The sequence below is a fragment of the Nomascus leucogenys genome, chromosome 22a, assembly GCF_006542625.1.
Source record: "Nomascus leucogenys isolate Asia chromosome 22a, Asia_NLE_v1, whole genome shotgun sequence".
NCBI lineage: Eukaryota > Metazoa > Chordata > Mammalia > Primates > Hylobatidae > Nomascus > Nomascus leucogenys.
Genome location: NC_044402.1, coordinates 12,632,203 through 12,919,338, shown reverse-complemented (window position 1 = coordinate 12,919,338; position 287,136 = coordinate 12,632,203). Strand labels below are relative to the sequence as shown.

Sequence of the window (287,136 nt, the reverse complement as noted above, 5' to 3'; positions counted from 1 at the left end):
TGTTAAGTCAGGGCTGCTCTCAAACAGAATAAAGTAACAGTTTAGTCTTGTGAATATATTTTATTTTTGAGACAGAGTCCCACACTATCCAGGCTGGAGTGCAGTGGTGCGATCTTGGCTCACTGCACCTTCCACCTCCTGGGTTCAAGCAATTCTGCCTCAGCCTCCCGAGTAGCTGGGATTACAGGCATGTGCTACCACGCTCAGCTAATTTTTGTATTTTTAGTAGAGATGGGGTTTCACCATGTTGGCCAGGCTGGTCTCCAACTCCTAGCCTCAGGTCATCTGTCCACCTCGGCCTCCAAAAGTGCTGGGATTACAGGAGTCAGCCACCACGCCTGGCCTTGTTACTATATTTTAAAGGTTTGGGTTTTTTTTTTTCCCCTCTTCTAATTTGGAAATATTTCTGGAAAGTGATTAAAACCAGGTTACAAACTTCAAACAGAAAACAGCACATGCTTCATCATCAGATATTGCCAGACTTTCCATCTCCATGGATGTCCTCCTGGCTTTTGTTGAGATGTCTCTAAATCCTTTGTTCGGTCTTTACACATTCTTGGCTTTGAAAATAGTTTGACAGTGTGCTTCCGGGATTGTTTTTCTGCAGTTACTTAAATATTTAATTGGGTTTCAGTTTCAGGAACCTTGACTACTAACAAACTAGGCAGTTTTTTAAAGTGCTACCATTCACTTATCCTCAGATGACACAAAACTTCCTTGACCTAATCAAAGGGGTTACATGAGAGCAGAGTTTTTTTCCTTCTCAAATCAATGTATTTATTTAAAGACATTGTAAATGGTATGCATATATTTACACATACATATTATCAGAGCTCTTGTACTGCTTTTTATTTATAGGTGTCAATTGGAAAATAAGATTATTCTAAAATTTCCCTTTCTCTAGACTTTGTGCTTACTGAAAAATGCCATTTTGGGCCAGGTGTGCTGGCTCACACTTGTAATCCTAGCACTTTGGGAGGCCAAGGTGGGAGGATTGCTTGAGCTCAGGAATTTGAAACCAGCCTGGGTAACGTATTTTTAAAAAATAAAAAGAAAATGCCATATTTTTTGTTACGGAACAAAAACTTCAAAGAAAAAGCATGGATTTTATTAAAATATGGTGGAAATAGGCTTTCCCTGTTAGCTGTGTAAATGAGGGAATAGAATGTCTGGTCAAGGCCGGTCTGCTTTACCTTAAAACTAAGACCCATCTCACCCTGTGGGGCAGGGAGGTGGAAGCTACTTAAATATGTCTTGCTGGACTCCAGCTCCCTGGTGCAAGAGGCCAGCTGAGTGTTGGAAAAGGCTGGTATGGGTGTCTTGGTCTGGTAGGAAGTAGAAGGAAAGGACTGGTAAAGCCTAAGGGGTAGTTAAGGACTAAAGACCTAAGGGACTTCAGGCTCTAATTGGCCAGAAAAAAGAAATACATGAGAAGGGTGTCTTAGTGGCTGTTCTGTACACATTGAGACTGATACTGTATTCCTATTCTTTCCTGAATGAGAAGAACATGAATTAAATGATTCTGAACTTACATACTTCTTTTTTGGGTGGGCGGGGGACGGAGTCTTGTTCTGTTGCCCAGTCTGGAGTGCAGGGGCACAATCTCAGCTCACCACAACCACTGCCTCCCAGGTTCAAGCAATTCTCCCTGCCTCAGCCTCCTAAGTAGCTGGGATTACAGGTGTCTGCCACCATGCCCGGCTAATTTTTTTATATTTTTAGTAGAGATGGGGTTTTGCCATGTTGTCCAGGCTAGTCTCAAACTCCTGACCTCAGGTAATGTGCTGTCCTCTGCTTCCTAAAGTTCTGGGATTACAGGCATGAGCCACCGCGCCTGGCCCCAAACTTCATACTTCTAATCGGCGATCTGCTTTCCAGACACAATAAAGACACAAACACCTCAAAATAAGTGAAACTCTTTCATAAGCACACTTGAGCGACAAACATGCTACATATGGAAGGCTTATTTATAGAAGATGTCTCAAGGAAAAAAGTGGGTAGTGAAATAATTTTGTTTTAAACCACTATTAAGACTGCAAAGTAATTTGAATTATGAGGACCCTTTGTACTGGAACTGGGGATAGAGTGGTCAACGACAAAGTCCCTACCCTTGCGGAGCTTTCACTGAAGTGGGAAAGACAAGACTACAAACACACGTCACGTCACTCAGCGTTAAGTGTATGAAGAAAAATAGAATGGGGTGAAGGTGTAGAGTAGGTTGGAGGGTGACCAGCAAAGTTCTCTCTGCAGAAGTGGCAGGGCCTGAATGAAGTGGCCATGTGAAACACAGGGCGGGATTTCTACGCAGTAGGTTCAGCAAGAAGCACAAAGCCTCTGAGTGGGCACGTGCTTAGTGTGTTCAAGAACTAGACTGGCAGGGAGGCCAGAGTGGCTGGAAGGGGACAAGTGGAGGAGAGGAGGAGGGTGGAGCCAACCCTGTAGGGACCAGTAGGCCAGCGTTAGGACTTTGTATTAAAAATCGCTTTTTGTTTCTGCTTGGTAATCCCCCTCTGCCCCTGAACCACTACCTTCTTTAACAGAGAAAACCCTTAAAAATCTACATTTGGGCATTTACAGACTACAGTTGTTCCACATGCAAATGCTGAATAGTAAGAATTCATTTTGTGGAGAACAGGCTATACCTGAAGAGGTACTTTGCTGTGTACTAAGAACACCAAATCAGTGAATTTGTAGATTCCCCAAAAACTTTTGGTCTCCACGTTCACAGTCAGCTCATCTTTATTCAAGTCAGGGACAAACCAAAAAATGAAATCAAGAGTAGAGCCCTTCGTGTCTGAAGGCAAACATCTTCCATCCTTTGACCAACCTTGGCGTGACTCACTGCCTGGCATCACCGCTCTTGTGCTGCCAGAACTCATAAGCTGAAATGGCTTCAGACCTTTCTGATCCCCTGAGGGGAATGACATTACTTTTTTAGCCACTATTGTATCCCCAGTACCTAGAACAATGTCTGGCACGTAATTGGCCTGCACTTGATGTTCATTGAACTTCATTGAATCGAGCAAAGCACTAAGCTAATGCACAAGTCTTTAGAGCTTCCTAGACCTTCACTCAGCATCTATCCTGTTTATACAGCTCATCTGGTTTCTAAAACCATAGCAAAGAAGAGAAATTGTAACTGGCTAGGTACGTTGACAATAGTGTGGATTTAGATCGGGCCGCTTGGCAGGGCTTTCCCCCAAATGGGAAAAGCCATAAGAATTTAAAAAGCAAAAGATGGCCTGAAGATACTGCTGGCCATAGATGTTCATAGTTGTGTTAGTCTGTTTTGACTGCTATAACAAAAGACCATAGACTGGCTTATCAACAACACAGGTTTACTTCTCACAGTTTTGGAGACTGGGAAGTCCAAGATGAAGGCATCAGCAGGGTTGGTGTCTAGTGAGGGTCCTCTTCCTCTTAGTCTTACTGTAATCTTACATGGCAGAAGGGGCGAGGGATCTCTCTGGGGCCTTTTTTGTTGTTTTTGTTTTTGTTTTTGTTTTGAGACAGTCTCGCTCTGTCACCCAGGCTGGATGCAGTGGCGCGATCTCGGCTCACTGCAACCTCCGCCTCCCGGGTTCACACCATTCTCCTGTCTGGGGCCTCTTTTATGGGCACTTACCCCATTCATAATACATCCTCAGGACCTAATCACTTCCAAAGACACCACCTTCAAATAAACTTAACTACTAGCAATTTGCTTTAATTCATAAACATGGCACAAGTCATATTAAAACTTACTTAATTAGGACTAGAACACATATTCTCAACATAGATGATGTCACTCCCAAGGGGGTTAAATTTCCTAGGAGGGTAAAGATATCTTACTGTTTTTATCTATAAAGAGCCCAGATATGCATGTGGTATGTAACAGTATATCTGTGGTATTAGGATTGTATGTGTGGGCCGGGCACAGTGGCTAATGCCTATAATCCCAGTATTTTGGGAAGCCAGGATAAGCAGATTGCTTGAGTTCAGGAGTTCACAACCAGCCTGGGAAGCATGGTGAAACCCCATCTCTACAAAAAAAAAAAAAAAAAAAAAAAAGAATGAAAGCCGGTTGTGGTGGCATGCATCTATAGTCCCAGCTACTCAGTAGGCTGAGGTGGGAGGTTTACTTGAGCCTGGGAAGTTGAGGCTGTAGTGAGCTGTGGTCATGCCACTGCACTCCAGCCTGGACAGCACAGCAAAACCCTGCCTCAAAAAAATAAAAAAGACTGTATTGGTGTAGTAATAATGAAAAAAAGTATTGAGAAACACTGGGCTAGAATGATAAGGCAGAGACCTATTTCCTGCCCTCATGGAGCCTACATTCTATTTTTATTAAAATTTTAAATCAATAAATAACATACATATTTTGGGGGTACATGTGATAATTTAATACATTCATATAATTTGTAAAGATTAAATTAGTGTCATTGGGACATTCATCACCTTATTTGTCTTTATGCTAGAAATATTCTAAATATTCTAGCCATTTAAAAATGTAAAATAGATTATTGTGAACTATAGTCACCCTATGGATTTATCAAACAGTGGGTCTTATTCCATCAACTGTGTATTTGTATCCATTAATTCGCCTCTCTTCATTCCCTCCTGCCCCTACTTTTCCTGGTCTCTGGTAACTGCCAGTCCACTCTCTATCTTCATGAGATCCAATTTTTTACCTCCCACATATGAGTCAGTACATGCAATATTTGTCTTTCTGTGCCTGGCTTATTTTACTGAACACAGTGACCTCCAGTTCCATCCATGTTGCTACAGATGACAGGATTTCATTCTTTTTATGGCTGAGGAATATTCCATTGTGTGTATATGCCACATTTTCTTTATCCATTCATCCATAAATAGGCACTTAGGTTGATTCTATATTTTGGCTATTGTGAAGAGGAAACTGGTTTTTAAAGTCATGCATGACCTGGCCCTCACTACCCCATGATTTTCAAGCCACTCCCCACATCTCATTCTACCCTTGTCTCTTGACCACTATGCTAGTCTATTACTGTTCTGATGATTCACTGCCTCTTACTGTGGGAGGATTTTACTTCCCGTCCCACTGATATCAGCCATGGCCACATGACGTGACTTGCTTTGACTCACACTATGCTAGTCTATTACTATTCTAATTATTCACTGCCTCTTACTGTGGGAGGATTTTACTGCCTGTCCCACTGATATCAGCCTTGGCCACATGACCTGACTTGCTTTGACTCACCAGCCAAATATTAGTGGTGAAATATTAGTGGAACAGTTCCCTTCCTCAGCAGAAGCTTTAAGAGTCATCTGTGGCTTTGATACCTAACTTGTTCCTCCTGCATGAGTTTAGCATGTCCCAGACAGGGGCTGTCCTTCAGCCTAGGCCCTGGAATGAAGCATGTCCACAGTGGACATGTGGCTGGAATGAAAAGTAAATCTTTGCTTTTGTGGATTCCTGAAATTAGGAATAGCTAACAATAGCTGACTAGTGTGTCCACCAGTGCACTAACCAAGCTTTCTCCCTGCCTCCAGACCTTCCCTTCTTGGCTTTTGTCCCCTCCTAATGTCAGCATAGATGCCACTTTGTGAAATCAGAACTCCATCTTTCCCTGCAAAAAGAAAAAAATAGTAGCCTAGGTGTTCGTAGGCAGAATGATGCTTCCCCACAAAGATGCGAGCGCCCTTCTTTGCCCTCGTCACTGAAACCTGTAAATATGTCATCTTATAAGGCAAAGGGGGTGTTGCCGATACGGTTAAGGATCACAAAATACGGAGATTATCCTGAATTACCCCACGGGGATCCTTTAAAAGATGGAAAAGGAAGCAGAAGAAGCAGAGACGATGTGACAAGGGAAGCAGAGGTTGCAGTAATGCCGTTCTTGGCATGAAGGTGGAGGAAGGAAGGGGCTCTGAGCCACGACTGCAGGAGGCCTCTAGAAGCTGAAAAAGATGAGGAAACAGATTCTCCCCTAAAGCCTTCATAAGAAATGCAGCCCTGCTGACGCCTTGATTTTAGCCCAGTGAGACCCACTCCAGACTTTTGCTCTCTAGAACTGCAAGATAATACATTCATGTTGTTTTAAGCCACTAAGTTTGTGGTAATTTGTTACAGCAGCCGTAGAATATGGGCGTGGCATCCCTCCCTGGTGAGGAGCTCCCGCAGCACCCTCATCACAGTCCTTGTGCTTCACAGGGCTGCCTCTTCCCTTTCCACCCTGCCAGCGGGACTCCAAGCTTGACATTTGAACTCTATCACAGTTGTCTCTTCAGAGCCCAGAATAGTGCAAGGAGCTTAGTAAGTACTCAGTACAGATTTGTCAAATGAACAATTTTCAAAACCAGGACTAAATTAGAGCTGAATGCTACTACTTTCTGACTTGATGGCTTAAGTAGCTGTGCTCCTTAGAAGCCACTTACCATCTCTGACCCTCAATTTCCTTGTTGTTAAAAATGGAGAAAATGCCACCATCACAAAGAAGTCCCCCATAGGGAAAAAGAGCATTTTCTAAGCTGTAAAGTACATTCTAATTTGAGTTTTATTGGATGGCATGTTTATAAAGTCGAATGAAGCTGAGATAGTGAAAAACGGCCCTGCTAGACAATCAACCATGTGTCCAGCAGAATATAAACAATACTCAGAACAAGACATTGACAAGGCCAGTCTTGGGAACACAAAAATTACTAAACACTCCCTTCTTCTAGTAAGCATTGCCCCTTTCTGAACAACTGCTGCTCCTTGGCCAATAATAACTCAAGCCCCCATTTTAACCCTCCTAGATAACAATGATTGAGCTACTCAGTCACCAAATTGCTCCTGCTTCTCAACAACATCCATCTCAGAACTGGCCCCCATTACTTATTCTCCCTCACAATGTTCCAACACAAGCAAAAACCCTTTAAGAAGCCCCTGTCAGCTGGGCTCAGCAGCTCACGCCTATAATCCCAGCTCTTTGGGAGGCAGAGATGGGAGGATCACTTGAGTCCAGGAGTCCCAGACCAGCCTAGGCAATACAGTGAGACCATGTCTCCACAAAAAATTTAAAAATGAGCCTAGTGTGATGGCACACACCTGTAGTCTTAGCTACTTGGGAGGCTGAGGTGGGAGGATTGCTTGAGCCCAGGAGTTTGAGATTACAGTGACCTATGGTCACACCACTGCACTCCAACCTGGGCAACAGAGGGAGACCCTATCTCTTGGAAAAAAAAAAAGAAAGGCCCCTATCATCTTCCGTTACTGAGATGTTCTTGAGTACAGTCTCCCTTGCTGCAGCAAGTCTAATAAACCTAATTCCTAATTTTCATAGTTTTGTTTTGTTTGTTTGACTACAAGTGTGGTCTTCAGTCAGCTCTGATAGAAGCTCCTCATATTCAGTTCTATAATTTTACAGACAAGCAGACAGATCCAAAGACCCATCAAGGTCCTCCAATTAGCAGTAGAAATGAGATCAAGCATATGTTTTGTTTTCACACAGCCACGGGTTTGGCCTATTTGGTTACTAAACATGTCAGTGTATCAAATCTGTCTGGCACAGAATCTTCTATTTCTCATCTTGACTAGGACCTTCCAGTAGCTTTTAGGCAGGGAGAAAACCTGCCAATTTTTTCAAATAATGCTTAGTTCTGGGACAAAGCCAGATACGTTCTAATGAGAGTTAATTGTTCTTTATCAGCGTGAGAGGAAGCAGGTGTGGGTTCCCTGCTGACATCTGATTTATTTCTTTGAGATCTTGGAACAGACACTTCATCAGCCACCTAAGCAGGAAATTGCCTTTCTGCAGAAGGTAAACAAGAGGGTTTTATTTTTGGCCATAAAATTGGACCCAAAAAGTATTTCAAATCACTTGGAGTTTTTTCTTCTGATTATTTGAATTATATTCCTTAACTGTGGGAAACACAAAAAAGAAAATATTCACCCATAGACCCAACACTCCAGACTAATAAATTGTCCCATTTGGCCTGTTTCCTTCCAGTCTTTTTTTTTCCAATTGTGAATGTGTATGTATGTAGGAAGGTCTGGAAGTGGAGGGAGAGCAGCTTTTAGTTGAAGCCATACTGAATATACGATTTTCATTTTCAATTGCATTTTTAAATTACATAACACATGAATACATGCTCACTGTAAAGATCCCAAACAATACCATACGCAGAGCAGAAAGTTCTAGTGCTCTTCAGCACTGCACCTTCTTCCCATTTTCCAGTGATAACTACTGTTAAATTAGGAAGAACGGGGATAAATACCAGGGTACGTTACTTAGTACTCACAAGTAGTCAGTGAGTAAGTGCTTAGCAGTGGGTAAGGGCAGGTGTAGCAGTTGCTAAGTGGATTCTTCCCATCCCATCAGTGGTGAACAGACCCTTACTTGAACTCCAGTAGTCTCCTGCCTCCTGGTCATGCCTTCATGTAATTCCCTCCTTATGAGTGCACATGGGACCTGTGACTTGCTTCTAACCAATAGAATATGGCAAATGTGAGGGGATGTCACTCCTAAGACTGGGTTACATTCTATGGCAAAGGTGATAGGCTGTCAGGCTCATGGTTATATTATGTTGTAGAGGATTACATCTTCGCTGGCTGGACCCTTCCTGTTGGCTTGATGAAGTGAGCAGCCGTGCTGGGGAGCCCGTGTGGCAAAAGACTATGGGCAGCATCTAGGGCCTTAGGCAGCCTCCAGCTGACAGCCAGCAGAAAGCCGGGCCCTCAGTAATACAAGTGCAAGGAAAGGAATTCTGCCAGCAACCTGAATGAACTTGGAAGCAGATTCTTTCCCAGTTGAGCCTCCAGATGAGACTACAGGCCTGGCTGACATCTTAGTTGTGGCCTTGTGAAACCAAAAACAGGGACCTAGTTAAACTATGCCCAGATTCTTCACCCACAGCAATTGTGAGATAATAAGTGTGTGTTGTTTTAAGCAAAGCTGCTGAACTTGAGGTGATATGTTATGCAGTGGGAGGAAACTATGTTTTCTATACATTTCCATCCTGCAGTGGTCAGGACTCCTCAGGTTTTAAGTAGGAAATACACAACTGACACTGGCAGGGAAACCCAGTTTAACCTAACTTCAGGTATGTTTACATTCAGTGGCTCAAACACTGCAAACTTTCTCCTTTCAGCTCTTTGTTGTGTCAGCTTAATTCACAGGCAGCTACTTCCCAAAGATGACCACATCATTTAGTTCACATCCAGTCAGCTCGGTGGCCTCAGGGGAAAAGTATGCTGCCTTTTCCCAGTATTTCCAGCAAAAAGCCCTGGGCTTGGTATCTGTTGGGTCTGGTTGGACTAACTTAAGACATGTGCCTACCAGTCCCTGGGGACAGGTGGATGTGGTTCATATGCCCTATCTAGACCTCATGAGCCAAAAGGGGGAGAGCTGAGCCCTAAAAGAAAATAAGGGGGCTGGGAGCAGTGGCTCACACCTGTTATCCCAGCACTTTGGGAGGCAGAGGCAGGCAGATATCTGAGGTTGGGAGTTGGAGACCAGCCTGACCAACACGGAGAAACCCTGTCTCTACTAAAAGTACAAAAAAAAAAAAAATTAGCCAGGCATAGTGGGGCATGCCTGTAATCCGAGTTACTCAGGAGGCTGAGGCAGGAGAATCACTTGAACCCAGGAGGCGGAGGTTGCAGTGAGCTGCGAACATGCCACTGCACTCCAGCCTGGGCAACAAGAGCGAAACTCCATCTCAAAAAAAAAAAAGAAGAAAGAAAATAAGTATGCTGCTGGGTGGAGAAGGTAGAACAGAAGCTGAATTAAAACAGCAGCCATCCAGATCATGGATATGTATCTTCAAATTGCATACAATGGAATATGGAATTGCATATTCATTTGGATACATATCCATGTATCCATTGTTGATGTAACAATATAACAGTATTACAGTAAATACCTCCCATAAACTTTCTAACATGTTTATGAAAATAAACATGAAGGCCAGGTGGAATGGCTCAGGCCTGCAATCCCAGCATGCTGGGAGACCAAGGCAGGTGGATTGCTTGAGCCTGGGAGTTCAAGACCAACCTGGGCAACATGATGAAACCCTGTCTCTACAAAAAAAAAAAAAGTTAAAAAATTAACTGAACGTGGTGGCACGCATCCGTAGTACCAGCTACTCAGGAGGCTGAGGTAGGAGTATTCTTTGAGCCTGGGAGGCAGACATTGCAATGAGCTGAGATTGTGCCACTGTACTCCAGCTTGGGTGACAGCAAAACTCTGTCTCAAAAGAAAAAAAAATTACAGACAAGTTGAAAAAATAACACAATGAATATCCATATGCCCCTTACTTAGACTTCATTGTTAACATTTTACCCCAGCTATTCCTTTTTTTTTTCTGAATAACTTAAGGTGAATTATAGACCTCATGACACTTCATCCCAGGATATTCCAGCTTGGACCTAAGAATAAAAGTAGCCTCCTATATAACAACAAAATCATTAACACATCCAACAAATCTGACATTGTGCAATGATATTATATATGGTCCATATTTAAATTTTTCTAACAATCCAAAAAATGTTTTTCTGAGCTATGTTTAATTTTTTTTCTGATCCAAGATCCAACCCAAGATTGCACTGGATTATCATTCTCTTCTGTCTCCTTTATCTAGAACAGCTCTCTTTCTTCCCTTTTTTGTCCTTTATATGTTGATATTTTGAAGAGCATGAGCCAGTTATAACGTAAGAATTTGTTTATTTCTTTGTTATTAGATTCAAGTTCAACACTTTGGAAAGAATACTACATAGGTGATGTTGAATCACTACGTCACTTCAAGAGGCAGGCAATGTCAGTGATGCTAACTTTGATCACTTGGTTAAAATGGTTTCTTCTAGTTATCTCTGTTATAAAGATGTATTTTCCCCTCTTTTGTCAATAAATGTGTGACACCTTGAGACCTTGCAAATTTCCTATTCCCTAACAAACTTTCGGCAATCTTAGAATGCACTGGTGATCCCTGTCTGAATTATTTTAGATGCAAAATGGTGATTTTCTAGTTCTATCATCATTCCTTCTATTGTTAGTTGGCTATTTTCTCTCTCTACTCCCCCTTTTTAAAAATTCTATCATGGCCAGGTGCGGTGGCTCATGCCTGTAATCCCAGCACTTTGGGTGGCCGAGGTGGGTGGATCACCTGAGGTCGGGAGTTTGCAACCAGCCTGATCAACATGGAGAAACCCCATCTCTACTAAAACTACAAAATTAGCCGGCGTGGTGGTGCATGCCTGTAATCCCAGCTACTCAGGAGGCTGAAGCAGGAGAATCGCTTGAACCCGGGAGATGGAGGTTGCAGTGAGCCGAGATCGCGCCATTGCACTCCAGCCTGGGCAACAAGAGTGAAACTCCGTCTCAAAAATAAAAATAAAAATAAAAATAAAAATACTATCACTATGTACTTACAGATTTTTTTTAAATTAAATATGTTAAAATCATTATCCTCATTATTCTTATATAGATATTTATTTTGAGACAGGGTCTTGCTCTGTTGCCCAGGCTGGAGTGCAGTGGCGTGATAATGACTCACTGCAGCCTCAACCCCCCGCCCATGCAATCCTCCCCCGCCAACTGAGCTCGGGCCCACGCAATCCTCCCCCCCAACTGAGCTGGGATCACAGGCATGCACCCCCACACCCAGCTATTTTTTTTTTTTTTGTAGAGATGGGGTCTCACTATGTTTCCTAGGCTGGTCTTGAACTCCTGGGCTCAAGTAATCCTCCTACCTCTGCCTCCCAAAGTATTGGGGTTACAGATGTGAGCCACTGCACCAGCCATTATTGATATTTAAATTGTCCCAGATTTGGCCAGTGGGAGCCTCTTCAACCTGTGGCCTGATCTCTCCCCATTAGTTTTCAAGCACTTCTTTGCTTTCTTTACTTTGCTTCTTTGCATGCCAAGATGTTCCAATCGAATCTAGTTCTTCCCTTATCTGGACCTGGAATCAGCCATTTCTGCAGAAAGCCCTGTGATTCCTTTTAGCAGAGAATGATATTTAGAATCCAAGGGCCTCACTTTAGGATCTCCCATACAATTTTATAAGTTGCTAACCACCATTTTACTTATTATTTTTTGAGACAGAATCTCCTTCTATCACCTAGGCTGGAGTGCATGGTGTGATCTCGGCTCACTGCAACCTCCACCTCCTGGGTTCAAATGATTCTTGTGCCTCAGCCTCCCAAGTAGCTGGAACTACAGGCATGTACCACTACACCCAGCTAGTTTTTGTATTTTTAGTAGAGACGGGGTTTCACCATGTCACCCAGGCTGGTCTTGAAATCCTGACCTCAAATGATCCACCCACTTCAGCCTCCCAAAGTGCTGGGATTACAGGCGTGAGCCACCGCACCCAGCCAAGAATGGTATTTAGAATCCAAGGACCTCACTTTAGAATCTTCCATACAATTTTTAAGGCTGCTAACTACCAGTTTAAATTGCTTCATAATATTTCCATGAAGTGGTTGGACTACAACTTCACTATTTTAGTGATAATGAGTATTCTGAAGAGTAAGAATCTTTCACTATTCAAAATAATACTGTGATAAAAGGCTGTGTGCATAAAATTTTGTTTTGAATCGAGAATGAGTGCCTTAGGATACATTCTAGAATAACTGGGTTAAAGGGTGGAGATACTTTTGAGACTCTCTTTGCAAATCACCTAGTTGCCCTCCAGAAAGACTGGTAATTTGCCCACCTACCAGAAGTGAATCAGATTCTTAGTGCTCTTTTACCAGCAGTAGCATTGTAATTAAAAAATAGGAAAAAAAAACAAAAAAAAAACAAGGAGAGGCGAAGAGGCAGCTCTGCAAATCCATATCCATAGACAGCTTGGTTCTCCTTAGGGAATATTCATGTCTTTGATTAACGGGTCAGGCTGAATATCATGTCTCCTGTTGATAATTTGAGCATGTTTTATATAATCAGGTTATTTTATAATGGGAAGACTCAGCAAAAGAGGAACTAAGCAAATACTATTGATGTTCTCCTAATGTATGGATAATATGCACAGCGTGATCCAGGAGTGGGAGGACTAAATTGAGACAAAATGGTCACTCCTAGGCATGGGTCGTCCTGTGGCAGACACATTGCTGGAGTCATCACCAGCAAATGAGGCTCGAAGGTCCAAAGCCCCACCACCAGTCAGCACCTGCTGCACCCTCTTCTCTCAGGACCCAAGGGCTCCCAGGGGAACATGTATTCCCCCTACCCATGGCAAAACAGCTACAGGGGAGAACAGGACCAAGGCAAGACTTAAGCCTCCGGTTCCCATTCCATAGTTGCATAAGCCACAGGTAGTGGGACCCACCCCACCCCCCCAACTCAGCCCAAGTACTTCATTCTGAGGGTTAACATGGCTGTCGGGAGGAACAGCATTCAACCTGGGTTTTTGAAAGGGAGAAAGACTTCAAACAGATGGGTTGAAATGCAAATGAGAGCATTCTACGAAGAGAAAGCAACACCCCAGGGTTCTCATGACAGCCTCACCCAAGCACCCCAGCTTCTCATGCCATAACCACCCATCCACATGTCACATGCACCTGAAAAGCATCCTCCTCACTGGCTCAGTCTTATCCTAGCTCAATCACCACATCGCCACCCCCAAACCCTTGCTGGCTACACACTCGTTCCATGCTCACCCCCCCCCCCAACTTTATTCATTCATTCATTATCCAAAAGTGTCCTGGAAGCCAACCATGTACTAGCCATGTGCCAAGCGTGTGCTAGACACAAGGACTACAGTCACGCACAAAACAGAATCTGTCGCTCCCTCCAGGGAGCTCATAGCTAAGGGGAGGAGGCAAATTAAATAACAGATAAATGTGCAATTTCCAATGCCATGGGTTGCGATGCCTGCTGGAAAGGAAAAGTAAAGACTGCAACAAGAAACCACGGTGGGCTCCACTAACCCAGGCAGATAACCCTCCACCCCACTCCCATCACCCACATTGGAGGCATCTCCTTGGCTGTAGCCCTCACCACTTGGGTGCTCTTTGAGGGCAGGAACTGCATTGTGATCATCGTTGTGTCCCCAGCACCTTGCAGGGTGCCTGGCTTCTGGTCCTTCCATCACATGAATGGTGACAAAGGCCGGCAGGGACACACATCTAGGGCATAGTGATGGATGGAGCTCAATGAACTCAGTTTTCAGAGGCGGCAACACTGTCCCCCACCCCCACGAGCACCACCAGCTGGGTACCAGGGGACGAACCCTCTCAATACCCAAGAGCTTCAACCTCTGCACTGGTGAGAAGTGGAAGCTTAGGGAAGCACCTTTCAGAATTCTGGGACATGAACATTTCTGTGAACGTTCACCCTTTGTCCCTGTATACGACAGAGGTTCTGTGGCCTGACAAAGGATGATCTTTAAGTGTGCAGAATCCTGCTCTGATGCGGTTTGATCTCATGCTCCACAGGAAGTTTGAAATTGCAGCCATATTAGGTAAAGATCGCCTTTTCCGTGGCTTCCAAGCCCAATTGAGATTCATTCCTGGGGAAACTGGAAACAACATATGGGAAGCATTTTGTAGTTGCTTAAAACAAAACAAAAAACACCAAGACTGGAGTTGCTGGAGGTCATGGAAACTCAGCTGGGGCCCAACAGACCCTGAAGGAAACAGGAGACGCCTGTTCCAGCCCAGAGGGACTCTGAGCTCTGCAGCCTGGGAGCTGGGTGCAAGGTTCAGATCCCTCCCCCCGACTTCCTCTACACAGCCTGCACCTCCAGGGCAGAGTCTCTGTATTAGTCCTTTTTCATGCTGCTGATAAAGATATACCCAAGACTGGGAAGAAAAATAGGTTTTATAGACATACAGTTCCACATAGCTGAGAAGGCCTCACAATCATGGTGGAAAGCAAGGAGGAGCAAGTCATGTCTTGCATGGATGGCAGCAGCCAAAGAGGAAGAACTTGTGCCGGGGAACTCCTCTTTATAAAACCATCAGATCTCATGAGGCTTATTCACTATCGTGAGAACAGCACAGGAAAGACTTTCCCCCATGATTCAATTACCTCCCACCAGGTCCCTCCCACAATGCGTGGAAACTGTGGGAGTAACAATTCAAGATGAGATTTGCATGGGGGCACAGCCAAACCATATCAGTCTCCTTCCCCAAGAGCACCTGGCCAGGGCCCCTCCTACCCAGAACTGTCCCCAGCCCTCCTGCTGCTTGCTTTGCCAAGGTTGCCCATGCCTTCATCTCTCTCACCCCCACCCCACTCCACACCCTGCCTTGGCTCACTCCAGGCCACGTTTGGTTTCTGAAAGGCCACTGGTGTCTCCACTGCTGAGTATGCCAAGGCACCTGGGCAGGGAGGGAGCCTCATCTTGTCATGCAGACCTGGGTTCTGACTGTGCTGGGGGCCTGGACATGTCACTCAACAGTGCTGACCCCATCTGTGCAGGACAAAGCTGCCCAGGCCACAGGGTAATGGAGGCTTAGAGGGGAGGATAATGAAGCAACTCTGTGAGGGACAGCATCACATGTGGTCTCCTATGGAAAGCCACCCTTTTCTCCTCACCCCTCACAGAACTTGCTCTCACTCTTACAGTACTTAAGAACATAATAATCACTATAGCTACTGTTTTTTGAACAAATGCAAGTTACCTAGCCTCTCACAGCCTCCATTTCCTCATGTTAAATGTGGCTAATGATGTCCATTGCTTTGGGTGGTTGTAAGGGTTTCAGTAAGATGATGTGTGTGTAGTGCAGGGCCTGGTGTATAACAACAATTACTGTAACAAAAATGAAATAGTTACTGGTATTATAGTAATATATAGTATACACTTAGTAAGTTCTGCCAGGCAATGTTATAAATGTTTGCTGTGATTCATAATCAATTTCCCCACTACTGTCTGGAAGGAAACATAATTATTATCCCTTGTTTATACATGAGGAAACCACAGATGGTAAGCAGTGAGTGTGGCTGCACCTGCCTCAGCCCTGTGGAGTCCTCAATGGGAGGGCCTGCACTTTCCCCTCCATTGGCCCCCCGCCTTCATGCACACATGATACCATGTAACAGGTGTTCTTTCATCCAGCGCCTGTTTATTGAGCACCTGTTATTTGCCAGGCATTATTCTTGGTGTTAGGGATATGTCTTAGCTCAGGCTGCTGTAACAAAATATCATACATTGGGTGGCTTAACCATTTATTTCTTACATTTTGGGGGGCTGGGAAGTCCAAGATCAAGATGCTGGCAGATTCGGTGTCTGGTGGGGGTCTTCTTCCTGACTTGTAGATAGCTAACTGCCTTCTTGTGGTGTCCTCACATGGCAAAGACCGAGCAAGAGCTCTGTTGTCTCTTCCTCTTCTTATAAGGGCACTAATAGCATCATGGGGGTCCACCCTCATGATTTCATCTAAACCTAATTACCTCCCAAAGTCCCCACCTCCAAATGCCATTACTTCAGGGATTAGGACTTCGACATATGAATTTGAGGAGGACACAAACATTTAGTTTATAGCAGGATATGAGCTTGAAACGATGTTTAGGAAAGTTTAAAATCTATTAAAGAAATGGTCAGAAAAAAGGGAAAGAATCAAATGGAACCTCTGGAGATAAAAAGTATAATAACTGCAATGAGATACTCAGTGGAAAAAGAAGCAGACATCCAAGAGGAAAAAAGGACCAAAAAAAAAAAAAAACCATATACACATCTCTATTAACACATTAAAAAACAAGACCATTCATTTAAAATGTAGTAAAGTTAAAGTTAAATAGTATTTTTCAAAGACATATCAGGGTGAAGGCTGCTCTTAATTTTCTTTTATAACATTAAACAGTGGTCTTTACTCTCTTCCTTTCCATGTGCTGACCAATCAGCAATCACTGATAGAAGATACTGGACACAGCAGAGGACTAGCTCACCAATGTGAAAGACACAATGCCACCATTTTTGAATGAATGATTATTGAGTATTGAGTTGCCCAGTAATGGGCTAGCTACTTTGAACCAGGCGTCCATGGACAGAAAGACTTTGATTACATGCAATTCCCTGGTAGGTTTAATACTACCATAGTTTCAAAGTTGTAAATAAATGTAAACAATAATTTAAGATATTTGCAATTTCCACTGCTAACAAATTCACAGGCATAAAATTGTGGTTTGCTGTCTACATTCATAATTATATAAAATGCTAAATTTAATTTAATTTAATTTAATTTTTTAAGATGGAGTCTCACTCTGTTGCCCAGGCTGGAGTGAAGTGGCACAATCTCGGCTCACTGCAACCTCTGCCCCCCAGCGAGTCTCCTGCCTCAGCCACCCAAATAGCTGGGATTACAGGCGCCTGCACCACACCCGGCTAATTTTTGTATTTCTTGTAGAGACGGGTTTCACCATGTTGGCCAGGCTGGTCTTGAACTCCTGACCTCAGGTGATCCACCTGCACTGGCCCCCCAAAATGCTGGGATTACAGGTGTGAGCCACTGCACCCGGCCAAATGCTAAATTTTAGAGAGTAAAGAAAGTAACAATGTAATTTTTCCCCCATTTAAGTTAATTGACTCCCTAAATTCTATTTATGGGCTTCTCACGGATCCAACAGCAGACTCCAGGTTGAAAACCCCTGCATTAGATGGAAGGCACCTAGGTCCCTAGGCCGCCTGTTCAGAAGACAGTTGCATAGTTGGCCACCTAATGATCACCCAATGAGCTCTTATTCTACTACGTCATTGAGATTTGGAAGTTGTTTGTTACAGCAGCTAGTATTACTTATTTTAACTAACACAGAAATCAAACTTTAGATTTAAGAAGTCCAATAAATAAAAAGAAATCCACGCATAGACAAATCATAATGAAATTGCACAAAAACAGAGAACGAGTTTTTTCCCCTTTCTTTCTTTCCCTCTCTTTTTCTTTCTTTTTTCTTTTTCTTTTTCTCTTTTTCTTTCTTCCTTCCTTCCTTTCTTCCCTCCTTCCTTTCTTCTTTCCTTTCTTCCTTCCTTTCCTTTTTCTTTTCTTTCCTTCTTCCTCTCTATCTCTCTTTCTCCTTCCTTCCTTTTTTTTTTTTTTTTGTGAGAGGGTCTTTCTCTGTCACCCAGGCTGGAGTGTGATGGTACAATCACAGCTCACTGCAGCCTCATACTCCTGGGCTCAAGCAATCCTCCCACCCCAGCCTCCCAAGCAGCTGGGACCACAGGCCTGTGCCACCATGTTGGCCAATTTTTTAAATGTTATTTTTGTGGATATGGAGTCTTGCTTTGCTGCACAGGCTGCTATTAAACTCCTGGTCTCCCAAAGCTCTGAGATTACAGGTGTGAGCCACCACACCTGGAAGAGAAGATCTTTAAAGCAGCCGAGGAGGAAAGAGAGACTGCTTTCAGTGAGACTAACAGCTGACTTCTCATGAGCAATAATGGAAGTCAGAGGACAGGGCATGATTACCTTCCATGTCTGAGAAAGCATAAACTGTTGGCCTAGAATTCTATTTTCAGCAAAAGTATCTTTTAAGAATAAGGATGAAACAAAGACATTTTTCAGACCAAGAAAAGAAATGGCTGTTTGAAGTGAGTTATACCAGATTCTGGGAGAATAAGGATGATTCCCATGATCTACCTTCAGGTTGCTCTGGGCTATCTACTTTTGCCCCAGCCTGAGCAGTAGGGAATGTGAAATGTGAACCATACTGTGCCCCATCACCATTCTTGCCTGAGAATAAGTTACATAAATGGCAATATCAGTTAGCTACTGCTGTGTAACAAAATCCCTCCAAACTCAGTGATGTAAAACAATGGTATTGCTCATGAGTCAGTAGGACAATCTGTTCATCTGGACCAGGCTCAGCTGATCTTAGCTGGGCTTATTCATGGTCTACAGTTAGCTGGCAGGTCTGCTGGATACTGACTGATCTAAGTGGCCTTACCCATACATCTGAGTTGGCTGGCCATTGGCTGAAGTTGATGGGGGTAACAGGCTATGTGTCTCCCACCATCCAGCAGGCTAGCTTGAGCTTGTTCACATGGGGTGGCAGGGCTCCAAGAGAGTGAGGAAAACTGCAAGACCAGGCTTGGAACTGGCATATTGTCACTTCTGTCTCATTCTGTTGGTCAAAGTGTAAGGCCAGCCCAGCTTCAAGAGGTCGGGAAACAGATTCTACCTCTTCATGGAAGAAGCCAAAAAACCATCTTACAAAAAGGCAGGGAGGGGAATCATGAATCACTGGGGCCATTTACCCCCACATTTCTCAAAGTGACTTTGAAATAAAGGCCACAAGCTAGTGTGGTATGGCTCCAGAGGAAGAAATCTTGGGGAAATTATGAAAAGTCCCAGGTGCCATGCCCTATAAATATATAATTTGATCTTTGTAACTACCAAAACAGTTAAGTGCCATTGGTGAGGAGAGCCAGTAACCTGACTGAGGTTGCCTTGATAAAGCCAGGTCAATGATAAAGACAGGACTTGAACCAGGTAGCCTAACATCAGGGCCAGTCTCTTACCCACCTACTCCATTGCCTTCCTGACAATGACACTGAGAGTGTGAACCTGGGTGTGTGGCTGTGTGTACGTTACAAGCTTTCTAGGCTTCAGATACTTCAGTGTTTTGTTTTCTTAATAAACACACGTGTGACCAAGATGTAATAATTCTTGTTAGTGCTGTGGAGAAAGAAAAGCACTACATAAGCTCAAGATTACAGAAAAAACATCATGAAGACTGTCCCTCCAGCAACAAGCAGTGGAAATGGACGGGCCTGCAACTCAGGCCCGACTCTGCAAATTGCTTAGCAAGTCACTGGGTCTCTGAGTTTTCCTCACTGGTAAAGTGGGGACCCTTCTCCCGCAGTGGTTGCAAGGATTTGATGAAATGATATATTTGACAATGCCTCGTTTTTCTCAGCGTACAGCAGGCACTGGCATCTGTTTCCTTCCCTGGTATCTCCTTGTATGCACTGGGAAAATCCCGGGGGCTTGGAGCAGCTTTGCCAGGCCACCTGATGAGAAGAGAGCATCTTTGCAAGCTCTATTTCCTCAGTCATCCTACATGGATTGCTATTTCTGCCAAAGCGTAATTAAACTCTGGAGCAGAGATCACAGATAATTAATGGTGAGCCTGGTTAGGTGTGACTTTGGTTAATGTCTGCAACTGTGGAAGAGCCTAGTTATGGGCAATTAGTATTTATTGTGTAATTAGGATGCTCAGTTGGCAGGAAGAGGGCAAGCAGCTTGCCTATTTGGGGCAGCAGATGGAGGGCTGGGTCTCCTCTGGGCACAGCAGGCTGGATGCGGGCAGGACAGGGGCACGAGTCCCGGGGCGGGGGGTGTAGCCCAACTGCTCTCTGTGCATGGAGGCCACACCCACAGCCCCATCCCTTCTGCCAGCAGGTTTTCAGCTCAGGAGGCCAACATCAGAAACCTGAGTGGGAGGCCAGGTGCAGTGGCTCACGCCGGTAATCCCAGCACTTTGGGAGGCTGAGGCGGGCGGATCATGAGGTCAGGAGTTTGAGACCAGCCTGACCAACATGGTGAAACCCCATCTCTACTAAAAATACAAAAATTAGCCAGGTATGGTGGCAGACACCTGTAATTCCAGCTACAAGGAGGCTGAGGCTGAGAATCGCTTGAACCCAGGAGGCAGAAGTTGCAGTGAGCTGAGATTGCACCGCTGCACTCCAGCCTAGGCAACAGAGCAAATGTCTGTCTCAAAAAATAAAAAAAGAAAGAGAAGAATGAATCTTCTTGGTAAAATTTGTTTGACAGGCAAAAATCTCTTGAAACATGGGTCCAAAGTCAAAAAGTCATAAAGGTTGGGAATCACTGACCAGATGATCCCTTCTAGCTCTGAAAAGGAAATCCACCCCCGTCACAAAAAAAAAAAACTCTGAAAATAACAAGCGTTAGGGAAAATGTGGAGACATTGGAACACTTGTGCACTGTTGGTAGGATTGCAAAATGGTGCAATGCCATGGAAAACAGTGTGAAGTTTCTTTTAAAAAGAATTAAAAATAGAACTACCATGTGATCCAGCTGCTATGGTGTGAATGTTTGTGTCTCTCCAAAATTCATGTTGAAACTTAGTCCCCACTGTGGTGGTATTAAGCGATGAGGCCTTCTGGGGAGTTATAAAGTCATGGGGGCAGGGCACTCATGAATGGGGTTAATGGCCTTATAAAAGAGGCTCCAGAGAACTGCTGGGCCCTTCCATCTCTTCTGCCATGTGAGAATGCAGCATTTGTGCCTTTTTGCTGTCTTCCACATGTGAGAATCCAGCAAGAAGGCACCATCTTGGAAGCAGACAGCAGCCTTCACTGGACACCAAACCTGCCAGCACCTTGACTTTGGACTTGAGAAAATAAATGCCTATTGTTTATAAATTACCTAGTCTTCAGTATTTTGTTACAGCAGCACAAATGGACTAACACATCAGCAAACTGAATTCTGGATATATATTTTTAAAAATTGAAAGCAAGGACTCTAGCAGATTTTGTACACCCATGTGCATAGCAGCTTCATTTACACTAGTCAAGAGGTAGATGACCAGGCACGGTGGCTCACACCTGTAACCCCAGCACTTTGGGAGGCCAAGGTGGGTGGATCACTTGAGGCCAGGAGTTCAAGACCAATGTGGCCAATCTGGTGAAACTCCATCTCTACTAAAAATATAAAAATTAGCCGCATGTGGTGGCATGCCTATAATCCCAGCTACTCAGGAGGCTGAGGCAGAAGAATCACTTGAACCCGGGAGGCAGAGGCTGCAGTGAGCTGAGATTGTGCTGCTGCACTCCAGCCTGGCAACAGTGTGAGACTCTGTCTAAAAAAAAAAAAGAAGAAGAAACACACATGTCCACTGATGGATGAGTGGGTAGACAAAACGTGATATATACATACAATGGAATTGTCTTAGGCCATTCAGGTTGCTAGAACAAAATACCTTAGACTAGGTGCCTTTTAAACAACAGAAGTTTATTTATCACAGTTCTGGGGGCTGGGAAGTCTAAGATCAAGGTGCCAGCATGGTGGCAGGCAAAAGAGCTGTCTGATGATGGTCCACTTCCTGGTTCATAGATGGCATCTTCCTGCTGTATCCTCACATGTTGGAAGGTGTGAGGAGTCTCTCTGGGGTTCTTTAATAAAGGACACTATCTCATTCATGAGGGCTCTGCCCCATGTCCTCATCACCTCCCCAGGGCTCCATTTCCTGACACCATCACATTCATGATCAGGTGTCAACATACGAATTTTTGTTTGGCAGAGGTGGGATGTACCAAAATATTCAGACCACAGCAGAAATATTATTCAGCCTTTAAAAGCAAAGAAATCCTGTCACATACTTCAACATGGATGAACTTTGAGGATACTATGCTAAATGAAATAAGCCGGTCACAAAATAACAAACACTAAGTGGAAGGCAATCTGATTCCACTTATATGAGGTACCTAGAATAGTCAAATGCATAGAAACAGAAAGTAGAATGGTGATTTCCAGGGGCTGGGCGAGTGGGGGAAAAGAGGAGTTGCTGGTTTGGTTCCTTTGTTTGTTTGTTTGTTTGTTTGCTTGCTTGCTTGTTTTGAGATGGAGTCTTGCTCTCTTGCCAGGCTGGAGTGCAGTGGCAAGATCTTGGCTCACTGCAACCTCCGTCTTCCGGATTTATGCCATTCTCCCGCCTCAGCCTCCCAAGCAGCTGGGACTACAGGCACACACCACCATGCCCAGATAATTTTTGTATTTTTAGTAGAGACGAGGTTTCACCATGTTGGCCAGGATGGTCTCAATCTCTTGACCTCGTGATCTACTCTCAATCTCTTGACCTCGTGATCCACCCACCTCGGCCTCCCAAAGTGCTGTGATTACAGGCATGGGCCACTGCACCCAGCCAAGGACTTGCTGTTTTAATGGATATGGAATTTCAGTTTTGCGAGATGAAAAAGTTCTGGAGGCAAGGCGCGGGGGCTCACGCCTGTAATCTCAGCACTTTGGGAGGCCGAGGTGGGCAGATCTCGAGGTCAGGAGATCGAGACCATCCTGGCTAATACAGGGAAACCCCGTTTCTACTAAAAACACAAAAAATTAGCCGGGCATGGTGGCCGGCGCCTGTAGTCCCAGCTACTCGGGAGGCTGAGGCAGGACAAAGGCATGAACCTGGGAGGCAGAGGTTGCAGTGAGCCGAGATTGCGCCATTGCACTCCAGCCTGGACGACAGAGTGAGATTCCATCTCAAAAAAAAAAAGAAAAGAAAAAAAAAAAGAAAAAGTTCTGGCCCCTGCAAAAACACGCCAAATTGTAAAGACCATCGAGGCTAGGAAGAAACTGCATCAACTAACAAGCAAAATAACCAACTAACATCATAATGACAGGATCAGATTCACACATAACAATATTAACTTTAAATGTAAATGGGCTAAATGCTCCAATTAAAAGACACAGACTGGCAAACTGGATAAGGAGTCAGGACCCATCAGTGTGCTGTATTCAGGAAACCCATCTCACGTGCAGAGACACATATAGACTCAAAATAAAGGGATGGAGGAAGATCTATCAAGCAAATGGAAAACAAAAAAAGGCAGGGGTTGCAATCCTAGTCTCTGATAAAATAGACTTTAAACCAACAAAGATCAAAAGAGACAAAGAAGGACATTACATAATGGTAAAGGGATCAATTCAACAAGAAGAGCTAACTATCCTAAATATATATGCACCCAACGCAGGAGCACCCAGATTCATAAAGCAAGTCCTGAGTGACCTACAAAGGGACTTAAACTCCCACACAATAATGGGAGATTTTAACACCCCACTGTCAACATTAGACAGATCAACGAGACAGAAAGTTAACAAGGATATCCAGGAATTGAACTCAGCTCTACACAAAGTGGACCTAATAGACATCTACAGAACTCTCCACCCCAAATCAACAGAATATATATTTTTTTCAGCACCACACCACACCTATTCCAAAATTGACCACATAGTTGGAAGTAAAGCTCTCCTCAGCAAATGTAAAAGAACAGAAATTATAACAAACTGTCTCTCAGACCACAGTGCAATCAAACTAGAACTCAGGATTAAGAAACTCACTCAAAACCGCTCAACTACATGGAAACTGAACAACCTGCTCCTGAATGACTATTGGGTACATAATGAAATGAAGGCAGAAATAAAGATGTTCTTTGAAACCAATGAGAACAAAGACACAACATACCAGAATCTCTGGGACACGTTCAAAGCAGTGTGTAGAGGGAAATTTATAGCACTAAATGCCCACAAGAGAAAGCAGGAAAGATCCAAAAATGACACCCTAACATCACAATTAAAAGAACTAGAAAAGCAAGAGCAAACACATTCAAAAGCTAGCAGAAGGCTAGAAATAATTAAAATCAGAGCAGAACTGAAGGAAATAGAGACACAAAAAACCCTTCAAAAAATTAATGAATCCAGGAGCTGGTTTTTTGAAAAGATCAACAAAATTGATAGACCGCTAGCAAGACTAATAAAGAAGAAAAGAGAGAAGAATCAAATAGATGCAATAAAAAATGAAAAAGGGGATATCACCACCGATCCCACAGAAATATAATCTACCATCAGAGAATACTACAAACATCTCTATGCAGATAAACTAGAAAATCTAGAAGAAATGGATAAATTCCTCGACAAATACACCCTCCCAAGACTAAATCAGGAAGAAGTTGAATCTCTGAATAGACCAATAACAGGTTCTGAAATTGTGGCAATAATCAATAGCTTACCAACCAAAAAGAGTCCAGGACCTGATGGATTCACAGCCGAATTCTACCAGAGGTACAAGGAGGAACTGGTACCATTCCTTCTGAAACTATTCCAATCAATAGAAAAAGAGGGAATCCTCCCTAACACATTTTATGAAGCCAGCATCGTCCTGATACCAAAGCCTGGCAGAGACATAACCAAAAAAGAGAATTTCAGACCAATATCCTTGATGAACATTGATGCAAAAATCCTCAATAAAATACTGGCAAACCGAATCCAGCAGCACATCAAAAAGCTTATCCACCATAATCAAGTGGGCTTCATCCCTGGGATGCAAGGCTGGTTCAATATACGCAAATCAATAAATGTAATCCAGCATATAAACAGAACCAAAGACAAAAACCACATGATTATCTCAATAGATGCAGAAAAGGCCTTTGACAAAATTCAACAACCCTTCAAGCTAAAAACTCTCAATAAATTAGGTATTGATGGGACGTATCTCAAAATAATAAGAGCTATCTATGACAAACCCACAGCCAATATCATACTGAATGGGCAAAAACTGGAAGCATTCCCTCTGAAAACTGGCACAAGACAGGGATGCCCTCTCTCACTGCTCCTATTCAACATAGTGCTGGAAGTTCTGGCCACAGCAATCAGGCAGGAGAAGGAAATAAAGGGTATTCAATTAGGAAAAGAGGAAGTCAAATTGTCCCTGTTTGCAGATGACATGATTGTATATCTAGAAAACCCCATTGTCTCAGCCCAAAATCTCCTTAAGCTGATTAGCAACTTCAGCAAAGTCTCAGGATACAAAATCAATGTACAAAAATCACAAGCATTCTTGTACACCAATAACAGACTAACAGAGAGCCAAATCATGAGTGAACTCCCATTCACAATTGCTTCAAAGAGAATAAAATACCTAGGAATCCAACTCACAAGGGATGTGAAGGACCTATTCAAGGAGAACTACAAACCACTGCTCAATGAAATAAAAGAGGATACAAACAAATGGAAGAACATTCCATGCTCATGGGTTGGAAGAATCAATATCGTGAAAATGGCCATACTGCCCAAGGTAATTTATAGATTCAATGCCATCCCCATCAAGCTACCATGACTTTCTTCACAGAATTGGAAAAAACTACTTTAAAGTTCATATGGAGCCAAAAAAGAGCCCGCATCGCCAAGTCAATCCTAAGCCAAAAGAACAAAGCTGGAGGCATCACGCTACCTGACTTCAAACTATACTACAAGGCTACAGTAACCAAAACAGCATGGTACTGGTACCACAACAGAGACATAGATCAATGGAACAGAACAGAGCCCTCAGAAATGATGCCGCATATCTACAACTATCTGATCTTTGACAAACCTGACAAAAACAAGAAATGGGGAAAGGATTCCCTATTTAATAAATGGTGCTGGGAAAACTGGCTAGCCATATGTAGAAAGCTGAAACTGGATCCCTTCCTTACACCTTATACAAAAATTAATTCAAGATGGATTAAAGACTTAAATGTTAGACCTAAAACCATTAAAATCCTACAAGAAAACCTAGGCAATACCATTCAGGACATAGGCATGGGCAAGGACTTCATGTCTAAAACACCAAAAGCAACGGCAACAAAAGCCAAAATTGACAAATGGGATCTAATTAAACTAAAGAGCTTCTGCACAGCAAAAGAAACTACCATCAGAGTGAACAGGCAACCTACAGAATGGGAGAAAATTTTTGCAACCTACTCATCTGACAAAGGGCTAATATCCAGAATCTACAATGAACTCCAACAAATTTACAAGAAAAAAACAAACAACCCCATCAAAAAGTGGGCAAAGGACATGAACAGACACTTCTCAAAAGAAGACATTTATGCAGCCAAAAAACACATGAAAAAATGCTCATCATCACTGGCCATCAGAGAAATGCAAATCAAAACCACAGTGAGATACCATCTCACACCAGTTAGAATGGCCATCATTAAAAAATCAGGAAACAACAGGTGCTGGAAAGGATGTGGAGAAATAGGAACACTTTTACACTGTTGGTGGGACTGTAAACTAGTTCAACCATTGTGGAAGTCAGTGTGGCGATTCCTCAGGGATCTAGAACTAGAAATGCCATTTGACCCAGCCATCCTATTACTGGGTATATACCCAAAGGACTACAAATCATGCTGCTATAAAGACATATGCACACGTATGTTTATTGCGGCACTATTCACAATAGCAAAGAGTTGGAACCAACCCAAATGTCCAACAACGATAGACTGGATTAAGAAAATGTGGCACATATACACCATGGAATACTGTGCAGCCATAAAAAATGATGAGTTCATGTCCTTTGTAGGGACATGGATGAAGCTGGAAAACATCATTCTCAGTAAACTATCGCAAGGACAAAAAACCAAACACCGCATGTTCTCACTCATAGGTGGGAATTGAACAATGAGAACTCACGGACACAGGAAGGGGAACATCACACTCCAGGGACTGTTGTGGGGTTGAGGGAGGGGGGAGGGACAGCATTAGGAGATATACCTAATGCTAAATGACGAGTTAATGGGTGCAGGAAATCAACATGGCACATGGATACATATGTAACAAACCTGCAGATTGTGCACATGTACCCTAAAACCTAAAGTATAATAAAAAATAAATAAATAAATAAATAAATAAATAAAAAGTTCTGGAGATCTGTTTCATGACAATGTAAATATACTTAATACTGCTGAACTGCACCTTTAAAAATGGTTTACGATGGTAACTTTTGTGTTATGTGTTTTCCACCACAATAAAAAAAAGTATTATAAAAGAAATAAATCTTGGGGATGTCTTAAAAACATTCATGCTCTGTCTCAGCTACTCCACTTCCTAGCAAGTGGAAGGGTGGAGGGAGGGGATCTATACAACTAGTTAAGGACCAAGAGCTCAGGATAAACTTACTTATATTAGCACAAAATTGAAAACAGCCCCAAAGTCCAGAAACAAAGGCATGGTTAAGAAATTGTGATATCCGCCAGGCGCAGTGGCTCACGCCTGTAATCCCAGCACTTTGGGAGGCCGAGGGGGGCAGAAAACGAGGTCAGGAGATCGAGACCATCCAGGCTAACATGGTGAAACCCCGTCTCTACTGAAAATACAAAAAATTAGCCAGGCGTGGTGGTGGGCGCCTGTAGTCCCAGGTACTCGGGAGGCTGAGGCAGGAGAATGGCGTGAACCCGGGAGGTAGAGCTTGCAGTGAGCCAAGATCATGCCACCGCACTCCAGCCTGGGCGATGGAGCGAGACACCGTCTCAAAAAATAAATAAATAAATAAAAGAAATTGTGATATCCCCACTCAAGGGAAATCACTGCAGACATTTAAAACAATGCACAAGGCTGGGCACAGTGGCTCACCCCTGTAATCCCAGCACTTTGGGAGGCCGAGGTGGGCGGATCACCTGAGGTCGGGAGTTCGAGACCAGCCTGACCAACATGGAGAAACCCCATTTCTACTAAAAATACAAAAAAATTAGTTGGGCATGGTAGCACATGCCTGTAATCCCAGCTACTTGGGAGGCTGAGGCAGGAGAATTGCTTGAACCCAGGTTGTGGTGAGCCGAGATCGTGCCATTGTACTCCAGCCTGGGCAACAAAAGCATGTCTCAAAAAAAAAAAAAAAAAAAGCACAAGAAAAAATGCTTATGAAGAATTTACAATATGAAGGGAGTTCAAGTGATAATTAATGAAAAAAGAGGAATCAAAAATTTTCTGTCCATGTGACTGTAGCTACAAGTCAAGCCAAAATGATGTCCACACATTCATGCATATACATGTGTGCATGCACATACACACACTAGAAGGAAATATAGCAGAGTATTAACAGTATGGTCTTTAGGAGGTAGAATGACAGAGGATTGGTTTTTTCCCTTCTTTCTTAGGTTTCCTCATTTTCTAAAGATTAACATAATTCTTTATCATGAAAAATTTCTCATTTTTGAATAAACAAACTGTGGTGTTTCCAGATAATGAAATATTATTGAACGCTAAAAAGAAATTGTATTAGTCGGAGACATAACTGAGACTGGGTAATTTATACAGGAAAGAGTTTTAATGAACTCACAGTTCCACATGGCTGAGGAGGCCTCACAATCACGGCAGAAGATGAAGAGAGAGCAAAAGGATGTCTTACATGGTGGTGGGAGAAAGAGCTTGTGCAGGGGAAGTCCCGTTTATAAAGCCTTCGGATCTCGTGAGACTTACTCACTACCCCGAGAACAGCATGGGAAAAACCCAGCCCCATGATTCAATTATCTCCACCTGGCCCCGCCCTTGGCAGGTGGGCACTATTACAATTCAAGGTGAGATTTGTGCGGAGACACAGCCAAACCTTATCAGAAATGTACCCATCAAGCCATGAAACAACATGAAGGAGCCTTAAGTGCATATTGCTAAGTGAAAGAAGCCAGCCTGAGCAGGCTGCATATTGTATGATTCCAACTATATGACATTCTGGAAAGGGCAAAGCTATAGAGACAGTGAAAAGATCAGGTTGCTTGGGAGGCCAAGGCGGGTGGATCACCTGAGGTCAGGAGTTTGTGACCAGCCTGGCCAACATGGCCAAACCCCGTCTCTACTAAAAATACAAAAAATTAGCCAGGCGTAAGTGGCGGGCACCTGTAATCCCAGCTACTCGGGAGGCTGAGACAAGAGAATTGCTTGAACCCAGGAGGCGGAAGTTGCAGTGAGCCGAGAGATCCCCTCACTACACTCCAGCCTGGGTGACAGAGCAAGACTCTGTCACAAAAAAAAAAAAAAAAAAAAAAAAAAAAAAAAAAGATCAGGTTGCCAGAGGTTTGGGCAGGAGGAAGGAGGAATGACTAGGAGGATTTTTAAGGCAGTGAAACTACTCTGTATGATACCGTAATGGTGGCTACAAATCATTATGCGTGTGTCCAAACCCGCAGAATGTACACCTAGAGTGAAGCCTGTGGGAACTTTTGTTTAATGGATACAGAGTTTCAATCTGCGAGATGGGTCCTGGTGATGGTTGCACAACAGCGCGAATGTTTTTTCCCTTCTTTCTTAGATTTTCTCATTTTCTAAAATTTAACTTAATTCTTTATCATGAAAAATTTCTCATTTTTGAATAAACAAACTGATGTATCCAGACGATGAAATATTATTGAACGCTAAAAAGAAATTGTATTAGTCCCAGACGGAACTGAGACTGGGTAATTTACAAAGGAAAGAGGTTTAATGAACTCACAGTTCCACATGGCTGGGGAAGCCTCACAATCACGGCAGAAGATGAAGGAAGAGCAAAAAGATGTCTTACATGGTGGTGTGAAAAAGAGCTTGTGCAGGGGAAGTCCCGTTTATAAAGCCTTCGGATCTCGTGAGATTTATTCACTACCCCCAGAACAGCATGGGAAAAACCCAGCCCCATGATTCAATTATCTCCACCTGGCCCCGCCCTTGGCAGGTGGGGATTATTACAATTCAAGGTGAGATTTGTGCGGAGACACAGCCAAACCTTATCAGAAATGTGCCCATCAAGCCATGAAACAACATGAAGGAGCCTTAAGTTCATATTGCTAAGTGAAAGAAGCCAGCCTGAGCAGGCTGCATATTGTATGATTCCAACTATATGACATTCTGGAAAGGACGAAGCTATAGAGACAGTGAAAAGATCAGGTTGCTTGGGAGGCCGAGGCGGGTGGATCACCTGAGGTCAGGAGTTTGTGACCAGCCTGGCCAACATGGCCAAACCCCGTCTCTACTAAAAATACAAAAATTAGCCAGGCGCAAGTGGCGGGCACCTGTAATCCCAGCTACTTGGGAGGTTGAGACAAGAGAATTGCTTGAACCCAGGAGCGGGAAGTTGCAGTGAGCCGAGATCCCCTCACTACACTCCAGCCTGGGTGACAGAGCAAGACTCTGTCTCAAAAAAAAAAAAAAGGTCAGGTTGCCAGAGGTTTGGGCAGGAGGAAGGAGGAATGACTAGGAGGATTTTTAAGGCAGTGAAACTACTCTGTATGATACCGTAATGGTGGCTACAAATCATTATGCGTGTGTCCAAACCCGCAGAATGTACACCTAGAGTGAAGCCTGTGGGAACTTTTGTTTAATGGATACAGAGTTTCAATCTGCGAGATGGATCCTGGTGATGGTTGCACAACAGTGCGAATGTTTTTTCCCTTCTTTCTTAGATTTTCTCATTTTCTAAAATTTAACATAATTCTTTATCCTGAAAAATTTCTCATTTTTGAATAAACAAACTGTGATGTATCCAGACGATGAAATATTATTGAACGCTAAAAAGAAATTGTATTAGTCCGTTCTCATGCTGCTAATAAAGACATAACTGAGTTATGTCTTTTCTACCTCTTAAAAAACAAAAGAAATTGTGATATCCCCTACTCAAGGGAATATTGCAATACCCCCACTCAAGAGAATATCGCAATTTCTTTTATTTTTTAAGAGGTAGAATGACAGAGGATTGGTTTTTTCCCTCACTCCATTCAGTGAGTTAATGTCACTGAATGGTACAATTAAAAATGGTTAAAATGGCAAAAATTTATGTTATGTATATTTTACCATGATTAAAAGAAGAGCAAGAAATCGGTAATCTATGGGCTTTAAATAATAATTATGTAACAATATTGACTCATCAACTGTAGCAAATGTGTAACACCAATGGGAGCTGTTAACAAGCGAGGTGGGGGGTGGTTAGTGGGTATCTGGGAACTCAGTATTTTCTGCTCGATTTTTATGTAAACCTAAAATTGCCCCAAATATAAAGTCTGTTATTTTTGTTTTAATCCTCATTTTGATTTTCATTAAAAACAAGCCCTGGGTAGTGTCAACAGCTGTCCTGTGACGAGCGTTCCGCAGGCCGTGTGTCTTCCCGACGGATCTGGCCCCGCTGTTGCACTGGGAGAGTGGGGTCAGCTATGGATCATTCCCTGGGTCAGAGAACTGACAGGTCTGGGCCAGGACTGGAGAGCAGCCGTTTATCATCCTGGCAGGAAACTGCACTCTCCAGGAGCGCTCACAGGACAGCGAACACTTGTGAGTCTCATCTCCTGGGCAGGTCAGTTCTCAGGCGGTTGGGATCAGGCAGTGTGACAGCAGGGATGGGGAGGCGTTCTTGGATATCAGGCATGGGAATGGGGGCATAGATATAAGGAAAACTGCCACAGCACCCTGCAACCCCACAGCTCCACTGGGCTTTCAGCCTAAAGACATCAGCCACCGCGTCTGTCCAGTGGAGACAATACTCTTTCTCCCCACCCCTGCCGCATCTCCCTGGACCCATGGCTACTTGGAGGGGAGGGGCTGATGGCACAGGTCCTGTCCTGGGTGCTCCAGGGGAGAAAGCAGAGGCCGAGGAGAGAGCCAATGACTTGCTTAAGGTCACTGTCCCCTTCTACCCGGGGTGACTGGGCTTTGGGAATACTGATGCCCTTGGAGAATTGGCTGGAGTAATTTCCAGTGGTCTATCTATGGTGACCTTGAACCCTATGCCACAGAGATCCTGTACCCAAGGGCGCTGAGATTAAGGCTACTTTCCTGCTTTGTATTTATTGTTTTAAATAATTTACTATTGTTTTAAGTAATTGCATTTATTGCTTTAAATAATTCCCGACTGCCTTAAATAATTTCATTTATTGTTTTAAATAATTCACTGTGAAACGGATCAGTGTTCTATGTAGGACAGTCAGAGCTTACATATAAACACAAAGGAGAAAATTAAGATAGCTTGCATTTATACCATTCAGAAATACAGCTGTGGATTTTTTGAAGTATGTTCTCTGGTCCTATTTTCTATGGCTCTTTGCTCATTGATTAAGCAACACTTACTAGCACTCCCCAGGTGTTAGGCGCTGTCCTAGGCACTGAGAATATGATGATGAATAAGATTTGGTTCCTGACCTCAAGAAGCTTAAAATGGACCCTCCACAACAACCCACACACATGCACACACAAACACACACACACACTCACTTACAGAGTTGGCTTTGAGTTTTGACTGGTACTGAGCATAATGTGTTGGAAACTTTTTCCCCCCACTGAATGTATTATGAACACTTTCCCATGTGATTAAATATTGTGTCACAATATCATTTCAATGGTTACACAGTGTTTCATTCTGTGAACCTACCATCATTTATTTCACCAGTCTATTGTGAAACAGTTAGTTCTTTGGTGAAAATCTTTGTGGCTTGATCTTTGTGCACATCTATGGTCGTTCTCTCTCTTTTTTTTTTTTCCCCAATTTTGTTATTGTGGTAAAATACACATAACATAAAATGTACTATGTTAACCATTTTAACTGGACATTTCACTGGGTATTAAATATATTTATAATGTTGTACAACCATCACCAGAACTCTGTCTTGTAAAACTGAAACTGTACACCCATCAAACAGCAACTCCCATTCTCCTCTCCCTCAGGCCCTGGCAGCCACCATTCTACTTTCCGTCGCTGTGAATTTGGCCACTGTGGATGTCTCATGTAAGTGGAATGAATCGCACTGCATTTGTCCTTTTGCGGTGGGCTTATTTCACTCTTCATCATGTCCTCAAGCTTCATCCATGTTGTACCCTATGTCAGAACTTCCTTCCTCTAAGACTGAACAATATTCCACTGTATGTATAGACCATATTTTCTTTACCCACTGTATACTTATTTCTCCAGACTAAATATCTAGAAGTGGAATGACTGGGTCAAAAGCTTTGCTATTCATTGCCTAATTCTCTTCTAGCACACAGGTGCCAGTTTCCTCTTCTTCCCCTCCAAGGACAAGAGTTTTCATTTCCCTGCACTTCTGCCAGCACTGAGCACTATAAGCTTTTTAAAAACCTTTTTGATATGATTTCAAATTTATAGAAAGATTGCAAAAGGAGAACAGAGACCTCCCCTGTTACCTAGATTCACCAAGTGCCAACATTTGCCCCATTTGCTCTCCTCCTCCTCCTCCCTCCCTCCCAACCCCATCCATCCTCTTTCTTTTCCTTTCTGGACCACTTAAGAGTGAACTGCAAACATCACAGTGCTTTATCCCTAGTTATTTCAGTGTGCATTTCCTAACAATCTCTTACATAAACATTGTACAATTATAAAAATCAGTAAATTCAACCTTGATGTGATTACGTTTTTTTTTTGTTTTGTTTTTTTTTTTGAGACAAAGTCTCGTTCTGTCTCCCAGGCTGGAGTGTAGTGGTGCAATCTTGGCTCGCAACCTTTGCTTCCCAGGTTCAAGCAATTCTCCTGCCTCAGCCTCCTGAGTAAATGGGATTACAGGTGCCCACCACCATGCCCAGCTAATTTTGTATTTTTAGTAGAGACGGGGTTTCACCATGTTATTCCCAGCAGTTTGGGAGGCCGAGATGGGCAGATCACTTAAGGTCAGGAGTTAGTACTATTTTCTAATCCACAGTCCATATTCAAATTTTACCAAATTTTCAAATTGTGCCCTCTCTACTTCCCCCATCCCAATCCGAATGCAGGATCCCACATTGCATTTAGGTGTTATATCTTTCTAGTCCCTTTTCATCTGGAACATTATAAATTTTTAATACATTTGCCAATTTAAAAGGCCCAAATGTGTCCTGTTGTTGTTTTCATTTATTTTATTTCTGTCAAAGCTGAATATTTCTTCTGGTGTGAATTGCTCTTTTGTATATTTCCTTTTGTGCATTGCCTGGTGGTGTCCTTTGTCCCTGCTTTTCTCCTGGATTTATACCAGCACCAGCACTTTAGTCACCAGACATGACCTTCCACAAGCAGCCCTTGACCTGGAGAAAGCGATGACCTGCTGTCCCCCTGGATCCTCCCAGTCCTGTCCCCTTGGATCAGCCACTTGGCCAGGATTTTGAAATAGTACAGTTGTCTGGTCTGAGCAAGGACGCCCCATCTGTCCTTCCAAACTCCAGGGAGTACAGAGAGTTATTCCTGTTTGGGTTCGACATTTCCTGCGGGATCTGACCTGCTGCCAACCCCGGTTTTGTTTCCAACAGGCCACCTGCTGAGTGTCAGCAGCGGTCAGCGGCCTCCAAGGTTGCTATTGATCAACGTCCGTTCCAGCGGGTTCCTGGCATCCGAGGCCTGCTCTGTGTCCCGGGAGAAGGGATTGTGGTGCAATGGAAAGCTCCCAGGGCACACTGCAGGGGCCCCACAGAGCTCAGGATGCAGACGGGCTTCACCTGCTGAACCTGGATAAGCCCCTGCGTGTAGCAGAGCTCGTTTCCTCTCTGGAAAGGTGGAAAATGCCAAGGCTCACAGACACTAAGACAACAGAGGAAGAATCCTGCCGAGGCCACCAGGACACCATGCTGACTTGTTGCCGACCATTGTTATTTTGTGTGTAAATTTTTATTAAATGAGTTATCACTCTTTTGTGCAGTCATAGAAAGGAAAATATAAGCAAAATAAATGTCAATATTCCGGGCTTGGCTCTTCCTCATCACAGTTTTTCCATGTCTTAATTTTTTTCTAATGAAGGAAAATGTAAATACATAAAATGAGAGAAAAATAGGCTGATGAGCCCCCAGGTGATACTCATCACCCCGGCCTCATCCAATCCCCCATTACTACACTCCCTCCAGATTATTATGGGACAAACTCCAGACATCATAGACTTCCCTCTGTAGACGTGCAGACACTTCAGTTTGTGTCTGCAGAAGATAACGAACCCTTTGTTTTGAACATCATCCTAATAATGGATTGCACCTAAAAAATAACAATGACTTAATAGTAGCATGGATGTATCTACTCAATGTTTAAATGTCCTTATTTTTCTATAGTTGCTTTGTTCAAATCATCCCAACAAGGCTTGTCTTTGCGTTTGGTTGGCATATACTGCCGTTGGAATATGTCCTCCAAATTCATATGTTGAATTCAAAATCTCCAGTGTGATAGTATTTATTTACATTTATGTATTTATTTACTTATTGAGACAGAGTATTGCTCTGTCACCCAGGCTAAAGCATGGTGGTGCAATCGTGGCTTACTGCAACCTCAACCTTCTGAGCTCAAGCGATCCTCCCACCTCAGCCTCCCAAGTAGCTGGGATCACAGGCAGGCACCACCATACCTAGCTAACTTTTTAAATTTTATTTTTATTTTTGTACAGACAGAGGTCTCATTGTGTTGCCCAGGACAGTCTTGAGCTCCCGATCTTAAGCCATCCACCTGCCTCAGCCTCCCAAACTGCTGGGATTATGGTGGTGAGCCACTGTGGCCGGCTCCAGTGTGACAGTATTTAACAGTGGAGCCCTTAGGAGGTGATTAAGTCAGGAGGGCTCTGCCTTCATGAATGGGATTAACGACCTCATTAAAAGGCTGGAGGGAACTAAGGTTCATTCTTTTTACTCTTCCAACGTCTTCCTGTGAGAACACAGCCTTCCTGCTCTCTGGAGGATATAGCAAGAAGGTGCCATTTGGAAGCAGACAGCAGCCTTCACCAGACACCAAACCTGCCAGTGCCTGGATCTTGGACTTCCCAGTGTCCAGAACTGTGAGAAAATAAATTTTGGTTGTTTACAATGTACCTAGTCTCAGGAATTTTGTTATTGCAGCTCACGTAATCTGAGATAGCATGTCTCTTAATCTCTGTTAATCCATTTGTTATCCTTCCCTCACTTCTTCTCTTGCAATACATTTCTGGATGAAACTGGGTCATTTGTCCTGTAGAGTTCTTTGCATTTTGCTGTTTGCATTTTTATAGTGTCATTTAGCCTTCCTTGTCCCTTGTATTTCCTGCAAACTGGTAGTCAGACTGAGAGCTGTTTTGACAACCTAAAGAGGAAGCGTACTGAGAAGACTGTCAGTCAGTGTGAATTTCCCTTAAAGAGGGTTTGGAAAAGAGTTAGGGACACTAGGGATGGGAGTCAACAGACCAGCTCTGTTACTGACCCACTATATATGCCATTTGGGGTGGAACAGTGGGGTTTTTTTGTTTGTTTTGTTTTGTTTTTTGAGATGGAGTTTCACTCTCGTCACCCAGGCTGGAGTGCAATGGTGCAATCTCAGCTCAGTGCAACCTCAGCCTCCCAGGTTCAAGCGATTCTCCTGCCCGAGTAGCTGGGATTACAGATGCCCACCACCACATCCATTTTAAAAAATATTTTTAGTAGAGGCGAGGTTTCACCATGTTGGCCAGGCTGGTCTCGAACTCCTGACCTCAGGTGATCCACCCACCTTGGCCTCCCAAAGTGCTGGGATTAAGGTGTGAGCCACTGCACCTGGCCTGAACACAGTGTTTTTGTCTGTTACATGGGGAAGGGAGTAAGGGAGATGAACCATGAGGTCTCAAAGCTCTTCTGTGGGGCTGCTTTCTGGAATCAGTGACTAATACGGCCTCCAGGGACATCTCTGCTTAGCAGCAATAAACTCAGCCCAGCCTCTCCAACTCAATAACCGAAGACAATGGGTCTACCCAGTACAAGGAGGCCCCAGCTCCCTGCACAACCACTGTTGGACCCTTAACCGGGCACTCAGGAATGGGGCTTGGGAAGCCCACCCGGGTTGCAGATTTCCCCATAAGGTTTAGATCCACCTGCCTCCTGGTCACGTTGACTGGAACATTTGTTCCCAAGGCCCCAGTGAATGCTGGTTCTCTTCTTCAGTAACTCCAGAGAGGGCAGCAGCAGAGCTCCCTGTGAACAATTCGCAGCTTTTTTTCCCTTCTCTTTCCTTTCCTTTTCTTCATTCCTTCTCTCCCCTCACATCTCCCCTTCTCTCTCCGCTCTTTTCCCCTCTTGGATAATCAATTCTGTCATTTTTCAGTGCACTAGGGGGAGCTGCTATTTAAGAAAACCTGCAGGACGCTTCAGCAGCTTAAAGAGCCACCTTCTGGTTTTGCCCCACGAGGAAGGATTGGGTCACAGCAGGGTTGCATAAAGCGGGGTCCGCCTCCATTGAATTGGCTCGATTACCCGCAACACACAAGTACTGGGGTTGGGAGACCTGGATTCGAGTTCTTTCTCTGCCCTCACCAGCTGCGGGAGGCTCCTTTCCGCCTCTGGCCTGGTGTCCTCAGGGACCATTTGTCCAGTGGTTGGGTGTGTGGTTCTGAATCCCAACCCTGCCACTTGTCTGCTGTGTAAACATGGGCAAATAGCCCAACCTCTCTGAGTCTTCCTATAAGTAAAATAAGGCAGACAGCCCCCACCTCACTCTTTGCACAGAGCCCAGAGCACAGTAAAACACTCCATCATACCATGATGACTGAGATAAGGTCAGCCTTATTTTAAGATAAAGGGTGGGGCAAGCACACGGAGGTAGAGAAGAACAGCGGAGAGGCAAACACGCCTGGCGCCTGGCCCTGACTTTGGAGCCAGCAGAGGGGAACCAGGATGTGTGGTCATGGTCTGTGCTTCACTCTGGGCCATGGCAAAGGGGCTCTGGAGCTTTCCCTGGTGCAGGAGGGAAGGGGACCCAGGTGGCCTCTGTCAAGACTCCAGGGAAGCATCTCCTCCCTTCAGGTCTCCGATGTGGCTGGGACCTGCTGGGCCCTCTGCTCACGCCTGTAGGCCCAGGGTTGAGGCAGCCTGGAAAAAGGAGCACTCACCTCCTGCTTCCGAGTCTTCCACCACCCCGAGCAGCTCAACACCAGCATCCGGGGCCTCAGGAGCCACTGGTCCCTTCTGGGGCTGGGCTTGGGAGATCCTCGCCCTGCGTCAGGGGTGACTCAGAAAAGCAGTTGGTGGGCAGGGAGGGTGCTCATCTCTGTACAATAGGAACAGAAACTTGACATAAAGAGAAGCTAAAACATGAACAAGTTAAAGGCATGGAGAATATGAAGGAAAAATTCAGAGGCCTGGGGGATAAAAAGAGAAGGATAAAATACAGGAACAGGGGTAGGGTAATATTGGAAGAAGTCGTGGCTGGGAATTTTCCTTGTACTGGGGAAAATTCCCAGCCATTATTTATAGAGGAAGGATATAAAACCTGGAGTTGAAGAAGCACAATGAGTCTTGAACAGGATAAAAATAAATGATTCCACAATTAGATATAGTTTAGAGAAACTTTACATCCCTAAAGTAGAAGAGATCTTAAAGACTCAGAAAAGACAAATTGTCTACAAAGGAACAACAAACTCTCAATCACAGCAATGGAATCCAGAGGATAATGGAGTAATATGCTAATCAGATTTTGAAGTGCTGGAGGACATAACTACCAGCCAGCATATGCATCAATTCAAAAATGAGGGTAACTTTGGGAGGCCGAGGTGGGTGGATCACCTGAGGTCAGGAGTTTGAGACCAGCCTGGCCAACATGGTAAAACCCCGTCTCCACTAAAAATATAAAAATTAGCCAGGCATGGTGGCAGGCACCTGTAATCCTAGCTACTTGGGAGGCTGAGGCAGGAGAATCACTTGAGCCTGGAAGATGGAGGTTGCAGTGAGTCGAGATCACATCACTGTATTCCAGCTTGGGCAACAGAGCCAAGACTCCATCTCAAAAAAAAAAAGAGGGTGATATAAAGGCCGAAAGAGTCACCATCACTAATCCATGTTAAGCACTGCTAAAGAACGAGCTAGAGAAAAAAAGAAAACCCAATCTTAAGGAAGGAATTAGTTATTCAAAGAAATCTTGATCAAATAAATTGGTAAACATGGATAAATTTAAATAAATATTCACTATGGGGAAACACAATCATAAATATGATTAATTTGAAGAAGTTTAAGCATAAAAACTCTGGTTGACAATAACATGTAAGACAAGAGGGTAGATACTGAAGGCAAACACTTTAAGGCCTTTTTATTATTTGGGATGAAAGAGAAATCTTGGTTAACCTTAGGGTTTATTAAATCAAGTGTGTTAAAATTTTAAGAGTAACCACTAACAAAGAAAATCAGAATGCATAACTTTATACTGGTAGAGGAAAAAAACCTGGCCGGGCGCGGTGGCTCACGCTTGTAATCCCAGCACTTTGGGAGGCCGAGGTGGGCGGATCATGAGGTCAGGAGATCGAGACCACGGTGATACCCCGTCTCTACTAAAAATACAAAAAATTAGCTGGGCGCAGTGGCGGGCGCCTGTAGTCCCAGCTACTCGGAGAGGCTGAGGCAGGAGAATGGCGTGAACCTGGGAGGCGGAGCTTGCAGTGAGCCGAGATCACGCCACTGCACTCCAGCCTGGGTGACAGAGCGAGACTCCATCTCAAAAAAAAAAAAAAAAAGAAAACCTGATCAATCCAATATACAACATTAAAGAAGGAAAAAGACGAAATAGCCAGGTAAATGGAAAACCTAAAATAAAGAGTTAAATACAAATCCAAACTATGACTAATTACAATAAAGGTAAATGAACTATATACGAAATTTAAAAGATACGGATATTCAGATTGAGTTTCAGAAAAGTCTACTGTCAGCCAGGCATGGTGGCTTACATATATAATCCCAGCACTTTGGGAAGCTGAGGCTGGAGGACTGCTTGAAGCCAGGAATTCAAGACCAGACTGGGCAGCATAGCGAGACCTTGTCTCTACAAAACATTTAAAAATTAGCCTAGCGTGGCGGTTCCCACCTGTAGTCCCAGCTACTTGGGATGCTGAGCAGGGAGGATCGCTTCGGCTCAGGAGGTCAAAGCTGTAGTGAGACATGGTTGTGTCACAGCCTCCAGTCTGGGTGACAGAGCAAGACCCTGTGCCCCACCAAAAAAAAGAATGAATGAATGAAAAGTCTACTGTCTGCTGGTAATAGGAAGTTTGGCTTTTCTTAACCTCGCAAATTCAGACCCTTACTCCAAAATACTTGTCATTTGTCACGAGTATAATTTTTTCTTTTTTACCATCAAAAGTTCTTTCATCATCTTCCAACAGTCAGATATGAGTGTCCCTATTATATGGAGGGGAAAATCAAGGCTTAGATACATCATGTCATGCCCATGATGTAATGTACATGTCATGTACATGACATCTCAGGGTCCACAGCTGGTCCCCAGGATTTCAGCCCAGGTCTCCTGACTCCAAGTAGTGTTCTTGAAAGTCCTACAGCTGTGCTTTTTTTTTTTTTTTTTTTTTTTTGCTTTGCCTCTCTTCAAGTGTCTCCGTAGGGTCCCTTACAGCTGCAAACCATCCATTAGAGTCTGCCTCAGTGATGCCACTGTGGCCATTTATCTGTTTAATCCCACACACCACTACTACATCATCTTAATTATTGTCTTTTTATATTTTCATATTAGGTTATGCTCATTTCTTTTTTTCAACATTTTTTTTAAGAGACAGGGTCTCACTCTGTCCCCCAGGCTGGAGTGCAGTGGGGCAATCACGGCTCCCTGCAGCCTCAAACTCCTGAGCTGAAACGATCCTCCTGCATCAGCCTCCCGAGTAGCTGGAACTACAGGAATGCGCCACCATGCCCGGTTTTTCCAACTTTTAAAAACTGTATTTTTATCTTTATTTAAAAGATAAAATTTAAATAAAGGTAAACATTTTAAATTTTAAAACACAGAACTTTACTGCTATTTCATTTCATTTGTTCAGTATTCACATTTTCTCTTATCTCCTTCGGTCAGCATTTTCCAGTCATCCGTTCCCCAGAGATTCTATGATATCTTTCTAAAGAGGCCCCTCCCCTCAGAGATGCACTGGACACGTAAGTTACACTACCTTCAGGTAAGGTTACTGTGTCTATTCCTTTCTGAGAGCTGTAAATTTTATGATTGTTTTATGTCTGCTTAGTGACCAGAACCTCCAAAACACTATCTAATGATCGTGACTGTGGCAGACCCTATGAACTGCGTAACCTAACCTCCATCTCCCTTTCTTATTTAATTACAGAGCCCCAGTTTTCAGCTGAGTACACTGCAACTCAGCACTCTTTGCAGATCTTCTCCAGGGAGGCTGCTGACTGACTGCTACAGGAATATGAATGCCCAATAGGTCCCTTGCCTGGAGTCCAGAAAAAATACGAACCAGGTGCAGTGGCTCACGCCTGTAATCCCAGCACTTTAGGAGGCCGAGGCGGGCAGATTGCTTGAGCCCAGGAGTTTGAGACCAGCCTGGGCAACATGATCAAAACCCATCACTACAAAAAATTAAAAAAATTAGCTGAGTGTAGTGGCATGTGCCTGTAGTCCCAGCCACTCAGAAGGCTGAGGTGGGAGGATAGAATGAGCCCAGAGGTGGAGGCTGCAGTGAGCCGTGATCACACCACTGTACTCCAGCCCCAGTGACAGAGTGAGACTCTGTCTCCAGGAAAACAAAACAAAACCTGAGATCTAATTTCCTCCCCAGAGCTTTCCATGGGGTCAGGCTGAGTCTGGGACTTGGGCTGAGATCCCACGCTTGCTCGGCTTCTCCCCTTTGCCTGTCCTGTTTTCCCCAGCCCCTTCCCAACATCTCCACCACACAGCACTTCTTAATAAATCACTCACCTGAGAATCACCAGGTCAGGGTTTGGTGTAAGTGAACCTGACCTAAGACAAACTTTGTGAGGAGATGAGTTTGAAACTGAGACCTAAAGTGTGAGAAGTGGCCAGTCACGGGGAGAGCCACTGACGGGCAGGCTGGGGAGCTGAATTCCAGGGAAGAGTGTAAGGAATGGGGATCTGGACAGAAGAAAGGGCACGTGCAAAGGCCCTGTGGTAGGAAGGAGATTGCTAAGTTTGAGGCTGAAAGTGCATGTTTTGTTTTGGAAATGCTGGGGGCCTTTTGAGTGGGAGGGAAGGCAGGTGAGGGTTGAAGTGTGAAGGGCTTTGAATGCAACCCCAACGTGCTTAGACTTTATCCTGTAGGTAGTGGGAAGCTGTGGGCAGATTCTGAGCCAAGGAGAAACAGAACACAGCAGTGGCAATGATGGTGTCCTGTACTGTGCACCCAGGGAGCTAAGTTCAGAGTAAATCTCACAGAAAGGCAGCCCTGGAGCCTCCCTGGTCACTTCACCATCCCTTGGGGGCTCTGGTGCCCTTGTGGGTGATGGGAGCCACTGGGGTTTTCAGCAGGGGAAAGCCTTGGCCAGATCAGCTTTTTAGAAAGACCTGCAGGCAGTAACACAGCAAACAGGTAGAGGACATCAAGATAGGGACAGCGAGACGGTAGGGGCAGGATAGGGGTGGCAGTCGTCTGGCACAAAGTCATATGGGCCTGACCTTGGTGGCCATGGGTGGAGAGGGCAGCAAATTGCTGAGTAATTAGGAGATAAAATGGAAAACTCAGGGGGCTGGGGAGTATAATGGAAAGAATTTTAATTACAAAAGTAATATGCAAAAATGAGGTAATTAAAAATGATACAGTTGACTCGAAGGTGAAGGCTTAGGAATAAGACATTCTTGGAATGGCAAGGAAGTCCATCTCTCTGAGAGGCAGTTCCAGCACCTGTGAGCTGAAGGTGTGCCTACACCCATACAATTGTTGGGAGGAAAAAAATGGGGAACATAGAATTCATCACGTTCCCTCTCTCTCAGACCTTTAAGCTGAAAGGGCTGAGCCAGGAAGGCGTGCTGTCATTTTTATCATTCTGCAAACCGAGTTGCTGGGGGCCCGAAAGCCTTGTGTTTAGAAGAAGCGTGCTTTCCAGGTAAGCAGAGAACGGCGGAGCCAATCGCAGTCAGAAGCGTTAAGTGGTTTCTGAACGGCTGCAGCGTGATTAAATTAACCACTTAACCAAATTGCTTTCTATTGCCTTGATCAGATGCAATTGCAAGGAGATAAAGGGGCTTAATGTGAAAAGCATGGCTGGCCTCAGGACTAATGAATTAACTGTTCCCTTCCCCACGCAGCCTCCTGCCTGCTGGCACCCAGCTGGCTCGCTGGTCCCCTCTCCTGCCTGCCTATTCCCTGGGCCGAGAGCACTCGTGTCATGGAGATCATGGCACCAGGAGGATGGCCAGCGTGGGTCCCTCGTTGCATGCAGCCCTGGCATTTCCCCCTCGTTAGCATTTTCTCCCCACAGCTGACAGTGGTCAGCCGATTCTCTCAGGAAAAAGATAGCATGGTGGGGCGAGAAGAATTATCACTCAAAGCTTGGGCTCTGGGGCCAGCTCCCACTCCAGTTAGTCCTAGTCCTTACTAGCATGGGGCCTCAGGCAAGCAACTTAGTCACAAACAGAGCTCCAGGACCTAAGCACTTGTGCACACCAAGAGCCTCGCTAGGTACTTTCCCACGTTACCTCTGCACTTGTTCAAGCTCCCCTCAGCTCTGGGAGAGTGGATGTCTTATTGTGTCACCAGCTCTGAGTTTAGGGCCTGGCACACAGCAGGCTCTTAGGAAATGAGCTGTGCAAAATGATGGGTACATGGGAAAATGAACAGTTGGGAAAATGATTAGGTGGAAAAAAATGGATAAATGAAGAAAGGGAGGATTAATAGATGAGTGGAAGGATGAGTGAAGTGATGGACGCATAGATGAACTGACAGAAGAAAGGATGGATGGCTCATGGACAGAAGGATGAATGATGGAAAGATGGAGGGCAGGAAGAATAAAAGGATGGATGAATGGATAAGTAGATGGATGGAAGGAAGGGTAGATAGATGCATAGAAGGATGAATGATGTTTGGATGGATGGATGGAAGGAAGGATGAAAGGATGGATGGATGAGTGGGAAGATGAATACCTACAGATTCTGCTCCTCACACAGGGGTAGTGGTCTGAGAGGTCGGCCCAGCCTTTTTTGTCTAAAGCCATCCAGCACATGCCTGGAAGTGACCCAGTTGTCCTGAACTTAAGTCTCTCTCATGCCCATCTTACAATCATGGGTTAGACTAGGTGATCTATAAGGTCTTCATATCAGTTCTTCCCCAGTAAGACATTAATTCTCACTGGAGGGAGAATGATAATAGTTATCATTGTATCCAGTTTTATGGTTTGAAAGAATATACATGAGCATCATTTCATGTGAGCCCCAAACAACCTCATGAGAACTGCAGGGCAGCGATATTATTATCGTCCCCATTCCACAGATAGTATTGCATGGTATTTAGAACATGTACGCTGGAGCCAAGTGCCACTGAGGAGCTCCCTAAACCTCTCTGTGCTTCTGCTTCCTCATCCAAAACATGAGTAGAGCAATACTTGCATGAGGGCTATGTGAGGATTCATAAGATCATTCATTCACTCATCCACATAGGAGCCTACCACATGATGTGCACTGTTCTAGGCACCAGAGGTGCAGCAGGAAGAAAAACTCATAACCCCTACCCTCATGGAGCTAATAGTCTAATGGAGGAAGACAATGATGTATAAATAGGTGGGAAGCTCTAAAGAGTGACAGCTGGTGATGTGTTCTAGAGAACGATGAGGCAGAGAGGGCCTTACCTGGAAGGTGACATTCGAGTTCAGACCTGAAGGAGATGAAGGAGTGAGCCAGGTGTGTATCTAGGATGTTGCATTCCAGGCAGAAGGCATGATAAATGCCAATTCTGTGATACAGAAGCAGAGCTGTTGTGATTGAGGAGTGGTGTGGATGCAGTAGGGGAAGAAGATTGGAGATGATGTCAGACAGGTAACAGCAGCAGGGGGTGGAGATCATGTATGGCCTTCAGTGTCACTGTGAGGCCCTCAGGTTCCACAGTGAGTGAGATAAGAAGCCATGGGAAGGTTTTGCACAGAGAAGTGACACGATCTGAATAAAGTTTTAAAAGGACCACTGGTGGTTGGGTTGAGAAGAGACAGTAGGGGTGAAGGACAACAGTGGAGTGAACTGTTAGCAGGGTAGAGCCAGGTGGCTTGAATCAGAGTGGTAGCCATGGAGGTGGAGAAAAGTGGGTGGATTCTGAATACGTTTTGAAGGTAGAGCCATGGGGATACTGAGGAGTTGGATGTGGGTAAGAGAGAGAAAGAAGTCAAGGATGGCTCCATGATCTTTGGCCTGAGTGCCTGGAAGGATGGAGTTGCTGATTCTTCAGATGGGGAGAGCTGCAAGGATCACATTTTGAGGAGAGGTAAGGCATTTGCCATGAAATGAATGGGATCATTAAGGGAGTTATAACAGAGGAGGAGTCCTAGGTCTGAGGTTGGGGAGATATGGAGTAGCCAGCTATGTAGAGTGAGAAGGAGCCATCACTGGGGTAGAAGGAAAGCCAAGGGAGTAAGGTTCCTGGAAGCCAGGAGAAGAATGTGTTTCCAAAAAAAGTGCATGTGTCAAATGTTGTCAAGGTCAAGTAAGCTGATGACTGACACTGGCCACTAGATTTAGCAATGTAGAGGTCACTGGCAACTTCCTTCAGCACAGTGTTGGTGGAGTAGTGAAAGCCTGATTGGAGGTGGTGCAAGAGAGCATGGGAGAAGAGGAAACAGACTGGTATAGTGGATCACTCTTGTGGGAGTCTGTTATAAAGAAAGGGAGGTGAAGTAGAATCAAGGGAGTTTCTTGCTTTGTTTTTTCAGATGGGAGAAATTACATGTTCATATATTGAAGGGAACAATGGAATCCATCCATGCATTCATCCATCCATCCATCCATCCATCCATCCATCCATCCATCCATCCAAGCATCCATCCATCCTTTCATCTGTCCATCCATCCAACCATTCATCCATTCATCCACCCATCCACCCATCCATTCATTCAACCATTCATCTATCCATCCTACCAGCACTTTCTGGGCACCCCTATGTGCAGGCCCTGAGCTTGGAGCTGGGGTGAATAAGCCATCTGCCTCACAGAACTCACAAACTGAGAGTGAGACAAAGACAAATCAATACTATTAATGGCAAAGTGTGATTAGTGCTGTAGTCAAGGGGTGTGCAAAGGATTATGGGAGCACAGAGTATAGGGTGCCTGGAGAAACTAAGAAGGCTTCACCATGGAGGTTGAGCTTAGGGTCTTAAAAAAAGAAGAGTTTGTTTTGTAGACAAGAGAGGGGTGGCATTATGGAGAGATAAATGCTTAAGCAAAAGAAAAGATGCATGGAACTGGGGAAGGCTTAGCTTGGAGCCAGGTTCAGAAGGCCTTCTATTCCTTTCTGCAGACAGAAGGAAGCCCATGGAAGATCTCAGGCAAGAAAGTGATATAACCAAGCATGACTTTTAGGAACAGGGGCCATCCTGGAGGATGGGCTCAGGTGTGGAAAGGAGGGCATGGTCAGGATCTAGATGGTAGCTGAAGTCATGGGCATGAATGAGAACACCCAGAAGGAAGGTGTAGAATGTGAGGCCAAGAGGGAGCCTGAGGGGACACCAGCCTGGAAAGAGAGGGTGAAGAGAGGAGCAGTCAAAAGAGGTGGGCCCCTCCACTGCCTCTAACTCTGGTCCGTGCCCTGCCCTCCCTATATCTCAGTGAACTGGCTCAACCTTCCCACTTCCTGGGGTTCTAGGAGGCATCTGGCCCAGCCTCCATCACTGTAGGACACCCCTCCTCAGCACCCAGCTTCAGCCTGGACACTCCCAGGGACTGGAGAGAAGAACTCCCTAGTTGGAAGTGTTCTGGTTGCCCTTCAGGGGAAGTCTTGGCCTCCCTTCATCCTCCTACTCCTCTGCTCAACCCCAGCCTGGCCCTGGCTGCCTGTGATGGTTTCAACACATGACCCGAAAAGTAATATGTTGAAACCTAATCGTCGGTGTGGTGGTATTAGGAGGTAGGGCCATTGGGGGGTAATTAGGTCATAGGGGCACAGGATTAGTGCCCTTATAAGAGAGGCCCCAGAGAGCTGCCTTGCCCCTTCCACCACGTGAGGACACTGTGAGAATATGGCCATCTATGAACCAAAAGCAGGCCCTCACCAGACATTGGATCCACTGGCACCTTGATCTTGGACTTCCCAGCCCCCAGAACCATGAGAAGTAAATGTGAGTTGTTTATGCCACCCAGTCTAAGGCATTCTGTTATATCAGCCCAAATGGACTAAGGCACTATCTATGCAGTCTCAACCCCCAGTGGGCCCTGGAGAGGCAGTTCCCCTGGTCCTCAGAGTTGGAATTCTCCATTTGAAAAAGAAATGACATTATTGTTTTTGCAGATTGAAAAATTAACACATGCTTGCTTTATTTTAAAAATTAAATAGTAGAGAAAGATAGAAAGATAACTGAAATTTGCAATCCCCTTCCAGAGTGAAAATCACTGTTTCTATTTGCTGTGTGTACCCTTGCAGAATGTTTTTAAGTAACAGGCACATTCATGTACATGCACGTTTTGTTAAATGAAAACAGCAACACACTCTGCATGCTGTTCTGTAACCTGCTTGTGTCTTTCACTTACATTATGAGAATGTTCCCCTGTCAGTACACTCAGATCTCTACCATTATTTTATCAGCTGCAGAATATTCTGTTGTAAGAAAGGGCCTTCCTTTAATCACACCCCTCTGATAGATATTGTGGTTCAGCACCCCTCCCAAAAACCTTTCCTATTATAAATAGTGCTCTGTATACACCCTTGCTCATAAATCTTTGAGCATAAAATTGGACTGCTTAAACTTGGGGGTTAATGTGGCCCTCTGGCTCACGTCATAAAGGAAATTGATTTTTATTTTCAAAGTCAATGGTGAGTAAATGAACAATGGTTGCCAGGCAACCTGTGAGCAGGGATTGAGTAGAGACTAAAGCAAACAGCAGCCTCCACCCGCCACCCCAGGAACCTTGTGCTTCTAGGTAATGAACCACCCACCACAGCTCCACTGGACAGAACCGCCCCAGCTTCCTCCAGCCCAAACTCCTGCACCCACCACTCAGAGAAATGGAAGTCAAGGACTCAGCAGTCCAAGGCAGCCCTTCTGAAGCAAGCTCAGTGGCTCAGCAAATGTTTGTTGAGAACCTCCTATGTGCCTGGCTGGAGCAGGGTGAGGCTGTGGAGCTGCAAATCATAGTCCGCATCTGGGTCAGCCCTGAATCTCAGGCACTGGAAGGTTAGGAACTGGGGATGATATCCTGTAGCATCTGTAGTGTAAATCAGCAGTTTTCAATGTATTTACTGTTTCTCTTTCTGCCTCAGGTTACCCTGATGGGCAGGACCCACTCCCATCACTAACAGAACATCAAAAGGGCAGGTGTGGGGGTGGATAGGAAGATCAGGATCTCTGGAAGGGCAGGTGTTTGATAAAAGCCCCTTCTCTGTCCCCACAGTCTGGGACTCCTGGCACCCTGGGGGAGGGCTGTGCCTTCAGGGCTCGCCTTAGACCAGAAGGAGCCATGGAAGGATTTTCAGGCGAGGAGGAGTGGAGGTAAATCTACAGTTCAGCACTTCTCCCTCCACACAGTGGAAGGATTGATAGGTGATTGATTGGCAGGGGAGGTGCCCTAGTTTCCGTCAGGAAAAGAAACCCTATGACCTGCATGAGCTCTAGGCATTGTGTGGGAAAGAGCAGAGAGAGCCAAGAGGCTCCCAGGGGGAGTGGACAGCATCCAATGAAAGGGGAGACACTGAGGGAGGGGACAAGGATGCTCCTGCAGCCCCAAGGGAAGGAAGCCAGTTATCAGAGCCAGGTTCCAATCCTGCCTCAGCTACTACATCCCTCCCTGCCCTAAAGCTTAACAATCATAATCACACAAAGTCATCCTCATTCTCAGGTGTGGGCTGGGACTTTACACATTTTCTCATTTAACACTGAAACCACCTTTGCAAAGCTGATGACAGTGAGAGAGTCCAGCATGGCTGACTCCATCTTGTTTCCAGCCCCACAGGCTGGCTCTCCTCACTCTTTCCTGAACGCAGGCCAAGCAAACCTGGGGAGGAACTTAGTTGATAGTTCAACTTTGAAGCAAGGATGATAATAGTCCCTCCCTAAAAGTAACCCCTGAAACCACCTTTGTAAAACTAATGAAAGCCTACTGGATTAGAAATGTGGGAAGGGCCTGAATTCTGCTAAAATGTAGGCATAGTTAGATGATAACCAGTCATTGCTCAACATCACTATTGTAGAACCTAGGATTGGTCTTTTGAGATGTTTTTCAGAAATTTGTATTGTGGTAACCTACAGACTCCACCTGGACCCATGATTCATGACTCAACCTGTCCACCCAGAAGCTGACTCAGAGCATAAGGACCATTTTCCTCACCCCTAGGATTTCATCTCCAGCCAATCAGCATTCCCCATTCTCTAGCCCCTGTCCACCAAACTATTCTTTAAAAATCTTAGCTCTAAGCTTTATTTATTTATTTAATACACTCCTGTCTTCCACTTAGCTGGTTCTGTATTTATTAAACTCTTTCTCTACTGCCATACCGCTGTCTCAGTAAATTAGCTCTATCTGTGCAGTAGGCAAGAAGAACCGGTCGGGTGGTTAAAACACTAGAGATAGGCATTGTTAAACAAAACAGTGGACTAAGCTCCTGCACTAGGCCCCAACAGAACAGACAAAATCAAAATGGAGTCACTCATGCTAAATGTCATATAATCAAACTGAAACTCTAAGGAAGCTGATAAATCCTAAAACAGACCTTTTTTTCCTGAAAACAGGAAATTTCAGTCTACCAGAGTCAACCTAGTAAGAAAGTTGCCTCTTCTTTGACCTTTATGAGAAAGTAACCTGAAGTAACCTGATATTAATGAATCAGCTTCTCTTCTACTATTCTGTTTCCTTACTCCCACCTTACAAAGCTCACTGCTCTGCTTGGCCTAGTGAGAGAACTCATTCTATTGTGTAGAGTAGAGGCAGCCATGATTCATGAATTATGAATAAAAGACAATTAGATATATAACTAAGTTTGCTGTAATTTTATCTTTTGACAGCACTATTGATATGGTTTGGATGTTTGTCCCCTCCAAATCTCATATTGAAATGTAATCCCCAGTGTTGAAGTTGGGGTGAAGTAGGAGTAGTATGGGTCAAGGAGCAGATCCCTCATGAATGGCTTGGTGCCTTCCCTCACAGGAATGAGTGGTTCCCACTCTATTATTCATGCAAGAGTTGGTTGTTTAGAAGAGGCCCGGCATCTCTCTTGCTCTCTCTCTCACTATGTGACACGCTGGCTCCCTTCCCCTTCTGCCATGATTAGATGCTTCCTGAAGCCCTCACCAGAGGCAGATGCTGGCATCATGCTTCTAGTGCCATGCTCGTACACTCTGCAGAATGATGAGCCAAATAAATCTCTTTTCTTTAGAAATTACCCAGCCTCAGGCATTCCTTTATAGCAACACAAAATGGACTAACACAACTATTATTGCCCCTATTTTACAGATGTGGAAACTGAGAATCAGGATATTTTGTTGTCTTAGCCAAGGAAAAATAGCAAGTATTGGCCTGGAGATTTGAGGCCATCTGGTCCAGTGTCTGTGCTCTTTCCTATAACACTTTTTAAAGATGAGATTTTAAAAAATGGTCCTAGTTCCTGTATACTTGCTGTTGGGAGTAGTTGTGTTAGGAAGAGGAGCTTTGGCCCATGTCCTGCCACATATGACTTCAGCCCTGCCTCTCCGGCCCACAGCCTGTCACCCTGTCAGCGAAGGAAATCAAAGAGTCCACCAAAGTTACAGTAATAACCCCTAGATGGCCAACGAGAGAAGTGGACAACAGTCCATTGCCATGGTGTCCAGCTTAGACTGGTGGGCTGGAGGCTGTTCTCAGGGTCCTACCAGCCCCACAGCTCTGGGGGAAGAGTTGGTGCAGCTACTCACAGGGGTGGGAGAGACAGCCAGATGGGGCTGGCTCATGCAGGCAGGGGTGGGTAGGCCTTTTTCTCCAGGATGTCAGGGTTATTAGGAGGGTGCCCAAGTCACTACCACCAGGTAGCCTAGAGTCTGCATCCCCCAAGATGTCCCCATTCATCCTCACCTCCTGGTATTCATGCCATGGTTCAGTCCTCACCCACACTGAATAGAGCTGACCTGTGTGACCAATAGGACATTATGGAAATAATGGTAAATGACTTCTGAGGCCAGGTCGTAAAAGACATTACCGTTTCCGGCTGGCACTCTTTTGGATCATTCTCTCTGGGGAAAGCCAACCACCATGTCAGCAGGATGCTCAAGCAGCCCATGGAGACACCCATAAAGTAGGGGACTGAAGCCTCCTACCAACAGCCAGCATAAATTATTTTTTGGAGACAGGATCTCAATTTGTCTCCCAGACAGAGTGCAGTGGTGCAGTCATGGCTCACTGCATCCTCAACCTCCCAGGCTCGAGAGATCCTTCCTCTTCAGCCTCCTAAGTAGGAGCCACCATGCCCAGCTGATTTTTTAAAACTTTTTATTTATAGAGACAGGGTCTCCCTATGTTGCCTAGGCTGGAGCATCAATTTTTCATTTGCGTACGTGAGCCACCTTGCAAGTGGGTCCTCCAGCCCCAGTTGAACCTTCAGATGACTGCAACCCTGGCCCACAACTTGACTGTGTTAACCTAAATAACAAATATAGAGAGGCTCTGTAAAAGAAAAGATGTTTATCTGGGACTAGAGCATTGCAATGGGAATATGTGTGCCATAGTAAATTATGTGCATATTCAGGGAGGTAAAGGTAGACAAAAGTTTTTAAAGGAAAAATGAGGATGACATAATTGTCTTGAAATAATCATCCCTGGCTACAAAAATCAGTAACAAGGGTGATGGCAGTTCAAGGTTGGAGACGCACTTGCTGGGCAGGTGTCCTTGCAGATGTATTTTTTGTGTAAGGTTGTAATGGCCTCTGTGCAAGGTTGTGGTTTTTTTAGTCTTTTTCATTACCAGGCATACAAACGTGAGAAGCCTCTATTCATGGCCTTCCCTGGCTCTATTTGTCAGGGTTTTCTTAGCATTAGTGACTCCATTTTGATTCTTACACTTTCACAACTACAACCACTTGACCACAGCCTCATGATTCTGAGCCAGAACCGCCCGGCAAAGCCACTTCTGGACTCCTAACCCTCAGAAACTGTGTGATAATAAACATTGAGAGTTGTTTTAAGCCACTTTGTTTTGAGGTACAGTTCTCCCCCATTATCAGAGGTTTCACTTACTGTGGTTTTAGTTACTTTTGGTCAACTGCAGTCTGAAAATATTAAGTTGAAAATGTTATACATTAATGTGTGTTTTAAATTATTCGCCATTCTGAGTAGCATGATAAAACCTTGTCATTCCATCCTACCTGGGATGCGAATCATCCCTTTGTCCAGCATATCCACCCATCAGTCGCTTGATAGCCATCTTGGTTATCAGGTTGAAAAACATGGTATATATAGGGTTTGGTACTATCTGCGGTTTTAGGCATTCACAGGGCAGGGGAGGGTCTTGACACATATCTCTCATAGATAAGGGGGCACTGCTGTAATTAGTTACACAATAATAGATGACTAATACTAACAGGATATACGCAGAGAAACTGGCAGAGCTTGAGCACTGTAAGCGTCTGGGTGATACTGGAAATAGAATAGATACATAGACAGATAGAAGATAGATGATAGATAGATAGACAGACAGACAGACAAATAGATAGATGGATAGTCTCTCTCTGTCATTCGGGCTGAAGTGCAGTGGTGCAATCATAGGTCACTGCAGCCTCAAACTCCTGGGCTCAACTGATCTTCCCACCTCAGTGTTCTGAGTAGCTGGGTGTGCACCATTATGCCCAGCTAATTTTTTTATTTTGTACAGACGGGGTCTTGTTGTGTTGTCCAGGCTGGCCTTGAACTCCTGAGCTCAAGCAATAACACCACCTAGGCTTTCCAAAGTACTGGGATTACAGGCGAGAACCACCATGCCTGTCTGGAAAAATCTTTAAAACAAAGTTTTCACATTAGGACTCAAGAGTGACATCCAAGAGACATTAGCCTTGGGACACGTGTTAGTGAGAGTTCTTTCATTTACAAAGGATGGAAACTTAAATGAGCTTAAACACATTTTTTTAAATGTAAGGGAGGTCTTATCCTATAACTAGATGACGTGACTTGGAAGGAGGGGTGGAGTTGCTATTAGGCAAGGTGGGTTTTGGGTTTACCCAATTTCAGGCTCCCTGGAGTGCAAGGACATGAGCGAGGGACACGGACCTGGGAAAGGGGCTGGGTCAGCAGAGCACGAGCCTCCAGCAGACTCAGGACTGGGAATAGGAACATGGGCATCAGAAACACATCTCGGGGCCAGGAGGCAGAAGGTGCCAACATACTTGTGGGCTGGTCCTCCGTGGGTCCCTTAAATCCCAGTGCCCTTGAGCTTCTGTTCTGTTCCCTCCACTCTCCCCAGCCCACCCTCCCCATTTCACATCAATGCCTGTGCTCCTGCACTCTGGTCACCTCTCCTTTGCCCCTGGTCCTGGGCCCTGACCCTCACCACGGCCAATACTGCTTCCATCTGCTCCAGGCCTGGCACTGCCCTTCAGGACTGCAGCCACAGGCAGTGCCATCCACTTTACCACCTGAGCCTGAATCCAGTCTTCACCCCTTCCCCCCTCGCCAAGCCACCCACTAACAAACCCCCAAATCTGCATTCCCACAACCTCCACCCTGCTCCCAACCGTTACCCCCTCCCCTGGATGACAGAAATCATCCTCAATTGGTCTCCCTGCTGCCTGTTTTACCTTCCCCTTTTCTATCCGCACCTGCAACATTTGCTCAAGTCATCTGCCTAAAACAGACGTCTCTGGGATACTAACCCTGCTCACCACCCTGAGCTCCCAAGACTGCCGGCAGCTCCTTCATGAGCTGCATGCTCTAACCCTCAACACGACCCTGCCTTAGGCTGCAGGCTCTGGCTTTGTGCAAGGAACCAGGATGCCAGGGGGCAGGATGGAGCCAAATCATCGACAGTTTATTTCTTCGTAAACAAAAAAGGTCTGAAGCAAATAGCAAATGTGAAAATGTGAAACCTGGATTGTTTTCTGTATTTAGGAACTATTTCATGATTTTAAAATACATTCTCTGTAATCCCAGCACTTTGGGAGGCCAAGGCGGGCGGATCACCTGAGGTGGGGAGTTCGACATCAGCCTGACCAAAATGGAGAAACCCCATCTCTACTAAAAATACAAAATTAGCTGGGCATGGTGGTGCATGCCTGTCATCCCAGCTACTCGGGAAGCTGAGGCAGGAAGATCGCTTGAACCTGGGTGGCAGAGGTTGTGGTGAGCCGAGATTGCGCCACTGCACTCCAGCCTGAGCAACAAGTGTGAAATCCGTCTCAAAAAAAAAAAAAAAAAAAAAAAAAAAATTCTCCAAATGTAGGGGAGTGGGGCACAATCCTATGTAGTAGGTGCTGTTGTTGTCCTCACTTTACAACAAGGAAGCTGAGGCACAGAGAGGTAAAGTGACTTGACCAGGGTCACACAGCCAATCTAAGGTGGAGATAGGATTCAGACTCTAGCAGCCTGGGTCCTCTTGGACCCTGCAGGCACGCCCTGCAGTCAGGTGGGTGAGGCAGACACAGCCTCAGTCAACCAGGAAGGGTGCAGGCAGGCTGTGGGTGGGGAGTAGGGCTGCCACGGAGGAGAGGAAGTTAGGAGAGGAAACTCACATTTGTGGAGCCCTGACATGTTCCAGGCACTGGGCTCTTTATCTGTATTACCTCATTTAATCTTTGTAACAACTCCAGAAAGTATTATTGGACACATTTTTACACATGTAGAAAGTGAAAGCTCTTCCTCACCCAGTGTCACACAGCTGTATAGGATGGAGGCAGAATCTGAGCCCCATTTCTGCCAGACTCCGCAGCCTCTCAGCTCTGGCACACTGAGTCCCTGCAGGCTCAGCTGGAGGGTCTTGGGCTCAGGACCAGGTCTTCAGTCCACTGGAGGGGAGCAAAATGAGGACTTAATTAGCCTGGTCCATGGTAGACTTTCCCCTCCCTTGTGTTGGGGGATAGACTTCTAGTAATGCAACCTGAGATGACCCTGGCTTTGGGGTTTCATCTTCCTAATCCAATCCTGGCTCACCTGTAGGCCAGAGCAGGACAGCCCAGTGCCAGCCCACCTTCTGTATCATACTTAAAATTAACTTTCAATTGCAGTGAGTCTCAATTCACGCCCCGCCCCTGCTGGGTCAACATAAGGATTTCCACAGCTCAATAGCTCACAGCTCCTGGTGCTAGATGATGGGTGTATGGTGGGGTGGGGACCCTTTTCCCTTTGTGGGGATAACTTCCATCTGTTGCTGAGCTTGGCTCAGCAACCACCCACATCCAGCCTCCCCAGCTAATTCATCACTCACTTTCTGTCGGCCCTGATGCGATTCACCTGAGCCACCACCCTGAGCAGCAGGAAGTCTGACTCGGACTCCAATTAGCAGAGGAAGTGGCTGACTCCGGGAGGCGGAGGGGCGCACGGGGCAGAGCGGGGAGGGATGAACAGAGTTGCTGGGGGGCGCAGAGAAAATTCAACGACCTCCCTGGAACTTTCATCCTTTGGAAGCCACAGAGGATGAGTTCAGACATTCAATAAGTATTAAGTGAGTACCTACTGTACACATACCCCGATTTTTGGCATGCCAGTAATAGACAAGACAGACAAGGTCCTCATCCTGTCTTCATGGGTCTGATGTTCTAGACAAATAGAAAACACTCTGCTAGTTAGTGATGAAAGATGGTATCTAAACCACCCTCCCTGTCAGAGCCTCCTGGAGGTTTAAAGCCACCTCTCACGCCCCCATCTGATTTTTCTCCTGCAGGCAAAAGCCCCCCGCCTCCCCTCCCCACTCCTCATATGGCACGTCCTTTATTATGGCGTGTCGCCTGCTGAGCACAGCACTGGTCTGCCCGCAGATGTTTGGTGTTGTTATTCTGCAGAAAAGGAAACCAAAGCACACGGGAAGAGAAAGATGGAGCAGGGGTTAGAGAGCAGGCCCTGGTGCCACATTCCTCATTCTCCTGGGGGCTGCTTTCCTGTTCTGGGAGGGCATGAGATCAGGAGGCCAAAGGGAAGCTGTGCCTCTGGTTGGCCCATGAAGAGCCATGCAGGGAGCTGGTGGCTCACACACTCTGGACACACAGGCCACGTCCACAGAATATGTGTCCTCTTCCTGCTCCTACCACTTGGGATGTGAGCATTTGTGGGGTGGCTGGAGTCAGGGATGAGGGCCCCTGCAATTTCACATTTGGACAGAGTTGGCTGGGAATAGAGGAATTCAACTGCACAGGAGTCTGGAGGTAAAATGTTCTCATCTTGGAGTCACCGATCATCCAGTCCAACCCTTATCCAACTCCTCCCAGTACATCCTCTTCCGGGCGGAAGTCCCCAGCACAAAGCGGACAAGAGAGGAGCTGTCGGCTAAGCAGGACACAGTGGGAATGGCCACCCTGTTGGCCACACTGCTTCACTTCTTTTTTTTTTGAGACAGAGTCTCGCTCTGTCGCCCAGGCTGGAGTGCAGTGGTGCAATCTCAGCTCACTGCAAGCTCTGCCTCCCGGGTTCACACCATTCTCCTGCCTCAGCCTCTCCGAGTAGCTGGGACTACAGGCACCCGCCACCACGCCCAGCTAATTTTTTTTTTTGTATTTTTAGTAGAGACGGGGTTTCACCGTGGTCTCGATCTCCTGACCTCGTGATCCGCCCGCCTCGGCCTCCCAAAGTGCTGGGATTACAAGCATGAGCCACCGCGCCCGGCCTTCACTTCTAAACATAGGTGTATTCATCTGTTTTCATGCTGCTGATAAAGACATACCTGAGACTGGGTAATTTATAAAGAAAAAGAGGTTTCATGGACTCACAGTTCCACATGGCTGGGCAGGCCTCATCATCATGGCAGAAGGCGAAAGACACATCTTACGTGGTAGCAGGCAAGTGAGAAGGAGAGCCAAGAGAAAGGGGTTTCTCCTTATAAAACCACCAGATCTCATGAGACTTATTCACTACAACCTCTGCCTCCCAGGTGCGAGCAATTCTCCTGCCTCAGTCTTCTGAGTAGCTGGGACTACAGGCATGTGCCACCATGCCCTGATAATTTTTGTATTTTTTTAATTTAATTTTTTTTTTTGAGACAGAGTCTTGCTCTGTTGCCCAGGCTGGAGTGCAGTGGCATAATCTCGGCTCACTGCAAGCTCCGCCTCCCGGGTTCACACCATTCTCCTGCCTCAGCTTCCGGAGGAACTGGGACTACAGGCGCCCGCCAACATGCCTGGCTAATTTTTTGTATTTTTAGTAGATGGGGGGTTTCACCGTGTTAGCCAGGATGGTCTTGATCTCCTGACCTCGTGATCCACCTGCCTCAGCCTCCCAAAGTGCTGGGATTACAGGCGTGAGCCACCACGCCCAGACTAATTTTTGTATTTTTAACAGAGACCGGGTTTCACCATGTTGGCCAGGCTGGTCTCAAACTCCTGACTTCAGGTGATCCATCTGCCTCAGCCACCCAAAGTGCTGGGATTACACATGTGAGCCATCATGCCTGGCTTAATTTCTTTACTCATTCATTTATGCATTCAACCCATGAATTTTGAGGGTGTAAGGTGCTGTAGGTTTGGAACTCAGGTCTCCTGACTCCTTAGCCAGGGCATCACTATCCTCCTCCTCCCCCTCCTCCCCCTCCCCCCTCCTCCCCCTCCCCCCTCCTCCTCTCCTCCCCCCTCCCCCCTCCTCCTCCCCTCCTCCTCACCTCCCCCTCCCCCTCCCCCCCCCCCTCCTCCTGCCTTCCGCAAGCCTGGCTCACATTTTGGTCTTAGCTTGAGCTCTTCCTAAAGCGGAGCCTGAGACAAGGACTCAGGTGCAGGGAGTTGACATGGAATCCATGCCAGGAAACCAAAGTGAGGGCGTAGGAGAGTGAGATCCGGCAGGAGAGAAAACCACTCAGTGTGCATTGCTGAGCTGGCTACTGATGTGGGTAACTGGGGCTTGATTCCACTGGGGACCCTGTGAGGAATGGTGTAAAATGCACCTCAGGATTGTCTTGAATGATGATAAGGCTGGGGTGTGTACCCACGGACCACTGTCCCCCAATCCCCATGCTTTGCTGGGAAAAAATCTGAAGTACAGAAGCTGAGAGACACAGTAAAGCTCTGAGCTGGGAAGCCACCATCAAGCATGAGGACAAACCACCAGGGACACAGCTGATGTCAGCGTGGGGCTGAGGGGACTAGGCTCGGAGCAACAACATTTACTACAGATGCCAAGGGAGAAGCGATGCCTGTCAGGAAGTCACGTGGAAACCCGGCCCAAACCTGGCACTGGCCAATCAAGGGCGGCATGCGACTCAGGACAGCCGTCACGCTATTTTCTTCCAACCTCCTTTCCCAATTTGGAAGGAGATAACTCCTCCGCATGAAAACAATAAGAGAAAACAACAGAACTTGGAGACCAATTGATTCAGGCGTGGGAACGGGATGGCAGGCAGCCACAGGTGCCCGAGAGGGAGGCTTCTTGCCAGCTCAGGCATAGGCTGTTCAGAAGTCGGGAAAATGTAAATGGGACATTCAAGGACACAGAAATATGTCTATTAGGACACCTTCTGTGATCCGCATGCTAGGAATCCCAGGAGATAGAGGACACCGCCCCTGCCTCTCTGAGAACCTTTTCCACAGCAAGAGTCAGAGTGCTGCAGGCAGAAGAGTCCCAGCCTTGGAAGCAGAGATCTCAGGTTCAAGTCTTGATGCCACTAATCACACAGAATATTGTGTGTGAAGCTCACAGCTGGAAGGCGCAGTGATGATGCTCGTCATCTGACCTTCACAAGCCATCGCCAGCCTCCATGTCCCACGATGCAGATGAGGCACCTGAGATCAGAAGGTGACTCACCTGCCCCAGGTCTTGCCTCCCAAACCATCAGACCTCAGATTTGAACCAGGCCTCTTTGAGTCTCAGCTCAAAGGTCCTCTGATCTCGCGTTTCTGGAATAAACCCAAAGGCAGCTTTCTGGGTGGAGACACCCACAGGAAGACCTGTGCACTCCCGCTCTGACTTCCTGAGCAGGTGAGGGGGCAGGACACACAGGAAGGGGGGCGACCATGTGACTGGGCTGCATTTCTGGCAGGTGCGAAGATACCCTTCTAGGGTATCGGAAGGAGGCAGGGAGTGAGGACCAGGGCACAGGAGTCGTGGGCTCTGGACTCTAGTCCAAATTCCACTCGCCTTCAGGCTGGTCTTGGTTTTCTCATCAAGGTGATTGGTAGAGTGCCTTCAGGGTCAATGACCTGACGACCACAAGCTCTGAGAGGTCTGCAAGGGCTGGAGGGGCAGCAAGGCCTCCCTGGGAGCTGGCCTCTGGGGGCAGTGGGGAGGGGGAAGGGAAGGCAACCCTGTCCCCAGGGCTCTAGTGACACTGTAACAAATGAATACAGACCCCCTGGATTTCAGCACTGAGGACCCTCTGGCTTGTTCCCTAACTCCTAGGACCTCTGGATGAGAAGTGGGCTTTCATTGCACTCTGTCTGGCTCAAATCCCCACGACATTCTCACTGGACTCAGGGCCTGACTTTCACTTCATCATGTATGAGGGCTCGGGTGTGTTGAGGTGTGGGAAGAGGCCAGAGGGGAAGGGGAGTCATATGTTCCCCCACAACATTTCTCTGAGACCTCCTCCTGTCCTGAGGCCACTGGGCATGTCAGGGTTGCTGGAAATGCTCCCCAACTCCCAATTCTGAGCATTTAGTCTAGGTAGGCCTTGTCTTGGAGCCAGCTTGTCGGCCTGGGCCAGTGGGCGTGTGCTTATTTTCATGGCAGCCTTATATAAAAAGCACAAGGATGTAAAAGATTAATGCTAGAATCAGAGACCAGCGAGAAGAAGACGGGGCTTGGGACCTGGGGAGGGAAGTCTTAACTCTCAGATCCAGCTATATTTGGATCACCAGAAATCAGATGGTGACAGATATCTCTCCAATAGTATTTTTGAGTGGGCAAAATCTTTAACCTTTCTCCACCTCAGTTTCCTCGTCCTGTACAGGGGATAATAATAGTGCCTCCCTCAAAGGGCTGTTGCGCAGTAAATGAATTAATACCTGTGCAGCACTCAGAATACTGCCTGGCACATAAGAAATTCTCAATCATCAGGCTGGGTGCAGTGGCTCATGCCTATAATTGCAGCAGTTTGGGAGGCCGAGGTGGGCAGATCACTTGAGGTCAGGAGTTTGAGACCAGCCTGCCCAACATAGCGAAACCCCATCTCTACTAAAAATACAAAAATTAGCCGGGTGTGGTGGTGGGCACCTGTAGTCCCAGCTGCTTGGGAGGCTAAGGCAGGAGAATCACTTGAACCCGGGAGGCGGGGGTTGTAGTGAGCAGAGATTGTGCCACTGCACTCCAGCCTGGGTGACAGAGCGAGACTCCGTCACAAAAAAAGAAAAAAAGAAATCAATTGATGTAATTTTTTGGTTATTGTTATGATTATTACTATTAATTTTTTCATTCAAGTACAAGGCCTTGTAGGTGCTCAGTGCTGAATGAATGATTGAAATAAATGTAACTGGATAAAATGTTTGAAGTAGATGACATCAAAGATTGAAATATACACTTGCTTTGGTCTAATTAGTTATGATCTGGTATCTATGGAAACTGCTAAATATTGAGACTGAAAATAGACAGCTTTTCTCTGCACAGAATGAGCCAAGGTACATGTGTGGTCTCTGCACTTTGTATCCCGGGATGAACCACCTCGTTCATCTCTGTCCACCAGTGAATTCTTCGAGAGCAGGGCCTGTGGCTAATGAGCATTCAGAAACCAAGTGTCTGAGTGTTGGTACACAGCGAGTGCTCATTCCTATTTGTTGAACAAGTGAACAAATGCATGAATGTTGTCTGATTGCCTCAGGAAATGGCAGGACTGAGCCTTCAGATAAAGGACCTCAGAGCCTTCTTTAGGGAGAGGCTGGGGAAGGCAGACAGTGATTACTTCTTGCAGTGGATTAAGTGGTGAAGAGCCTGGGCTTTGGGGCCAATCAAATCTGGGAGGAAATACTGGCTCAGCCACTCCCTAGCTTCGTGAACTTAGACAAGCTGTTTAATTCTTCCAGGCCTCAGTTTTAACATCTATAAACTGGGCCTAATAATGTTTACTTGTGCAGATAAAATGGTCCAGTGTGCATCAATGTCCATTTCTCCCTAGGAAGGGATCCATACCATCTTCATGGTAGACACCGGGATAACAACAGTCCTCTCTTGTTTCAAGGGATTCGGAACCACTCATGGCATAAGTAGTAATGAAAGAGTTCTTTGTAAACTGTAGAGCGCTCTGTGCACGTGGGGGATCATAGGGCGGCTTGAGTAACAAGGAGTTGCAGAGAGAATCTGAATTTGAATCCCTGCTGGGGAAAGCATCCCAACTAGTGGGGATGGGACTCAGAAATGCAAAGACCCCAGAAAACTGGTGGGGAATTTCAGCCACAAGACAGGGACTTGGGAGTCAGGCTGCCTGGGTTCAAGGCCTATCTTTGCCCCTGTCTACTTTCTGTGACCTTGGATGAGTGACTTGCTCTTGGGAGGCCTCAATGTTCCTCTTGGGGAAGCTGGGAGGACAGTGAATACTTCACAGGCTGTTGTGGGAATTAAAGGGGATAGAGTGTGTAAAGTGCTCTGACCAGCACTGGGCTACAGGAAGTGCTCAGCAAACACAGCTGCCCCATTTCTCCACATTCTCCTTCTCCCATCCACTCTCAAGGCGCAAGGCCTCCTGCCTCAGCTCGTCCCTTCTCTGGTTTGCAGAGTCTAAGGAGAACATAAACTAGAAGGACAAGCAAGGGGAGGGCAAGTGGGGTTGACTGAAGCTTACATGGCAGGGTCGCATGGGGCAGGGACCGTTGTTACCCCATTTCACAGTGGTGGTCACTGAGACCCCACTGGTGCCAGGATGCACACCCAGGTCTGTCCACACACAAAGCCTGCATTCATTCAGCTTTTCCAGGATCCCACGCCAGCTCTGACTCCAAATGCTGTGGAGGGCCCCGGAGCTGGAGAGGAACACATGGACAGAAACCAAGTGTTTCTGGGGCCCAGCCTGGCACCCCCACCCCTACCCACCCCCACCTCCTACCACCTCCTTCCCCTCTACCCCCTACTATGACCTCTTGCCCAGGAGAACCCTTCTGGGCAGATTGGCCCTGCCAGCCTCTCAAGGACACTGGGACGGGGCAGGAATCCCCAGCTTGGCCTGAGTCCTTCTCTGCCACCGACAGCAGGTTGTTAGATAATTGCCTTTGTCCCTTATCTCACTCCCACTCTTTATTACTTCCCTGGGGAGATGCTGCAAGCACAGCCTCTCTGCAAATGAAGCCAGCCTCCTGGCTGCAGACACAGGCTGAGGGATCACAACTGGGGGAGGAGTGTGAACTGAAGCGGAGATTATACCTTCAGGTGGCAGGGACACCCTGTCCCTCAGCTCAGGGCATGCTGATAGGTTCTGGGAGGCTCCTGGAAGCACACTCAGGGCTTTGCAAAGAAAGCGCTGGATCCAGAGAAGAAAGAATCAGGCCATGGGATCTGCCCGGACTAGCACTTAACCCCTCTGGGTTCCGGGTTCTGTGTGGGTGAGATGAGGACAGCAATGCTCTCCCATGATGACCAAACCAGCTTGAAACTGGGAGGCATCGACTGTTTTGCCTCTATGTTCGTGACAGCCTCTGTTTTAAAAACAGCTTTATTGACATACATTTGTTCATGTACATATGGCCTTGAGCCTTGTGCAATTTGGTAAGTTTTGACATATGTATACACCTGTGAAGTCATCACCACAATCAAAACAGTGAACACACACCCCTCACCTCCCAAAACTTCCTCTTGCACCTTTGCAATTGCTCCCTCTCTCCACGTTCCTCCCTCTCCATCCCCAGGCAACCATGAACCTACTTTCAGTCACTGCAGATTCATTTGCATGTCCTAGAATTTTATATAAATGGAATTATCCAGAATGTATTCTTTTTGTCTGGCTTCTATTTTGACATGCATCCACGTCGTTGCATATATTAATAGTTCATTTATTTTTATTGCTAAGTAGTATCCCGTTATGTGGATATACCACAACTTGTTTATTCATTTATCTATTGATAGATATTTGGGTTGTTTCCATTTTGGTGGTATTACAAATAAAGTTTCCATGAATATTCATGTACAAGTATCCAAATGCTTTTATTTCTCTTGGGTAAGTACCTAGGAGTGGAATGGCTGAGTCATTTAGGAGGTATATGTTTCATTTTTAAAGAAACTGACAAATTGCTTTCCAAAGTGATTGCAGCATTTCACATTCCCACCAGCAGTGTATGAGAGTTCTGCCTGGCATGGGGGCACATGCTTGTAGTCCGAGCACTTTGGGAGGCCAAGGTGGGTGGATCACCTGAGGTCAGGAGTTCGAGACCAGCCTAACATGGTGAAACCCCATTTATACTAAAAATACAAAAAATTAACTGGGAGTGGTGGCACGCACCTGTAATTCCAGCTACTCAGGAGGCTGAGGCAGGAGAATCACTTGAATCTGGGAGGTGGAGGTTCCAGTGAGCTGAGATTGCACCATTGCATTCCAGCTTGGGCAACAAGAGCAAAACTCTGTCTCAAAAAAAAAAAAAAAAAAAAAAAAAAGAAAGCAAGAAAAGAAAAGAAAAAGAAAATACCACTGGGGCTGGGCATGGTGGCTCATGCCTGTAACCCCAGTGCTTTGGGAGGCTGAGGCAGGAGGATTTCTTGAGCCCAGGAGTTGGAGACCAACATGGGCAACATAGAGAGACCTCATCTCTAAAAAAAATAAAAACATAAATTAAAATAGAAAAGAAAATACCAGTAGGCATAAATAAAAAAATGTTTAACACCCATAAACCCACCAGCTTAAACAATTATTAACATGATGTATGTCTTCAGACATTTTTCATGTATAATGTACATAGGAAGTTATACCATACATGTCTTCTCCATTTATGTATCATGAATATTTTACCATATTGTTACATTTCTTTTTGCTTTTTGAGGTGGAGTCTCGCTGTCACCCAAGCTGGAGTGTAGTGGTGTGATCTCGGCTCACTGCAACCTCTGTCTCCCGGGTTCAAGTGATTCTCCTGTCTCAGCCTCCCAAGTAGCTGGGATTACAGGTGCCCGCCGCCACACCTGGCTAATTTTTTGTATTTTTAGTAGAGACAGGATTTCACCATGTTAGCCAGGCTGGTCTTGAATTCCTGACTTCAGGATATCCACCCGCCTTGGCCTCCCAAAGTGCTGGGATTACAGACATGAGCCATTGCGTCCAGCCGTGTTGCTACATTTCTAAAGCATCAGTCCAAATGGCTGTATAATACTCCATTGTGTATGTGAATTAGTTGATCCCCAGTAGATGGATATCTGGATGTTTTCCATTTGGGGGCTTTCATAAACATTGCCACAAGAAATTTTTATTTTATTTTTCATTTTATTGTATTATTTTGGAGACAGAGTCTCTGTCACCCCAGGCTGGAGTGCAGTGGCATGATCTCGGCTCACTGCAACCTCTGCCTCCTGGATTCAAGTGATTCTCATGCCTCAGCCTCCCAAGTAGCTGAGACCACAGGTGTGTGCCACCACACCCGGCTAATTTTTTTGTATTTTTAGTAGAGACAGGGTTTTGCCATGTTGTCCAGGCTGGTCTCCAACTCCTGAGCTCAGACAATCCACCCACCTAGCCTCCCTAGTACCTCCTGAAGTGCTAGGATTACAGGCATGAGCCAGCACGCCCAGTCTGAACATCTTTATATACCCGTATTTTCATCCTTGACGAATGTTGGGTTAGAGAGCATGCACATTTTAAGACTTCTAAATTTATATTGCCAACATATTTTGGTCACTTTTAAAATCTGAGTGTTTTGGCCTGGATTAGTGATATCAACACATTAACCACCCCCCTCTCTTTCTTACATCACATGAAGAAGCCAAAACTTTTCATTCATTCAGTCAGTCAATCAACCTTCCATATCATCATTACCATCCTTTTCATCTTCCTCCTTTCCTCTTCCTCCAAGGCCCTAGCCAAGACAGACCCTGCCTTCCTCTGAAGCAAACTCACCAGCTGGCTCAGAGCCCTCTGAAGTCTCCCCAGGCACTAGAGAGCAAGCCCTGTGAGAAGAGGGGCCCTGCCTGTGTTGTTTGTCGCTGTATCTCCAACACCAAGCACTGGGCCTGGCACATAGTGAGTGCTCAAATAGTTGTTGAATTAATACATGAATGAGTGCAATATTAAATGGTCATTGAACTGAACTGAGTATTGTCCCAAGTTAGTAATGAGGGGGCTTCTCCCTGTGAGGCCCACTCTTATTGCAGAAGGACATCCCAAACACTTGCTCCTCTGCACCCGGTTCCAACTGGCAGATGAGAAAACTGAGGCCCAAAAGGTTTAAGAACTGTGCTCAAGGTTGCACAGTGAGCTCTCCTCAGAGAAGCACCTGTGTCCCCAGGCCCCTTTCCCAGGACCAGGTTTTCTTAGTTAGAAGGTGAGGTTGGGCTTGGAGGTCCTTGGAGTGTTTGTTTGTTTGTTTGAGACAAAGTCTTGCTCTGTTGCCCAGGGTGGAGTGCAGTGATGCAACCTCGGCTCACTGCAACCTCCACCTCCCAGGTTCAAAAGATTCTCCTGCCTCAGCCTCCTGAGTAGCTGGGGAACTACAGTCGTGCACGACGACACCCAACCAATTTTTGTATTTTTTAGTAGAGAGGGAGCTTCACCATGTTGGCCAGGCTGGTCTCGAACTCCTGACCTCAAATGATCTGCCCACCTCGGCCTCCCAAAATGCTGGGATTATAGGTGTAAGCCACCACACCCACCCACCCCCACCCCCACCAGGAGTTTTCTGTATTCATCTTTTGTTCTTCCTTTCTGCTATCAGCAAGGCTATGAGGGACACAAGGTGACCTCCTGAGGACCTTTCTGGCCCTGTGATTCTGGGACAAATGCACTTGAGGGCCAGCTCCCTGCTTTTGTAAAAATTCTGTGGCCTCTCAGTATCATTTTTCTGTGCCTACACTGGCATTTATTATTTATTAGCACTCAATGCCTCAGGAATCAGATCTCTCACTGGGATCTCAGGATGAAGTGGTTGCAACACCTAGGGAGGCCCAGGCTTAAGCTAGGGCTTTATCTACCCACTGGCCCTGAACCACTTGTCCTGGAGCTGGGAGCCAAGGGAGCTGATGGGAGAGGGAAGCTGTGGATTCTTCTGAGCCCCTTCATCAGGGATATGACAGCAGCTGGAGGCCTCTGAGATCCTCCACGCTGGGAAGGCTCCCTGCTTCTGAGGCCAATTCAATAGCCTTTGCTGTCCTCAAAACCTCCTGTTCAGGCACAGACCTACTCTGGAATGTGTAGACACCACCCCACTGCTTACATTTGGAACCAAGTGCTTTTTACCATGTGACTTCCACCAGGAAAGCTGGGATATGGGTAAGGTCACTGCTACATGAGAGAAGAGGAACGGGTGTTTGTGGATGTCCTTCTGTGATGGGAGTGGGTCTCACACGCAGAAGCCCTCCCCTTATTACTAGCAATTGAAGTAAGGCCATTCGTGAGAAACTGCCTTTGAGCTTGATGCAGGGAATGACCTAGATTTTCTTGTTTATTTTATTTTATTTATTTATTTATTTTTGAGACGGAGTCTCACTCTGTCACCCAGGCTGGAGTGCAGTGGCGCGATCTCGGCTCACTGCAAGCTCCGCCTCCCGGGTTCACGCCATTCTCCTGCCTCAGCCTCTCCGAGTAGCTGGGACTACAGGTGCCCGCCACCACACCCGGCTAATTTTTTGTATTTTTAGTAGAGACGGGGTTTCACCGTGGTCTCGATCTCCTGACCTCGTGATCCGCCCACCTCAGCCTCCCAAAGTGCTGGGATTACAAGCGTGAGCCACTGCGCCCGGCCAATTTTCTTGTTTATTTTAAAGAGCTTGGGAGGAAAGGCTCACAGAGATGTGGGAGACGGGGCATTGAATCAGCAGCCACCATTTCAGCAAAGAAAGGGATCTCTGAGATAATGAAGTCCAAATCTTCTGCACCATCACTCCCACCATTTTACTTTATTATTATTATTATTATTGAGATAGAGTCTTGTTCTGTCACCCAGGCTAGAGTACAATGGTGAGATCACAGCTCATTGCAGCCTCCACTTCCTGGGATTAATTGATCCTCCTCCTTCAGCCTCCTGAGTAGCTGGGGCTACAGGCCTGTGCCATCATGCCTAGCTAATTTTTTCTATTTTTTGTAGAGATGGGAATCTCACTATGTTGCCCAGGCTGGTCTTGAGCTCCTGGGCTCAAGGGATCCTCTGTGTTGGCCTCCCAAAGTGCTAGAATTACAGGCATGAGTCACTGTGCCTAGTCACTGCCATAATTTTGAAAAGAGAAAATTGAGGCCAATATAGGTGAATTGGCCTGTCCAAGTTCACCCAGTCAGTAAGAGGTAAAGCTAATACGATGTCTATAAAGTGATGTAAAAGGTGAGAATGCACTCCTTCATGGAGCAAATTGGGTCTTAAAATCATAAAAATATTGTGAGGGACATGATGGAGGAGACACATGACTTCACCTCCAGTTTCTCAGAGGTGAAAAATGTCTGACTATTGGAAATATGATAAAGCTCCATGAATTTTTGAGAAACAAAGCCATGACTCTGATTAATCTGTCATTATCTGAAATTTTCAAAAGTTTAAACAGCTAGAAAGAAAAAGACGTTAAAACTATAACCCCTGGGAGCTGTTAGATAAGAGTCACCAAAACCAGTACCCAGGTTTCCCCCGCAGAAGGTGGTAGTTCAGGACCACGGACAGCAGCCTGTGAAACTTGAGCACCGCATTTTGCCCACACTGGAGCAAACCCACAGAGCATCGCTTGACCTACTCATCTTTACATGAAGAGCCAGTGTGAGTACTATTCACAGGGTGACACACAGGCAGGGGATCCAGAAAGGACCCCCCATCATCCCCATCAAACACCTCCCAACCAGTCTCCTACCTTGTGAAAAATCCCATTGTCCTCACATTTGGGTTAAGCTATTTTTCACCTCCATGGAAAAAAAATAGGTCATATTCCCATGGATGTAGGGTCTGGGACGGTTTGAAGCAATGTCCTTCCCCTGAAAAGGCTTGAAATCTAGTTGGGCAGATAAAAGATCTGTATAAGAGCCAGGCGCGGTGGCTCATGCCTGTAATCCCAACAATTTGGGAGGCCAAGACAGGCAAATTACTTGAGCCTAGGAATTTGTGACCAGGCTGGGCAACATGAAGAAACCCTGCCTCTACGAAAAAATACAAAAAATAAGCGGGTGTGGTGGTGCACACCTGTAGTCCCAGCTACTCCGGAGGCTGATATGGGAGGATTGCTTGAGCCCAGAAGGCGGAGGTTGCAGTGGGCCGAGATCATGCCACTGCACTCCAGCCTGGGTGACAGAGCCAGACTCTGTCTCAAAAAAAAAAAAAAAAAAAAAAGAAAGATTTGCATACAAAGTAATCTACACAAAGAGCAAAACAGTATTTGACAAGAGCCAAGTAGTGGTGTTGAGGATGGTAAGTGCTAAAAGATCTCAGCAGACAGTGATCTCCTGAGGTGGAAGGCATGGAGTGGAATTGAGCTGAGCCTTAATGTTTGGGGAAGACGAATAAACAAGAGGAGAAGGTATTCCTGGCCAGGGCACATGTGGAAAGGGATGGAAGCACAAACATGCACGGGACATGCATATGCCACAGGGGAGGTGGGACTCCCCTAGACTGGTGCAGCTGAGGCCTCATGGCTGATGAGGGGATGAGAGTGGGATAACAAGAGAGAAAGCCAAAGAAATATGACAGGATCATTCTGAGGGTGTAAATTTCTAGTTTTTCTGGAAAATAAAAGTGGTTTGGTGCCATTGCCCCACCTGCATGGATCCCCCCATACAGCAGAGAAAATGACGGAGAATGCTTGACATGTGGCATCTCCTGTTGGGAGTGAGTTGGGATGGGGCTGCTGAGCTTTGACCACAGGGATGAAGTCCTCATCATGGAATTCAGACACAGAAGAAAGAGAAGTCTTCTTGGGCAGGTGGATGAAGAGGAAGACACCAGGTCAGTGCCTGGACTGAACTGGGTCCAGGTAAGGAGAAAGGTCCATGATTAAGGCCCATCTGGTCCTGGCTTCTCTGCTGGCCCTTTGCAAGTTGGGGAGGCATGAGGAGAAACGGGTAACCAGACTGCTCATTCTCTAAGCTATGGGGATGGGGGCAGGGCGGAAGAAGAGCCTGTCCTTTAGTGGGGAAGCTGCTCAGCTAACTGATTCTGAAACATCATTTGGCAGAAGACAAGGGGCCTCAGCTCTGCCTTGTAGGCCCCACCATTAGGGAGTGCACTGTGCATCCTCTCTCCAGGCCACAGCTCCCCAAAGACCTTTCTGTCTGTGCCTCTGACCCCCAACGGGGCTGGCTCTGGAGAGGCAGGGTCTGAGGGCTGGGGCCATGAGTTCACCCTCTGTTCCTCAGTGGAGAGAAGGAGCAGCACCCCTCAGTTCACCAGGGGCCCCCATCTCCTTTCCGGGCTCTCCTTCAGGGGGCACTAGACACAGCCATGGGTAGCTCAACAATCCTGAACATCAGAGATCCTCGGCCACCTGAAAAACCACATCCCAAAGCTACGAGAAAAAGAGGCAGGCACTGCCACTGAGTCCACACTCATCCGAGCCAAGCCCTGTGTGATGCACCTGATGCACATTAACTCCACGAGGCCTCACAAGAGCTCTAGGAGGTGGGTACTGATATCAACAGCCCTATTTTCCTGATGAGAAAACAGAAGCTCTCTCAGAAGCTGAGCTGCCAAGTGCTGCTGATGCTGAGGCTTGCAGGGCATGGCTGACTTAGTCAGCTGCAAATGGAGCCAGGTGAACCCAGGGCTGCAGCCGAGGACAGAGCCTGGGGGAGAGAGGGAAGGGAAGAGCTATGACATCCACCTGGGGAGAGTCACAGGTGCTGAGCACCCTCAAGGGCCAGGAACTGTGCTGGGACTTCCCCTCCCATTGCCAACACCGCTGAGCCGGCCCCGACATAGTAGCCACTGATAAATGTTGGTGAGACTGAACCCTGTTAGTGAAATTCATAGAAATCACACAAGAGATTATTTGGGTCATTTTGTAGAAGAGGAATCAGAGGCTCAGAAAAGTGACTTAATGTTTGCAAGGCCACACAACGAGTATAGGAAGAGCCAGGGTTTAACCCAGGTCTCTCTGGCTCCAAAGTGCAGCTGTTCCCACCATTCTTAGATGCTTCTGCCACCCAGCAAAGACCTCTTGGGACAAAAACCACCCTTAAGTCACTGGAAGTTTCCTCCCTAGGAGGCCCTATTGGTCAACCATTTCGGAACCCACAAAGTTGAGGGGTCGGAGCCTGGGCAGGGGGTCCTCTCTGGTTCAGAGACTTAGACGCTGGGCCCATCTTAGAAACACTTCTGCTTTGACCTCCCTCTCCACCACAATGACTTCTCTAAGCGGCCATGCCAGTGCCTCCCACTATCTTCCACCGTGGACCTAACCTGCAGCTTCCTATGTTCTGGTTTGCCGGGTGTGAGTTTGAAGTTTGCACATCGCTAAGCAATTCCCCAGTAGCGCCTTCTTTATGGAGCCTCTGCAGTCCCATCTCTCAGGTGATCTCCCCTTGGAAGCAGAAGCTCTGACCCAGCGGTGTCACCCTAGAAGACGTCATGTTCAAGAGGGATCAGCATGCCGCTGGACCCCCGGGGTATATGGCCCCGGGAAGGAGAGGAGGTGGGGCACAGGGCAGACGTCTCTCACCTCTCAGTGTGGGCCAGGCCCGCTCCTTCTTCCCAGCCTGCTGTGCCTCGTGCCTCAGCCAGCCTCGGTGTCCAGGGCTTGGTGTGCCTGGCACCCTCCCCCCACCTCTCCCAACACCCTCCTTGGCGGAAGCCTACCGAAGTCCTCCTACACCCACTGAGGAGGCCTGCAAACTGTTTTATTAGATTAAAGCAAACATCTGCTGAAGAAGGAAAGCAAAACCTTAATTGGAAGCCCCCAGGGATGTTTGCAGAGACAGATGGGAGAGGATATAATGAAATCACCTCGCTCTGGCCTCCACGCAGACCTCACAGATAAGGCAACATTGCCAGGCAACAGGGCTTTTCCACCTGGAGGCCTGATAAGGGGCTTGGGGGAGCTGTGTGTTTGGAAAATATGATTTTGTAAGTGGGACGAGGGTGTATTGACTCTGCTGTTTCATGGCCTGGGCCCCAACAGCAGATAAGCAGCTGCCACTTTCCCTGGGGCACAGGCAGGACCCCCTGGCAGGAACCACTCACATGGAGAAGTCCTGAGCCTCAGCCAGGGGAGCAGCCACTCACCCCCTGGGATCTGGTGCTCACCAAAGGGGACACTTCTGGCTACCAGGGGCTGGTGGTGGCAATGGCTTTCTCTTTTCCTCTCCTGGACTCTGGTTCAGGCCTCCTGGGATGGAGTTGGGTGCTGGGGCTGCTGGGAGCTTGCTAGATCGGAGGGCCCATCCATAGGATGTATTGCAGACCCCAATGCCTCACACCCTCCCCACCCATCTTCTCCCAGTGACTCCTGCCCTTCTCAGAGTAAAAATCAAAGACACTGCCAAAGCCCATGAAGCCCTGCCTAATGCGAGCCCACACCACAGCCTCTCCTACCACCCTGGCCTCACTCTCTCCCAGCCACCTCGGCCTTTTTGCTCTTTCCCAAGCCTGCCAGGCATGACCCTGCCCCAGGGCCTTTGCACTGGCTGTTCACTCTGCCTGGAAAGTTCTTCCTCCATACACCTACGTGGTTTGCTCCCTGGACCCCTTCAAGTCCTCACTCAAGTTACTATCTTAATGAGGCCTACCTTGGCCACTTATTTAGTGAGGCCCATACCCTCCCATCCTGGTATTTTACAGCCATCACCACCTTCTACCCCACTCTAGACTGCATGTATTTATTATGGTTTGCTGTTGATGTCTGTCTCAGCCTAGGACACAGGCTCCAACAAGGCAGGGGCCTTGCCTCTTCTCTGTAGCAGCATATTTCAAGAATCCAGAACAGAGACAGGAACACAGCAGGTGCTCAAGACATGTTGGTTGAATGTCTCCCCTTCCCAGACCCCAAACGGCTTTGGTAGAACTGGTGAAAAAGAGGGTGGGTCCAGAGAGGCTGGAGTGTGGCAGGGCCTGGACTGCTCATCTCCAAGGCAGCTGAGCAACCCTGGGCAATACCTGGGGGAAGCCCATTCCCCCACAGCACCATCACATGGGACATTCAAGGGAAAGCAACCTTTTCCAGGAAGGTAAACCCAAGGCTGGGACCCAGGGGAGCTTAGCTCTTAACCCAGCCCTGCTACTGATTTGGATTTGCTGTGTGACCTGGGACAAGACACTATCTGTCTCTGAGACTCAATTCCCCCTTTTGTCAGACAAAATTAGCATCTACCTAAAAGCAATAAACTTCCACATTTATCTAAAACCAATAAACATCCACGTGACTGTGTTGGGGACCCACAGCCTGAGGTTAAATCCTTCCTCTGCTACTTGCCAGCTGTGTGCTATTAGGCAATTTAGGCAACCTCTCTGACCCGCTACCTCCTAATCTACAGGTGAGGATAATGATAGTGACTGCATCACAAGTATGTGAGCCTTTCACCTGCATGGACTGCTTCACTCTTCACACACTTGTGAGCAATTCGATCAGCCTCCTCCTCACGGGAAATCATGGGAAAGTGGCTGGCATGGGCCGCTCAGGGAGTTGACGGCAGCCCCAGGGTAGGCTGTGTGTCGGGCTGACCCTAGAGCCCAGGGCTCTGCCCACCCCTTCATTCTGTCACTGCACCTTGGCTCATGGAAGGCCTTGTTCACTTTCCCAACCAAGTGCATTCTGGCCTCGGCCCACCCTCACCATTTGGGCCACAACCTTCATCGGAGGCGTTGCAATGACCTGGAGTTGACAAGACACCTCCTAGGTAGGACAGGTGTTTAAAGAGCCACCCTCCACACTAACACCAACCAAGCCCCGGAGCCAGGGACAGAGGAGAAAGCTGCCAGGGCCCGAGAAGGGATGAGGCTTGAAGGGCACTGAGTTCCATGTGGCCACAGTACCAAGGACCGTTGGAGGAATGGGAAAACAGACCACCCACACCTCAGACACAGAGCCGGTGCTGGTCAGCATCTTAGCTTGGGCTTGGGTTCCCTGACACAAGGATTTGAGTGCACGTGGCTGACAAGGAATCCCTGGTAGAAGATCAAGAAGGGAAAATGGGGCTGGAGAGTGAATGGGTCGGGAAGGGAAAGGAAGCCAAAGAAGTGTGCGCTGTCAATAAGTGTGCGTTATCAATAAAGTGCTCACTGTCAATAAAGTGTGCACTATTAATAAAGCGTGCGCTGTCAATAAAGTGCGCACTGTCAATAAAGTGTGTGCTGTCAATAAAATGCAAGCTGTCAATAAAGTGTGCTCTGTCAGTGAAGTGTGTGCTGTCAATAAAATGTGCACTGTTAATAAAGTGCGTGCTGTCGATAAAGTGTGCGCTGTCAATAAAGTGTGTGATGTCAATAAAGCGTGGGCTTTCTAAATGAAGTGTGCGCTGTCATAAAGTGTGCGCTGTCAATAAAGTGTGCGCTGTCATAAAGTGTGCGCTGTCATAAAGTGTGTGCTGTCAATAAAGTGTGTGCTGTCAATAAAGTGTGGGCTGTCTATATAAAGTGTGCGCTGTCAATAAAGTGTGCACTATCAAGCCAGACATCACTGCTGGGAAATGGTACCAAAAAATCCTCCTGCGAATTATCCCACCCAGGGGTATTTACAAGTAAAAGCCTGATATCACTGGCTGAGGGCTGCTCCTGGGGGCAACTCCCTGAACTTGCAACTTTCTGCAGCCTTCTGGGTTTCTAGGTTGCAGTGAGCTGAGATTGTGCCACTGGACTCCAGCCTGGATGACAGAGCAAGACTCTGTCTCAAAAAAAAAAAAAAAAAAAAAAAATAGAGCCTGTGGGCACAGAAGGGTAGATCCCAGCAGTGGGAGGTTCGTCAGGGCCCTCAAAGCACCAAGAGACATGGGCAGGGCTCTGACTGCACTGTTAGAGTTAGACTCACGCCTGGCTTGTGGGGAGCAGCAAGAGGTCCTAGTCAGCTCGGAGCCTACATCTCCCCATGGGGGAGAGAGAGGGCTATTTTTGGGGCCTCTCTCGAAATCAGCATTCTGGAGAGGAGAACATCTGTGAGAATCCTCCCTGGTGCCCCTCCCCTTCTGTTCACTAGGTCCAGTGCCTGTGGTGCTCCCAGAGATGCTGGCTGGACAGCTTCTGTCCTCCAGGGAGGCCAGGACACCAGCTCTGCCCCTGCTCTCCATCCTCCAGGCTAGAACCAGCCACCTTCTTGCAGTCAACGTCCCCACAAGATATTGAGAGTGATTTTTTTTATTGTGATAAAATATCCCTAACATAACATTTACCATCTTAACCATTTTTCGGGGCACAATTCAGTGGCATTAAGTCCAGTTATGTTGCTGTGCAGCCATCACCACTATCCATCTCCAGAACTTTTTCATCTTCCCAAACTCCGTACCCATGAAACACTAACTCTCTGTTTCCTCCTCCCCCTCAGCCCCTGGCAACCAGCATTCTATTTCCCGTTTTTGTTGTTGTTGTTTGTTTGTTTGAGACAGAGTTTCACTCTTGTTGCCCACGCTGGAGTGCAGTGGTGTGATCTCGGCTCGCTACACCCGGCCTCCACCTCTTGGGTTCAAGCGATTCTCCTGCCTCAGCCTTCCAAGTAGCTGGGATTATAGGCATGCGCCACCATGCCCGGCTAATTGTGTATTTTTGGTAGAGATGGGGTTTCACCATGTTGGTCAGGCTGGTCTCGAACTCCTGACCTCAGGTGATCTGCCCGCCTCAGCCTCCCAAACTGTTGATATTACAGGCGTGAACCACCGCACCCGGCTGATCCATCCTATTTAAGTATAACCCCACCCTCGCTCAGCACACCCATCCCCTTCCCTGCTGACAAATTGTGGATGTTACTTCTTATTCATTGTCTGTCTTCACCATCTAGAATGTAGGGCTTCTGTCTGTTCTGTTTAATGCTGTACCCTCAATTGTGTACTGTTCTAGGATGTTCTAAGCACATAGTAGGTGCTTAACAAAGCAAATATGTAAATGCATGAATGTGGCCATTTCAGTCTCCTTTGAGCTCCCACCATGTTCTCATTTAGGGACAGGTGTGAGCACAGGTGTGGGACAGGAAGTATCAGTAGAAAACAGCAGCAGCAGATGGAGAGGGGTGGGCAGGAAGGAGGGGCTCTGGACGATGTCAGCCAATGACAAACCGTCACCCAGATCCCAGGTTCCCTGTGACAGTGGGGTCAGGTGGCAAAGAACTTCCAACATAGCCCTCAGGGTGAGAGTAGCAACGTGGCTGGAGCATCAAGGGCCCCAGGAATAAGGGAAGCCAACCAGGAAACTGACCTTTTACACAAAATATCCAGGTTTTAAGAATGCTCAGGAAGAGGTGAGAGCTGTTCTCAAATTCAGATGGGCTGCCAGTGGCAAGAAGGTGATGCTAAGGGGTTGCACTAGCGCTAATGGGTAGGTGTTGCAAGGACTCCTATTTTGGCGGATGTAATAAGAACTGGCCCCCACTCCTCCCTCACTAGCTAACAAGAGGTGTCCAACAGCGGCTTAAGCTTCCTGGTGAAAGTGAGCCCCTGGTTCCCGTGTGCATGCAGAGCCCAGGATTCACTCACCCATGGCTTGAACCTTCAATCGATACATTCAACAGTTACCTGTCAAGTGTTTCCTCTGTGCCGGATTGTGTGGCGCTCAGCACTGTGAAAGTAATGATGACTAAACATTATTCAAATAAATACACATTCAACAACAAAGTGTGAAGGCACACAACTAGCTTGCCAGAGTGAGAGAAGCCTCACTCAGACAGGGCATCGGAAGCCCCTCTAGAGCCTCCTAGATATTGGAGAGAGCCATGAGTGATGGGCATGCCTCCAGCCTGTGAGACCGGGGGAGCACACCCCAGGCAGGGGGCACTTCGGGAAAATAGCACGGGGTGCTGGGGCTGCCAGGGACCTCAGTACACATGGAAGAAGGCAAGGTCCAGAGATCGGAGTGACTTGCCCAGGGACACACGGCAAATCGGTGGAATCGTCGAGGGGTGGAGGATCAGCCACAGCCCCCCTGCCTCCCATTCCACCTCTTGGAAACCAGATACCCACTTCGTGGCCAAGATCCACCAGCTCCGAGAGGCAGAGGCCAGAGGTAGCGAGGGGTGAGGTTAGAGGTGGGGCGAGCGGGGACTGGACCCCTGGGGAGTGGGGAAAGGGGGAGGGGGCGGCACCGCTGACGTCATTTCCGGGGTCGGGGTATATAAACGGGGCGCCAGGGCGCTGCTGCTGCCGCCTCTCCTGCCACTGCAGTGCTCGAGCCCTGTGCAGGGGAGCTTGCGGGAGGATCGACCGACAGACGGACGCACGCCGAGGCACTGCGCCCCCAGCCCCGCGCCGGTGCCACCGCAGCCCGACCCCGGCCGCCGGTCCAGCCGCCCCTCGCCCGGTGCCTAGGTGCCCGGCCCCACACCGCCAGCTGCTCAGCGCCCGGGTCCGCCATGCGCTCCGCCGCTGTCCTGGCGCTTCTGCTCTGCGCCGGGCAAGGTGAGCGAGCGCGGGGAGCTCGCGGGAGAGGGTTCCGGGCGCCCCTTCCCACCTTGAGGTCCGGGCACCGCGCGGCGCCCCGCACCCCTCCACACCTCCCTTCGGGCGCGGCGAGTTTTCAGCACCGCGGTCAGCGCCTCCGCCTCCCGCCTGACCCTGCAGTGTGGCCTCCGCCTGGGACCCACAAGACACTTGGGCCTGACTCCCAACCCCGCGGGGCAAGTCTCCCTTGTGCCCACCCCTTGTCTGGGCTTGGCGCCTCGGTTGCATCAGGGCCAGTGCCAGTTGCGCGGTGGCCGGCCAAGGTCACTGCGGGGAGGTGGGAGCATGGCTGCTCGCACCCCTCCACCCCCTTCCCCTTTCATCTCACTCTCCCCGCCTTTCTGCCCTTGACTTCTACTTCTCCATATCATCCCTCACAATCCCCCTCCTCCATCTCTTCCCCCGCGCCTCTGGGGTCTCTCTCTCCCCCTCATCTGTGTCGCACCTCTGTCCCACTGTGCAGCCCTTGGCCTTGTTTTGATGGCGCTCCCCGCTCCAAAGCACACCCGCTACAGAGCAAGAGTTTCCCAAGGGGGAGGGGGAGGACCTCTCAGTGCAGCCTCTGGGGACCACCCCACTGTGGGCAGCAACCGGGGAAGGGAAACAAAATCAGCCCTAGCTGATTTTGGTGGGGGCAGTTTTGAGGGGTCGCATTGGGTGAACGGGCCCCAGTGAGCCCGGTCAGGAAGGACTGGCATCCACTTGGAGCAGAGGAGTGACCCCAGCACTCTCTTCTTCTTCCCAGTCACTGCGCTCCCTGTGAACAGCCCTATGAATAAAGGGGACACCGAGGTAAGAAGGGGTGCTGGGGATGAGGGGTAGGAGGTTCCAGTGGACACTTCACAGCCAGTTCTTGGGCAGCTGCAGGAGTAAGTTCGGCATAAAGCCAAGAGCCAGCACTGCGGCTGCTGAGCCTGGGGACAGCTTGCAAAAGAAGATATCAAAGATTGCTTGCTTTCCCTGCTGTCCTGCTGTGGGGACTTCCCCAGCTTCCTCTGAGCTGCATGTGCAGTGGAAGAGGCCTGCATCTTACCTGCTGGGCCGAGGTGCCTGGCTTCAGGCTGTCTTGAACACTCTGAATCCAGTAGGCCCCCCAGGGGCTGGTGGGGGGTGGCTTCTCTGTAGTTGTGGTTGTCCACAGACCTGTAAAAATGGCCTTTGCCTGCCTGGCTCTGGCCTCCCCCCTTTGCTCTTTCTTTCCCCCTGAAAGGCTCTGCCAGCAACAACCCACACCCAGCAGACTCTCCAGCCCTGGCTGTCCCAAAGGAACACAAGGAAAACATCTTGATCATGGCTCCTGCACCCACAGTCCCACCAATAGGGGCTAGTTGTGGAGGTCACCCAGGAAAGGGCCTTAGGAGACACTGGTAGGGGTTTCTCTGGCAGCAAGAGACACGCCACGCTGGGTGTGTACTTGGAATTCATTCATGGCTGAGCTGGGGCTGTTTTTTCCAGGCTCTAGTGCTCATCCAAATCTCTGACTTGAGGGTCAGAGAAATTTCTACTCCCCACCTTCCCAGAAACTATTTTCTTCCACTAGACACCACAGTTAAAATCCAAGCCATCCAAGAGATTCCAACCTCAGTTTGCTCAATTATATTTCCTATGTTTTAGTTGCAGATGGGACAGAATTTAAACCTCTACCACTCATTCTAGCTGTGTGACCTTGGGAAAATTCCTTAACTTCTCTGAGCTCTGCCTTTTTCTCCTTTTCCTTGAGGGGAGGTGTAAAGAGTAGGAATCATGGATGTGAATTGCCTAGCACATAATAGGTCCTCAGTAAATGGGCACTGTTATTTCTAGAGCTGCCTGCTTGATCTCCCCATCCCTCTCCAGACCCTCTACCCAATTCCTGCCTCCCAGAAAATGCCCTCGCGAACAGGTAGTTATCTGAGATTCCCAATGCAAGGTCCGGGGTTGCAGGGAGATACAGGGTACAGGCTGCTGGGCTCTCCTTGCTAGATCCCTTATGGGAGACACCCTGGTCACCATATTATATCCAGCAGCTTGTGGTCAGGGGCACCAAAGCAGTTGGTTAAGACCTGAAGATTCTATATGAGATTGTTGTGACTACACGCATTATAGAGAGCACTTGCCAGTTTGCCATCTTGGATCCTTGGACCGGTTGCCTTGGCATCCCGTAGACACAGCCTCCCACCCCCTCACTCCCTGCTGGTGTTGCCTGATGCCTGTCTGACACCTCCTGCTCTCTACTCAGCTCTAGGCTGTGGAAGCAGGGCTGGAGTTGTGAACCCCTCCCTGGGCATGCTGACACTCCATGCTTGAGAGAGTGTTTTTCCATCTGTACCTCATTACCCTGGGAGAGCAGTTGGGAAGGTATTCTCACTCCCATTTTACAAATGAGGACACTGAGGCTCAGAGAGGTTAAGTCACTTCTCCAAGATCACACAGCCAGGATACCACATTACAGTGGGCACCATCATCAAAGATCACTCATTTATCATATGCCTAATTATCCACAACACCTTTGCGGGCACAGGATAAGACTTTCAGAGGCGTGGCTGTGGGTGACCTGGGATATGCTCCCAGGTGTAGTCAATGTGTGCTCACATGCTGCCCAGGGATTCATCCATCCCATGGTGAACATGGAGTGAGAATCTGAAGCTGTGACTCCTTGCATGCAACAACACCATGGGTGTGGGAAGACAGTAACCTACATCCTATTTCCAAAGAGGGTAGAGCCAGGGAAGGTCTTTGTCTCCTCTGGGCAGTCCAGAAGGACTTCCTGGAGGAGCTGACCTTTGGGCATCTTCACAATCAGAGCACTTTTGTAAGACATCATTTTAGTGCCCAGAAGCAGTTTTCTCATGTTTAGAGAAATAGCACTTGGGGATGAGAAGGTACCAGGTACCATTCCCTACACCCCATTCTCACCATGATCCACCTTGGAGGGGAACCTGCTGGCCATGTGGTTGGAGTGGCTGACACATGGTAAGCACTGTGTAAGGGTTTTCTATTGTCATTGCTATTACTGTCTGGCTAAGAAAGCAGAGCTGTGTCTCTGAGCCAGGGATCCTGGACTCCCAAAGACAAAGGCAAATACCCTCTGTCCTCACTAGAAATTCACCCTAGAGCCTCCAGGGACTGAGCCCCATGCTCAAACCAGCCCCAACCTGCCCCTGCACTGTGTTCCCAGGTGATGAAATGCATCGTTGAGGTCATCTCCGACACACTTTCCAAGCCCAGCCCCATGCCTGTCAGCCAGGAATGTTTTGAGACACTCCGAGGAGGTATGAGCTGGAGGCTAGGGGTGAGGGCTGCTGCCTGCTGGGCTGGGAGGCTAGGACATGGGTGTGTGGCTTTTGGTGGAATTAATGATTTAACTCAACAGTCACTGACTGAGTGCCCGTCACGTCCAGGCACCGCACTGGGGTCCAAGGTGTATAGACAGTTGAAGGGGTTGTAGCCCAGGTCATTATAGACTGTCAGAGGAGATGCATATGAACACAGTTAACTAGAACTCTGGGCAAAATAAAACCAGGGCTGGAACAGCAAAACCCCAGACTGTGAGCTCCCTATGGACAAAGATTTTGTGTGTTGTATCCCAGTGCCTAGAACAGCCTCTGGCCTCTGCAGACACCCTCTAGATGTGTGATGAATAAAGGAATGTAATGGGTGGACAGGAGAAGGATGAAATCTTTCCAGGCAATCAGTCAAGTTTTTTTTTTGTTTTGCTTTTTGTTTTTGTTGTTTGTTTGTTTGTTTGAGACAGAGTCTCACTCTGTTGCCCAGGCTGGAGTGCAGTGGCTCGATCCTGGCTCGCTGCAAGCTCCGCCTCCCGGGTTCACGCCACCCTCTTGCCTCAGCCTCCCGAGTAGCTGGGACTACAGGCACCCGCACCATGCCCAGCTAATTTTTTGTATTTTTAGTAGAGACGGGGTTTCACCATGTTCGCCAGGATGGTCTCGATCTCCTGACCTTGTGATCTGCCTGCCTTGGCCTCCCAAAGTGCTGGGATTACAGGTGTGAGCCACCGTGCCCGGCCTCAGTCAAGTTTTTACTAACTGCTGGATAGAGCCAGCAGCATTTCAGTTGGGCTTTAAAAGAAACAGTGGAAACCGATGGGTGGAAAAATGAAGACAGGGTTGTCCAGGTGTGGTAGACAGTGTGAGCACAGGCATGGAGATGGAAAGCTGTTGTATTTAAAGAGACCCCACTCATCCTCAGGGGTTGCCACCCTTTGGCTGAGGTCTGGGTGCTGGGGCAGTGGCTGACTTCTTTAATGTAGTAGGAAACTGACACACACCTTGGAAAGGAGGTAATTTCAAAAGTGTTATCTGAAGACCCAATCTTGCTGCCACCACCCTGGTTTTGAGTTTCCAGAGTAAATTCCTTGTGCTCAGCTGAAAATATTGATGGTAATCTCTTTCTCGGCTGTTCTCTGGAAACCACCCATGATGACTCCTCTTCATTGCAGATGAACGGATCCTTTCCATTCTGAGACATCAGAATTTACTGAAGGAGCTCCAAGACCTCGCTCTCCAAGGTATTTTCCAGCCACTGCACATGACTCTGGGTAAATTCCAGTAAAAGAGAGTCAGAAAATCTGGTGGAAGGTTCAGCAAGTTCCTCTCTGGGACTGTCATTTCCTTTTAATTATAAAGCGGAAAAGCAGGATCTGCCGTGCCACCTGGCTCAATCTGTTATTGATATTGTTAAAGAAATCAAGGCCCAGAGAGGTTGAGCGACTTATCCAAGGTCACACAGTGAATAGAGACATGCCAGGTGCAGCTTCCCCAAAACCCACCGCCTCTGCAGTTCAGTCATTTTAGGAAATAACTTTGTGAAGTAGTGAGCCACTCGTCACTGATGATATTCAAGCCAGGCCTGGACAGGATACTGGGGTGGAAGGTTAAGCTGCTATCATCCCACAGTTAGCCTCTATGCCCAGCCCCCCAGCTCCTTCCAGGCTTGATGCAAAGCACGGCCCTAGCCTTGCAAATCAGGAAACCTGAGTTTGGCCCTGCACCTGCCCTGGCTGACTCCCTGTGGGAAGTGGCTGTTTCCACCAGGGCAGGACCACTGGTGGTGTTGTGTCTCTCCATGAGAACAGGGCATTATAGCATGAATCCAGCATCTGCTTCCCAACGAAGCGAGAGTGTTTTTAAGGGCTGGGCTTGTGTCTGGGGTAGGGTGGGGGTATGAAGGCTGCTCTGGCTCCAGGATGGGCCCCACTCTGAGGCCTTTGGGGCAGACCAGGCCATGTGTGAGAACAGAGAGGGCTTTGGGGAGGAGGCGTGTAAACACAGCCACATCAATAGGATTCCTATGGCCCTTTCCAAGCTAACACACTGTTCTTCCTCCCACTCACGAGCCAGCCTGGGCGGCAAGCACCCAGCACCCACCTCCTACTGTTGCTGGAGGGGCAGGGAGTGCCGGGCACGGCTGGGACTATTATTACCTGGATAGTTATGTCATCAGCAGTGACCTTGGACTAGTGTCTTTTTTTTTTTAACTAAGCATTAAATATTTTATTACAATATAACTTTAAAATTAAACATTGAATGACTAACTGATTACATTTAAATAATTAAATAGACTGTCAACAGAGACTATTATAGGGGAATGTGTCCTGAAACATCTGTATTCATACACGTGTGTATCCCGTATAAGCAGTCAATATACGTATATATGACTGTTTTCCATTAACAGAGTCCTGGATGTATTTCTGTCCATCCATCTATCCGTCCACTCCCTCCTGGGCTCCCATAACATCTTCTGTGTGCCTCTGTCTTAGCATTTACCACACAGCAACCCTGTTTTCTAGACAAGCACCCAACTCTGGGAGAGCCCAAGTTGCCCAAGGAGCTAGGAAATAGCCAGAAGGGGACTGGAACCCACGTTGCCTGAGGCCAGGGCTGGGCATGCTCCCTGGCCCACAGCTGCCCCGGAAAGCCCACTGCGGGAAGAAATGGGCTGGGCTAGCTGAGGGGCCAACATCAGGAATAAGGCACAGGTGTGGGGACAGTCAGAGGAGGCAGCAGCGGCGGGGGGAGAGGGGTCTCTGGGTCACGGCAGCGGGCGCCAACCCTGGGCTCCGATGCAGGCACAGGGCTTGGCCTTGTCCCCAGGCCTGGACTCACAGCGTCCAAGGGTAGCAGAGCTTGCCTGAATCAAGAGCTGTCACCATTACCACCTGCCACAGGGTTCCTGGAGCTACCAGCCAGGTCCTGAGGGGTTCCCCACCCCCAACTCCCACCCAGCCAGGTCCTGAGGGGTTCCCCACCCCCAACAACTCCTGCCCCTGGGATCCTTGCTACATTTGAGACTTTCTTGCTGTGTGAGGCCACAGCACGCTCGTTCTGGCCTCCCAGGGAGCAGCTGAATCTGGCGAGGCAGTGTGGCCGCCTGAGGGCCCAGCTGAGAGAGGTGAGGGACGCCAATGCTTCACCGCTCCCCAAGCTCACGCCCCATCAGTGTCTCATTGGGCAGGCCCTGAACACGAGGTGCCCAGCTTACAGATGGGGAAATGGAGGTCTTCACTCTCATAGACAAATATGCCAGGGCTGGACCCAATGGGACTCTTCCCTCCTTTTCTCATACCAGGTGCCAAGGAGAGGGCACATCAGCAGAAGAAACACAGCGGTTTTGAAGATGAACTCTCGGAGGTTCTTGAGAACCAGAGCAGCCAGGCCGAGCTGAAAGGTCTGTCCCAGCCAGTCTGGCCAGAGGTGGGGAAGGGAGGGTGGCAATGGGAACAGTAGCTATGATGGACCCAGGGTTCCAATGAGTCAGGAGCCCCACCCATAATCCCTTATTTCCCTCTCTCTACAAATGGGGAAACTGCTGCCCAGAGAGACTAGGCCCCTTGCCCAAGGTGAGTGGCATGACCAGGGGTTTCAATCTGGTCCTGCCTCACACCAAAGCCCTCGCTCGGTCCCGTCTGCCCAGAAGAGGGGCTGACAGTCTAGGGCAGGAGGTCTCTGGCATGGCAGGTGGACAGCTTCAACTCTGGGTCTACCCAGTGGCCACTGTAGCAGAGCCCCCGCCCCCAGTGCCTGTCCTCCTGGGATGCGGTGGGGCCTCAGAATAGCCAGGATGCAGGAGGACCACAGACAGAGTAGGTGTGAAACGTGAAATGAACCCAGATCATCTTTCTTGAAACCAAAGAGCTTCTAGGAGTCGAAGAGGTCATGCCTTAGGTCAGTGTGACACCCTGAGCCATCCTCCCTTCCCGGGGAGAGCCACAAACTGGCCTCGTGGCGCTTCTGCTCTCCATGTAGAAGATTGGCTGGTAAGGCCGGTGTCCAGGAGCTGGATCCCGGTGTCTCCCATCTGGGGCTGAGAGGGCAAGCCCTCAAGTGAAGCCCAGGTGCCCTCACTTTGGTTGAAGCTTTAATGAGGCAGGTAGCCATGTGTCAGTGCAGAGATTCCAAACTTGGCATTTGGAGGCTTGGGTTCCAGGCTCAGCTCTGCTGCCCGCAAACTGCGTGAGATGGACAGGTCATCTTACCTTTCTGCAGATCATTTTGGGTTTCTGTGAAATAGGCATGGGAGCACCTTTCACCAGAATCCTGGTGAAGATCAGATGGTGGAATGTACTTGGGAGCACTTTGTTCAGTGGTCATCATTCTAATAACAGGAGGAATTTTTACTTGTTCAAAGGCTGTCTTTAAGGCAGCCACAATAAAATACCTTTTAATGAAACGCTAAAATATTGCAGAATTGAGCCCTTTCACAGGACACTGAAGACAGAGAAGCCCCACATGGAGGGGAGAATGAAGTTGCAGTCATGGTGCCTCTTACACAGAGAGGTTAAGCAACTTGCCCAAGATCACACAGCTGACATATTAATTTTCCGTTCAGGCTTTATCTCCTGGATTAATTCTTAAGGTCTGGTTTTTGGTTTTTTGTTCTTTGAATAATAACCTGTTTTAAAAGTCAGGATTAAAAGGAAAGAAACAAATCCAGCTGTGCTCAGATCAAACGTGGACATGGACAGAGGGGTAACCCTAATCGTTGTCTTGGGCTGGGCTCGCTGGAAGCCAAGAAACATAATGAGTAAGATCTGAAATTAGCCTGTGGGGAGGCCCCACATGTGGCCCAGTCCTCAGGGCCTGACTTGGCTGTGCTGTGTCTGCAGAGGCGATGGAAGAACCATCCTTCAAGGATGCTATGGAGAAAAGAGAGGATTCCAAGGAGGCAGAGAAAAGTGGTGAAGCCACAGACGGAGCCAGGCCCCAGGCCCTCCCGGAGCCCAGGCAGGAGTCCAAGACTGAGGGGAACAATCAGGCCCCCGGGGAGGAAGAGGAGGAGGAGGAGGAGGAGGATGAGGCCACCAACACCCACCCTCCAGCCAGCCTCCCCAGCCAGAAATACCCAGGCCCACAGGCCAAGGGGGACAGTGAGGGCCTCTCTCAGGGTCTGGTGGACAGAGAGAAGGGCCTGAGTGCAGAGCCAGGGTGGCAGGCAAAGAGAGAAGAGGAAGAGGAGGAGGAGGAGGAGGCGGAGGCTGGAGAGGAGGCTGTCCCCGAGGAAGAAGGCCCCACTGTAGCGCCGAACCCCCACCCGAGCCTTGGCTACAAGGAGATCCGGAAAGGCAAGAGTACGTATGATGGCGGAGACCTCAACCAACGCGTCTGGGAGAGGGGGACGGGTGGGAGGAGAGCCTTCTCCATAACCTCATTTCCCATAACAACCCTGAAAGGTAGGTATTAGCTCCATTTCCCAGATGGACAAATGAGGCTCAGAGAGGTTAAGTAATTTGCCCAAGGTCACACAGCTAATTTGTAGTAAAAGCTGAGGTTCTACCCCAGATTTATCTGACTCCAAAACCATGCATTTCCCACTATTCCACATAGCCTGCCCCCACCAGCCCCAGAAGCTAGGGGTGGGAGGTGGGTGGGCTGGCTTTGGGAACAGAGACCATGGCAGGAGGGCGCAGGCTGATCTGGAAACAGTGTCAACTTCAACTAGGGTTTAGGAGAGGCCCTGGCTCCTGCTGCAGGCCTGTCAGGGTCCTTCCTCACTCTCCAGCTGCTGGGCTTCTGGGGTGAGGATGAGGGGAAAAGGCAGGCTCCAGCTAACCCACCCCTCTGGGCTGAGAGGGTCTTGCAAAGCCTGGCATGAAGAAGATTTTTCCCGCTAAGTGTCATCGCTGTGGAGAGGCTGGGCTGGGCCCTGAGAGCCGAGGTCTGTGGCCGCAGCAGAGGCCCCCGGGGAGTGGCAGAGACTGGGAAAACGGTGGTCCCCCACCCATTCTCCTGCTCTTGCCCACCACCTGCTCCAGGTCGGTCGGAGGCTCTGGCTGTGGATGGAGCTGGGAAGCCTGGGGCTGAGGAGGCTCAGGCCCCCGAAGGGAAGGGAGAGCGGCAGCACTCCCGGCAGAAAGAGGAGGAGGAGGAGGTGGCGGTGGCCCCACAAGGCCTCTTCCAGGGTGGGAAGAGCAGGGAGCTGGAGCAGGAGGAGGAGCGGCTCTCCAAGGAGTGGGAGGACTCCAAACGCTGGAGCAAGATGGACCAGCTGGCCAAGGAGCTGACGGCTGAGAAGCGGCTGGAGGGGCAGGAGGAGGAGGAGGAGAACCCGGACAGTTCCATGAAGCTCTCCTTCCGGGCCCGGGCCTACGGCTTCAGGGGCCCTGGGCCACAGCTGCGACGAGGCTGGAGGCCATCCTCCCGGGAGGACAGCCTTGAGGCGGGCCTGCCCCTCCAGGTCCGAGGCTACCCCGAGGAGAAGAAAGAGGAGGAGGGCAGCGCAAACCGCAGACCAGAGGTTGGTATGGGGCGGCAGCCAGCTCTGTGCTGGGCCGTGGAGAGTGGGCCCAGCAGGGGCAGCCGCACTGAGACACACTGCCCCTGCCCCACTGAGGGGACATGCCCCCGACCCCCGGCCGCCGCCGGAGTCTGAGGATGGACAGATGCTCAGACCGGGGGCTCTCAGGGCGGGAGAACACCCCAGCTCACAGGGGGCACCCAGCAAAGCTGGCTGGGAGACAGGAGCAGCTCAGGTCAGCCTGTGGCAGCGGGGGAGGCGCTGAGTGGGGACATTGTCCCGAAGGCAGTAGTGAGCCTTGCAGGTCGTGCCCTGGAAAAACCATGCGGTGGGTCTGACCATGTCCCCTCCTGGCCCCCAGGCAGCCCAGGCACAGCCTCCTCCCAGGCTCAGGCCCTGCATCTGGCCCATGAGAGTAACAGGGCAGGGCAGGGGCAGGGCCAGAGGACCTCTTGCCTGTGGGGAGCGGGTGGGAGCCACACAGATGTGAGCCAGAAGACCTGGGCTCTGCCTCCTCCTAGCTGCATGGACTCGGGCGGGTCACTCCCCTCCTCTGAGCCTCATCGGTTCCCCCATTTATGAAGCAGGGGTAAGGAGTCTCCTCTGCCCACGTAATTACCATGATTGGAACACACAAGGGCTTTGAAAACCAGGGCCCCTGGGGAAGATGAATGGGGCGTGGGGACAGAGACCACAAGAGCAGGGTGGGAGTTGGGCTTCCTGGCAGGTAGGTGGCTGGGATACCTGGTTCAAGCCTAGTGTCCAGGTGGGAACCCAGGCTCTGTGGGAAGGCTGACACCTGTCCGCAGCCCTGACCCCAAGGCTCTTCTCTGCCCACCTAGAAGAGGGTGTGGCCCCTTCTTTGGGCCCCCGACCCCCTCTCTGGGCCTGGCAGTCTGAGAGGAAGAAGGCTCCATGTTGGCAGCTGTAGCGGGAGAGGGTATCTGCCCACGTGCCTGGGAGCCCAGGGCGAGGGGCTGAGGACAAAGCTGGAGAGAATGGGGGCCCAGAGGTGCCACCAGCTTCCTTTCTCCACAAGCAGAGGGAGCTCTGGACCACAGGGCAGAGAAATTGGACCCCTGAAGCATATGGGTCTTAGAAACCCCAGCCTCGCAGAACACCTGCCCCAGGGCCCGCTCCAAGACTAAGGGGCTGTAGAGTCTATTTCCACAGCCTGCAATGTCGGGGTCCCTGGGCCAGGATGCCCTCGGCAGCCTCAAATCTGGCAGTGACCCCTGGAAAGTGACCCCTCCCAGGTCAAAGGAGGCAGCCTTCCCTGCACTCCTGCTCCGAGTCTTGAGGGTATGCTCTTGTGAGTGTCCAAGTTCTGAGGCCTGGAAGCTTCTGGAGACTGGGGCACAGAACAGGGCTCAGAGGAGGGGTCCCTGCTTCCCCAAACTTGGGCAGCCAGAGCTCGGGATCCTCTCACAATCAGGACCAGGGATCAAAGCCCAGCCCTAGGCAGGCCGACGTGGGGCAGCTCCCCCAGCATGTGGCCCTGCCTCAGGCCCCACATTCCCCTCAGGTGGGAAGGCTGCAGAAGACAGACCCGGAAGCCCCAGGCTGGCCTCAACCTGGGTCCTGGCACCCATGGGCTAGGCCGAGGGAAGGGGGCTCTTCAGGGCACTGTAAGCTTTGTTTTCCATGTGCCCTGAACAGACGCCCACCTGTCTGGAACCATTTGAGAGGAAGTGGGGCCTGGATAAGAGGCCACCAAGAGCAGTGTGGGGACAGGGCCCCCGGCATCAGCCACCTTCTTGCGCATAATGATCCCGAGAGCAGTACAGTAGGCTCATTATCACTGTCTCCATGATGGATGAGTCCCCTGAGTCTGAGAGAGACAAAGCCACCTGTCCGAGGCCACACAGCTAACCCAGCGCCTTTCTGGCTTACCGTGCCTTCCGTGCCACCGGCCAGGCTGGCCCGAGTGACCCCCAATGTCTCTCCTAGGACCAGGAGCTGGAGAGCCTGTCGGCCATCGAGGCGGAGCTGGAGAAAGTGGCCCACCAGCTGCAGGCGCTGCGGCGGGGCTGAGACACCGTCTGGCAGGGCTGGCCCCAGGGCACCCTGTGGTCCTGGCTCTGCTGTCCCCTGGGTAGGTCCTGGCCAGACAGCCCGGATGCTGCTTCCAGTAGAGAGGCAGTCTCCAGCCTGCCCAAGCCCAGGCCACCCTGTCGCCCCCCGTGCACCTTGTCTCTTACTCCTGACTCCTACCTGCCCTGGAACGCCCTCTGCAGGGCAGCCCCACAACTTTAAACATTGACGATTCCTTCTCTGAACACAGGCAGCTTTCTAGAAGTTTCCCTTCCTCCATCCTATCCACTGGGCACAACTGCAATAACTTCTGACCTTTTGGTGAAAGCTGAGAACTCCTGACTGTAACATATTCTGTATGAGATTTATCTAAAGAAAAATAAATCTGTTCTGGGCTCTCTGAATTTTTTCCCCTCTCAACTTAGAGTGGAGTGGGATGCACTGGATTTGGGTGAAGGGACAAAGGGAGATTCAGTCCTCCTGGGGACCTCCTTTCTGGGCCACTTCCTGGCTGCAGGATCTTGAGCAAGTGATTTTGTTATCTCTGAGCCTCAGTTTCCTCATCTGTAAAATGGGAATGCTGAACTGCCTCACAGAGTGTGTGTAGGGATTAAAGCACACTTGCTGAGGGCCTCCAGGTCCTTCCCCTCCCCGTCCCCAGCCACACCTGAGCTGGGCCATGCAGAGGCAGCGCCAGGTGGGGACACGGGCTCTGCTTCCTGAGCCCAGGTCGCCCCTCCCTGATGGTCCCTGCCGTCCAGTCACCTGTGGTGCTGGGTGGAGGCCCTGACAGCCCCAGTCTAGTGCCTGTCGCAGGACACAGGCATCAGACTTGAGCCTCTGAGCTGCAGGGCCCCCTTGGCATAACCACTTATTAGGCCCTGCTATGACTTCTGGCCTAGGAAGAAGGCATAGGAATGTGGGGCGTCTGAAGGTCTCATGTATGTAACGCTTCACTAGAGCACGGGCTGCTCTTAGTCCCAGTTTTGTGAATGAGGAAACTGAGGCAGAGAAGGTGAAATGACTCACCCAGGTCACAGGCGGGGATGATGCTCAGAACACTGAAGCATGGGGACTGTGAGGATTACACAGTCAGGACCCGTGTGTACTGGCTGAATATCAGGGCCCATCATTCAGCCACTCGTCAAACATTTGTGGATGGCTGCTACGGACCTGGTAGGTCTGAGCATGGCTGAGACAAGCCCTGGCTTTAAGAAGCTCACTGCCCAGCGGGGACAGCTGCACCCGTCAACAGCCAAAGCAACTCATGGGGACAAAAGTGCGCTCAGCAGGAGGAGCACACGACCACGCTGGAGGGCGCCCCTTGCAGGCCAGGGGAAGGAGGAAGAGGAGGTTGGGTTTGAGCCAGGTTCTGCTGGACTGGCTGGTTAGCCTTGGCCAGTCACTTCACCTGTTCAGGTGGCAGTTCTGGGGCTAACGTCCTTGGCCTTTGCAGTTCAAACACGAGCAAGCCGGGGAGGGTGACGATCCCAGGCAGCGGTGGAGAGGGTGCAGGGAGGGGCCTCGGCCTTCACAGGCTGCCCACATGGTGTCTTCCAGGTAGGAACGGGAAAGACATGGGCATTGTGGGTGGGTGAGACTCAGAGGCATTGCTGCCACCCTCCAGGGGCCCAGGCAGAGCCAAGTCCAGGGGCCAGTTGGGATTTGGGAACCAAGTCCCTGAGGCTCTGCCTGGTGAGTCTGAGCAGGCAAGGTTCCATGGTGGGAACTCAGACTTGGACCTAAGACTGGAGTTGAACTCCCCAGCCCAGCCATTAACGAGCAGGAGTCTTTGGGCAGGCACTCCTGGCCCTCTCAGGGCCTCAGCTTCCTCATCTATAAAATGGAGACAATACTTAGTATCTCCTTACCAGATTACAGTGAGGATCGGGAGCCCACACAGCATGGCCCAGAAAACCACTGCGATGGTGTTGAGTCGTTTGAGGGGTCTCGGCAAGTCTGGGTTTCTCTGATGAGGACGGGCTGCTCATGGCGGCTGATGCACGGCCCCTGATCCCTGCAAAGCACAGAAGGACACCCTCCGAATGGCTGGAGCTATTATTTCCTCACGTTTCCAAAAGTTAGGTTTACACTCCACCCCTACAGTTACAGAAATAAACACAACATTAACTGTACTCCACTAGACCGTTAGAAATCAAAACAAGACTAGTTAGCAAATACAGAGATCACAGGGACACCTTGTCCCTGAAACCACCCATCCCAAAGCCACCCACAGTGTCATAACCTCATGGAGTGAACATGCCACCAGGCGAATGAGCCAATGGACAGAAGCCATGGTGTCTGTATCTCATACATGGTCATGTATATTATGCATATGTATGTACACAAATTAAGTACGAACCAGCTTGGGATTCTGGTGAAGTTGCTTGTGAACAGCTTGAAGCAAACAGCATTTGTCACAAAGCCCAGGTGTCGGCACGAACAGCAACATCCTGGTGAAATCCCTGTGAGTGGCTTTTCAGAGTGAGCTTCCAAGAGGTGATTCCACACAGCCCTGGAGGAAGGGGGTCGGCGAGGCTGTGGGAGGGGACAGTCCCTCCACACCGCCAGGTCACAGATGACTCTTGAAGGGAAAATGCAATCATTTCTGAAAAGGGCGGGGGGGTCTGGGTGCTCCTGCCGGTGAGAATCAGAAGGAAGAAGACCCCAACCAGCAGGAGGCCATGGGGTCATGCTCACCAGCTCTCCCCTCAGCAGTGTGGGAGGCTCACTCACTCCAAACCACGCTGACAATGGCTGTGCAGAGAGAAGGGACACAGCACAGACCCTTTCTCACAAAGGGAGGACCCATGGGAGAAGCCTCGCCTGTATCACCTGAGTCAGGCTTATGCCTGGGCGGGACAGATGATTGTGGCATTGGGGTGTGGCCAGGCTGGCCTGAGGCAGCAGAGGCTGGGCCTTTGTCAAGGACGGCTGCACCTCTCTGCCTCCCGGTCACCAGGCTGGAGGGGTCCTGCTCCTTTAGGGCAGCCAGCACCCAGCTCAAGGTCTCTGAATCCAATGGCCCATGAGCCACAGCTTGGGAAGGAGAAGGAGCTGCCGGGGATCCCACCGGGTGAATGATCAGAGTTGTTTTTTTTTGTTTTTTTTGGAGGAGTGTTGCTCTGTTGCCAGGCTGGAGTGCAGTGGCACGATCTCGGCTCACTGCAACCTATGCCTCCCGAGTTCAAGCAATTCTCCTGCCTCAGCCTCCCAAGTAGCTGGGACTACAGGCGCCCACCACCATGTCCAGCTAATTTTTGTATTTTTAGTAGAGATGGGGTTTCACCATGTTGGCCAGGATGGTGTCGATCTCTTGACCTTGTGATCCACCTGCCTCGCCCTCCCTAAGTGCTGGGATGACAGGCGTGAGCCGCCATGCCCGGCCAGAGTTTCTAGGGAATAGAAGAGGGCAGATACAGACCCCAGGGACATCAGTGAAGCCATTCAGTGGTAGCGGCTAGCGGCCAATGTGAGTGCCCAAGAGCCAAGAACTGGTCTTCCAGGCTAGAAGGACAAACGACAGTCTGGCTCCCTTGGTCTTGGGGTGGCTGTCTGGCAGGCAACAGCTGCTTTGCTCAGTTGGCTCAAACATGTGACAGTTTCCTACTTGGGTCGGTCTTCCAGCCTTCTATAAAGCACACTTGGCAGTCCGCTGGGTACAGAGAGGAATGTTTTTCCCAGGTTGCTTTCTCCTTTATTGACAAGCATGAGACATAGGCAGGCCCAGGCACAGGAAGCCCCATGGAACCTGCCAGGTTGCAGCTGGGTCCAATCCCGCCGGCCATGCTGGGTGACTGCAGGCCCAGCCCACCCACCACGTGTGGACCCAGACACCTCCATGACACCAAGAGCAAAGCACCAGTTCCAGGGTGGCCTCCCCTTGGCTCTTGGGGTGGGGACACCCAGCAGCTGGCACTCCGTTGGGGGATTATGTTTGCAGAATCACATCACCATATAATCAAAGCACTGTCAGGCAGAACTTGACCCAAGGCCTCAGCCCCAGGGTGCTCAATGCAGACTGTGCAGGTGACCCTCTGAAACTACTCAAGGACTCAGCCAAAGTGTGGTCCGGCCCCTTGCTCCTGGAGCCCTTCAGCACATCCGTGGACCACCATCAAGACAGGCGCTGCAGGGCTGCAGAGCCAACGTGCTGATCAACTCAGAAGCAGAAGCTTAGGAACCAGAGCCCTAAGCCACCCCGATGCTGGCGGGGCCAACTGCAGGCGCCGTGCCTGCACAGCACCACACAACCACCTTTGCTAAGCGGGTCCCTTCCTTGGACCCAGACGCTCTCAGGTACTCTGCTCAGGAGGCAGCGCCGCCATGCTCTGGAGAAGAGGAGGCCGCCAGGGCCCAGGTGGTTTTAGTGGGTCTTTCCCTGAGGCAGAAACTCCAAGGCCAGGGACAATGCCACCGAAGGGGAGACCACTCTATGGACACTGTCCTGGGACCAAAGACGGTCAGCGTGCACCTAGTGAACGTTTAGCGAACTGGGCTCCATCTCCGCCGCTCCCAGGTGCGGGTCCCGCGTGGCTGTCCAGGCCTCTCCTTGCCGACACTCCCTTGGCTTCACTGGGCGGAGTCCACCGGCCCCCCAGCCCCGGGTGCGGCTGGCCCCTCCCTACCTCCCATGTAGCTCCCAGGCATTTAGGAAGCAAGTCTCCATCCTCCATTTCCACTCTTGGAAAATGCAGCTGCCCTGCACACCCACAGCCCCGCCCCCGCCCCGCCAGGGAGGCCTACGGACGCCGCCATGACAGCACACAGCAGTTGCTCGGTATCTGGGCCCTGGATGCGCATGACCCCGGAGGCCACAAACGGTACAGGAACACAGCCGGGAGTCACGCTGCTCACCCCCACCCGTACCTGAGGCAGACTGGGATTGAAATTTTATTTTTAAAAGGTAAAGCTGTTTTATTAAACGTCTTTTAAGGACTGGGAGTATGACATAACAAACTTGAGCAACATGTGTAAACACGTGTGAAATGCGGTTTGATTTCAGTAGTTTATTTTGGAGACAAAGCAGTGCAAGAGGCCGGCCACGCTTTCCTGCTTCCCCGGGGCTCAGGGTCAGAACTAGGAAAGGTGACGTACAGACATTAATTGGGGTTCAACACTCAAGTCGTGTAAACGTGGTTAGTTGTTGGGTCCTCGGTTTCCAAAAAAGCTGGGCAGTTCTGATGGCTTCTGCCCCTCGCCCAAGCCCTGTGCCTCCCTCCTCAAAGGGGGCACCCCGCAGCCCAGCTGAGCCAGGCCGAAGGACCTCCATGCACCGGCTCGGGGGCCTCTCTCGGGACACTCAGCACTTTCTCTAGTGTCCTCCGTCTCACTGGGCAGAGGACAGCCCGGAAGCCTTTTTCACTTTTTCAAAGTAAACTGGTATCTTAAGACACAAAAACATACTTGGGGGGCTGATGCCTCTCACCCAGCGCTCCACATCTTCCAGGGACTGCGGAGGCTTCTCCCTAACTCTTTTCTCTGTAGAGGGGGCTGCCTGGTCAGGGGTCAGACCGGCGAGCCAGTGCTTCGCTGCCAAGGTGATGGGGTGAGTCTGAGGTGTGCAGAAGCAATGGGGGGGCGGGTGGCTCCCTGGCACCTGCTGGCTCAGTGCTTGGGGCTTGCGATGAGAGGTGGACCGGGCCTGCTGGGTGAGGAGGGACCCAGCAGGTGTGAAAAGGAGTGAACCCACTGGGAAGAGGGCCCCAATCTCCATGGTGTCATGCCGAGGCTCCTCCGTGTGTCCTCACCTAGGTGACTTTATGGAAAGGCAGGCTGCATCCCGGGGGTTAGGGCACAAAGCCAGCCCTGTGGTGCTCTCTGGTCTCAAATGTCCACTAGAGACGAGGGGGTGGAGGCCCAAAGACCTGGAATTATTTGCCCAAATCACAGCACAAATCTTCAGCACAGGCACCATCAGCTCGGGGCTCTAGCCAGGCAGCCTCCTTCCCGGGCTCCAGGGAGAGGCAGTGCTGGCTTGGGGGTAGGAGACCGCTGTGCAGGGCTAAGTGGGACGTGTGTTGGGGGACCCGGAGGACACCCAGCTTCCTTTCCTTCCCTTTAGTGAGGGAGCACAGCCCAGACCCCAGCGCGGAACTCCCCTGAGGGGTCTGTGGCCTCCTCTGGCTGTGGGGAGGGAGGGGTTAGCTGCACATCAGGCAGGGTTGGGGCTTACAAAGCCTTGGTGGAGACCAGTAGGAGGAAAAACAAGGAAGGGGTAGGTCAGGGAGTGGGGAGTCAGGGAGAAGGGAAGCCACTCTCACGCGCACTGATCAGCCTCCCACAGCCCTGATCAGCCTCCCACAGCCCTGATCAGCCACCCACAGCCCGACATGGGCAGGCTTCCCCCCAGGGTCCCCAGGGGCCTGGTCCACAGCGGCCATGGAGACCAACAGACGGGGATGTGCACAGACACTGGCATGGCAGCCACACGCACACCCCCCACCTCCCATCCAGACCTAGTGTTGCAAACACAAGCGTGTGTAAACTCAGTGAGGAGGTCTGCACAGTAGAGAGCAGGCGGACGGCTCCACTCCCCAACGCTGGACCACCTGGTACTCTCTTCCATCCCCCCCACCCCTCATTTAGATCATGACATCAGAAAATCAGGTTAAAAATTAAAAAACAGAAGAATCAGATCACTGGGGATTCTTAGTAGTAGCATCGCCATTGGGAGCTGCTGGCCCAGCGGGTGTGCTCTGCGCCCTGCGCCGCCCCTCTGGGTCCTGGCTCCGTGGCTACTGGGAGGAGGCCTTGGTGGCCAGGGAGGCCACGCAGTGCTGCTGGAAGCTGGGTGACACGCCGGCGTTGCAGCCAAGTCTCTGGTGCGGCAGCTTGGCGGTGCCGCCAGTGTCGGCCTCGGCCTTCCAGGGCGCGTCCTGGCCCATCATGCTGCCGCAGCAGCCAGGGCTGGCGCTGCATGTCCGCTCACCCACCAGGCCGCCCGCCGGCTCGGCCAGAAGCTTGCTGTGCCTCAGCGGGGCCACGTCCCCTGTGGCTGCTGTGGCTGTGCTCTGGCCCTGCAGGACAGTGGCGATGTGGTTCAGGAGGTCTGTGAAGAACTCGCTCACGCCCTCGTAGCCTGGGGGTAGGAGAGAGGGAGCACAAGGGGCGTGAGCCAGGGGCACGCATCATGCAGAGAGGAGGAGGAGGAGGAGGAGGCGGCAGAACCCATGGGCTCCCGGGATGAGGCAGGGCGTGCTATCAGCGTCCCATCTACAGAGAAAACATGCGGCTCAGCAGATAAGGGGGGCTGAGGGGAGTCACCGAGCTTGGACGCCCAACCAGGTGCAAGCTCCTCAACCTTCAGCTGGTGCCAGGGTGTGAGAAGCTGAAGAACCTGAGCTGAGGAGGAAACCTGCTTGTCCCTGTTCATCTCGGGCACAGCTCCACTGTCTCACCCACCCACCCCCTTGCATGGTAAAAGCCAGTACGTGTGCAGGGGATGTTGGCGTGGCTAGAGGTAGCAGCACCAAAGCCAGCTCCACACACTTGGAGTAATAAACACCCCTCCTCTCTGTGAGGCCCAGCTGAGTCTGGCCTCAGGCTGAGTCCCGGAGACCGTGTCCACCCTGAGCCTCAGCTTCCCTGTCTGCAAACTGAGAAGAGAACGCCTGCCGCCCAGGTGGAGGCTGCTGTGGCACCACTGAGAGAGGCTGGGATGTGAGTGGTGTCTGCTTCACAAAGCAGCTGTCGCCCCAACTGAGTCTGCTTCCTTCTCACCACAAAATACCTGCAGGGAGGCCCCGTGTCCCATTCTCTGAGGATCGCAGCCAAGGGACAGAAACGCTGGGCATCACTAGCAAGACCCAGGCCTGAGACAAGCTCCACGGTGCAGCATCACATGCTCCCCTTAACAGAGGGGAATAGAACAGAAACCGTGGTACCTGCCCGGGGCAAGTGCTTCCTAACACAGTTGCGAACATTGGCAGAGCCCTTGGGAGCCACCAAGCAGGTTTCGGATCTCAGGGGAGGATTCTGCTGGCTCCCAGCAAACTGCTCCAAAAGACACTCACACAGGGCGAGCGCCCCACCTGCCTGAGCCAACTTGGAGGGGCGGGAGTTTTCAAAAACCCTGGGCTGTCCTCTGGGACAACATTTACAACCATCAGCCCCACCAGGGTGGGAATGAAGGTTCAGATGGGGGCACCCTGTGCCACCTCTTACAGTGCCCAAGGGCCTGGAAGATGAGACTGCTAAATCTGCCCATGCCCTTATTTATTCAGCAAACAACTGCTGTGGTTTGAGGAAGCCCAAGTCTGAGAGGGGATGCAGGGGTGCCCACGGTGGACATAAAGATGGCTATTCTGGCTGGCAAGCAGTGCCTCCCGAGCTGGCACTGTGCGAGCGTCCCGCAACGTCCTCTTGCCTAATCTTCATAATGCTGTCCCCATTTTACAGATGAGGAGGCGTGACCGTTCACCACCACGGGGAGGGCAGTGATGACATCCATGGCATTCACAGCACTCGGGAAGTAGCAGCCACTGGGCTGTGGGTGCCACAGTCCTCAGCTCACTGCATCCCTGCAGCCCGTTTTACAGAGGAGGACACTGAGGTTCAGGGCGGCTCCTAAGAGGGAGAATGGGATCTGAAGGACGCCCTTGGCCCTGTGTGTGCCTTGAATACCACATGGTGCCAGGTCCCCCACCATAGGACCCGGGGTGTCCGTCGGCCCTGGGCTAGGGCTGGAGGGCAGGGTAGGTGTCCCGGGCACGGGCATGGCTGTTGGGTGCCTAGGGAGAGATGCAGTGGAGGAGCTCCACCATCAGGTCAGTGCCAGGGAACAGGGAGCCGTTCCCCAGCAACCTCCTCCATCATCCCCAGACAAGGCCCAGGGGCCCAGGCAGGGAAGCCGCTTTCTGTGGTGGTACAGAGACAGCTGCCTCCACGGAGGCCTGAGGATAAACAGGAGCTCGGGGAGCGGACTGAGGCATGAACCCGCAGGGCAGGGTACCAGCTCCATACCAGCACTGTGCAAAAGCCATCTCCTCGTCTTCAAGACGGGAAACTGGTTCCCACTGCGGTGAACACTGAGACTGAAACGTTAGGTGGCTTGTGCCATCACAGACTGTAAAGGCAGAGGCAAGGTTCGAACTCATGGCTGGAGCTGAGAGGTGGAAAGGCTGGGGCTGATGGTCTGGGCCCCATCCGGCTTCACCACGTGACTTTGGACAAGCCACTCAACCCCCAGTCTCACATTCTTATCAGCAACACAGAGATCCCAGCGGCCCTTTGCACATCGCCTCGTGAGGACGAAGTGAGGCGTCGGGGCAGGCCTGGCTCACAGTGTCATCAGCACACACGGCTGTTGCGGTTATTTCTCCAGAGCCAGTGTGCTGGCCCCTCTCCCAGGCCTCTCCCACCCACATGCTGCTGGACACCCATGGCCCAAGGTGCCTCCTGTGGGTACGGGAGAACAGGCCTGCCGCTCTGCTTGGCCCCAAAAGGGTGCTCTATGGTAAGGTGGGCACACTGAGCTATCTCCCGGCGAACCAGCTCTGCCCTGCCAGAGCCCTGGGCCTCTCCTCAGTACCAGGCTCCCTTCACCAGTCTCTGCCAGGCTCAGCCATAGTCCCACCCCATCTGGGTGGCCCTTCTCTTGGCTTCTCTGGAAGAACCCTCCCTATCCACACTGGCTCACAGTGCCCCATACTGGCTCACAAGGCCATCCCTTGTCTGCACCCACAGATCGCAACCATCCACACATTTTGTGTTGGGAGGCACTGGCCTTGCTCAGGTGCAAAGCTTCCCACCCTCTCCTGTCTCCTCCCTGCTTCTAGAACTTGTCTTCTAACAGGCCTCCCTGTGCCCCCCTGGCCCTCCAGCCACTGATGTTGTCCCCTTTTCATTCTGCCACTGAAAACATGCTCCATGGTTTAGATCCCACGCTTCCTTATCCTGAACGTCCCTTGCATTATCCTGAATGTCCCTTGCGCCCTGGTTCCCTCACACCTGCACAGCAAAACCCCATGAAACCCCAGCTCCAGCTAAACCCATGGTTTCCTCCCCACTGCACCCAGAGGCAATGGAGAAAAACATGATCATCCCACGGGTCTACCCTTCAGTTCACAAGCACAGATCTCATGGTGGCTGCTCCCCAACTCCCAGGGTGAGCTCCAACGTCCTCAGCTCACCACACGCGGCTCCCCGGACTCTGTCCTTCACCCTTCCTGCCCCGCAGCTGCACCTGCTGTAGCCACAGGGCTCCACGGTGCCTCTCCTGGGACCTGCCCCTCTGCTCCAGTGTCACCACCTCACAGAGGAGCCCCCCAACCTCCTGCTCTGTCCTCTGCCTCCTCCAGACAGGGGTGAGCTCTCCCTAGGCAGGGCGTGGCAGTGGAGCTCACGCTGCATCAGCATCTGGACCAGCTGGGACACACAGCAGCCCTGGGTGACAGCAGCCCTGGGCGACAGCAGCCCTGGGTAAACACCAACTGAATGACAGGAGCCAGCACACTCCTCTGAGCCTTGGCTTCCTTGCTGGGGCCTGTGCTGCTGACTGCGTCTGCGCATGCTCTCAGACGAGCAGAGGTGACACACACAGAAAGTGCCCAGCCAGTGCGTGAGGCCAAGGTCCTGCCTCACCCCCATGATAAACACCCCCGAGTCCCCACCTGCCAGGCACAGTCTCTGAAGGCGGGAAGCATTTCCTGAACGTTTTTGCACCTCAGCAGCTAGCAAGGCTGGCTTCACCTCCACAGCAGGTGCTTTACAAGGGTCAGGATGGAGAAAGGAACGGGGGACCCCCATCTGGGGAATGGCGGGCACAGAAGCGCGGCTCTGTCTCTGAGCTGCTGCGGGAGGTGAACAAGCCACTGAGCCTTGGTGTCCCCGGGGCGAGGCATGCAGCCTGGTGACTGTGTGCTGTGATGTCACGCCATCGTTCCTCATGCCCTGTGCTGGGGCTCTGCTCCTGCGGTCCCCATAGGGCCCCTCACTGAGAGCTGAGGGGCACATGGCAGAGCCTGGTTCAATGCCAGTGGGTTCCTAGGGCCCAGCTGGCAGCAGGGAACAGACCCCATAGCCCAGGGCTCCTCCCCAGGCCTGTGCCCGGCGCTGCAGTTCAGGGTGGTGGAGGCAACGTGAGCCGGGGAGTCTCTGGCCTGCCACCAATGTGCTGTGGGGCCTGAACAGTTTCCTCCTCTCTAGGGCCTCAGTTTCCCAACATGTAAACTGCAGGGGGCTGTAATCCCTTCAAGGTCCTTCCTGCTCCTTAAATCGAGGAGGGCCTGGGGGAGGGGCTGATCCACCAATGACGCACGTGGAGAGAGGAGGTGAGGGACATGCGTGCTGCAGCCACTGTGCCTGATGTTCGCCAGGTGGACGTGCGGCTCTCCCTCCCTCCTCGCACACCCCGTAAGCCCATCGCTTGGGTGAGGCTGAGGCTTCTCGGGGCTGCACCTCCCCAGACCCCGTGGTGAGGGAGAAAGCTGGCTTTCCGGCCTTGGTCACCCTGCCTTGTCTGCCTGTCACCTGAGGACAGTCTCTGGAGGCCGGTCAGTGGAGGTGGCCTGGCCGCCACTCACCTGGGAAGGCATTGATGTCAATGACAGCGTGCTGCCCTGTCTGGTTGTTGATGATGATGTCGATGCCGAAGAGTGACACGCCCAGTGCCTGCCGCAGGGCCCGGGAGAGCTCCCGGATGACCTCGTCGCTCGGCCGCTCGAACACGCCCTCGATCTTGTCCAGCTGCCGACATACACAAGGAAGTCAGGCCATGGGCCAAGGAGCTGCGATGCCGCACCACACAGACAGACCCCCACACCAGCTGCCACGAGGCCCTGGCATGCTTCGGGCCAGGAAACCAGACAGACCTACTGTGGTGAGCACGGGGTGGCCACTGGCCAGGTCCTGCCCTCAGAGGACCGCCAGGCACCAGGTGTGTGAGGCTCATTACCTCCTGTGGGCTCATCACAGCCTGGAAGGCCAATGCCAGCACTGCACGTTACACACAGGGAAACTGGAGCTCAGAGAGGGTTGGGGCTGGTCCAAAGTCACACAGCTCAAAAGCACAGAGCAGAATTTCGATCCATATTTTTTAGCCTCTAAAACCAAAGCCTTTTAACGGGGAGGAAGGAGATGGAGAGTGTGTCAGGGACCCAGGAAGACATTATGGTGCAGAGCACCAAAGCCGGAACTTGAAGGCAAGAGGATGTGGGCCCCTGGGAGGGGTGGGAGAAGGAGAGAGGCCCCAGAGAGGACACAGGGGAGGCAAAGGTGCAGAGGCCAGCAGCTGCAGGACATGGCTAGGAGCAGCTGGGGCGCAGAGCCGGGCAGAAGTGAGGAGTTCTGACCAGACCCCCACTTGCCCACCATCACAGAGACCCCCAAGGAGGTGAGGGTGAGGGCGAGGGCCCTGGGGCCCAGCAGGCCAGTCTTCCTTCCCAAAAAATGCTGTTTCCAAATGAACTCACACCCCAAACAATGCAGGCTCCCCAGAGAGGCTGCTCTGCTGCTCCTGCCTGCCTCCTGGGGTCCAAGCTCAGCTTTTCTCAAAGCTTCCATGTGCTGGTCAGACCACCCTGCTCTGTTCTCCCTCCCAGCCCGGTACTCCCCTCTGCCACTCATGTCCTGTGCATGTCACAGCTGGCCTGGGACAGGCGCACACTGCCATGGGCTCAGCCTGCCCCCAGCCAGGGCCTCCAAGGAAGTGGGGCACTGCATTGGGAAGGATTCTGGAGTCAGAGAGACGTGGGTTCCAAATCTAACTGAACTCCTAGCTCTGTGGACTTAGGAAACGGTACTTGGCCTCTCTGTCTCAGGTTTGCTCTTCTGTAAAAGGAAGCAACAAGGCCTCCATCTCAGACTTATTTTGATAAGGTGGGGACAGTATGTGCCCGGCTGGGAGGAGATTCATCTGAATTCCAGGGCAGGAACTGCATCCCGTCTCCTCTAAATCAGCCAAGGGAGGGCTCACACTAGGTGCTCAATAAATACTGAAGTTTTGGGGGTTGTGGGCTTAGGGGCCAAAGGGGAAGGGAGTGGCTGATCCATGAAAGACAAAAGTGAAGCTGGGTTCAAAAGCTGGACATGGAATAACCATCTGACCTGGCAGTTCTGCTCTGGGGTACACACCCCAGAGCTGAGAACGTGTACTCAAACGGATGCTGTCCACCCACGCTCATCGTGGTGTTATTCATACCCCAGCGTGCATCCACAGATGAACGGCTACAAAAACTGGTCTATCCATACGACGGAATACTGTACAGCCATAAAAAGGAATGAACTTCTGACATATGCCACAACGTGGAGGAACCCTGAACACATCATGCTGACTGCAGGAACCTGATACAAAAGCTCATATACTGTGATTCCATTTCTATGGAACATCTAGAACAGGCAACGCCACAGAGACTGCAACGAGCTCAGTGGCTGCCAGTAACAAGAGGTGGGGGAAATGGGGAGTGAGTGCCAGTGGGCCCAGGGTTTTCTTCTCAGTGATGAAAATGTTTTGGAACCAGACAGAGGTGGTGATTGGACAACACTGTGAATGTACTAATTGCCACTGAATTATTCGCTTTAAAATGGTTAATCTTATGTATGTGAATTTACCTCAATTTTATTTTATTTAGAGACAATGTTTCACTCTGTCACCCAGGCTGGAGTGTAGTGGTGCAATCACGGCTCACTGCAGCCTTGAACTCCTGGGCCTCAGCCTCTGGAGGAGCTGGGACTACAGGTGTGTGCCACCATGCCTGGCTAATTTTGTTTTTTGTAAGGACAGGGTCTCACTATCTTGCCCAGGCTGGCCTCAAACTCCTGGCCTCAAGTAATCCTCCCTCCTTGGCCCCCCAAAATGCTGGGATTACAGGTGTGAGCCACTGTGCCAGGTGCACCTGAATTAAAAAAAAAAGTGAAAGCAAATCGACAGGGCTGGGGACAGAGCCCTGGTCACCAAGAAAAATGGCCCTTACCCAAGCACAAGAGGCTGAAGTAACCACTGGGAACTTCCAGGGAGGGAAGCGCTGAGCAGGAACCCACACCCGGCTGCCACCCAAGCTCCGACGGACCCACGCCCAGGTATCACCCACGCTCCGAGGGACCCACGCCCGGGCATCACCCACGCTCCAAGGGACGCACGCCCGGGCGCCACCCAAGCTCCGAGGGACCCACGCCCGGGCGCCGCCCACGCTCCGACGGACCCACGCCTGGGCGCTGCCCATGCTCCAAGGGACCCATGCCCAGGGGCTGCCCATGCCATGCCCGGGTATCACCTATGCTCCAAGGGACCCACGCCCGGGCGCCACCCATGCTCCGATGGACCCACGCCCAGGTATCACCTACGCTCTGAGGCCTACACCAGCACATCTCCCACCCCGACTTTGCAGGACACGAAGGGCCCCCCTGCTCACAACCTCAAGGCCTTGGTGTCTTATCTGGAAGAAATACTTTCTAGGGGGCAGGAGTGGCCTGGCTGTAAGAGACACTCATCCCTTAGCACTTTTCTTTTTTTTTTGTCTTTTGAGACAGGGCCTTGCTCTGTTGCCCAGGCTACAGTGCAATGGCGAGATCACAACTCACCGCAGCCTCGACCTTCCGGGCTCAAATGATCCTCCCACCTCAGCCTCCCAAGTAGCTGAAACTACAGGCAAGCAACACTACGCCCTGCTAATTTTTGTATTTTGTTTTGGTAGGGATTAAAGGTCTCACCACGTTTCCCAGACTGGTCTCAAACTCCTGGGCTCAAGCGATCTGCCCACCTTGGCCTCGCAAAGTGTTGGGATTAAAGGCATGAGCCACCACACCCAGCCACTTAGCTTTTCTGAGCCTCCTGGGTCACTCTTGCCAGTGGGGGCCAGAGGCTAAGCCTAGTGGGGCAGCTCAGCCACTCGCCCGGCAGCCCAAGGCCCTCACTGAGTCAGAGAGACCCTGGTGGACACCTTGGAGCTGCCCACTCTCCACTGTGTACCCTAAGCCATAACAGAACCCTCTGGGCCTTGTTTTCTTGCCCCAGTAAATGGCGTAATAAAAACATCTTGCTGTGAGATTGTGGTGCCCACAGGAGGAGCTGCTGCCTCAGGCTCACAGCACAGGCCAGGCAGCAAGGGAGCTTGGCTGCTGCACTGCCACACGCCCCATGGCACGCCATTTACAAAAGTGCTCTTGGCTTGGTTGTGGAATCTCAGAAATCCTTCCGAAGTTGTCTGGTTATCCAAAACCAAATAGCCATCCTAGGACAAGATGCCTGGGGCCCTCAACGCAAGTGATCCGATGACGTTCTGGAAAGCAAGGAGGTGACAGAGGAACTAGGAAGGCGTTCATGGGTCTCCAGTGGGCCTCGGCACCCAGCCGCCGAGACCGTGCCCGTACTGCACACCTGGCAACTGTGGTGGGTGCTTCTCACCCAGGAACTCCCTGGACTCCGGAACCCTTCCGAGGCAGGAAGAAGAAACCAAGGCTCAGAGAGGTGACGCGACTCGCCTTAGCTTGGGCTGGACCCCAGGCAGTCCCGTCAGAGTCTGTGCCCTTAACTAATACCCTAGACTGAATTTCGAAAAGCAAAAGGTGTGTGGGGCCCTGCAAGTTAGGTGGGGCTGGGCCCATCCTCAGGGGCATCCCACAGGGAAGAGAGGGGGTGCTTTAAGGCCGGAGGAGGGCTTCCTGCGCCAGACTCCCAGGGAGGCCAAGGCAGGACTGGAGGAGCCCCAGGTGGGCAGGGGCAGGTGGATGAGCAGCGAGCGTGTTCTGCACCTGGGAACAGAGCTGGCTGTGTGAGGCCAGCCCGCGGGCGTCTAGGAGGGGCTGATGTCCCAGTGGAAAAGGTGGTGCTGACCGCATTTCCCTTTTCTATTTTTGGAAGTCATCAGTCCTGGCAGATTCCTGACTAGCAGCCATGCGCTGAGGGAAGGAGGAGGTGACTGCAGACCTCAGAGGTGAAGGGAAAGGCCCTGCAGTGTCTCTAGGCCGACCCCTTCCCGTTTTACAGATGAGGAGATTGAGGCTGAGGTCAACAAGTGATAATCCAAGACAGTGACTTCTGGTGGGTCCCTCTGCCATCATGGCTGCTGGCCCTGCCCATGAGAGGACATTCAGTCTGCAAACGTCAACTCCCCTCCATCACATGGGCTGCCGAGGCCCCCAGAGCAAAGCCATGCAGGGAAGAAGCCCTGGGATTCTGAAGCTTAGAAGAAAGCCGTCTCTTGCACAGAACATCTTATAATATTCTCAGCCAGGCACTGAGGCTCTGTTTAAATCTGTCCCCAAAGCCTGACATGTTCCCAGGGGACATGTGTCAACACCCTGAAGGATGGCGATGTTCCCTCCAGGTCCTGCCCACGCCTGTGCTCTGTCTAATCCTCGGCACACTGCTGGCTCCTCAGAGGACCCTGACACAAAAGACAGACAGGCCATCTGGGTTCTGGGGCAGCCCCCCCCAGGGACGCGAGCACTGCCACTGGAGTGGAGGCTGGTTCGTTGGAGAGGCCAGCCCAGGACAGGAAGGAGGACACCAGCAAAGCCCCCCAGGAAGAGCAGGACACATGCATCCTCAGAACAGCGGGCTCCCTGGCAGAGGGCTCTGAGTTTAGGGAAGTGGCCACTGGCTCTCTGGACTTCGGGCAAACAGCAGAGGGTAGCCTTTCCTAAATTCTTTGGGGTCAGGTGCTCAGGAATCACTGGTGAGGTCAGAAGTCCTAAATTCCTGGAAGATCCAACTTTGGAGTCAGACAGATCTGGGGTCAAACCCCAGCCTTGCACCGTGTGAACAGCTTTGTGAACGTGAAAAGGTCACTGAGCCTCTCTGATGCCATGAGACCTGACTGCGACCTGGACTGCAGGGCACCTGGGCTGACACTGGCCACAGCGACACTCACTGAACAGCCAGGACGCCCATTACCCACAGTGCTGGGGGCAGGGGTGACACTCCTGCCAGCCTCAGGACCACTGCAGGACAAAGGACTGAGATGGTGCTGCCTCCACAGCCTTTTTAAAAATCAGGAGCAAGGCAGATTAGAGAGCAGTTCTTCCAATTCCTCATGCTGGGAGAAGGGTCAGCACACCTTCTGTGTGGGCAACTTGCAGTGAGTGGTCTGTCCCCGCACCCCAGTGTGCCCCTCACCTCTCCCTGTGCTGGGCCGGGCTGCAATGGCTGCTAGCACGAAGGCTCGAAGCAAGCAGAGGAACAGGGGTCTCTGGAACCTCCTGGGGCCCCTGGCACAGAGGCAAAGGTCCTTCCCACCCTACCCTGCTGGAGAGCTCGGCCAAGGACCCCATGGCCACAGCAGCCCACACCTAGGCCCAGGGGAGGGCAGTTTCAGGCCAGGCCAACCCAGCGGAGGGACCCACCTCCGTGAGGACCGATGACGACTCCGGCTTTGACACGTTGTGGCTGTTGAAGAAGATGGACTCACGGTCTGAAAAAGCGACAGGAAGGAGCCGGCGTTAGACCCTCAATGCAGGGACCGCACTGCCGCCACCCGACACCAGGGGGCAGCACCACCCCGGGCACACAACACACGAGCTGGGCACCAGCCCTGGGCACGGACGTGTGCCCCATCAGGGCCTCCGGTTCACCTTCTCCTCCCACATGAAAGTGACCGATGTAATGAGCCGACCTCTGCTACCGTCTCACAGCATCACATCTGGTTTTCCCTGAGGCCCTGTTCCCAAAGTGCCCTGTCACTATACAGGGAACTGGGGGGAAAGGGCTGGGTGGGACAGCTAAACACCTGAATATCACAGCCAGAGAGGGCCCACGGTAAAGCAGTCTCTTGGTATTATTTAGGCCAGTGCTCCCAGCCCACTCCCCAGCCCACGGGACTCTCTTTTGGGGAACATGCTAGAGACATAGGGACAGGCTGGCACTGGCACGTGAGCACTTAAAATACAAAGGGTTCTGGTGGTTCTTAGTGACTTAGGGAAAAAAATAGGAAATCAGAGAATGTAGGCTTCCACAGGATCCATCCAAGAAAGCACACAGCACAATTTCTCTTTGGCACTGGAAGCTGGCACAGAGAGTCTGAAATACCCTCACCCCACACGTCTGGCTCCCGCCTGCCTCCCACAACACCCGGCCCGCACAGGCCCACTGGGGACCCGCAGAGGCAGACCAATCCAAAGAATACTGAAAGTGCAAGTAGATCCCACAGTAGAAATGTCTTTGGGGAGTAAGCCAAAGTCACTTGGGGGAAATGTCAGGTCGGTTGGTCAGAAACACGCACATACGCACTGGGAAGCATTGGCACGTGAATGCAAGAATTGCAGAACCATGAGCCTCAGGCCGAGTTCTGGAAAAGGCTGTCTGTCACCATCCCACGACTTCCCCCAAGGCTGGCACGGGACCGTCCTGGGCCGCCAGCCCCAGCAGCCCCTCCTTGAGTCCTTGCAGGGTGAGGCATTGTGGCTCCCACCCCCAGGATGCAATGCACACCCCTGGCATCCAGGCACCTATGTGCGAGGACAGGAGGGCACTGGCTGAGGGCCACTGCATGCCAGGGGCCATGCCAATGGGGCACCTGCTCTGGCTGCCAATGACCCCATCAGCTCCAGGACTCTACAGCGCCGCAACAATCATGCATGAGGGAGTGATTCGGGTGGAAGCCAAGCAGGCAGGCGCTGAGATGTACCTGGCGTCCTTCCCGCTAGTGGGGCACAGAGGCCCCTGGCCGCCCTGATGTGCCCGACAGTCCTCCTGCCGCTCTGACCAGAGCCAGTCCAGATGGGGGGCATGAAAGATGGTCCTGGGGAGGAGCCTGGGGAAAATAAACACCCCGCAGGACATGTGTCATGTGGCCCCCAGGATCTCTACTCCCAAGGCACTGACAGCCAAGAAGAGGGAGTCTGTGGGGATGGCATAAGCCCCATGGGCTTGAGGCTGGAGCAGGCTGGAGCAGCTGGGAGGGGAACACTGCCCACCTTCTCATCCTGTAGCCCAGCCTGGCTCCGCCCCCTGAGCTCAGGGCACCTTCCCACCTATTTCCCTGTAGATCCTGAATAGCAGTTGCTGAGTGGCGGAGAAGGCCCAGGGGGAGGAAGGGCCACCAAGCACAGGTAGACACAGCAAAGATCAGGGAGGCTGGGAAGTCTGCAGGAGCCGCAAGGAGAATACGTGGGTGCTGAGTGGGTGCCAGGAAGGGCCAGAGCTGGGCACTCAGAGGGGCCGGCCAGTGTCTGCTCACCTGGACAGATCATGCAACTCAACAGCTTCTCTGGCAGGAAGAGCTGGAGTACAGGACATTTCAAAAGGGGCTGTTTTCTCCTCCTGGCTAATTCTGTTTTTCTTTTTATTTTTTTGAGACGGAGTCTCACTCTGTCGCCCAGGCTGGAGTGCTGTGGCCCGATCTCGGCTCACTGCAACCTCCGCCTCCTATGTTCAAGCGATTATCCTGCCTCAGCCTCCTGAGTAGCTGGGATTACAGGCACCCGCCACCATGCCTGGCTAATTTTTTGTATTTTCAGTAGAGACAGGGTTTTGCCATGTTGGTCAGGCTGGTCTTGAACTCCTGACCTCAGGTGATCTACCTGCCTCAGCCTCCCAAAGTGCTGGGGATATAGGCATGAGCCACCGCACCTGGCCCTTCTGGCTAATTCTGACCTGGGAGCTCTGGCCATAAGACCATTTGGCAGGGCAGTGAGAGACGGTTTGGGCTCAGTTCCTCTCTACGTGCGGTCTGAGTAGGGGTCGGAGGGAATGGGAGCAGCCTCCCATGGCTGCCAGTCACCCAAGAGACGATGGAAAGCTGAGGCAAGTGAGAAGGCATCAGGGAAGGAGACCTGGTGGCCAGCTCCAAGACTGTCGGTTCCTCTAACACACCAGACCAGGGCGGTGCTCCCAGCTTGTAGTGGCAAGCCCTCACTCACAAGAGCACCCTGGATTTTGGGTGCCCCGTGCAGTCTATTCCTGGACTAGCCCAACAGCACCAGTGGACAACTACCACCAATGTTCTACAGGGAGGGAGGGCAATGAAAGGAAGAATGTGTGTGTTTTCTTCTCAACTTATGGATTTAAAAAATAGGTTTAAAAGAATAATAAATGATAAGATTAGCCCCCAAACATCCCAGCAACTCAGCAGTATAGCCATGAGCTGGACCACACTGCTTTTAGCCTTATTTGCTTCATCTCCTCTCTCTCGGGAGGCGAAGGAGATGGGGAGAATGTGTCCCAGTGCTACAGATGGTGACCCAAGTCATCTTCCAGTTACCATGAGTATCATCTCTGCAGAGGGACCACCTGAGCTGCCCTTCCAAGTGGCTCCCCTCACCCAGTGGTATCCCAGGACACATTCTCTTCCCCTAAGAACCCCTCATCTCAGGCCACAGTTGACCCTTTTATTATTTCTCTCCTTGTGTGCAGTTTCTCCCACCAGAATACAAGCTCATGAGGGCAGGAAGCTGGATGCCTGTCTAGTCCCTGACTGGATCCCCAGCAGCTCACGCAGGGCTGGGCACATGGTAGGTTTGATAAATGCTGTATCACTGACTATTAAGAGGCTCTGGAGAGGAGCTCAGCAGACTACAGACTGTAAGCCCGGCCACCTGCACTTGTAAATAAAGTTTCACTGGAACACAGCCGTGCCACTCATTTGCATATCTACAGCTGCTTTTGCACTACAACGGCAGCATTAAATAATTGGGATGGAATCTCATATAGCTGGAAATGTTTATAATTTGGCCTTTTGCAAAAAAAAAGTTTGCTGCCTCCCACTCTACGTGGTGAGAGGTACCACTCATACATGGCTCAGAAACAAGGCTCAAGCTGGAGAGAATAATGGAGGGAACCTGCATAAAGCTGGGAGCCTGCGCCGCGTCCTCAGGGTAAATAAAGATGAGCAAGAAATAAACCCACTCTATAGCAAGGGAGAGCAAAGGAAGCTGCTCATCTCTACCCTGGCACAGGGTGGAGGGAGGGAAACAATCTCTCCATGAATGGGAACCACGGGCAGAGAACACAAAATGTTCCTGGTGGATGGCACAAGCCACAACCTGACTTCAGCTTCAGCGAAAGCCTCTGCACGGATGCCACTGGCTATAAGGCACACTTGATTTGAGATGTCAACACGTAAAAAAACAAAAGTGCAGCTGACAGGCAAAGGAGACTGGCAGTTGTCAAGTGAAGACTTGTGTCCTTGTCTCTATCCCAGGTCCAGAAAAATCCCACTCAAGGAGGCCCCATCCCTGCGTGGCCATGGGAAGCTGGGGGACCTGTCACTGGGCAAAGGAAACTGGAAAGCTGGGGTGGGGGGCGGAAAGAGGCCAGAGTCCCAAACCCCTTTTCCAACTGGTCCAGCTTAAAAGGCTGCTGTTGCATTACACTTCTTATCCAGAAAGAGAACATACACGTAGAAACCATAGAACCCACGTTAGCTCCCTGGCACAGTGCCCTAGAGATGGGGACACAGAATCAGCTTGGGGGATGGAGAGACACACTAACAGTTACTTAGTTCACGTGCACAGAATAAACATTTCTCCTTTTTAGCTCTGTGTGTTTCTCTACTATTTGGGCTTCGTCTGCTTTTTTTTTTTTTTTTTTAAGAGACAAGGTCTTAACTGTCACCCAGGCTGGAGTGCAGTGGCATGACCACAGCTCACTGCAACCTTAAACTCCTGGGACCAAGCGATCCTCCTGCCTCAGCCTCCTTAGTAGCTGGGACTGTAGGTGCACACCACCAGGCCCAGGTAAGTTTTTAATTTTTTTTTTTTGTAGAGATGGAGTTTCACTATGTTGCCCAGGCTGGTCTCAAATTCCCGGCCTCAAGCAATCTTCCCACCTTGGTCTCTTCAAAGAACTGGGACTACAGGCATGAGCCACCACGTCTGGTCTCCTGGTCTGCATTTTATGGCAAACTGGCAACCTAGAAATGGCCACACAAGAAGACGCACAGGCAAGGAGTCCTTGTCCTCACAGATACAGGACAGGAGCCCGCACTCTGCTGTTAATGGTTCCTAGCATCGAGACGGAAACTGGCCCAGCATTTTGCAAACAGGAGGAAAAAGGAGAAAACAACAACAACAAAAAAAACCCAGAAAAACACAACCACACTTCTGTGTGGATAAGAAAGGAGATCTGACAGTAAATTTCTTTTAGAGATGGAGTGACTTGGGTAAAAACAGAAAGGAGTTGATATAAAATATAACTCCTGTTAATATATTTTCCATAGTCTTAAACATTATTATTTTCTTAAATTAGGGAATAAACAGCATTTTAAAAAATGTCAGCCTCTTCCAGCCCATAACTTTGAGGAATATCACTTGGTGGTATATAGCCACATATAAAAGTACGCTTCCAGCATTTGGCTCCCACCCAGTGGACAGGGGCTGGGACCAGGATGTCGCAAACCCTGAAAATACAGCCTTGAGTCCGGGAGCCACATGCCCAGCTAGGAAGGCCGCCTGCCCTCAGGAGGAAAATGAACACCTGCACGTTTCCAAAGTATCCATGCTCTGTATGTGTCCATGGAAAGAGAAGAGGCATCTAGGGGAAGAAGGGCTGAGAGGGCGACCGCAGCACTGCAGCCCCTCCATGCCGGGCGGCACACCAGCCAGGAGGTGTGGATGGCCACAGGCAGTCCCTGGAGGAGGGATGCCAAGAGGACACATCTGTTTGCTCAGGTGGAGGTAAAACGGCCAGCGTCTGAATGCTTCTGATGATGTGGGTTCCCCTTGCTGAAAGAAATGTGCGGCTGATTTGAACAAGCCACAGCGGGGCAGTGAGTGTTCTCCAAAGCGTCCTCCTGGAAAGCTACTTATCCCAAGACACTGCCACTGTTCTAAAGGTTTCCAGAACGTGCCTTAGAGATGCCTTCAGAAGCCACTAGAACATTCTTTCGAGCAGCTCCACTGCCAGCAAATCTTTAACTCAGTGTCCGTTTTTAAAATGGCTGAGGCTGGAGAGGGTGGTGAGCAGCTGGCGGAAGGAAGGCCCCTCAGCAGAGCGGGGTCCACAGGCTGCTCCCTGGGAGGCTGCTTCTCAGGCCCAGCGACAACAGCACCATGCAGAGAACACCCTACGTGACACCCGCGGGACCCCTAGACCACCGTCCACTGACTCAAAACCCGCTCACTGGCAGGGTAGGAGTCCTGCACCTAAGAAGACCTGTAACCCGGCAGCTGCTGCTTCTCACAGAGCCTGATTCACTCTGGCAGCTACGCTGCAACTCTGTCTCAGGCTCCCCCGGGGAAAATGAGACCCAAGGTAAAGACGGCTCAGCGGGAGACAGCAGGCAGCACCTGCCCTCGCTTCCCTGGAAGGCCAATCCACACCATGCTGGCCACACCTGTCCCAGTGTGTTCCTCCGTGAGTATCATTATTGTGTGGGTCCCCAGGAAGCGTCCTGGGGACAGAACACTTCTGGATGCGTCCTGGAGTCTACGGTGGTTCAGGTGGGTGGGGCCCCCTACAATGACCCAGCGAACACGGACATTTTACTAGTTCCCCAAGACCTCTTTATCCACCGTACACAACTCTTTCCACCTTTAGAGCACCTCTCCATCCCACCAAGAACACAGGGTGGTGGGGGCAGTGCTGAAGGACAGAGAGCTGCTGCCACATCCCAGCTGGGCCCCTGAGTCTCGCTCAGCCCCAGATGACGAGAGGAGTGGTTACCTGATGTGCCTGCAGAGAAGTTCTTGAGTGAGGGCCTCTGGACCACGGTGTAGGACTCGCCAACCACGAACACCTTGTACAGGACGGCGTTGTGGTTGATGAAATTCTGGACCACGCAGGGTGGCTGGATGGCGTTCAGGCCCTCCTGGTTGAACACGATAGCCATCTGGGAAGACGAGGGGTCAAAGGCTCTGTCAGAATCCACCACCCTCTCAGCCTCCAACACACAGGTGTGTCACCTGTCCAGAGCACCCCCACCAAGGCCCATCCCTGGTCCCATGGCATGAGGACTCCCCAAGAGGAGCCTCGAGCTAGGGTGAGTGGAGTGGGACTTGTGAAGAACACCTGGGGATGCATCCCTTCTGCTGCAGGGTTGGAGATCCTCCCTCCACCGGGCCTGCCATGTGAGATCAAGCTGGCTGTGCACTGCACAACTTCTGAGAGTGTGGAGCCACTCGTCGCACTGTGGTCCAGGGAAGGGGACCCCTGAGGTTCTGTGCCGCTCAACCCTCTGACATCCTAAAGGATCCTCCACAAAGACCCGGGAGGAGGAGGAAGGAAGCAGATGACTCAGGCGCAGGAGTCAGGAGGCCTTGAGTCAAAGCCTGTATGATGACAACGGCTGCCTCTTGTCAAGCAGTTGTGACAGGCCAGGCCCTGTTCTGAGCACGTACACCAGTTACCTAGTGTCTCCCTCACAATGCGCATCTGAGGTGAGCATACAACCTTTCACAGATGAGGACGATGAGGCGCTGATAGGTTCAGTGACTGCTGGACAGTGAGCGAGCCCGGGATGGAACTGGGTCTGCACAGCACCCAGCCGCACCCCTACACACGGAGCCACGTGACACTCCGCAAACAACAGGCCTTTGTGCTCCTGGTCCCCGACTCCTCTGGGGAAAAAGGTCCCTGACAGGAGGATCTGCTAGGAGCTGGGGTAGGGAGTGCAGGGAGGCAGCTGCCAAAACGCTCTCAGCCCCGGCCAGCACAGGCTCTGCACAGGGTCTGCTCTAAGCACAGAGGGGTGGGCCCTAGGCCTAGTCGATCCAGCTGCTGGTGCCAGGGTCATGGCTAATCCCTCAGCCCGCAGGGCCCCAGGAAGGAGCCACCAGACGGCTGGGGCTGCTGAGCAGGGAAAATGGGCCCTGGACAGCTGGCTGCCTCCCCAGCTGCCACCCCTTGTGTCAGCTGTCACGGAGCGCCGGCCCTACGTGCCTGGAGCTCAGCTGGGCAGGACAGACGTGGAAATCCAGGCCACATGGGAAAAACAAAAAGTGTGTGTCTGTGCTGGGAGCATTGGGGGGCAGTGAACATCTCCTCAGCCTTCTGACAAGAATAAAGGACAGGAAAAACACGAGCAGCTCTGGAGTCAGGCAGGGGCTGGAGTGCCTGCTCAGCACTTCTGTGTGAGCCGAGGCTGGGCCCCCACCCTGCTTAAGCGCCACTGTCTTCCTCTGCAAAATCATGGGTGGCTTCAGGGGTGCTTTGAGCTTTTGGCTAAGTTACAGCTTAAAAAAAAAAAATGACAGATTCCACTGTGGAGCAAATGAGTACCCTCACACTGGCTCGAAAACAAAACAAAAACCCAAATAGTTCTATGAACATAAAATGAAGACAGAGCGGTTTAGCAGAAATGGTCCTGGTTTTGGTTGAGTCTGGGGCTGGGAGATTCAGAGGCAGTGAGTGGGTGGGCTGGGATGCAGATGAGGACTCCCGATCAGAAGCACCTGCTGCCCTATCTAAAGCCAGCCATGCACAGTGCTATTTTCTACCCCTGCTGTACTTGGCTTTCCTGGGTACCCCTGGAATCTGTGAGAAGCTTGTCCCCCAACCTCTGCCTATCTGGTTGGACAGTGTCCACCCCAGAGGGCAAGTCCCTGTAATGCTAACACGCCCTGTCTGCACACAAGAGTCCACTGGGGTCTCTGAGTACATGGGACGTGGTGGCACACCTTGCCGGCAGTGGACCCAGACAGCCTGCTGGGGAGTAGAGGGAGGGGCGCCCGTACAAATATCCTGGAGCCAGATGGCTAGGATGAGGGGTGATTTATAGCTTCCCCTGAGCGTGCTGACCCCAAACTTGAGGGCTGAGAGTCCCGAGGCCCATCAGGGGCATCCGGAGAGGGGTACACCTGGATCCAGAACCCCCATCCCCTTCAGCAAGTACCTGGCAGGCTCTAGGGCAGCTGGTTCCGACAGCTCATCCAACAGTCCACCCAGGCAACCCTGGCAGTGACCCCTCATCCTTCACAGAAGCCGCTAATGTCTCCAATCACAAATGTGATACTCTGGGTGGCTGGGTAATTTGCCAAAGTCGCACAAATGGCAACACACGGCACCAGAATCGGTCCCAGGTCTGTGGAATTCCACAGCCCCGGCCCTCAGGGCCTCGAGTGACTCGCAGAAGTGGCTCCCTCCTCCCAGGCTGCCCGGTTCTGAGTTAGGCCGATCTAATCACACTAATGACTGCACTTGTGCTTCCGTCTGGGAACACCCAAGCAACTCACACACAGAGGAACCACTGGGTGGTTAAAGGGGCTGGTGGAAGGCGGGCAGGCAGGTACTGGGGCTGAGTGGGGCCTGGGGACTGACACTGCTGCTCTCGAGCCTTCCTGCTCCCTCCCTGGCCTGGCACATCCCGGAGGGTGCTGCCAGCACCGGGCACAGAGCCCAGGTAGGCTGCGGCAGGAGGGCCAGCACCCACAGGAAGACTACATGAGGGCTCCTGATTTCAGACAACTGACAACAGGACAGCAGGCTGTCTCCACACTCCTTCCCATCACAGCATGTGCCACGCTACGCCGACACTGTCTGCTGACACTTCCCCGGAAGTGCAGGCCAGGGATAAAGAGCAGTACATAACCCAGGAAAGGCCCATGCTGCTGAATCTTCCCCTTTTAGTTGTGAGCTCTGGGGAGGATTTCTGTTGGTGGGGCTTTCCAAGGACAGGCCTTCCCCAGAGAGCCCACTCCGGTCAGATGCCTGTTGCCCAGCGCACCCCCACATGTGCCCAGTGGGGAGACCCCAGGCAGGGCTGTGTCCAGGGCAAAGACAAGGCCCCAGGTGTGGCTCCTGTGGGTGGTGCGGGCCCTGGCCCCAGCGAAGCCCCTGCATGACCATCCACTCCTCTAGCCCCCGGAGTGCTCACAGGCTCCTTGGCTCTCTCTAGGGAGAGGACTCACATACTATGCATCCATCCCCTGGTCCCCGTGGTCCTCAAGGTGGCCGGGAACATCATAGAGTGAATAAAAGAATGAATGGGCGGGTGGGTGACTCGTGAATCAAAGCATTCCACGGCGTTGATTCTAAGCGGCCTCCTTTCTTCCCTGGCCCGTCTCAATTCAGCAGCATGGCAGACCCCTGTGGCAGTGTCAGAGCCTTCTCAGAGCTAACAGCCCTCATGTGGGCCCAGCCCGGTGCCTGCCACAAAACAGGCCCTCAAGGAGATGACACTGATGGCCCAAAGGACAGACAGACCTGCAGGGCATCACTCGCACAAGCTCCCCTATGGACTGAACGTGCGCCCCAGAATTCCTACACTGAAGCCCGTGCCCCACTGTGGTGGTATCTGGAGGTGGGGCCTTTGGGAGGTCTTGAGGGCGGGGCCCTCAAGATGGGATTAGTGCCCCTATCAGAAGAAATCAGAGAGCTTGCTCTTGCTTTCTGCCCCTCCCCATTCACACACACAAGAGGCCGTGTGAGGACACAGAGAGAAGGTGGCCATTTGCGAGGTAGGAGGAGAGGCCTCACCAGAAACTGACCCTGCTGGCACCTTGACCTGGGACTTTTGGCCTCCAGGGCTGTGAGAAAATAAATGTGGCAAAGCCACCCAGTGCCTGGGGTTTGTTATGGCTGCCAGAGCTAAGACAGGCTCCACAGAGGACAGATGGGTCCCCAGCACATCCTCCTGCCTTCGGGACAGGACAGGCATTGGGGTGAGGTTGCAGACAGTGTTTGAAGCCACAGCACTCCTGCTCTATTCTTCTGGAGTCCAGGGAAGGGAAGGAGGCGATCTACCAAAGAGCCAGGACTAACAGCAGGGCAGGAGCAGTGGCAGTGAGGAAGCCGGCAGGGTAGCATTGAGACACGACGAGTGGAAAGGATGGGGGTCAGGGGCAACAGACAGTCACATATTCTTCCACTCACCTCGTGAGAGTTGGTGCCATGAGCCACTCTGGTTTTGCAAACTATGGGTTGGGGAGAGAGAAGCAGAGAGAAATTAGTGAGGCCATTCACCCACGAGGCAGGGGTACTTGGCATGTCTAGAAAGGAACTCTAGCTGAGACACAGACTCTGGACACCTGGTATCTGCACCAAGGGTGACATGTGGGTAGACACCCCCAGGCCAGGCAGGTGAGCACGTTGCCCTGTGCCCCCTACCAGGACCCGTTTCTATGGTGTGGGTGGAAGTGGGACCCAGGGCCATGTGCCCGTCCATCCTCGGGTGAGCTTAAATCCAGAGGGGACTATAAACCCAGCCCGCCCCCCATGCTGGCCTGTGGTCTGCAGCGCCTGCCCTCAGGTGGAGCTGGGATGGTACGCACTGAACGGGAAAGCCAGGCCGTTCTTCTCCAGCAGCCGCATGGTGTCATCCCCGCACAGGCTCGTGAGCTCCATGAAGGGTGGTGAGCAGATCCTGTCATCTAGGGCAGAAGGGAGGCCTGGTCAGCACAGCTCCTGGGCAGCTGCCCCAGGCGCACATCCTGCGACAGCCCGCCCCACCCCAGGGGCCTTCAGTGCCCCCACGCTCCTGGATCTGACCGTCCCCAAACTCTGCAGTCCCATGTGCTTGTGTGTGTGAATAACCACAGCCCTGCCATTACATTGTCTAATAACATTTCTGTAATTACAAAACTCATGTATGATCACTGTGTAAAATCCGAAGAGTACAGAAAAGTAAAAAATGTACATATTCACAGACATTACAACTACTACCCCACCACTGTGGCCTTTTAGCCACGCGTACATTTACACACAGAGAGCTGTACAAACAGGATACTGTTTTGTAACCTGAATCCTAACTTAATAAGCCATGACCATTTTTCTGGTTCAATAAAGACTTTCCCACCGTGTGATGCACTGGCTTAATAATAATCGCAGTGACAATACAGCTCTTAGCATGTGTCTAGCGCTGTACCGAGGGCTTTGCCGGCATCACCGCTACAGTTTGCAAAATAATCCCATGAGGAGGAAACTGGGGTCAGAGAGATTAAAGAACTAGCTGGTAGTGACACAGCTGTTTCCACATGGACACTGCCTGACCCCTCACCTGCCGACTACTTAACATAATTGAGGGCATTGCATGGAGCTCCAGAGGTGGCCTCCCCAGCACGCTCACTGCATCTCTGCTGCATGCTCCAGCCCAGGCCGCGCCTGGTCCCCCTGCCAATGCCTCCTCACCCTTCACAGCTTGGCGTTCCTGGGCCCCTCTCCAGGCCCACCCAGTGGATTCTAAGGGTGAGCCCAACTTTCTAAAACCCTCAAAAGCTGACCTGTTCTGTTCATCCTGACTCATGCCTGGCACCGAGCAGGGGTAAACTGATTTTTTTGTGGGATAACAAAATGTATTTGGAATCTCTCTGCTGATGATGAAATTACTGGTTTGTTATTATTGCTTCTTGTCATTGTCCCCCTTCCCTGATAAGACCACAGAGGTGGGACCACCCTGTACTTCAGGGCACAGGGGCCAGGAAAGGCTGAGCGTGAGCGGGGCGGGGGCGGTCTGCCACCCACAGGCTTGGAAACCAAACCAAAAGTAAACAGAGCGAAGCGGACTGTCTCGAGCTGCTAGCTACTTGGCTGGCTAGGAGGTCAGGACATTAAATCAAGGTAGATCCAGCCTCATTTATCTCATAAAAACAAATGCCAAGAATTACACAGGGCATATAAAAGTGCTTTTATCTCCCTCCTCATCCTCATTCCCCTGTTCTCCCACTCCTACCCTCACAGTCTAAACTCCAAACAGAAAGATTTGGGGGGTTGCAGTTTCTCTGGGGCACTGGGAGGGTGGTCTGGAGCCAGTGTTTCCCGAGCCCCTGGCAGACAGTGTTGCAGGCCCTCTGCACAGAGGCCTGTTCAATCCCCAGCGGTCCCTGACAGTGTCCAGAAACAGGCCCCAAGGTCATAGAACGGTCAACGGCAGAGCCAGGACAAGGAGCCAGGCTCACCTGGCAGCACAGGAGAGGGGAAGTCAGGAAAGTCAGGGTGGGGAGGGAGGGGAGCTTGTGCTCAGCTAAAAGCCATTTTCCAAACAAGGCCCCAGGCAGGGCGGGAACACTGTGAGGGCTGGCAGGCCCTCCATGGCTGTCAAGTGAAGAAGCAGTCTGTGCAAAAGCCTCCTCACTGCAAACACACAGCCCCTGCAACCCAGCCTCAAAGGATATGGTGCTCAGGCCTGAATAAACTGGAGGGTTCTGCCGTAGGCAGGCTTCAGACGGGCGCTCACCAGCCTGGGCTCCACCCTTGGCCCCTCCTCCCACAGGAAGATTTGGAGGCTGCTGGGGTCAAACAGGCCACCTCCCATAAGAGCTTCCAGACTCCCTGTGGCTCCCAGAGTTTTTAGAGCAGGTGAATCAGCTTGGCTTTCAGATTTCAATGCCCTCCTCAACTGTCCCTCCCCACCCTGGCCCATCCAAGTTTTTACATAATATCACTAGTGGCCAGTAGCCAATGTCTCAAAACACTGCATGTAATATCACTAGTGGCCAGTAGCCAATGTCTCAAAACACTGCATCAAAACACAGATGAGGAAACTAGGGCACAGAGGTGGCACTTCCCTGCATAGAGTTCCACGGTGAGCCAGTGGTACAGCCAGGAGGTCACACCCAGACCATCTGACTCCCAGGCCCCTGCTGTTGACTACAGCCTCCCTCGCAGAAAAAGTGCCCATGGAGCTCCCTGGCTCAAGGGGTTCCTGACAGTGTGCTACTCTGCTCTGTGGCAAACCTCATAACGATAGCAGTGTCAACACACAGAATCCACCAAGGCAATACACCGTATTAATAAAGGACAAAAACCACACGATCATCTCAATGGATGCAGAAAAAGCATTTGAAAAAATCTAACACCCTTTCATGGCAAGAACACTCCACAAACTAGGAAAATAAGGGAGCTTTTTCAACCTTCTAGAAAAACCCAGACTCCCCAGTGAAAGACTAGACACTTCCCCTAAGACCAGGAACAAGATAAGGAGATCTGCTCTTGCCACTTCTATTTAACACTGTACTGGAGGTTCTAGCCGTGGCCATTAAGCAAGAAAAATGAAACAGCATACAGAGTGGAAGGGAAGAAGTGAAACCATCTCTACTTGCAGATAATAGGATCTTGTACATAGAAAATCCCAAGGAATGCACATATTTAAGAAACCTCCAAAACTATTAGAGCTAATAAATGAGTTTAGCAAGGTTGCAGGATACAAGATCAATATATGAAAAGCAACTGTACTTTTTTAATTTTTAAAAATTATATTTATGGGTCCGGCGTGGTGGCTCATGCCTGTAATCCCAGCACTTTGGGAGGCCAAGGTTGGGGGGATCACCTGAGGTCAGGAGTTCAAGACCAGCCTGATCAACATGGAGAAAACCTGTCTCTACTAAAAATACAAAATTAGCCAGGCGTGGTGGTGCATGCCTATAATCCCAGCTACTCGGGAGGCCGAGGCAGGAGAATTGCTTGAACGTGGGAGGGAGGTTGACGTGAGCCGAGATCGTGCCATTGCACTCCAGCCTGGGCAACAAGAGTGAAACTCCATCTCAAAAAAAGAGAAAATTATATATATGTATTTTAGACAGGGTCTCACTCAGTTGCCCAAGCTAGAGTGCAGTGGCACGATCACAGCTCACTGCAGCATCAAACTCCCAGGCTCCAGGGATCTTCCCCGCTCAGCCTTCTGAGTGACTGCACCACCATACCCAACTAATTGGTAGAGATGGGGTCTCACTATGTTGCCCAGACTTGTCTCAAACTCCTTGGCTCAAGTGATCTTCCCGCCTCAGCCTCCCAAAGTGCTAGGATTATAGGTGTGAGCTACCATGCCTGGCCTCAACTGTATTTCTATACCCCAGCAATGAACAATCCAAACATGAAATTAAGAAAACAATTCCATTTATAAAAGCATCAAAAAGAAATAAATTTAAAAAATAAATTTAAACACTGAAAACTGCAAAATACCATTGAAAGAAATTAAAGAAGACTTCAATAAATGGAAAGACACACAAGGCTCATTAATAGGAGATTTAATATTGTTAAGTGGGCAATACTCCCAAATTGATCTATAGACTCAATATGATAGCCATCAAAACTACAGCTTTTTCTTTGCAGGAAATGACAAGCTGATCCTAAAATTCCTGTGAAAATGCAAGAGACTCAGGACCACTAAAATATCTGGAAAAAGAAAAACGAAGTTGGAGGACTCACACTTCCTCATTACAAAACTTACTACAAAGCTAGAGTAATTGAGGCAATGTGGTACCAGCCTAAGGACAGACATAAAGATCAATGGAATAGAACAGAGAATCTGGAAATAAACTTGTGCATCTATGCTCAACTGATTTTCTACAAGGGTGCCAAGACAATTCAAGGGGCAGAAAGAATATTCGTTTCAACAAATGGTGCTCGGACAACTGGATATTCACATGCAAAAGAATGAAGATGGAACCCTACTTCACATCATATACAAAATTAATTCAAAACTGATCATGATCTCATTATAACAGCTAAAACTACAAAACTTTTAAAGAAAACATAGATGTGAACCTTCATGACCGTGCATTAAGCAATGGCTTCTTAGATAGGACACTAAAAGCAAAAGTAACCCAAGGAAAAATAGAATTGGTCATCATCAAAATTTAAAATGTTTTGCTTCAAAGAGCACTATAAAGAAAACGTAAAGACAACCCACAGAATGGGGGGAAATATTTGCAAATCCTGAGAAGGGTCTAGTATCCGAAATATATAAAACACTATCAACAACTGAACAATTAAAAAGATATCTCTATTTAAAAATGGGCAAAGGATTTGAATAGAAAGTTCTCAAAATAAGACATATAAATGGCCAATAAGCACCTTATTAGCCATCGGGGAAATGCAAATCAAAACCACAATGAGACACCACTTTACACCTACCAGGATGACTATAATAAAAGAGACCAACAATAACAAGTGTTGCTGAGGGTATGGAAAAAATTCCAACCCTCAAACATTGCTGGTGGGAATAGAGAAATGGTACAGAAGCTTGGGAAACAGTCTGGCAGTTTTTCAAACAGTTAAACAGAGTGACCATATGATCCAGCAATTCCACTTCTTATACCCAAGAGAATGGAAACATATGTCCGCACAAAATCCTAAAAATGGTTCACAGCAGCATTACTCATCATAGTCCAAACGGGGCAACAATCCAGAAGCCCATCAACTGCAGAAGGAATAAACAAAACTTGGTCTACCCATACAATGGAATATTACTCAGCCATGAAAAGGAACAAAGTATTGAGACATGCTACAACATGGAAGAAACGTGAAAACACTGGGCTAAGTGGAAGAAGCCAGACACAGAAGACCACATACTGTAAGATTCCATTTATCTGAAATGTCCAGAACAGGCAAATCCATGGAGACAAAAAAGAGATTAATGGTTGACAGGAGTTGGGGAAGGAAGGAACTGGGAGGGACTGCAAACGGGTACATTCCTTTGGGGGTGATGAAAATGTTTTAGAATTAATAGTGATGACTGCATAATTTTGTGAATATAATCAAAACTACAGAACTAGATGTACACTTAAAAAAGGTAAATTTGGCTGGGCATGGTGGCTCACATCTGTAATCCCAGCACTTTGGGAGGCCGAGGTGGGCCGATCACCTGAAGTCAGGAGTTTGAGATCAGCCTGGCCAACATGGTGAAACCCCGTCTCTACTAAAAATATAAGAATTAGCTGGGTGTGGTGGCGCATGTCTGTAATCCCAGCTACTCGGGGAGGCTGAGGAAGGAGAATCCTTTGAACCTGGGAGGCGGAGGTTGCAGTGAGCCAAGATTGTGTCACTGCACTCCAGCCTGGTAACGGAGCGAGACTCCGACTCAGAAAAAAAAAAAAAAAAAAAGAAAGGTAAATGTATGATACATTAATTATATCAACACATTAAGGGGAAAAAAAACCTAGTAGTGTGTCCGGAATTGGTGGGTTCTTGGTCTCACTGACTTCAAGAATGAAGCCGCGGACCCTGGCGGTGAGTGTTACAGCTCTTAAGGTGGCGCATCTGGAGTTTGTTCCTTCTGATGTTCGGATGTGTTCGGAGTTTCTTCCTTCTGGTGGGTTCGTGGTCTCGCTGGCTTCCGGAGTGAAGCTGCAGACCTTTGCAGTGAGTGTTACGGCTCATAAAAGCAGTGTGGACCCAAAGAGTGAGCAGTAGCAAGATTTATTGCAAAGAGCGAAAGAACAAAGCTTCCACAGTGTGGAAGGGGACCCGAGCGGGTTGCTGCTGCTAGCTCGGGCAGCCTGCTTTTATTCTCTTACCTGGCCCCACCCATGTCCTGCTGATTGGTAGAGCCGAGTGGTCTGTTCTGACAGGGCACTGATTGGTGCGTTTACCATCCCTGAGCTAGACATAAAAGTTCTCCACGTCCCCATGAGATCAGTTAGATACAGAGTATCGACACAAAGGTTCTCCAAGGCCCCACCAGAGCAGCTAGATACAGAGTGTTGACTGGTGCATCACAAACCCTGAGCTAGACACAGGGTGCTGATTGGTGTGTTTGCAAACCTTGAGCTAGATACAGAGTGCGCATTGGTGTATTTACAATCCTTGAGCTAGACATAAAGGTTCTCCAAGGCCCCACCAGAGCAGCTAGATACAGAAGAGTGTCGATTGGTGCATTCACAGACCCTGAGCTAGACACAGGGTGCTGATTGGTGTGTTTACAATCCCTGAGCTAGACATAGAGGTTCTCCACATCTCCACCAGACTCAGGAGCCCAGCTGGCTTTACCCAGTGGATCCTGCACCGGGGCTGCAGGTGGAGCTGCCTGCCAGTCCCGCACCGTGCGCTCGCACTCCTCAGCCCTTGGGTGGTCGATGGGACTAGGCACCCTGGAGCAGGGGGTGGCGCTCGTTGGGGAGGCTAGGGCCGCACAGGAGCCCATGGAGGGGGTGGGAGGCTCAGGCATGGCGGGCTGCAGGTCCCGAGCCCTGCCCGGTGGGAAGGCAGCTAAGGCCCAGTGAGAAATCGAGCACAGCGCCGGTGGGCTGGCACTGCTGGGGGACCCAGTACACCCTCCGCAGCCACTGGCCCGGGTGCTAAGCCCCTCATTGCCCGGGGCCAGCAGGGCCTGCCGGCTGCTCTGAGTGAGGGGCCCGCCAAGTCCACGCCCACCCGGAACTCTAGCTGGCCCGCAAGCGCTGCACGCAGCCCCTGTTCCCGCTCGCGCCTCTCCCTCCACATCTCCCTGCAAGCTGAGGGAGCCAGCTCCCGCCTTGGCCAGCCCAGAAAGGGGCTCCCACAGTGCAGTGGTGGGCTGAAGGGCTCAAGTGCCGCCAAAGTGGGAGCCCAGGCAGAGGAGGCGCCCAGAGCAAGCGAGGGCTGTGAGGACTGCCAGCACTCTGTCACCTCTCAGTAGCAGTAGCTGTCATCCAGCGTGCTTGCCCTCCTCCAGTCCTCCCTACACATGCATTGAGTCTTGTTCCCCATCCCCACTGGGTCCAAGGTGAAGTCAGAGAAGGAACAAGGGGAGCCCATCTTCCTCCAGAGATGTCTGGAGTCCAGATGAAATGCAAGAACAAGACATTTCCAAAGAATGGGCCACATCCAGCATCAGGCCAGACACCCCCACGCTTCTGAAATCCCAGACTCTGTAAAGACAGCAGCCTAGTTGGGAGCAGGAATTGGGTGGCCAGGAAAGCAGGGAGGTCTGCAGTCATTCTTGTTCATTCGTCCCAGGCTGGAGCTTGCTGACCACACTCTGAGCAGCAGACACACCGGCTGCCTGGACCACTCCTGCTCTGGCGTGGGGTGGGGACTCAACTGAGATGAGCTCATATTCCAAGCTCGGGCACCAGCCTTCGCTGAAGGCAGTCTTGAGCCCACAGAGCACATGCTGGGAAGGACCCCATCTCTCAGTGGCCACAGACTGTTTTGCATCCCGAGCTGCCCCTGCTCGGGTTGCTGGGCATGACAGGCTGCAATGTCTGCACTGCTTGAGTCAGTTTCTGGTAGCCAAAAGCATCCCGACACACCCATGAAGTGGGAGTAAATAAGAAACGTAGAGTACTACTGTTCCAATAACCATTCACCAACACAAAAACATGTTGAGCCTCTACTAGATTCCAGGAGCTGACAATATAGTAATAAATAAAACAGAGGCATCCCTGTCCTCGAGGAGCTTACATTCTAGTGGAAGGGACCCAGACAATAATCCAGAGAGATAAGTGAAATGTATAGCTGGCCGGAGCTGGCAGGGAAACATTAACCACAAAATAGGGGTGCCAGCAGAGGTGGGGTATGCCATTTGAACAAGATGGTGAGGGGCACCTTCCAAAGACCGGGGTGGTGGGGAGGTGAGGGGGGCTGCACATCTTGGGGAGGCGCCGACCAGGCACAGGGAACAGCCGGTGCAAAGGCCCAACCTGCTGCTCTTAGGATGTACGAACTGGACCCAACCTGAGAACGCTCCGGCTGAGCGGGAGGCTGAGAAGGAAACAGGCCTGGCTGTCTTCACTGGCAGGTGGCGCCCAGGTGCACCCCCACCATCTCAGTACCAGCAGACAAGCCCCTTCTGCCTGCCTGAGGGACAGCGACAGCAGGGGTCCCTCCCTCTCGATCACGAGAAGCTCGCAGTGGCGGCGCCAGCAGCTCTTCTCCCAGAATAGAGACAGAATGAAGACTCGGGAAGTCAGAGCGGGGAGCCCGGGAGGCTATTTCTGGTTCCCTGAAAAAGGCGACTGTTGCTTATTTCTCTATCATCCTTATTTTTGGATGGGAGGTGGAATGAGGCTTTCTTTGGTTGGATGGTGGGTTGTGTTCTTTTGAGAGTGAATATCAGCCACTGGGAAACGGAAATGTTCCCGTCTTCTCTCTCTGCCCCTCCAAATCAGACACCATGAAGCGGGAGGGCACGCGGAGATGGGCAAGTCCCAGCCACAGGCTTCCACAAGTCCAGAAAGGGGAGGGAAATAGTTCAAGTCCACACAAGTTACCAGCAGAGCCAGGAAAAGGCTGGCCTCCCGCATCACGCCTTATTACCCATCCACTCCACCAGGTGACCTTTCCCTCATCCGACTGGTAGCCAGCTACAGAACTTACAAGAAAACAAAAGTTCAGCGACAAATAGGTGGACCTGAGAGGACAACAGGGGTGGAGGGAGGAGGAATGAGCATCTAAAGGGGCAGCTTTGAAGCCAGCCGGCCCGACACTGGACCTGGGGCAAACTTCCACTAGCTGAAACCTTGGGCACACGACTTAACTCTGCTGAGCCTTGCTTTCCTCTCTGTAAAATGGGAGTGTTGCTTCCCTAGAGAGCTACTGGGAGGCCTGGCACATGACAGGCACCCAGAGGGGGATGCCCTCAGGGGAGCAGGCAGGTGTCAAACAGCGGCTACTGGTCCACATCCCAGGGCGCCCCTGCACGTGGGAGACCCCAGCTATGTGTGCCTCCGACACTGGCTCTTAGAGCTGGGCTCAGTCCTGCTTCCTGGGCCACTCCCGGTTCGTAGAGGCCCATATTGTATGGCAGGAAACTGGGGCGAGAGGGGTCCCATTGTGTTGCTGATAGAGCAGGGCACTGGGGACAGGGTCAGCAGGATCTAAGTTCTCGCAGCATCTTTTTTTTTTTTTTTTTTGAGATGGAGTCTCGCTCTGTCGCCCGGGCTGGAGTGCGGTGGTGCGAACTCCGCTCACTGCAAGCTCTGCCTCCTGGGTTCACAACATTCTCCTGCCTCAGCCTCCTGAGTAGCTGGGACTACAGGCACCCACTACCATGTCTGACTAATTTTTTCATATTTTTTTAGTACAGACAGGGTTTCACCATGTTAGCCAGGATGGTCTCGATCCCCTGACCTCGTGATCCGCCCGCCTCGGCCTCCCAAAGTGCTGGGATTACAGGCGTGAGCCACTGCGCCAGCCTTACAGCATCTTTTGAAAGTGGGGGTTGGAGCGAAACCCACCCCCAGACTTCTCAGGCCCTGGAGCCCCTGCACGGGCAGCTAGCTCAGCCCCATACGCCCTTTCTTTCCCCTCCCGGCACCAACCCATGGCCCGGGAGACTCCTGCTCATCCTCCAACATGGGTCAGGCACCCTCTTCCTGCTCACCTGGGAGCAGCCCCCTTGCTGTGCCGCCCAAGGGCCCCATGCTGCTCATCTTGGCCAACTAATGATGCATCCACCTCCCCCACCCGACTGGGCACCCTGCAGGATCCACAGAGGACCTGGGCTGTCTGGGTTTGAATCCTGGCTCCATCTCATATCAGCCATATGACCCTGGCCAAGAAACTTTGCCTTGTTGTGCCTCAGTTTCCTCGCTGTAAAATGAGGACTAGAACAGCATCTGGTTCAGAGAGCTGTTACCCCTCCCCCCACTCATCGTCATGGTCCCACTGCCCTCACTCAGAGGTGGCCAGCATCCAGCAGATGCTGAGGATGGGCCTCATGTTGAAACCCTGGCACTAGCAGGTGTGCATGAAAAACTCGCTGTACTATTGTCATCACCTGGACCGTCATACGCAAGGTCTGCTGGGGAGGGTCCAGGAAGTAGGTCAAATGTCAGTAACACGCCAAGGAATGGGGTACCCAGCACTGATGCCACAATGCCCAGGGCCAGGGAAGCCAGGGACACTGCAGGGAGGAAGCTGTCACGGCAGGGAAAGCCCAGGAAGCAAAAGGAGGGCCAGCCCAGTTGCTACGACTGGGACCGCCAATGCTCTGATCTTATATCTGTAAACTAGGCCAGTGATGCTGCCCACCCTCCCGGGGTGGTTGCAGGGACGCGGTGAGGCCACACCCATGAGGGGCATTCAGAATGACTGAGAATCGTATTGCCCAGCCCTGTTTCCATGAATGCCCACCCTCCTCGGGGTGCCTGGTACCCACCAGCACAGCGCCCCCAGCCTGCTCTGGCCTGCCCTCCTGGGACACTGATGGAACAAGGGCTGTGGCCCAGCACCAGGACCTCTTCCCAGCTCCTGGAATCAATGTTCCTGAAGTCTGTTAATCCAGGAAGCCCCTTGTTGGTCCTCTCACTCCATAATCATCTCCGCACACGCGCTCCTCTGCCCACAAACCACCGTCCTACAGCTCTCACCTGTACTGAGACAGCTCCCAGCAAGGCATCCAGGACCCGCCAGTGAAGCCCACAGCCTTTCCAGGCCTCCGCAGCCTGACTCTGTACCTTCCTGTGATGGGCTGAGTGCTGTTTCCAAGTTCATATTGAAGCCCCAATCCCCATGCCTGAGAACGGGACTGCACTGGGAGATAGGGTCTTTATAGAGGTAAAATGAAGTCAGTAGAGTGGGTCCTAATCCAATAGGACTGGTGTCCTTATAAGGAGATTAGGACACAGACACACACAGAGGAAGACCATGTGCAGACGTGGGGAGATGACAGCCATCCGCGGGCCAAGGTGGGAGGCCTCAGAAGACGCTAACTCTGCCAACACTCAGATCTGAAACTTCTGCCTCCAGAACTGGGAGGCAGTACATTGCTGTGGTTTAAATGCAGCACTGTCATGCAGCCCAAGCAAATGAATATACTTCCCAACTCTTTTGTTTGTTTGTTTGTTTGTTTTTCTGAGACAGAGTCTCACTCTGTCACCCAGGCTGGAGTACAGAGGCATCCTGATCTCAGCTCACTGCAACCTCCCCCTCCCGGTTCAAGCAATTCTCCTGCCTCAGCCTCCCAAGTAGCTGGGATTACAGGAACATGCCACCATGCCTGGCTAATTTTTTTGTCTTTAGTAGAGACGGGGTTTTGCCATGTTGGCCAGGCTGGTCTTGAACTCCAGACCTCAAGTGATCTGCCTGCCTCAGCCTCCCAAAGTGTTGGGATTACAGGCATGAGCTACCCTGCCCAACTCTTCTCTGACTGCACAACCCAAGAGCGTTCCCAGCCAAACCCTTGCGCCATGTGGATATACTGTCCCCATTGTATCTCTGGGATGGCCCCCAGTCCATGCCTCACTTTGCAACACCTGCTCTTCCAAGCATCACAGAATCCCAGCTCTTCTCCAGAGCCCCCAAGAACACGCTGTCCCATGCTGCTGCCTCGAGCGGCATTCACCCTGCAACTCCTACCCACAGTCACGTCTTTCTAGTACCTTTTCTGGCACTGCTACCGAGTTTTGTTGTTTACCTCTTGTACCCTATTAAATTTTCACATATGGGTTCTGATTCAGTAACTAGGCAGTATGTTCCTTGGGGACAGGAGAAGGCAGGCCTCAGTAAGAACCATCTCTCTGGCACGTGTGCATGTGTGAAGATAAGTTGATGGATGGGATAAGTGAGCCGTAAGCGCTGGAAACAAAAGGAGGAGGGAAGCCCAGTGTTGGCACAGCCTGCGAAGGAAGGAGGAGGGGCCTGCAATCTCCCGCCTGGCCATCCTGTGGCGCTGTGGGTCTGGAACAGCCTTGAAGATGGCTGTGGCAGAACTGGAAAGAGCCTGGCCGGCCCATCTGTAAGTTCAAGTGCGCCGGACTCATTGAGGCCCTGGACTCATCGAGGCCCTGGACTCATCGTCCAAAGTCACCTTCCCTCTGTGGTTATGCAGTTAGGAGGTGGGAGCCACATGCTCTTGAATTCTAGACAGGGAAGATGTTCTGTGCATCCGGGTGAGCCAAGTTCCAGCCTGACAGCAGCTCTGAAAACAACCCAAATGGCTTATTGGCCAGCGATGACGATGGCAGCCACCCAGTAACACCCACAGTCAACTCACAGGCATGCGGGTGGGAGGGCAGCACAGGCCTGAGCCAGGAGGGGGATGCCAGGAAGCGCCCGGGTGAGAGGCCCCAGGATGAGAGCGACAGAGAGACAGAAGTGGTCCCGATCTGAAGGGACTTAGAGCCAGATGAGAGGGGCTGGGTGCACCCTCACCACCAGAGCACAAGGTCCTGTCCACGTGGCCCGGCTGGAGGGCTCCAGGCATCCCATCCTAGAAAGCCATGTGCCTTGCCCGCAGGCAGGGCCCCTCCATGCCCCTCTGGGGTGCCTGACTGCCCAGACCCCCACCCTGCCCTCCTGCAGACTGGCAGAGCACCAGATCCCTCCGGCTACTCTGAGGAGATGCCCTTGCCCTGTGCCTCCAGGGCACATCCCTAACACCTCCGAACTGTCCCTCTCGCTTAGGATGAATGACTCGTCTCTCCCTGAAGTTGGGGGCCCCTGGAAGTTGGGGCCCCTGCAGGGGCTGGCACTGAGCAGGGCTGGATTTGTAGGGGATTTGGGGGCTTCAGAAAGGATGGAAACAATTGGATGGCAGTGACATCATCATGTGTTAAAGGTCTATGAACAGTCCTGGATGAGATAAAACTGGAATGACATGTTGCGTTTTGTTTGTGAAGACATTAAAAGTTCCAGATCCTGAAGCGGGCATGCCCTGGGGATGTAGGACAAAGTGCCTGGCTCCTGGAAGCCACCTGAAAATCTGTGACAGCCCTGCCTGGCTCCTAGGAGCAGTGGACCCTCAGCCTTGCAGCCCCTTGTAGCTAATGCAGCAACCCCAAGGGCCTTGGGCAGGCCAGGCATGTGCAGCGGTGCATACACGTAGGGCACAGAGCTACAAGCCCAGGTTCCAATCCAAGGTGCACAGTCTCAGGAGCTCCCCAGGAGCTAGCATCTCTCATGGGCATCAGGCGTAAGGACACAGTGGCCCTCTCAGGTGCCCCCGTGGGACAAGGGAGGAGAGAAGGCACTTCCTGTGCTGCTTAGGCACTGAGGAACTCAGAGCTGAGGGCACTCAAGGCCAATGGCAAAAGGCCCACGGGGCCTGGGTCACTGAAAGGCAGCCTGGAGCGAGGCTTTCCCAGCAGGACTGGGTGCTGCCCAGCCGTCCGGTTCACTGAGGAAAGGAAAGGTCACATGAGGACTGTGGTCACAGGAGGAGCAGGGGTGTGAGGGAAGGCCAGGCCCTCGCCACATGGACTAAGCAGTGACTTCACAGCCTGAGGGCACAGGGGCTACGGCAGGACTGTGTCTCCTTCCTTGGACCCACCATGAGGAGAGGGTAGGGAAGTGGCATCTCCTGAGTGTTGGCATGCCTCATGCTGTTGGGAGGGGGCAAGGGAGAACTCGGGAGGTGTGACCTGTGAAGCCCAGCCTAAGGCTGAGCCGCTGCTCCATGCTCCCCCATGGCTCCCACGGCCTTTGGAATCAGGTCCAGGCTCCTTGCCAGCCTTGAAGTCCTCCATGGCCAAGGGCCTGCCTATGCCTCCAGCTCCTCCCTCCTCCCAAGCTGTGGGCAAAATGAGCCTTGCTCAGTTTCTCAATCAAGCTCCGCCACAGGGTGCAGGCTCAGTGCCCCAGGCAGTGCCCCTGCCCCAGTACCCAGTTCCTCTGACATTAAGGGTTGCTAGGTGTCTGCCTCCCTGATGGGGGCAGGTGGGGTGGGAGGCTTGGTAGGAGCAGGGACTATGCCTGCCTTGCTCACCTCTGTGTGCCTGGGACCTGCCCTAGAGCCTAGAACACAGCAGGCCTGCCATGGTGGGACGGTTACTTCTTGTCAGCTTGACTGGGCCACAGGGTTCCCACATATTTGGTTAACATTGTTCTGCGTGTACCTGAATGAGATTAGCATTTGAATTGGTAAACGGAGTCAAGCAGACTACTTTCCCCCACAACGTAGGTGGACCTTGTCCAATCAGTCAAAGGCCTGAATAGAACAAAAGGAAGGGTAAGAAAGAATTCACTCACTTGGCCTCACTGTTCAAGCTGGGACATCAGTCTCCTGCAGTCGAACCACAAATTATAGCATCAGCTCTCCTGGTCCTCAGGCCTTTGGACTTGGACTGTGATATGGTTTGGCTGTGTCCCCACCCAAATCTCATCATCCCCATGTCATGGGAGGGACCTAATGGGAGGTAATTGAATCATGGGGGTGGTTACTTCCATGCTGTTCTCATGATAGTGAGTTCCCACGAGATCTGACGGCTTTATAGGGGGCTCCCCCCATGCTCCCCTGCTTCACTCTACACTTCTCCTTGCTGCCGCCATGTGAAGAAGGGCATGTTTGCTTCCCCTTCCGCCATGATTGTAAGTTTCCTAAGGCCTCCCTGGCCCTGCAAACTGTGAGTCAATTAAACCTCTTTCCTTTATAAATGACACAGTCTTGGGTATGTCCTCATAGCAGTGTGAGAACGAACTAATACAGACTATAACTTACACCACCAGCAATCCTAGGTCTCAAGTCTCCAGTTAGCAGATAGCAGATTGTGGGACTTCTCAGTCTCTGTTTCTTACGTGCTTCTTTCCATTATGAAGTAGACCCTAAATGCTGTCCCCTTGAATGTGAACTGGCCCTAGAGCCTCACAGATAAATAGAATATGGACTCTGGAAGCAAGGCCAGAGGAGGCTCTCTTTCTCTGGACACACCCCTGGGTCCCTGAGCTGCCAAGTCAGTAGTCTGGCTACTCTGTCACCATCATGCTAAATTGCCATGAAAGACTGCATGGGAGAACCAGCCAGCTGAACCCAGTCAAGCTGCAGATTCATGAGCAAAAGAAACACCATTATCATTTTGGACTTCCATCTAACAGACAACCAAAATGAAAGCTCATGGAAATGACATGTGTTGGGCACATAACACAGCACATGCAGGGCTTAATGTCAACAATAACCAGACAAGCAATGCAGTGCGCTCTGCACCATCAACAAGCACTTGCAGGCATCAACTCATGTCATCTTTATAGCAATGCCATAGCATGGATCACTATCACCACTCCATTTTGCATGTGAGAAGCAGAGGCCCTGAGTGGTTGCACATTCAAGATCAAAGCCAGCATGTGGCGGGCAAGGATACCCTTAACCACTGGGCAAACCACTGCATGATAGCCTTTGTCACTGGTCTCCAGTCTCATCATTCCCACTTAAGAACACCAAGTCTGGAAAGAGTTAAGGAAGGCTCCTTTCCCACTTCAGGGACAAGGAAACAGAGGCACTGGGCCAGCTGTGCTTCCCAAACACTGTAGCCAGTCCCAGGAGCTGCCTGGCTGAACACTCCATACTGTGTGAACTTGAGACGGTTATTTCACCTTTTGGTGCCTTCATTTCCTGATCTGTAAAATGGCAATAAGAGTGGTCCTGCTCATAGGATTGCTGTAAGGATCAAACAGGTTAACACACAAAGCACCTAAAACAGAAACCAGCATGCAGAAGACATCAAGTGTCAGATCCCAACATCCTGTCCATCATCATCATCATCATCATCACTGGTATTACTATTTGAAGGTCTGCCATTTAAAACCATCCAAGATCACCTTACAGAGCCTATCACTGCTCTGCAGCCTGACATGGCCCTGGGGGAGGCAGGGGAGAAAGAAGAGTAGAGAATACTGGAGGAGTGACATACTTGCTTCCTCCTGCCCAAAGATGGAACTCTTGACCCTCAGGCATTAAGGAAGGTGGAGCCTTCTTGTCCATCTATCTACCATGACAGAACTCGAACTCAGACCAGCAGCAAACTTCTAAGCCAGCCGACATGGTTTGGCTCTCTGTCTGCACCCAAATCTCATGTTGAGTTGTAATTCCCAGCATTGGGGGAGGACCTGGTGAAAGGTGACTCGATCATGGGGTGGATTTCCCCCTTGCTGTTCTCATGACATGAGTGAGTTCTCTCAAGATCTGGTTGCTTAAAAGGGTGTAGCACTTCACCCTTCTTTCTCTCTCTCCTGTCACCATGTGAAGGTGTGCCTGCTTCCCTTTCACCTTCCATCATCATTGTAAGTTTCCTGAGGCCTCACCAGCCATGGCTTCTGTACAGCCTGTGGAACCGGGAGTCAATTAAACCTCTTTTCTTCATAAATTACCCAGTCACAGGTAGTTCTTGATAGCAATGTAAGAACAAACTAATACAGAAAAATGGTACCAGAGAAGTGGGGCACTGCTATAAGGATACCTGAAAATGTGGAAGCAACTTTGAAACTAGAAAACAGGCAGAGTTTGGAACAGTTTGGAGGGCTCGGAAGAAGACAGGAAGGTGAGGGAAAGTTTGGAACTTCCCAAAGACTTGTGGAATGGTTGTGACCAAAATGCTGATAGTGCTATGAACAGTGAAGTCCAGGCTGAGTAGGTCTCAGATGGAGATGAGGAACTTACTGGAAACTGGAGTAAATGTCACTCTTGTTATGCTTTAGCAAAGAGACTGGCACATTGTGTCCCTGCTCTAGAGATCTGTAGTTTGAACTTGAGAGAGATGGTTTAGTGTATCTGGTGGAAGAAATTTCTAAGTAGCAAAGCATTCAAGATATGGGCTGGCTGCTTCTAAAAGCCTATGCTCATTTTAAAAAACAAAGAAATGACCAGAAACTAGAACTTATATTTAAAAGGGAAGCAGAGCATAAAAGTTTGGAAAATGTGGAAGCTGACCATGTGGTAGAAAAGAAAAACCCATTTTCTGAGGAGGAACTCAAAGCTGCAGAAATTTGCATAAGTAAGGAAGCCCTGAAGGCTAATAGCCAAGACAATAGGGGAAAATGCCTCCAGGGCATTTTAGAGACCTTCACAGCGGTCCCTCCCATCACAGACCTGGAGGTCTAGAAGGGAAAAATTGTTTTGTGGGCTGGGCTCAGGGCCCTGCTGCTCTGTGTAGCCTCAGGACATGGCATCCTGCATCCCAGCTGCTCCAGCTCCAGCAGTGGCTGAAAGGGGCCAAGGTACAGCTCAAGCTATTGCTTCAGAGGGTGCAATCCCCAAGCCTTGGCGGCTTCCACATGGTGTTGGGCCTGCAGGTGTGCTGAAGGCAAGAGTTTAGCCTCTGCCTAGATTTCAGAGGATGTATGGAAACACCTGAATGTCTAGGCAGAAGTCTGCTGCAAGGGTGGAGCCCTCATGGAAAACCTCTGCTAGGACAGTGCAGAGAGTAAATGTGATGTTAGAGACCCCACAGGGGCACTGCCTAGGGGAGCTGTGAGAAGAGAGCCAACATCCTCCAGATCCCAGAATGATAGATCCACCAAGAGCTTGTACTGTGACCCTGGAAAAGCTGTAGGTACTCAGTGTCAGCCCACGAAAGCTGTGGGGGCTGTACCCTGCAGAGCCACAGGGGTGGAGCCGCCCAAGTCTTGTGAACCCACCCCTTGCATCAGTGTGGCCTGGATGTGAGACATGGAGTCAAAGGAGATTATTTTGGAGCTTTAAGATTTAATGACTGCCCTGCTGGGTTTTGGACTTGCATGGGGACTGTAGTCCCTGTAGTTCTTGTTTGGGCTAATTTCTCCCCTTGGAATTGGGTCTATTTAACCAATGCCTGTACCCTCATTGTATCTTGGAAGTAACTAACTTGTTTTTGATTTTACAGGCTTATAAGCAGAAGGGACTTGCCTTGTCTCAGATGAGACTTTGGACTTGGACTTTTGAGTTAATGCTGGAATGAGTGAAGACTTTGGGGGGGCTGTTGGGAAGGCATGATTGTGTTTTGAAATGTGAGAAGGACATGAGGTTTGGGAGGGGCCAGGGTGGAATGATATGGTTTGGCTCTGTATCCCCACCCAAATTTCATGTCAAATTGTAATTCCCAATTTGGGGGAGGGACCTGGTGGGAGGTGATTGGATCATGGAAACAGATTTCCCTCTAGCTGTTTGTGTGATAGTAAGTTCTCATGAAATCTAGCATGTAGCACTTCCCCTTTTGCTCTGTTTCTCTCTCCTGCTGCCACGTAAAGACATGCCTACTTCCCCTTCGCCTTCTGCCATGACTGTAAGTTTCCTGAGGCCTCCCTGGCCATATTTTTTGTGCAGCCTGCAGAACTGTGAGTCAATTAAACCTCTTCATAATTTCTTCATAAATTACCCACTCTCAGGTAGATTTTTTTTATCTTTTTTTTTTTGGAGACAGAGTCTCACTCTGTCACTCAGGCTGGTATGCAGTGTGCGATCTCAGCTCACTGCAGCCTCCGCCTCTCTGATTCAAGTGATTCTCATGCCTCAGCCTCCTAAGTAGCTTGGATTACAGGCGCACATCACCGCACCTGGCTAATTTTTGTATTTTTAGTAGAGACAGGGTTTTCCCATGTTGGCCAGGCTGGTCTGGAACTCCTGACCTCAAACGATCCACCTGCCTTGGCCTCTCAAAGTGCTGGGTTTACAGGTGTGAGCCACCATGACAGGCCTCAGGTAGTTCTTTATAGCAGTGTGAGAACAGACTATACACTAGCCGCAGAGGAGCACTGAGGCCTGGATCATCTTTGGGCAGAACACACAGCTTCGATGCAGGATCCTCGTGTTTAGAATACAAGGCTGGATCTGGGGCTGACAGTTGCCAGAACAAGTCCAGAGAAAACACAAAGGGAACACCACCCAGCCCTGACAGTGTTCTTGGCTGAGCCAGAGCCCCTGAGGCAGCTGAGTGAACTCCATGACAGAAACTTCTCTGAAGGCTTGAGGGGAGGGGAGAAAGGTGGAGGGCTCTGGCCCATGACAAGGCCAACAAGTCTACTCCAAGCCAGGTGGAGGGGGCCTGTACCACCCCATGCCCCAAAACAAGAAAGACTCTCACCAAGAGGGACCATCTCTATTCCTGGTGATAACCTGGCCTTTCTTACCTGCCTGGCCTTTGTGCTGTATCTGCCACTGGAACGCCTTCCCTTCTCATCTCTGCCTGTTGAAATGGAATCTTTATCACTGAAGCCCTGGGATTTGGCCCAGGCTGGGGACTTATTACTATTGGGGGCCTACAAGGGGTCCCTCTCTCATAGTTTGTTTGTTTATTTGTTTGTTTTGAGATGGAGTCTCACTCTGTTGCCCAGGCTAGAGTGCAGTGGTGCGATCTTGGTTCACTGTAACCTCCGCCTCCCAGGTTCAAGCAATTCTCCTGCCTCAGCCTCCCGAGTTCAAGCAATTCTCCTGCCTCAGCCTCCCGAGTAGCTGGGACCACAGGCATGTGCCACCATGCCCAGCTAATTTTTATATTTTTAGTAGAGACAGGGTTTCACCGTATTTGTCAGGCTGGTCTTGAACTCTTGACCTCAGGTGATCCACCCACCTTGTACTCCCAAAATGCTGGGATTACAGGCATGAGCCACCGCACCCGGCCTCTCCTGTAGTTTTTCTTGGCCGCCGTGGAGACACCTGGCCCACCCGTGGAGCCCCCCAGCACTGTCCTGCCCTGTGGAGCTGGCACACAGATTGTGGTTATGGCTTGTCCTGTGTTTCCTTCTCCTTAACTCATCCCAGATAATAATGCCTGCCCTGATGCCTGCCAATGTTCCCCCTCAATTTCTGGCCTCCACCCCATTTCTTCCTGACCAGAGTCGCCACCCTCATCGCACCCTCATTGCACCCTCAGCATCTTTTCCTGAAGCCACGGCAGCCTCCCAATGGCCTCCCTGTCTCCCCACACAGGCTAAGCAGAAACTGGCCCTGGAGGCCCTCTGGGCCTCAGCGTGAGGCTCTCTCCCGCAGCACCAATAGCCCCCATTTCTCCTGAACATCCTGCTCCCTCTCCCTGGAATGGCTCTCACCTTCCTCTAATCGAGCCCAGTATTTCAGAGCCGCTCCAAATACCACCTCCGCGAGAGCCCCACAGACAACCAGGACCACCCCTTCCTGTGGCCCTGAGCCCATGACCCCACCTGCCCCAGGCCTGTCTCCCATGGGAGCGGGATTTCTGCTCAGAGCCTCCCCCAGTGCATCTGCTTCTTAAGTATCTGATTCTTGAAAACATTCTTCCCTCCTTTGCACACTTATTGAGCAGGTACTATGTTCCAGGCCCTGACCTGGGGATTCATGGTCCCCAAAGACACACTCGCCCCTGTCCTCAAGGCTGTCACGGTCAGGTGGGGAAGACAGCGGCCAGCAGACAATGACCAAACAGTGGAGTGAATGTGCAATGAGGGCAGCAAAGGGTCTGTGAGTAGGCAGGAAGGCACTGAGGCCCACGCAGGGAAGGGAGTGTGCAGCACAGAGGGCTTCTGGGAGGAAGTGGCCTGAGCCAAACCCCAAAGTTGGAGTTAGTCGTGGGGACCAAGAGTATTCCAGACAGGCAGAACGCCATGGACAAAGGCCAAGGGTCAAGAGGGGTGCCCCTGGGGTTCGGCTTGGCTGCAGTGTGGAGTGCAGGGGCAGTATGGCAAGAGACGCCGCCCAGGAGAGGGAGTGGGCAGGGGCGACATGCCCCAAGACGCCCAGCACAGGTGACGGGGCCTGGAGAGATGCAATGATAGCAATTAAATTCCACCGAACTTAGAAGTACGCAAGGAAAAACCATTGTATTTACTCGGTGTGGCAGGCAGAATCTAAGGCAACCCCAAGATCCCTGTGGCCGGGCGACACCCCGCATGATCGCCAGAACTGCGTGCATGATGGATGGGTTCTCCTCTGTGAGTCGGTTATGTTGCATTGCTGCCCTCAAAACAGGGAGATGGTCTGGGTGACTCTTAGGCCATCATACACAGAGCTTCTTCTCTGAAGAGGAAGCTGGAGATTCAAAGCACAAAGAGACTGGCCAGCTGTAGCCACCTTGCAAGTAGAGGGGCACTGTGAGAAGAAACGCAGACCTGTAGGAGCTGCTGGCCAGCAAGGGCGGGGACCTCAGTCCTACAGCCACCAGGAACTGGATTCTGCCAATGAAAGTTAGCTTGGAGGTGGATTTTTCCTCAGGGTCTCCAGAAGATCACCTGCCCCTGCGGACACCTTGATTTCAGCCTGTGACACCCTGGGCCAAGAGCCCAACCACACCATGCAGGCTTCTGACCCACCCACCCGTGAGATAATAAACGGGTACTGTCAGAAGCCACTCAGTCTGCTGTCGTCTGTCATGCAGCAATAGGAAATTAACACATTCAGCTACTATGGGCTTTCAAGGGGGAAATGCAATTGTGATATTTGGAGTCACTGGGGGGAAGGAGGGGGCATTTTGCCAGTGGCCACAGCCCCCTACCCTGCTCCTTGAAGGCATCTAAGAGACCCTATGGCCTTGCCACAGGTGCAACCTCCCTGCTAGCAGCTAGATCCTCACTTAGCTACCTGGTGACAGGCAAGCTGTGGAGAGAAAACACTGGAGGAGGAGAAGAAAAGACAACAAATGCCACAGGTGCAAAGTGACAGTCCAATACAGCAAGCCACAGGCAGGGGAAGAGCAGGTTTCCTCCCACCTGACTTAGCTAGTGACTCGTTTCATCTTATGTGACCAGAGAGCCGTTTGCAACCAGAATGTCCAAAGCCCAGGAGAAGAGGAGCCAGACACCGGCTCAGACAGAGACAGACATTTCTGCGCCCGATGTCTGAGTCTGGCGGCGGTAGCTGGAAACATGGGTAAACTCTATGGCAGCTGCTCCCACTGATTTACAGCCCCTTCTGGACCCAGGCAGACGCTCACTGTCCCCGCTCAGCTCCAGCTCCCGCTCCCAAAACATGGCAGCCTTTTTACTTTCAAGACATTTTAAAAATGTTTGGAGGGCTCTTTCTGGTAGTACCTATTCTAAAAGCAAAACATCTTAGCTTGGCCCCAGAGCAAAGATGATGCTTATATTCATGAACCCATCCACAATTTTTAACAATGGGACGATTTTCTTCATACAAAAAGGGCTCTAATTAATCAACAAGACCAACAACTCAACTAAAAAATGGGCAAACAACAGGCAAAGATTCATTCATAGAAGACATGCAAATGGAGCCAGTGAATCCACGACGGGACACTCAATTGTGCCAATAATGACAAACACACATCAATCGAGCTGGTACGGTTTCCCCAGGCAGACTGGCACCATCAGGAGTGAAATTTGCTCAAACTTTTTGAAGGGCAACCCAGTGAGATCTGCCAAAGTGAGGAATGTTTATAATCTTTGGCTGAGAAATCCCACTTCTAGGGATTAATTATGCAGAAATATGCAGGGAGCTGTTTACTGCAGCCCAGTTTGTTTAAAAAAAAAAATCCAAACAAGACTGGAATGACCTTATGGGCCCAACATAAATTAGGATTCATTCATTCGTGTGTGGAAATATTATGCTGCCAGCAAAAGGGGCAGACCTGATCCCCCTCATCTTCATGGGCTGACATGGAAAGAAGCAAAGCAAGACACATGTTCAGTGGGGACAAAGAACTGTATCAGGACACGTGTAAAATGACCCTGTTTCTAAAATGCACACATTGCACCAGAGCCTACTGTAATGAAAAAATAAAACTAAAAGTGCACATATATCTCTACATGTATGAATAAGAAGGGTCTAGAAAGATAAGTTCCAAACTATGAACAGCAGCTGCCTCAGGGAAGTGAGGCTGGAGTTAAACAGACTCGAGAAGCACCAGCAGTGAGGGCCCCACACACTAATACAGGGAGCTCAAGAACAGACCTGTGCAGGGCCGGAAGTGAGGGCGGCCAGGAAGCACCCAGTCAGGGAATTCCTGAGTGTGCCGAGTGTAACAGTCTCTCAAGAGAAGCCCCAAAGAGAGGAGGGGACTCTATAGTTAATTGGATGGAAAAGGCTAAATTCTGCAGAATTTCACTGATTCTATGGCATGTTTTTCATATTTTCCATCTCTGAAATTGAGATGTGTCTCATAATCGATATTTCACAACTTCCTTAGGATTTTTTCTTTTTTATAGAATATGAAGTATCAGTGCATCTTATAATCGGTGATGAAATTCAATACACCTGCCCCCGACTAAAGATTCATATTAACACATTACTAAGGCTCTGAGAAGTCCTGCAGCAAAGAAACATGTAATCCTGATTCTCCAACATATCTGACACTTTTCTCTTTTCCTTATTTTGCCTTTCCCTTTGCTCACACATGAGATTATGCTGACACTCCACAAGGTGCCACCTGGTGCCCTGTGGATGTCTGCAAATCTGCAAGGGGATCCTGTCACTTTCTAGGGCAACTGGGGTGGTTGGGACACAGTTCTTACAATTCTGTATGACTGTTCGGTAAATACCACAGTAACAATGGCAAGACCCATCCACGGGTGCTACAAGAGAAGGGCAAACGTATGAGAGACAGTCTGCAAAGAATCCTCTTAGAAGGTTCTTGCCAACTACAAAGGAAAAAATAGAAATTTAGAGTGGAAAAGTCTGGTGGATTTTAACCAAATAACTGCTGCTGAGCAGACAGAAGACATCGTTGTCCTCATGCACCTCCTGATATGACGCCCTAGGGAGGGACTGGCACTGCTGGGTGGTGTTCCTGCTGAAAATGTATGACCTTGACCTAGTCACGAAAACACCAGATAAACCCAAATTGAGAGACACTCCACAAAATAAACAGTCGAGGTTCTTCCAAAGTGTCAAGGTCAAAACCTGAGGCTCCATCCCAGATGGCAGGAGACCACAGAGAGCGACAACCAGATTGGATCCTGGACTAAAAAATGGGTATTAGTGGGACAACTGGGGAAATTCGAATTCATTTAGGCCTTTCAATTATTGTATAGTTATCAATGTGAACTTCCTGGTTTAGATAATTATGGTTAGATAGGATGTTAACACTAGAAGAAGCTGTGCAAAGGGTATATGGGAACTTTGTGTACTATCTTTGCAACTCTGTCAAAATTTCTTAAAAATAAAAATTATACTAAACAAACCTGTGCAATGTGAACTTTATTATAATAAATCTACAATACATCATCTAGTAGCCAATAAAGAGATTTTTAAAAGCCCACTTGTGTTACATGATGGCTCACCCTGAAGACATTCTTGTTTGGGGAAATAAACCCAGGCTACACATTTGCAAACACGGGGCTGGGCGTTTGGGCAGAATGGACAGAGGGGAGCAAATGCCTGGCAGGGTCTGGTCTCATGGGGATAACTGCAAGCCTACCATCAGGGCGCCAGGGGCTGCTGCCTTTAGCACTAAATGCAAGTTGAGAAACACAGGACTCACAGGGTCACAGCACACAGGGTGTGGTCTGAAACTCACAATGCACTGTCCGCCAGGAGAGCTCCCATCTATTGAGGAATCCTTACAACAACTTATGAGGAAGGTGCCACCAACATTACCTCCCTCCCCATTTTACAGATAGGAAAGCTGGGGCTCAATGCAGTTAAATAGCCTGCCTAAATGCACACAGCTGGGTATTCAGGAGAGGCTCTGAACCCAGGCAGTCTGACTTCAGATTCACTATGGCACTGCTTCTGAAAAGACCCCTGCAGAGATGTGGGTCCCATGGAGAGAGCACTGGACTGAGAGTCGAAACCACTCTGGGCCTCTATTCTCATTGTTGACAATGTGGAGAAGAGCAGTTTTTGTAGGGCTTCCAGAACTCAAGATCTCTTTCAGCTGGAAAAACACTAAGTGAGCCATAAATTCACACTAAAGTGTAAATGGCTGCTGTTGGATACTTTCTGACCAATCTGACCAACAAGGAGGTTTTGAGTACCCATGTACCCTGCTTACATCCCAGGGGAGCCAGGAGACTCAGTGTGAGGAGGGGGAAGAAGGTTCCTGGGAGTGGAGTCTGGAGGGAGTTAGTCAACACAGCCAGGAGAAAGGAATTTTGGGTGACAGCCAGAGTCCCAAAGACAAACAGTCTGTTCACCAACTGGCCTAGGATCAGCAGCAGTGCCCTAGTAGAGTGACTGGAGCCAGCTGATGTCATTGGGGGAGTACCTCCTAGAGGAGGGGTGCCTGTGGGTCGAGAGGGGACAGAGGTTTTCAGAAAGCTCTGCAGGAAGGCCTGGGGCAGGCCCACCTGGACCAAGTGGGGTATCTCGTCCAGAAGCCACTGAGCTGGATGGTGCTGGAGGGGTTGGTGGGCTACAGGTGGAGGGGCCTTCTTGTTTTGCTGGGGAGCGGGTCCCTGCCATGGTCTTAAAGGCCCAGCAAGGTTAAGCTCTGAATGAACAGACAGGAATATTCTTCCCTAGATGAAGATGCATCTCTCCTGCAGGGTGCCAGCCAGTCGCCATGAGAGCTCAGTTCACTCCTTTGAGTCTCTCCTGGGAGCCTCCAGACCAGTGCCCTGGGCAGGATGGACAGAGGGGAGCAAATGCCTGGCAGGGTCTGGTCTCATGGGGGTCACTGCAAGCCTACCAACAGGGTGCCAGGGGCTGCTGCCCTGTCCACAGTGCCCACGGCTGTGGAAATAAGGAGCTCGGCAGAGAATCCAGCATCTGTTTCATCTCTGCCAGTGCCCTTAGGAGGCCTGGACCTGACAACCTCTCCAGGAAAAACTGATCCAGGCTCCTGGGCCCCTGTCCTCCAGGCACAAACCCCCGCCCTGGTGGGACAAAAGGGTGAGGCTGCTGGAGGGAGAGTGGGGAAACTCTCATTACTCTCCAGGGACCCCTGCTGCAGCTAGGCCAGAGAAGAGGAGATGGCACGGAAAGGGCTGCGAGGAGGCCTGTGGGCCTGATGTGGAGCTGGCTTTGGCTGTGGGGGCGCAGGAAAGGGGACAGGGCAGTGTGAACCTGGGGGCGTGCTCCCTGAGGCCTTGTCCTGCCCTGAACATCCCTGGCCTCTGCTGCCTCAACTGAGAGCCCAGCCAGCAGGACTGATGCTTCCAAGATTCCCAGGTCCTCAGGGCTGACAGGGCCTTGTCTTAGAATGTGAATGCCTGGATGGCTGCACAGGTGGCCCCTGGCTCCAGAGGACAGGAGCAGGACCCACGGAAAGGTCAGCCAAGGGCAGGGAGATGGGAGGGATTCTGAGAATCGGCTGTAAAATAGATGTTTGTTGTAGATGTTTGTGAGCTTTGGCATCAACATGGAGCTCAGCTTGAAGGTGCACCAGCTCTGAAACCTCAACTAAGTTACCATAACCTCTCCAAGGTTCCACACCCCCCATCTGTAAAGGGGGAACCCTGCAGCTGAGGGAAGGAGCAGCTTCAAGGACAGGAGGAGCCACCCTCGAAGGCCAGATCTGGTCCCACATGTTGTGGGGCACCATTTCCTCCTCACCCCATGCCTCCCGGACTGGGGAAGGGCACTGGCTTCCACACGGCAGGTGCCAGGAAGGAGGCTCATGCAGACTCGGACCAGGGCTGGCCTTGGTCCCAGCTGCTGCCTCATGCTGGCAAGGCACCTACCCGGCCTGGTCTGCAGCTGGCGCTCAGCCGCCCCAGGGCAGGGGAGCCACAAGCACAATCCTGCTCTGCGGAGCCTCCCCTGCACCGAAAGGGCGGGTCTCAGCCTGGGTGGCAGACAACAGCCAATGTGAAAACAAAAACAGTGGTGCTCCCACACATCCCTGAAGTCCAGGAAGGGGAACCACGAGTCAAGCACCTTCCCTGAGAGGACCCTACCGCCTGGCACCCTGTCCTCCCTCATTCCAGACCCCTCGATGGGGCACGATGTCCCCTCACCTCAGCCCTGTGGTCTGGGCAGGCTGACACTGGGGGAGGCATGGGCAGGTGCACACCAAGGGGTAGCTCTGCCCAATCTGGGGTGGGGCCACCAGCTGAGACACCCACTCAGCACGTCCGAGGCACTGGTAACCCACTTCCCAGATGAGCGAACAACTCAGGGGAGAGTGACTGGCCCAGCCCCCTGAGGGGCTAAGATTGGAAGCCTTGTCAGCGACAAGGTGCTTCTTTCCTGCCATGATGTGTGGCTGCCCTCAAGTATCATTTCCTGGACCCCAGACGGCACCCCCAGGGACGATGGCCATGCCACCAGCACCAGGAGAGCCTGGGCAGGACTCGCCCGCAGGCACAGAGCCCCAACCCTACCTATCTTCACCTCAGTCCCTCTCCATCAGCCACAGGGGAACTGGGGGCATGGAACTGGGGGCGTGGTACACACAGGGGTGAGGGGCTGGGCTTGGGAACCACTGGCTAAGAGCAGACCCACAATGTGTGGGTGTGTGGGTTCTGATCCCAAATCTGCCCCAGTAGCTCCGTGACCTCAAGTAACTTAAGCTCAAAGCCCCTCAGTATCCTCACCTCTAAATCGGAGGTGATATCAGAACCTTCCTCATAGGGTCATTAAGTGGATTAAATTAGCTACTATCTGTAAAGTATTTAACCCAGTGCCTGGCATGCTAAGCACCTGCCTAAGCGCTGACAGATGCACAGCTCAGAGAGGCCACACAATTTGGGGAGGGGTGGAGGGGTGGCGGTGGCAATGGGCAGGGTCTGAGGCCTTGACTCCAAGCCCCCACCCCTCTGCAGCTCCCTGAGGGTTGACAGCCAGTTCCTGCCTCTGGGAGCAGCTCCCCACCAATCACAAACACCCACCCCCAAGGCAGAAGCTTTTTGGGGAATTATTTCTCCAGGCTCTAAGGAATGTTACTTTCTCTTTGCTTGGTATCTAGATTACTCAATTTCAATCCAGCTTTCAAATGGCCTCTAAGATGAGCCCTGATTAAATTCCCATAAAACCACAGGCAGAAGGATTCAATCTGTGGTATGCATCCCCCATCCCCAGGGAGGCCTGGGATCCCAAACAGGCCATCTGTCACCCCCAGAGCAGATATGTGAGAACTTCTAAGAGAAGAAGAACAGGAGAGCCACCCATCACCCCAAAGCAGTCAGGGCTTTCAAGGACCTCTCCAGCCTGTTGCCCAATGGTCTGAGACCTGCTGTCCCTGCAGACAGGGACACAAAGCCATGCCATGCAATTACGGCCCAGGTGCCTTCTCACACATGGTGCCTTCTCAGTCAGTTCGGGAGCCAGCTAGAGCCTTGCCCAGAATCGCTCACCCTGGGGTGGCACAGCCACGCCTTGGCTTTGGGGCTTCCATCTCTGGACCCTGGCTCTAGGTGGCAGGGTGGGCTGCTGATAGGAGAAAGAGCCTACAAATTCAATGTTTGTCACTGCAGCCTCCTCCCTCCCTCCTCCAGGCCTGCACCAGGGAATGCTTAATTTCTAGGAAGAATTAAGTGCTTGGTTTGAATTGAATCCAGACTGAATGCTGCCTGTGCCAGTGCCTAGGGGGTGCGGGTGTGGGGAGGGACATGGGTATGGGTATAGGCATGGCTGCCTCCCAGAAGCAGTCATCTATGAGGGAAAGTTGGGGCCCTGGCATGCTGGGGTGGGTCATTCTACAAGCCTCCAGGATGCTGGTTGTTACAGGGAGGGGACTGCTGCTGAGGTCACAGGCTGAGGCCAAACCCCCAGCCAGAGGAGAAATTCCAAGGTCGTTCAGCCATGGGTAAGGTGGGTCCAGGCAGGGACCCATGTCTTGGAAGACTGCTAGTGCTCCCCTAAAACTCATTCTAGCCCTTCTTCCATGGTGATAAAACCCGAATTCTAGCTGGGCATGTGGCTGCTCAGAACAAGGACTCAATTTCCCGACTCCCTTGCAGCTTAGGATGTGACTAATTCTGGCCAATGTTGGTCCTGTAGCTTCCAGAACCCCTCCTTAAAAGAGAACTAGGCCTTCTTCTCATTTGCTTCCTTTTTCTTAGTCGTCCTCTCCATCCTAATGTCTAGATCTTGGATGAGAGGGCTGGAAATACAGCCATCACCCAGGACCAGATGGGCAGACTACAGAAGAATAAGGAGCTAGAAGGAGCCAGGGTCCCAGCCCCTCTGCCCATGCTGGATGGCCTTCCTCTGGGCTTTTACATGAGAGAGAAAGGAAGTTCTGTCACATTTAAGCCACCGTTATTTTAGGTCTGCTGTTAAAGCAACTTGAATGCTAACTGATACTAAGTGGGTGGGTTTGAAGCTGCCAGAGCCCAGGCAGAGAAATGACCCTGCTTCCCCTCCAGGCTCTGAATGAGACAAGGATGAGCTCTGGGAATGTGGAACTGAGAAGGCAGTGACCTCACACAGGCTGCCCGGAGACAGCGACACTGGGAGCTCCCAGCAGCAGGCCTCATCTGTCTCCTGGAGGCAGAGCTGGGGTGGGAGAGGCCCTCCACGGCTGATGCTCTGCAGGGAGGCAGACAGCCCACCCAAGCACAGACCCTTATCCAAGGGCTCTGCCTGCTATTCCTGGGAGAGCCTCCCCTTGTGCCGTGGCCCAGCTGCCCACCCCCACCACAAAGCAGGGGCTCTGGTCGTCTCCCTCCCCCTGCTCATCAATGAGGACCCTAGCAGTCCTGAAGCGCCCACCTGTCCCCCACCAGCTCTGTTTTCCCTGCAGCTGTCCAGATTATCTGAGGACAGAGAGAGCAGCCTTAGTGCCAGGGGGGGTGACAACTGGAGGAAGTCTGGCCAAGCCCCTTCTCCCAACACAAAAGCGTGTCACTGGATTGCCGTGATTATCTGAGGGAACTTCAAGGGTAATTATGGCCATTTACAGTACGCCTGAAAGGGCTGAGTGCCTCCAGGAACAGCAGGGAGTGGAGGAGGGGGGCCCAGGGTGTGCTTCCCAGGAAGGCTCTCTGCCTCTGCAGCTGGTGGGGGCATGCAGCAGGGACCTACTCAGCGGTGCTGGTGAATGGACAGCCACTGGGGGTCAGGAAAGGGCTCCAGGAAGTCCCAGCCTCTGACCGCCCTCCTGGAAGAATACATGCCCAGGCTTGGCATGCACGATAAGGAAAACCCAGGGTGCAACATTCATGGCCCACCCACCCTACACTTCCTGCTGATCTAGAACCAAGCATGCATTAGGGTTTGGTCAACAGCTCTCTCTCTGGACCTGTTGAGGACTGGGCCCTCTCCTGGAACACCCACAGCTCTCCCCTTATGGGCAGCTCCTGAACTTTCTAATCTCCTAATGAACTAGGACACACCCTGCTTAAAATTCCTGACCTGATTACTAACTGCCTCCAGGAGAGGCCCAATTCCAAGCCAGGCAAGTGGGCAACAGAGATACCTCCTGGGCCTGCCTCTCGGCGTGTGACTTCCTATGGTCCACCTCATCACTGGGTTCCTCCTCCCTGAACACACTGTGCACACTCACACCCTGAGCCCAGGCTCACCCTTGATTCCCAGCCCTGCTCTTCTACTCCTAAAAATCTAAGACGGATGTGAAGACTCAATTAGGATGCTGGGGTCCTGCCATCATGGTGGAAGCAGCTGGAGCAGCTGCTGTTCCCGGGTGACCCAGTGGGCTGGTCCCATGCTAAGTGCTCTGCAGACATCATCCCAGGTATCCTGATCCCTGACCCCATGGCTGAACCAGGTATCACCCACATCTTCCAGAACACCAGCAGAACTCAAATGATTGATTTGTCTGAGACCACGTGGCTAACAGCCCAGACTGGGACCCACATGCCAGAGCCTGTGCTTTTGGCTCCAAAAGGCCCTTCAGCGGCACCTTCTCGAATCCCACCCAAACCCGTCACTCTTCAAATGGACTTGTCCGGGACAGGAGATGTGGCTGCTGGTCTGCCACCTTCTTCCACTAACTAGGCCTTCTCATGTTCTAATACAGCCTCCTGCTCTTCACACAGGCAGTGTCCAACAAGCACACCTTCTGGAAAAAGGCTGACTCCCTTTCCCAACATTTGACCAAATCTTCACCCATGGCAGACTGAGATGAAGGTGACTCCAGGAGGGAATATACAGCTCTTTCTTCCCATCTGAGATTCTGGATGGATCCAGGAAGACAGTGCAAAGGGAGGTGAAGTGCACAGCAGAGGCCAATCACTCCAGGCCTGGCAAATAAAGGCTGCTGGCGGGTGCTAAGAAAGCCTGCCTACATGGGGCACCAGGACCATGCCCCCATTCTCTGCACCCACCAGTGTGTCAGGCATTCAGGGAAAGAGGCCTCAGGAGCCCTTCCAGGACAGCCAAATCCAGCAGCCAGCTCTTCTGCAGGGCACATTCCTTAGAGAGGGAACCGAGGACTCACCCACTCTCCAGGCCAGGGTCCTCAGTTCCTGGTTCTTCTAGATCCAGGACCCTCTGGCCATGGACATGAAAGTCAAGCTCAGGAGTAGGGGCCGGGGAGCCTGAGTCAGAGAGACCTGGCTGGATGCTGGCCCAGCCACCTGAATGCTGCGTGACGTGGCACGTCTGCTAACCTCTCAGAGCCTCTGGGATTTATCTGTAAAATGGGAAGGCTTATCATGCCCACTTCTAAGAGTACCAAAAGGGAGAATACAAGGAGAAGGCCTGACCCAAAGGCAGGAACACAACACATACCCAATAAATGGTGGTCTCAGACTCCCATGCAGATGATCTGCCTCTGGAGCTGTGAGCCAAATGGTACCCACTGGTCCCACCGGTCACCATCACAGGAAACTATGCCTGAGGCCAAGTCACCATCCAGGTCAGGCTTCATGGCAGCCAGGTTAGGCCTCAGTCATGGTCTGCAGGGCAGGGAGCAGGGGCTGCCTCCTTGACCCCAGGATAAATCCTCACAAAGCCTGAGGGCCCAGGCCGAGCACTTTTCCTTAAAATTAAACAAGAGCTCTCAGCAGGGCACAGTTGGACCAAGCAGTGAACTAAGAGGTGACTGTTAACATGAATCTCTTCACAAAGTCTTTCTCACATAAACACCTTGAGAATGCGGCCTTGAGTTCTCTGGCTCTGCCTGCCCAAGGGGTGGGGAGGGGTCGGGGTGAGCCCTCAGGGACAGGAGCCTGCAGCTGGCAGGGAAGGCGCCGCAGTGAAGAGGGAGGCCCCTGCCCTCCAGAACAGAGTGGACCCGTGAGGTCCAGCAGCGACATTACATCTCCACGTGTTTGATTAAAGGCCTTCAGTTTCTGTTTGTGTCCTCTGCCCAGTTACGTAACTCCACTTGCCTGCCTGCCGCTGAGCTGTCTACACACACTCCTGCTCTCCAGCCACTGTGTTACCAGGACACTTCAATGTCACCCATGGGTTCAACATAGCAAAAAAAACCCTCAGAGCCCCCTTCTGCAAGAGCACCCTGAGGCTTTTGTTTTCTCGCTGCTGGTCACAGGAGAATGAAAGGACCTCCCCAGAATGACTGCCCCATGGAATTCAAACGCTTCCTGCCCCAAAGTGCTTAAAAAGACAAGACCCCTCTGTCTCCACACCTCAGGCCATGGCCACTCTGTGACCACAAAGGTGGCTGCCTGCCACGGTTGCAGTACCACATGTGTCCCTACCTTCCATGTAGGCCTCAATCTTCCGGATGAGCTCGTAGGACTTGGAGCGGTCAAGCAGGGTTCTGATGGCAGGGAGCGGGTCCAGGATGATGGTCTCAGGGTGGGCGTCGATGTACTCCTGAAAGGGAAGCAAACTGCTCTGGTTAGACTGGGGGTAGGGCCAGGTAGCAACTCACCCCTCACGCCCTCTGCACATCCATCCGTTCCTGTCCTACCCTCCAGCCCTGGCTTTGGTGGAGGGTGGCGCATTCCAGCACTGGGGCATTGCGAGCAGTCACCTGGAGATCTGAGAGAGAGGCCTGACTAGGCCAAACTCAGAAATAGAGCACCACGTGGAAGACAGCGAGGAAACTGCAACCAGGCTCAGGGTAGGCCGCCTGATTCCAGACAAAACCTCACCCGGAAGCAGATCCACTCCAGGCGCTGGCTCCTCTGGGAGTGGTAGCCCCATGCCCTGCACTGATAAGGACTCTGAGGCAGGGCCGGGAGAGTGGGATGAGGCCAGGAGTCATCAGAGGGTCTGCGGGAAGGTGTGGCAGAGAGAAACACGCCACAGGGTGGGCACCAGCCACCCAACACTCCTCAAGTACCTCACTTCCGTACCTACTAGCTTTGGGGTAGGCACGAAGGAAATGCAAAAGAAACCGTGACAAAAACCAGTCTCTAAGAAACTTACTATCTTCTTAGGGGAATAACCCTAACTTACATAGGGGGAAGACACTGCTGTCCACAACAGAACTCAACAAAATAACGGGCAGAACCCCACGCCACCCTGGTGGGCCAGACCAACCCGAGCTGACATAGCAAAGGAGCCCACCCTTGCTCTCAACCCCCATGATTCTAAGGACAAAACTGGAATGCTGGTGTGATGAGAGGGGGGTCTCGGGGAAAAAGCTGGCCTCAAGAAGGCCCCAACCAGCTGCTGCAGGTTGAATTTGTCCTCTAAATACACGCTCAAGTCCTAACCCTTCAGCACTTGTGAACGTGGCCTTATTTATAAGGAAACAGGGTCTTTGTGGATGGAATGGAGTTAGGACTCCATATGGATGGACCACACCATATGAGTGGGCCCGAATCCCCTGGCTGGATTTCTTAGGAGAGAAATCTGAACACAGACGCAGGGAGGAGGCCGTGTGGAGACAGACAGCTGCAGTGATGTGCCTACAAGCCAAGGAGGGCGGAAGGTGCCCACCACCACCGGGAGCCGGGAAAGGGGCAGGGAAGCTTCATCCTCAGGGCCTCTGGAGGGAGCCACTGCTGACGCCCTGACTGGAGCTGTTGGCCCCCAGGGCTGGGAGATTTCTGTAGCATTAAAAGCCTCCCCGTTTGTGATACTTGGTTATGACAGCCGGAGGAAACAGACATGCCAGCGTGATTCCTCCGCCCAGCCAGCCCCCCTGCCCTCCGCTCACCCACTCCACAGCCTGTCAGTGAGGCCTGCATAGCCCGGGGAAACATATCCCAGTGCTGCCTTCCTGGTGAACCTTATGGACAGAAAGAAAGACCATTTGGAATTATTTTTCTTCAGTGAACTTATTTTGGTCCTAGTGACCACTTGTTAAGCCAAAAGCCACTTTTAACACAAAAACCAGAGACTCATATTCCCACTTCTGCTCTGAAATCGGTCTCTCCTTGGATTTCGCGGCAGAGTATCTGGCCCTGAGCTCCTTTCTGTCTTTCTGTCTGAATGTTTAAAGACTTCCTCTGGCCTCAGTGGTGGCCGGCATAACCTAGGGGAGGCCTCGCATTCCAGTCCTCACGCCTGCGACTCTCCTTACCCCTTAGCCATCCTCTCCCTGCACACAAGTGCGAGGACCTAGATGCGGGGCAGAACCCTCCAGCCGTCAGCAAGCCATTTGGCCACCAACCTACTGCCTGTAGACAGTGAAGCAGGCACTGATGCGGGAGAGCCCACGTCTGCCACCCACACGGAGCGTGGGGACTAGCCGAGGAGTCTCCTTAAGGAAGGTTTTATCTAGAGCTGCCCTGGGGCCAAGCGGCCATGCCCAGTGCCTCTCTCCTGACAGTCTCAGCCTCACCCAAGCGCCTGCACCTGATCCCTCATCTCATTTGGGGGATCTCCATGGGCAACTACCCCTCTCGGCACCATTCCGTCATCAGAGCTTGTTCTTTTAAATGCAGTTCACGCTTCCACGAGAGCAGGTCATTCATGAGGCCCTCCCCGCCGAGACTCACACATGTGGATGAAATCATATTCACAGCCCAACATTAATAGCTGGGTGCAGTGGCACAAGCCCCTAGTCCCAGCTACTTGGGAGGCTGAGGTGGGAGGATCACTCAGGCCCAGGAGATTGAGGCTGCAGCAATGCACAATAGTGCCACTGCACTCCAGCCTCGGCAATAGACTGAGACCCTGTCTCCAAAAAAAATAAAGAAAGAAAAATAAATATCAACATTAAAAGGTCATCCACTCAGCTAGAAACCATCATTCTGAGCAAACTATCGCAACGACAGAAAACCGAACACCGCATGTTCTCACTCATAGGTGGGAATTGAACAATGAGAACACTTGGACACAGGGTGGGGAACATCACACACCGGGGCCTGTCGTGGGGTGGGGGGAGGGGGGAGGGATAGCATTAGGAGATATACCTAATGTAAATGACGAGTTAACGGGTGCAGCACACCAACATGACACATGTATACATATGTAACAAACCTGCACGTTGTGCACATGTACCCTAGAACTTAAATAGAAAAAAAAAAAGGTCATCCACTCAAAAGACTTCACATCACTGACAGTGCTCAGGGCATTATGTGGGGTACAGCAGATACTCGGATGATCAAAAGCCTTCTCTGCTTTACCCCGCCAGATCTATAGTCCTAGCCAGCAAGTTCATGTCCTCGGTTATGAGTTAAAGGCACTTGGCTGTCCTCACTCCCCTCCCCTAAACACACCAGGAAGCAGCCTGGTGTAGTGGGAAGGCTATGTGACCAAGAGTCAAGAAACCCAGGTGCTTGGTGTCATCACCTCTCACAGTCACCTTTGGGCAAGTCACTTGGTTTCTCAGGGTCTCAGTCTCCTCATCTGTGACATGAAGAGTACTGCAGATGCCCTTAAGGTCTCTGTAAAGATGGCCTCTAGTTCCAAGGGTGTAAACAGACTGAGAAAATGAAGAGTGTATTTGTAAAGGTAAACTTGAAGGCTTCACAGGGGAGCTGTTCTAGAACGGGATGGACCACCAGCTAGAGGCATTCCAGGTAACAGGAGGGCCACCCACGCATTCGCTGCCTTCCTTCCAAAAGGGGGCCAACAGCCGAGCATGTGGATGGGATGACCCAATTCTCCCTCAGCAACTGAGGCCGCTTAGAACACAGACATGCTCCTTTCTCCCCTCGAAGTCCCAAGAAGAGTCTCCGCTCAGCTCTGAATAAATGAGGGCGATTCTGATTCCATGTTTATGCGTTAGGACAGTGACCTTTAAAGAGAGAACTCAGATTCATTAAGACATGAAGTTAAGCCAAACTCATGAGGGAAAGAGGCTACATGAAACCAAAGGGGAAAACATCTGAGAAGCAGGCACCAACAAGCTTTTGAGTGGGGATGAAAGCATCAGCATTAACAGAAGAATTCTTCCTAAACACGATCTCTTCTGGGATGGGAACAGAGAGGGCAAAGAATTTTTCCAGTCACCTCACTATCCACAAGCGGACTTTGTGCCAAGCTTTCCAGCTTATCTATTATACGGAGGGCCTCGTGCATTTTTCACAAGTCTCTTAGAATTACCAATCTGCTGGGCGGGTGAGCACCCCGTACCATTTTATCACCACTCAGAAGAAGAAAGGCACCGCCATCTCCATGGCAAATGGTAAGCACATGTTCCCTCACAGGGCCTGCCAGCTAAAGGACACCAAGAGTGGGATCCTGGAGCTAACAAGGGCAGCCTGGTTCTAGGCAGAAACATTCAGCCCCTGCCAGGATGAGTGAGGGCTGGAACACACCTGGGGCAGAGTGTCACGGTGCCCGCCTACAGCACAAGCTCTCTCAGGGTTTTCAGAGGCCCCAAGCCCATGGAATGATGCCAACAGAGGCAACTGGCCCTTTGCTAAGCTACCACTGAGAATCTGAGCAGAATGAGATGAACGTCAGAGATACTCTTTCCTCCTCGAACCTCACAGGCAGGAAATGGGCAGGGAGTGAGACACAGGGATTTGCTCCTTCTAATGGAAAATGCTATCAGAGTCCTGAGTTCAGATTCTGCCTCTGACGTTGATTCTGTGTCTGGAGTTAACCCTCTGAGACTCGCCCTGGGTAAGGTCCATTCTGAATAAAGCCTACCCGAGGCAGCTGCTGTGGGCATCACGGAGATCATGGATGTGAAAGGAGTTTGTAGACACAAAAATGAAAGGATTCTCATTACCCTGCAACACCTGGGCTCCTAGGGCCAAACCTGATGCAAGGTCTCTGGGCTCACCCTGCCTTGCCCTGTGCAGCCGACCCCAGAGAAGCCAGCTGTGCCTATGGAAGGGGGCTGTGGTTCTGGCCCATGCCCACCCTCCTGCTGATGCCTGGGGTGCAACACAACCTCCCAACCCCACCGGCAGCCCAGGCTCCAGGCAGTGACCTTCCAGGGGATTCATTTTTCCGAGATGCAACTCAAAAAGGACTTACAGATTAAATAGGAATCTGGGATGTGTTTCAAAACAATCCGGGTCGGGGGCAGGGACAGAAGTAGGTGAGGGACGGATGAAATGAGAGTGGCTGCAGCTGCTGATGCATGAGGCTGGGAGGTGGTACCTGGGAGCACGTTGTGGCATTCTCTCTTCTCAAATGTTTTCAATGTCCCATAACACAAAGTTTGGGGGGAAATGGGAGGCAGGTAACCAGATCTTCCCCTTCAACCCTGCACCCCTAGGTGTGCCAGAAACGGATTCAAACACCAACACTATCTTTCAAGAAGAAATAAGAGCCAGCTACCCAGATGGGAAAGACAACGAGAGATTAATTATAGTAAGGATAATAATAATAATAATGATCATAATCAGTAATCATTTAAAAATAAAGGCAGTGGCCACTTACCTGGGACTTGCTATATGCATATTGCTGGACAAAAGGGTTTTCAAACACTGCTTCTTTCAATATAAAAATGCTATTGGGTAAAAGCCCAAACTATAAAACTTTTAGAAGAAAACACGGTCATAAATCTTCATGACCTTGGATTAAACAACCGTTTCTTAAATGTGACCCCAAAAGCACAAGACAGAAAAAGAAACAGATGAAGTGGACATCATGGAAACTGGAAACCTCTGTGAGTTCCAGCCCCCATCTGCCCTAGGCCTGTGCTCTGAGGAGAGCCTGTGCGTGACCCGCCTGGCAGAGGCCCAGGGGCCCGGACTGACCCCTAAGCCAGCAGGGATGGCTGTGCGCAAGGCAAGTCCTGGCAGGTCTCGCAGCACCTTCCCGTATTTGTGGGTCCCCACAGCACAGTGAGGGTGGCAGGGCTTTTCCCCATTTTTCTCAGGACCCTGAGGCTCTGAGAGGTTTTGGTCAGAGATGAAGTCCCGGGCTCCGGCCCTGCCCATCCTAACAGCTTGCTCCTTCCTTCACTCAGGACCCAGGGGCTGAAATTCTGCCCACTGGGCTGCATGGCCTGAGCGCCGAGCGGGTACTATGGCAGGGCTGGGAAGGTCCTGCTCCACACGCTGCTTAGGAAATCTCTCCTCCAGTGGGCGGGGAGGCTGGAAGGGAGGAAAAGACCCCACACAGAGCCTGGAAACCCTTCCTCCTTGCTGGGCCTCAGCTCCCTTCTCTGTAGAGTGAGGGCTGATGGCATGAAGGGGCTGCATGCCAGGAAGCTGGAGGCCGCCAGGCCCAGTTAACTGGGCCTTCCTCATTGTGAGCCTGGGCCTCACCTGTAAACGCAGATTGTACTTGTTCTTACCTCATAGGATTTTTATTAAAAACAGCCTGATTGAGGTATCATTCACATACTACACAATTTACCCCAAAGCAAGGGCTGTTGGAATATTAACAGGGTTGTGCAACGATCAGCTCAATTTTAGAACATTTTCATCCCATCAGAAGGAAATCCCATTCCCTTTCACTCTCAGCCCCAAGTCTAGCCTCTGGCAACCACACATCTACTTTCTGTCTGGGTAGATCTGCCTATTCTGGGCATTTCCTTCAAGCAAAGCCATGTGATGTGTCGTCCTTCATGACTGGCTCCTTTTGCTCACATCGTGGTTTAAAATGCATCCATGTCATAGCATGCAGCAGTGCTTCATTCTTCTTTAAGACCAAATAGTACTTCACGGTATGGTATAGCGTATTTTGTTTATCCATTCGTCATTGGATGGAATTTGGGTTGTTTCCATTTTTTGGCTGTTAGGAACAATGCCGCTGTGAACATATACGTGTATAAATTTTTGTGTAAACATACGTTTTCACTTCTCTTGGGTGTATAAATTGAAATGAAAATATAAAAGACCCCAAGATTTGGCTCCTCAGGCATGGATGTTTTAAATCATAGTCATAATGATCCACCATAGTATACAAGTGTAGCACTTTTCTGGTTCAACAAGGGCAGTGACACAAAATACTGCATTTGATTCTCAGAGCAGCCCCATGGTTTGTAGAGCAAATGCCTCTGTTTTTATTCCCATTTTATAAATAAAGAAACCAAGTTACTGAAAGGCAATGTGACTGGCTCAAGGTCAAACACAACCAGCTGGGGGGCTTTGCCAGGATTCAAAATCAGCCATTCCAGTGTCAAACCCCAGGCCACTACAGTGCACCTGGTCACCTACAGAAACAGGCTCGGGCCGGGCGCGGTGGCTCACGCCTGTAAATCCCAGCACTTTGGGAGGCAGAGGCAGGCGGATCACAAGGTCAGGAGATTGAGACCATCCTGGCTAACACAGTGAAACCCGGTCTTTACTAAAAATACAAAAAATTAGCCGGGCATAGTGGCGGGCGCCTGTAGTCCCAGCTACTCGGGAGGCTGAGGCAGGAGAATGGCGTGAACCCAGGAGGCGGAGCTTGCAGTGAGCCAAGATTGTGCCACTGCACTCCAGCCTGAGCGACAGAGCAAGACTCTGTCTCAAAAGAAAAAAAAAGAAACACAGGCTCTGTGACTGAACTGCTGTGAATCCCCAGAAAGGCTAGGGAGCACCCGAAAGCTAAACACTAGTGAACCTGACACGCGGTGTCTCGTGCCTGTAATCCCAACACTTTGGAAGGCTGAGGCAGGTGGATCACCTGCGGTCAGGAGTTTGAAACCTGCTTGGTCAACATAGCAAAACCCCCCACAAAAATACAAAAATTGTCGGGCGTGGTGGTGCACGCCTGTAATCCCAGCTACTCAGGAGGCTGAGGCAGGAGAATTGCTTGAACATGGGAGGCAGAGGTTGCAGTGAGCCGAGATTGCACCACTCCACTCCAGCCTGAACGATAAAGTGAGACTCCAACAAAAAAAAAAAAAAAAAAAAAAAAAGGGCTGGGCACAGTGGCTCACGCCTGTAATCCCACCACTTTGGGAGGCTGAAGCGGGAGTATCACAAGGTCAGGAGTTCAAAACCAGCCAGTTAGAGACCAGCCTGGCCAACATGGTAAAACCCCGTCTCTACTAAAAATACAAAAATTAGCCAGGCATGGTGGTGGGCGCCTGTAATCCCACCTACTCAAGAGGCTGAGACAGGAGAATCACTTGTACCCGGGAGGCAGAGGTTGCATGAGCTGAGATCGTGCCACTGCACTCCAGCCTGGGTGACAGAGCAAGAATCTGTCTCAGGAAAAAAAAAAAACAAAAAAAAAAAACTGGCAAGCACAGGCCTGAAAGCCAGTGTGGGCCTGCCTGGAGTTTGCTTCTTGGTACTCCAGCTTTCCATGTGAAATAGATCAAGCATCAGAGGGGGCTCAATTCCGTCACCTCCCCCATGGCCACAGCAGCATCGGCTGGGGATGACGACAGCCTCCTGTACTGAACCCAACAGGATTCAAGAATCCTGACCACCACCTGGCTCCAGAAGGAGATAGGTGGCGGCACCAAGGCGAATCCAGCGTACCATGCCCAGAGGAAACTTCCCAGCCGACTCTAGGATCCACTGCATCAGGGCCTGTGTGTCCAGTTAACACTAGGCTACCCCATTAACACCAGTGATTCTACCCTTGACAGAAGAACTGAAATTACTTCCTTATGGCTGTTAAAAGTACTCACAGGGGCTTTCATGGGAAAGGAAGCGACCCTGGGCTCACTCAGCACAATTTCACTCCCCTGGCTCCTCCTGAGAGCACAGCCAAGCCCAGCTGAGGGCCACAAGGCCTGGCCTTTCCACCAGCTCCTCCGCACCCAGCGCCGGGTGAAACTCTGGAAGTCTCTGGTTCCTGAAGCCTTGGCATCTTGACGAGGTCCTGCCAAGATTCCAGGGTGAGTTATAAACATGCTCACCACGCACAGGTCACAGACCTATACACCTTGCAGGAATGGACACATTTCCCCCTTAAAACAACCCTATGTAGATCCCATTAGCAGCCCCATTTCACAAAGAAACTAGGCCTGGCCAGGTGTGGTGGCTCACGCCTGTAATTCCAGCATTCTGTGAGGCCAAGGCAAGTGGACTGCTTGAGTCTGAGAGTTCAAGACCAGCCTGGGCAACATAGCGAGACCCTGTCTCTACAAAAAATTAAAAATTAGCCAGGCATGGTGGTGTGCACCTACTCAGGAGGCTGAGGTGGGAGAATCACTTGAGCCGGGAAGGTCGGGGCTCCAGTGAGCCGTAATCACGACATTGCACTCAGCCGGGGCATTACAGTGAGACCCTGTCTCAAAATAAAATAAAAATAAAAAAGAAAACAAAGTAGGGCTCAAAGCACCTAGTACGTGGCCAGGGCTCTCCCTGCCAGCGTTGGCCAAGATGGGGTCTGAACCCAGGGCCTCTGGCTCCAGAGCCCTCCAGTCAAAGACCCAAGGCATGGAAGGCATGGTGAAATGAAAAGCATCTCAGCTCTAACTAGGGCCAGGGTTGCTCTGCGGCATTTCAAGAAAAAGGGAAGCTTTTCTCATGTTCATTACCCAAAGGCGAGGCCACCAGCCTGGCAGTCCAGGGAGGCCGGGTGTGTTCCATTTGGGGTCAGCACGAGGTAAAGCATCCAAGAAAAAAAATACTAGATCCAGTTTGCAATTTCCTTTCCCAGAGGGAAAGGCACAGATGGTCAGAACTAGCAAAACCCAGATGGACCCTTCGTCCAGCCCCCATCTTTTCGGAAAGGGGAAAGGAAGTGGTAGCGAGGCCAGGGTCGCAAGGGAGAGTAGCAGAGCTGAGACTGCAGCTCCATTTCCACTGTTCCTCCCAACCCATGGTCCTCACTGGTTCTTTGTTCTCTCAAAGCCACAGCTGGACCAGAGGCTCTGCATCTCTTCCCAGCCCTGGAGCAAGACAGATGAAAGCAAATGGAAGACACACACCCCTTAGGACAGTAAATACACGACATAACTGAAGCCACAGTCCACAGGGCCTCTGTGAGGAGGGTCCGCGTGGCGCAGGCGGAAGAGCGTGTCAGGGCCAGCACTGCGCTTATGCACAAGAGGGCTCCCAGGGAAGCTGTGAATGAAGGAGTGGCCCCTGCAGGGGGAGGACTAACAGACACAACAGTGTCAAGAGCAGTTGTACTTTCGAAGGCAGAAAGTGTGGTTCAGCAGAAAGCAAAGCCTCTCCCTGGGAGGTCAGGTCACATGGGGATGGGGGTGGGGCCAGGCCAGGCAATGCTTTCTGGGAAGGACAAGTAATGAACTCTCTTGGCAGACCACTGCAACCGTGAAACCAACCCCTGTTGATTAACTTGTCATCAACCAAGGCCAGCCGAACATCCCCTAGGCAAAGCCTTCCTGGCACCTCCCAGAATACCTGCCTGTTGATTACAGCTTACAGAAAACCACATGCCACAGACAGTCCTGGGAAATTGACACTAGGCCTGGGTGCAACAGAATGTGCCAGGCGGCCAGGCTGGCATAGGGTTGGAGTTGGAGATGCATGCAGGTAAACCTTGGAGGTGGGCTCTCAAGAGCCAAAAGAAGGTTGCAGCAGCATCCACTGTATGCTGGGACAGGACCACCAAGCCTAGCTACCCAAGGTGTCATTCACAAAGCCTACCACTGGGCTGGGCAGCGTGCAACCTATGTAACAGTCCCTGACAGTCAGCCAAGGCTTCTGCCTGCCCATCACTGTCAGACAATCTTTTGCAGCCCAGCTACACCTGGCTAACTTAACCCCAATGCATGGGTCCTGGGGCACTGTGCAAGTTGAAACAAACACGGAGTCAAGAAACTTGGGTTACAAGTCCTAGAACTGCCATTCCCTTTACGTGTGTTTCTGAAAGTCACTTAAGTTATTTGTATCTCAGTTTCCCATCTGTAAGATGTGTGGGCTAGAATAACTCATTTATAACATCCGTTCTGCCTCTTAAGTTCTAGATTATTTGATTTTGTGATGTGATGAACAAACCAAAAACAGAGCTGTTAGGCCCCTGAACGGAGCCAAGAGACATTCAAACACAGGAGTCAGGGCCTGCTGTCCTCAGAGCACACCCACGGCACGGTCACTGCATGCATCCCAGTCGCCTGCAAGCCAGTGAGATCCATGCCCACCACAGGTGAGGGAGGGAGGCCAGCAGGAGGCACACCCTGATGGGCAGTGGACAGCTGTGCGTTGGCAACAGGCACCGACCACCAGCCCAAGCAAAGCTGTCCTCTAAGGCTGCGGTTCCCTGCGGTCTCTGTTTTGCCTGGACTCCGTCCTAGTGTGTTGAGGGCATTTCCTCACTCCTTCTTTCCTAACTTTTCTAAACTGGCTCCTTGGGAGAGTTGAGCTCCCCCATCAGCAGACACTTGGGTCTTAAGCAACCCTCATTTGTATTCCAGAGAAATCTCCCATGTCTGAGCACTCAGCCTGAGGCCTCCAGACAGTACAAGAGCAGAAAGAGTGGCAGCCTCTGAGAAGCACGTGTGAGAGCTTGTGAGTGCGTGTGTAAGAATGAGTGTGAGAGCATGTGTGTGTGTGCGCGCGTGTGTGGTGATGGATGTCACCTATTCAGCTATAGAGCAGCCACATTCTCCCCACCCTCCCAGAGGCTCCTAAGTGGCGGCCGTGTGGCTGAACAAAGGAGAGGCGTGGGGCTGACCAGCAATAAAGGAGCAGGGAACTGTGGGTGCAGGGGGCACAGGGTTGGGGGCTGGGGAGGAGCCTGCTGAGGTTGGTGATGTCAACCACAAAGGGTCACAGGCATGGGCCAGGGGAGAAAGGACACTCCAAGCAGAGGGGACAGCAAAAGCCGAAGTCTGGGGTAAGGGAGCCCAGCACATTCACGGGCCTGCTGGGGGCCTGGCGGGGCTGGGGCGGACGGCAGTCTCAACATGAAAAGTGAGGACAAGGTAGAGAGCAGGAGACGGACCACCTGAGGAGTTTGGACTTGACCCTAAAGCAACAGGGTCCTGAGCTGGGAAGTGACAAGGACAGCTATGGGTTATGGAGTGACCAGTCCAGCAGCCTGCAAGGCCACAGGATGGAGCTGGGGATGGATGCGGTCTTGGTGGTGTGTCAGATGTGGTGCTGGCCTTAGGGGTATGTGTGCTGGACCTCACTGTTCAGGAAGAACTGATGGGCTGCCTTCATCTTTTATACAGTGATCTCTGTGATTTGGTAGAGCTGGCAAAAAGAAAACTCTGATGCAATCGGCCTCTAGGCCTATTAGCTCCTGCGAGCCAATATTTAAACCCATGAGCTCAGGCTGGGGTGGTCAGACACGGAGTGCGGAAGAGAAAAGTGAGGCATGAGAACACAGCACCAGACAGGGGCAAGATGGCCCAGATTCAGGGTCCGGGCAAACCAAGTGAGGCAGCATGACACCATCCTTCCCAGGGCCTGGAGCTCCCAGCAGCAAAACCAACAGGCAAGAGGAGGAGACTGCCAGGATCCTGGCACCCTCTAACATTTTGTGACTCCATGCTAAGGTAAACTGATTAGAGACGCTTCCTAAGGTGGTGGAAAGGGACCAGTCCTTGGTTGGTGGCAGTGTAACTGGCACTGCTTCTGCAGAGAGAAACCAGACAACAGCCAAAATTCAGAATGTGCAAACTCAGCATCCCGATTCCTAGGTGTTTATCCTACAGAATTCCTCACCTGTGTACCCAAAAATACATGTACTAGGCTATTCACTACAGCATGTTTCTAAAACATGATCAGAAATGACCTAAGTATACATCAGTAGAGAGCTGGCTTGGTAAAGGACAGGGAGGCCATTTAACATGCAGCCATTAGAATGAGGCTGCCTGCAAAAGACTAAGGTGAGATCACTTCCAGGGCATACCGTACAGCCCCATTGCACAGGGGCTGTGTAGTGAGGAAGACTGTCTGTGTTCAGTCCCACAGAACCCCCTGGAAAGGCTCCAGGCCACTGGAACTGATGGCTGCCCCCCAAGACGGGAAGCGGCTGGCTGGGCAGCAGAGGGACTCTGTTCACAAACTTGTTCCAAATGCACGTGCCAGCTCGTTCAGGACTGCTGAGAGCCCAGCAGTGGTGCACAGGGCAAGCCACACTTAGGATCCATCAGACTCACAGTCCATGTGCAAGCTGGCCAAACTCGGTGTCCCAGGCCCAACAAGGGGTGGGGGAAACGCTGGAGCCCTGGGAAGGGCTGGGGAAGCTTCCCTGGAGCAGACGCCAACAACGACCCATCCCCCCCCGGTGAACAGAATGAATATAGAATAAGGGATTCAAAGCAACCAGGCTCCAGCCTCCAGAGTGAATGAACTGTACATGATTCTCCATTCCAGATTGGGGGAAGGCATTAAAAGGGGCTGTGTGGGGCGGAGCAGGGCAGGGGCCCGAGCACGCAGACAAACGGGGCACCTGGAATGTGATTCTGCATGCAGACCCCACTGTATTTCCTGTGGCCTGCAGGTCACAGGCACCCCCATCCTGAACGTGGGTGCCACCCACAGTGGTCACTTCAGGTCATCCTCCCACGGGGGCTACTGAGGCATTACAGTGTCATGCTCCTCACTTAGCCGCCTGGCATGTGGTGTGAGCCATGGCTGGGAGAAACCACAGGCTCTCTGGGGGAGAAACTGTTGTTCAAGAGCCAGCAGAAAGACCCATGCAAAACAATGGTGTTCAGGCCAAAAAATAACCCTGACCGCTACAGAGGAGAGGGCTGGAAGGAAACAGAACACTATTATTTGGAGACAGCAAACTCCCCCTTTTTCCAGGCCCGCCACTGAAAACAATACCTCCCCTCTGTCCCCAGATTTCACACCAAACTTTTATGAGCTTTCTCCACCTTCTGTCAGCGGGAGGCAGGCAAGGTGCCCAGCCAGAGCTATTCCCCTGACAAATGTCACATGCTCTGTCACAGCACCATCGCACTAGTCAGGTCCTCTAGGCGACCAGGGAAGGATCCCGCAGGATGAAGGGACAGCTGGGATTTCCACGCAGACGGAGCTGGAAGGGGTCAGTCATCTGGCCCACTGTCACAGCTACCAGCTGAACAAGAGGAGGACAAGAAAGGGCCTGCCTGCCCAAGGTCACAAGGAGCTGGCTTCCACTCACCTCAGCAGCAGCCCCGCGCCCCCTAAGCACCTGTCTGAACCCCTACCCGCATTCCCACGCACCTGCTCAGGTGGGCCTGTGCAGCTGCCCTTCCCCTGTGTACAATAATACACAGGAGAGTAGCTTCCCTACATCAAGGCCAAAGGTGACATGACTGCTGGAGCCCCACCCACCCCACCCTGGCCCACAGTTGCCCAGCTGAGTCTGACTTGCAGTTCCCAGAATAAGCCAATGCCTCCTGGCAGCCCATGGACTCCCCTGCCTTGTCCATGTGATGCATTGCTGGGTTTGCAAACGTGACTCACAGCAAGCAGGGCTTACAAACTAGTGTCTGCAGGGAGAGAACAGTCATCCAGAATCAGCGCACAGTTTGCGGTGGTGCTGCTGACCTAGGCCAACTGGGTCACTGAGGCCAGAGGACCCCTCGGCTCCTCACCTCTGCATCCAGCCACCCGAGTCTTCCAGTTTCTGGTACAGGCTCTAGGTGCACAATAAGAGAGACAGCTCCTGCTGCCAGGGGTGACCTGGCTACGACATCTACCCCGTGGATGACACTGGCCTCTGTTCCACGTCAGCCATCCTCTTCAGTGGCTGCGGGCATGCTCAGAAGTGGGAGTCGTCCTGCCGCCCCGGGAGCTCCTCCCTGACCTCTGACTGCTGCAATGGGCAGGGCCCCTTCCTCCTCAGAGAGCTTGGGGACTAGAAAATGGCACATTGTCTGTGGCTCAACTTGGGGCCATCAAAGAAGGGAGCTGGCACGATATTTTGTGTCCTCAAAGAGCTACCCAGCACTCCCAGGAGGCCACCAGGCCCAGGCTCAGCCTGGCTCCTGCCAGCCCACTTCAGACAGCCCTAGCCACCGTGCTCCAGCTGCACCCAGCTACTCCGGGTCCATGCGCCTCCGTCCTGTCTCACTGAAGGGCCTGGCCGGGTGCTGCCCCCTTGCCTGCTCCCCTCCTGACTGTTCTTCCCTTTAGGCCTCAGCTCAGTGTCAACTCTTCAGAGGATCAGTAACGACCCCCCTGTTCTCCCAGGCCTCGGTGTGTTTCTTCCTAGTACTCGCCGTCACTGGGGCTGTGTTACCTTGTCCTCTATTTACCTATGTTTTGTTGCCATCATCCGATGCACTCACACTCGGATACAGCTCCAGCAGGGCAGGGGCTGCATCCACCAGGCCTTATTCATTGTTGTATCTGTAATGTCTTTTAGGAACTCTGGCAGACCGTAAGTTCTCAACTAAGACTTGCTGAATGAACATAATAGTTATTGATGAATGATCTCACAGATCAGTGGAGAGACAAACGGGTAGGGGCCAGGGTCAGATCCAGGGCTGGCTGCCAGGAGGCGTGGGAGGCCTGGGGCAGGGACCTACAGACAGGGGCTCAGAGGATTTCCTCATGCCTCACTCTGTCCATCCCAGAGGGCCGAGGTCAGCAGAGGCCCAGCGCGTGGTTTACCCGGCCGGCTGTGCTCTTGGCTGGTGAGGTGGCAATGGGATTTATTACATGAAGACAAAGGCAGACACAGTAGGCTTTATCACGGGCACACAGCCTGCACAGGCAGCACAGAAACACGTTGGGAAGTCATGCCACCCACACAAACCAGGAGGAAACAGAAAACAGGGTGTCCTTTCTGCCGCAGGTACTAATATTACTGAAGAAAAGAAGTGACAAGATGTTAGTCCTCTTGGTGTGTGATTCCAAACACTAAAACCCAGAAACTGTACTCAATGGGGCCTCAGTGTCCACACAAAAATCAGAAACAACTTGACTGGCCCACCTGAGCTCTCAGAGCTGCTGGACCCATCTCTTACAAAACGCAGTGATGCTCAACCAGGGGTGGCATGGGCTCCCTCCACCAGGGAACATCTGGAGACATTTTTGGTTGTCATGAGGGGCAGGGTGGGGAGTGCTGTTGGCATCTGGTAATGAGCAGCCGGGAAGGCAACTAAGCACCCTGTATTGCCTGGGATAGCCCCTAGCAGCGCAGAATTATCCAGCCCAAGATGTCAATCATGTTGAGGTTAAGAAACCCAGAAATAGTGTGCATAAAAGTTCTTTCTAAAACTTTGGGGAAAATCTATTATTGATAAACAATGATATTTCTAAAACTCAACATGCCCCCAGACCCTGAGCTGAAAAACCCTGACCGTCCACACACAAGCAGAGGGGCTGCAGGCTACATGCTGGCTCAGAGCGCAGGCTTTGCAGTGCCCTCTCCTGCCCCTGTCCCAACTAGGCTACACAAAGTCTAGCTCTGTTCCTGGTTGGTAAGAGGGCCACATGTCTTCCTGGGGACCAGGCTTGCTTTCCACAAGGGGAAGTAACTGCAATGGGCTAACGGCACAGAATGGTCCCACCCTCCCCGAAGCAGAAAGGGCGATTCCTGGCCTGGCATTGGTGCACAATGGACAGATTGTGTGGCTGTCTCCACCACGGGAGGAGTCGCCTATGACCCAGGGCAGCAGTCATCGAGAGGCTGACCTCACAGCCACCCCAGAACAGGACATAATCTGTTTCTCTGGGACCAGGGCCACCAGATGCGTCCAACTCTGCCTCCCGTGGCATTTGCTGGCCAGCAGTCTCATCATCACATGGCACCAGCTGTGTCAGAGGCAATCCCAGATGATGACCTGCTGCCAAGGTGGCCCTGAAATCACCAACCCTCACACCACCCACAGCGCCATCAGTTGTCACCAAAGCCCCTCCGAGCTATGATCCTGACCTTGCCACTTTCTACCTGACCCTGGGCAAGTGACTTAACTTCCCTGGGCCGAAGTTGTCTCCCCCTGAAAAATGGGGAAATAATTCCATTATCTCAGGGACTGAGATGAGGACCAAAGACATAAGAGATGAGAACGGCCCATGGCAGAATGGGACACGTGGTTCATGCTTGGCGAATAGGGAGCCCTCCCATGGCTCCCTGGTGACAACACAAACCCCTTCCCGGGGCCCATGGTTCTTATTCTGACCCCACCGGTCAGCAGGCACAAAGGCAAAGCCGACACAAGCCCACTTAGATTCTACGGTGTTATTTATCCTCTGATCAGCTTAGATGTTATCTTCCAAGTTGGATTCGAACACCTAGAACAACAAAAACTTTTGTTTCTTCTACTTCCTCTGCATCCTTGTGCTGGCGACTGCTCAATAAACATCAGGGGCCGACAGGGTTTGATTCAATGCAGTTGTGAAATCACATTTGGGGCAAACGTGAGCCTCGGCCTTGGGTAGTCCTTTGGAGGTGGACGCAACAGCTCTGAAGGTCTTCTGTGCCATCCTGCACCTTCCCTGTGCGGTAGGCAAGGGGACCGAGGCCCAGGTGGGCCAGCAGGTGAAGGGTAGGGCCAGGAACAGCACTTGAGTCCCTCTGACCCCCACCTGGCCCTGCCTTTTAGGCATTTCTGCTCCCCTAGCACAGAATGCATCTCTCGTTTGGGGACACTTTCATAATCACTGCCTCACTGACTCCAATTAGGACTGAGAGCTCTCAAGTCAGCCGGGGCCACAGATAAGGCTGACAGAGTAGTCCTACTGTCACTGTAATAATAATATTGACATAAGTCACGGTGACTGATGGTTCACTAGGCGCCAGGCCTGTACTGAGCGGCTCGCACGCATCATCACACCCCAGGCACTCACAGTAAGCGTGGCTGACCCTTACACACACGTGCAGCACTCACACCATGCCAGGCACTACGGGAATCACAGGTTTTAATTAGTTTAATGCTAACAATAACCCTACAAGGTATTTTAATTGTTTTTAAGAAGAAAAAGGAACTATGCCGTATTGGGTTCCCTTGCCTGTAGGGAGGTCCAGTGAGATGGATGAGTCCGTGTCACCACAGGGCAGACACTGAGAGCCAGCATAAGCCTCACTGCCTTCTCATCCCTCTGCTGTGACAGCTGTCATTTCAGGCTGCAAAGCTGTAGCTAACCCTCCGTGACCACGTGGTGCAAGCCAAGCTAAGCCTGCACTGGGTGAGGGGAGCTGTCTATCCCTGCGGCGAAGCCTGGCCTCGCTTGGCGGACTAGCAGGGAGGGCCCCAAACGTCACCCCCTCCCACCAGCTCCCAGCGCCACTCACTTCCTGTCCCCTCAGGAGGGTGGTGGGGTCGCGGAGGCACTATTGAAGGCTAAACATGGTTTCCTTCCAGGGACAACATGAGAAGAACCAGTGTGGCCAAGTGTGCATTCTCTTCCGGCATCCTTTGGGGCAGGAGCTTCCTTACCAGATCCACTTTAGATCATTACACACTGACAGGAGCCTGGAGGTGAGTGCAACTTTGTCCTGTGTAGGCTGGGCAAGGCTCAAGCTGCTCAGAGGCCGGCCTTCATGGCAGCGGAGGGAGGGGACGCTCAGGACCACATGCAGGGGCACCTGGGGCTAAGGATGGGCACAACACTGAGCCTGGGGCCATGAGCTCCTTCTTCACCTTGGAAGCACCCAGGCTCAAAGGAGTAAACAGTGTCCTCAGCTGCTCAGAGTTCATCTTGCACTGGCAATCTCCCCTTCGAAGCAGGGCCTCTCTCTTGCCAATTATATCTGATCATATCACCGCCATCCCCGACCCACCCTCCCTGCAGGATAGAGTCCAAGCTGCACAGCCTGGCATGAAAAAGCCCTGAAGCTCCAGCCTTGCTGCTCCCTCTCCAACCTCGCTGACACCTGGAGACATCGCCGCACATGCCCATCAGGCAGCACCATCTGCCTCATTAACCCTCCTGGCCTCCTCCCTCCCTGCTCCAAGCAGCCCAGCAGAGCCACGTCCTCCCTCTGCAAGGCCATCAGGGCACCCCATGAAAGGCCGCCCCAGCACATGACCAGCACTGGGCATGTGCCGCCACCCAAACACTTAGGCACTGCAGGTGGCAATGGAAACACCAGCTGCTGGGAGCAGACACAATCCCTGCCCCAGTGAAGGGACAGACAATAGCCACTGATAAAGAATTACGAACTTCTGAAGGGCATGAAGGAAAAGTGCAAAGTTGGCAGGGCCTGGGACAAGAGATGTGTCATTAGTCAGCTCACGAGGGAGGACGTTTCTCGGGAAGGGGCACTGAGCTGACAGAACAGCTTGTGCAAAGGCGCTGAGGTGGACACGCATCAGAGCCTGAGCAGCTGCTGAGGGGGCCAGGGAAGGAGCGGATGGGGCAGATCACCGAGGCCCCATGGGTCAAGCTGGCAATCATGGCCTTCAGTGTCACAGCAATAAGAAAGCATGGGATGTTTCAAGCCAAGCCGTGCTGTGATCAGACCTGTGTTTTTCCTAACTCATCACTTTAGGGGCAGTGAGGTCAGTTCTGGGTCTGCCCGCTGGCCTCCCCTCCTGGCCAGGAGCTCGTGGGCGGGGCACTCAGCAGTGCTGCCGCAGAGGACACTCTCCTTGCAGTCTGTGTGCAGACCGGGAATTCAGGGAACATCTGAGGGACAATTACCGTCCTTCCAGCTGATAAAAGACAGGCAAAAGGCAGCAGTTGAGACTGAAACCTCCTTCTTAGTTCTAAGCTTATTCAGGGAGAACCCCAGGAAGGTCCCCTGAGGCAGCCCCACATGGCCCATGGATCACAATCACAGCACCCCTTCAGGGGCAATTCCAGGGCTAGAAGGGGCAGCAGAAGAGGAGGGTGGCCCCCTCCCCTCCCACCCCGTGCCCACACCTGTCAGGTGGCTCTGGGTGCCACAGCGAGGAGAAGGCTCATGTTGCCCCCCCAGGAAAGCCACTCACCAGGCCAGGAAGCCCCTAGTGTCCCCAAGCCTGGGGCAGGGACCCTCTCGGCACGCAGGCCCCACGTGCCCACGTGGGCAGGCCCTGGGGGCCCCTGCCTGGGTCTGCGCACTGAAAACCAAACCTCAGGCAGAGCCTCGGGGGCACCAGGCTGCTGGCTCCACATGAACCTTGGAGCAGAAAAACAACTGAATCATCCCAATTGAGTCTCCAAGCCAAGCCATTTAGAAGCCAATCAAAAACACACAAAAAACAAACAAACAAAAACAAAAAAAATCCAAAACCCTGGGGCAGTGATGAAGGTTCTGTGACAAGCAGCTTTAATGTTCTGCAGTAAGCCTCTGGCCCACACCCTCCACCTGCCCACCAGAGCAGCCAGAAGCAGGCACAGCCTCCTGGCTCTGGGAATTTCTTCCCTCCCTGGGGACCAGAGCTTTCACAGAGGCAGCTCAGTGCAGTGCTCTGGGGCCCTGAGGAACATCTCAGAAATTCATTTTTCTCCACCCACACAGCCCCAGACCACTTGCTCCTCCCTCCCAGAACCTGAGTATGGCCTGTGGAGAAGGCCCTTCAAGCTGAGCCCCTGCTGGGCAAAGCATCTTGCCTCAGTTTCCCTGCTCACAGCAAAATGGGAGGACCCCAGCTCTGGGTGCTGCTTCCCCTGCCTCTGCCTATAGCATCCCTATCCCTCCCAGTCCTCAAACCACACTCATGCCTCCTTGTTAATGTCTGGAGAATAAAATTTAAAACAAAAATCTGAAAACAAAGGGCACGACTGAGGTCAAGGGTCCGCCTCCCTGGGTCTATGTGGTCTGGCTCTGAACTTGCATCTTATGGCAGAGGGAGGGGGACGATCAACGCTGACAGCCTGGTGACCGGTGGTAGAAGGAAGCCTCTTCCCCAGCCCCCATCCCAGTGCCTCTCAGTCATTCTCTGTGCCAACCCCGCCTGCCTCCTCTCTCCTGGGGCCTCTGGAAAGCGCAGCCCCGCACCCTTTTCCCCAAAGGATTGTTCTCCTCACAAAAGAGGAAACTTCTCACCTTATCAGATATCCGGCCTCTTACTGAAGCACAGATGGTGATGAAAATTTATCCCAGAAATACCGGTGCTGGGAGGTTATGGTGAGGTCACGGCAACCATCCCCCAAGACCCAGACAAGACACTGCCTGGGAAACGCACCTGTGGCTGCCTGACAGCCTTAAGCCGCAAGGCCCTACGCTGCCCTCCACACATGCTCCCTGTTAATATTCTTTTCTGCCCAGAAAAGGAACACGGCGGGCACTCTCATTCACTGTTGGGACATCACCCGCCTGGGCTGTGGGCTGTGTGTGTGTTTGGGGAGTGGGCAAGAGGGATAAGAGCTTGGGAGCAGATGTTCCAGAACTCTAGGCCCAGGCTAGCCGGGAGCTGTGGCCCCCTCTCTAGGAAGAGCAACCGTGTGGGTGTGATGAAGTGGCACTCAGCTACAATGGGCACTTTACACCCACAGGCGTTTACTCCTCCCAGCAACCTGCCCACCCAAGGAGGAAGGAACTGAGGCTGTGGGGAGGCATGCGGCTCCTAAGTTTTGGAGCAAGGATCTGCCTTGAAGAGAGTTTGACTCCCATGTCCTCCACCTCATCCATCTCTGGAGAGGCCACACAGCAGGTGAGGAGAGCAAGCTAGCGCAGGCTCAAATCCCACCTGGACCACTTTCTAGTTGTCCTGCACCTGCTTCCTCATCCACAGGAGGGGAATCATCGAACCTTACAGCTCATGGGAGCAAGTGGGTCAACTGCCATGAAGCGCTTTCGAGCAGGGCCTGGTATGCGGTAACTTCTCTGCAGTGCTTTCTGAGGTAACAGTAATCAGGCGTCTGGAAGGCCATCGTCCCCGAGATGGACTCAGCAAGAGATGCGCCATCCCTGCCCCAAAGGTCTGCGTGGCAGCCCAGGCATGGCTGTGCTCCTCCAGAGAATGAGCCCCAAGGGCACCACAGGCACATGAACTGGGCACTCGGGGGCCTTCCGAAGGAGACTCCGGGGGTGAGCCAGGAGCAAATGGCTCAGGGGAGAGGAAAGTCGCTGTATGACTTGGGATCAGCTGGGAACACACCCCAGGACAGTTGTGTAGGCTGGAGGCAGAGAGGAACAGAAGAGCAAGCCCTCAGGACGAGCAGTGGCTCACCTGAGAAAGTCAAGACTGACCCCTGGCTCTGCTGGGTCCCTGTGGACAAGCTGCACATGCTTCCACGCCTCTACTTCCTGCTTATCAACAAGGCTGGTGAGTCTGCACTGAGGGCTGTAGGGATCAAATGTAGCACATGGGTGAGTGCTGATCAGCCCAGCCCTGGCACAGGGCAGGGGCTCAGGAAGCAGCACATCACCAGGGCACATCTCCTCTGTCTTATTCCCCTCGAACCCCAGCACGCTCCTCCCAACGTGGTCTGAGCTTTTCTTATTCCTAGCACCCATTTTACAAATAAGGAAACTGAGGCTCCACGAGGTCACAGAGGAGCCCGACCATGTTTTTCCCACAGTCTCCAGTCCGATGAAGGAGACAGTGTTCAGTAAGTGGAATGGACTTGGGGCCACTGGCGGGGCAGACGCCCTGGAGGGCACGACGTGGGACATGCCCTGCCCCCAAGCAGAGGAGGCCAGGAGCAGGCTGCATCTGTGTCCGGGGCCACTTCCTGGTGGGAAGCAGGAATGTGCAGCAGGGAGCTGGCCAAGGAATGGGGTGAGAGCCCCAGCGAAGCAAGGGGGGCCAAGGCGGCTGATCGCAAACACGCGGGGAGAGAGCAGTGTCGGCAGGAAGGCAGCACCGGGTGACTAGGAGGCGGGTGAGATTCCCTTTGTCCTGATGAAGAAAAGCAGGGCACCAAATCTGCACCTGTCACACGCTAGAAACCCCAACTCAGGCATCCCCATCCCACCAGGCACGCCTGAAAACAGCTACCATCTTGACTGCATTTTCACTGACAACACAACTTTGTTTTTCATGACCTCTGAGCCGCTTTCTAGAGGACAGAATCACATTCTTGTCCACAACACAAAGAACACAGGACAAGTCAGTAGCCAGCATGAGAACCCCAAGGCGGTGGGCAGTTCACTGTGCGACCAGGACCTGGGAGGCCGCTGGGGAAGTGGTGTGGGGAGTGGGAAGCAGCCAAGGGACTCAGCAAGATACCTCAGGCCGTGCTCAAAGGTGAGTACCCAGGTCAAAGTAATGGGCAGAGGCAGGGTTCTCCACCAAGGCAGGACTCAGTTCAAAGGCCCTCAGGGGTCCCCTTTACCAAGTGCAGCAAAAGGGTTCCATTCCTTGTGCCTACCTGAGCCAGGGGAAAGGGCTGCGCGTGCCTGTGCTGAGGATGTGGAGGCCACACTGGAACTCAGCGATGCCTCATCAGTAAACCGTGTCTACATAGCCAGGGGGTGGAGACGGCCCGACCATGCCCTGGTTCAGTCCCCATGCTACACCCGAGGAAACTGAGGCCACACAGAAATACCTGCCCACGAGCCCATGTCTTGCCAGTGGCAGAGCCATTTCTCCAGACTATACCTCCAGAGAGCTGCTACCGCTCTAAACACACACACAGCCATTCCAGGGCCTCCCCTCCTCCTCCTGAAAATGCCACAACCAAGGGCTGCATGGTCCTTACTCACCTGGAACCTGTGCACCAGCTCCAGGGACTGGCTATCATTCTGGTCAGCTTCAAGGATGACGTCGGTCAGCTTGTGGATGATGACGTCCAGGGGGCCCTGCTCCTCGATCGGCCGGCTAAGGTTCAGCTGCGAGGCAGGGAACACAGACAAAAGCAACAACTTCAGCACCTGAGTCCACTGCCCCCATCCTCTTGTCCACCCCGGGGCATATCACTAGAGGACCCTCGAGCCTCCCTGTAGCACTCTGGAGATGGGGCAGGAGGAGGGCTAACATGGAAAATACAGGACAAGCAGGACAAACCCTCCAAGACCCCACAACTCTTCTCTCCTGCTAACTCCTCAAGGGCACACCCCACGTTTGTAACTTCTGTTCCCCAAGCCCCATGCTACCCAAGACGTGGAAGACACATAAGAGGAATCAAGGCGATAGTGTCAACAGACCAGGCAAGTGATGCTGAGAAATGGCTTTGCAGAGAAAGGCTTTTCTGAACACATCCCATCTGCCCAACCACCTAGGAAAACTACGGTTCCAAGGGGTTACGTAAATGACTAACATCACACAGCCAGATCAGAACTTAGATCTAAGTGGATACTGCTTCTGCTAACCTATAAAAAGTCTTAGCAAAGCTGTGGTCCTCAGGAATCTAGAAGTTGCTGTTTTCAGCGACCAGCCACTTGCACTTCACACTGAAATCTGGGCTCATCGGGAAAAGTGAACACGCGCAGGGCTGCCTGCAATCTGTTCCATACTGCTCCCCTGCTATGCCAGGGAAGGTGTTTATTTTTGCAAGTGCCTAAGGTTGGGAAGATCAGGCTCCAAGGGAGCCAGAGCCTCTGGCCAACAGACAGTCAGCGTCACCTGACCCCAAGAATGAGCACCTGCCAAAAGCCAGGGCAGCCTGACACCCGCTTCCTGACCCGCCACATGTCTCCCTCCCGGCACGCAGCCACCACCACCTGCAAGGCCAGTGCCTCGGAGGCAGCGGCGCCAGCCCGGCACCTGGCTGACCCCCAATTTGGCCTTAGCAGAGGCCAGAGAAGGCCACAAGCCCCACCCCTGCTCTCATCCCCACCCCCAAGTGGGTTTCCCTCCAGGATTCAAGGCTGACCGTTTTAAAAATGTTACTAAAGACATCATAATGACAACTATAAATGGTCACTGGCAGTGGGCACCATGCTCAAAGCTTGCATGCATTTCTTTCATTGTTTTTAACAACCACTATGAGAAGTGATTTTACAAATGAGGAAAGTGGAGGACGGAGACTTAAAACCTGCCTAGGGTCTCACAGCAGGAAGGCAGTGAAGCGGGGACACAAACTCAGATCTAAGGCTGCGCTTCTCACTCCATTCCCCGCTGCCTGACCCCGCAACCCTGCTCCCCACGCCTGCTCTGTGCCCTAGGCAGCTGTCCTGTAAGGCCACAATCACCTGGCTGCATTGTTCTCTGGCCAAGTTGGGCCAACTGGAGGCACAGCAGAAGATGGGCAAGAAGGAGAGAGGGAGGGGATGTATTTGCAGCATCCTCAAACCCCCACCCCTGCCATATTTCTGGCAGCAGTCACAGCCCCCATGGAGCAGGGCAGCCCCTCTCTCAACCCTACTGCCTTCCCTATGGCTCCAGGTACATTTTTGGTCCCCTAGTCCCCTCAGGCCTAGGGGTGGTGACGGCTCCCAGGGCTTGTTAGCACCGGGGAACTTTGTCCCGTGCTGGCTCTCAGGCAGGCCAAAACCCTGTGATGGTCCCTTACTAAACTCTTCTCCGTTGTACCCCCGGTACGCAGCAGCTCTTGTCTGCTGGTGTCTTTAACTCCTCTTTCTTACTGTTTGCCAGGAAAGATATTAAGGGATTTCCCCTACATAGAAAAAAAAAATCCTTTAGACCTCACAATAAGAAACTACTAAGGAATGCTGTTCCCTCCCCATGGTGACAGGCCTGTGTACAAAACAACACAAAATAAAACCAAAACCAGGCCAGCTGAGAAGCTGCCCATCTCTGGGGCTCTTGGGTGAAGAAGGGGAAGGGAAAGACACTTCCGAGTATCTCCTGAGACTCGGAGCCAGCTCATCCTCACGGCAAGCCCAGGGTCCGGGGAAGACGCTCCCTTACGCAAAGACCAGGACACCCACGGCCTAGGAAGGAAAATGACCAAGCAAGGCCACGCGGGTGGAGCGGCCAGGATAGAGGCTGTGCAGCAATGCCCATGTGTCAGCCTCCAAGCAGCCCGCTGACCTGGGCTCGCCATCCCCTGGGGCCTCATTTCCCCTTTGATAGAAACAAGAAACTGCAAGAGCTTTGCTGGCTCTCTTCACAGATTCCAAATTACACTCCACCCAACGCCTCTTCCCAGAAAAAGCAGACTCTGAAGGAAGGTAGAGAGGCCATGGGCAGAGAACACTAGGCTCTCAGACAGAGCCAAACACCAACCCGTTTCCACTACAGCCTGTGGCTTCAGTGGGACAGGCACCACAAACGAGAGGCCAAGGCAGCTACGAGCGCAGGGGGAGCCGGGCCACAGGAACGACGCATCCGGGCCCACAGAACCCCCATGCCCACCAGCATCCACACCTCCAGACAGCCCTCCAGGTTTCCCTGCCTGGGAGAAACTGTGGGGTTCCCTTGGCGCTGGGGAAGGAGGTGAGCAGAGGGGACACCCCTGGTGTCCTCACCTGGCATCAGCCTGAGGCCCGTAGACCTGACAACTGCAGCTGTTAGGAAAATAAGCTCTCCGCATCCCCAGCGCTCCACTGAAGGTAAACAGCTGAGCTCTGGAAACAGGCCACCCTCCTTTGTGTATTTTCCAAGCATTTTCATGCCAGTAAAACCCTTTTGTGAGAACAGCAGCTTGGGACACACATCAGGCCTGGGCCGCTCTTGGGTGCGGCCGCCTCTTGCTGTGGCATCTGTGCTGGTTACCAGCAGGGCTGCTGGCAGCTCTAGTGGCTCTTCCTCAGGTGCCTGACATGCCACAACCGCCCTGAAGGGGTCTGTCCCCTGAATACACTGCAAACAGGCTGCGGTCTCCCTCCACTAGCTAGAAAAGAGATGGGCCCTTGGGTGCGGCCCCCACAGGAGATAGGGCCCAGCTCCTGAGACTGGGGAGGCCACAGAGGAAAGGACATTGTGCAGGGGGATGCCTGAGTGGGAAGGACACACAGAGGCGGGTCTCGCAGATGCCATGGGGACAGGAACTCATTTCAAGATTGTCATTCTGCTTTTCTGATCACACTCTGCCCCCAGAAAAGAGAACATTCCTAGGGACTTCTTGTTCTCCTCAGAGGACGGGGTCTGGTTTGTCCCTCTCAGCAGGAGCAAGGGTGTCTCAATGAAAGGCTGCCCGCCGGGGCCTGAGGTCTGTGGGCACTCCGTTTCCAAGTCACGCCATCTTGCAGGGCCCATGCTGGATCCTGCTCTGTGCCACGCTTGGAGTTCAGAACTCAGAGAAAACAAGGGGCCACTGTTTCCCTCAGGGACCAAGGCAGAGACTTACTAGAGGTGGGGGCAGGGCTGGGAGATGGGACAAAGGCCTGCAAACCCCAGTGGCCCCAGAGTCCTCTTTGACTTCCAAAATGATTAACCCAATCGTACCCAGCCTGGTAACCAAGCTGAGCTAGGTCCTGACTCCCAAGATCTGGAACGGGGGAAGGGTGGGCCAGGCAGACAGGCCTGGAAACCCATCTCCAATCCACTGCTTCTGAACAACAGCTGGTCACTGAGCTGTGCGGTACCTCAGTTTCCCCAGTCATAAAATGAGGATGCTACTCGCCCTTCCCTGCACCTCACAGGACTGTTATGAGTCCCCAGAGCAAAAGTTCAATCCTCTTTCACATTTCTCAACTCACCTCAGCCCAAACAAGGCTAGTGGCTCCTTTGTGTTGCCCACAGCCCCAGAACCCTTTGCACGTCGGTCCAGGATTGCACCGTAACCCCAGTTATGATGCTGATTCTTTAATCCACTGTCTCCTGCTCCTGCACTGGGGGCTGCTCTTCCTCCATGGTATCATATAATCTTTCTGACCCAATTCCTCAATTTCTCAGTAACTGGTTTCCAATTACTCAGGTAATGGGGAGGGCTGTGTGGCCACTGCCCTCTAGGAACCTCAGTTTCCTTGTCTTTAAAGCAAGAAGGCTCGCGACCCCAGCACTAGCACCCACCAGGCTCTGCTCTAAGCGCTTCACATGCACTGAGTTGCTCGATTCTCACAGTGGTCTGAGATGGGGACTCTTGAGAGGCACAGGGTGGTTAAATAACATGTCACGGTCTCACAACTTCACACCCACTCTTAGCAGTACCTAGCCAGTGACACTCAATAAATGTCAGCTATTGTATTTCCCTATACTTACTATTCTTATTATTACTGACCAGTGGAAACTTCCCAAAAGTTTTGTCCCAACCAAGCTTGAGACAAAATGGCCCCAATAAAGTGTGAGAGGGCTGAAGTGTGACTTATTCCTCTGCCCTCTCCATGGATCTGAGAATCTGGGACAGAACTGCCATCGCCAAAGTTCAAAGGCCTTGCCAAGCAGAAGCAGGTCTCTCCAGAAGGAAAAGTCAGATCTGGGAACCTCACGGACAGACTTCAAAAATGACATTGCGGCCAGACATAGTGGCTCGTGCCTGTAATCCCAGCACTTTGGGAGGCCAGGTGGGTGATCACTTGAGGTCAGGAGTTTGAGACCAGCCTGGCCAACATGGTGAAACCCCATCTCTACCAAACAATACAAAAATTAGTCAGGTGTGATGATGTGCACCAGTAGTCCCAGCTACTTGGGAGGCTGAGGTGGGAGAATTGCTTGAACCCGGGAGGCGGAGGTTGCAGTGAGCCAAGATGACGCCACTGCACTCCAGCTTGGGCGACAGAATGAGACCGTGTCTCAAAAAAAAATAAAAAAAAAAAAAAGATCTTGGCCTCAGAGGACTCCATGCCAGTGGTGTGTTTTCAATGGGTTTGATTCCAAAGGAAGACTGGAGAAGAGGAGATGGAGGCTTTTCCCTGGCAAGACCAACTCTCACTCTCAAAGCAGCTCCAGAGAGGTCAAGACATTTGGGGCTGCCATCAAGACCAGCAGGCTGGCACAAGGACGCTAGTGGTCACCCTAGCAGCCTCTGCCCCAGGCTGGGGAGGGAAGCTGTTGAAAATGCTCTCTGACCCAATTCCCTGATTTCTGAGTAACTGGTTTCCAATTACTCGGGCAATGGGAAGAAACAGCAAACTCGTGAAGGCATAAGAGTGGGTAACTTTTCTCCCTAGAAGATAAAGGGTCAAGACAACTAAATGGCCTGAGGATGGTGCTACCTTGTAGAGCCAAAGTTCTGGGAATTTATGAGCTGATGTTAGACCCAGGAAAGTTACACCCATTCAGCAAGCACAGCTCCTTAAGAATAGGACTGACCCTGAGTTCTCAGGATGGGCCAGTCTGCGTTCTCAACACTGGGTGCTGGAGGGCCAGGTCCAAGAGCAGGCAAAGGATAAGCACACCCACTCCCAGGATGCTGGCCTAAGGAAATGATCAACAGGTGAAGGCCACTTCTGGCCTAGGGAGAGTCACTAACAACATATTGACAAGAGAAAAGACACAGAGTGCAGGTGCAAAAATGGGGTGCTGGCTAATGCTGGGCATGCCACCACAAAGGGCTAGTCAAGAGCCACTGAGATGGTGTGGCTGGGCACGGTGGGGGCACATTTGTAATCCCAGCTACTCATGAGGCTGAGGTGGGAGGATCATTTGAGGCCAGGAGTTTGAATCCACCCTGGCCAACATGGCAAGACCGCATCTTTCTTTCTTTTTTTTTTTTTTTTTTTTTTTTTTTTTTTTTTTTTTTGAGACAGTCTCGGTCTACCGTTGAGGCTGGAGTACAGCAGTGGCATGATCTCCACTCAGTGCAACCTCTGCCTCCCAGGTCCAAGTGATTCTCCTGCCTAGCTTCCCAAGTAGCTGGGATTACAAGTGTGCACCACCACACCCAGCTAATGTTTGTATTTTTAGTAGAGATGGATTTCACTACTCATCTCTAACAGATGTTGGCCAGGCTGGTCTTGAACTCCTAAACTCAAGTGATTCACCTGCCTCAGCCTCCCAAAGTGCTGGGATTACAGGCGTGAGCCACTGTGCCTGGCCATATCTCTTAAAAAACAACAACAATGAAAACCAAAAACAAACAAAAAAAGCAGTCACTGAGATGACAATGAAGAGGTATTGATAGAGATAAGGGTAGGTGCTTGAATTATAACCACATGAACCAGTATTTACTGTGGAAAAGGCTGATAAGAAAACCCAGAATATGAAAATAAAAGGACTGTGGGTATAGCAGCCCCTTTTCTGTTTTTGTTTGTTTGTAGAGATGTGCTGGGTTTCACCATGTTTGGCCAGGCTGGTCTCGAACTCCTGATCTCATGTGATCCACCCGCCTTGGCCTCCCAAAATGCTGGGATTACAGGTGTGAGCCACCGCACTCGGCCTATCAGCCCCTTTTCTGGACACAAGGCAGGAGTGCACTTCCTGATTCCCTGGTAAATGGGTGATCATGTGACTCGTTCTGGCCAATGAGCTGTGAGTGAAAATAGAACATGCCGTTTCCTGGGCAGAGCATGTAACTGCAGGAGTGAGGTCTCCAGAGCCCTCTCTCCCCTCTGGTGCAGGACCAGCGACCTTCCAGATGGGGCTGCTCAGTTTTAGATCTCTGAGTGAATAAGATGGACAGAGCCCCCAGCTGGCCCTGTGGACATGTGGCATGAGTATGGAATAACCCATGGTTTTCAGCTAAGATTCTGAGGCTGTTGGTTAATACAGCACAACCCAATCTGTCCTCATAAAAGAGCTGGTCCCCCTACCCCAAGCTTTTCTTTTTCGTTTGTTGAAACAAAGGAAGGATGGAAGTGAAGGGAAAGGGAAGGGGAGAAAAACAGATTAAGGCAAACAGGCCCCGACAGGTAACTGCAAGGTTGAGAACAGGATTTAGCTGTGATTTTTTTCACATTGTAGTTTAGTATTTGGATGAGAGAGGAATGGGGATTTATATTGTAAGGGGAAGATAACTTGTCAGAGCCCTTAGGAGCAGAAGGCAGGAGCCTTGATAGAGCCACATCACAGACATGGCTATTCCCCAGCATCCTAGGAAAGCTCACCCCTAGCAGTCCCCTCCATCTGCCAGATGAGTCCCTCGATCCCGTGCGTCTTGGCCAAGGGGCTGCTTCATCTGTGTTACTGTTCACAGTGGTACCTGAGAGGCCAGAGTCAGAGCTGATAGGAGCTAACCCCTCCCCTCTGTTGCCAGGCACCAGTCTAGTCCTGTCCTGGGGGGAAAGTATGAATCACAGGCTGGCAGAAAAAGAAAAAAAGGAGGCATAAAAGGGCTGGCAGGTCTGGACCCACAAGGTGGGGAGTCAGAGGCCACGTAACAAAGCCTGACCGCACTGTGTTGTGTTGCGGGGAGAGCGGAGAGGATCCCACACATGAACCTCCTGTTGCCAGGCCAGGAGGAAGGAACTCGCAGAATCCTCTTGCCCACAGCACTCCTCCATGGCTGGCCAATGCTCTTCTTCCCAAGCCATCTCAAGCACAGAGGTGCTCCCTCCCCAGGCAGAAGGATGCCCAGGGGTCAGAGGGCAGGGGCTGAGCCTCCAGCTGTGCAGCCTGGGGAAGGGCACATCCCTCCCCTCCCCAAGCCTGCTTCCTCGCCTGTGGAGTGAGGGTAAAGAAATATCCTTCCTATAGTCGCGATGAGCGCACAGCCAGGGCCAGCCATCGATTACCTCCCTCTGTGACTAGAGCTGACCATGCTGCACAGGTGTCAGCAAATAGGACTTTCTTCCTCACATGAGGCTGGATGTTCTCTGGCCTCAGCGGAGGCCTTTCTGGCCTTCTTTGGCTTTCCACAAGCATGATTCTGATAATCACCTCCACCAGAACTACTGGGACCCTTATCATATTCCAGGTGCTGCCTGAGCAAATGACAGACCTAATCTCCTTAGCACGTAATCTCCAGGTCCTTAGGAGGCAGAGGCCACTGTCGCCATTTTACACATGAAGCAAGGAAGTCAAGAGGCAAAACAACCGAACTGAGGCTGTATAAACAGCAAATCTCCCCCAACACCCCCAGCTCCCTGTGGCTCCAGGACACAGGCTCCTGAGCCTTCTGCCTTCATCAGGAAGGGGAGTGGGCTGACAACACAGCTGGCTAGACGTCCTTTCCTGACGTGCAGGGATTGAGGCTGGGGGGAGCTATCACGTGGTCTGAGATACAATCTGAGGGGGCCAGAGGCAGGGAAGCACCCACAAGCACAGCGTCAACAACCCAGACTTGCCCCAGTTCCAGGAGAACAGGACAATTCTGAAATCCTAGCTGGCAGGCCTCAAGTTTTCAACCACAATGCCATCTCCTGAGAGCCACCTGGGTCAGGAAGTGAGAGCCTGTCCAGGGCTAGAATCAGGGTCTTTCCATCCTGCCGGCCACCGACACAGCACACCACTGTCAGCTTCGCAGAGTTCTCCAAGCTGAAGGGCCTGGCACTGGCACCCCAACCCGGAAAACAAAAGCAGGAATGGAGTCTGTGGGGGCAAGCAGGCAGTGATAAGGCCTGCCTAGCACCGCCCACGTTGCTGTCTTTCTACTTTAGTTATGGTGGTTTTGCCAGGCAGAAAATCTTGACTTTTCTGTAATTCAAATGTATAAATATTTTCATCTTTTGATCTTTGCTCCCTAGACTGTTTTTTAAATCAGCCCACGGTTTTCTCAACTATTCTTACATTTTAAGTTTTTATCATTAAATCTTAAATCCACCAGGAGTTGTTTCAGTGGAAGACTGAGGTATGCATCTGTGTACATTTTCTTCCGGATGGGCACTCAAGTGTCTCAACAACATTTACTTACCCATCTTTTACCCACTGTTTTCAAATGTCAATATTTTCATAACTCTCACATTTTTTGGATTCTCCATTAATTTGTCTTTCACCAATATCACAATGATTTGGTTTGGTTTTCTTTTTTCCACATTGTTTTAATTACAATAGCTTCACGATATAGTTTAATACCAATAAGAGCTAGGTCCTCCCTTTTTCACAATTTTCCTGACCAGTCATGCTCATTTATTTTTCCTACACATCCTTAAGAACAGGACTTGGAGCTGGGTGTGGTGGCTCATGCCTGTAATCCCAGCATGGGATTGTTGGAAGGTTGAGGCAGGTGGATCACCTGAGTCCAGGAGTTTGAGACCAGCCTGGATGACAGAGTGAGACCCCATCTCTAAAAACATAAAAAATTAGCCAAGCTGGTGGTGCACACCACACCCACGCCTGTCGTCCCAGCTACTCAGGAGGTTGAGGCAAGAGGGTGATTTAAGCACAGATTGCACCACTGCACTCCAGCCTGGGTGACAGAGTGAGGCCCTGTCTAAAAAAAAAGAAAAAAAGAATAGCACTTGGACGGAGAATTAGTTATATTTATGTATCAATGTAAGGAAAACCCATGGTTTGATCATGAATCCTCTTAACCAGGAACACCACATGTTATATTTGCAGCTTATATCACAAATGACTGATCTCTCTCAAATATATTAAGATCCTACAAACTGATTTTTTTAAAAAGACAACCTAACACAATAGAAAACATGAACAAAGATATGTTTGAATGTAAGTACAGAAAATTAACTACAAAAGGCTCCCAACACATAAATATTAGAAAATACTCAACCTCATTCATACAACAAATGCAAATTACAACTACATTACAATAACCATTTTTTATGTACCAGATTGGTGAAAGTCAGAGAGACGGATAACACACTGTTTCAGCCAGGGCTGGGGGGATGCAAATTCAACCATCTCAATGGCGGCAAGTTGGTAATATCCGTCACGATTTAAATGCATAACCTTTCTCGTCCAGGAGTCTCACTTCCAGGAGCTGATCTCACAGGGTGAACTCACCCACATATGCACTCACACACATTGCTGCACTGTTTGTAATCGCCAAAAATTAGTAACTAAATAAAAGTCCAACAAGAAGGGACTGAATCACTCATGAAGATCCATATGGTGGAAGACCATGCTGCCACAGAAGAGAACGGGGAGTGCTTTCTGTAGTGACATGGAAAGATCTCCAAGAGGGGCCGATCACTGAGTATAGCATGCTAGAATATGGATGGGGAGGGAAAAAAAAGGGTTATACAAAATCAACATTTGCTTGTACAGTAAGTCTTCGCTGAACATTGGGGATAGGTTCCTGGAAAGTGTGGTATCAACTGAATTGTACAGCAGGTCCTCAAATAACATCAATTCCTTCAACGTCACTTTTTTATAACAGTGAGAAAAAAATTGGTTTCATTATATATTTCATTTAAAGTCACAGTCCTCAAGAACCTATCGAAGACGTTAAGTGAGATCTTACTGGATATGCACAGAGTATCTTGGGATGTGCACAAGAAACTGGTCAGAGTGGCAGCCACCACGGGGGAGAGGACCAGGGGGCTTGTGGGATCAGGGTGAAAGGGAGACTTCTCATCGTGTGCTCCCGGAAATTTAAAACCAGTGAAATGTCTTATTTACTTACTGAATGTTTGTAAATTACCAACTGAGCAGTCTCTAGGAAGAACACACGTTTGGAGTCTGAGAGTCAGACAGGCTTAGATTCAAATCCAGCCAATGACTAACAGCCATCGAGCACCTCTGTACACCCAGCCCAACTCCAAGCACTTCACATGAACTATCTCACTTAATCATCTCAATGACCCCACGAGGCAGAGCTGATTATTATTCCCATTGTACAGATGGAGACACCAAGCAACTCGCCTTCATCCACACAGCTAATGATGAAGGAGCTGGGAGGGGGCCAGGGAAGCAGACTCTGGGCTAGACAACTGGAGAACCACACTCCAGATATTCCAACACAGGGACATGTCTACAACATATGCACGCGCATGGACAACCGTGTACATGTGTCTCAGGACCCCTCTGCAGATCTCAGAGCCCGTGCACTAGTCACTGAGTAAGCAAGAGAGTCATCAACAGAAAACGGAAATGATTTCCGCTGCTGTCCAACTGGTGCCCCCATTCCCACCAAATGGCACACGTGACAACCTCAGTCTCACCCTGGGCCACCTGACCAGCTGCTTTGGCTGAGCACAAGGGGCTCACTGAAACCGCTCCCTGCTCTCAGTGCCCAAGGAATCCTGGCTCTCCTCTCTCCAACCTCTGGCCTGAGGCTTCAGTACTTTCCAAGTCACCTAGAGAGCAGTGGGAAAAAAAAGGAGCTGGTCCTTGGCTTTCTGCACTGAGAGGGCCTCAGTGGGAAAGTGGTGTTGTGGGCCCATGCACCTGCTGGCTCCAGCCAGAAACCCGGAGGCTGCTCTCCCACAGCCACACGCTCAACATGCCGTGGTTTCCTTGCACATGCACAGGAGCCACAGGACGCGTCCTGGCCAACAGAATGGGAGCAGACATAGTGGGTGCTTCCAGGCCAAGCTAGTTTAAGTGTATGATGAACAGCGTGCCTTCCCTAGACCCCATTCATGTGGCTGACGAAAAAGACTTGGATGACAGAATAACCTGATGGAGTGAATCCAGATTCTTGAGTCACTGCTTGGAGAGGCCACTGGTCTCCACTGGACTGTGACATGAGCAGGAAACCAACCCCCAGAGGTACAGGGCAGCCTTTTCTAACACCTTCGCTCAGTCTGTTGACCAGCTCTCCAGCCAGGACAATCTCTCCCCAGGCACTGCTCACTGTGTGCCTATGCCAAGGATGGCTTTGGAACTCAAGTCCCAGGTACTGGAAGCAATGGAGGGGCGGAGGCAGCTGTGGGCAGACCTGGGCCTTCAGTCAATGATCTTCAACCCCCTTGAGACACTGTTTCCTCACTGGTACAATATAGCCGATGACAGCTGCCACCAGCATTCCACGAGACAGTGTTGGTGAAGCCTTAGCACCAAGCCTGGCCCAGAGCAGGCCCCCTGCAGGCACCTCCCCAAGTGGGTGTCAGCTCTCAGACCCTCCAGAACCTCATCAATCACAGTTCCCATTGGATCTCCCACCTCCAACGCCAAACAGTAACCGCCTTCAGGTTCAGCTTCGGCATTTCTAAGCCTCAGCGTCCCAGGCACGATGGTGGGCCTGTGGCTCCTCCCTCCCATTGAGAACACTTCACTGCCTCCTCACAGTGGTGCCTACTCAGGGAGAACAGAGAGGCTCAAGCTGACTGAGCTTACACGGCTGGTGAGTTGCAGAGAGTTCTCCCTAGCCTGTGCTCCCTCTCTGAGGACAGGGACTATGTCCTATTCCTCCCCGTGGTCCCTATGTGGCCTGGCACCGTGCCCAGTTGTTCTAGAAACCAGCAAACATGGACTGAATTGATTCTCCAAAGCTGGAGAGATTCATGCCATTCACCTATCCATACAGTATGTATTGGGCATTTCCATACATGTTATCCCTGCTTTGCACTGAAAAAAGAGGACACAGTGAGATGAGGGAACTCATGGAAGGTCACTGAGAGTAAGCGGCAGACCCATGTTTTCTTACCGCTCCCTTCCCTACAGCCAACACCTCACGCTGCCCACCCCTCACCTCCACCTGGGGCCTGGACCCCTGGGGACCCTGAGCTTAGTTATGTCTGTGTTGGACGCTGGAGGCTATGGTGGGGGAGGTGAGAATCTTCCGGTTACAGAATTCCACGATGTCCCAAGCAGCCCCAGGAATAAGCCACACATGCCCTGGGCCTAGCAGGGTAAGAAAAATCAAGCCGTCTCTGGGCAACAGAGCAGGCAAGGACACCCGAGCCACCCGAGCTTCAGCCCCAGGGTGCACCTTGCAGAGAGGAGACATAGGCCACAGGAAGCCCAAAAGGCACAGAGGCTCCAGGCAGCTGTGCTTTTAGCCACGCTGGCAGGCCACAATCTTTGAGGGCTGAAGATGCCACAGCTCTGACAACAAGCACACACAAGGCAGGAGATGAGCCACCACCCTTGGTCACCAGCACAGCTTCCTGGGCATGACTCTTGTCCTCCCAAGCAGGCCACAAGCATCTTGCAGGCCCCTTCCTCTAGAGCCAAGCATAGTAAGCATCGAACAGTCAGAGACACTGACCCTCCCAGGCCCAAGAGAGTGGACAAGACAAGGGTAACAAAGGAAGCCACTGACAGTCCCCAGCAGATTATCTTCAGTGCACCACATCTGACTGTCCCAAAGCTGAACACGTGCTGTGGCGAGGGATGGATTTCTATCTGAGCCCTTGGCCAGATGAATTCAAAGGCTGCTACCCCCTTCCAGACACCCAGCTACCCTGTCTCTCTGCACTTCCCACAGAGGATTTCAGATCCAGGACTGAACCACCTGGATCCCAACTTCCCTCCCAGATGGTAAGCAAGCACAAAGTTAGCGCGCAATGCATGCTGCACTCCCTTCCAACTGCCAACGTGAGAACTGAGGGTGTGAGAGTGACACCCCGCATTTACACTCGGTAGAGCTGACTGGGGAATGTGCAAAAATAAAATGAGGTGACATGTCCCACTTGACAAATGCTGAAAACATCAAGAATGCAGTCACAGCCACCCTTCTTGCTTCTGCCCTTTATCCAAGATGTAAATAAAAGAGAAACCGTTACTGCTTCATGAATCACACACAAAAGCCTGTTCTTTATTCTGCTCCGGTTTTCTCAAAGCCTCAGTTTGTGTGAGTGATGCATGAGAAAGACAACAGGACTTGTTTTCTTCCATTCATTCATTCATTCATGCACTCATTCATTGAGTAATTAAGTGAACAGAGTAACTTTGTGCCTAGCACTGCTCAAGCTCTGAAGATACGACGTGAAGATGACCACCAGGTCTCTGCCCTCAGTGCTCATACTCACACCCTAGTGTGGGAGACAGACAACAAACAAGTAAATGAAGTGACTGCAGGCGCCACCAAAGGCTGCAATATCAATGAAGTGCAGAGGGCATGATGGGAAAGGGGGCACTCATCAGAGAAGGCCTGGTACAGGCTAAACTGTGCCCCCAAAAAACGGTATGTTGAAGTCCTAACCCCTAGTACCTCAGAACGTGACCTTGTTAGGAAATGGGGTCTTTGCAGATGACCTTTGTTAAGATGAGGTTTCCAGAGCACATGTAGGTCCCTAGTCCACGATGACTGGTGCTCCTATAAGAAGGGGAAATTTAGACACAGACCCGCACAAAGGAGGAACATCGTGAAGAGACGAAGGCAGAGATGAGGGCGATACTTCTACGTTCCCGGAAACGCCAAAGACGGCCAGCAATCCACCCCCAGCAGGGAGAGACGGCTGGAACAGGCCCCACCGCCTCAGAAGGAGCCCCACTTGGGATCTCAGGCTTCTCACCTCCAGAACTGGGAGGGGTGCATTTCTGCTATTTAAGCTGCCCAGTTTGTGGCCCTTTGTGACAGCAGCACTGGCAAACGAATCCAAGTCCTCTCTAAGGAAGGCCTGGGCAAGAAGAAGGACCAGGAGAGACCTGGGGGAGAATGTTCTGAACTAAGAAGAAGGCAAGTGCAGGGGTCCTGAGCAGAGGAGGCCAGCGTGGGTGCAGGGGATGGGGGACAAAGAGGTGGGGGCATGATTAGGAGTCAGTGTCCTCAGAGTGGGGGAAGCTGGCGAAAGGCCATGAGTGAGAGAGTTAGATGCCTCAGTCCCTTTGGAGAGGCCGCTGTGGAAGTTAACACAGGTGAGGCGTCAGCACCTTGCCTGGTACAGGCTGTAAGCGCTTCATACATGGCAGTTGCCATTTTCATGGCCTCATGGAACAAGGGACTCAGGTAAGATTTTCAGAAACCACGATGCTTCGAAGACAGCAGCGGGCCAGGGGTCAGGAGCCTGGCACTGACTTGCTGTGGGACCTCGAGCCATCATTTCCCTTGTCTGGAACCTGGGGGCCTGGGCTTTAATGAGGGCCACAGACCCCCCTAAGGCCTCCTGGTCTGGCTCCAAGAGGTGGTGGTATGAAAATAAGTGCCCATCCCCAAGTGGGATTCCAACTTCATGTCCCCAAACTTCTCCCTTCCATGCCCTGGCTTCCGGCCTGGGATGTTTACTTTTGCTGACAACAAAAAACATACTTCAATGTTTGCTTTATCTCCATGTTCCCCCTAGAGTGGCAACTGGCAGCCCCGGCCACAAGTGGCAAAGAATTCTCCAAGCCAAAAATATTTTCTATGCATCCTTTTTAACAATAAGGAGGGGAAACTCGGACTCAAATTCCTACAAAGCCTGCATAGATTATAATTTAAGCCCTGAAGCTGTACTCTTCCTATATTCATTGCTTTCCAATCTGAAGACAGCATTCCTTGAGGCAGTTTTCCAAACTGGTATTTGATATAATAGTAATAAAGCAGCCAAGTGCAGTGGCTCATGCCTGTCATCCCAGCACTTTGGGAGGCTGGGGCGGGCAGATCACTTGAGGTCAGGAGTTTGCAACCAGCCCGGGCAACACGGTGAAACCCCATCTCTACTAAAAATGCAAAAATTAGCTGAGCATGGTGGCGCATGCCTGTAATCCCAGCTACTTGGAAGGCTGAGGCAGGAGAATCAGTTGAACCCAGGAGGCGGAGGTTGCAGTGAGCCGAGATTATGCCACTGCACTCCAGGCTGGGCGACAGAGCGAGACTCCGTCACAAAAAATAATAATAATAAAGCAGCATTAACATTCTTTTAAGCATTGCATGAAAAGGGGAAGTTCAGTACTCAAAATCATTTGCAAAGACTTGGTTGCGTCAAGCTAAGCAGCAGCAGAAGCTTTGCTGCAGGACTTCTCAGATACTTTAAATATGTTCACTTGCACAGAGATTTACAGAGAGGAAGAAGCTGACACTGAAACCCTTGCATACTCACTTGGGAGAATTCCAGAGAATGCTGCCAGGTCACGGAAATTTACTGACCCACATCTGACCTGCCCCACCCTCGATGGGAGGAAATCCCCCAGGGACCATGTACACACCATGCTGGGCGGGGCAGCTTGATGCCCTTGAATATCTTCCGATTAGCCTCATCTAGAGGGCACATGTCCACCCAGCTCTGGCTGTGACCCTGGTGAGTCGCTGGGACTCATGAAGGGGCCATCGCACTCTGCAGACTGCAGCATACTCCACAGCTCTGAGAAGCTGCTCAGGGAAATGGGTGACAAAGGCCAGCATGGATCGGATCGTGCACCCTGCAAAGCCAGCCCTTTTCTCTAGGGGGTGAGCCCTTTGGCAAAGGAGCTGGTAGGCTTCATCTCCCTGGGCAGCAGTTGTGAGCTGCTGAGAAGGCATGGACACAGAGACACCTAGACAGACTCACCGAAAGCAGATCTGTGCCAATGCCCTGCCAGGGCTTGGGAAAGGTACAAGCATCGGTTTTCCCAGGGTCTACAAATGAAATCAGCACACTTAAATTTGTTGGGTCCCAGTTTTTGCTCAGAGGCCTGTGATTAAGTGTCATTTGTTATTCCTGCAATCCTACAGGTTAGAGTCGGACCAAAGGTCATCTCAGCCAGGCCCAGGGACGGGGTCAAGGGAGGTTTCCTGGGGTGGGTGATGTTAAGATAAACCAACTGTGCATTGGCACTGCAGTGCCTCAGTGACTCTGAGGCAGCAGCCATGTGACCTGTGAGCCTTGTGAAAAGGAGAATAAGAAAAGCTGGATCTGCTGCAATAACTTCCTAACCGGAGAAGGAAGGAGACTTCCTCAAAGCCCCACAGCAGCCGATGCTCCCCAACATTCCCCACCACCTCCTCTGGGCCGGCCCTGCTGGGCACAGACATCAGAACCAGGGTCTAGAGAGGGAACACTGATGAGTAATCAGTCAACAGTGACCACCTAGGAGTGAGGGCCCCAGCACAGGACTGGTAGAGGAACAGTGGGAGCCTTGGGGCTGGGAGGCTCCTGCTGAGAAAACCAAATAGCACTTCATGGAGGATGCCAGGCCAGACAGGAGGTAAGAGGTATGTGTCTAAGGAAAGGCAGAGAGGAGAAAGAGGCGCTAGAGAGAGACAGACACATACCCACTGGTCCCCAGGGCCTCAGGAACCAGGGAGGGTTTGTCCTGGAAGAGAACGGCATGTGTGAATGTGCGTGCCTGTGCGTGTGGCTGTGTGGTGGGGCACAGGAGGGCTCTCGGGCAGCACAGGGGTAGCTAGGTGGAGAGGTCTATAGCTAGGGCAGGAATGATGCAGGGGAGGAGGCAGAAAGAGAGGCAGGACTGCACAGCAGCTGTGGGACTGGAGACTGAGGATGGGGCAGGGGGCACGCACAGGACCTCTTCTGGTGAGGGTTAGGGGTGAGGCACCAGCTGGCAGCCTTTCTCCAAACTCAGTAATGGGGGAGAAAGAGTGGGCTCTGATGCTGGGAGCCCCCAGCCCCCGATCCAAAGTGTAGCCCCAAAAGCTGTCTAATACTTCCCCATGGGTCCGTGGTAAGCCCTGCCCTGACACCTTCCTCCCAGGTGCCCGCCCCCACATCCTGCCCCCAGCAAACTGAATGGGGAGGCGGCTTCAGCCACACAGCACCTGCAGCAGCCAGGGGTTCCCATGGAAAACCAGTCCCCCCACTCCCCCACCCCCTGTTGGAGCAGGAAGATGCTCTGGAAAACCTGCCCCAACCAGAGGCAAAGTGACTGGGCTCACAGAATGCAAAAACTCTCCCGAATCTCTTGATTCTGACCCAGAAAACTCTTCTGGGGGCCCTACAGGCCCCCTCAGAGGGCGACTCCAGCCCCTCTGCCCAGTCTGTGCCTTCACTCCTGTATTTCCGTGCTTTTCCTCTCCAAGAATAGAATGGGGAGGCGGGCTCCACCACGGCTGGCCCCCCTGGGCTGGGAGATCTGTCTGCTCTGCTCTCCACTAGAGGGCAGGCCAGCCTGAGCTGCCTGGGGGCCCCTGGGACCTCCCACATCCTGCGTGAAGGTGGGGACTCAGTGAAAGCCTATGGCTAAGTGGGCACATAATGACCCACCAAGCAAGGGAGAAGCAGACACTGAGATGGAAGCGGCAGCTGCGCCCACTGAGGGAGGGTGAAGAAGCCAGGTTAGCAGCGGAGAAGGCTGGCATGGCCCCAGCACACATGGGCAGTGGGCAGTGCCAGTGCCCAGGGGCTATGCCCTGTGTGGGCCTGCACCACAGGGCCGAGGGTTCAGTGGTTCCCTCCAACCTAAGGTCCTGGCCCTCCCATCACCTATGGGGCCTGGCAGGCCTTCCCTTCTCCAGCCCCACCCCAGGTAGCACTGACAAGCCTGGCCTCTGGGCACCTGCACCTACAAAGCAAGTCCTACAGGGTGAACACACCTTCTTTTGGGTCCTGCCTCTTCTCCGCTAGGTTCTAGATGCTTCAGGACAACAGCCTGCTGTCCTCTGCCCACCACCCCTTCTGAAACACACAGTTGAGCTCATCTGAGCTCTCAGCTCACTAGGATGCTGATCTGTGGGACCCTGGTCACATTACGTTGCAGATATTCATTCAACAAATAGAGACCAGGCACTCGCTGTGGACTTAATGCTGTACCAGGGCAGCAGGGATGGCCTCAAGGGCAGACATGGTTGACAGTTGGGCCAGTGAGGCAAAATAAAATGGAGACTCTTCCAGAATGACCCAAAAGAGTGCAGTGAGCACACAAAGGCAGGCACAGGTATTCATGCTGGGCAGTCAAAAGCCGACTCAAAGGGGGTGGCAGATAAGCTGAGCCTTGAAGGACAGTGGAATGCCTGCCTCATCTCCCATGGGAGTGTATATCTGCACATATACACCAGAGAGCCCCAAATCACCAGTGCAGACTGATGTGCTATGGAAATTCTGCACTTAGAAGCCAAGGGGAATGGGAGGTCAACAAATGGCCAAAGAGGCCACGTTGCCTAGGAAACAGGATGGGAGGGAGGGAGGGAGGGAGGGAGGGAGGGAGGGAGGGGGCTCAGGCCGCAGAAACCCATCTGGCTGCTGCGACACTGGTGAGTGGGAGGCAGTGGTCTACCAGGCGCTGCACAAGGCCCAGAATGGGAACAACCATGGCTGCCCAGGGCCTGGTGCCCGACAGCACCATGAACAGCTGCCTCACCCTCCTGGGTACCAGAAGATGGCAGAGGAAGGTTTCAACCCACCCAGGTCGGTCTGGACCAGAGCCTCCTGCTTCAGTTACTGGGCCTGTCACTTCCCACCAGAAACCAGCTGGGCCCGTCACTTCCCACCAGAAACCAGCTGGGCCCAGGGCCTAGCCAGGAGCCCAGAGAGGTCCAAGGCCTGGGCTAAGGGTGGCAGGCCCAGGTGGGTGTATGTGGTGCCAAGTGGCTGCCCCTTCCCAGCCTGACTCCAGCACTTGATGACTAATTTGAATTTTTCTCATTCCCAAGGAGCATCCTCAGTGTTTGGAAACAGGTGGGAGGAGCACTCACCAAGCCCAAGGCCACCCTTTCCAAGAAAGGGCTACAAAAGCAATGGTGGCATCAGTGAGACCTGCCCCTCCCCAGGAGCCCAAGGTCGGTAACTTCAAGAGCTGCGGGGAGCAGAGGCCACAACCGGAGGGACACTGTCCCCGTCCTGCTGGGAGGGGCCGCTCCTGTAGCAACCAGCCCTGCCCCAGGAGGTCCACATGGTGCAGTGGACTGCAATGTCTAAAGGGCATGCGGTTTGAGGCCACAAGGTCACGCTCTGTGACAGCGTGAGAAGAACTGCAAACATCTCACTGAGGTTTAAGATAAACCAAAGATGCTGAGAGAACAAATGTGACAGGCTCCTCAGTATTCACGGCTGCTTTCCCGCACGTCAGACACAGCCAACAATGACAAACACGTGATCTCCTCCAAGAGGCTGGTGGGAGCACGTGCCCCATTTGACCCCCGCGGCTCCTGCTGTTTGCTGGTGGCAGCCTCTCCACACCCCCTAACCCCAGCCACTCCCCCGCATTCTGAGGCCCGCACCCCTCATGACTCACCAGGCTCAGCACCCCAGGGGCCGGGCAAGGGCTCTCCCCCAGGAACACTGCCCCTATTCTCTGGGCTCTGGGATCGTTACCAACAACCCGCACTGCATTCTCTCCCACTCATCTCAATACCGCAGAGGAGGGCAGGGGAGGATGCAGCCCCCAGAACTTGGAAATGCCAAGAAAAATCCCCCCAGAGCAGAGCAGGGAAGGGCTGAGAGATGCTGACAGCTGCCAAAAAGGGATCGACCTGCTGTCAAGGGGTGGAAGCCCCAAACCTCAGTGCTTATGACTGTCAGAGAGCTGAGAAAGCCACAGAACACACAGAGCCTCCCGGCTGGGCGACAATGCCCTGGCTGTTCCCCTGGCCCCCACGCCCTAACAATGCTCCTTTTTTCTTGGGCACTGACCCTCACTTGTCAGGGCTCTGTCCTCGGAAGAGCCCGCAGGGCCAGGCAGCTGGACCAGGGAGGCCCTGGAAGGCTGTTCCCCTGCTCCCTGGGTGGCTCCTGCTCTGAGTCAGGCCAGTCCCAATCCCTGGGGACTACACAGGAAGCCCCTGGGCCACAGCAAACCTCCCTGCCAACCCTCTGACCCCGGGACAATGGCATCTCCATGCCCCTTGCATCGTCAACAGGGCAGTGTTGACAGGAAAAGAGGAGACCAGCACTTCTCAGCCTGCATTTCACCATGGGTGTGTGTGGGTGTGTGTCTGCCTTTCTTTCAAACAGATGGTCAAGGTCAAACTCACTGAAAATTCAAAATTTGGTTAAGAGTTATTAAAGGTATTTCAAGGAATGTGACGGCTGGGTTTCACTGCTGGAATAAACAGCAGCCACTGGCTGAAGGCCCAGGTAAGCTTCAGGGTATAGCCCCAGGCCCGAGCCGCCTAGACGCACCTTACATGCTCACCTGAGCAGCCACCTGTAAGGCTGGCTCCCACTTCACAACGGGAGTCCAAGGCCAGGCCCAGGACTCAAGAACTCCTACTGGAGAGCCCGGGGCTGAGATTCAAACTCGGCTTCCCGACAAGGTGTGGTCTGGACGCTAAAGACAAGGAAGACAGAAGAGTGCCAACTGGGGCCCTAGGAACCCTTAACGTGACCCAGCTGCCTCCTGCAGTGGAGATGGTGAGACTCAGGCAGAATAAAGATACCAGCTGTGTCTATAAAGTAATACAGCCTTTCAAAAAACTGTCTTTTTTCTCTGATCAAATTAATGTCCATTGTAAGAGATGTTTATATCTCCAGTTATTTACTCAGGGATCGAAAAATTTTAACTTAATCTCAGAGGTAGCCTGTAACATTTGTATTACATAACATACTCCTCCAAGTTTTTCATATTTATCTTTGCTAAAACTGAAATTATACTACACAAACATCTGGATCCTACTTTGTAATTAACAAACTATAAGGAACATATTCCTGTGATATGACATATTCTTTTTTTTTTTTTTTGAGATGGAGCCTTGCTCTGTCGCCCAGGACGGAGTGCAATGGCACATTCTCAGCTCACTGCAACCTCTGCCTCCCAGGTTCAGCCTCCCAAGTAGCTGGGACTACAGGCGTGCGCCACCGCACCCAGCTAATTTTTGTATTTTTTGTAGAGACGTGGTTTTGCCATGTTGGCCAGGCTGGTCTCAAACTCCTGATCTCAGGTGATCTGCCCACCTCAGCCTCCCAAAGTACTGGGATTACAGGTGTGAGCCACCACGTCCAGCCAACATTGCATATTCTTCTAAAGCATTATCATTAAAAGGCAAATCAAGCATAATTTATTTAATCAATTCCCTACCTTTTAATGTTTGGTTGTTTCTAATTATACAATTATAAATAACACAGGAAAAATGATTAAATTATATCCAGATACTCTCTTTTGGAAGGGAAAGAAAAGTGGGATATATGTGGGGGTTTTTTTGTTTGTTTGTGTTTTGAGACAGAGTCTCGCTTTGTCGCCCAAGCTGGAGTGCAATGGTGCAATCTCGGCTCACTGCAACCTCCACCTCCTGGGTTCAAGCGATTCTCCTGCCTCAGCCTCCCTTGTAGCTGGGATTACAGGCGTGTGCCACCACACCCGGCTAATTTTTGTATTTTTAGTACAGATGGGTTTCACCATGTTAGCCAGGCTGGTCTGGAACACCTGACCTCAAGTGATCCACCCGCTTCGGCCTCCCAAAGTGCTAGGATTACAGGCCTGAGCCACCACGCCTGGCCAGGTATGTGTTTAAAACCGGAAAACCATTCTTCTGAAGACAAAGACATAAGCGCCAAGCAACTATCTAAAAAATGCATCCAGTGGAAAATGGCATTTCCTGGACAGGCCAGAAAATAAGATACTCTAATACTGTTCCTAAAACCTGTAACCTATTTCTTGCTCAGTTTTTCTCTGAACTGAGCCCCAAAAGATGTTCAAGTTGGGAGTTAAGTTCCCTTTGCTACCACCGCCGATCCTGCTGCCATGGCTACAGCGTCCGCCTGCATACACCCAGCTCTCACGGGGGGTGCTGCCAAACTCAAGAGCCCACCACTGACTTCCCCTTTCCCCAGAGTTCTGGGCACAGACCTTTTGGGCAGGCTCTGGCCCCAGCATGCTTTGGGCTCCCTCTCCCCTTTGCTCCACGCTCACGATACCCAGAAACATCCCCCACCTCCTTGTTCTACAGAGGCTGTTCTCTCTCCTTCTCAGCTACTCAACCTTCTCCCAATCCATGTCAACAAGACGCCTCCTCTTTTTTCGCTGGGCGTGGTGACTCACACCTGTAATCTCAGCACTTTGGGAGGCCAAGGCAGGAGGATCACTTGAGCCTAGGAGTTCAAGATCAGCCTGGGCAACACAGCAAGACCCCTTGTCTACAAAAAAAATTAAAAACAGAAACCTCCTCTTCCACCTTGTGCCGGCTGGAGACTTTGTACCTTTACAAACCAAAGGTGCTTGGTGTCAGACCCCCAGACTCTGGAATCTTGAATCTGCTGCTCGCAGACCAGGCTGGTCACTTAAACCCCATTGTGCTTCTGTGACCACTGAATGGGGGACCAGGACGCACCTACACCTCACAGGGTTGCTGTGATAAGTCGCTGAGGCCGTCTCGGCCCCATACCCCCCAGCAGGCCAGCAAGCTGTCAGGCTGGTATTCAGCCTCAACAACACTTGAGGAGCTGAACTGGGAGTTCTCCCTGCCAAGTCTCCCTTGCTGTCAGTTTCAGTACACGAAGTACAGGGTGGTTGGGAGGGGACAGGGCACCTTCGCTTCTCCAAGGCCACTGAGTGTTCTTACTGGCCCTCCGCCCTCCCCACAGGGCCTTCTCCAGAGGGTGTCCCGCTGTGCAGCGTACCCAGAAACTCTCTGGATGAGGTCAGAGTGCACACGGGTGCTCCTGCCAGCCCCTGCTGGGAGGCACCCCACCTCCAACTCAGGCTGACGGGAAGAACGCCCAGTGCCACTTCTATTAATTCAGCCAATGTTTTGTTCTTTTTGGTTAAACTGCCTTAATCTTTAAAACCGCATATCCACACGTCTGGCAGGCTCTTTATGCTCATGATTTCTCTGGGAGGAGAAGCAAGACAGACTTCATAGCCACTTACAGACCAGATAACTGAGGACTCAGAGGGTCTATGTCAGGGTGGACAATGGGGAGCCTGGGCTTCAGCTACATCAAGCAGGGCTTTGCTTCCTCCTGTGAAAGCAGGGCCTCGGCCCAATGTCCTTCACTGTGGCCTGGGGTACAAGGACAGAGCAGGGGTGGGGAGGGGAGAGGAGAAAGTGGAGGAGAGGCGGTCTTGGTCCACCTTGCCACTCCCCACCTGCACGGGCCCTCACCACCAACAGAATGAGGTCCAGGCCCCTGGCCAGAGCACACATGGTCCCCTGCCACACCGCTCGGCCCAACACCCCTGCCCAGGCACCCCGCAGACACTGTACACACCAAAAACTTGGAGTTCCCCCAAATGCTAAGCTGGCTCGTGCCTTGAGGCTTCCTGCATGCAGTCCCTCCTCTTCCTCAGGACCTGGTGAGCTCCCAGTCTTCTCTGAAGGGGCCATTCAATGCCCCCCTCTCCCCCCGCAGGAGGCTGCCCAGCACTCCCTGAGCAGGAAGTAGCTCTGTGCCCCCTCTGGGTCACTGCCATTCTCTTTCTCCGGTGACTGCCTCCCTCTGGGTGGGGCCCTATGCAGCTGTAGGAAACAGCCAAGCTTGGGAGGCAGGAGAACTAGAAGCAAGGTCCTGGCCCCATCACCTAGATGGAAGGCCCTGGGAACTACTTCACCTCACCAAGGCTCCGACTTCTCCCCTGTAAAAAAGGAAGAATCCTGCCTACGTCTCAAGGTGTCGTGCACATTCAACAAGATAGGATGTCTATGCACTGAGCTCACAGCAGAAGCCCCCCAGTATAACTCTACCACTCCCCATCAGTACAGAGTGTGGGGGGAGATGGCTGGTCTTGTATATACAACTGCCATGAACCTAATCCTCTGGCAGGAGGGGGCTATTTTGATCCGCGATTAGCCAGGAGCTGTCCTCAAACGTTTACTCCTCACAAAGGCCCTATCCCACAGGCACTAGCATCATTTACATTTCAAAGAGGCTATAAGGTGAGGGCCAGGCTGCCACTGCCCTGCCAGGATCTGAACCTCCCTCCAGGCCCTCTGTCCTACAAAGTACCTTTCAAATGCCCCCTCCTCCAAGAAGTCTTCTCTGACTCCTCCCTGCCACCAGAAGTGGCGACCCTACTCTCTCTTCACAGTATTGCCTGGGCATCCTTCCCTCCTCTCAGTATGAGTTACTCTGAGGCCCAGAGACCAGCAAGTTCTGGGATGTGAGCACCAGAACCTTCCTGGGGCTGACCTGAGCAGCAAGAGACCTCACTAAAAGGCCACTGTGCAGGTCAGAAAACACAGGAAGCCGGGAGAGCCACGCTCAGAAACCAGGCCCCTGCCAGGGAGGCTGTTCACCCAGAGAATCACAGTGCAAGTGGGCCCTGCGGCAGGCAGGCAGGCAAGGACCCCCGCCCAGCCCACACCCAGGCACACAGGGCTCAGCATCCCATCTGGCACCTGTCTCTGCCACTGAGCCACCATGACCAATGCTCCCTGTCCTGCTTCCTGAATCCCAGCACCAGGGGGTGGGTCTGGCTGGCAGGCCCCAGTCCTGTGCCCGCACCCAGCACTACAGGTGACGAGAGTTCCTGGCCCTTCCTGTGTGGCCTCCAAGATACATATGGAAGAGAATCCTCAGATGTAAACTGAGAGGGGGTTCAGATGCTAGGAACTCCCAAAACACAGCAAATCTATCCTGCAGCCCCCTGTTAACCATATGCTCCTGGTAGCAAGGACCCCTATCTCACCCAGCCTGTGTCCCCCGCGGTGTCTAATCCTAAGGGCCACCTACTAAATGACAACAGCAATGACCGCCTACCACACAGCTGCCATGTGCAGGTGTCATGCTGGGTCCTCACAGACTTCCTCTCACCCGCTCCTCACAACATCCACTGCAGGAGGTACAAATCAAGTTATTTTATAAGTTAAAGAAATTAACATTCTAGACAACAAATGACTCAAGTGCCCTGAATCTCACAGTAACAAATCCAAGATTCTGACACAGGTACAGCAAACTGGAAACACGTTTTCTCTACTCCGCCACCCTGCTGTTCTAGTAAATGTTCATTCAGTGAATGATAGCCATATGTGAACAGAAAGTGGCTAAGAACAAAAACAGTCCCTCTCTCCCCAGCCAAGCAGCTTCAACCCTAATCCCTGAGTGGGCCTTGATGCTGGGAGTTTTGGAACATGCCTGGCACATGTTTGGGTCACCAAAACCCTCCTAACATCCAGCCATTTGCCAAAAGGATTTGTTTGAGGCTGCGATCTCTCTAGTTTTGAGGGTGCTGATCAGATACCCTTAACAGGGACAGGGCTGGGAACTGGGACAAGGTAGAGCTGGACTTAACACGGCTTTGAAGCAAAGATCCAAAACTCAGGCCAGTGCCCCACCTGCATGTCCTGCTGGGCCTGACAGGGCACTGGGGCTCGTGGGGTGGCTGCAGCGCTCAGAGGGAGGAACTGGTGGGCAAAGAAAGGGAGAAGGGCCTCAGACAAGGAGAAGGAAATTAAAGTTTCAATCTTGGCCGGCTTCAGTGGCTCACACCTGTAATCCCAGCACTTTGGGAGGCCAAGGTGGGCGGATCACTTGAGGTCAGGAGTTCAAGACTAACCTGAGCAACATGGTGAAACCCCGTCTCTATTAAAAATTCAAGAATTACCCAGGCATGGTGGCGTGCACCTGCAATCGCAGCTACTCAGGAGGCTGAGGCAAGAGAATCGCTTGAACCCAGAAGGCAGAGGTTGTAGTGAGCCAAGATCACACCACTGCATCCCAGCCTGGGTGACAGAGCGAGACTGTCTCAAAAAAAAAAAAAAAAAAAAAAAAAAGTTTCAATCTTAACTCTACAAATTGACTTGAAGTCCAAACTCTTTCTTATCCAGCTACTGCCAGCTCCCCACCGAGGCCCACACTTTAGGGAAAACCCTTAGAAACTTCTTGTCATTGGTAAAAAAATATTGACCCAGGATTGGCCACGTGGGCCCCAGGTGGTTTCACAGCACACATAGAACCAGAAGCTGGGGCTCAGAGAAGTAAAATAACTTGCCCAAGATCACACAGCTAAGGAGATCGGATTGAAATCCACCCCAATTTATGTGCACAGACAGAAGGGGAGAAAAGAGATGTGGGGCAGGTGGATTTCTGAGGGCAGGAAATACCAGTGGGAAAGCCGAAGACAGCACAGTAGAGACTGCAAAAGCCCAGTGCTCTGTGGAATCACTGCAGAAAGCACTGAACACATTCAAGGCTCAACGCATCAGGCACTCTTTCCTTTGGGGCTATTTCCAACAGGAAATTCCAAGTGTCCCTGTCAAGCAGGGGAAATGCCATCCTGGGTCCAAGGCAGCAGGGCAGCCTCTCTGCCCCGCCCAGCCCCACCTACATGAAGAACAAAGTGCACCAGGCAGGAATGTGCACTCAGGCCGTAGCCAGCCTCAGCCTGGCCAGGAGGAGGCTCATTCTTATCTGTGGCTTGATTAAAACAAGCTTGGATTACACCACAATCTTTAAGCCCCAAGGCTGGGGATGTTGTCACCAGGAACCTGTTCCAGGCGCACGTCATGCTCAAGCCACCGTTCTCCTTGCCCTCATCAGTGGCAGGCTGGCATCCTGCAGGAGGCCCTTCCCAGACCACAGCCCCACCCTTCCTCTCCCGCCACCCACCTGAAGGCCCCAGTATGCATCTTCCTACAGTTCTGGCTTCAACTCTGTTCCTGAGACCTTTACTGCCCCAAGTCCACTACCCTGAGTTCTGGGTAAATGAAAAATCTTTTCCCCTTCACCAGATTCCTCAAATCCAACCATTCTGGAACCCGGCTTGTGGCTGGCTAGGCTCTAGCCTCCCTCCTCTTCTGTCCCATCACCCTGGGAAGACAGAGCCAGAGGGTACCGGGGAATTCGGGTGGGAGGGGTGGGGGGGGAGGTGAGGAGGGGGTCCTAGGAGCAAATGGAGGGTCACAAACTGAAGTGCCCACGGGGCAAATGTAAACCATGAGGCTGGTGGTGTGGGACAACAGAGAATGGTGGGGCCTAAGGGCAACCACCTTAAACACTGGCAACAAATTCAAAGGAAAGAATGTAAAATTCCTGTGTGGGCCAAACAGATTGCATGCAGGCCCAGGTATATTTGAGTCACCCGTGTGTAATCTAGTCCAACCCCCTCTGCAGAGATAGGACAGCTGAAATCCAGACACAAGGAAGGGACCACGAATAAGTTTGTGCTGGCGATTACTGAGAAAGTCCAGCATAAAAATTAAACCAAAGCCTAGGCCGAACACTGGCATCCCTCTGCTTGGCTGTGAACCTGGTGAGGATGCTGCACTCGGCCTGGCAGCAGATGGAAACTCTGGAACTCGAGGGCCACGGATGAGCCACAGGGCCCCCCAGGTAAAGGACTGAGAGCCGGCCATGCAAGCCCCTGGGACTGACCCAGATGCAGAACTGACCAATGCGGCGACAACCATCACCCAACCCTGTGGGGCTGTAGATCTCAGAGGAGGTGGGACAGTGGCCCAGGGCACAGCAACACAGCAGAGAGGGAAGAAGGGTGTGGCCTCTGTCTATGGCCTGGCCAGAAGGTCCACCGCAAGCACCAAGGCTAGCAAAGGAGGAAGAGGAAGAAGCAAGAAAAACCCAACACCGTGACGGACTAGCATGGGCCGTAAGTCAGGGTTGTGGTTCTTTAGGATACATCTTAACAGGGTAAGGGCCTTAAATGCCCTTTCCCCACCAACCTGACAGGGTTTAGCACCAGGAATCCTGGCCAGGGCAGGCCCCAGGGCTCTAGGATCTGTCAGATCAGTAAGAATGGGGCATTTAAGGTCTCCCTCCTGTAAGATCTACCTTAAAGAACCAGATCCCTGACTTTGCAGCCCAGTGCCATGCTGCCTTTGAGCCTGAAATGGAAGTCTGTGCCTTAGTTCCAAGTCACCAGGCACTGGTTCCTTGCCCTTGCAGGCACAGGGCATCAAGATCAAACCAAACCTCCAAGCCTCACCTCTCACAAATAAGCAGAGGCCAGTTACCCTCTGGGCAAGCCCTCAGGCCCCTGTCCCTGCCAGTCAGCAGCTCTGCCTCCCGCAGCGCCTGAGGGCTGGTCCATGCAGCCAGCCAGGAAACCGCAGAGGCCAGGTCAGAGTGGCCTTTTAATTCAACTCCCCTGGTGACCCTGAAGAGCACTGCCGCAGACTGAGAGGCTGGAAGTAGGCTATGCCGCCCCTGCCCCATAACAAAGACTCTGCAGCAAATCAGCAGGAGGGGGGAAGATTACTGCAAAGTGGGTGGAGAGTCTCCCTGAAACGTACGATAGCACTTAAAAACCAATTAGAGGCTGGGCGTGATGGCGCGTGCCTGTAGTCCCAGCTACTCAGGAGAAGGAGGTGAGAGGAGGATCACTCCAGCCCAGAAGTTCAAGGCTGAAGTGCGCTATGATTGCATCTGTGAAATAGCCACTGTACTCCACCCTGGGCAACACAGCGAAACCCTATCTTAGAAAATCCAATTAGAGACCTTGGCTTACATGCAATCAGAGAACTAATTAACAAGGACCAGTAATTAAAATTAAGCTATACTCTCTAATTCAGACTTTTTTTTTATTGTTTCAGAACTAATTTCAGGATCCAGTTTCTAGCCTGGACACAACCCAATCCACCCTGGGCCAGAACTGCCAGAATATCTTCCCTGAAACTGTTCTCTGCAACTACCTAAAAACCTTCAATCGCTCCCCAATGCCCCCAAATGAGGACCCACGTTGCCTCCGACTTCCTTTCCACACTCACAGCTCACTGCCTTCCAAGCGGCTCACTGCTCTGGTGGGACGGGTCCACCCGTGGTCTGTGAGCTGGGCCTCAAGCCCTCAAGAGGCACACACAGAGTCCTCTTTGACCCCATCTCCACCCCACGCTCTTTTCTTCTGCAAACCTCCCAGTGTGGTCTGGGGCAGTCAAGCCACACCCCTCCATCCTGACTCTCAGGGCATCTTGACCTCATCTCCCAGGCTGACCACAAGCTCCAAACGGGACTTTCTTATGGCCATTGCTCAGGTCCCAGGCATGCACAAACCCACTCACAGGCATTTGGCTGAAAGAAATCTCAACCATTAGCGCTACTCCCATTTTCTATTCTGAGGAGGAGGAAACTGAGGCTCAGAGACACAGCGCTAGCCCGGGGCCCCACGGTGGGGACAGCAGGGTCTGCACACGGTTGGCCTGGCTCAAGCTTCCTTTCCCACATGGCCCCATGTGCTCCAGATAAAGGCAACTATGAACCATGTCCCTGTCATAAAGGAGATAAGACAGACACACAGGATATGATGACTGGGCAGGACGCAATTTAGTGCTCAGACTTTCCTAAGTGCTCTGGGCTTTGGGACCTTCAGAAAAAGGCTAGGTAAGCAGGGATGGCCCAGCAGCCTGGAGGGAAAAAAAAAAAACACACAAACAGAAACATCTCCAAATGAGTGGTCAACTGGAAAGCACGGGGCAGAAACAGGAGATTGGTGTTTTTCCGTTTCTTGTGGACTGCACACTCCCACAGCCTTCTCCCACAGCAGATGAAAAACTAGTGAATGAATAAAAGCAGCAAACGATGGTTCATTATCATCAAAGCTCGGTCACTAGCTGGCCCGCCCAGGCTGCGAACCTCCATCAGAAGCTCTGCTCAGTGGAACCCCCACAAGGCCGCACATGCAGCCCAGCACCTAGGCTATCTGAGGCCCATGTTCCAGCCCAGAGCAAGCGGCTGGTAGGGAAATCAAAAGGGCCTCCCTGCTTTGGGTCTCCTTTCCCTCTCCATCCACCTCCAACTAAACTAAGCGCCCCCTCCTGCAGAGTCAAAGAATGGAAGTCAGGAAAGAGGGGACTGAACTGGGAGAGAAGAATCAGACCAATGGACCACTCCGGACTGGAAAGCTGGGGCCCTCAGGCCAAGCCGGGCTGCTGGTGAACCATTATCACCACTGCTTTTGCCAAGTTTCCACCTGTGGCCTGCCCTCAACCTAGTTGCCTTGGAGAACCTTCCTCCCTGATGTTTAAGCCACGTAACTCCAGGGGGTTGACCCACACTCACTTCGGGGTGGGCATGTGATACAGTCCTGGCCAGCTAGAGTATCATGTCATCCAGCCCAAGACTGGCTCAAGGACAGGTGTTATGGGTTGAACTTTGTCCCCCAACAAGACAAGCTGAAGTCCTAACCTCTGGTACCTACGAACGTGATCTTATTTGAAAACAGGGTCTTTGCAGATATAATCAAATTAAGATGAGGTCATCAGGGTTCAATTGACTAGTGTCCTTGTAAGAAATGCAATGTGACTAGTGTCCTTGTAGGAAAAGCAGTATGACTTTTCAATATGACTAGTGTCCTTGTAGGAAAAGCAAAAAGCCAGGTGAAGACACAGACACCCAGGCAGGACGGCCAAGTGGGGATGGAGGCAGAGACTGCAGCGATGCTCCCACAAGCCAAGGTGCGCCTGGGACTATGAGAAGCTGGCAGAGGTAAGGAAGACTCCTCCCTTCGGGGCTTCAGAGGGAGCAGTGCCCTGCTGACACCCTAAGTCCAACTCCTAGCCTCCAGAACTGAGAATGAATTTCTGTTCTCTTAAGCCATGTAGTTTGCAGTGACTTGTTATGGCATTCCTAGCAGGCAAATATGATATGTATGTGACCCAAGCCAGGCCGACCAGAGCCAACCAGCACCAGCCAGCCCAACATCTGCTTCTTGCGGGGCTGTTAAGCCAAGGGGATGAAGCTGCAGGCAACCAGTTTCACATGACTTGGCACAAGCCCACCCAAAATGACTTTCACAAGGAGCATGAAAAGTAAAGAAATATTTCTGATGACAATACATGTGAGTCCTTAATGGCCTGAAACCTGCCAGACCTATCTCTGGACCTTCTGAGACACTCGGGCCAATAAATTCCATTTATTGACATTTCCTTAAGATTTTCCTTTCATACTGACAGCTGCTACTTACAACCTGAAAAGGCTTTACATTTTCTCATAACATAGTGTGATTTGTTTTCTGACATAAAATGTCCAAACGAACAGGGTGCCCAATGGTCATCCTCTTGGGCACCTACATTTCTGACATCGACGGTAGTAACACTCAAAGCACTGGCATCCTTCTCTTTGGCAAGCGCCTTTGGCCTTCAAAGCTTTGTTTCAATGATGGCCAGTCTTTACGTCAAGGGTGCATTTGGTTTTCGTATAACAAAAAACAATTCCGACAAGCTCAGAATCATGAGTGAAGATGTGTCTGGTTTTAAGTGCTGACTAAAAATGGCTTTAATCATAAGGATGGAACATTAGGAGGGAGTGGAGTCTCTAGGGTGTTTCAACAGCTTGACATCAGCAAGAACCCACACTCCTTTTAAGTTTCTATTCTGCCATGCTCGCCATGGTAGACCTTTGTCCACATGCCTGTCACCTCACACTCACAAGACAGCTCCTGATACTCCCACAAAATATCTGCAAGTGGGGAAGAAGGGGCCAGGGCGAAACAGCCAACCCTTTGAAAGAGAAGAAACACTCCTTCCCAGCTGGGTATGGTGGCTCATGCCTGTAATCCTAGCACTTTGGGAGGCCAAGGTGGGCAGATTGCTTAAGCTCAGGAGTTCAAGACCAGCCTGGCCAACACCGTGAAACTCCATCTCTACTAAAAATACAAAAGTTACCCAGATACGGTGGCACACACCTGTAATCCCAGCTACTCAGGAGGCTGAGGCACAAGAACTGCTTGAACCTAGGAGGCGGAGGTTGCAGTGAGCCGAGATCACACCACTGCACTCCAGCCTGGGCGACAGGGCAAGACGCTGTCTCAAAAAAAGGAAACATTCTCTCCAGTCACGTCTCACTGGTTAGAAGTGCACATAACATGGGCACCCCCACTGCAAGGGAGGCTGGGAATGAAGCATCTCATAACAGGCTCAGGCCAATCATCACTGCCACCCAGAGGAAAAGGGACAGTGTAGACAACGAGTTGCAGATATTAATGATACTAAAGAATAACAGATTCCATGTGTCCTTTAAAAGCCTTACAAAACCCCTTCTGTGGCTTCTAGGTAGACCCTGGGGGGAAAGTCAGCAATACACAAGAATTGTGTGTGGAAGGCCTCCTGCATGCAGGGCTCTGTGCTAGGTACCGAGGTGAATGCCCGCGAGGAGCCCACAGGTAAACACAGTCGGCTCGGAGGAGGTGAGGGGACAGAGGGGAAGCCAGGAATGCTTCTGCCAGCAAGTGACATCTGGCTGGAGTAGGTCGGACCAGCACGTGCAGAGGCAGGGAGAGAGTGCGCAGGTGTTGCTGGTGTCTGAGTTGGGAGTGGCAGGGGGTAAGGCTGCCCGGCTGGCAGGACCAAACTGGGAAGGGCCTCGTAAACCATTCTCCAGGGCTTAGACTTTAACCTAAACACAATGAAAGGCCAGGAAAGGTTAGATCAGTGGAGTGACTCAGATATTCTCGACGAAAGACCATTCTGCCAGGTGGGGGCTGGGCTGAGGGAGCGAGAGCCCAGAGCTGGGGATGCCAGCCAGAGGCTTGGCAATAATGGGTAAAGGGGACTGGGAGACTGACCGGGGTCACAGAACAGAAGGACGGGGGTGGGGGGTGGGTAAGGAAATATCCAGAGGGAAAAATCAACAGAACCTGGAAATGGAAAAGATGTGGATGTGGAGGGACAGAGGCACTGGGCTGGCAGCTCAGGTGGGAGATGGGGGGAAACCTTCATGACCATCTAAGAAAACACAGCACAAGCAGGTTTGGAGGGGACAGAGGGAGTCAAGTTACAAACATGGTCCCTCCAGGCAGAGAGGCGCTTGGCAAAGGTTCTAGGCCTGCCATGGGGGTGGGCGCCGACAATCCCTGCTGCTGGGAAGTGCAACTCCTGCTCAGCTTCCCTTTCGAGGAATGGCCTTCCCGGGACAAAACAAAGGCCAGGGGGCAGCAGGCCGGAGGAAATACTCTCACTGCCTTAAATAGAAGCAAACCATCTGGCCAGTTGGAGAAAGTTTACACAAGGAGGACTGGGTTGCACTCGGTGCATTTTAAAGAAAGCCCGGCGGACACAGGGGTTCTCCCGCTGGTGCTGCCAGCCTGGAAAATAACAGCTGGGACTCAAGCAGGCACGATCAGCTGCCTCATCTCCAATTCCCATGTGTGGGGTGGGAGGAGCCACTTCCACTCCCCTACCTGGCTGCAAGCCCCCGAATATGTCCTGTCTAGGGAGGCCCTGCTGCCACACAGCAGAAAATAAGTGATTTGCTCTTGAGTACCACGTGCTCCAAATGGTTCTCCAAGAGCCCCCAAGTGGCAACTTCTGTCCTATCCAAGGCAAGAGAGACGAGCAAGGGCTGATGGCGGGCACCCAGGGGTCGCAGGTGGCCAAATACTGCAGCTGGCTTTGGAAGGCATCGATGCACACTTTGAGGGCCTGCCTTGGCTCCTGCACCCCACCTCAGGTCGTGTTTCCTCCCTTTATTCCCTCCACCCAGAAAGGTGACAAATCCAAACCCTGGATGTGAGGGGGGTTCGCAAGAGTAATTCTGGAGAGATGGGGGCAGGTGAGGAATGGTTAGAGACCCAGGGAGCCGAGTCACGGGTCCTCAGTGACCCCATGGCCGACCTACCGAGACCTCCGGTCGCCAGCATCGGGTAGGCCCACACGTTTGGGGGAGGAAGTGAGTGTCACTGGCCCATCAGCAAGCAGAGCTGGCAGAGGTACCTGTGCAGGCAAGTCCAATGCCCAGCTCTTTAATAAACGTGCCTTGCAGTGCCGGAAGAGATACAAAGTCCATCCAAGACAGATTCTGTCTTCCCACTAAACTGGAAGCTCCTTAAGGACCAGGACGTGGCAGTTTTGCTCTCAGCTATACGCCCAGTGCTCAGCACGGGGCCCGGCCTGCCTAGGCACTCAGAAGGACGCCTGACGGACAAGGAACCAATCAAACGGTGATGGCCACACTCCACCCCCAGGACCTGACAGCCAACAGTCACCACGCACCTGGCAGGCCCACAGCTCTCTGCACATACACATGCCTCAATTTCCCAGGCATGGGGGAGCTGAATGTCCCAGGATTCTGCCCCAGACACCACAGTTTTCAAACTCTCTCTGACCTCAAATGTCTTTCCTGAAATGAAATCTAACATGCAGACCCCAGATCAAACACAGATCAAGAGAGAGTGGCTGGGTAAGGTGGCTCACACCTGTAATCCCTGCACTTTGGAAGGCCAAGGCGGGCAGATCGCTTGAACTCAGGAGTTCGAGACCAGCCTGGGCAACATAGTGAAACCTTGTCTCTCCTAAAAATACAAAAATCAGCCAGGCTTGGTGGCACATGCCTGTAATCCCAGCTATTCAGGTGGCTGAGGCAGGGGAATAGCTTGAGCCCAGGAGGCGGAGATTGCAGTGAGTCCAGATCATGCCACGGCACTCCAGCCTGGGTGACGGAGTGAAATTCTGTCTCAAAAGAAAAAAAAAAGAAAGAGCTGCTCAGGTGAAGGGAGTGATGAGCAACACATCCCCCTTGAAAAGCAGGTATCCCTAGGGGTGCCTCATAGCCAAGGAACCCCTAGGGGTGCCGCATAGCCAAGCTTGAAAGCTAATTCAATGAGACCGGAAACCACCCTGTGCCTCCAAGTGTCTCAGCGTGGGAAATGGAAGACAGCAGATTGGGCGGAAGCCCTTCCATTGGAAAGCTAACTCACTCCCTAATCCCTGCCTCTGTTACGGCTATGGGGTACTGACCTCTGCAGTTTTTGCCTAAGAAATGCCAAGAATAACTACCTATTTCAAGAACAACTCTGTTGTGAGAAATTCCAGCACATTCCACTCTGAGAGCACCAGCATCTTCACCCTTTTGTAGCTGGAACTTGCACCAGGGGAGAGCCTTCATCTCTGCCTGGAGGGGCCACATGGCAGAAGGGGAATAAGACGGCAGAAAACACAGAGATTTGGGTGGCAGAGTCCCCAGGCCAAATCCCAGCTCTGCCATTTAAAAGATCTGTGACCATGGGCAAGTTATTTAACCTTTCTCAACTTCAGTTTCCATATCCAAAAGGTAGGATAATTAATCGTCCCTGCAGCTTGTAGGACTGCCTTTGGGTTTATATGAGGGATTTTTTTCAAGTGCTTTATAAACCACTCCCAAATGTTAGCTCTATTTACACTGATTTTATTGCTGGGCTCCTAGGAGGCCAAAGGCAGCAGACTTAGTTTCTACTAAAGGTCTTTTATTACAACAGACGCCAGGCATCTAGGGCAGCCTGTTGTCTGAAGAACAGCCTGATTCTCCCATAATCCCAGGCTCTACAAGGCCTAAGTCTCAATACCAGGCCCTGGCTGACACTCTGACCCAGGGAGGCCTGGTCTGGGTTGTTCTTACCCTGGGGGCCTTATTTGTCCTGCTGTGAGGGCCAAAGGAACCCCCAGTGGGGTAGGGGGAGGGGAGATCCTTCAGCGGGGCCAGAGACTGCCTGAGAGTGACTCAGTGGGCTGGGAAGTTTGCCCCCAAGCGTCACCGGCCTTCTGGCTCACTCTATATTCAATACAATATCTGCCCGCACCACCACCTTCCCTCCAAACCCAGGTCCACAAGGGGCCAGTGGTACAGGAAACAGCCCTACAACTCCCATCCCAGGGTTCAGTCCCTCACTCGGAACCGGGAAAGGGGCCGGACACAATCTCCCAGATGCCCCAAAGACTTGGAAAGCACTCTGGTGGCTTTCTGAGCAGGCACATCTGGCCCAACCACACCTTTTGTCACCACTGTTTAAAACCAGTGGTTCTCAGACAGAGGGGCTCACCAGCAGGGTCAACATCACCCTGTTACAGATGTGGATTCTTAGCCCCCACAGACCTACTGGTTCAGAGACCCTGGGAATGGGGCCAACCACCTGTTTGAAGATGTGCTCCCTGGGGGTTCTAGTGCACACTTAAGTTTGAGAACCATTACTTCAATCCAGTGGTTCCCCACCCGCCCCTCTCCCGGCTGCCTGTTGTCATGGGGGCCTCATGACAGCCAATGCTCAAGAGCTGCCCCAGAGATCTGGATGTAATTGATGCCACCCCATCAGCACTTCTTTTTAGAAGTGCTTTAAAAAGAACAGGCGGTGCAGAGGACTTTCGCGGTAGTGAAGCTGCTCTGTATGGTATGGTAATGGTAGATGTAGGTCACTATGCATGTGTCCAAACCCACAGAATGTGCAACACCAAGAGTGAGCCCTATGCACACTGGGGACTTCAGGTGATCCTGATGCATCCAGGGAGGTTCACTGATTGTAGCAAATGTTCCAGGCTAGTGTGAGATGTTGACAGTAAGGGGGGCTGCATGTGTGTCAGGGTAGGGCAGATACGGGAAATCTCTGCACCTTCCTCTCAATTTTGCTGTGAACCCAAAACTGCTCTAAAATAGAGTCTATTAAAAATCAATATCCCAGGTGACTGTGATTCCAGTGGTCTCTGGAGCCTGGGCTGATGCTTGGGAGGTAGACAGGACAGCCAGGCTTCAGAAACAGCAGGTAAAACCACCCGGTTGTGGAGTCATCCGGGAAGATTCTAGATGGAAGGAAGTCAGACTGAAGTAGGGAGAGATGGGGTGGGGGAAGAAAGCAAAGAGCAAAGGCTTAGAAGCTCTTCCGTGCAGCCCACCCAGCACTTCATGCATCCAGCCCTGACTGAACATCTTCCTTCCCCACATCCCCTCCACCCTGTCAGTGGGTCAAGTGCTGGCCTGTGATTCACCCCACTTAGAGGCAGAGTCCCCACTTCTAGAGAGTGAACCAAGCCAGTCACCCATGTGTAGCTGCTTCAACCTCATCTGTAAACAGCGTACTCTGGTGCTGGACTAAGACACAGCCCAGGGCCTGGTACAGGGCAAACAAGTAATAAACGCAGGTTTTAATAAACTGATTGACAGAAACTGGAGCCCACATCTGCCGCATGGAAAACAGCATCCAGACAACGGGCGGTCTTATCTCCTGCCAGTACCACCTCTCTGGCTTGGAGGTTAGACTTAAAGCACAGGAGGGAACCCTGTATCTCCATGCCCAGAAACAGACCCTATATTCCCAAAGATAAGCTAAAACCATTGGGAAAAAACAAAAACAAAAACAAAAAAACGTTCATTCTGTAAATGCTCACTGTCTCTTCTAACTGGACACTGGGCCAGGGCTGGGAGTGCAGAACACATACTCCCTTGATTACAGAGAGGCTCCAGTCCAGTGAAGAGCAAGAAAGATGCCGCTGGGGCTACTGGCTTCTCACCAGGTGGCCCATCCTCAGAGCGTGCATCACTCCTGGCAAGGGGAGCTTCAGGAGGGGCGGCGCCCATGTCCTGATATGCACGGTGGCTTGAGAACCAATGTTCTAGAGAATCTAAGGGCATATATTACAGAAAACAGCACTCTCTCCGCTTCTCATGGCTTTTTTCCCCTTTTGTTTCTTTTATAAGCCTTTCACTGAAGTATAACATAAGAAAGGAAGGACATGCCATAAGTGAACAGCTTGAATATTTGCAAACTGGCACCCAAGAGGAAGACTGAGGAGAGGACAGTTGCAAGACACCAGCAGGCTCCTCACATTCCCACCCGGCACCCTGTCCCCAGAGGTGACCGCCAGCCTGCCTCCTGTCCCCAGAGAGTAGCTTGGCCTGGTCAAGATCTTCACGTAAATGGAATCAGACACTGAATACACCTCTGCACCTGGCATCTTTGACCACGTTTCATGCCTATGGGACTCATCCATGGTTCATTCTCACTGCTGTATTCAATACAACTCCATGGCCAGATGATAACACAGGTCATGTACGTACCCATTCTACAGCCAATGGGCATGCATGCTGTCTCCTCTTTGAGGCCATCAGGAATGCTGCTACTGGGAACATTCATCCTACACGTGTCTTTTGGTGGACACAGCCCTTCTTCTCTTGGGTACGTGCCGCGGAGGATTTGCAGGGCCAAAGGGTCAGCATCTCCTCAGCTTTAACCAAGCCATGTTCCCAAATCCCACGCCAACCCTCAGTCCCTTACTCTGCTTCATTTTTCTCGCCATCCCCCTCCCCCACCTCACTCGCCACCCACACTTCTTTCTGTTTTCAGTCTCTCAACCTAGACACAAGCGCTCCATGAAGGCAGGGATTTGGGGTTTGTTTACTGGGACTCTCCTGAGCCTCAGCACTGCCTCGCCCAGAGCAGATACTCAAGGGACATACAAATGCCACCTGAACTTCTGCACTCACCTGCGCATGAGCTCAGGACTCCTCTCAGCTGTCCCCTCCCATGCCTCCCTCCCACAGCGCCTTTCCAAAGTCCAAGGACCCATCCTCATCCGGTCCTAGCCCCAACTGCCAGTCAGGCCTCAGGTAGAAACTGAAGGTGCCCAGCGGTCCCTACCATTCCCCAGGCAGAGAGTACAGGCTCTTGGGAGAAGTCCAGACTCAAGTCTCAGCCTTGTGAAGCCGGCTGACTGGAGTGGCAATGACTCCACAGACCTTCCTGAGCGCCGGCTGGGGTCTGAGCACCCAGCAGACGGGAGGAGCAGCCAGGGCACCCAGTGAGGTCACAGCTAGGGAGGTGAATCAGGCAGCCTGATGAGGCTGGGGCAGGTGAGGTGTTTAGGCCACAGAAGAGCTCCAGTGAAGCTGAACCTCACCCGGTCTGGGGAAAGGAGGGAGGGCTTCACACGGGAGGTGTCTCAAGAGTTGCCTCTTCCAAGATGCCCAGAGCTCCCCAGATAGAGAAGGCTGGGGTGACGGTGTGAGTAGAGACTGGTGTGTGCGAAGCAGGAGAGTGGCCTGGGTGCAGCAGGGTTGAGGGGCAAAGCCCACTCCTGGCCAAACAGAGGGAACTGTTGGGGAAGGAGTCAGAAAGATCACAGGGGAGGATGGTGGCAAACACCAAGAACCTCCAGGCCAAGGCCTCTGGGGTCACCCAAGGGCAGTGTGGCACATGAGGGTTTCCGCAGCTTACCCATGCTGAGAAGGCGCCTGCAAGCTTGGTGAACTGCAGACTGACTCAGCAGGTCTGGGGGCCCAGGAGTCTGCATTTTTCATGGGTGCCCCATCAGTGCAGCTGCCACTGGTTCCCAGACCATACTGGGAGCAGCAAGGGCTTAGGGAAGCAGAATTAGGAGACCTCAGCAGTGCACCCCCAAGGGAAGAGGGACCAAGAGGGGTGCAGTGATGTTGAAGAGGAACCAGGGTCTTAAGCAGCTCAGTCCACCCACGGCTGGGTCTCAGTGCAGCAGCCACAGCTCTACTTCACACCGCCAGCCCATTCCAGAACCTTCCATACCACCTCGGAGCAGTGCCCCTCCTCCAGAGCCTGGTGTTGCCATGGCAACAGCCCACAAACAGGGGGAGCCCAGGCTTCAGTGCCATAAACAACTCTGACAGATTCAACAAATAAAGATGTACTATAGCAATTTGTGGGGAATTTATGAGAAATTAAAAATTCAACTTGGACAATAAACAACCCATTTCAGAATTTGCCCCACTTAAAGTTAAATAAACCGCATGCAAGCATTTTTCAAGCATGATGTTTCAAGGCTAAAAACAGGCCCTGCTGGGAATGCTTCCTGAGCCTCCAAAACTGGGTGCTGCTGGAGAGCACATCACGTATCTGCTCACATCACAGGGCACTTTTACAGCTTAGAAAGCGCCTGGCTCACCCTCTGGGTGCTCCCAAATGCCACCCAGGAGACCATAGGCCAAGGATGAGTAATGCTGTCAGGATTATGAGTCTCACAGGCGACTTGCCTAGAGCACAGTGACTCCCCAAGGTCACAAGGCTGGTCAAGGTCAGAGGCAGCGTGCAAACCCATCACCAGACTCCAAATCCACCGTGCATACACAGGCAGCCACGTGTGCATTTGCTATACACAGAAACACTGCACCCAGGCGAGGTCCGACGTGGAGAGCTGGCTGGGTTCTCTGGAAATCTGTCCTGCTGAAACAGCACCCAAAGAGCCTGCTTCAAGCAGATCGACAAATTCTCCCACACGCACACTGGCTCACACATTCACTCACTCACACACACTTGCTCACTCCTACTCACTTGCTGCCCAGGGGGTGGGAGGCCTCAGACCCCTGGATTCTGCAGTATGAAGAGGGCAAACTCACCAAGCTGACTTCAAGATGAAAGGCTAAGAAAGGAAACAGACATGCGAGTACACCTGGGAGATTTTCTAGCCCCGTTTTCTGAAGAATCAGGGATTTACAGAAGGTGAGAGTGAAACAGGACCCATGAGATCCATCAGCTGTCAGACAGAGAAAGGAGCAGAGCCCGGCCGAGGCCATGCAGGGATGAGAGGCAGAGGCAGGGATGAGAGGCAGAACCAGCAGGGAACCCAGTCTCCTGTGGCCCCGGCCTGCAGCACAGGCAGCCGTGGCTTCATGCTCTCCCATGGGGGCCACACGACTCAGGGCTCACCCACCAGACGCCCTCCTGGTCATTCTCACCATGCTTGGTGGCACCAGGCACCTTGATGGAGAGAAAAAGGATCATGACCCACGATTCTGGCATCACCACATGCTGTCTCTCAAGGGGCTACCTAGTGACAGGTGGGAGAAAACCATCAGCTTGGCGAGAGCCCTCCCCAGCTCCCTGCCCCTGATCTTCCCAGGCAGCCCCATGGTTGTCTGTCTCCCTGAGCTACTGACGCAGAAGAGGTCAAAGACCTGGTCATCTTAGAGTCCCTAGGGGGCAGCAGGGGACCTGCCACTGGGGCCTGGGTGAGCGCCCAGCAACAGAAGGAACGAAGGGCTGAGCCTCTGTTAGGGTCCTGGGCCTGCAAGCCCATCAGCTCCCTCAAAGGATCAATCATAAATTGATGACAGAAATGAGCCCATGGGATGATGGCCACAGGGGCATCTGGGAGGGCCAGTCTGGAAGGTTGAAGCCAGAGTGGCCATGCTGGACTCTGGGTAGGGAAAGAAGAACTGGGTCCCCTCTCACAGAGGCCACAGGACACATTGCTGCTCTGCCTTGAGGTCCACAGGGTCATAAGACAGGGGTGGAGGGGGTGCGGGTCACGAGGCAGGGTGGAGGGGGTGCGGGTCACGAGGCAGGGTGGAGGGGGTGCGGGTCACGAGGCGGGGTGGAGGGGGTGCGGGTCACGAGGTGGGGTGGAGGGGGTGCGGGTCACGAGGTGGGGTGGAGGGGGTGCGGGTCACGAGGTGGGGTGGAGGGGGTGCGGGTCACGAGGTGGGGTGGAGGGGGTGTGGGTCACGAGGTGGGGTGGAGGGGGTGCGGGTCACGAGGTGGGGTGGAGGGGGTGCGGGTCACAAGGCCTGCTGAAACAGCACCCAAAGAGCTTGCTTCAAGCAGATCGACAAATTCTCACGCACACACACTCATGTGGGTCACCCGTGTGGGGTGTGGGTCATGAGGCAGGGTGGAAGGGTTGAGGGGATACAGGTCACAAGGTGGGGTGGAGGGGGTGCTGGTCACGAGGCAGGGGTGGAGGGGGTGCAGATCATGAGGCAGGGGTGGAGGGGGTGCGGGTTACAAGGTGGGGTGGAGGGGGTGCAGGTCACAAGGCAGGGGTGGGGGGGGTGCGGATCATGAGGCAGGGGTGGAGGGGGTGCTGGTTACGAGGCGGGATGGAGGGGGTGTAGGTCTCGAGGCAGGGGCGGGTGCTGGTCACGAGGCGGGGTGGAGGGGTGCGGGTCACGAGGCAGGGGTGGAGGGGGTGGGATCACGAGGCAGGGGTGGAGGGTGAGCAGGTCACGAGGCAGGGGTGGAGGGGGTGTGGATGAGGCAGGGGTGGAGGGGTGAGGGTCACGAGGCAGGGGTAGAGGGGTGCGGATCATCAGGCAGGGGTGGAGGGGATGCGGGTCAAGAGGCAGGGGTGGAGGGGGTGCAGATCATGAGGCAGGGGTGGAGGGGGTGCGGGCTACAAGGTGGGGTGGAGGGGGTGCGGGTCACAAGGCAGGGGTGGAGGGGGTGCGGATCATGAGGCAGGGTGGAGGGGTGCCGGTTACGAGGCGGGGTGGAGGGGGTGTAGGTCTTGAGGCAGTGGCGGGTGCTCGTCACAAGGCGGGGTGGAGGGGGATGTGGGTTTCGAGGCAGGAGTGGAGGGTGTGTGGGTCTCGAGGTGGGGATGGGTGCTGGTCATGAGGCGGGGTGGAGGGAGCACGGGTGACGAAGCAGGGGTGGAGGGGGTGCGGGTCCTGAGGCGGGGGGGGTGTGGGTCACAAGGCAGGGGTGGAAGGGGGTGTGGGTCACGAGGCAGGGGTGGAGGTGGTATGGGTCTCGAGGCGGGGGCGGGTGCTGATCCCGAGGCAGGGAGGGAGGGAGTGCAGGTCAGGAGGCAGGGGTGGAGGGGGTGCGGGTCTCGAGGCGGGGGCAGGTGCTGGTCACAAGGCAGGGGTGGGGAGGGTGCTGGTCATGAGGCAGGGGTGGAGGGGGTGCGGGTCATGAGGCAGGGGTGGAGGGGGTGCGGGTCACAAGGCAGGGGTGGAGAGGGTGCTGGTCACGAGGCAGGGTGGAGGGGGTGGGGGTCCCAGGGCAGGGGTGGAGGGGGTGAGGGTCCCGAGGCAGGGATGGAGGGGGTGCAGGTCATGAGGCAGGGCTCGGGGGTGCTGGTCACTGCCTGCTCATCCCGATCCACACTGCCCGGCTCTGAGCCTGGGAGGCTGACTGCCATGGAACGCAGCATTCAAGATCCAGGGCTTCCAGTTGCACTTGGCCAAGAGGGGTCACTGGCAGGAGACCAGAGGGCAGGAGGAGGGGGGCGGGGTATTTAGTCCCCTCTCTCTCCCTGCTTCAGTGACATGCCTGGGCAGTGGCTGTGGCTTGCTATGATTGCCATCACAGAGCTTCTGTGACACTTTCTTCACCTTACCTGCAGCCCAAGGAGCAGGAACAGCTCCTCTCTGCTGCCAGGCTCTAGGTGCCTCACCAGCCCCTGCTGCTCCCTTAACCCTGCCCACAGCTCAACAAACAGCCTCTGCTTTCAAGGCTCTCTTTGAACCACTGAGGGTGAGCTCTGCTTCCTGCCAGCTCCCTGGCTGATATGAAGAGGAACACATTCTGCATCACCACACATATAGGGTCAGAAGACGGGGAGCAAACTTGAGCCACAGAGAAGAGCACAGAACCACCAGGCTGCATGGGCCGGGCATGGATCCTGACCAGAAGAGAGGCCAGGCTGAGGTAACACAGTCTGGAACAGGCGAGTGTCAGCATGGGGACAGTGAAACAAGCTCAGGAATGGAGGGGACCCTGCTCTGCTGCAAAAGGCCCATGCTTGCAAGGTACTGGGGGGCTGATTGTGTGGTAGCCTTGGAAAATTCAGGAAGGCCATGGGAGGTTTTTATGAGGAACCAGAGAGGTCTGGTTAGCACTGGGGCAGGGGCAGGGGATGGAAGGGTCAGAGTAGAAAGAGCCTAGGCCATAGGCAACAGCAGATCTGAGTTCAAAGACCCACAGTGATTGGTGCTTGGAGCTCTGTGGCTGTAGAAATATCACAGAAGCAAGTGACAGATCTGAGCCTCAGTTTCCTCATCTGCAAAATGGGGAGAATAATAAATAGATCCCATCTCACAGAGCTATTCTGAGAACTAGGAAGATAAAAGTAAAAAAGTCCAAGGCAAAGGGGGACACAGGCTCCACAATGACAAGGATTTTGGTTCAAGGTCAGGCAGCTGGGGTTCCCTGGAACAGTGACCCATACCCACAACAAAAGTTCCACTCCAAATCTGGACTGGCTCCATACCACTAGGGAATCACTGGAGGGATCACTCCAAAAGACAACTTAACATGCAAGCTGGTGTTTAATACTCTTCAGAAATTAACTTTCCAGACTGCAATTCCCCAAATAACTCCTAACCCTCCACCACTAGCTGCAGATTCCTCAACACAGATCTGGGGCCAGGCTGTGTGGTAAGTACTTTGACACTGTATCTCAATTACCTTTCTTAACCTTAGAGGTTAGTGTTACGACAACCCCTTTTTCCAGGTAAGGAGGCTGAAGCACCCTCAGTGCTGGGAAGAAGCAAGACCAGAGGCCACCTGGGGACCACCCACCTCCTCCAGAGCCCACTACTCCTTGCCTCTCTCCCTGGGTGAGGAACAATCGCAAGGGGAAAAGTCCATGGGCACAGCTGCGGCTAGGCCACAGCCCCCAGCCTCATGGGCAGAGAGAGCGGGTCTGGGGCAGGAGTGAGAAAGGAGGAGAGGGAGGGCACATGAGAGAGAAATGAGTGCTGTATGCGTGCCTGGTGCACAGGTGATAACACAGCATTCAAATCTGGAAGCACAAACTCCCACAAGACCTTCCCTTTCTGTAATTCCCCAAAATGTATGGGTTGTTTATTTCACCAAGAAGTATATATTCCTCCTACAGACTACAAAAACAATATATACAACTTACTTATGTAACCCAAAGAAATAATCATCACAGGCTTGCCCAAACAGTATCAAAAGTGGATGTTTATCACAATACTATTTATAAAGGTGACAGACCAGAACCATGGCCAGCATCAACCAAGGGAATCAAAGAACTTCAGTTACAATCAGATAATATTATGCAGTCATTTAAAAAGCAAGCCTAAGTAGACATTTAACAAAGGGGGAAGCACTAAGAGAATGCTAAGTGTGTTTGTGGGGACAGATTACCACAGAACCACAACTTTGTTTACAACTATGTCAAGGCTGGTGGCTCGCACCTGTAATCCCAACACTTTTAGAAGCCGGGGCGGGCAGATTACTTGAGGTCAGGAGTTCAAGACCACCCTGGCCAACACGGTGAAACCCCATCACTACTAAAAATACAAAAATTAGCCAGGCATGGTGGCACGTGCCTGTAATCCCAGTTACTCTGGAGTCTGAGACGGGAAAATCACTTGAACCTGGGAGGCGGAGGTTGCAGTGAGCCAAGATCGAGCCATTGCACTCCAGCCTGGGCAACAGAGCGAGACTCCAGCTCAAAAAAAAAAAAAAAACTGCATCAAAGATGTTGGTGCACACTGTGGTCCCAGCTACTCAGAAAGCTGAGGTGGGAGGACTGCTTGAGCCCAGGAGTTCAAAGCTGCAGCAAGCTATGATCGCACCACTACACTCCAGCCTGAGTGACAGAGGAAAACCCCATCTCTACAAAAAGTTTAATTAAAAAAAAAGTTTTTTTAATGCATCAGTGTGTGTGCCATTTTTATGTTCAAAGGACATGAATAAAGTCACACTTTATTCACATTTTAGTGTGGTGGTTATCCTTGGGCTAGGGGGTAACACATTTTGTTCCCACAAGCTACAGAGGAGGCTCTCCAGACCTTCCTGAAAGGCACTTTCAAACCTGCTTCTGGAGGGTCAGAACATCGTGCAGGACAGAGGTCAGGCACTAGCAGGAGGCCCTGGTCCCGCGGCAGGTCTATGCTATTTGAAGTCGTAAAACAGGTCAATGGTGGCCCAGTGTGAGGGGCTGCCTGGCTCACAGTCAAGGCCAGGGCCTGACCTATCATACACCAAGGCATTTCATCTTCTCCCCAAGAAGATATACTGGGTAGGCAGGGGTCCTTGTCCCTGCTGGACAAAGGAAGGCACTGAGCGCTCAGACGGCAAAATAACCGAGGGTCCTGAGCGATCCGGCGGAATATTCGGTCGACAGGCAAACTCATCAAGTCCTGCCCTTGCCAGGCCCCAAAGCCCTGGCTTAAGGGAGGGCCAAGCCTGGCATTTGTCAAGATTTATCAAGTTCAGTAAATGTGCGCCCCCACCCCACCCCCATCTCCCATCTCTCTCCCACACCAGACCCTTCTCCAAGCCCCACTCCTTGGCCATTAGCTCAGTCCCAAAGGCATCCTTGCCCATCCCGACTGCCTATGATCCTGTCAAAACACTGTAAATAACTTATTTCTACTTGGCAGGGCCTGCGGCAAAAATACTGCCTGGGCAGGGAAGGGAGTGAGCCAAAGTCTGCCTCCAAGCCAGGAAACCCACACCCTCCTGCCCAGGGACCCCTGGTCCCCCACCCACCTGAGATGGCAGAGACACACAGTGGAAGCCAAACTCCTGCCCAGTGAGACAGGGGTGTGAGCTTCACAAGACCCCTCGAGTCATCTCAGGAACAAGAAAACCAGTGAGCTTCCCACTCCCCACAGCCCCACACAGCACACTAAGCCCTGTCCCTGACCTCAGGCTACCCACGCTTCCCCTAGGAGGGCCTGAATTTTAGAAGGCCTTCTCACCTGCCCTCCCTTCATCTCAATCATCCCTCTCGTCACCATCTGGTAGATGGGCCTCAGAGAGGTTATGCCACTACCCAGGGCTGCACAGCTATGGAGGGATGGAGCTGGAACTAGGGAGGAGTCACTGGACTCTCACCAGGCAGGCAGTCTTCAGAGCAGAAGAGGCACTGGCTATGCTACCACACCTCTAGAATCCAATCCCAGCTCCACAGCTCACATGCTAGGCAGTAACAAGCCCACCTGTGTGAGCCTCAGTCCTCTCACCTGGCAAGTGGGGCACTAACCCTGACACTCAGTAGGCGAGGCACACACAGGAGTTCTCACTGCTGCTGCCTGGGCTGCTCATAGAAGCCCAGCCCAGACACCAAACGCACTTTGGAATTTTTACGTGCACATTCTAGAGCTCTGAAGCAATACTACTAGGTGCTTACTGCCCAGACACCAGGGCTGGTGACCTTTAAAAAAGAAAATTGGCTGGGCACGGTGGCTCACGCCTGTAATCCCAGCACTTTGGGAGGCCGAGGTGGGTGGATCACAGGGTCAGGAGATTGAGACCATCCTGGCTAACATGGTGAAACCCTGTCTCCACTAAAAATACAAAAAATTAGCCAGGCATGGTGGCAGGCGCCTGTAGTCCCAGCTACTCAGGAGGCTGAGGCAGAAGAATGGTATGAACCCGGGAGGCGGAGCTTGCAGTAAGCAGAGATTGCGCCACTGCACTCCAGCCTGGGCGACAGAGCGAGACTCCGTCTCAAAAAAAAAAGGAAAATTAAAATTTTTGTAGAGATAGGGTCTCACTATGTTGCCCAGGCTGGTCTTGAACTCCAGGCTTTAAGCAATTCTCCGGCCTTGGCCTCTTAAAGTGTTGGGATTACAGACACAGGCCATCATGCCTGGCTGCTGGTGGCCTTCCTGCAGAGAATCCAGGAGCTCTAAATGTTCCCTCTGGACACCTGATCAAAGCCCCCTCTCAGGCCTCTGTACCCCATTCCCATCGGAACCCTGGGAGCCTCCCCAGGCGGCTTCTGTAGAAGTGCTGAGTGAGCCCCACGCACCACCTCCAAGTTTCTGGGACACAGCTGCAGGGCCGGGCACTAGCAAGCCGGGATCTCCTTATAGGGTATACTCTAAGGCCATTACATAAAGCTCAAAAAGAGAAAGACTCAGATTGACAGTCGAGCTGGAAAACAGGCCTGTGAAAGGAGAACTAGACACCAGGGCCATCAGGTCCCTGAAAGGGCCGTCTCTGCCCACCATTTGTGCAGAACATCAGAGAACTTGAGGCAAAGACGGGAGCCACTGTGCTTCCCAGGGGAGTTCTTGAGCCGGGGGTGGATCAAGGGGAAGGAGAAAGACAGAGCCAAGTTACAACTCTGGATTTACACAGCTTTTGGAAAAGTCACGATGGGTGTGCGGGGAATCCCTGGGACCTCCCCTGCCAATAATGAGCTAGCACGGGAGGGGGTCATGGGGCTAGGGTCAGGGGTCAGCACTCCCTGGGGGTGATGCCTTCACTCCGTCATGGCTAGACCAGGGGAGATCCAGAAAAAAGGAAAACGTAAATCAGCCCATGCCCCCAAATGCACCCCAGCCAGAGCAAAATCTGCTCTAACCCCAGAGGGCAAGCTGGGACCTCACTCACTCACAGCAGGAGAATCATCCCTGGTCAGCCCTGCCTCAGCCAAACCAAACAGACATAACTTATGCTACAGACATTTCTGGCTTTTTTACTCATGATAATAAATCAAACAGAAGAGATCCTTTCATTTTGGCTCATCTACCCATCGCATCATTTAACTACACAACACACCTCATTCAGATTCACGCTTCCCTGGGCCACTGATGATGACAATGATGGTGGTGGAGGTGGCACCAGTAAATAATCACAAACAGCTCCTTCTGAGGACAAACTAGGTAAACAGGTTCTGTGCTGTTCCTTATTCCTTATTCATTCACTCCTGGAACTCTATGAGACTGGGTCCATTATTATTTCCATTTTACAGATGAATAAACTGAGGCTTAGAGGGGGCAAGTAACCTGTCCAGTTCTAAGTCCAGGGCCCGAGTGTGCTGGACACAGCTGACTAGCTGCAGCCCAACCTATCCCCCATTCTCCCCTTCTTCTTTAGCAACAAAATCCCGAAGTCACTTCTAGACCGCAACCCAATGAAACAGCCTGAGATGTGACTTAGGCCCCCAAAGATTTAGGTCCAGAGACACCCAGAGCAGGACTGTTAGTAACAGCAAACCAGAAATAACCTAGAACTTGAGACTCTGGAGCAGAGAAATGGTTCTAGATGCTGGGACATAGGGATGGTGGGAAGCTGGTGGAGCCACTCTAACAGCAATTTCCAAGGTATTTAAATGGCGCAGGCAAATGCTCAACTGTTCCCCCAAATGCAAGTGGCAAAACTAGGGACACAGAAAAGCCCAACCTGAATGCACATCATATAGAAAAAAGGGCATATTTTATGTAAAAATTGCTTCAATAATTATCTCTGGGTTTTCATTTGTAAGCCTATTTTGACTTCCCAAGATTTCCACAAGTACGTATTACTTAATGAGCAAAAGAATAATCTAGTTATTTTTAGCAAACACAGACCCTCAAGGCCTGCCGCATTCTGTGTAGCACAACAACTCAGTCCTTAATTCACTCACCCAGTAGACACAGCACACATCAGGGCCAGACCATGCACTCCTCGGAGACCAGTAAGTCTCAGCCTCAGGAGGACACACCAACAGGCAGCTCAGCTTGGTGTGCATGCGTGTGTGCGTGTGTGTGTAGAGGGGGGCAGAGGCATCTGCTGGGAAAGCAGGGGAGGTGTCACTGCCAAGGTGACATTTAGCAGTTCTTTTTTTTTTTTTTTTTTTTTTTGAGACAGAGTCTTGCTTTGTCACCCAGGCTGGAGTGCAGTGGCACAATCTCGGCTCACTGCAAGCTCCGCCTCCCGGGTTCATGCCATTCTCCTGCCTCAGCCTCCTGAGTAGCTGGGACTACAGGCGCCTGCCACCACCCACAGCTAATTTTTTGTATTTTTAGTAGAGACAGGGTTTCACCATGTTAGCCAGGATGGTCTCGATCTCCTGACCTCGTGATCCACCCACCTCAGCGTCCCAAAGTGCTGGGATTACAGGTGTGAACCACCACACCCGGCCGAAGTTTAGCAGTTCTAAAAGCATTAGAAATATGAGAGCAGGGAAGGGGCTGAAGAGGGAGATGCCAGCTCCTTACTCAACTGAAATACTCAGGGACGCTTCCTGGTCTTTGGAACTGAGCTGAGGCAATGCATCTCCATTCCTGGCTTTGACTACGATGGTGCTGCGCCCAGCTGGGCATGGAGCACAGTCCAGGGCCCTCAGGTCAAGAGGCCTCCTCCTCAGAGTCTCAGCCCTGCACCAGGCCGAACGGGAACTGACTGCTGAGGAATCCAGTGTTTGCATCCGAGTTTCTCCATCTGCACCCAGATTCCCTAGAATCACACTCTGAGTAGCAACGCTATGGATACCTTCACCCCAGAATGCCAGGACAGTCAGCTACTTTAAGAGCAGAATCTTGCTTCTGGCCCTTTCTAACCCCCGTTCCATCCCTTCCTATTTCCCCTGTGTTCTTCATTCCAAATCTTTTATTTGCTTTTACGTAAAATGCTTACCTGGCACGCTCCACTGAGGCCACGGAATTCTTGACATTTGACAGCCAAGAAAGGGTGGAAGGTACCAGGGAGATCCAGTCCCAACCCTGCGTGGTGTGGTGAGGAGGGCCTGGGGTTCTGGAAGCCTGCCTGCAAGAAGGCACCCAGGCACCCTGGAGCACAGGGAGCCCCACTTGCCCTGGCAGAGCTCTGTTGTCTTGACATGGGATGTGGGAACTTTTTTTTTTTTAAAGGATTTGCTCAAGTTGACTCAGTGCATCAAAGGCTGGAGAAAGAACCACCCTAGAACTGAGTGCCACAGCCTTCGGAAGCTACACAGGACTGCAACACGGTGACAGCTTCTATTTCTAACAGCAAACCTAAAAAGCTCAGGAACCAAAATAAAACGGATAGAAACGAAACCACTCAGAGTATGTCGACAGTACTCAAAGCAACTCACGAGCATATCCCCACACTGTCTTCCAAAATGTGATTTTTTTTTAATGGCCACGTTGGAGAACTGCTATGAGCAGACCCTGATTTATATAACCCTTCCCGGCACCTCACGTATCATCATTATTAAAAAACACTATGGGGATCATGCTTTCACATAACTTTGTCTTATTTGCTATCTACATAGCCTAAGCAAATAGTAAATGGTGGAGAATGAAAATAATTTTCAATGTTTAGGGAAAAAAAAGAAAAATACCTGCATTTCAAATTTTTTTAAAAACCATAAAATCTATCTTTTAAAAAAGGAATGAGTAAGCTGGAATCCACAATAATTAGAAACCCAAAAGTGATACAGAGGGGAGGCAAAAAAAAAAAAAAAAAAATACTGTATTCTCCACACTGAAACAATGTATCTTTCTCAACAGCCCAGTTTCATCTGTAGCTGTATTTTCCCCACTCAAACGCCACCATTATTCATAACAACAGATGAGTAAAAATCAATGAATATTCCTTCAGCATCTCTTAGGTGTCTTCAATCTTGTGCGCTGTCATCCCTTTAAAGAGGAAGAAAAAGATCCACAGCCAGGAAACAGACTCAGAAACTCAAACCCAGGTCTCTGGACCCCACAGGGAGGTGAGGCACAGCCAAGAGCAATCTGTGTCTATTACTGGCCTCAAATGACCACATGGAAACACTGTGTGCAGAGCCAGCCCCCCAGGCCTGTGACAGTCCTCCTTGGAGGTGATGGGGTCTGGGGAGAGGTCAGAGTCAGGCTCACGTGAACTTTAGAAAGCCACTGCCCAGGATGGAGGTGGACTGCATGTCTGCCATGGCTATCCCAGCTCCAAAGATGTCAGAACCCCCAACAAACGCCACAGTGATCCTTATTCCCAAAGCCCTTTACGCTTGGCTCCAGAGCACACGGCAGAGAAAACCGACAGAAGGAAGGATGTTCACAGGTGTCCACCCCTACCTATGCCCCAGTGACCTGGAAATAAAATCCATCCAGAGCACCGGGGCCAGCCAGCTGGGGTACCCTGGAGAGTATGGGTGGCAGAGGGAACCCCGCTGTGGATTGATCATTTGACACTGTGTTCTGCAAACCTTTTAAAAAAATGTTGGTACCATGTGAAAATATAAACTAAGTAACAAGTACATTTTTAATGCTGAGATGGAGAATTTGGCACCTATAAGCCTTCCAGAGATGCATACTATGCAACCACATGAGTCCCCTCTGGCTCTGAATTCGGAGAGCAGCTACCAACACAGGCCTCTGCTGCCTGCACTCAGCACACCTATCGGAAAGCGCCGGTGCTGGCCTGGGCTTTCCCTCCCTGGCGGCTGCTCCTCCTGCACCCCCATGCCCAGGCACTCCGGCCAGAAACAAGGGAGGAGTCTGGGGACTAATCCTCCCCCTCTCACCTCCCACATCTACCCAGGTACCACGCCCTGCCATCTGTCTCCTGCTGCCCTCTGTCACTGCAGGAGCCCCAGGAAAACACATCACCCCTCACTAGGCTGCAGCCACAGCCCCTCTCAGAAAACCCTGCTCTCTGCTTTCCAGTGCACCCCTGTCTAATCACCCTCCATGTATCCTCCCCACGGCTCTTCCCCCATAGCCTTGGGTTGGAGCACCCAGCTTTCGCCTGCAGAAGCCCCTCCATGCCCCCGACACAGCACCCCATGAACAACTCACCTGGCACCGCTACTCTCTCCAGCCCGGTCTCTCACTAGCCCCCTCAAGCCAGGGGCTGTAGCCTTTCCAAGCCATTGGAAGCCAAAGGACCCCCTTCCCCAGCTGCTGTGTGTGGCCCTGGCCATGCTCCTTGTCTGTAAGGCCATTCTAACACATCGCCTCCTGCCAGCCCCTACGCCCAGTTTACTTCATGTCAGGAGGTATGGCCTCCATCCCCTGATGGCCCACTCCTCCTTACATGCCCAGCCTTGCGTCCTCACCACTCCCCCACAGCTCAGACAGGCCTGCCCTGCCCCTGGGCTTGGGAATCCCCACGGTTTCCCTGCCAGTGGGCATCCCCACAGTTCCTTCGCCTCCAGAGGCCCAGCACCCAGTTCTGCCTCGGTCCCAGGCACATGGACCTTCCCTTGGGGTCTTAGTGTCTCTTTCTCAGACTTGCCTTTTCTTGCTGGTTTGATGGTCACCCACCCAACCTCCTTCCCTGAAAGTCTGGTGCAGGAAGGGATAAAAACACATACACAAAGGTCGCCAGCATGCCAGCCAGCACCAGCTCTGGAGAAAACAGGGACAGAAAGATGTATGTCCACCATTCACTCATTTGCTAGCTGGGAGAACTTACTTACTTCCTTGCTTGCTTGAGAAACAGCCGCTGCACCAGAAACTGGGTTTCATAGTGTCTGAATTCTCAAGGAATTTGGATGGAGGACAGTGAAACTGTAACCGGCTACTGCACTTCTCACACTTACAGCTTGCTCATTCGCATTTTAAAGTCAAACCCCGAGCCCTCTCATGCCAATAGGCACCTTCTCCCCTGATCTTTTACAATAACTGGGGAAAGGCAGCCCAGAGAACAGGCCAGGGCAGAGGTCAGGCTGCAAAACATACTTTCCTAAGGACGCCCAGGCTGGAGGGGGCCCGGCAGCAGGTGGGTCTTTCTTTCAAGGTCTTCCTCCACCAAATTCAGGACTATTCCAGAAAGGGGCAGTGAGTCCCTGGGTGGGGAGACCGCTCCTCCTGAGCCTTCCCCACAGATTGGATCGGAGCGGAAGATGCCCCGAGGTGACAGCACCCAGCAAGGCTGATGCAGGCCTTCTGCCCAGCCCACAGGAGAGCCCCAGCCCCACTCCCCAGACCACAGACGACCCAGGGGATATTTTCTCCAACACAGGCTCACTGTTTACAGCGGAAGTAATCACAGTGCTGTGCTTGGCACTTGGTCATTTTAGCAATTAGGTGTTTTAGAAGGAAGCACAAGGACCTAGGAAGTGGGTCGAGCCCCGTCAGGCTTTGCCTCTCAGATAGGATCTGTTGGGTAGATGGGCTCATTGCCACTAACCAGACTCCTCTTCCAGGGAGCCTTCCTGATTTACCAGGCTGCGTGAGGGCCCTCCTCTGTGCCTGTCTGGTGTCCCTGCCTACCTTGGCCACTGTCCGCAGACATCACAGAGAGTTGAAGGGGCCTGGCTTGGGCCTGTGTGAGCCCCCAGCACCTGGGGCCTATTCACAGCAGGTGTCAGGGAAACTGCTGCATGTTACTGCGTCCCATCCGCACGGCCTGGCTACGAGGGGCCCTCAGCTCAGCACTCAGTGAGACCAACTCGACACTGAAATGGTGGAGTCAGGGTGGCCCGTGCGTCCAGCATTCCCATTACCATACTACAGAGCAGGGGGCTGAGGAAACAGGTACTTGCCACCATCACCGTCATGACAAGTAGCCTCTCAAGACAGGAGGTAGAGAACATCTGGTCCCACGACCCTTACTACACTCTTCCTTTGTCCTGCAGCCCGACTCCCTGCTCTAAACACAAAGTAGGACATCCTCTTCCTCTGAGCTGCCTGGGTCCTGGCTCCCCTGCGACTTCCTTTCCTGCCTGAGCAGCCCTGAGCAGACAGTGCTGTGTCTTTCATGATCATCATCACGTGGTCTAACAGACCAGGTCTGCAGACAAGTCCACTGCCAAGCAAGTCTCGGCGCGCGGTTCTGGGCCCCAGAGTCAGCCCAGTCCAGCCCAGCCCCATTAGGGCCTCTGGACGGCCTGAGAGCAAGGCCTCGTGCTGTCCCTCTCCGAGGAAGGACTTGCCTCAGGCCTGGTTCTGAGAAGTAAACAGGGTAATGTTCTGAAGCAGTGGACTTCAAACCAAACCCCCACAAAATAAATGTTTAAAACTACATATCTATTTGCACATTTTTAAGTTGATATGAAAAATTTCTCATCATAAGTCTAAATACTTGTAGAGGATGTAATTTCCAACATACTGTAAATATTAACATTTAAAAATAAAACTGTTAATGTTTCTCTTTTAAATGGATCCAATGGTATCTAAATACCATGGCGATTTGAGATTCACCATAATCCATTTTTAAATTACATAATCAAGCTCTTCTTTAACCGTTGGAAATTTAACAGTGTCCCTTTTCCTCCACAAACTCTGATCTCCCTCAGAGATGTTTATACTATCACAGTGTATTTTATGCTTGAAAGCCTTATACTGATTATCCTATTATACTACAGGGCCAAAAAATACAAAAATCAATGTTTTAATTTTTTTTAAATTTCCTGTGATCATAAAGCTCTGTCAAAAGTTTTCTCCTGGACTGAATTATTATAATAATTACTATAAGTATACAATTGATCAATAAGACAGAAATACATTGCAAAATTGTATAAGAACTAATCGTTAAAAATAAGCCTTATTAGGCCAGGCATGGTGGTTCATGCCTATAATCCCAGCACTTTGGGAGGCCGAGGTGGGTGGATCACCTGAGGTCAGCAGTTCAAGACCAGCCTGGTCAACATGGTGAAACCCCATCTCTACTTAAAAAAAAAAAAAAAAAAAAAATTAGCCAGGCATGGTGGCAGGCGCCTGTAACCTCAGCTACCTGGGAGGCTGAGGCAGGAGAATCGCTTGAACCTGGGAGGCAGAGGTTGCAGTGGGCCAAGATCATGCCTCTGCACTCCAGCCTGGGTGACAAGAGTGAGACTCCATCTCAGAAAAAATAATAATAATAATAAATAAATAAAATTTAATAAATCTTATTAAAAATATATCTATACAATGAATGGGAATTTTTTGAAAAATTATTTCATGAATCCTCAGATGAATATTGCCTATTGCTAGAATAAGACAGGGTTTATCAATTTCATCTCCATTTTTTAATTTCTACAGATATCAGAGCAGAAACCACTTATTCAAATTTTTAAAAAATGGAATGGAAAGAGATTTACCATAGCAAATTATTTGGATTCCTTTATAATTATATGCCAAGAATTACAGTAATCTAGTAATCTCTTATCAAAAATCGTTCTTTTTTTTTTTTTGAGACAGTGTCTTACTTTGTCACCCAGGCTGAAGTGCAGTGGCACGATCTCAGCTCACTGCAGCCTCGACCTCCTGTGTTCAAGTGATCCTCCCACCTCAGCCCCCAAGCGGCTGGGATGACAGGCATACACCACCACACCCAACTAATTTTTTGTATTTGTGGTTGGGGGGGAACCCTCAGATGAGGTTTTGCCATGTTGCCCAGGCGGGTCTCAAACTCTTGAGCTCAAGCAATCCACCCACCTCAGCCACCCAAAACAAAAGTCATTCTTAATGTGCTATCAGCTGACGACACCATCAGGTACTCTGAATTTTGCTGCAAGCAAGGAACTGGAAATACCTCCCTGGCCCCAGGATGACAATGACTGGCCACTGTACTTGACCACCGGGAGGGTTTTATGCCCTGAGGTCTCTCACTCAGTCAGGTCTGCCTGTGGATAGAGTGTACAGTTCTCCTGCAGACAACCAGCTTCCAGTGTGCCAGGCCCAGTGCCAATTACTTCACCCAAAGTAACTCAGTCCTCACAATGGTGCCAGGCGACCAGCACCATGATTATCCCCATTTTACAAATGAGCAGAAAGACACAGCGTCGTTAGGCAACTGGCCCAAGGTCACACAGACAGGAACCTGACCCCAGGCGGCCCTGCGCCTCACAGCGTGCACAATCCTCTGCAGAGGTGGGAGGAGGAACAAGGTGAAGAGGCACAGGGGTAGCAGGGAAGAAGAGCTCCCGAGCTCCTCAGCCTCTGGCACAGGCACATGAGGACACTGAGATCTGCAAAATCCACTTTCTTAAATATGCTCCCACACCTACCTCGGGAAGGTTACACACAAATGCTTCCTTAAACTAAACCCACGATGCCTGGTACACTGGAGTCCTCCATAAAAGGACTGTTACTGTTGCCATTAAATAACAGGAAGAGAAACAACTCCCATGACCAACCGACCTCCGGTCACCAGCGTTTTGCAGTCTTGAGTCCTGACCCTTGGCCCCAACATCCTTTTTTTTAGATAGCAGCCAAAGTCTAGGTAATAAGAGGAACGGAAGCATTTAGTAAATGGAGAACATATGAACATGCAGAGGAGACCGTTCGGCAGAAAACCATGGGCCACAGGCTTTTGAGACAGACAGATCTGCACTCAAATCCCAACTCCACCACTGCCAGCTGAAATCCCCAAGAGAAAGCACAGCATTCTGAGCCTCAGTTTCCCCACCTCTAAAGGGTACTTAACACCACACCATCCCTGGGTGGCTGTAGAGAACGGGAAATGCCCCTCAGGGACCAGACACAGGAAACACAGGAAGATGGCTGGCAGCAAGGGGACGCGCGTCCTCTTCAATCACCAGCACCTGAACCCAGAGGATGGCAAACACCCCCAGCTCCCAGGGCCCAGCAGCCTGGAGATCCTGTGCACAGAAGCCCAGCTGATTTTGAAAAGCCAGCCAAGTGGCTTGGCTTCCCATTTTTGCAGTCTTTCTCAATGTCTTAAAATCTAAAAGTTCTCCAAACGCAGGGATGCCAGGAGGAGGTGAACAGAGAGGTATCGTGGTAGGTTTTATTTTTAGATGCTGGAGTGGAAAGTGTCCAGTTTGGCTTCGCTCTGGTCCCCAGCCACCACTTCCTCCCCCAAGCCACCACTGAAATGAACAGCATACATGTCTAGAAAGATTTCGCAATGCTTCTTCTGCCCCGGACATTCTGACACAATGGCTCCAGTCTCCTGTTCCTCCCACAGACCGAGCGGATTAAAGATTTTAGTCTAAATCTTCCCAGAACGCCATATAAATGAAACCCGCTGACCCCTGTCCATCTCTCATCCTCTCCTCGAGCGGTGGGGGTGACACCCACTGTGTGACAGTTTGAGGTCGCGTGTAGACAGGATCAGGCATGGGGGAAGGCTGTCTTGCCCTCTCAGGCAGTGTGTTTGCCGGGGAGCGCCTGAACTCACTTCCTCTAAAAATGGCTCCCACAGCAGTTCCTCCATGGACCCTCCCAAGTGACTGGGTGGAACCACAGGGCAACCCGGGGCCTTCCTGAGCACAGTGAGCCCCAGCTGTCAGTCTCAGCCTTATTGTGGGTAAAGCAGCCTCTGTAAAGGATCTGTGGATTTCCCAGTGAACCATCATAGAGGACTAAAAGGGAAATAGAAGCCACTGCATCCTAGAGCTGCAATGGTTAGAGACCATCTAAGCCCGTGATGAGATGAATAACCACACCTCCTCTTTCCACGCCTGTACCCCTGGCAGGCACTACAGATGAACCCGTTCCCACCCACTCACAGATTTAGGATCCTCCAGGCCGCCAAAACCAATCAATCAGAAATGGTCCCTGAACACACACCCCAAGCCATTCCTGAATTCCAATATCCCCCACTTGATGATGGAGAAATTAAAGCCCACAGCAAAATTCAGTGCAGGTTGGGCGTGGTGGTTCACACCTGTAATCCTAGCACTTTTGGAAGGCCGAGGTAGGTGGATCACCTGAGGTAGGGAGTTCATCAGCCTGAGGAACATGGTGAAACCACATCTCTACTAAAAATACAAAAACTAGCTGGGTGTGGTGGCATGTGCCTGTAATCCCAGCTACTCAGGAGGCTGAGGCACGAGAATCGCTTGAACCCAGGAGGCAGAGGTTGCAGTGAGCTGAGATAGCTCCACTGCATTCCAGCCTCCACTCCAGAGCGAGACTCCTTCTCAAAAAAAAAAAAGAAAAAAGAAAAATTTAGTGCAGATCATGCAATTCTGCAGAGCCAAGAAGAGCCTGGACAAAAACCTAGAGCTGCTGAGAGGCTTCCAGAAACTACCTCCTTACCCCAAAACAAATCTCAGCCTTCTAGTGACAAGTTCAACCCACAAACTACCAGGAGGGAGGTCAGGAGGATCCTTTACCAGCCCCACCCATCAACCAGCCCCAGTCTGGTCACAGGAGCAGGGGAAACCTGGGGCCTGCGATGCTGAACCTGCAGGAATGGGGACGCTGCTCTCCTATGGCCGCTGAGGGAAGCCCTGGAGCTGAAGTTAACAGGGGTGGGCTGGAAGAGCTCCCCAGCAGGCTTTTTGAAAGCCCCTTAGATATTCTAGCAGGGGCCAGCACCTCCTCTGCCCTGATCTAGTCCCCAACTTGGGTTCCCCTCTCTGCAGCTACAGGCAGATGAGACCCGTAAGGCAAGGAGATGGGATGCCAGCCCAGCTGCACAGACCACAGAGTCACCCTCAATGGGGACAGCGAGGGGAACAGAGGACATGGCCAGGCCACCATCAGGTTTACCAAGTAGCCATTATGCGCCAGGTACAGCCTTTAGTGCAAATAACACAGCCTGCCCCTCACATAGAGTCTGAGAGTATTTTGATGTTATCTTCCTCCCCCTCCATCCATCCTTCCCTCTTCTCTCCATCCATCCTTCTATCCTTCCTCCCCCTCCATCCATCCTTCCTTCTCCCTCCATCTTTCCACCTTTCCCCTCCCTCCAAGATCCTTCCCTCCCCCTCCATCCATTCTTCCTTCTTCTTCCATCCATCCTTCTTCTTCTAGTTAATGTGCACCTGACCCAAGTCCACCCAGGGTGAGGCTACACAAAGCACAAGACAACTGGACGTCTAGCTGGGTGCCTACTGCCCCCTCACCCTTCCCACACCCACCCTAACCTGACCACTGCCATGCACACCCCCCTCAGGACTCCCAAACCAACCCTCTCCCCACTGACAAAGCCACAGCAACCCTCCAAACCCAAGAAGCCCCAATCGGAGTTTGCCCAGCCCAGGGCAGAAACCACATCAAATCCACAGGGGAGCTAAAAACAAGCTGCACGTGAAGAAGAGAGAAAGCCGTGCCCGACGCTGGAGGAGAGGAGGAGAGACAGAGAGGTGGGCACCAAGGGCCCCACTACCCAAAGAACCACGGGGACGCGGTCTGTACTCACCTGCACAACTTCCATCCCTCGCTTCCTGTGAAGAAAAACAAAGAAAACAAGCGTTACTCCAGCAGGCTGGACACGTTCTTTCCGAAGGTTCCCAACAGCCCGCTGAGGGCAGGACCATGAGGGGGTTTCAGGAGGGAGCCGGCAGCTGCGCCTCTCCTGCCACTGTCCCAGAACGGCCATGCCTTCCACTCCCAGCCACTCCTCAAACCACCTTGCCGCTGAGAGGGCTGGCTCCGCAGAGGGACTTGCTGGAGTCCTCCGGAGGCCCCACGCCAGCCACCTCCCTCCACTCCCGGGCCGGGCCTCTGTCGGCCGAGTTCCAGCTTGGGTCGTCCCAAGGCCCCTGCCATCCCTGCCTACCTCAACCCCCATAGCTCCCCATGTCCTCCCCATCAGGTCTGGCCCCAGGATCTGCCACAGCCAGTCATGCTCCAACCCATCCACTACCACACACGGGAGCCCCACACAGTCCTGCCCGCTGCCTTCCCAATGCCCCACTGACGCCTACCCCCTCGCCAACAGCCTCGAAGCTGCACTCATGTCCTCCACATCCTCCCTGCTCACATGCAGTCCCATGGCCACCACGTAACCTGACTCTTGCCACTCAATTTTAAGAGCCTCACGGCCTGGGTCAGGGTTTGCCCAGAACACACAAAGGCTTTCTGTTGACTCCCACCCTTCTCTCCCTGACCCATTTCTTTTTTTTTTTGAGACAGAGTCTTGCTCTGTTGCCCAGGCTGGAGTGGAATGGTATGATCTCAGCTCACTACAACCTCCGCCTCCCAGGTTCAAGCGATTCTCCTGCCTCAGCCTCCCGAGTAGCTGGGACTACAGGCACCCACCACCATGCCCAGCTAATTTTTGTATTTTTAGTAGAGACAGGGTTTCACCATGTTGGCCAGGCTGGTCTCAAACTCCTGACCTCAGGTGATCTGCCTGCCTCAGCCTCCCAAAGTGTTAGGATTACAGGCATGAGCCACCACGTCCAGCCTCCCCCACCCCACATTTCTTACTGTGGGCCCAGGAAGTGCCCACCTATGCAGCTCTGGCACACAGGGCTTTCTCCTCCCCGGCCCTGGTGCCCACCTCCCACCCCAGCCTTGAGGATTCGGCTCAGCATAGCCTCTCCAGGACGCCTCCCAACCTGAAAGAACTTAAGGCTACCACTGTCTCGGCCCTTTGTTTTGGGGTATTGATTGCTATGAGCCAGAGATGAGCACTGGTGTAGGGCCACCAGGACCTGCAGGGACCGAGGCGCCCAAGACAGCATACTGTGCACATTGCGCTGGGAAGAAAGGCCTCCAGCAGATGCTCAGAGATGGCTGCAGCCAGGCAAGGTCAGGAATGTGTGGTTTACTCACCCAAGCTCCTTGGAGCAGGGACCATGCCAAACTTTAAAGCTATGTGTGCCCATGCCCAGTTATGATGCCCACCTGGCACACAGACACTCCTCAAAGGCTGCTGGCAGATGAAGGTGTAAATGTGTAACAATTTATCTCAGCTCCTGGGCCCAGCACTCGGAGGGTACAACAAATGCAACCTCCACAGTCTGGGCCCTTGAGAGGCTCAAGGTCTTAGGGAGGAGACGGGCACAAGCCCCACAGGAACATTTGGGCACCCCTGCTCCCTTGTTTCATGGCACAGCTGAGGTGCCGCCCACTAATTCCTACATCTGTTTGTCAGCTCATTCAGCGAGGGCTTCCTTAACACCTTCTGATACCAAGGCACTGAGCAGAACCTCACAAAGGAGCCACTCCATGAGACAGGAAGACAGAGGCCAAGGAGAGCTGACCAGGTCCCACTGTGGGAAGCACCCAGTCCACCTGCCCTCAAACCCCCGACACCTCAACAGAAACCTGGGCCCCAAGGAATCCAGTTTGAGAACCACCCTGGTTGAGGCATTCAGGGACCCTCAGTGTCTCTTAGCTTCTCTGCAGTTTCTGTAGGAATGGTGGCCAATATCCATCTGCTTCCACGATTTCATGAGGGACAGGGGAGACACACAACAGCATAGCCCTGGGCCACCACAGCCCACAGCACAGTGACAGACAGCATCATGAGGAACCTGTGCTACGCCCAACCACTGGCTCACAACCTGCACCGTTTCTGAGCACCTGTGGACACCTCAGCCCCTGCCTCACTCCCAATCATCCTGGCCCCCACTGGAGGGACGAGAAAGCTGCAGGAAGCGTCACTGACGGGAACCTGCCCCAGGACACACAGCAGAGGACCTTGAGGAGCCAGCCCAAACTCCAGCGACCCTGCTCCAGGACAGAAAACTCAAGCCCCAAATCACCGAAAGTGTGAACCGCACAGTGCGAAAGGCCGGGGACACAGAAGCGCAGACTTCCACTGGCCTCTGGGCCAGGGCCTCGGTTTCCCTCTGAGTCAACCCTGCTGGCATCCGGGTTATCCCAGCGTGTGACTCTCGTTTCTTTACTGCGGTCAGTTCCAATCAGTCCACATTTTACATCATCCCAGGCAGCTCTCCCTTCCTTAGTCCTAAAAAAACAGTCTCTCACTGAAAACAGATGGAACACATAAAATAAGAAAGCAACAAAAAAGTAATCTAGAGAAAAGATCGGCTGCAATCTTAAGTGGGGTTGATCTCCCAGGAGCCACAGCAGTTCCTCTGTTGCTCAGAGCTCCAAAAAAAGGATAAACTACAACCGTGGCAGAAAAGAGGGGGCCACCCACATATGCTACACACCCCTTGAAGCTCACCACTCACCAATACCGTCTGCAGCCTCATGAGGGTGGGACAGTGGCTACCCCATTACCTGCAGAGCAGGCCGAGGCCTGGGAGACTCAGGAAGTGCAGGAGCTGGCCCGGAGCAGGGCTCTCCCCACACCCAGGTGTTCACCACCAGGTGCACCACCGTGGGCAAGGGTGGCACCAAGCAGGGAGGCCTGGTCTCCAGCCTCCAGGGCCTCAGTGCAATGGAAGGATCAGGAGGTGGCAGCGGAAAACTGCATCCCCTCTGGTGGTGGAATCCCACATGCACCACCACAGCCTCTCAGGAAAATAAAACAACCTGTCGGGGCTCATTTTTCATTGGGAAACTTCTGTAAAAGGCACCAACAACCTCGATTCCCCAAGAAGCACGTTCCTAAAGTCCCGCCATAACCAGAAAGTTCAGAAATTGAATGATGAAGCCAAAGGGGAAGAGGGAGAAGCAAGGGACATGGGAGACAGGGGGAGGGAAGAGAAACCAGAGCATTGGTTGTCAAGTGACTGTTCCTCCTGAAAACCCTGGCTCCACGATCCCACCTCATCACCCCACAGACAGGCTCAAGTGTGCAATATGTTTCCGGCTCTGCCCTGTTAATTACCAAACTGTATGTGATAGCAAAACACTAGCAGCAAACTAAATTTCCCCCAAGAAGGGACATTAACAAACCACACACAGTCAAAGGAATAGTATGCAGCAGTAAAAAAGAACACAGAAGGCCTCCATGCACCCACGAGGAATTATCCCCAAGACATTGCTGTGTGAAAAAACGTAAGATGCAAAACCCTGTATGCTGTAAATAATTATCTGTGTTAAGAACAACATCCAGGACAAGCATGTGTGCTTGGGTACACACGGAGTGAACCTGAGGGTGCTACAGAAAACGATCATGGCAGGGCCCCTGGTCAAGGGCAAGGGCAGCTGGGGTGGCCGAGGGACTTCCTTTTCACTGTGCCCCCTCATACATCGCTTCAAGGTTGTGCCATGTGCCTATAACATGTTATCAAAAACTGGAAAATATATTTTTTAATTGTTTCTTAAATAGATGCTTGATAAAAGCACGAAGCAATCGATCACTGGAGGACACAAGACAGCAGAGCTCAGGAGGTATCATGAAAAGCTTCCAAGTGCTGTCCAAAGAGGAGCTGAAATGAGGCCTGCAGTGGGGACCCCCAGGCTGCAGCACTCGCTACGGGTTCTAAGCCCATGGAAACATTCCGGTACCTAGAAAACAGACTGAGGGGCATGTGCTGCAGTGTTAACTGTGGCCACGGGGCTGGGTGATGCCAACAAAGTGCTATGGTTTTTCCTTTATACTTCCCTGTGTTTTCGAGATTTTCTACAAATGAACATATACGCTACCCTCAAAACTGTAGGGAAAGTAACAATAAAAGCTACTTTTTTTTTTTTTCGAGACAGAGTCTGGCTCTACCGCCCAGGCTGGAGTGCAGTGGCATGATCTCAGCTCACTACAACCTCCGCCTCCTGGGTTCAAGCAATTCTCCTGCTTCAGCCTCCCGAGTAGCTGGGACTACATGCATTCGCCAAGATGCCTGCCAATTTTTGTATTTTTAGTAGAGACAGGGTTTCACCATGTTGGCCAGGCTGGTCTCGAACTCCTGACCTCCAGTGATCCACCAAGCTCAGCCTCCCAAAGTGCTGGGATTACAGGCGTGAGCCACTGCACCCGGCCTACAATTTAATAATTTTTAAGTTTCATTAAAAACCTGCAGCCGGGCATGGTGGCTCACGCCTGTAATCCCAGCACTCTGGGAGGCCGAGGTGGGCCTCCCAAATCACCTGAGGTCAGGAGTTCGAGACCAGCCTGGCCAACATGGTAAAACCTCGTCTCTATAAGAATATAAAAATTAGCTGGGCATAACAGCGGGTGCCTGTAATCCCAGCTACTTGGGAGGCTGAGGCAGGAGAATTGCTTTAACCCAGGAGGCGGGGGTTGCAGTGAGCCAAGACCGTGCCACTGCACTCCAGCCTGGGCAACAGAGCAAGATTCCGTCTCAAAAAAAACACAAAACCTGCACCTGTGAATAATTTTATAGGCTCTAAACTGTCATTTTATTGATAAATATTACACTAATATATAAATACAATATATTAATATGAATATTAATAAAATAGGAATAGCTAAGTATAAACATGCTTTTCCAAAAGCTGGATTATTAACAAAGGGAGGATCCACTTTGCACAAGGAAGCTTCTCCCCAGAAGTCCAAGGAGCACGAACTTTTAAGGAAGTTAAAATACTCACAAAATGATTTGATCCTTTCAGAGGAGGGGGCTGGCAATAAAAGAAGGCTTCAAGGAGGAGGCAGCATTTGCCATCTGGCAGAGCAACTGAAGGGTAACTACAGACAGGTGCTGGGAAGAGTACTTATAGAGGAGTAAGGGGAGTCCTGCGCCCACCCCAAAGGGTGTCTGGGGCTCTGGAAGCATAAAGCCCTCTCAGGGGGCGGGGGCTGAGACGCAGGACAGAGGATAAAGGCAGGGTACGCTTCAGAGGCCCAGGATGTCACCCTGTGGCCCAGGCTTTACCCATAGGCCAGTGGGTCCCAGATGCCAGGGCAGATAGCCTGAGAACCACCAATGAAGCGTGTCAAAAATCCTCATTCGAGGCCCACCCTAAGGCCTCTGATCCAGGAGGCCTGGGGCAGGGCCTGGGAAGGATTCAGGGTTCATCGAACTCCGGATGCTGCTCAGGAGCAGCTGGGTATGGGGACAGCTGCTTGTCCACAAGTGCGACTCCATGTGCTTCTCTGTGACCAGTGGAAGCAGGATCTGATTTGCTAGGGGAGGACACAGCAGGGGTGGGGTGGGGGGCAGCCCTTGCAGGTCTTGGGAAAAGAGTAAAGGAAACCTAAGAACCAGAAATAGTTGTGACGCTCACAGTCTGGAAGGAGCAGACGAGCAGGAGAGGAGAGAACATTGCAAGAAGGCAGCAGCAGTCCACTTTTCAACCGTGGTGGTGCCAGGAAGTGGTTAGAAGCCGAGGACTGAGCTTCGCAGCATTCAGAGGCTTAGATGAACACAATTCGGGGGGGTAGGCGGGAGTGGAAGAGGTGGGTGAGCCCCTGAGAGCAGAACCAGACCCCACTGTACCTTGTGCCTCTGTTTTCTTATCTGTAAAATGCGAGAATCCTAGAACTCATCCCACACGGGCTTTGAGGAAACAGAGTCCAGGCCTGGCACAGTACCTGGCTCACACCAGGGATGGGGGTCTTGTGACCTGTGACCTTGTGACCTGCCACCCTGCCTTCCTGCCCTTCTAGAACTGCACCTCCTCCAGTCCACGTGACTGGGGGCAGCACGCCCACTCCAGCGGTGGGCACGTGACCTGTTACCTCACTTAGCGGCAGCATGGGAGCAAGACCCAAGCCAGGCCGGTCCTGGTCCTTTACCGGACGGGTCCTGGGGGACTGTCTGCAGTACAAATGGCACTGCCTGGAAATGCTGGAGGACACCATCGCTTCTATGTGGCGAGAATCCGGATGGGCCCGAGGCCAACCAGGAGAAAGGGCCAAGAGGGCTCCAGAGGGCAGATTCCCTGGCCAGACCCGGCCGCGGTGGGGTTTGTCCTCTCTGGACCTTCAGCTGCAGATTTCTGCTCGAGCCAGCTAAAGCTTTCTGTCACTGGCCGCTGAGCAGCAGGGGCCCTGTGAGTGACAGTGGTTACCACTTCTGAAGATGATGAAAATTACTCTGGATGACCCAGCACTGAGGGAGAGGGGATGATAAGGGAAAACAATAAAGAAGATCAGAGCAGAAGTACAAAAGAGTGATGCGGAACAGAGACACGTCCACGGCACCCACGCTACCACCAGGCCACTGCAGCACAGTACCAGGTGTGGCGTCAGGAGGTTAACACAAGACACTCTGGGATGACAGACCCCATCCAGCAGCAGACCTGCCACATAGCAGAGCAGGGCACAAAAGGCTCAGGGACCATGACCAGCAGCAGGCATGGGATGTGCCACTGAGCCACCCAGGGTCTCAGCTTTCATGTCTGTTAAAAGGATATGACCTTTCCCACCCAAGAGGCCCTCCCCAGGGCAGGTGTGGGGACCTGAGGGCTGCAGCAAGTGAAGTACATGAAATGGTGAAGACGCAAGGGAGGAGGGTTCTACGGAGAACCACTCGGGGAAGTGGGAAGCCAGGCACATCCTCATCCAAGCAACGTGTGGCACAGTTCAGTAACTACTGATTTCAGGCACCCCAAATAACAAGACCCTTTGGCACCTCCAGGTACCAGGCGCTGGGGAAAAAGCCCCAAGTTATGGTCCCCCTTTCCCTGCCTGCAGAGGGCAGCGCCCACACCATACCCCACAGAAGCCCAGGAAGTCTCCCCAGGACTTGGGGCTCCTAAACAGATGACTGGGCCCCTGTCACCCATGTGTGTTGATGGCCACACTGTTCCCTTCCTCAAATGCCATCCCCACATCACCACCTGACCCCCCAGGTCAGCTCCTCTGGAGAAACCTGCCTTGGCTCCCACCCTCCTCAGGCTCCACTGCCCCAAGCTGCCCACACCCAGCACTGGGCAGACAGAAAGGCTGCTGGACTCCATTGCACTGACCCCACCAGGCTAATGCTCGGTGGTGAACATCAATGGTGGCCACCAAAGCTGGCAATTTCCCTCCTGGACACTCAGTGCCACTGTGTTGTCCCTGCCTCCAGTTAGGCATGGCCACATGACTTGTCTTGGGCAATGAGATGTGAACAGAGGTGACCATGTCCCCTCCTGGAAGAAGCATTCCACTGCCAGCACCGAGGCCTCCCTGACCTCAGAAACAAGGAAGCACATGAGGCTGCCACCCACCAGCAGAGGCAGCCAGACCCGCCACCTGGAAACAACGCGGGCTGAGTGGCGACGAAGCCAGGCTGGGAACCAGAAAGAAACAACTGATGAAGAGGACCTCCAGCCAGCACTGGTTCCCAACTATGGGCAACTGTGTGTCCCCCACAAGGAGATTTAGCAACGCCTGAAGAGCTTTTTGATTGTCACACCGAGGAAAGTGCTACTAGAATCCAGTGAGGAAAGGGCCCCTGTAATGCACAGGACAGCCCCCTAAAACAAAGAATTATCCAGCGCAAAAGGTGCATAGTACTGAACTTAAGAAGTGGGATACACACTGAGCCACTGCAGGGCAGATCACAGCCCCCAAGAGTCTCTGGATCCAGAGTGCGTGCTGAATGAGTTGTGAGTAAACCTGTTTCTGCCGGCCTCTTGACACTATTTGCCACTGCAACCTAACCTGGCCTATCTTGACTAACAAGCACTCTTTCAGAGACACAGCTTGTGCCCTGTGTCTACAGCCCCAAATTCTTAGCAAAACACCTGCCACATGGTCATTTGGAGGTGTAGCTCAGAAGACACCAGGGGGAGGCAGCAGCAGCCTCTCAAACCCTCCCAGAAGGGATCCAATCTCCAAACACCAAGGCTTGACCCAAGTCTGCCTTTGCACAAACTGATCCCCCTGCCAGGCGCCCTTCCTCAGCTGGCAAACTCCTGCCTACACACCAAGAGCAGCTCAAGCGCCCTCCTCATCAACAGGCAGGAATCACAGCTTCCACTGAAGCCTGCTCCGTGCTCAGCATCAGACCATGAGCCCCCCTCGAGGCCAAAGATGGCTCTTTATTTCAGCATCCCTGTGCCCCCTGCAGACCCTGGACCTGGCAGGCTCTCTGCAAACACTCCCAGAGTGCTGCTGGGTTCCTGGGCCAGGCTCCAGCCCCGTGTCGCCCCTGCTCGCCTGCCCTGTGGCATCTTGGTTCACTTGCTGATTGTTTGGTAATTTGGATTTTCCTCCTATTAACAGTGCCAGAAACTGAAATGGCCCGATATAAAGACAACATACGAACAGAATTTTAAAGCCAGTACAAACATTTGAATTGTCTGGACAGCTCTAGGGAAGAACCAGATAAACTGGAAGCTGTCATGTGTCTTTTTTATTGAGTGGGGGCATATTTCCTTTGACTGGGGAGTCACCAACCACCTCACCTGAAGACCCTCCCTCCAACTGGGTGCCCCACCCGGGGGGAAGCAGGCCGGCCTCAAAGTCCAGGCGCCCCTCAGTGCAGGCACAGCAGCCTGAGTCAGTGCACTCCCTCAGACCCAGAACAGCGTCCAGGGGTGCCTGGAAGCAGCTCTTCCCAGTGAACAGGACACGAGAGAGAGACAGAGTGGGTGACCCACCTTTGGCACCTCCTGGAGAGGTCATCGGAGCTGCAGGGGCTGAAAGCAGCACAGGGACTGAGGTGCCTTTGAGACTCCCCTCCTCAACTCAATTTTCAGGAAGGAGGAAGTGAGGCCAGGGCAGGAGATCACGCAAAGGCAGTGTTCTGCCACATCCAAGGGGTCACCACTTCAGATCAGAAATCATCCTGATTGCTGGCTGATCACAAACATTAAGTCTATTCCCTTAATGGCTCTCGACATCCCCGCTTTTTAGTGTGGAAATTCTCTACTTGAAATTGTTTTTGAGTCTTTTACTATCCCTTTGCAGGTGCGGGACCTAAATTGTGGGAAGCAGGGGAGTGGGCTGCTGGGAGAGGGAGGTGGTGGGGGGTGCTGGCAGGCTTGATTCTAGCACCTCCTCCCCTCCCCGCCACCTTCACTCCCCATCCCCTGTCAGTCAGCCAGCCCCAGGGCTAATGATTCAGTTGGTTCTCTTCACAGCAGCTTCTTAATCCCAAGAATGCAAAGTCATTTAGTATCAGCCTAATGAGCAAGGTAGGCTACTGCAGGAAGGGAGGCAGAAATTCCCGTGACATTTCCCTCCCTTGGACTCACTGGGGGAGGGAGAAGCCTGCTCAGGAAAGTCTGAATTGTTCTAGCACCTATCCTCAGGGTACCCCACACTCCTAAAATAGCAGCATAAGTGTGTGTGTCCCCAGCCTGTGTTCTGGATGCTGACACTCTTCGAAAGGCTGTGTTCCAGAGGAGACTGAAGATTTCACCCAAATTCTGCTGCCAACACTCCTTACCTGGCCTGAGGGCTGGGGGCAGCTCCTGGTCCCTGGATCCCAAGCCCTTAAGGTTTAGTTGTCTTTGCCCTGCTGCTGCACCTCCAACCACAGGCAGGGAGAGTTTCCTGGTCTGATTTTGGTCAAGCATTTGCTGGGCTTCTCTGTCACGCACTGGGCTGGCCTGGGACCAGAGGGGGACCCCAAACCACAAACCCTGCCCTGAGATGCTAGCTGCCACAGGGCAGACCAGTGGGCTACATGCCATGCTCTCTGGCGAGTGTGCCACAGGCCCTTAAATAGGACAAACACCTGGGGGACAGCAGGAGGCACAGGGAAGTTTCAGTAGAGCTGCTGTGTGAGCCAGGCCCTGGAAGAGAGGGAGACGGAGGCTGCCAAGGCATGCTGGAGAAGGCCTGCTAAGCACTAGGAGAAGCAAAGGCAAAGACCAGGTCATGGGCACTGGGGTTTCCTGGCCCCCCGGCCACAAGCATGAGTCAGCCCTGACCCCATCTCAGGAAACTTAAACCACAAGGCACCTTACTGGAATATCTCCCTGGCCCCTCAGATATTTTCAGGATGGCAGGTCAAAGGAAAGTCCCAAGGGGTTGGGTCACATGGGCTCTGGCCTTGACCTTGACCCTGACCCAGTCCCTCCCTTCTCAGTCACAGATTCACCCGCAAGCCCTGAGAAGAGCAGCGTAGGAGAAAACTGTATTCACTTACCATTGCTGCTGTAACAAATCACAAGAGTAGTGGCTAAAAACAACACAAATGTATTATTCTCTTAGGGTTCTCAGGTCAGAGGCAGGCTTCTTTTTGGAGGCTCCAGGGGTAAATCGATTCCTCCGCTTTCTCTAGTTCTACAGGCTGTCCACATTCCTTGGCTTGTGGCCACAACACCCCAACCTCTGCTTCCACTGTCACATCTCCTCTGACCCTCCTGCCTCCCTGTGATTACACCAGGCCCACCCAGGTAATGCAGGAACATTTTCCATCTCAAGATCCCTCACTCGTTCACATCTGTAAGCCAAGAGTATGGCACATGCCTATAATCCCAGCTACTTGGGAGGCTAAGGCGAGAGGATCACTTGAGGCCATGAGTTTGATGCTTCAGTGCCTTATGATCACACCTGTGAATAGCCACTGTACTCCAGCCTGGGCGACACAGTGAGACCACCATCTCTACAAAATAAAAATTTAAAAATCCCATCTGTAGTCATGTCATACCCTTTTACCATGTAAGGCAGCACACTCACAGGCTCTGAGGATTAGAACCTGCTGTCTTTGGTGGGGAGTGGCAAGGGCCTTACTTTGTCCACCACAACCCCAAGGCTCCCACAGCTCTGCCATCGCAGGATTCTCAGACACCGCCTGGAAGCATTCACGTGTCAGGCAGGAACGAATGAGGACCTGTCAGGAGTTCGTAGGGGCCTTCAACAGTCAATGAGGAGTTGATGGGGAGGAGCACAGCACAGCTTCGCACGGTACCCACAGATTCCCAAGGGGCACTGGGTACAGCCCAGCATGGCCACAGGGGTCCCTGATGGAAATGGCAGGAAAGAAGCCCAGGGAAGAGACATGGGGGAACTGGGTGCCGAAGACCAAAGGCTCAAGGCCTGGAAGCCTTGGCTGCAAACTGGGGAGCTGGGTGATAATTACTGACACTTGGGCTCATCCTGAGGTCCATCAGAGGTGCCCGGTCACCTGACCCTAAGACAGGCAGCGCTTCATCGGCTACCCGAGACCCTCCAGTTTCAGAGAGGATTCCAGGGGCCTGAGCACGACCCAAATAAACGAGATGCTAACACCAGTAATCCCCAGGCTCTCTTGTTCCCCACCCAGGCCTGCTCTCCCTGCCCCAGGCAGAAACAGGGACAGACAAGGGGGTGGCGGGGCAGGACTTGTGAGTGCCAGGCACTTCGTCCCCCTCACACTGGATCTCAGCAGCCACTGGGTGAGTACAACGGTTGCATCTTTTCTTTTCTTTTTTTTTTTATTTTTTGTTTTTTGTTTTTGAGACAGGGTCTCCCTCTGTCCCCCAGGCTAGAGTGCAGTGGCACGATTTCGGCTAATTGCAGCCTCAACCTCCCGGGTTCAAGCAATTCTCCCTCGTTCAAGGAATTTTCCCACCTTGGCCACCCAAGTAGCTGGGACTACAGGCGTGCGCCACCATACTCGGTTAATTTTTGTGTTTTTAGGAGAGACAGGGTTTTGCCATGGTGACCGCGCTGGTCTCGAACTCCCGACATCAAGTGATCTGCCTGCCTTGGCCCCCCAAAGTGCTAGGATTACAGGCATGAGCCTCTGCGCCAGGCCTCTTTTTTTATTTTTTGTAGAGACAGGGTCTCACTATGTTGCCCAGTAGGTTGCTGGTCTCAAACTCCCAGGCTCATGCAATCCTCCCACCTTGGCCTCCCAGAGTGCTAGGATTACAGATGTGAGCCACCACACCTGGCCTGTCATCTCTTTTCAACTGGGGAAATTCAGAGCAGTTCAGTATCCTGACCAAAGATTCACAGCAGGTAAGAAGCAGAACCACAATCTAAACCCATCCAAATACCAAGAATTCCCAGGCTCCCTCACTCCCCACCCAGGCCTGCTCTCCCCAAATCTGTCAGGAAACCCTCCTCATCCCACAGCACTGTGTGACTTCCTGGGGAGAAAGGGGATCTGTGTGATGGTGGGGGGCCCACCGGGTCTGTTGGGGATGAGGCTTCTGGGATTTCTGGAAGAGGGTTGTTCTGGACAGAGCTGCCTCTCCACCCAACCACCTGCTGCCCCAATCCTCCCTCAGAACCTTGACCCCAGGAGGCCAAAAGGATGGGTGCCATTGCCCCAGGGGCCCCAAGACCTGAGGAGCAGCCCCTGAGCAGGCCTGCAGTGAAGGGCCCGGAAGGCACTTCCTAAGGTCCAGTCTCTGGCATGTCAGGACGCTGTGGAATAGACACGCCCTGGGTCAATCCAGCCCAGAAGCCGGGGGAGCCAGCACTCTGTTCCTCCCCTCTCCACAGGGTTGACAGTCCTTCTGTCCAATATCAAACCTTCCAGGCAGAAGGAATCCTTCCTATGAAGTAGATTTCAGCTCAACCATAGGAAGAGGTTGCTGGCTTCCAAAGGAAGGCAGTCGAGAGGTGATGAGCACCCTGTGATAAGAAGGATTCAAGCAGATGCCGGATGCCCACAGGCAGGGAAGAGAGGCCAATCTGTGGGGAAGGCAGTAGGGCTAATGTTTTAGGAGCCCTACCCCACCTTTAAAGGGTTCTACCAATGAGATAGAAATCAGCTGGGTCACAGGACTGCAGTTCATGAGAATGGTAGGTCAGCTGGGCCTCTGGAGGAGGTAAGAATGAGCCTGGGGCCTCAGAGGACCCCAGTGCCAAGAGCCAGCCTCAGAGCCAGCTCTTGGCAGGTGGGCACACCCCCTATCTTCTTCCTGCCGGCCTCCAGGCCTGTCAGGCTCTGCAGCTGGGAGCCATGGCTACAGTCCCCAAACAGCTGGAATAATCCCTCAGAGCCCCATGCAAGAGGTCACAGCTGCCCCCAAGCCAAAGCCACGAGCCAGGACCCTGGGCATTAAAGAGAAATGTCAAAAGAAGGATGCAGAATTCCAGAAGAGCAGACTGAGGCCAGCACGGAGAGCCTCCCACTCCCTGAGACACACAGCTGTGCGGTGCAGGCCACCGGGCGGCCTCCCTGCTGTCCCTGCACACACACTCTGCATCTTCTGCATCTGAAACATGGCTCATCACCCCCCAGCCCCTGCCCAGACTCACCCCCTGGGCTTCCCTCACCCCCACCACTTGGGCCACTGCAGCAGGTGCATACCTCCTTGCCCAGCAAGTCTCACCCCATCTGTTCCTAGCACACCGGGCTTCCTGCCCTGCCCCACAGGTCGGTTCTTTCACACTTCTCACCATCTGCCCATGCTGTCCGCCCCTGGAACTCCCCCACCCCTGCCTGCCATGCACAACATCAGAAGCCTCTTCCTCGCACCATCCTCTCAGAGGATGGTCCAAGAGGAAGGACACAGAGGAACCCAGGGTGTTGGAAAGGGTGGTCAGACTGAGACCTGAAGGGCCAGCACATGGTGTATCCTCCTGACCTGAATGCCTCCCCTGTGAAGGCCAATCCACAGAGCCCACTTTGTGCCAACCCTAAACGTCCAGCCCATATCCCTGACTGGTGTGCTAGCAGTCATCCTGCAGAAATCCTACTTGTCAGGATCAGAACTCAAGATAGACAGGAATAAGCCCCATTTGTAGGGGGTGGGCAATGGGGGCTTTTCTTTTCTTTTTTTGGCCAGCGTTTTCTGGAACTAAATTCCTCCTGATGAGGAATAAAACTCCAGGGACAGGAGGAATGTCTGGGGACCTGAAGGATAAGACTATTCCTGTGCCAGTTTGGTTACCTGGGCCAAGAAATGCACTTTTTTTTCTTTTTGCTTAAACTCATCTGAACTGGATTTTCTGTCACTTGCATTCACAAGAGCCCTGGCTGCTTCAATGTCCAAATTGAAACGTTACATTCCATCATTTCCGTCACCAACCTGCGCCTCCAATCTTGAAAATGGACCCATCCTGTAGCCAAGCCAGAGGCCCCCATCATCCTCCCCTGCTCTTCTTCCTCATCCCTTCCTCCGCAATCACCATGGAAAGGTTTCCCTGCAGCTTGCAGACAGCCAAGGGCCAGTGGTCCCTCTCCCAGGGAGATGGCTCACCGTGTGCTGGAAGGAAAGGCAGGAAGAGGAAGGCAGATGGCCTCTCAGCTGAGGAGGGAAAAAGAGAATCCCCAATAACACTAGCTGGCTGATTGCAATAATTATGAAGAGAAAAAGTTCTTTAAAATTAGCTTCCCAAATACAGATATAATTTCAAGTGTCCCTTGCGGTGTGATTACAGCGTCAGCCCAACAAATGTTTTCCCGTCAGTACAGAATGCTCAGGCCCCTGCAGGCAAAAAATAACGAAGCCAACAACGGCGCCAAGGCCAGACAGCTCCCAGAGAAGCACTTCCAGCTGCCCAGGAAAGCACCAGGCCAGGAAGCCCAGCCCAGAACCAGTCTTGCTCCCCTCCACAGCTGGTCTCGGGCTCTTCCCAAGAAGGCACCAGGCACATCATTCTTCATTCTCTCTTTTTAATCTTCAGGGCCTTTGATGTTCAGACTCAAATGCCAAGAGCAACCAGCTCATGTCAACAAGGATGGCTTCGCTTGCTGTGTGCCTCCTCTGCCGAGTGCTGGGCTCTACACCTCGGTTTTCCTGCCTGGAAAATAGCGCGGCGGCCGGGCGTGTAACTCAGGACACTGCCGGAGGGTGGAATGAATGAGGCTAGCACATAGTGGCATCCAGTCAGTGTCACCAGCTCCTCCCTGCCTCCTATTTAACCTCAGTCTTCAGATGTGGCACCTGAAGCTCGGAAAGGCTCCAGGAGCCATGCAGCTAGTCAAAGAAGAGCAAGGAGGCAAACCCAGCTCTGCCAGGTCCAGACTCCATGCTTTTGTCACACTGGGTCTTTGCTGGGCTTGAGGGATGACAGGAGGCGCCACTCCTGGGCAGCACTGGCAGGCCGGGTGCACTCGGACCTCAGCTGCTGCTCGGCCCTCTTCGGGACCCTGGGTTTGAGCCTTGATTTTAAAGCACCACAGGCTCTGGCACGGTGTCCAACCCCATGACTCCCCTGTCCCCCAGACTCTCTACCTCATAGGGTCCCCCTTTTTACACAGAAGAGAGCCCAAGAACCCTTTTATAAGCAAGGCCCAGAACTGAGAGGGACTTATCTGAGGTCACAGAGAAGTCAGGGGGAGATTAATACACTGTCACCAGGCACCCACGCTGAGCCCAGCATGGGGAGGGTGGGCACACTGGCATTCCCAGCCTCCACCAGCACCCATGGAAAGGCTACCACAGCCCCATTCCAAAGATGCAAAAATCAAGGCTCAGAGTCCCCTACAAGGACCAGAGTGCCAGGATCTTCCATCCAGGCCTCCTGACCCCCAGACCTGAGGTCCTTACGGCACCACAGAAGCCTGGAGCAGGAACCCAGGCGCTCTGACTCCCAGGTCACATCAAGCACGCGTGAGCACACGGCCACGCAGGCCTTGACATGGGTGAGGGAGGACAGCACGCCAGCCCCCAAAGCAGGCCTGACCCACTGCCTGGAAACAGAACTCGCCAGGTGGCAGTGCAGCCAGGCTGGGACCAGAAGGGAATGATGAAGAACCCTCAGCCAGCACTGGTCCTCAACAGAGCAATTTTACCCCCCACCCAGAGGACATCTGGAAGTACCTGCAGACATTCTTGGAAGATGAGAGTAGTACTGGCATCCAGTGGGTGGAAGCCAGGGATGCTGCTGGGCACAGCTGATGGGCAGAGCCTGTGGGGAACCCAGCCAAAGCTGGGCCTAATGTGGTCCTGGCTGATGCCCACTGGGTCAGCCAAGCTTCCACCCCACAACAGCCAGGGCACCCTCTGCCCAGCCCCACTGCATTAGACTCAGCCTCCAGGCACCAGAAGGCTCCAGCACGGCAGGGCCCAGGCCAGGGGGCTGGGCTGAAGAGTGCGCTCCCCTGCCTCAGCCGAACCCACCAGCCACAGACTCACCCACCCTCCAGCCAGGGCGCGTGCCTCCAGGGTGCCCCAGACCATAATGGTCTTTCCCTAGAGGAACCTCTGTCCCGGATCCGACTGCCGCTTCACTTGGTCTTCACGATGACGGCCCCAGCTCTCCATATGCGCATTACCACGTGACCCCTCACGACCAGGATGGCTGCTCAACAAGCAGGATGCCGTTCTGTGACCACGTCCAGGCCTGCATGGGCTCAACACCCATCTGCTGACAGCACAACGGCAAATACCCAACCTGTGGGGCAGACACGACCCACACCTACATGGACACGGCAGAAAGGACAAAGGACAGGGTCCACACGGTTCTAGGGCCTCCAAGGGCAGAGCTGGGGTGTGCGGGCTGCCCTGTGGAGCCCAGCTCTCTGCCCTACCCCAGCAGCCAGGCCGTTTCAGCCCTTTGTGTTATAACTGCGCTAGTCCTCAGGCCGCCCCTGGTGTGGGGCGATGTGGCCCTCCTCCCAGCCAGAAGCTGAGTGCTCCGACATCATCTCCTCTTCCCTCGCTCCCCAACCTCCCCTTCCTCATGCAGTCAGGCCTTGACCTCAGTCCTTTCTTCCCCCTCTCAGCCCTGCACTCAGGTCAACAGGTTCCCTAAACCAGTGTTTGCAAACATGAATGTGCTGTGTGTACTGGCACCTCTTGGGGGTCTTGTTAAAACACAGATTCTGAGTCCGTGGATACAGGGTGCGTGGCGATGCTGAGGAACCAGGAGTGCTGAGGCCAGGCCCCAAACAGACAACATCCTGAGTAGTCGAGGAATAGCCGAGGTTGCTAATGAGCCCTCAGACCTGGATGGACTCTGAAGAGTTGATATCCACCACCACTGTACTATCTAGACCACCACTGCCTGGACAATCGCAGCACCCTCCCCACCCAATCCCACAAGCCCCCAGCCTCCACCCAGCAGCCAACCTCACACAACTGCTATGGCTCCCCCAGCCTTCAAGGCAAAGCCCAAGTGTGTACAATGATGGCTTATAGGATCCTGTGCAACCCGGCCTCAAAGGGATCCTCACCCTGATTGCCAAGCTCCAGGCAGACTAAACTTCTCTCAGCTCCTGGTGCACTCCAGCAAGGCCCCCACCGCCTCGGCTCCACCCCTCCCAGGAGAAGGGAGGGTCTGGGGGCATCCCAGCTCTTACACCTGGGTGGTCCAGCAGAGGTTAGTTAACCTCTGTGAGGAGCCTCAGTTTCCTCCTCCGTTCTACCCGAGGATATGTGAGGCCTCCTCCTCCTCTCTCTTCCCTGCCTAGAGCAGTCCCTTGGGGCAGGGGATTGGAGGACAGACACTGGCAGGTGGCTGCCCTGTGGGTGACTTAAGAATAAGACAGAAGGAAGCAAGAAGCAGCGCTGAATCACCGTCGGTATGGGCTTTTCCAAAAACTCACCTACGCCCATGGCTCAGGGGAGGCTGAGAGGGGACGTCCTCCCCAGGCCAGCCTAGGACGTCTCCCCAGACCAGCAAGCAGTGCCAAGCTGCACGCCACCCATACAGCTAAGTCACCAAGGGGCTGTCGGCTGGACGTGGCCCCTGGGAGCCGGGTGAAGCCATCATGTTATCAGTGCATGCCCTGCGCTGGGTGCTAGACACAGACTCCTCATCTCCCCTCACACAGGCCCGATCATCTCCCTGGCGGAAGCTTAGGGACACTCAATGACCTCCCAGGGCCACCAAGCTTCCCATTCCCAGTGAGGCAGCCAGTACCCGAGCCGGTGAGCCCACCTGCTCCACGTTCTTCACCAGTTGACGAGTGTGTGTCCACACCTGCCAGTCAGAGTGTGGGGACAGGACCTACTGCAGGCACAGGGAGAGGCAGGGGGTGCTCCTCCCACAGCCAGCCCATTGCTTCCTAGAGGCTCTCAGCCCAGGCTTCCAGGGGCTCCCCACAGCCACCCACCTGCACCGGCCCTACATGCCCAGAGTTCGTGTTTGAAGGACTCCTGGCTCCACAGCGTCACGCCTTGGCACAGGCTTGCCTGCTTTCTCCACTACCTTCCATCCATACCTGTCTGCAAACGAGCTCCCTGCACCCTCAAACATACCTCTCAAGGGTCACCACCTGTGGAAAGCTTTCTTCCATCTTCCCAGATAGAGAAACTTGCTCTGTTCCTCGAGCAGGGTTCATCTAACCCTTCACCTCCTGTCTCTGTCTCCCCACCAGCTGGGCTCCCGGGGTGCCAGGCGCAGTGGCTCACGCTTGTAATCCCAGCACTTTGGGAGGCCGAGGAGAGCAGATCATGAGGTCGGGCTCGAGACCAACCTGGCCAGCATGGTGAAAACCGGTCTCTACTAAGAATACAAAAATTTAGCCGGGCATGGTGGCACATGTGTGTAGTCCCAGCTACTCAGGAGGCTGAGGCAGGAGAACTGCTTGAACCTGGCAGGGGGAGGTTGCAGTGAGCCAAGATTACGCCACTGTACTCCAGCCTGGGAGACAGAGCAAGACTCCGTCTCAAAAAAAAAAAAATTAGCCGAGTGTGGTAGCACATGCCTAAGGTCCCTGTTACTCAGGAGGCTGAAACAGGAGGCTTGCTTGAGCCCAGGAGTTCAAGGGGGCAGTAAGCTATGACTGCACCACTGCACTCCTGCCTGGGTAACAGAGCAAGACCCTGTCTCAAAAAAAATAAAAGATTACAGTGCAATAAATCACAAGCATAGACATTCAGTAGATCTACTCTGTAGTAATTTAAAATGATCACTGTCTATTGTACTTTTTTTTAAGTCCTTAGCTTTTAAAGATCACATAAGTTATTTCTTTTTTTTTTTGAGACAGAGTTTTGCTCTGTCGCCTAAGCTGGAGTGCAATGGTGTGATCTCGGCTCACTGCAACCTCTGCCTCCTGCGTTCAACCGAGTCTCGTGCCTCGGCCTCCCAAATAGCTGGGATTACAGGTGCATACCACCATGCCCAGCTAATTTTTGAATTTTTAGTAGAGACAGGGTTTCACCATATTGGCCAGGCTGGTCTTGAACTCCTGACCTCAGGTGATCTACCCACCTCAGCCTCCCAAAGTGCTGGGGTTACAGGCATGAGTCACCATGCCTGGCCCCCCACACTAAAGTTGTTTTATATGAAATTATATGTTTGAGATTTGTTTGAGACTTGAGTTAAAACAATATGGGGTCCAGGCATGGTGGCTCATGCTTAATTGTAATCCCAGCACTTTGGGAGGCCAAGGCGGGCAGACAGCTTGAGCCTAGGAGTTCAAGACCAGCCTGGGCAACACGGCAAAACCCAGTCTCTATAAAATCTACAAATATTAGCTGGGCATGGTAGTGCGTGCCTGTAGTCCCAGATATTTGGGATGCTGAGGCAGGAGGATCGTCTGAGTCCAGAAGATCGAGGCTGCAGTTAGCCATGATCACTCCACTGCACTCCAGCTTGGGCAAGAGAATGAGACCCTGTCTTGAAAAACAATAGTAATAAAATGGGGCAGGCCTGGCAAGGTGGCTCACCCCTATAATCCCAGCATTTTGGGAGGCTGAAGTGGGAGGATCACTTGAGCCCAGGAGTTCCAGACCAGCCTAGACAACACAGTGAGACCTCATCTTTACAAAAAATACAAAAATTAGCCAGTCTCGTGGTGTGCACCTGTAGTCCCAGCTACTCAGGAAGCTAAGGTGGGAGGATCAATTGAGTCCAGGAGGCTGAGGCTGGAGTAAGCCCAGGAGGTAAGCCCAGGAGTAAGCCATGACCGCACCACTACACTCCAGCCTGGATGACAGAGCAAGACCCTGTCTCAAATAATAATAATAATAATAATGAGGAAATAAATAAAACAAGAGCAGCCATAAGTTAATAAGGGTTAACACTTGGTATTAAGGGGAGGGAGATGCTTATTTTATTATAAGCATGTTTATGTATGTTTATTATTTTCATAATAAAGTATTAAATTTAAAAAGGAACAGTCTAAAGACTGTATAAACATGGAACTTGTTTACACTACAACACTGGGTGCAGAAGGAAATCAAAATGCTCCATATACAAGGATTTCAACTCCGTGAGTGTTAGATACAAAAAGGGAAGAGAATATACAAAAAGGAAATGGATGGAGGGTAGAGGGATGATTTGTCTCTTGAAATTTTTATTTCATGATGTTAAAATGTCTTAAGAGAGGACCAGGCTGGGCGTGGTGGCTCACACCTGTAATCCTAGAACTTAAGGAGGCCTAGGAGGGCGGATCACAAGGTCAGGAGTTTGAGACCAGCCTGGCCAATATGGTAAAACCCCGTCTCTAATAAAAATACAAAAATTAGCCAGGCATGGTGGCGTGCACCTGTAGTCCCAGCTACTCAGGAGGCTGAGGCAGGAGAATTGCTTGACCCCGGAAGGCAGAGGTTGCAGTGAGCCGAGATCACGTCACTGCACTCCAGCCTGGGCGACAGAGCGAAACTCTGTCTCAAAAAAAAAAACAAAAAAGAGAACCAAAAATTCGGGAAAAAGATGACACCCTTTCATTTCCTTCAGCTGGGGCTCAACGTGAGTCAAGGGCTGGCTGGTGGGGGGCCCCTCCCAGAAGCATGTGGGACTTGGGGAGGGTAGATTTTGCTAGAAGCCACAGGAGGTAGCTAAGGAAATCCAGACTTGACTGGGCTGTGGAGAGGACCTTCACCAGCCCGCAGCAGGCCCCAGTTCCCTGCCCCAGCTGGTCTCAAGGCAGGGAAGAGCACGAGGTGAGAGGGTATCAACCAAGATCAGTCCTCCCTAGTGTAAGAGTCCACACCAGCAGCCCCTCTCTTAGACCAGTTTTGAAATGAGATGAGGACCGCCTCTAAAACGCATCTTTAGGCAGAAAAAAAAAATTTTTGAAAAGAGCAGAAATTGTAATCAGACTAGCCATTATCTGCTAGAAACCATCTCTACCAATTCAGTCTGCATCCCTTCTGATCCCCTAACCCACCCCAAAACTGGGCACAGATACCTCCATTTTCAGACGACGAAAGGGAGGTCCCCACCTGCCCAAGCTCAGCCACCTGCCCTGGGTGCCAGGCTGGGCTCAGAAGCCTGGAAGATGACTCAGGCCAGCACGCCTGATGGCCTCCTTCCTGGACAGCAACTGTCCTGGGGCCACATGCCCGGGGGGCAGGAGGTAGGGGACGGGCACATGCTGAATGAAGCCCCTCCCAGCCTAGCCCTGGGGGCACGGTGACTTGTGCCGCACTACCTCTGCACTGCCAGGAGGGATGCCATGGGCTAAACGTTTGTGTCCTCACAATATTCAGAGGTTGAAACCCTAATCCCCAATGTGATGATACTAGGAGTTGGGGCCTCTGGGGGGTAATTAGGGTTAGATAAGTCACAAGGGTGGGGTACCCAAGGTGCATTTAGTGCTCTCTTAGGAAGAGATCAGAGCATGCTGTCTCTCCTCCCATCATGTGAGCACAGTGAGAGGGCAGCTGCTTGCAAGCCAAGTAGAGAGCCCTCGCCAGAAGCCAAATCTACTGGCACCTTGATCTTGGACTTCCAGGCTCCGGACCTGTGAGAAATAAATGTCTGCAGTGTGTGATATTTGTTACAGCAGCCCAAGCTGACCCAGAGAAGGAGAGGGAAAGCACAAGCCCTGGGCAGGCCAAGAACTCCAAGAAATGACTGACAAGGGCTCTTTTTCGAGCCAGGGGTGGTACTAGAACAGAAAAGTCAAGTTAGATGCACATATTATTTTCTGAACACTGACAGTTCAAAGTCAGTGTAGGTATAGAATCATCTACAAATCATCTATAAAATGAAAATAAGTGAAGTGTGGGAGGGCCATCATGTGTGTGCCTGCACACATCTGTCCTCATACCTGTCTGCCTGTAAACAGCACATGTCTGAGAAAACACACAAGAAGGTGGCGACACGGCTGCCTCTGGGGACTAGGAGTTCAGTGTGACGGAGACTCACTTTGCACTATATGCCCTTGACATAATTTGGTTTTGGTGATTTTTTTTTGTTTTAAACATAGGGTTTCGCCATGTTGCCTAGGCTGGCCTCAAACTCCTGAGCTCAAGCAATCCTCCCGTCTCAGCCTTCCAAGCAGCTGAGACTACAGGCATGCCACACTTAATATGATTTTCGATCATGTACAGTAGTACTTTTTTTTTTTTTTGAGATAGGGCCTCACTCTGCTGTCCAGGCTGGATTACAGTGGCACAATCACTGCTCACTGCAGCCTCCCACTGATCCTGCTACCTCAGGCTCCCACGTAGCTGGGACCAGAGGCACACATCACCATACCCTGCTAACTTTTTTTTTTTTTAAGAGACCTAGATCTCAAAACAAAAAAAAAAGAAAAAGAGACCTGTATCACCATGTTGCCCACACTGGTCTTGAACTCCTAGGCGCAAGCGATCCTATTGCCTTGGCCCCCCCAAATGCTGGGATTACAGGTGTGAGCCACCATACCCAGCCAGTAGTACTTTTAAGCAAAAATTTTTTTAGTGCTATTCACAAGTCAGTTATGACCTTCCTCAAGAGACTGCATGGCATTTCACGGGTCAACTCATCAACTTCTTGAACTTGGTTTCTGTTTCCACCAGCGGATAAACAGCAGCGACCCCACCTCACAGTGTAACTTAACAGACCTAACCGAAATGCTTCCCTGAGGTTTTCATTGTCCAACCTGACAGGTCCACCAGCCCCACCAGCTAAACCGGAAGCAATGAGTCCCAAACTCATTTCCCAGAGCCTTTGAGCTGGCGGCCCTCAAATAGAGACCATGGTGCAAGGCCACACAGCTCAGCGGCAGAGCAGGGGTCTGAGCACTGGTCCCAGCTTCTGCCACCTTGTGCAGCACCGAAAGGCCCATGAAGCTACTTTAGGGCTGTCCACACGGCCACAACCAAGGCAGGGCAGAGCGGCTCCCCTTCCCGAGCTTCCCTCCAGCGCTCCCATGCAGCCGCTTCTGAGAATTCTGGAACACCAAGCAGAGGCGCCCACAGCAGGTAAGCAGGCCCGGGGCAAGGGGCTCTGAGCACGCCTTGCCCTCACCTGCCCCATTCATTTCAGAAAGGAACCATAAGGGACCCGTACTCTAACCAGGGCCTGTCACCCTGCACTTCTCCCAACCTCCAGCCCAGCCCCTTTGCCTGGGGCCCTCGGAACTGGGGCCCTGATGTATGGAACATCCTCGGTTTGTGGCCACCAGCCACTCACCGTTCATTTCCTCTCCCCTTCAGGGTGGACATAGTCCAGCATGTCCTCCCCGCAGTTCCACCAGGCCTGCTCAGCTGTGGGGGGCCAGGGTCTAGCTTAGTACATCGGAGCCGAGTGTCCTGGACAGGAGTGGCCCTCCCCAGACCAACACTCCCCTCCAGCGCCGGCAACCCCCAGCCACTAGTTCACAGCTGCTCCAGGCTCTCAGAATTCCCAGGATCCAGCAGAAAGACACCTTCTCAACCCTCCCCAAGCAGGACAGGGCCAAACAGCAACAGGCTAATTGTGTTTACATAACACAAGATTGTTTAGCTCCAGAACACTTCAGTGTCAAAACACCAAGGTTCTGCACAGCAACAGCGACAGTAGGGCAGGGAAGATGTTGTCCTTCTCCAGGAACTCAGGCAGCATTTCCCAAGGCCCCGAAAAACCCCAGCCCACAAACAGGACATCAGCCCTCCAGTATGTCCACCCACCCAGCTGGCTGCTGGGTGCAGCCAGGACTCTCAGAATCCGCCTGTGTCGGGCTGGCCGTGGGAATAAGCCAGATTCAGGTTTAACTGAGGCACAAGGTGGGGTCCAGGAAGCCGCTTCGGGGCTGCCCATGCAGCCACAGCCACAGCCACAGGGAGGCCCTGAGCAGCCTCCCTCCCGGAGCTTCCCACCAGCACTCCCACCCAGCCGCCTCCGAGAATTCTGGAACCCCAAGCAGAGGTGCCCAGCAGGGGGTAGGCCAGCCTGGGGCTCAGACTTGTGGGGGTAGGTACTCTCCAGTCCCTTCTTGGGAACAGCGTCCTAGTCCTGGACTGTGTGTGCGAACCCTCAGGCTCCATCCAGGTCTTTGCAAGCCGGGTCCAGAGCTGGAAGCTGAGGGAGAGCAGCCCCCAGCCTCACTCTGCAGCCACTGAAGCCCAGAACCAGGGAGCACGTCCACCTCCACCTCAGCAGCCAAATATCCCTCCCCTGCCTCTGGGGAACAGTCCCCCCGCAGCATCCTTTTGGGGATCCACCCTGCCCACACTCAGGCCATGTAGAAGGAAATGAGGCACTGCATTCCCCAGCCCCAGAGACTGGCTCAGAGACAGGTGTGTGGCCCAGGCCTACAAATCGGAGGCCACCAGAAGGAATCCCCGTCCCTGTGGACCTGGAACATGAGGGATGGGGGACCCTGGAGCCAACCCAACCAGCTCTCAATCCCAGCTCTGCCCCTACCAGCTGTGTGACCCCAGGCAAGTTACTTAGCCCTTCTGTTAGAAACAGGAATGCTAAAACCACCACCCTCCCAGGGCTGTAATGCAGATCGAATGAGATCACACACCTAAGGAACGCCATGGTGCCTGGCTGAGAATAAGGATTGAGGGTGAGAACTCGCCTTGCACCACATGGGCCTGAGAATGAAGCCAACGTAAAAGAGACCAGGGAAGCAAGGAGGGGGCAGGGGAGAGACAGGAGGGAGAGAGAGACAGACAGACAGACCAGGCCCTATTGGACTGTCGCCTGAGTCTACCTACACCTGAAGCCAGAACGCCCCAAGGATTTGACTCAGGAACCAATATATCCCCTTTGTTACCGAATCCGCTCAGCACTGAGACTCCTGTCAGAACCCATCCATCCCTGTGACTCTAGCAATCAGCCATACAATCGACTTTCTGCTCAGATCATTAGCTAATGAGGCCCCAATGACTCACCACGTCTGTTGGTTAATTGAGAGTAAGAGGACTGGAGCACACAGCAATGGAAACAGATTTGCAGCCATGTGGCCCAGTCCACAGGTCTCACTGTCCAGGGGGTCCCAGCCTGAAGCACATGCAGAAGCACTCACAGAACTGCCCACGTCCCAGGTGGCTGCGTCAGGGAAGGGGCACCCACTCTGTCCCCCATCCTTCCCAGGAGAGCATCCCAAATCCAAAGAATTGGTTCCTGTCGCATTTCCAGCAAGGTTAGGAGAGACCACAGGGCCCATCAACAAAAATAACTCATCCTGGCCAGGGATGGGGTCCAAAAATGATGGCCCAGAACAGAACACACCCTCGCCTCTTCACACTCCTAGAGGTTCCCTGGAGGCCACAGGTGTACTTCTGGGCTGCGAAGCTGTCAGCCCAAAGCTCTACATGTGTGACCCTGCAATGCCAGCCACTCTGAGCTGCAAACCCTTATATGCAAAGGCCTCTTCTGGCTCAAAGGTTTTCAAAAATTACTCCTCTAAGATCGTGAATCTCTGTACTTCTGGACTCTGTGGAGGTTTACTCTGACACCACCTGACACAGGTGAGTGAGGGGTCACTTTCCCCCTTCTTCCTTCCAGAGATGGCCTCTGCCCTGCACAGAAAGGAAGTTTGCATGTGCTGACCCCCTCCTATGCATGAGCACAAGGTCACCTCTTACTGACAAGGAAATTAAGGCCCAGAGAGGAGCTGAAACACACCCACAGTCATCCACCGAGTAAGAAGCCGAGGCCGGGCACGGTGGTTCACGCCTGTAATCCCAGCACTTTGGGAAGCCAAGCCAGGTGGATCATTTGAGGTCAGGAGTTCGAGACCAGCCTGGCCAACGTGGCAAAACCCCATCTCTACTAAAAATACAAAAAATTAGCTGGGCATGGAGGCGTGCGCTTGTGATTGCAGCTACTTGGAAGGCTGAGGCAGGAGAATCACTTGAATCCAGGAGGCAGAGGTTGCAGTGACCTGAGATCGTGCCACCGTGCAAACTGATGTTTAAACCCCACCCCCAGGGTGATCAGCTATGAAACCCCGGGAAGGTCACTTACCCTCTCTGAGCCTCGGTCTCCACATACGAACTGACACCTTCAAAGAGCCACATGTTAGTGCTCAGCACCATGTCAGGCATGAAGCTAGAGCTCCAGAGACAGGTGCCACTGCTGTTTCTGGAGCTAACTGTCCTTATACCACTTAACAATGCAGGGCAGGGTGACTCTGCAGGCTTACGTGCATTTCTGGAGGAAGATTCCCCTGCCCCCAACCCTCCACACTACAGGCACCTCTGTCAGCTCCCCAAAAAGAACAAGGCATATTCCTCACCAGGAGGGCTCCTCCTGCTACGCAGAGAAAGGTTAGAAGCTGGGGCCTGGACTGACCTCTCCACAGCTTCAGGCATCCCCAGAGCAGCCAGGGGATGGGGCACCCAAATCTCTGCAAGCACAGGCCACAGCTTGGCTGCGCCCAGGTCAAGGTGATAAAAAGGGTGCTTGGGAGCTGACTGTGCAGGAAGCAAAACCTTTCTCCAACACGATCCCAATGCCACTGGACACACCTTCCTGCAGGGAAGTGGCAAAGGCCTCTGGTGGCAAGGCCATAATTCCTTTTCTTTTCAAAGATCCCATGACGAATGTTAGGACTTCAAAATCTTAAAGAAAATAGGCTGGGCTGGGCGCGGTAGCTCATACCTGTAATCCCAACTCTTTGAGAGGCTGAGGTGGATGGATCATCTGAGGTCAGGAGTTCAAGAACAGCCTGGCCAACATGGCGAAACCCTGTCCTGCTAAAACTACAAAAATTAGCCGGGCGTGGTGGCACATACCTGTAATCCCAGCTACTTGGGAGGCTGAGGTCCGAGAATCACTTAAACCTAGGAGGTGGAAGTTGCAGTGAGCCAAGATCACACCACCGCACTCCAACCTGGATGACAGAGTAAGACTCACAAAAAAGAAAAAGAAAATAGGCTGGCTAGGCACAGTGGCTCAAGCCTATAATCCCAACACTTTGGGAGGCTGAGACGGGCGATCGATCAAGCTCAGGAGTTACAGACCAGCCTGGCCAACATAGTGAAACCCTGTCTCTACAACGGCAAAAAAGAAAGAAGGCCACGAGTGGTGGCTCACGCCTGTCATCCCAGCACTTTGGGAGGCCGAGGAGGGCGGATCATGAGGTCAAGAGATCGAGACCATCCTGGCCCAAATGGCGAAACCCCGTCTCTACTAAAAATCAAAAATTAGCTGGGCGTGGTGGCACAGGCCCATAGTCCCAGCTACTCGGGAGGCTGAGGCAGAAGAATCGCTTGAACCTGGGAAGTAGAGGTTGCAGTGAGCCAAAATCACGCCACTGTACTCCAGCCTGGCAATAGAGCAAGACTCTGTCTCAAAAAAAAAAAAAAGACAGAAAAAAAAAGCTTTAGTATCAGCCAGGCCAGGTTCCAATCTAAGCTGCCCCATCTGCTAGCTCTATAACTACTTGGGGCTAATTCTGCATGGTTTTTTGCTGTTGTTTTTGTTTTGTTTTGTTTTGAGACAGAGTCTTGTTCTGTCACCCAGGCTGGTGTGATCTCGGCTCACTGCAATCTCCGCCTCCTGGGTTCAAAAAACTCTCCTGCCTCAGCCTCCTGGGTAGCTGGGATTACAGGTGTGTGCCACCATGCCCAGCTAATTTTTTGTATTTTTAGTAAAGACAGAGTTTCACCATGTTGGCCAAGCTGATCTCGAACTCCTGACCTCAGGTGATCCACCTGCCTTGGCCTCCCAAAGTGCTGGGATTACAGGCACGAGCCACCGCGCCTGACCTGCGTGTTCTTTCTGGGCCTTCATTTCCATATCTGTAAGACGGGTGGGGGTGCAGAGTGAAGAGGAAATTTCACCCAGACAGAAGCCAACAGTTCCACATCACTCTATTCCTCACAGAGAAACCCATGAGCTGGGTGCAGTAGCACACCTATAGTCCCAGCTATTCAAAAGGCCAAGGCGGGGAGGATCGCTTGAACACAGGAGCTGGAGACCAGCCTGGGCAACACAGTAAGACCCTGTCTCTTAAAAAAAAAGAAAAAAGCCGGGCGCGGTGGCTCACGCTTGTAATCCCAGCACTTTCGGAGGCCGAGGCAGGCGGATCACGAGGTCAGGAGATCGAGACCACGGTGAAACCCCATCTCTACTAAAAATGCAAAAAATTAGCCGGGCGTGGTGGCGGGTGCCTGTAGTCCCAGCTAGTCGGAGAGGCTGAGGCAGGAGAATGGCGTGAACCCGGGAGGCGGAGCTTGCAGTGAGCTGAGATCACGCCACTGCACTCCAGCCTGGGTGACAGACCGAGACTCTGTCTCAAAAAAAAAAAAAAAAAAAGAAAAAAGAAAAATAGGGCCGGGCATGGTGGCTCACGCCTGTAATCCCAGCACTTTGGGAGGCTGAGGCGGGCAGATCACGAGTTCAAGACCAGCCTGACCAACACAGTGAAACCCCATCTGTACTGAAAATACAAAAATTAGCCCAGCGTGGTGGTGCACGCTTGTAATCCCAGCTACTCAAGAGGCTGAGGCAGGAGAATCGCTTGAACTCGGGAGGCAGAGGTTGCAGTGAGATCGTACCACTGCACTCCAGCCTGGGCAACAGAGCAAAACTCCGTCTCTGTCTCAAAACAAAAAAAGAAGAAGAAACTCACGAGCCCAGGACCCTGAGAGGTACGTGACCCAGCACACTGTGGGCAAGAGCTCTCAGTGGCGAGGCAACTGCCCTGAAGCTCTCCCTAAGACTGACCCTGGGGCTCCAGGAGACTGTGGTGCTCACTGCTCTATCAATCCCCAGAACCCAGGAGTGCCCAGCATGCAGCAGGCACTCAGTAAGTATGTGGCATGTAAGTGCATAAAGGAATGAATAGGGTGCTTTTTAAAAGGAAGATGCCACGGCCCACCCCAGATTCATTCCAGGGGAGGGGGAGGCCTAGGAACCTGCACTAGGACAAGTACCCCATGGTGGAGACCGGATGTTTCCTCACCTCCGCAGCCCAGCCCTTGACTGTTGGATGGAAACAGGGTGTGAGGCAGAAATGAAAGTGAAACTGCCACAGGAGTGTTCTCTCTGAACCCACCTACCATGCCCCGCCCTGCCCAGGAAGCAGCAAGTTGACCACTGGAGGATCCCGCAGAAAAAGATGGGTGGCAGCTCCCAGCAGAGATGTGTCAGAGGCCCCAGGCCCTGCCTTGGGCAGGTAGGAGGGCAGAAGAGGTGGCCTCTTGGGTGGAGGGGGAATCCTATCATTTGGCCCTAGGACGGGTGCACCACACCCACTTTACAGTTGGGAGGGCAGAGGCTCAGGACAAGTCTCATGCTCCAACTTCACTGCCATCTCCACCATGCACTATCCTCCTGGGCCCAACAACTGCACATAAACGATGCTCAGAAAAGAACCCCTTGAGGCTGGGCGCGGTGGCTCACACTTGTAATCCCAGCATTTTGTGAGGCCAAGTTGAGCAGATCACCTGAGGTCAGGAGTTCGAGACTAGCCTGGCCAACACGGTGAAACCCCCGTCTCAACTAAAAATACAAAAATTCACTGGGTGTGATGGCGGGTGCCTGTAATCCCAGCTACTGGGGAGGCTGAGGTGGAGGTTGAAGTGAACCAAGATCACACCTTCCACTCCGGCCTGGGTGACAATAGAGAAACTCCATCTCAAAAAAAAAAAAAAGAACAGAACTCCTTGATTTTCCTGACACTGGATACCACACCGATCGATGGCAGCTGGATGCTGTGTTGAAGACAAAGGCAACCTGGCGGAGTGGAAACAGCATGGTTTCAGGAGTCACCCATCCCTGAGGGTGAATCCAAGCTGTGCCGCTCACAGCACCTGGCCTCTCCTTGAGTCTCAGGGTTCTCATCTAGCAAATGGAGACCCCTCACCCATCCTGGAGGGTAGTTATCCCATCTGCAATAGTGCCTGACCCCCACGGTAGGTTCTCAGGATCCTCTGAGATCTGGCAAGAGCCATGAATCTACAAGGGGGCAGAGAGGAAGCAACACAGCCCTGCCAAAGCACAGCAGGCCACCTGAACAAGCCCAGAGTCCCAGCTTCTGGCTTGGGCTCCAAGAGCGCCCAGAGTGACCCCAGGCCAATAAGAATGGTTGCTGAGGAGTCCATGGGTTTGCAGCGTAAACTGCTGAGGAAAACGCCACAAATGTCTATCTGGCCAGGTCGGTCCCAGGAATGTCTCTTGTGCAAAACTAGCTCCTTTCTATACCCTCCGGGCAAACCAGCAGCCAGAGGCAAGAAATCTGAAAAGGCTTCTTTTGAGAAGGAATTTCGCAAAAGGTAGCAATAGCAGGTAGAACTGGCCTGGGCTGACGACCTGGTGCCCCTGCCATGTTTCCATCCTGCATTAGGGGGCTCCAGTGAGGCCTCAGGTGAACGGTGCTAGACTGGAGATTCCCACAGTGAGCTCAGGGTACAGAGACCCAGGAGCCAGCCTGGGAACCTCTGGCTCCAGCACACCTCCTGGAGGGGCCTTGTCCCTGAGAAGTCTGAAACACACTGCTTCAGCCTTGGCTAACTCGGTGCTTCCCCACGCCTGACAGTTTTGGAGTAAGGTCTAGTGAGGCACTTCATGAAATGGCAGTGAGTAGTTTCCCATAAAAATCATCAGGGTACTTCACAAGGAGCTCCCCAGCCCCTCTCCCAGGCAAATCTTCATCTCACAGGGGAGGGAGACTTCAGGATGTGTACTTCTCCCTTCTCCCCAGTGCCCCTGGAGCTTTTTTTTGTTTGTTTTTGTTTTCGTTTTTGTTTTTTTTTTTTTGGAGACGGAGTCTTGCTCTGTCACCAGGCTGGAGTGCAGTGACGCAATCTCGGCTCACCACAACCTCCGCCCCTGAGTTCAAGCGATTCTCCCACCTCAGCCTGCTGAGTAGTAGCTGGGATTACAGGCATCCGCCACCACGCCCGGCTAATTTTTGTGGGTTTTTTTTTTTTTTTTCTGAGACAGAGTTTCGCTCATGTCGCCCAGGCTGGAGTACAGTGGCGCGATCTCGGCTCACTGCAACATCCACCTCCCGGGTTCAAGTGATTCTCCTGCCTCAGCCTCCCGAGCAGCTGGGATTACAGGTGCCAGTCACCACACCCAGCTGATTTTTTTGTATTTTTAGTAGAGACGGGGTTTCGCCATGTTGGCCAGGCTGGTCTTGAACTCCTGACCTCAGGTGATCCGCCCACCTCAGCCTCCCAAAGTGCTGGGATTATAGGCGTGAGCCACCGTGCCCATCCTCTGGTGCCTCTTTTGTTGAGCAAGTTTGGCAGACAAGTAACTTGGAGGAAGATCGATGACTGCCAAAGAGCACACAGGTCAGGTGCGGCTTCCCTCTGCTCCCTTGGGCATCTGAGGCTTAACTTGATCCTTGAGAAAGGTCAGCTGACCCACTACTACCACCCCACCCACCACCACCCCATCCACCACCACCCCACAGCCCAGAGCAGCTCATTTCCTGAACACAAAGACTGGACTGAACCAGACCCATGGGGAGCATTTTGTCTTCCTATCCCTGGCCCCGAGGGTATAACTGCAGCCTCCCTCGGATGGGAGGAAGGTCACACTGTCAGGAAACAAGGCACTAGAAGGACACCCCGAGGCCTCCTTGAACCACCCTGTCTAAGGTGGAAACTGGCCTCAGTTCTGCCCAGAGCTGCCTGCCCTCCAATCCACATGGAACCCAGGGCTTATGGCAGAGGCTTATAAGACTTATGGTACAGGCCAGGGTGTGTGGCCTCTACACAGTGGACACCGTCCACCCTGTGGGTCCTTTAGCTCCTGGAGAGAGCTCTAGGCCCCTCTTGCTGAACATCGCCTCCTCAGAGAGGCCTTCTCTGACCACAGAGTGCTAAAGTGGCTGCAGCCACTGTGCCACAGTTCTCTCCTGTTTGCAGGTTTCCTGGCTCTAGTCACACCTTGCAGCATTTCCCATGCATCTGTGAGCTGGTTTGCCTTCACCTCCCACAGGTGTATATGCCAGCAAGGACCAGCACCCAGCACGGGCCTGGCCAGGGCAGATGCTCAGGACTTGCCCACAAGCCCCTCCAGAACCTGGGACTTACCACCTAACTCTCTCCCCATCTCCCCCATCCCTGGGGTTTCCTTCCTGGCCCAGAGCATTCCAGAGTCACAGGTGGCTTTGGCTGAGCCATAGGGACATGAAAAAGGCTTCCAAAAACCACCAAGCAGTTATTGATCCACTAACATACTTTTTTTTTTTTTTTTTTGAGACAGAGTCCAGCTCTGTCACCCAGGCTGGAGTGCAATGGTGCAATCTTGGCTCACTGCAATCTCCACCTCCCGAGCTCAAGCAATTCTCCTGCCCCAGCCTCCCAAGTAGCTGGGATAACAAGCACCTGCCACCATGCCCTGCTAATGTTTGCATTTTTAGTAGAGATGGGTATTCACCATGTTGCCCAGGCTGGTCTTGAACTCCTGACCTCAAGCAATCTGCCCACCTCGGCCTCCCAAAGTGTTGGGATTACAGGTGTAAGCCATCACACCCAGCCACTAACAGATTCTTTTTTGAGCTCCTATGTGCACTGGTATAGGCACTCGGGTTTCAGCAGTAAATAAAGCTGCCAAAATCTCTACCTTCATGGAACCAACTACTTAAAAACAAGACAGACTTAAAATAAGCAGGACAATGAGCAAGTCAGAGAGAAAGAACAGGCCCAGTGGTGGGGGCCTAAGTCTCAGTGAAGATTCTGACGGTGCGGGAGGTTTGGAATGAAGACATCTCCCTAAAGCTGTCTGGGAGGGCCTTTGGCCTGTGGGTCCCAATTCACCCTCTGGTGCAGCTGAGTCTGCAGCAGGCCTCTGCCACAAGTGCGCCCTGGAACACCATGAGCAATTAACAGGGTGGGGTACCCAGCACTCAAGGGCCTGGAGGGGTGGGGGGATGCAGTGGGGGGTCCAGAGACCGGGGCTCCCTTGTGAGAGTGATTCTCGACGCTCCATGGCTCCACGGGATCTCTGACATGAATCTCAGATCCACCCCACCGAACCCTAAAAATGGCTGTGGGAGCACTCCCAGGGGCCACCCGGAGGATAGGCCTATAGAAACCAGCCCATGAGGCTCTGCTGGGGGAGACGCAGGCCACAAGGGCAGCTGCTTTCTGAGCAGGCTCAGAGCAGCAAGACGAAGCCCCAGAAAGATTCAAACGGCCCCACAGGTATGGCCTGGCCACTCTAATACACACCATGGGCCGCAGCCGGGAGGAAGGGCCTGTTCACAAGGAGGCTTTGGCCGGTGGTGAGTGGGGAGCACTCGGCTTGGAGTGAGGCAAGTTCCCCTCCCACATTTCCACTGCGTGACCATGGGCCAGCTCTCAGGAGTCCTACACCCTCTCCAGAGCAAGGCCACACACACCCAGGCCGGCTCCCCAAGGGCCACCAGAGTGGGAGAGGCTGGGCTGGGCCCAATTCATGCAGGATGGGGAAGGTGTTTAAGACAGTGACTTTGCGAGGGAAAGAAGGAGGTGCACAGCTCCTGAATGCTTTGCTTCCTAAACCGAATGTTACTTTTTAAAAGGGAAGTGCCATAGTATTCTCTCAAATGTAGCTTTCCAGCTGAATTCAAAATGAGTGGGAACTGAAACCCTATTTACATCCAACTCTTCAGGAACTGTGCTCATGGGGCACTTGACTAAGTATTTACTGAATGTCCCAAACCTGCTAAACCATGTGGGAGAAATAACCGGTAAAGGCAGGATGGCCCAGTGGTTAGAAACACTGGCGCCCAGCCTGCCACGCAGGTGCACCCAGCTCTTCTGGGTGCCTGCAGTCAGCCCCCAACAACCTAAACTCCTCAATCTCACTATCTCATTAAGCAAAATACGAATCCAGAGGACCATCTCTCACCCACAGATTTGTCCCGGCCCTGAGTGCAGGAGGGTGTGCAGCACAGGCTCTCCCATTCACTGTCATTGGGACTGACATAGTGAAATTTCTTTGTGAACAGTTTCAGAATATGTATGAAAAAGCTGGGCGTAGTGGCTCACACCTGTAACCCCAGCACTTTGGGAGGCCAAGGTGGGCAGATCAATTGAGGCCAGGAGTTCGAAACCAACCTGGCCAAGATGGCAAAACCCAGTCTCTACTAAAAATACAAAAATTAGCCGGGCGTGATGCTGCATGACTGTAGTTCCAGCTACTCGGGAGGCTAAGACAGGAGAATCACTTGAACCCAGGAGGCGGAGGTTGCAGTGAGCCAAGATCATGCCACTGCACTCCAGCCTGGGCGACAGAGGGAGACTCTGTCTCACACATACATACAAAAAGTATGAAAAAGTAAAATGCCTGTGCCCTCTGACCCAGCCCTCCTCATCTAGCAATGTACACCCAGGCAAGGGGACGGGGTATTGTCATGCTGCCCGTACCAGCAGAAACCAACACCAGGGGAAGAAACATATTCCATCCTTTTAAGAACTGGACCACACAGCTGTTTAAAAAAAAAGAGGCAATGATACAAAACTTTCTCCAAGACACACAGTCCCATGCAATGTGCAAGAGCACAACAGTAATACATATGGAGAGACCTACACATGCACGCGCCCCTGTGTGTGCATAAACACCTATAGAGACAGACTACCCCAGGGAACTGGAACTCAGCAGAAGCGAACAGGGCTGACGTTTCATTGTATACTTTGAGTCCTCTGAATTTTTTTTAATATGTGCATGTCTTAAATATTCAAAAAGATACAGAAAACAATAAATGTTAGCTAGTAATAGTAACAAGATTACTAGCGGAGACTTGGCATTTTCAGGAAATCCAGAACGAACTCTTCTCAATCTCCAAACTTAAAAAAATACAAGTAGCATCTTAACATAAATTTCTCAGCTTCCCCATCCATAAAATAGGTGGGGACAGCACCTCCGCCTACGGGGGGACTGTGATATTCAGATGGGCCATGTGCTGAAGGAGAACAGAACCCTGCTCTGATGCTGAAAGGCCACCAGGCTAGCCTGGGCCCCCTCCTTAGCTATGCCCACTGAACAGTTTCAAATCCGCAAACCCCACATCCCTGCAAGATGATCAGTTCAGCCATCATGGCCTTCAGGGTGACTTGCAAACTGCCAAAACCAAGAACACTAAATCTACAAAAGCCAAAGGTCCCTGAATAGAGAGGCATCCGTGGGCAGAGACCCACTCACTCACTCCACAGGGAGGACGACAGCAGCGGCCGCCGCCACTGACAGAGCTCCAGGCACTATCCTGGACCCTTTAGAGCTCCAGGCACTATCCTGGACTCTTTAGCAAATTCCCTCATTTGATGCTCGCAAACCTAAGCTAAATTATTACCCTCACAGATGAGGAAAGTGAGGCACAGAGGGGTAGGGAATGTGTCGAGGGTCACGGGGCACATGGGCAGTCAGTCGTGGAGCCAGGCCTGAAACCGAGGCAGCCCCTTCAATAGACAACCCATGTGCACACGGACGCTTCCTCCCATGTGAAGTTCTGTTTGCTCCCCAGGAGGCTGGTAGAAAAGTGTTCACTTGCAAGGCTGGGTTATGAATACTCCCTGTGCACTCCTGCAAAGGAAACCTAAGTCAGCACCTCCTCCCACCTCTGCACCCCCGAAATGGTGGCAAATCCAGACATTAAAACAAATAAAAAAATACCCACCCACAGACCAGCATCACTTAATCCTGGAAAAGATCCTCTTGCCTCCCCCGAGAGAATCTCCCGAAAGAATTCCAGACCAGAATGCTAAGCCATCCCCGCAGAAAAGGACCTTGGAGATGGCCCTATTTTAAAGGAACAAATGTAGGGCCCAGGGGGAAGGGACAGGCCCGGTGGCATCATACACTCTCACTGGCACGCCTCCCAAGCCAGTTTACTGTTGACACCAAACTCCCAGACCCGTGAGAGCAGACGCAGGCCTGGGCTACCTACCGAGGGTGCTCATAAATGTGAACATTAATGAAATCCTCAGTCCCTTCTAAGGTATTGGGACAAAAGGGTCCCTGGTGGGATGCCAAGGTCTGAGATTGCTCCAGAAACACGTTTCTGGCAAGCCGAGTCAGCCCAGCTGGCCTCCAAGTCTCTGGAGGATGAGAAACTCACAGACATTCTTGTGCTTCTGTAGCCTCCTGGAAGCCCCAGCCTAACCTGGGCAAATAAACAAGGGAAGCCACATTCTCAGCGCAAAGGCCTCAGGAGTGGACTCAAGAAAGCCCTATAACTGACTGTGCAGGTCCTGTAGACTCCTAGAGCCTCTGTTTCCTCATCCCTCCATCCCAACGAGGGATGTCCTCATCCCTCAGTCCTCATCCCTCCATCCCTCATCCCTCCATCCCTGGGCTGCTGGAAGGATTAAATGAGATGAGGTCCCGGGAAGCACTTCATTAAAAATCAGCAATTATTACAGTAAAGACAGATGAAGTTCACCCAGATTTTATATGGAAAGCTTCACCAAGTCATGTGCCTCTTCCGCCCCCACCTCCTGCAACGTAGGTTCAGCCACAGAAAGAATGGAACAGAGAGGAGGAGCTGGAGGAGAGGAGGAGGCACAGAAAACACGAGCTGAGGAAACTGGGGCCAGCCAGCATTCCCCAGTGAGGCACTGTACAGAACTACAAAATTAAAACTTAAATTAATATCACCCAGTATTTCCAACTAACAGCTTTAATTTCTTCACTCCCCCTCTGAAGCCCCTTCTGAGCATCTAGAAAAAGCCACAAAGGCCGGGAACGCCTGTAATCCCAGCACTCTGGGAGGGCAAGGCAGGCGGATCACCTGAGGTCAGGAGTTCGAGACCAGCCTGGACAACACGGTAAAACTCCATCTCTACTAAAAATACAAAAATTAGCCAGGCGTGGTGGTGCGCGCCTGTAATCCCAGCTACTCAGGAGGCTGAGGCAGGAGACTAGCTTGAACCTGGGAGGCGGAGGTTGCAGTGAGCCAAGATTGCGCCACTACACTCCAGGCTGGGCGACAAAGCGAGACTCCACCTCAAAAAAAAAAAAAAAGCCACAAAGAGGGGGTGGTGTGGGAGACCTAAAAGGTTGCTCCTGGGCTAGGGAAGGCAGGTGAGAGGGGTACAAGAGAACACAACCAGAGCCGTGTCCCCGGAGAAAGGGGAAGAAACAGGATGGCAACAGGAACAAACAGTACCACTGACAAACAAGCGGATTCAAAGGCCCATCTGCTGGCTAGCAGAGCCCCATCCTATCAGAGTGCACATGTGAAAAGGCTGGCGCCTGTCCCTACCTACGGCAGGTGGGGCACTTCCCATGAAGTGGCTCTAACCACCCACTGTTGCCATCAACGTGCACTACCCCCCAAACCCTCCCCCCAAAACAAGGATTACACTTGCAGAGGGGCTCAGCTTTGCAAGGAATGTGTCCTGGGGGCTAAATAGCACCCACCAGACCTGTGGAAAGATAATGAGGGGAACTGCTTTACTGTCAGAGATGCCCAATCAGAAAGGCAAGTCTCAAGGTAGCCAGGTTAGACCCATTCTAGAAGTTAAAGGAAAAGACCAAGAGTCCGGAACCTGCCCCCTCTCTTGATGGGTTTCCCCATCTGTAAGACAAAGGGGCTAGATGAGATGATGGCCAACATCTCTTCCTGCTCTGAGATCAGATTTTTACAAGGCCGGACATTCAGCTAAACAACCCACCCTGGGCCGGACCATTCGGGTCATTCTTTGCCCAAACATCAAGAGCAGGGCCATTTTTTTTTTTTTTTTTGAGATGGAGTCTCGCTCTGTCACCCAGGCTGGAGTGCAGTGGCATGATCTCGACTTACTGCAACCTCTGCCTCCCGGGTTCAAGTGATTCTCCTGCCTCAGCCTCCTGAGTAGCTGGGACTACAGGCGCCTGCCATCATGCCTGGCTAATTTTTGTATTTTTAGTAGAGATGGGGTTTCACCATGTTAGCCAGGATGGTCTCGATCTCCTGACCTCGTGACCTACCCACCTTGGGCTCCCAAAGTGCTAGGATTACAGACAGGAGACACGGCACCCGGCCCAGAGCAGGGCCATTTTCAAATACCTTTAGAATTTTTCATTAGGGAATTCACAGATAATTCATCACCCGTCGTCAATACAGAAGCCCTGCGCCCCCAGATTCTGAATGTGGAAAACATGATAATGTCCTTTGCACTGTCTCTCAGCCACTAAAGTCTCATTGGCCCTCACACCAAACAAAACAACCTCACGGGGCTCCCTGGTCACTGGCTCAACAGCTGCAGCATTTTGCAGCCAGTATAGAAATGTGGCCACCAGGGGGCACTGCCCTGAAAGTAATAAAGAAGAAACGGAAAAACTCTTTTTGGTGTTTTCTTCTCCTTAGGCTTAAGTGATAAAATACCTAAAGCTTCCCTAGTGAAAACAAAAAGTGGGCTTCCTCGGGTTCTAGAATGGCCCTGATGCCTTCTGCCTTCTTTGAAGCCAATATTTTGGCCAAAGGAAGGCAACTAGACTTTGAAGACAACAACCCTTTCAGAGAAATTAATGCTCTACTCCCCAGAACGTTGATAGCATAGCTTGCCCTGAACCTCCCACCCCTTTAAAGGAAGAATGTCTACAAGGTCAAGCCAATCTGCAGGTCCAGCACGAGGACCTAGCTGTGAGTCTTGGCGAGGAATATTTTGCTAGAGCCTCCTAATTACCAAGCAAAACAAGCCAACCCAATGACAAGCCTCAAGCTTGAGTTGCAGACACAAGATGACATAAATACAAACAGCAGTACAAAGGGTGCGAGGTATTCGCTGGGATTTCCCAAGTCTTATATGACTGCAGGGGGAGCTCCGGTGCCTCACATCAGAACTGGACTTCGAGAACATGCCAAAGGGGCTGCTCCAAATTTCTTCAGTGTCTCAGAATGCCCTTCCCACAAGTGAGTGTATCCGCGGTACAATGTTCAAGTACCATTTTGTAATGTTCCAAGGGTCCTAAGACTCATTTTCAAAGCTCTGGCTTCGAGCTCCTCCTGATTTCTTCATGAATTGCGGAGGCCACTCTGCATGCCCTATTGATCATGAAGAGCCTGTCTTCTAGGGAAACCGGCCTGGGAGAAGGCAGCCAACCCCATCCCCAGACCAAGGGATAAAGAACCAGGCACTATCCTGTACAAGCTGTGCCCCTCTGGCTGCAGGAAGAGCGCCTGCGGGGCTTGCACTGGGCAAAGGAGCAGCAGGCCCTTGGGACACGCATCAGGCACACAGAGGTGCTGCCAGGCCCACCTGCGCACGCCAGCTCAGACCAGCCACCGGCCCCAGGAGCACCAGGGGATACGGAAACCCAACTGTTCAATTCTCCAAGATGTGTGGGGCCCCCACAGGGACAAAAATGCAAGTAGAGCCCATTTTCAAAAATCAATCTAACAAGCTGCATCACAAAAGGTTTCCACCTGGAGTTTGCAAAAGGCTTTCAGAGCTGGATTCTCTTAGGCTTGCATTGAGAAAAGGGCTTAACTGCTTCTCAGAGGCAAAGCTACAGTTGTGGAGCAAGGGAAGGCCTACCTGACCCAAGACTCAGTAGTTCTGTAATTTATTAAGAACGCGATCTGTTAAACACCGGAGACTCCGCCAAGGAGCACCAGCATGGTGGGAGCAGGGGCACACAGCCCAGATGGCAGAAGGCCACTCCACACCACGGGCATTTACCCAGCACTTCCTACGCATCAGCCACTCCCTAGCTGAGGGACCCCAAGCGATGTACCCCGCTCCTCTGCCGATCGGTCCCCCTTCTCAGACAGGTGGCCCAGAATCACCACCCTGGCCAATTTGCAGGGCTGCTGCGAGGCTCTAATGAGACAGCAAATCACCACATACATGCCACGAATTGCTACTCGCTTCAACTGGGCTTAACCTCATGATATGCAATGACAGCCTCAAGAGCCGAGCACACGCGGGGCACACAGTAGGTGGTCCACAAACGTGGGTGCCCTTTCTTCACGAAAGGGAAGGGGACGAAGGAAGAAAAACACTCCAGTCCAAAAGTACCCTCAAGCCCTTACCCCACAGCTTGGATGCCCCGATTTCCCAGGTCCCTCCGCAACCCTCAGTACCACTCCCACTGCGCCCTGGGCTGCTGGGGGCCTCCCCAGTCCGGTCACAGTGCACCTGAACGCCCCGGTCCGTGCCACCTCGCCCGCACCGGCCACCGCTTCCCTGGAACGCGGCCGGCGGCCGCCACCGCCACCTGGCTGCTCGGACTCAGTCTCCCCGCGCGCCGCTTCTTCCCGTTTGGCTCCGATCTCCCAAAACAACCAATGAGGCTGCACCGGGCTCGGGCCAGGGGTCACCGGGCTCGGGCCAGGGGTCCCCGGGCGCCAGCGCCGCGTCCCTCCTTACCTGCACAGCTCGGCGAAGGCCTGGAAATTCAGCTTCTTGATTTTCTTCTCGCTCAGCCAGTAGCCAACTCTCTTCCCTTTCAGAAAGGTCTGCATCTTCCTCCTCGGGCGGGGAGCCTGGGTCCGGAGGAAATCGCCCACAGGCCGAGTCTGGCGGCCGGCGCGCGCCGCGAGCGAGTGGGCACCTCCTCCCGGCGGCGGGGACGCGGAACGGGGATCGGAGCTGGGGCGCGCAGTCCTGCCGCGCGGGGCGGGGCGGGGCGCGGCGGGCGGCCGGGAGGAGGGAGCGGCGCTCAGCGCGGAAGGCCACTGGCTGGGCCAAGCTGCCACCGCCCACGCCCCCGCCGCCCGCGGGCTCACCCGCCCGCCCACCGGCTCACGAGCGCCGCGCCGCCCGGCCTGCCGGCTGGGGCTGGGGCACGGCTGAGCCTGAGTCTGAGTCGGAGCTGGGGCCAGGGCCCGCAGGAGGGGAAGCCGGGCCTCCGCAGACACCGCCCCAGCCCTGCCCGCCCTCCCGCCGCGCGGGCCCGAGCCACACGCCCTCAGGCGGCGGCAGAAGCGCGGCCTCCGAGCCCTTCCTCTCTCCTCCTCCCGCCCGGGTCCTCGCCCTCGGACTTTCCGAGCCGGGCCGTACCCCCCGGGCGCGCTCGGACCCCGGCGGGGCGCACGCGGCCACCCGGCCTGGCCCGAGGTCCTCACCCGCCGCCGCCGCCGCCACTTCCTCCTCGGCCTGGTCCCCGCGCGCTGCCCGCCGAGAAGGGCGGCGGCGAGCGCCCGCGCACTCGCCGCCCCTGCCCGCCGCCGCCCCGCGCTGGCCCGGCCGCCCAGCTTGAGCCCGCGGCGGCGAGGAAGCGGCGGGGCGGCCGCCAGGGGGCAGCGCCGTCCGCCGCCTCTTAAAGGCGCCGCGCCGGCCCTCGCGGCTACCCGGCGCTTGTTTGTGTCCCTGGGTGCGGGGTGCGGGGTGCGGGGCGCGGGGCAGCCGTGGCCGGGCGGTCTTACTTCGGGAAGGGAGCCGTGGTGTGGGCGTGTTCCGCCTGGCCTTTGGGGGCGACCGAGCCGCTGAGTTTCGGAAACGTCTCTGCACCCCCAGCAGGGTTCAGCCCCCCCAAGGCAATCCATTGCAACTGCGCCCGGACGGAGACCTTCCAGGAATTCGCCCCTTCCCTCGAGGAAGCGGACCCCGGCCCAGGATGGGACCCCCGGGGAGGGGGTGAACACCCAGGGGCCCTCCTAGGCGTAGGACGTGACCACCAGCTCTTACTCTAGGTCCCCTTCACGGAGGGGGGAAGGGGCGGGGACTGGAGACGACAGCCACAACAGCGGCCGTCCCCAGAGACCCCTTCCTCAGGGGTGCGGGTCAGCGTCGGCGCTGGGGAGTCACTAAACCCCGGCTACCATGCCCTGCCCTATGGGGCAGCCAAGGAGCTTTCCTGCCTCAATGGTCTCTGGGTTTGGGAAGGAGAAATGGACTTCTCTCCCCAGGCCCAGGCAGGAAAAATGGATTCCGGAGGAGGGAAGGCTCAGGAAAGTTTGAGAGGAGACACAGAAGCTGGCCTTGGAAATCAAGGAGATTTTGATGGAGCAGGGAAGGGGGAGGAGCTTGAATTGAGGCTAAGAGACACAAAAGAGCCAAGTTGCCAGCGGGTGACAAAGACTCCCCTTGACCACACTTGAGTCAGGCTCCTGCGAGACCTCTTTCTGACCAGGCCCCGACCTTGGGCTCTGTCCTTGGCCTTCTTAGTCCAGTTTTAGCCAGAATCCTGCTGTCAAGAATATCTCCACGCTTGGTATGTGATCACCCTGGCCAGCCTACATTAAGAAACTCCGTCTCAAAAAAAAAAAAAGAAAAGAAAAAAGGAGACAAGGATCTCTCTATGCTGCCCAGGATGGAGTGCAATGGTGCAGTCATAGCTCACTGCAGCCTCGAACTCCCCTGCTAAACTGATCCTCCCACCTCAGCCTCCCGAGCAGCTGGAGCTACACTGTGTTGCCCAGGCAGGTCTCGAACTCCTGGGCTCAAGCTGTCCTCCCACCTGGGCTTCCCAAAGTGCTGAGATTGCAGGCGTGAGCCACCCCGCCTGGCTTCCTTGCCATCTTTAACGAGAATCTGATTAATTTTTTTCTTTAACAAGGTGGAGAAGAAGGATGGGTGGAGAGTGGAAAAGGCGATGGGTGGGAAACAGGACTCCTCCAGGGGGCCAGCTAGGGACGGGCACTGCATGCCTTAGGCAAGGGTACTGCGAGTTTCTTAGGCCATGGGAGCCTAGAAGGTAAGTGGTGACAGGTTCCAGGGTCATCTCTGTGGCTTAGAATGCCTGGCTTCTGGGGGGACACGGAAAGCTGGATAAAGGGAAGATCATGGCAAGGACCCCTAGGACCGAGGCACAAGATGGATAAAAGAAGGCTAAGGGAGGCTGCGCACGGTGGCTCGTGCCTGTAATCCCAGCACTTTGGGAGGCCGGGGTGGGCAGATCACGAGGTCAGGAGATTGAGATCATCCTGGCTAACACGGTGAAACCCCGTCTCTACTAAAAATACAAAAAATTAGCCGGGCGTGGTGGCGGGCGCCTGTAGTCCCAGCTACTCGGGAGGCTAAGGCAGGAGAATGGCATGAACCCAGGAGGCAGAGCTGGCAGTGAGCCGAGATTGCGCCACTGCACTCCAGCCTGGGTGACAGAGCGAGACTCCGTCTCAAAAAAAAAAACAAAAAAGAAGAAGAAGAAGGCTAAGGGAGTAAAAACGAAGGGGATGGGGGCAGCAACAATAAACTTGATACTTGAAGTCAGCAGTAGGGATTACAGGCATCGACTTTAAATGTCCTGCTGTTCTTAGGAACTGAAAGACCAGTTGAGGCTGGGTGGTTCAGGAGGGTTCCTGGAATTCCCTCACTCCTTTGGCAAACACATGAGAGCCCGGTGTGTGGCAGAGGAAAATGCACACAAGCCATTGATTAGAAACAGGGGGTGAGGCTGGGCGCTGGGAGGCTGAGGCAGGCGGATCACCTGAGATCGGGAATTCGAGGCCAGCCTGACCAACATGGAGAAACTCCGCCTCTACTAAAAATACAAAATTAGGTGGGCATGGTGGCGCGTGCCTGTAATCCCAGCTACTCAGGAGGCTGAGACAGGAGAATCGCTTGAACCAGGGAGGCGGAGGTTGCAGTCAGCCGAGGTCGCACCATTGCACTCCAGCCTAGGCAGCAAGGGCAAAACTCCATCTCAAAAACAAAAAAAGAAAAAAAGAAACGCAGGGTGAGAGCTGAGAGGGAAATGGGAAGGAAGATGGCAATCTGTCCCATTTTGCTGCATGACTGGGGACACTGTGGCATTGGATCTTGAAGGATGAGTAGGAAGGAGTTCAGTGGGGAAAGGGGGCAACATTCCAGGCAAAGGGGAAAACAGGTGCGAAGTTTCAGAGGGTGAAAAGTCAAGAACACCGTAAATAAGGGCACGGTAAGATGGAGCTGGGCAGGAAGATGAGGCCTGAGCAATGGACCAGGGGAACTTGGGAGGGACGCTGAAGACAGTGTGTGTGTGGTCACTTCTGAACAGGAGCTGGATGAAGTTCTTTTTTTTTCTTAATATTATTTTATTTCATCTTATTTCTTTTTTTATTTTATTTTTATTTTATTTTTTGAGATGGAGTCTCGCTATGTCGTCCAGACTGGAGTCCAGTGCGCCTCCCGGGTTCAAGCGATTCTCCTGCCTTGACCTCCCCAGTAGCTAGGACTATAGGCACGTGTCACCATGCCCGGCTAATTTTTGTTTTTTTTGTTTTGTTTTGTTTTGTTTTTTGAGACGGAGTCTTGCTCTGTTGCCCAGGCTGGAGTGCAGTGGTGCAATCTTGGCTCACTGAAAGCTCCGCCTCCCGGGCTCATGCCATTCTCCTACCTCAGCCTCCTGAGTCGCTGGGACTACAGGCGCCCGCCACCATGCCCGGCTAATTTTTTGTATTTTTAGTAGAGACAGGGTTTCACCGTGTTAGCCAGGATGGTCTCAAACTCCTGACCTCAAGTGATCTGCCTGCCTCGACCTCTCAAATTGCTGGGATTACAGGCGCCAGCCGCCCAGATGAAGTTCTTTTGGTATCTTCATCTGTAAAGTGAGGATAAATGCCCCACCCAGAGCTGCTGAGAAGATTTAAAGGGCCAGCAGAGAACTTGCCTGGAGGACAAAGTATATACAAGGGCATGGCCATCCTCAGGCTCACAGGAAGCCCCTTATTTAAGGCCCACCCCAGGGCCCTGCATCCTTCCCCTGATTACAGCCTCCCCCAAACTCTTCTTCCTTCTGGCCTTCTGAGTTGGAGCTAGTTAAGGCTCGTCCTCACTGGTGACCACAAATGTCCTCTGTCTCTAGCTCTCAACTTGACCACTCACTTGCTATGTGACCTTGCAGGCCACTTAGCCTATCGAGGCCTCAGATCCTCTATCCTACCTCATAAGGTAAACCTTGCTCCATGAAAGGAGTTGAAAATACAGCCAGGTGGGGTGGCACACACCTGTAGTACCAACTACTTGGGAGGCTGAGATGGGACGATCGCTTGAGCCCAGGAGTTCGAGGCTGTAGCATACCTATGAATAGCCTCCACACTCCAGCCTGGGCAACGTAGTGAGATCTCATGTCTAATAAATAAAAATTTAAAAGGCTGGGAATGGCGGCACACCTGTAGTCCCAGCTACTCAGGAGGCTGCAGCAGGAGGATTTCTTGAGCCCAGGAGTTTCAGGCCATCCTGGGCAATACTATGAGACCACATCTCAAGTAAATAAATAAATAAACAAATAAATAAACCTGCAATCCTCGTTTGCCTTCTTTGGTGTTAAAAAAAATACAAAAAAGAGGGGGCTATGAGGTCTAAAATGTGTGGTATTATGGGGGCAGTGGCGGAATGGGGAAAGGGTAAGAGTAGTGATGTCTCCCTTTGGAACAGGGAGAACAGTCTTTAGCTTCACAAAGACCTGGCTTGGGGGTCCTACTTCAGCTCTTCTCAGCTTGGGCAAGTCACTTAAGTGCTGTCTTCGAGCTCCAAGTGGGAAAAGTAATGCTTAAAGGACTGTGGTGGCCGGGCGCAGTGGCTTACACCTGTAATCCCAGCACTTTGGGAGGCCAAGGCAGGCAGATCACCTGAGATCAGGAGTTCGAGACCAGCCTGGCCAATGTGGTGAAACCCTGTCTCTACTAAAACTACAAAAATTAGCCAGGCATGGTGGCAGGCACCTGTACTCCCAGCTACTCGGGAGGCTGAGGCAGGAGAATTGCTTGAACCCGGGAGGCAGAGGTTGCAGTGAGTCGAGGTCGTGCCATTGCACTCCGGCCTGACGGACAAGAGTGAGACTTCATCTCAAAAAAAAAAAAAAAGTTAAAGGATTGAGGTGAGGACTAGAACAGAGTATGAGACTTTGTTCTTAGCAGGCCATCAGAAAAGGTGCCTGTTAATGTCTCATCCAAGGATTTTTCACCTGAGCCCCAGGTAAAGCCTGCTACCCAGCCCCACCCCAGGGCTACAAGAACCCCTGCAACTGCCAGAAATTATGTGCATAATGGTCATAGCTTTCAACAAACTCTCAAAGGGTCTGTGAACCACCCCAAAAGTTGAGTTACTGATTACTTCAACTTCCTCTTTTTCCAATAAAGAAACGGGCCCAGAGAGAGAAGGGGACTTATTCAAAGTCACAGAACAAGTAGGTGAGAAAGTAAGAACCAGGATCCTAGAGCCAAAGGTGTACACACACACACACACATACACACCTCACCGTTCTTCTGGGGATCAGGAGGAGGAAGGAAGGGGCGGGTTCTAGGACTGGGACCCCTGCCTTGGGTGGAACAGGATCTTCCCGCTGCTCAGGTGGAACCAGGGTGCTCCCCACTCCTCTGAAATCCTGGGCCTATCATTCTATGTGTTCATCTTTGTTTTAAGGTCTTGGTCATCCCACAGGGAGCTCAAGGACTAGGACCACCGTTCAGAGACCCCGCCTTGACTAAGGGAGTGGGCCTTTTTGCCTGCCCCACCCCTGCCCAACCAAACAGTGTTTGGATATGGGCTGATTCCAGGAATGGACATGACCTTGAGCCAAGTATTTATCTGATTCATTACTTGTCAGTTTCTTTCATTTCCAGGAAACCCATCAACTCTTCCCCACTTGACTGTTCTGAGCTGGAACTATCTAAATCGGATCTGATCAGGCTGTAGTTACCCTCTCTGTCTACACCCCCAGCTTAAACGGCTTCCCACTGTACTTGGAATAAAGCCAAAACTCCTTGACAAGGACAAGGCCTCCTAGCTTCATCTCCCTCTCTATTCCCATCTCTCTCTGCCTGCCATGCTGGCCTTTTTTAGTCCCTGTGCTCCCTAGGGCCTTTAGACATGCAATTCCTTTTTCTGGAATGCTCCTCCCTCTCTTTGCTTGTTAGCCCATTCACCAGTTCTCAGCTCAGGGGTCCCTTCCCTGCTGTTTCAGCCATCTAGCTCTCTGTAACTCCAGGGGTAGTGATAATTACATTTGGCTTTTCACACTGCTTGAGTGCTTGATTAATATTTGTCCCTACCACTAGACTGTAAGCCCCTTGAGGGCAGGGGCTGGGTTATTTTCTGCTCAGCCCTGTAACATACAAGTAGGCTCATACCTGTAATCCCAGCACTTTGAGAGGCTGAGGTGGGAGGATCACTTGAGCCCAGGAACTCAAGACCAGCAGTGGCAATATAGCAAGACCCATTTCTACTAAAATTTATTTATTTATTTATTTATTTATTTAAGATGAAGTCTCATTCTGTCACCCAGGCCGGAGTGCAGTGGTGCAAACTTGGCTGGCTGCAACCTCTGCCTCCCAGGTTCAAGCAATTCTGCTGCCTCAGCCTTCCAAGTTGCATGGGACTATAGGTGTGCGCTACCAGACCTGGGTAATTTTTGTATTTTTAGTAGAGATGAGTTTTCGCCATGCTGGCTAGGCTGGTCTGGAACTCCTGGCCTCAAGTGATCCGCCTACCTCTGCCTCCCAAAGTTCTGGGGGATTACAAGCATGAGCTACTGCGCCTGGCCAAAAAAAAATTTTTTTTTTTTTTTTTGAGACGGAGGCTTGGTCTTGTCACCCAGGCTGGAGTGCAGTGGCGTGATCTCGGCTCACTGCGACCTCTGCCTCTCGGGTTCAAGTGATTCTCCTGCCTCAGCCTCCCAAGTAACTGGGATTACAGGCACCCGCCACCACACCTGGTTGATTTTTTTGTATTTTTAGTAGAGACGGGGTTTTACCGTGTTGGCCAGGCTGGTCTCAAACTCCTGACCTCAGGTGATCTGCCCACCTTGGCCTCCCAAAGTGCTGGGATTACAGGCATGAGCCACTGTGCCCTGCCAATTTTTTTTTTAATTAGCCAGGTGTGGTAGCACATGCCTGTAGCCCCTGCAACTCAGTAGGCTGAGGTGAGAGGATCACTTGAGCCCAGGAGGTTGAGGCTGTGGTGAGCCATGATCGCAATACTACACTCCAAGCCTGGGTTACAGAGCAAGGCCCTGTCTTAAAAATAAAAATAAAAATAAACTAGATGATGCTAAGAATCTGGGTTCTCTCTGGATTCTAAATGAAGCCAAGCTGCCTCTAAGAGCCCTCTGCATGCAAGAGTACTCAGGAAATACCAACTGAATGCAAGCCAGGTAAGATCCTCTAGGTGGTCTCAGACCTCTCAGGGGAGAAGGACAATGATTGACATGGAAGTTAAATTTGCTAGTGCAAGACACAGTGGCTGGGCGTGGTGGCTCATGCCTGTAATCCCAGCACTTTGGGAGGCCAACGTGGGCAGATCAATTGAGGTCAGGAGTTCGAGACCAGCCGGGCCAACATGGCGAAACCTGTCTCTACTAAGAATACAAAAACTTGGCTGGGCACGGTGGCTCACTTGTAATCCCAGCACTTTGGAAGGTGGAGGAGGGCAGATCACCTGAGGTCAGGAGGCCTCGGCCTCCCAAAGTGCTGGGATTATAGGCATGAGCCACTGCACCTGGCCATGACCATGTATTATCTGTGATTTATTAACTGTGTGACTGTGGCAAGCTAGTAAATCTGTCCAAACCTTAGTCTTATCATTTATTAAATAGCAGTGATCATCAGACCTAGTTTATAAGATTGTTAAAAAGTTTAAATGAAAAACAAATTTTAATAAAATGTTTAAAAAGAAAAGGCTGGGTGCAGTGGTTCACACCTGTAATCCCAACAATTTGAGAGTCTGAGGTGGAAGGATTGCTTGAGGCCAGGAGTTCAAGACCAGGCTAGGCAACAGAGTGAAACCCTGTCAAGAAAGAAAGAGAGAGAGAAAGGGAGAGGGAGCGGGGGAGGGAACCTACCTCAGCCTCCTGAGTAACTAGAATTACAGGCGTGCGCCACCATGCCTGGCTAATTTTGTGTGTTTAGTAGAAACGGTTTCACCAAGTGGGCCAGGCTAGTCTTGAACTCCTGACCTCAAGAGATCCACCCACTTCAGCCTCTTAAAGTGCTGGGATTACAGGCATGAGCCACCATGCCCGGCTGACAAGGCCTTACTTTGTTGCCCAGTTTGGTCTCAAACTTGGGGCTTCAAATGATCCTCCTGTCTCAGACGCCCAAAGTGCTGGGATTACAGATATGAGCCACCATGCCTGGCCCTGCATCTTTTTTTATATATATTTTTATTTCATTTTTATTATTTATTGATTTATTTGTTTATTTATTTTGGAGACGGAGTCTCGCTCTGTCACCCATGCTGGAGTGCAGTGGCACAATCTCAGCTCACTGCAACTTCCACCTCCCAGGCTCAAGCGATTCTCCTGCCTCAGACTCTGGAGTAGCTGGGATTACAGGTGCACGCCACCATGCCCAGCTAATTTTCATATTTTAGTAGAGATGGGGTTGCCCAGGCTGGTCTCAAACTCCTGACCTCAGGTGATCCATCTTCCTCAACCTCCCAAAGTGCTGGGATTACAGGCATGAGCCACCGTGCCCAGACTATTTTATTATTATTTTTTTTGAAACTGAGTTGCGCTCTGCTACCCAGGCTGGAGTGCAGTGGCACGATCTTGGCTCACTGCAACCTCCACCTCCCAGATTCAAGTGATTCACCTTCCTCAGCCCTCCAAGTAGCTGGGATTACAGGTGCTCACCACCACGCCTGGCTAATTGTTGTATTTTTAGTAGAGACAGGGTTTCTCCATGTTGATCAGGCTGGTCTCGAATCCCTGACCTCAGGTGATCTGCCGCCTCAGCCTCCCAAAGTGCTGGGATTACAGGCATGAGCCATTGTGCCTGGCCACATTTTATTTTTTTTTAATTAATTTTACTTTAAGTAATACAGATAGGTCTCATTATGCTGCCCAGGTTGGTCTTGAACCTCTGGGCTCAAGTGATTCTCCTGCCTCAGCCTCCGAAAGTGCTCGGATTACAGGCATGAACCACCACACCCAGCCTACATTTTTATTTTTATTTACTTAGTATTATTGTTATTATTATTAGAGATGGGGTCTGCTATTTTGCCCAGGCTGGTCTAAAACTCCTGGGCTCAAGCGATCCTTTCACCTCAGTGTCCCAAGTAGCTGGGACCACAAGTATACACCATCATGCCTGGCCAGGTGGTGTAATGTGGTGTGTGTGGTAACTGGTAACTGTGTAGTATAATGCAGTGTGTATATGCGGTGTGTTTTTAACTTGCTATATTAGTTCGTTTTCACGCTGCTGATAAAGACATAACCAAAACTGGGAACAAAAAGAGGTTTAGTTGGACTTACACTTCCACATGGCTGGGGAGGCCTCAGAATCATGGCAGGAGGGCAAAGGCACTTCTTACATGGTGGCAGCAAGAGAAAAATGAGGAAGAAGCAAAAGTGGAAACCCCTGAGAAACCCATCAAATGTCGTGAGACTTACTCACTATCATGAGAATATCACAGGAAAGAATTGTCCCCGTGATTCGATTATCTCCCCCTGGGTCCCTCCCACAACACGTGGGAATTCTGGGAGATACAATTCAAGTTGAGATTTGGGCGGGAACACCACCAAAACATATCACTTGGGTTTTTAACCCAAGTGTAGGGGGCTGGGCTCGGTGGCTCACACCCAGCACTTTGGGAGGCTGAGGCAAGCAGATCATCTGAGGGCGGGAGTTTGAGACCAGCCTGACCACCATGGAGAAACCCCATCTCTACTAAAAATTAGCCAGGCGTGGTGGTGCATGTCTGTAATCTCAGCTACTTGGGAGGCGGAGGCAGGAGAATTGCTTGAACCCCCAAGGCAGAGGTTGCGGTGAGCCAAGATCGCACCATTGCATTCCAGCCTGGGCAACAAGAGCAGAACTCCGTCTCAAAAACAAAACAAAAACAAAACAAAAAAAAACCCCAAGTATAATGCAATGTGTATGGTAGGCTGCTGCTAAGTAAAGAAAGTAAGGGACCACGTGCACATAGGTGCGTTTGTGTGAATGGAGAACGTCTCAATCTGAAAAGATGCACAAGAAACCATTCATCTTTTAAAAATAACATTTTTTTTTTTTGAGACAGAGTTTTGCTCTTGTTGCCCAGGCTGGAGTGCGATGGTGTGATCTCGACTCACCACAACCTCGGCCTCCTAGATTCAAGCGATTCTCCTGCCTCAGCCTCCCAAGTAGCTGGAACTACAGGAATGTGCCACCACGCCTGGCTAATTTTCGTATTTTTAGTAGAGATGAGGTTTCACCATATCAGCTAGGCTGGTCTCAAACACCTGACCTCAAGTGATCCACCTGCCTCAGCCTCCTAAAGTGCTAGGATAACAGGTGTGAGCCACTGCACCTGGCCTAGAAATTAGATCTAAAGTCTTGATTAGAGTCAAGTTAAAAGCTTTGGGCTGAAATACATTATAGATGGTGTTATGTATGTTCTAAGATTTTTACATATGTCCGCACCCATGGAACCAAAGCCCAAATCAATATAGAGAACATTCCTAGCTCCCCAGCTACCTCTGGTGCCCTCTCCTTGATAATATCAATGCAATGCAATGACTATAGCAATGCAAAAATTGCCTAATACAAGAAGTTTCCTCTGTATGTGTCCTTTAGATTTGTCATCTCCCTTCTGTGGGGGCACACAAAACAAACTTCTTGTATTAGGCAGTTCTTGCATTGCTATAAAGAAATACCAGAAGGCCAGGTGCGGCAGCTCATGCCTGTAATCCCAGCACTTTGGGAGGCTGACGCAGGTGGATCACAAGGTCAGGAGTTCGAGACCAGCCTGGCCAACATGGTGAAACCCCGTCTCAACTAAAAATACAAAAATTAGCCAGGTGCAGTGGCGGGTCCCTGTAGTCCCAGCTACTTGGGAGGCTGAGGCAGGAGAATCGCTTGAACCCAGGAGGCGGAGGTTGCGGTAAGCAGAGATCGCGCCACTGAACTCCAACCTAGGCAACAGAATGAGACTATGTCAAAAAAAAGAAAAAAAGAAAAGAAAAGAAAGAAGAGAAATACCAGGGACTGTGTTTGTTTGTTTGTTTGTTTGTTTGTTTCAGATGGAGTTTTGCTCTTATTGCTCAGGCTGGAGTGCAATGGCATGATCTCAGCTCACCGCAAATTCCGCCTCCCGGGTTCAAGCAATTCTCCTGCCTTAGCCTCCCGAGTAGCTGGGATTACAGACATGTGCCACCACACTCGGCTAATTTTGTATTTTTTAGTAGAGACAGGGTTTCTCCATGTTGATCAGCCTGGTCTCGAACTCCTGATCTCAGATGATCCACCCATCTTGGCCTCCCACAGTGCTGGGATTACAGGTGTGAGTCATTGCGCTCGGCTGGCCTTGGGTAATTTATAAAGAAAAGAGGGCCAGGCGCAGTGGCTCAGGCTTGTAATCCCAGCACTTTGGGGGGCCAAGGCGGGCAAATCACCTGAGGTCAGGAGTTAAAGACCAGCCTGGCCAACTTGGTGAAACCCCGTCTCTACTAAAAATACAAAACTTAGCTGGGCGTGGTGGCAGGAGCCTGTAATCTCAGCTACTCAGGAGGCTGGGGCAGGAGAATCGCCTGAACCCGGGAGTCGGAGGTTGTGGTCAGCCGAGTTGGCACCACCGCACTCCAGCCTGGGTGACAGAGCTAGACTCCGTCTCAAAAAAAAAAAAAAAAAAAAAGAGGTTTAATTGGCTCAGCGTTATGCAGGCTCCGCAGTAAGCATAGTGCTGGCATCACTGGCCTTCTGGGGAGGCCTCAGAGAGCTCATACTCATGGCAAAAGGCAAAGCAGGAACTTGGGCATCACGTGGCAAAAGCAGGAGCAAGCAGAGGTAGAGAGTAGTGTGGAGGTGCCATGCACTTCTTCTTCTTCTTTTTTGAGACACAGTCTTACCCTATTACGCAATCTCGGCTCACTGCAACCTCCACCTCCCAGGTTCAAGCAATTCTCCTGCCTCAGCCTCCCGAGTAGCTGGGACTACAGGCATGTGCCACCATGCCCAGCTAATTTTTGTATTTTTAGTAAAGACGGGGTTTCACCATGTTGGCCAGGCTGGTCTCAAACTCCTGGCCTCAAGTGATCCGCCTGCCTCGGCCTCCCAGAGTGCTGGGATTACAGGCGTGAGCCACCGCACTCGGCCACCATGCACTTTTAAAGGACCAGATCTCTCATGAAATCAGAGTGAGAACTCACTTATCTGGTCCTTTAAAAGTAGATAGCCCCAACCATTCATGAGGGATCTGTCCCCATGATCCAGACACACCTTCCACCGGCCCCCACCTCCAACACTGGGGATTACACTTCAACATGAGATTTGGGCGGAGACAAATATCCAGACTACGTCACTTCTATTCTGACTTTTATCACACAGATGAGTTTTGCCTGTTTCTGTAATTCATCCAGACAGAATCTTACAATATGAACTCTTTCAGTCAGCATTATCTATGAGATACATCCACATTTTGTGTGTATCACATTAGGCCCCCATTATTGACTGATTTCTTTGAATGAATCTGCCACAGTTTTGTTGTTCGTTCCCTTGCCGATAGACCTCCTAATGGTTTCAACGCCAGTTGATACTCTTACCTAAATCCATGATTTCTGGCCGGGCGTGGTGGCTCACGCCTGTAATCCCAGCACTTTGGGAGGCTGAGGCGGGCGGATCACCAGGTCAAGGGATCGAGAACATGCTGAAACCCCGTCTCTACTAAAAATACAAAAATTAGCTGGGCGTGGTGGCACACGCCTGTAGTCCCAGCTACTCGGGAGGCTGAGGCAGGAGAATTGCTTGAACGCGAGAGGCAGAGGTTGCAGTGAGCCGAGATCACACCACTGCAGTCCAGCCTGGCGACAAAGAGAGACTCCATCTCAAAAAAATAATAATAATAAATAAATAAATCCATGATTTCCTTGGAGGTGACAAAACTGATCAGACACTAAAGTCAGCTGTCATTCCTGAAAAAGTGGGATAGGAGAGATTTAAATTGACTTTGCAGGTCTGGTGGGAGGGAAGTGATTCTATTCAAGAGGTGCTCATTTAGTGTATACACAGCTACCCTGAATCTGGTTTCTAAAGAATTCTTAAATACCTGGCTTCATGGCTTTCTATAGCCACCCTGCAGAGAGAGGCATGCTCTCCCCATCTGCTGGAATGAGGGTCCTGATGGGTGAAGTGCCCCCTGGAAGTCACAGAGCAATGGCAGGGTGGGGCTTTCCCCTTCATATTGGGCTTTCCCCACCGTCCTTCTTACTGTGAGGTCAAGGACAGGAGTCTTCTCAAGACCTCCAGAGGAAAGAAGGAAAGAAATACTTAGAGAGCAAGGCAGTACCCTGGAGTTTTGAAATCCTGCTGGCTGTAGCAACATGCCCTTTGTACAGACTGATAAATGGAGGCAGACAGAGAAAGCCAGCAGCAGCCAGCCCTGCCTGCTGCCTGGGCAAGGCCAAGCCCCAAGATCACAGCCTCCCTGGGCAATGCTGGCTCTCTGCTCACACCATTGTTTCATGCCCAGAACCAAAGTGGTGAAAAAGCAGTGGCCAGGCCCATGTGCAGGGTTTGTCTCCGTGACACCCCCCTTCTATGACAGCTGTTCTCCTACCAAGGCCTGGGAAATGTTCCTCTCAAAGCCATTAGCTCCTTCCATGCCAAACATTTAGCGACATTCCTTTAGTCCTCTGTGGCATTTAGAAAACATAGCTATTGAGTAACTATATTAAGAAATGCCATCTACAGCCCATCCTTGGCCAGCCCCTCAAGCCCCAGTGACGTCCACCCTCCAGGGTCATGGGGAAGGAGGCCCCTGGTGGCCTCTTGGGTCCTAAATTGCTTTTCCTGGCACAGTCCCACCCTCTGGGCTCTGCTAGACAGACTACTGCCACGGCACCTCATTTTACAAGAACTCTAGATTTAAAAACACACACACACACCCCGAAAGTTCACAGCACACGTGTCTCAGCAGTCAATGCTTCACCAGCCCCCTCCTGGGTCTAAAACAGGATTCCATCTACAGTCCTGTGTCTCAGACACTGCTTTCAAACTCCTGTCAATCATAGAAAGGGAAGCATCACACCCACTACCAAGAATTGCACTTCTCCAACTTAGTGAACACGTGAATCACCTGGGAATTTTATTTATTTATTTATTTATTTATTTATTTATTTTTGAGATAGGGTCTTTCTCTGTCACCCAGGCTGGAGTGCAGTGGCATGATCATGGCTTACTGCAGCTCCAACCTCCCCGCTTCAAGTGATCCTCCTGCCTCAGCCTCCCAAGCAGCTGGGACCATACCTGGCTTTTTTT

At 51.7% G+C, this 287,136-nt stretch overlaps 2 protein-coding genes across 3 annotated transcripts; one reads left to right on the top strand and one right to left on the bottom strand.

The window, feature by feature from the left end:
* The first annotated feature begins 76,108 nt into the window (after positions 1-76,108).
* On the top strand, positions 76,109-89,126 carry CHGA (chromogranin A). Its single transcript, XM_003260903.4, has 9 exons — positions 76,109-76,527; positions 76,686-76,919; positions 77,707-77,753; positions 80,119-80,212; positions 81,400-81,468; positions 83,529-83,627; positions 85,066-85,527; positions 86,212-86,693; positions 88,644-89,126. Exons 1-9 carry the CDS (start codon positions 76,245-76,247, stop codon positions 88,725-88,727), a joined length of 1,854 nt encoding a protein of 617 aa, XP_003260951.2. The 5' UTR covers positions 76,109-76,244; the 3' UTR covers positions 88,728-89,126.
* A 1,645-nt stretch (positions 89,127-90,771) lies between these two features.
* Positions 90,772-273,256, bottom strand: ITPK1 (inositol-tetrakisphosphate 1-kinase). Of its 2 annotated transcripts, none has more exons than XM_030802367.1 (11): positions 273,109-273,256; positions 272,411-272,647; positions 231,903-231,927; positions 172,229-172,354; positions 149,296-149,413; positions 116,811-116,909; positions 116,413-116,453; positions 112,267-112,432; positions 106,011-106,078; positions 100,253-100,415; positions 90,772-92,382 (listed from the first exon to the last, which is right to left on the bottom strand). In XM_030802367.1, the coding sequence occupies exons 2-11, from the start codon at positions 272,503-272,505 to the stop codon at positions 92,315-92,317; spliced, it is 969 nt and encodes a 322-aa protein (XP_030658227.1). In that variant the 5' UTR covers positions 272,506-272,647; positions 273,109-273,256; the 3' UTR covers positions 90,772-92,314. The 2 variants fall into 2 exon arrangements, with proteins under 2 accessions (XP_030658227.1, XP_030658226.1); XM_030802366.1 differs by lacking the exon at positions 90,772-92,382 and adding an exon at positions 93,619-95,808 and having other exon boundaries at positions 273,109-273,229.
* Between the last annotated feature and the right edge of the window lie 13,880 nt (positions 273,257-287,136).

Coding starts and splice junctions, on each gene's coding strand:
- CHGA (XM_003260903.4), top strand. CDS start 76,245: ATGGGCATGCCTCCAGCCTGTGAGACCGGGGGAGCACACCCCAGGCAG. Junction 77,754..80,118: donor TGAATAAAGGGGACACCGAG/GTAAGAAGGGGT, acceptor CTGTGTTCCCAG/GTGATGAAATGCATCGTTGA. Junction 83,628..85,065: donor CAGCCAGGCCGAGCTGAAAG/GTCTGTCCCAGC, acceptor CTGTGTCTGCAG/AGGCGATGGAAGAACCATCC.
- ITPK1 (XM_030802366.1), bottom strand. CDS start 272,505: ATGCAGACCTTTCTGAAAGGGAAGAGAGTTGGCTACTGGCTGAGCGAG. Junction 231,928..272,410: donor GCCTTCGCCGAGCTGTGCAG/GTAAGGAGGGAC, acceptor TTTTCTTCACAG/GAAGCGAGGGATGGAAGTTG. Junction 116,454..116,810: donor CGGCCTGGCTTTCCCGTTCA/GTGCGTACCATC, acceptor CCCAACCCATAG/TTTGCAAAACCAGAGTGGCT.